Source organism: Mauremys reevesii, linkage group 2 (assembly GCF_016161935.1).
Source record: "Mauremys reevesii isolate NIE-2019 linkage group 2, ASM1616193v1, whole genome shotgun sequence".
Taxonomy (NCBI): Eukaryota; Metazoa; Chordata; order Testudines; family Geoemydidae; genus Mauremys; species Mauremys reevesii.
Window position 1 is genome coordinate 42609802 of NC_052624.1, and position 240254 is coordinate 42850055.

General features: G+C 42.6%; 2 protein-coding genes and 2 long non-coding RNA genes across 7 annotated transcripts; 1 reads left to right on the forward strand and 3 right to left on the reverse strand.

Annotated features, from left to right (window-relative positions):
- Positions 1 to 1132: 1132 nt before the first annotated feature.
- Positions 1133 to 35985, reverse strand: STEAP4 (STEAP4 metalloreductase). 2 transcript variants are annotated; one of them, XM_039523447.1, is made up of 5 exons: positions 35846 to 35985; positions 9514 to 9971; positions 6834 to 7361; positions 5698 to 5862; positions 1133 to 3293 (listed from the first exon to the last, which is right to left on the reverse strand). In XM_039523447.1, exons 2-5 carry the CDS (start codon positions 9967 to 9969, stop codon positions 3024 to 3026), a joined length of 1419 nt encoding a protein of 472 aa, XP_039379381.1. In that variant the 5' UTR covers positions 9970 to 9971; positions 35846 to 35985; the 3' UTR covers positions 1133 to 3023. The 2 variants fall into 2 exon arrangements, with proteins under 2 accessions (XP_039379381.1, XP_039379382.1); XM_039523448.1 differs by having other exon boundaries at positions 35841 to 35985.
- Positions 19113 to 21982, reverse strand: LOC120397504 (craniofacial development protein 2-like). The gene is made up of 2 exons (XM_039523449.1): positions 21773 to 21982; positions 19113 to 20123 (listed from the first exon to the last, which is right to left on the reverse strand). Exon 2 carries the CDS (start codon positions 20079 to 20081, stop codon positions 19584 to 19586), a length of 498 nt encoding a protein of 165 aa, XP_039379383.1. The 5' UTR covers positions 20082 to 20123; positions 21773 to 21982; the 3' UTR covers positions 19113 to 19583.
- A 20891-nt stretch (positions 35986 to 56876) lies between the features above and the next one.
- Positions 56877 to 234240, forward strand: LOC120398294. The gene is made up of 3 exons (XR_005594300.1): positions 56877 to 57645; positions 232038 to 232808; positions 233771 to 234240. It is a non-coding gene; the product is annotated as an uncharacterized LOC120398294 (long non-coding RNA).
- Positions 170515 to 182925, reverse strand: LOC120398293. 3 transcript variants are annotated; one of them, XR_005594299.1, is made up of 4 exons: positions 182772 to 182925; positions 178403 to 178480; positions 176166 to 176267; positions 170515 to 170827 (listed from the first exon to the last, which is right to left on the reverse strand). It is a non-coding gene; the product is annotated as an uncharacterized LOC120398293 (long non-coding RNA). The 3 variants fall into 3 exon arrangements; XR_005594298.1 differs by lacking the exon at positions 176166 to 176267; XR_005594297.1 differs by lacking the exon at positions 170515 to 170827 and having other exon boundaries at positions 175452 to 176267.
- Positions 234241 to 240254: the final 6014 nt, after the last annotated feature.

Consider the following 240254-nt stretch of genomic DNA (forward strand, 5'->3'; position numbering starts at 1 on the left):
GGAGGTGCATTGTTCCTTAAGACTGTACAAGTCTCCCTCGGGGCCTGCCTCAGTGGGACTTGCTGACCGGAGCTCATGATGTGAAACAGGAGTGCTGAAGGCTCAGAGATCCAGTCTAAGGAGGCAATGAAGCTGTGCAGCTTACCCTGAAGAAAGAGTGGGGTCCTCCCAGAGACTGTTCCAAAGCTGGGGCTATAGCACTGATCCTGTGGATCTGTGACAGCCTTACTGAGTATAAAGATTGTATGAAATCCTGCAGCTGTAGTTTTGTACTAAGAGGGACTACTTTGCAGTGGGAGTTTTGCCTGAGTAAAGACTACAGGATTTGGCCTTGTATTCAGTACCCTGACACAAAGATCCCTGTACATAGAACCCTGCATAGGGGCTGACTACATGGGTGCTTTGGGGCTGGAGCACCCAGGGGGGAAAAATGGTGGGTGCTGAGCACCTACTGGCAGTCCCCCTATCAAGGCCTCTCCCTCCCCACAGCGCCTCCTGTCCGCTGGTGGCCCCACCAATCAGTGCTTCTCCCTTCCTCCCTGCACCTCCCACCCACCACAATCGGCTGTTTCGTGGCATGCAGGAGGTTGGGAGGAAAGGGGGAGGAGTGAGGATGTGGCACGCTTGGAGGAAGGGGGTGGAACGGGGCGGGGCAGGGGTGGAGCGGGGTTGGAAAGAGGTGGGGTGGGGCCTTCAGGGAAAGGGTGGAGTGGGGGCAGGGTCTGGGGAAAAGCCGGGTGTTGAGCACCCTCTGGCACAATGAAAAGTTGGCACCTGTGGAACCCTGTTCCCTAAAACAAGGGGCAATGAAGTACACACTATATTTGTATTTGATAAATCAGAGCTACTGGAGTTTTGTTACTTGGCTCTCATTGATGAAGTTTATACTCTAGCCCAGAGATAATTTCCTAGGAGTTTTGCAGTGACAGGTAGAAAGGGGAATTCCTGAAACTGCACCTATATTTGCAGAGCTCTTAACAGTAATTTCCTGAAGTTACAAGCAACACAGCCAATTGGTCTATATGGAAATATTTCTGTCCTTTGTTAGTCTGAAATAACTCTGTTGACACAGGTGTTACTGAAGGCAGAATTTGCCCCTAGACTGTAAGTTTGTAAGATTTCTACGTATCCATTACTTGTTTATTTTCAGCTTTTCTCCTCCCCACAGCCAGCCACTTTACTCTTGGAGTGTGAGAGGGTTGAATTTTAAGGATAATCTTGTCTGTGTTTTTACTTAGCCAAAAGGACATTGAGCTAGAACTGTGACCTTTGCACTTTTTTCAGTCAATATTTTCATAACATTAATTTGAAACAACTTTAAATGGACCCTCTATGGACCCTCACCTATCAGTTAAAAGGGGAAAGAAAACTTCTTAATTGCACCAATGGTACATATAGCGTAATACACCTTGAGGTTTGCACCAGTGGCTGTGGTTAGCTGTAGTGGCTGTAGTTAGCAGGTGGCTAACACTGGTGTTAAACTAGACATAAGGAATCTGGCTGGGCCAGTCACTAATACATTTGTCTCGTTTATCATTCCACCATCAGTCCTACACTTTTTTAGGAGTCAAGTACATAAGTACTTTTTTCTTTATGGTGGATGTAGTGGAGTAAAATTACTCCCATATTGTGAAGGTTTTGGAAAGTGTCAGATAATGATTGTTTGTTTATTCTGGCCTAGTTGATAGTACCCATTTGAAATTTCAATTAGTGATTTCATGATTACAATTACCCTTTTTTTATGTGTTTATCTTGTCACTGAAACAGTGGGGAGAAGACAGAAGAGTTGGTGAGCAAGTCTGTTCCTGTTAAAACCCATTATTCATTCTTTTCTTTCCCCTCCCACTGCAAAGAGGTCTGGTGGTTTCTCTAGTCACCCCAATTCTAGCACAAAGTCATCATTCACCATCTGCTCCCTGTTTATCAGCAGCATGGGTACTCACAGGTGACTTGGTGGCTAAGCATAAATCTATAGAGGACTTACAGTCCTTCTGCATTACAGGATCCCCAACATGACTCTCAGACATCAATTATTTTAAGGATTTGCTTCATTGCCACTGAAATATGCACAGTATAACTGCTGCTGAGCAACACTTGGTCATATCGAACCCCAGGATTTTGGAAAGCAAAAGACCTCATCTTTATTGAACTTATAACACAAAATTCCAATAAAACAGCATATTACATCAGTGATAATAACTCATTACAAGCATAGACTAAACAAATTTGGCCACAAATTCATATTAAGCAAAATGACTAATTGATTTAACTTGAGAATGCAGCATAATCACAATCTCAATCACTGGTCACTCTTCATTTGCACTAGATGGAGAAGCACACATTTGTAACCACCATAACCAAGGTCTTTCTTTTCCTTGCACCACTTTCCTTACCAAATGATTTTGGAAAGTCTCTTTCCTCCCCACTTCCCAGCAGCCTGATGCCTGAGTTTGCGGTAGTCCAGTGTGGCAAGGACCACTGGCCCAACCACTTCCGACAATAAAATTTCTGTACACAAACCAAACCGTGACCAGTTATCTAAGGTATACATAGGGTGTAGCTATAGACCTCTACTGAAACAGAGGTTAATGGAGAGCAAGCAAAGCCATCAAAGAGCTGAGCTCCTCTTTGCCTATGGTCCAGGCAGGGCCAGCCTAACAATTGGTGGTGCCCTATCCAGAGTGGGATTCCATACTAAAAAAAGGAGGGAAATCAGTCAGAGTTTCTTCCTCCCGTCTTGATGCCAAGAGAGTGGGAAGGGCAGACTAGCGGTGAGTTTATAGTATGAATGAGAGGGAGATGAAGCCAGCTCTTGGGTCACAGAGCATTCCCAGTGGCTTCTGGCTTTATTTGTGTTTAAGATTGGCCCTGGGTCATTTTTTATATCGATAAATTGCTCGGGCCTGGCAAAGTTTCCTCCTTTTTGCCTTTTCCTGCACATAAAACTGGGAAAGGACATTAATATAAAAGTTGAAGTTTTTGAGACATTGCAATGATATACAGATTGGGTGTTTACTAAGTGATTATACTGCTGACTTGCTATCATTGTAGTATGATTGTTTTGAACCTTTGGAGTTCCTCTCCCAGCCCTGTCGAATTTGTGTGAGTGGTCGGTCTATACATGGGAATATCAGAACAAATTTAATGGCCAGGACAATGCAAGGAACAATGAGAGAAAGCATATATGCTGCAGGAAGATACCATCTGTACATTGAAGGGTTCAAGAATCTCTTCCCACCGTAGACCAGCGTATGTGCAGTGCACAAAATCAGTGTCAGGTATCCCAGTTTGGACTATTGGGAGGGGAAAAAAAGAGCATCAGTTAAGATTGTAAAATGAACTTAACAGTAAATGCTAATTATAAACTATTGGGATATAACCAAAATTAGGAATTAATTGAGACTGTCTAGGTGAAATTGCTTTATATTCTTAACCAAAGCTTTTTACTTCTCAAAATGTTTGCTTGGCAATTCTGATAATTTTTGCCAGGTCACACCTACATCCATCTGGTTGCAATTTTCATGAAAATTGGTGAAAATTAATTCAGAGCCCTTAGCTCTTTAGAGGCCATAATGATAGTCCAACAAGAGTTTTCATATCATGAGAGTTTCTTCAATACACCAAAGCTTTCTTGACAGTAGACTTCCCTCCCCCGTAGCCCAGAATGGGTGCATTGAAGCCAACCAGTGGCTGCAATGCTTCCTATGAACCAAGTGCTAACAGTTATCAGTGTTGCATTCTCACCAGGGTTGTACTATTTATACCCACATGATATCATGTGCCATGGGTTTACCAGTTGTGCTTGCACATGAGCTGGACCTTAGAACAGGTGACTCACTAGAGGAAAGGCAGGCTCCCTATAGGTGTCCAACACGGAGTGGGGAGGCAGGATTTGTAGCAGCAGGGATGGCTGCTAATGCAGCCAAACAAGCTGTGACATGCCCCGCTGGCTCCCTGATATCTGGTGAGGTAGGACTAGCAGTGTGGATGGCCCACACCTTTGTAGGTGGGACGAGCAGTGTCAGGACAAGTGAGCAGTAGGGGCAGATAATGCGGTCAAGTGCCAGATGAGTGCCATTGACAGACTGACAAGAGAATTCAAACACAGAGAGAGGGAAAGGGTCAAAGATGGAGCAGAGGCATAAAGGGGCTGAAGAGGAGGCAGAAAGAACAAGTGCACATGAGCAGGGGCAATTTCAGCCTGGCTAAGGTTGGCACTTGATGGCATTATACAAAACTAAATGTTGATACTTTGTGCTCAAAAAAGTTTCCCATCGCTGACCACCTCAGTGAACTAACCATTTGACAGTTTATAGTTAAAACCATTTTGTAGCCTTAAATTCTCTTCCATAAATGGAGCATAAACTTCTCATCTGACTAGGATGCTGTAAAGGTGCAGGCAGTCGATGAGCACCCCCTTGCAGCCCAGCGCAACACTGCTGGAGTGCCCTACCTTGAGTGCCCCAAGCAGAGCAGCAGTAGATTTCAGTTTAACAGCCCAGGCAAGAAGAAACAAACATTTTTTTAAAACAAAATACCATGTCCCCTTTTAAAAAGGCTTCAGCCCAGGAACCATTACAACAAATAGCTCGTCAGGCCCTGATTCAAGCTGCCCAAACTTAAAGTCCACACCCAAGTCTCTGAATCCATTCCAAGTCTCTCTCCTAGTGCCTATTAGAGCAACTGTCATTCACTTCAGCCTACCTGACACCCTGTGTTTCCTGTTCCTTTTATAGAACTCAGCCCTGCCAGGGCCTCTTTGATTATTCTCAAGCTTTGGGCTCCAGCCTGTCCCCTTAAAGGAACAGTACCCTTTAATCATACACTGCATTCCTTTACAGATGTACAATAGCACCAGTACTAATCTGTAAATCTTGATTTTCAAATCCTGGGACCTATGATGTCCAATTGCTGTGTTTGAAAATGAGGCAAATGCAGCAATGAAATATGAGCTAACTCTGTCACCCTCACCCATATGAACATATTTTTGGCTAATACTTCTGATTTTCAGCCAATCTCTTGTTCTGGGGGATGGGGCATGTTTTGCCCAATTCCTTTTAAGAGATGCTTATGGTCTCACAAAGATGGGGGGAAAGGCTGTGTTGCTTATATGGAGAGTCTAAAGAAAAGCTACCTTCTGCCAGATAGAGTGCATCATTTTATGACAATCACTTAGAAAATCACCACATTTTTCCAGTGCTGAGAGAGGAAAATGGATTGTTAATATTGACTTTTCATTTATGAAACGTTAAAAAGAGGTGGTATAGTTGCTTGTATGTTGTCTGAATGTGGTTGGCACTTCACAGTGACAATAACTGTCAATTTATTCAACACAGTGAATTTCCAGACTAATGTTAACTGAAATTTCAACCTGGAGTAAATACTTCGAGTCAAAATAATTAGTGAAAGAACATGGGTTTTTAATCAGTGGCTGAATATTTCAGGGGTTTACTCAATGTAACTGATCACTCTGTTTTCTACAATCATCTTCTGAAAGCAACAAATTTATCATTGCATCTTTTCATTTGTTGTTTGGAAGTTCAGTTTTCCTAATTTTACTTTATGTAGGTGATGACCACAGTGCCACCATCATGAGCTACCAGGGAAACACGAAAGTTGACAGAAGGGTGCAGGGAATGTAGCAGAGAGAAAGGACATGAACTTAGTTTTTTAGTTGAAAGAAGGTATATTTCTCACCTGTACAAATCGAAATTCTCTCCAGTTGACGCTGTTGCTGACAGAGGGCAAGGAAGTTATTCCCAGCAAGACAAACAGAAAAAATCCCAGGATTCCTAAAGCCACGTAAGAGTCACTAATCCAGCCGTTAGTGTTGTTAAATGGATCTGTTCTGTTGTCCTTTATCTGAAGAAAAATATCACATATACTTTAATAGTGCAGTAGCTGCAGCTCCAATGGACAGAAAAATGCCCTTTAACATGAGGTTTCCTTTAAGGTGGACTGAAAAGGTTTTTGTAAATAGATTAAAACAATCTGAAACAGAAGACCAGCTTGTCTCATGAACAGAGTAGGGTGTTCTGAACTGCCAGTATGCAGGGCCTTCCATAGCATGTGCCACTCAGAGGCAGGGGCGGCTCTAGCTTTTTTGCCACCCCAAGCATAGCAGGCAGGCTGCCTTCGGCGGCACGCTGCGGTTGCGGGGAGGTCCCTGGTCCTGCGGATTCAGTGGCATGCCTGCGGGAGGTCCGCTGGTCCCACAGCTTCAGCGTACCCGCCGCCAAATCCGTGGGACTGGCAGACCTCCCACAGGCAAGCCGCCAAAGGCTGCCTGACTACCGCCCTCGCAGGGACTGGCAGGCCACCCCCCGCGGCTTGCCGCCCCAGGCACGCACTTGGAGCACTGGTGCCTGGAGCCACTGCTGCTCAGAGACAGCAGATACAGTGTTGCATACAGCCTTAGTGTAGCATTAATAAAGCTTTGTAACGTGAACATACATTCTGATGACTGCGGGAATGTGGTTATTTTTAAAAATAAGGCCTGGCTTTCTGCATGTCAGTAAATGTGCCACTCTCAAAGGGATATGCAGAAATGTGGAACATGTACCTCAAAATTATTTATAATTAATATTTTTCTACACCTGTTGTTAATCACTACAATAGCCAGAAGGAAGATTGAGATCAGAAGTCCCCCATTTAACCACAGCACCAGTGATCTTTGGAAATACAGATGCCTAGAGGAAACACCAACCATACAAAGAAATCCAATAGCATAAAATCAATACAAATATAACTTTTGACATCAAATTCTGAAACTCAACCTACAAAACAGTAGCATACATAAGTGGGGTTGGGGGGAGCAATGAACAGAAACTTACCTGAGATATGACATAAACATTTAATCTCCATCTTACATAATAGCGAATAGGGATAACAAGCGTGTACAAAACATGCAGAAAAGCAAAAACCAAGGCTACTAATCCAAGCTGCTTCCTACAAAGCATCCATTTGTCCAGCCAGTCTGGGAAACGACTGTATTTTGTTCCTCTGTGTAACTGGAGAATTGCAGCAATTATACCAGGAAGGTAAACCAAAGCAAGAAGGATGAGTGCCACTATGGGGCAGACCCGATTTGGAATGGAAATTACAATAAAAAATGATAAGTCTTTGTTTTCACGGACGTAGGGGTAGATTACATCACGAATCAAACTGTAGAAGAAAAAAAATGCACTTAGGCCAATAGCCAAGTAGATGGGAAATTTCCACATTGGAAAGAGCTGCAGTGGGTAATTTTCTATCTCTCTGGCTGCCAAGAGAGAGCCTTGATCCAATGGTGTAAGACCAAGAGTCCGAACAATATCCATCACCATTTGTTTGGCTTTGTTGTCATCTCCACAGACAAACACCTGCAACAAAAAGAATGGGCTTTATTGTGACAAATCTTTGGGACAGATTTTACTGTTGACCTGTATGGGCATAAAATAAGACCTTAAAGTTGATTGTATTTCCAAACTTTCTAGAAATCATTGGCATTCTTGCCAGTCTTTGGGCTGGTCTACACTAGAAGGGGGGATCGATCTAAAATACGCAACTTCAGCTACGTGAATAGCGTAGCTGAAGTCGAAGTATCTTAGATGGAGTTACCTACCATCCTCACGGCATGGGATCGACGTCCGCGGCTCCCCCTGTCGACTCCGCTACCGCTGTTCACGTTGGTGGAGTTCCGGAGTTGACAGGAGAGTTCGGGGATCAATATATCGCGTCTAGATGAGACACGATATATTGATCCCCGAGAAATCGATTGCTACCCGCCGATACAGCTGGTAGTGAAGACGTACCCTTTGATGCAGGGGTCAAACAATAACATGCTCCGCTACTGAGAATTAGAATCAGAAGTAAAACCTTTTCACTGGGGAGGTGGGAGGTTTAAAGTGAAACAATCATATATATGAAAATAGCAAATTATAATACACTTAACAATGATATTCAGCTAGAACTGTTGGATTTTAGCACATGCTTTGGAAGACAACTCTGTCAAGCAATTTGTAAACACAATTGCATCTTACTGGTAAAGAGTTCTCTAGGATTTTATATAAATGGTCACAATCTTCCATTTTTGCACCACACATATAAAACAGTGATTACCAAGGGTCCCAGAGCAATCAGGATACAGGTAATAGGAATATAGATCACCTGTCATTTAAAATAAAATATTTCTCTTTAAGGATTCTGAGAACAATGTGGAGGGAGCCTCTCTCATATGGGTATGCAGGGTAATAGAAAAGCGCACCCTCACCAGCCAATTATCATGTGCACAGGGCAGCCAGAAGGATGGCGGGGGTGAGCGGGGGAGAGGGAGGAAGGTGTTTTGGGAAAGACAGTACTCATCTTGGAGTCTGGAGAAAAAAGGCAACCTGCTCTCATTTAGACCCACAATAATGGGGATTTTTGGAGCTTCTGACCATAGTGCAGCCTGAAGGGAGCTACATCTGTGTAGAGATCAGCCTGGACAGGAGTACAAGTCACCAGCTCCTTGGCTCTGCCCTGGCAGCACAAAGCAGGTTTAATGATGGCTTAAGTGACCAGTTGAGGCAGCACATGGCGTAAGGGAACTCTGATGGTTCCTGGCTGCCAGAGCAGTCCCTTGGGGACAGTTGCACCTGAAGCAGCTTAAAGTAACCCCTGAAGTTGCAATAAGCTGCTTCTCAGGCCTAGCCCAGCACACAGTGGACCAAGGGTCAGAGAACCATGAAGATGGCTAACAAACTTCATAGTTCCTCCAGCCATCCCAAGCTGCCTAAGTATCAGAATCTCCATGCCCTTCTTGCCCCCTGCTCATCCCCCCAACACTTCTGAACTCTGGATAAGTCCAACCTTGCTTCTGAACTCTTTGGGAAGGGACATATCTGCTTCCACATGTATCCACTACCTGAAAGTAGCCAGAATGGAAGTGTGATTTACACAACTTGATATTTCTTCTCCACCCTACATTCCTTTCTGTCTCAGTTCTCCTCCTGCTTTGTCCAAGTTCCCTCATTATGCTTCTTCCTCTCTCCTTTCCCTCTTCTCTTGATTCTTTGGTTCTTCTCAATTCCTTTCCTTAGTCTTTCCCATCTTCAGCTTCCTACAATCCTCATTTCATACCTCTTTTTAAAGTTCCTCTTGCTTTCTTTTGTAACTTACAAACATTTTTAGATGATTTTAAAATCCTCCCAACACTGTAGATACATAACAGCAGTTCCCTTCTCTGATCTCTGTTAACACCTTCCTGCAGTTTGGGGGTGAGGGACATGTGCTTAACGATCAAAAGGCAGGGAAAATCAATGTTTTTTAAATGTTGGGGATAGAGATTTATTTCTAGGCTAAGATCAAACAATCATATTTGAGCATGAAAGGATTTTTTTAGCTTAGTTATTTGACTGAACACAGGGAATCATAATGAAAGTTGCATCTGAACCTTGTCTGATACTTTTCTCTTTATTTACATGTATTTTGCTGTACTGTTCAGAAATTGCCATATGATATAATTTACAAGAAACTCTTGTTCTTTCATCTTACCTGTCTGCTTGCATCCAACGTGCCTGACTGCAAGGCCCATGCTGACACGGTGTTAAATGCTTTCACTACCTTAGCGCCTGGCACCAGTTGAGCAAGGTATTCAGCATTGGATTCAGGATATTGGTTTATTTTGAGGTTGTTGCTTACATCCACCAATACTTTTCCATGAAGAACTTCAGTTAACTCTGTGAGAAAGTTGTAATGTTGTCTCTGAATTGCTACAATAATAATGTCAGCCTTCTGTGCAGCTTCTCTGTGGCTCAGCACCTCTGTGTCTTTGGGAATCAGACTGGAAGTCTGTGCATTTCGGCTTCCGAACACTATTGAGTAGCCACACTGGAGCATTTTATACCCCAGAGATCTTCCAAAATCTCCTGTTCCAAAAATACACACCATCTCTTTTTTATGAGGAGAGTTTTCAGTAAGAGGGATCATGTTGGAAGAATTTTTCTCCATATCTAAAAAACAGTAATAGGGAAAAACAAAACAGGAATACTTTGAAAAGGACAAACTAGCATGGTGCTTTGATTATACCAAAATATATATTAACATTCTCTTTGTTTCTTGGACCATTTATCAGGAAAGTCTAACAATTAACACACATTGTCAGAGGACTTACTGTGCCGTTTTATAAAGAAAAGTAAAGTTAATTTCTCTCCATGGGCTCATAGTGCCCTATCTTTTCCCCAGCTGATAGATGCAGACCCTAGATGCGGAAGAACTGTTTCAGTTCTCTTCTCTGAGGGGAAAAGGGGGAGAAGGGGCAGGATATAGAGAGAAGAAGGAATAGTATTTGCCCCATGTTTCTGGGTCATTTCTGCTTACTTTGTTGACAGAAATAAGTTAAAGGGGAACTCACCAAGAGAAATCAGAACCTGGAGGCTCTTTGCAGGAAAACTCAAAGAAAAGACATTTCAAAAGGAGCAAGCTGGGAGCTCACCTGCCCTGCTCAGGGTTTTATTGTTATTGCTCTTCAATGCCAATGTGTTCTATTGGGAAAGAACCCCAGGAGAAGGGACTACTGAGGTACTGGGCTACTAGAGTGTATTTCCTTTGCTTATAATGATTCTATTATAAGCAATGTATAAATAAATATTGATCAAGTAGGTACTTATATGACCCACTTCACTGTAATATCTAAGTGCCTCACAATCTTTTTTTTATCTTTATTCTTTATTTGCATTGTGGTATCACATAAGGTCCCCGGTGACCAGGACCCCGGTGACCAGGACCCCACTGTGTTAGATGTCGTACAAATACAGGACAAAAAGACAGTCCTTGCCCCAAAGAGCCTACAGTCATGTATCCTCTCAACACACCTGTGAGATAAGAAAGGATTATTATTCTCATTTTACTGATGGTGGACTGAGGCACAGAGAGACGAAGCGAATTGCCCAAGGTAATGCAAGAAGTCTATGGCAGTGTAGGGAATTGACGGCAGGCCTCCTGAGTCCCTGGTAGTGTCCTAACACACCACCATCCTTTCTCTATGTATCTATACATACTATACAAAGGAAACCTATTCAAAGGGACCCATAAGTAGAAAGTTCTAAGAAGCTACTATTTGTGTGCTCTGTCATGTGATACTACATTGCGCTTCCTTTGAACATGTTTAAAAATCACTCTCTGTTGGGTTTGCTGATGTCCTGGGAGACTGTGAAGAGGTGTGTACCCCACAGGCCCTGAAAGGGTTAATGTGAGCCTGAGAGGTCAGTTATGGTACCTGGCTGCACCTGGAAGGAGAGCCAGGCTTAATGGATCATGAAGCCCAGCTGAGCAGGAGCAGGCCGTTAGCATAAAGCCAGGAAGATGAGAGCAGAAGAGGGCTAAAGGGAGGGAGTCTGCAGTCACTCCCTGGGTACAGAGAGGTGGTGAAGAGGACACCCAAGGGGGAGAATAGGCCCTTGATCCTAGCCCTGGAAGAAAGGTCTACCCAGAGAAGTTACGAGGAAGAAAGCCTGGGTTGGAAGAAGCCCAGGGAAACAGCAGCAAGGAGTGGGACTGCACAGACCATGGCTGCTGGTTATACTGTTCCTGAGCTGGAACCCAGTGTAGAAGGAGGGCCTGGGTTCCCCTACCAGCCACTGGGAACATGGCACAGGACCTGGCGATGTGAAATGGAAGACTGTCTGAGGTGGCATCTGGACAGCTTGTCTGATGGGACTTTGTTACCTTGGAAGGGGAGGACTATATAGTGACCTGGCTGGAAGGACAAGTCACAAAGAGGAGAGTACCCTGGGTCACAGAGAGAAGGAGGAGCCACAATATGAGCAACTGACAGAAGGGGGTACAAGACACGGTGCAAGCTAATTCCCAGATACCACTAACGAGGTGCAACTGTGATGAGTGAACCCCTTTACAGAGACGCAAATGGGAGGAAGGCTGTAGAATTCCCTCTTGTGGATATTCATATATTTCAAAGCAGAATAGCAGCATGTGTAATACTGATTAATATCTCTGAGCCACTACATAGTAAGATGTAAGACTTTGTTTGAAATATGGCAGTATCCCACCCAAATCTTTCAGGGCCTCCAACCTTAAGAAGTCAGAAAGCTGGCACTGAGTGAACTGTGTGGCAGTCATGTCCTCTCCTAACTGAGATTTGAATGGAAATCAAATGGCTGTTTCTATGTGACGTGCAGAATTAATTAATATTATAAACATTTTATTTAATGAAAGCTACAGCAATAAGAAACAAATCTACAAAGTGTCTCCAGTGTTCGTTAAAATAGAATACCAAATATTTAATTCGCTGATGATTGTTTGGGGCTAAGCACTTGCTCAGATGATCCTGCAAGCAATGTTCTGACCTCTAGAGACCTTAAATATTTTCTGTTTATATGCCTCCAATTACAGGCCAAGCACTCACAAAACTAAATGTTCCTCATATAGGCCTTGCCATATGATTCTTGAGAACTGGAGACGGAGAGATTACATAACTGAATTCACCCACATCTGAAACAAAGGACAGATAACATAGTCTTTTACAACTCTTCAGGGTGACAGTAATCACACACGGGCTGGCTATGGCATAGTATAGTAGTAATAAACTGTTTTGTAGGAGCTGAAAGTATAAGAGGTATTTATAGGCTTATAAACATTGCACTGGCTTGTGTCAGAGAGCAATGATGATTAAATGACTGTATTTCAGGGCCCATCCTGCTCCTAATGAAGTCAATGGGAATTCTGTCTTTCACTTCAGTGGCAGCAGGCTCAGGTCTCAAAAATTCCTTTAAGGAGGGCTGGCTGTATGCTTTTTCCTCTATAGCACACTGGGCTCTTCTCTCTTTCATCCCTTTCTAGAACTCTCCATTCCTCTTCCCTAGAGAGAAGTCTGCAGAAGAATTTTTTTTCTTTGCTCTACTATTTAGGGCCCTATTCAACAAGGCGTTGACAGCCTCCTACAGGGTTCTGAGCATCTTCAGTTCCTAGTTAAGCTGAAGTTGAGGTTGCTTAGTACCTTGTAGGATTGGGCCCTTAGAGCTGATAGGCCAAATTCTCACAACTAGTCCCATGCCATGCAGTGAGGCCACTTGCATGAATAAAGTAAGGAGAATTCAGCATTGTTTGTTAGGAAGTACTGGGTGTCAGACATAATGAAAGATGATGGTGCTTATTACCATCACCATAGTGATTTGATGACACACAAATACCAGAGATAAATTAGTCAGTAGTTAATGTCTTCATAGATATCGTACATTGTAAAATCTTGTTTGGTAACTTTGTGTAGTTTAACATTTGTTCCTGAAACACATAATCCAAGAACACAGCACTGTACTAAGTGATATGGAAAAAGTTGGCTTTGAAGCTACAAGCCATCTGTAACTTGCCTAGTTAAAAGAACAAATATGGAAATGAAATGAGTTAACTTCCATCTAACCCCTTTTCAGTCCTATTATTCCCCCAAGCTTTTTGGCAAAATTCAGTAAAATTTCCTGCTGTTGCTGAATTGGCTTGATTTTTTTTTTCTAGACTGAGGTTTATGTAGGGGTGAAAGTAAGATAAATTACTTACCAGTACAGGGGCCCGGCTCTGGGCACCTGGAAGGGGTGGGGTCTGGGTGAAAAGTGCGGGGCTGAGGGTCAGCATCCCCCAGCCTGTGCTGCCCAGGGCTCTGGTGATGATTTAAATGGCCTGGCGCTCTGGCTGCTGCCACGATAGAGGCAACTGGGAGCCCCAGGCCCTTTTAAATCACCAGGCCCTGGGGAAAGCTGCCCCTTTTGCCCCCCTCACTCCCTGTCGGTGGCCCTGCCGGTAGGGTGCCTACCTGTCGGTGGCCCTGGATGGGGGGCGGGGAGGAAGGAGCAGTGATGTTAAAGCGCTGCCGCAGGCCGGTACCGGCAGTCTCTTCTTACCGGTACGTCAGAAAGGCCCATACCGGCCTACTTTCACCTCTGGGTTTATGATTTGTAATGAATCTTCTGTGATAAGTCATCTGGGTATCTCAAACCCTCAGAAACCTACAGGCAATGATGATTTTCTTCTGAGTTTTGGCTTTCCTATGTGCATTTTTGGTTCAAAATTAAAACTCAGGCTGCAACTCAGTGGGTATGAATGCGTGAAAATCAAAACTAACAAGTGTCTGACAGAATCCATGACAAAAAGACCTAGTGAGTTTCCCCCAGCTCTAGCTGTAATCCCTACTAATATACTTTACTACATCAGCTGATGTATTTTAATACAACATCAATATCAAGGACTGTACATGAAGCATAACATCTATATCATCTTGTGGCTCAGGGTTCAATCCCGTGAGGTGTTTGAAAACACTGGTCTGATAAAGCACAGCTTTAGACATATGCTTTGCTTTAAGCATGACTTAATGGGACAATTCACATGATTAAAGTTGAGCACACAATATCATAGAATTACATGACTGGAGAGGTCATCTAGTCCAGTCCCCTGCACTCATGGCAGGACTAAGTATTATCTAGACCAGTGGTTCCCAAACTTTTTGGCATCACGCCCCCTTTTTAATTTTTGAGAAATGCCTCATGCCCCCCCACCTCTCCTTTACCATCATCCAACCCGCCCCCCCCAATCCCTGTCCCCTGACTGCCCCTCCCAGGACCCCCCCATCCCTAACCATCCCCCCGGGACCTCACTCCCTATCCAACCCCCCCGGTCCCTGTCTCCTGACCACCACCTCCAGAACCTCTGCCCCATCCAACTGCTCCCGCTACCCTGACTGCCCCCCGGGACCTCCTGCCCCTTATCCAACCCCTCCCCCCGCTTCCCACCCCCTTACCAGGCCACTCAGAGCAGCAGGACTGGCTTATTGGAAAGCCTGGGAGGTGGGTGGGCGCAAGCCGCGCTGCCCATGCGGTGGCATGCCTGCAGGGGAGGGGGGACAGGAGGGGAGGGGCCAGGGGCGAGCCTCCCCGGCTGGGAGCTCAAGGACCAGGCAGCCTCGCACCTCCCTTGGAATTTCTTCATGCTCCCCCCAGGGGAGCACACCCCTCAGTTTGGGAACCAATGATCTAGACCATTCCTGACAGGTGTTTGTGTAACCTACTCTTAAAAATCTCCACAACCTCCATAGGTAATTTAATCCAGTGCTTAAGAGCCCTGAATGTTAGGAAGTTTTTCCTAATATCCAACCTAAACCTCCCTTGCTGCAATTTAAGCCTATTGCTTCTTGTCCTATCCTCAGAAGTTAAGACCAATTCTTCTCCTTCCTCCTTGTAACAACCTTTTATGTACCTTGAAAACTGTTATCATGTCCCCTCTCAGTCTTCTCTTTTCCAGACTAAGCAAACCCAGTTCTTTTCAATCTTCCCTCATAGGTCATGTTTTCTAGACCTTTAATCGTGTTTGTTGCTCTTCTCTGGACTTTCTCCAATTTGGCCACATCTTTCCTGAAATGTGGTGCCCAGAACAGGCCACAATACTCCAGTTAAGGCCTAATCAGCATGGAGTAAAGTGGAAGAATTACTTCTCGTGTTACACTGTTGACTCATATTTAGCTTGTGGTCCAGTATGACCCCCCCAGATCCCTTTCTGTAGTACTTCTTCCTAGGCAGTCATTTCCCATTTTGTATGTGTGTAACTGATTGTTCCTCGCTTAAGTGCCTTGCTGGATGAGGGCCGGAATGCTCAGTACCTTCCAGGACCAAGCCCCAGGACTTCGGACTTGGTTAAATTCTCACCTCTGTCACAGACTTCCTATGTGACCATGGCCAAGTCACTTATACTGTCTGTGCCTCAATTCCCAGGCTATCATATGGGAATAATACTTCCTTTGTCTGTCTTGTCTATTAGACTAAGTTTTTAAAGGCAGAGTCTGTCTCATGCTGCATGTGTGCACAGCACCTGGCACAATGTGATTCTGATCTTTGTCGGAGCTTGTAGATGCTGTTGTAATTAGCTAAAAAAACGAAACAAAAAAACCTAAGTGCTGATGAACATAAAGTCTTACACTAGTGTTTAAGGCAGGGTCGTCAACCTCTGGCACGCAGCTCACCAGGGTAAGCACCCTGGCGGGCCGGGCCATTTTGTTTACCTGCTGTGTCCGCAGGTTCGGCCGATCATGGCTCCCACTGGCCGCGGTTCGCCATTCCAGGCCAATGTGGGAGGCGGGAAGCCGTGACCAGCACATCCTTTGCCCTGTGCTGCTTCCCGCAGCCTCCATTGGCCTGGGATGGCGAACCACGGACAGTGGGAGCTGCAATCAGCTGAACCTGCCGACGCGGCAGGTAAACAAACTGGCCCGGCCCAGCCCGCCAGGGTGCTTACCCTGGTGAGCCATGTGCCAGAGGTTTCCGACACCTGGTTTAAGGGAATATTAATGCTGAGTGTTCTGAAATAGCACATTATTTAATCTTTCAAAATATCCATAATTAATATCCAGTTAAATGACACAGGTTTCATCCTACTACTTATTCCAAAAATGGATAGAAAAAATTAATACACACTTTAAATTTAGCCTCTTTTGAACAATTCTGGAGTTGTGTGGTTTGGATATATGCATATTTAATTACTCTTTCAATTAAAATGAGTTGCAGCCTTATGAAATAGCTCCAGCAAAGTGGGAAGCTATAAAAAAAAATCACATGGAAACAGATTTAGTTACTTCCCTCTAAATGTTATTCATTAAGATATATTACAAATATATAAAAATACAAATAAATAAATAAAAATGGGCACTAAATTACAGATATTTTATCAGAGATTTCTGTTACACTGTGACCTAATGCTAAATAGCTCGTGCTACAAAAGGGTTATCATGCTGTTCTGGTTCTACAGCAGTGATACTCAGACCTCAGTGGTTCAGGAGCCAAATTAGCAATCAACATTACCCAAAAGAGCCACAGGAGTTCGAAGTCATTGTTTCATTTATTCTCACAGCAAAATGACTGACCAAGTATTATTATTTCATCAACTACAGTGGTTAACAACATAGTAAAAGCATCCTGACTGGTTAATAACTGAGACTGGTTAATAATAAAATCACACAATATTTTAATATCACATGCTGCCAAGAGCCGCAGGAGACACATTAAAGCGCCACTTGCGGCTCACGAGTCTCAGTCTGAGTATCACTGTTCTACAGTCTGCGTTTGATGCAAAATCACTGAAGAGATTTTAAAGTGATTCTCATGCCGTTAGCCAGGACCTGATCCTCTGAGATGCTCAGTATCTTCTGAAAGGCGGAAGCCTGTGTACTACCTACTATTTTAAAATAGTCAGCATTTCAGGTCTGTTAATATTCATTTAGCAAGAAGAACATGAATATAATGAACTTGTCTCCCAATCAGTGTTCTGGGAGTTGAGGATGTTCAGTACTTTGCAGGATTGTGCCCTACGTTGGGCTGCTTCACACTCTCTTATAACTATTTGTCCAATGAATGTGAAAATGTAATTTGGTTGTTCTAAAAACACTCCTTTTATGTTTATATGGGCTGGTGCTTTTACAGGTGTTTGAGGAATCTAATCTTTTGTTTCCTGGAATCTAGACACATATATATCCCCCTATTCCAATTCAGTCATTCAATAACTTGTCTGCTTGCCCCTCCTCTAAGAAACTTCAGAGGAAAATCATTTGTAGAACACCAGGGAAAGTAGTTTAATGTGAAATATCCCTTGGTGTCTTTCCTTAAAATGTTTGGGAAAGGGAAAAAAAGAGAACGTAGTTTAAAGTTTCAAAATAATTGTTCAGAAAATTTCAGTCTCTCGATCCCTCCCCCAAACCAAACACACTAGAAAATGAAAAGTGTGTGTGTGTGTGGGGGGGGGGCGGGTGTTCAGTTTGTTTTTTCCTTTCCACCCTTTGTCTCCTACACATCCCTTTTTCAGAGGCCAAAGGGAATGAAGGGAGAGAGGGGCAAAAGAAAAGCGTGAAGAACCCCCCCCAAAATTGAAAACAGAATTTTTCCGAAAAAATCTTTTAGAAATTTTAAACAATTCTTTCTAAACCTGCAGAATGCAAGTGACTTCAATTTTTAATTTTTTTCCCCACTAAAAACGGTTTTCCATTTTCAACCTGCTCTAAAATGGAATCAGTTTGACTTAAACAATATTAATCAGATTCTCATAAGACAGTGAACAAAACCTATGATGTTATACAGTCCAATTCTCTACCAATATAGGATTGTTTCCAGCATTTGAGACAGATTTTCTACCCCAGTCTGCTTCTGGTGCAAAGGGAGCGGAAACCTTCAAGTCCCTAGTGCAGAGAATCAGGGAGCCACACCCAGCTCCCTGACATCCGCAGCAGCAAATGGAATCTTTATGCACGTCTAATGTTCAGTGTTCTAAAGGCAAAGGCTTCCATCACTTTCTTTGGGAGCCCAAGAACTGATGTGAGAGGAAGTGACTGTAAGCCACTGACTCTCCCTCACGCAGCAATAGCTAAAAGCAAGTGGACCTGAGCCCTGCTATAGGAGAGGGAGGGGGAAAAATACAGTTGATTCCTCTTCAGGTTCTGATGGATCTGTAGCCTTTGTTTGTGAGCCTTTCTTGGACAATTTCCCTTTTGTAATGAAACTCCAAACCATGGTCATTTTGCGTGATTTTTGGATTTGGGTTAGTAAATTTTACTTAGAGATTCACTATATTTCTGTTCAGCCAGTAGATGGCAACACAACCTAGCTTTGTTCTATGATAGTCATACAGTACGTACATAATGCTTGGGAGAAAACATATCATAATTATTTTTAGTTCTTTTATTTAGGTGTTCAGAGACTATAGGGAAGAATGCCAAAGAAATGCTTATCAATACATGGCATCTGGCTTGTCTACCGTAATATTTTCCTGCTTTTTTTTTTTTTTGGTAAAGATTGACTTCTTTGGAAAAGAATCCTTATATGAGTTCTATAACAATTTGCTTATCTGCTTTTTGCTCTGCAGTGTTGTTGGTTGCTTCCTAATAGAGAGTCTTAGGCAACTGAAGATCTGGTCTGTGCATCCACGCCCTTTCTGAAAACCAGCTTGCTCTTTTCTGAGAACGCTATCAACTGTCTCTGATATATGCTGGACTACACAATACTTTGCTTAGCACAGATAAAAGTGTGATACCATGCCAGTTATTACAATCACTGAGTTCCTTTCTTTGGTATCTTCACTGTAACCCCATTGGTCCACTCATTTGGCACTTTTTCCCTTTCACAGACTGATGTAAATAGAGGGGCCAGGATAGATGCTGCTAATTTAAGATTTGCCTTGAGCAGTTCTGCATTCAAGTTATCCTTGCCAGGAGTTTCTCATTGTTTAAGGATTTGATGGCTTGAATGATCTCTTCCTTAGTTGGGGTGCCGTTTTCCACTGATAAGCCGCGTCATTTTATACGGTTCCTTGTTCACCACGAGCAGCTGCATCCTCTGCTTGTGTTGCCAGATTATCAATATAATGCTGTTTGTCCACTCTCACAAGGCGTTTGACCTCCCGTTGTGCCTTGCTATACTGCTCGTGGTATTTAGCTTCTGAGATTTGGTGTCTAAAACTTTTTTCTTCAGGGCTTGTCTGGTTTCTATGGTGTTCCAAGTGCTGGGTATAATCCACTTCTTCCTTCTCTTCTGCCTGTAGCCTAGACAGGCTTCACTGCTCTGTTTATAAATTGCTGTTACTTTGTCTCACTTCTTGTTGATCTCCTCATCTGCAGTCCCCTCCCCTTCATCAAGGTCTGCAAGTGCTTGAAACCTGTTCTTTAACTGCAGAACGAAGGCTTTCAGTATTTCAAGGGACTTTAGCTTGTCAATATCATAATATCTATGTCCCTTGTTTGGTGAACCCACATTTCTCAGTTTTAGCTTGATGGAGGCTGTCACAAGGTGGTGGTCGCTACCCACATCTGCACCCTTTATCACGTTCACATCTGTCAGTGAGCATCGCCATTTGCCATTGATCATGATATGGTCAATCTGGTTCTTATCTCTGCCATTTGGAGAACACCATGTCAGTTTGTGAATTTCACAATGTTCAAATAGGGTTAGGCCGATAACTAGGTCATTCATATTACAGAAATCAACAAGCCTCTCTCTGTTTTCATTCATGGTGCCACACTCATGTCTTCCCATTGCTCTGTCATTGTTTGTGTTGTCCTTACCAACCTTGGCATTCAGGTTTCCCATGACGATAGTTAGGTTGCAGCATGGTACTTTCTCTAACTCCGCCTGTAGTGTAAGGTCGAATTTGTCATCACTGTAACTTGTCAGAGCATAACACTGAATCAGGGGGATATTATTATGTTTCCTTTCAGTCTGGCTCTCATAAGTCTGCTGCTGATGGATTTCCATTCAAGCAGGGAATGCTCCACTCCCTTCTTCAAAAGTATGGCAACACCCTCATGGTGTTGTCCATTATCCTGTCTAGAAAACAGTAAAGTTTCTCCCAAGGCTGTTGTTAATCTTCCTGATCCCCCACCCATCTGCTCTCGCTGACAACCAGGATGTATAAGCTATGGTGTCTCATCTCTGCTATGACCTGAGCTAGTTCCCTGCTTCGTACATTGTATGTTCCAAAAAACAAGTTTGATTTTTGACTTGGTGTTGAGCACTTCAGTCTTCATGCCAGTGGCTTCCACTACTGGCAGTCATATGAGTCATTGACTCGAAGGCCATCACACACAGTAATGGTTAATTTCTCCGTCACTGTTTCTATAACATATTTTGTTTTTTACGGGACAGAGTTGTTAGCCCTGTACCTAACCCCCAACCTGGAGGACCAGGGTGTCTGTTTTGCCTGGCCTCTCCCGCACAGACCAATCCAGCATGGTTGAACCTACCAGAAGTAAAAAGCCCCCACCGATATAGACTCTGAGGATCGTTAGAGCATGTCCCATCACGACAAGGCACGGACACCAGAGGACAGACGCTCCTGCTGATGTAACTGCCCCGCTACGCTGACTTAACACCACCTCTGCGGGCGGCGTAGATCAGGGTTCATGTAGTTAGGTCAACACAGTATCACTGTGAGTGCTGCATTACTTATGTTAGCTATTACTGGTCTCCAGTAGCTGTCCCACAATGCCCCATACTGATTGCTCTGGTCACCATTATGAACTCCTCTGCCCAGGGGTCAGCTTCCCTTCCCCTTTAAAGCCACATGAATTTTTGAAATTCCTTTTCCTGGTTGCCTGGCGAGGTGAGCACACCTAGCAGCTCTCCACTGTTGAGTGTAACTGCCTAGCTGACCATGCTGGCGACACGCTGCAGATACACTTCTGCCTAAAGTACACAAGAAGTATATGGATCTCCTGGGCCTGTGGGGAGAAGAGGCTGTGCAGGAACAGCTCTGATCCAGCCGTAGAAACAGGGACATCTACGAGCAGATTTCTTGGGGGATGCAGGAGAATGGGCCACAACAGGAACACGCAACAGTGCTTCATGAAAGCCAAGGGGCTGTGACAGGCCTACCAGAAGGGAAGGGAGGTCAACAATCAATCTGGTGTGGAGTTGGAGATCTGCTGCTTTTACAAAAAGCTACATGCCAGCCATCCTTGGTGGAGACTCCCTCCCCCAGAGCACCATGGATACTTCGGAGGAGCCCAAGTCACAGACCCCCACTGTGAACAGGGAGGGGGAGGAGGACAAGGAAGGAGGAGTGTGGGGGATGGGCAACCAGGGGATCCAGTTGCACAGTGAGCCAGGATGCGTAAGAACAGTAGGACGATGGAACAGATGCCTTGGGAGGTTGTGGAAGCTTCTTTACTGGAGGTTTTCAACAGGAGGCTGGACAGCCATCTGTCCTGGATGGTTTAGACACAACAAATCCTAAATCTTAGTAGGGGGTTACTCTAGGTGACCCTTGCAGTCCGTCTAACCTTGTGATTCTATGTTTTTTACTCCACTGCAGTCCAGCCAATCCCGATTGTTGACCACAGCTGAGCCTGATGTTGGGGAAGGAACCTCTGGTGAGTAGGTAGTTTGCTTTGAAAGTGCAGGGTATGAAACCTCCAAAGTAGCAGGACATATCTATTGATTTACTCTTGTTTATTGTGCTAGAAGAGGTAGTGAAACAACCAAGAGATGTAGAGTTGCTACCTGCTTTTAATTCCTCTCTGGAGTGCAGCAAAAAGGGTCACGCGGAGCAGTTTATGTGCACCAGGATGTCTTGTGAATCCTCTGTAGAGTTCTCGATGAAACTTTCATGGAGGTACTCTGCAATCCTCTGCCGAAAATTTCTGGGGAAGGCTGCCGTATTTCTTCCACTGTGATAGGACAAAAAGAACAGGAGTACTTGTGGCACCTTAAAGACTAACAAATTTATTTTAGCATGAGCTTTCGTGAGCTACAGCTCACTTCTTCGGATGCATAGAATGGAACATACAGACAGGAGATATTTATACATACAGAGAACATGAAAAGGTGGAAGTATGCATAACAACAGGAAAAGTCTAATCAATTGAGATGAGCTATCATCAGCAGGAGGAAAAAAAACTTTTGAAGTGATAATTAAGAACTGTTCTTAATGTGTTTTCATGCTTAGTAGTCGATGTAATAGTGCATGTGTTTTATTACTCTGGTTGTTTTACAGTTCTAGGAGGAAATCGCCGCCAGTGCATCCCACTGTGACGATTTGGGGGGTGTGTCATGAATAGTTAGTAAAGGGTTAAAGCATAGTACCTGGTGGGCACCTGACCTGAGGACCAATCAGGGAAGAGAATTTGAAACTCCTAGGAGGGAACTTTTTCCCTCTGTTTGGGGGGGTGTTGTCTTTGGCTGTTTGGAGTTACAAGAGTCCAGACGTTTTAATCAAGTCTACCAGCTTCCACCTTTCTGAACTAATTTATTCTAGTCAAGATAGTGAGTATTAGAAAGATACTTTGTGTCCTTACCTAATAATCCTATGCTTGCAATTCTGTGTGTTTGTTATTGATTATTCTTAATTCTGCTTGTACTGGTTGTACTGAGAAGGAGAGAGGATTCTCTCCAGAACTTAGCAAGGTTATACCCTATGAGTGTCCAGCTTGGACTCATAGAGATTCTGTATTTTCTTGTTTTTCTTTTAATAAATTCTTTCTATAAAGATTTGATTAAATCCCTTCTACTGTGAATATAGGGGGAGGGGCTAAGACATTCTCTCTTGGTGGTGAGACAGCTTATCTCCGGGCAGAGAAGGGAGGGGGAAGAGAGAATTCCTCCTGGGTTTGATTCAAGCAGTTTGAATCAGGTATCTCTTTCCAGTGGCTGGGAGAGAGGGAGGGGAGAGGTTCCCCCTCTGTGAGTTGATCTGTATTTCCCCAGGGAACGTCTCTGGAAAGAAGGGAGACAGGGGGAAAACAGGGGTGTCCCGGCCCACGTGATTGACCGAGGTGGTGGCAGCAAAAAGGGGACCTACCCTAGGATTTTGGGGTGGGGGAAGACATGCGGGTCCTCACTTTGAAACCCCCCAGTTTCAAGTGAGGGTAGACCCACATCTTAATTATCACTTCAAAAGTTTTTTTTCCTCCTGCTGATGATAGCTCATCTCAATTGATTAGACTTTTCCTGTTGTTATGCATACTTCCACCTTTTCATGTTCTCTGTATGTATAAATATCTCCTGTCTGTATGTTCCATTCTATGCATCCGAAGAAGTGAGCTGTAGCTCACGAAAGCTCATGCTAAAATAAATTTGTTAGTCTTTAAGGTGCCACAAGTACTCCTGTTCTTTTTGCAGATACAGACTAACATGGCTGCTACTCTGAAACCTGTGATAGGACACTTTCCCATGCCATTCAGCAAGTATTTCAGCAAGCACCATTGCAGTACACAGGCTAGCAGCATATGGGTCCAGATGGCATCATGACACCAGCAGCAGCTGCACTCTCTCTACCTTTGTTACCATCAGGAGTGAGATAGCAGCTAAAATCACCACTGCCTGTGGAAAACAGTGCCAGTATTCAGTTCCATTGTCCTATACCAATATACTCATGCCTGTGAGCTAAACTCTGCCCCCGCCCTCAAAGATCCATACTCAACATGGCTGGTGCTGTGACTGGCACCGTGCTGTATCAGTCCCGTGGAGAAGTGAGAATGTAATGCTTACCCTTTTGGGGGATCAAAGTTTAAAATGGCATTTTTAAATTGCCTGGTTCATGTTACCAAATAAAATTCTATTTTTTTAATCATTAGTTCACAACACACACTGTCTGACACTGAGCAAGTCTGACACACACCAGTTTCCTGGTACTTCATTTTGTCATGAACCCATAACATCATTCACAAACACTGTTCTATTCCTACATGCACAGCAAGCACTACAAGAAATATCCTAGGCTGCAAGAGAGCAAGGCTAGGATAGAGCACACTACAGCATCACACCTTACTCTGGCTCACTATTAAAATGTTCTGTCAAAGCCTCCCTGAGCTATATAGCTCTGCATTGAGCTCTTCTAATAGCTTCTAATTGAGCTCCACCTCCTTTGTCCATCCTGGCGGAAACTTTCCTCCTTTGCTTCACAGATATTTTGCAGGACCCAGCAGGTGCTATTACCATTGGGATGCTTTTCTCACTGAGATCCAATCTCATATGTAAACAATGCCAGCAACCCTTCCTACAACAAAAGGCACATTCAACTGTCATTCTGCACCTGCTGAGCTGTAGTTGAAGCACTCTTTGGTGCTGTTGAAGTGGCCGGTGTATGGCATCATGAGCCAAGGGAGCAAGGGGTTCGCTCCCAGGATCACATTGGCATTTCAACATTGCCAGTGGTAATCAGCCATCAGGAAAGAAAGTCCCTGCTTGCAGCTTTCTGAACAGTCCTGTTGTTCTTAAAGATGGGAGCATCATGTATCTTCCCTGACCAGCCCACGCTGATGTTGGTAAAGTGACCCCAGTGATCCACCAGCACTTGCATTACTACAGAAAAGTAGACCTTTCTGTTGATGTACTCTGTGGCAAGGTGGTCTGGTGCTAAAATAAGGATATGCGTGCCATCTTTTGCTTCACTACAATTCGAGAAGCTTATTGTTGCAAAGCCATTCACTGTGTCTTGCACATTGCCCAGAGTCCCAGCCCTGCGTAGCAGAAGGCAATTAATAGCCCTACACACTTGCATGACAATGGCCCCTGCGATGGATTTCCCAACTCCAAATTGATTCCTGACTGACTGATAGCAATCTGGCATTGGCAGTTTCCACAGTGCAATCACCGCTCACTTCTCAACTGTCAGTGTGGCTTTAATTCTGATGTCCCTGCGCTGGAGGGCTAGGGCAAATTCGGCACACAGATCCAGGAATGTAGCCTTGCACATCTGAAATTTCTGCAGCAACTGCTCGTCATCTCAAACCTACATGACAATGCAATCCCACCAGTCAGTGCTGGTTTCTTGGGCCCAGAAACGGTGCTGCACCATCTCCACCTGCTCCACAAATGCCAACAACAACTTTGAATTCTTTCTGTCTGTCCCACAGCAATCTAGCCTCCAAGGAATCGTCATATTGTCCAGTTCTCTGCAAATACTGCTGGATCAGGCGCCCTATGCTTGCAATGCTCATGACAATAGTGCAGAGCTGTGCAGGCTTCATGCTCTGTCAGAGATGTCAGATGGTTAGAAGGGACATGCAGATTTGTGGGAATTTTGAAAAGAGGAGTGAAATATTATGGGCTGCAGAGGAAATTATGGGATGGGGAACATTTCATTATGGGAAGTTGACCCCATGGCCCTAGTCACTCCCATGTGACTCATTTCAGCCCCATGAGGCATTGCAAAAAGTTCCCAAAACACCCTGTGCAGGACAGTGGTAAGTTGCACAGTGGGATACCTAACCACGGTATACTGCACTCTTCATGAATACAAGCAGTCCTGGTGAGGATGCACATTGCTGACACAAGGAGCGTAGCATGCACACCGCACAAGTGATGTAAAAACAGTGGTGGCTGTATGCCAATATAACTTAGGTAGACATAATTTTGTAGTGTAGACATGGCCTGAGGTTTGTCAGGGTAAATTTACAGAAAGTCATAGAAGAGACATGATAAAAATGTCATATCAAACCTGCTTTCTAGATTCACCTTTGTGAACCAAATCTACCCCTTCAAATTTAAAAAGGGTTGTTTATAGTTACCTAACAGCATGGGGAAAAACTCATGACACCTTGGAACTAAGCACTCTCACTGACCGGCCAGTAATTTAGTCCATTGTGTTGTTCCTGTGTTGACCCTCAGCTGCTGATTTCTATTAGCTTCACAAGGAGTCCAGTGTTTAACTTGTGCTCTCAGTCAGATTGGTTCAGCTGTTACCATTACATCCATTGTCCTCTCATTCACATCGACCTACATAAATTTCACACACACCCCATACTTGAGGACTGTGGCCTTCCTTGCAAATCAACACCTTCACTCTGCCTGCATCTCCTGAATGGTTATAGCTGTTATTTCATCCAGCGTAGCTCTGGAAGAGAACAGTCTGCAGGTCCAGGGAGAGCAGAGGCTTTGATTATGCCTGGCCTCTGTGTGGAGGATACTTCCTTGCACATCTGTGTAGTGACTGGGCACAATTGGGGTCAGTATTTTCTGAGTAAACAAGTACACATTTTTGTTGAGGAATTCACCTGTCTTGGTTGGCAGTCTTTCCTCTCTCCATGCCCCACGGCAGGGATCGGCAACCTTTGGCATGTGGTCCTCTAGGGAAACGGTGCGGGCTGAGGGATGTGCTGGCTGCTGCTTCCCGTAGCCCCCACTGGCCTGGAGCAGCGAACCACGGCCAGTGGGAGCCACGATCAGCTGAACCTGTGGACACAGCAGGTAAACAGACCAGCCCAGCCCCCGCATGCCAAAGGTTGCCGATCCCTGCCCTACGGAGTCAGAAAAATGCCGTTTCCCTAGAAGTAAATCCTGCCTCATCAGTTCCTGGACAGATTCCTGCATGTGCTCACAAGCAGAAGTAATCCCTGACTGCTCCTTGTAATGAGATGCTTGGTTTGTGATGGAATGTCTGAGGCCAGAATAATTTTATCAAAGGGAAAAAGATGTCCATGGATATACAAGTTAGACAAACTGTCTGACTAAATGCACTTAAACTAAATTCTCTACCAGCAACTTGATAAAGAGATTGAGTAATTTTATATGACATGTATATTGAATGGTACTGTCATATTGAATGCATTTTTCTTTAAGTATTTTGCCGTGTGTTTTAATCAACTACCTTAATGCATTTTGGAGAACAACGGAATAATGCAGTTTAAAAAGCAACCTAAAATATATATGCGATACCCACAGTTAGTTTAATTTATGTAAAAAAAACCATTTTACTATTTTGAAATATATATGGCTTTGTCACAAATAAAAAATACAATATGCTCAGTTTTTTATTGGTGTACAATTGTAAAAACAGTTCCTTCCCGCCTCGTTTATACATTATATAATCTATCTCCTAATTTATGTACAACTGGGAGATTTATATGTGACTAAACTAGATTATTATGCTATTAATTACACTTTTTCTCATATAAAACCCACACAGAAGAGAACAAACAATGTGAGGGAATCAAAGGCTTAAAAGTAAATTGGCCAATAATTGGTTGTGATATGTTTTTAAGTAAATGAGGTTCTTTCTTGGGCAGTTACTCTCAGCAAAAGGTCCAGAGCCCTGAGGCTGACAAAGCTGATAAAACGAATTGTTAGAGATGATCAATCCTACTACAGACAACACACAGGTATTCTGTTTCCACATCTGCTTTTTATTAGGAGAACACTAAAGCTGTCTGGAGGTTCTTCAAATATATGAAGTATAGGTCTTAATAGGTGTGCTTAATGTTGTCTAAATCATAACACCCTACTGAAAAAGCTGAAAATCTCACTTCCTCAGACTGTTCCCATAAATACACAAGACCCAGGTAAAAGTCAAGTTATTTTCTCTGCACTTTCAGAGTTGTCAAACTGTTCAGAGTTTTAAAAGTATCAAGCACTAATTTAATCCAGTGAACTGTGCACTGAATAGAAAAAGATTCCACCAGAAGTCTGAGGCCTAGTTAAAGCACAGGACTGAGAGGTGGGAGATCTATTACAACTCGACCAATGACTTGCTCTGGGATCTTGGCTAAGTCACCGAAACCCACATTTTCAAATCCCCTGTACACCAGATAACAATTCCTCTGGGAGCTCCTGCTTGGACTGTGAGCAGGCTCCCTCAATGTGGGGCTATACCAATAAGGCAACCTGTGCTTAATATTCAGTAATATTATAATGAGGGGTATCCTAAAAGTGCCTAAGGTGTACATATAGCTCTATATATGTATATAATATTCTCTACTTGTCAAAAGACCAGGAGGTTAGTGAGAGCAAGTGAGCAAACATGTTTGAATTATGATCCTCTTATATTATTTTGGTCTCTACAGAGACTTAGAACTATGAGGTGGTAGAATATTTGGAATGTCCATCAGTAGGACACTGCTAGACACATCCATGAACTAACTAGCTGGCTGTGCTCTTGCATCCAGATAACTACTCACACAGCTGGTTCAAAACCAGTCACTTTAAACAATACACAGAAAACAATCTGTTCAGCTATGGAAACATACTATCGGCTTGATTCTCTTCGCACCTACACAAGGGTAACTGTTGACTTCAGTGGAGTTACTCTTGCTTCTGTGTTGGTGCAATTGAGAGGAAAATCAGGCCCATTCTGCTTTGTTACCTACCGCTTCTGGAATGCAGATGAATAGACTAAATTAAACTGCAGGCTACCTACTGTTGTGGAAAGGTTTCAGTGAGGTTTCTTGGCTCTCCATCACAAAATATAAAGTTGCAGGGTGGGAGAAAGAGCGAGAACAAGTTGGAATTATTAAAAGAGAAATAGCTCAAGCAAGAGTTTTGCCTGCCAAAACAAACAGAACACATGATCAGGATCAAAGACACGTTGGATATGGTCCAGAACTGATTTTACAGTACATTCATTTTATCTGCATTCTTGCTTGCACAATGCTGTGGACTGCCATATTTTGATAAAATACTATTTTCAAGAAAGAAAGAATCCTTTCTTTCCCTCTTGCTTATTTTCTATGTCCTTGACAGATTCTTGAGGAATTCATCCACTTTCTCTCTCATTAGAGCCTGCCTCACAGTCATGTTGCACCCACAAAACATGTGCTTAGATTCAGGGTACTTTGGAGTCAAGGTAAAATGAGGGGCAAAGACCCAGTTCTGCTGTAATTTCTGTAAGAAGTGATCACTACATTAAAAATATTACCAAGACTGTTCTGAAACTGATCATTCCCCTTTCCAGAGTCTTAAGGAAGGACTGGTACCAGCACTTACATGTAAACCTTGCCATATTAATAACAAAGTAAACTTGAAACTGGTCACCCAATATAAATATTTGAACTGAGGCCTGAGGCACCATCTAGCCATCTCCTCCTATCCAAGACAACTGAAATCCTCTGGGCTGTCCTTTGTTTTCCATCCATTTTAAGGTTCTGTCTTGAATGGACTAAGAGCAGCACCTTCTCAATTCAGCATTCCCTCCTATGATCCCCCTTCCCTGTTTATGTCCACCAGAGTCCTTCTGTAGTTTTCAAAGCTTGATATGAAGCCTCCCTATGCAGCTCTGTTCAGCGTTGCCCATTTTGGCCTTCCTTTATCACCTTTTCCTTTCTGGATTTCCTTTTCTCCTGTTTGTCAGATTGGCTCGGTTTTCTCTTTTTCTTCCCCCACCCCGAGCTGCTGACTTCCATTCTTTCTAACTTATTGTTGCAACCTGTAGTGTCCCAGATGCCTTGTAATGTACCAGTTATACTTGTGCTACTTGCAAACAGAAGAGTTGGGGAAATAACTGCCGATGAAGAAAATCCCCAAGCAATGGCTAGCAGTCAGCCTTGCAGTAGTTTCTGAAAAGCTTGCGTGAACAAATGCTGCTATACCTATAGAATCAAAGAGTGATAAGATGTTTTATATATCCCCTGGCCTTGTAGCAATTTGACGTGTCCACATGGCAACACCATTCTTGACAATCCATTTTGGTATGTACACACACGGCTTACCTGACAACTGTGATTATATCAGTGCATTTTGGGACACCTTGTAAACTATGTTTTCCAGGTACTATTGCTGAAAGCAGGGATTTTGGAATCATTTGCAAATGTGAGGTACCTCACAAAGGGACGAAGTGAGGGAGTCTGTTTGAACCAGCTGCAATACTTCTGGCTTACTATCCCCACTGGGGAGAATCATTAGAGAATGCACTGACTGGGTCAACAGACCTGACTAAAGATCTGTCAACAGATGTTGCAATCAGATCACACTATAAGAGTCATTTCTTGTAAAGTTCCCCAGACAGCGTAGACTGTAACTTTTTGGTATTGCTTAATGTAATGTATATTTACAACACCTTTTAACCTAATGTAGGCAGTGCCCATAAAGGAAACTCTTGATTGTGTAATATGGACATAAATTTTATGCAAATTTTAAAGACTGTGGAAGAGGGAGGCTATTCCCTTGTGTAACTACTCAATATTTTGTTACAGAAATGAAATGTTTAACAAACTAACCTGTAAAGATTTCTGCTACCAGTGTGATAGTATGACTGTACTCTTCAGTATGTCTGAAGAGTGCATAGTATCAGTGCAAAGGTGGCTAGTGTAAGCTATTTTTACCTTCCCTGAGTTCCTGGGTGTCAGACAGCAGCTAGTCTGTTTACCTGCTAGCTTAACCCCCAGGCAATTTAAGAGCCCAGTCACCTGACTGGTTAAACAGCACAACTGGTGGAGGGGATCAGCAGATATGTGCTTAAAACCAGCAGCAGGGCACTGGTTGCTCAAAGCATTTCCCTATGGATGCATTAGTCTCTGCTCCTGCCTTTCCCCAGCTCTGCTCCTGTCTCAGACCCAGCCCTGCTCCTATCTTCCCTGATTACAGGTAACCCCGTTCTGACCTTTGCCTTGGATTTCTGGATCTGACTCTACCTTGACCCTTGGCTTTGGCTCTGGTTTCTGACTCTGATGCTGACCCTTGCTTCTGTTTCCCTGCTCTGGATGTCTGCTCCTATCATTAAGCTTGAGTCTGGCTCTGACAACTAGGCAGGACTGCCCATGTCCAGGTTTCTAACACTGTGTACTGGTATGGTCATCTGAAGGCTGCTCTAAATTATGGCAGTTGCCAATGGCTCTGAGGGGTCATTGCTGCAGGGAAATCTTGGTCACACCCATTTCCCAACCCTTTATATTTCTATGCAGGCTCTATGCCATTTGGCTGCTCCTTCAGTTACTGACCGTGCTGGTATTCAGATTACTTTGAACTGGAGGCACAACACACAGTGGAGTGGATAATCTGGGCCTCTTAATCTGTATGTCTGGAATTGCAGAACTCCAGAATTACTTTGGAATTGAGGAAGTGGCAGTTAAATCAATTCTTATTTGAAATTCTTGACATTTTCCCAAATATATTTTCTAAAACAGAACAGCAGTGCTTGCAAATATTTTGCATGTATAGAAAAGCTGTTTAAAGTGTGCAATTTCCAAAAATAGTGTAATATCCTCAAGAAGAGAAATGAATAATACTAAATATTTTTGGACCCCTCACAGCCCAAACCATGCCAGAGTTTCATATAAATATGGCAGCATTTATAATACACTGGATCCAATGAGACCACCTGCTAAAAACTGATTGATAAATGGTGTAAACAGTTCCCTAAGTATTTTATTAGAATCTATCTTCTTCTGTCCATTAGTGATGTCAACACTATGAACAAGTTTCTTAGAGGTCTGGCGATATGACACTACATTTTGGAGAGGTTGTCTGCTGGACATGCTGGACAGCAAAATAGTTGCTGTCATCACTGGAACTAGGAGTGTTGTCCCCACAATGTAGGAACAAGAAGAGCTGAAGACAGGGCTATTCAGACCTAGTTGGTAATTAAGCAGTAACGTAATGTTAACAACATGTTTATGACAACAACTCAGTCCTTTACTTCCCCCTGCATCTCCTTGTTAAAACAACAGCAGAGCATGACCCAATTCTGTGTCCAGGTGGACATTCCCAAAGCAATGTGGCACACTGTTTTCTACCTCCTGGCAGCTGGCCTAAGCTCAATTCTGCTCTGATTTACACCCAATGGATCTCAATTGACTTCAGGAAGGCTAAACAGTTTGGGCAGAATTTGGGTCAATGCCTTGGAATTGCTCTCAGACCCTGACTGCTCAGATATTTAGGGGACAATTCTCCTAAAATACACACAGCAAATCTAAATTCTGATATTCTCCTTTCCCGTTAACATTAATGGAAGGTCTGTACCAGCAGGGACAACAGAATATCAGTCAGTACTTCCATCACTTAAATCTGAACAGGGAATTTTGCTCTTAAATACCCTTGTTAGATACTGAAGTCAGGTCTCTGACACAACAGTGTAAAGCACTACCACTCGAGCTGTTTTATTAAGAGAAATGCCCCAAACAACAGTCATTTTGATTGATAAAATGCAGATTGAGGAGAGTGTTTAGAAAAAGAATAGTATCGGAGGGGTAGCCGTGTTAGTCTGGATCTGTAAAAGCAGCAAAGAGTCCTGTGGCACCTTATAGACTAACAGACGTATTGGAGCATGACATGCATAACATGCATCCAACAAAGTGGGTATTCACCCACAAAAGCTCATGCTCCAATACGTCTGTTAGTCTATAAGGTGCCACAGGACTCTTTGCTGATTTTAGAAAAAGAATAAACTCTTTAAATATGCCATTGTTTAATTTAAAACAAAATTATTCTGATCTAAATTGCCTATCAAAATAACAACCAATTAGTTCCTGCAGCATGGCTTGTGGGCTTTTTTCTTCTTAATCTGTTGTGAAACAGAAGGACTAGAGGGATCAGAAAGAAATCTTTTTGTTCTTACCCCTTTCCTGACCAAATAAGGTCAGTCACAAAGGTGTCTGTGCACATAAACCAAGGCTTTTCAGCCACCCTGTCATTCTCTAATATCATTCATTGTTTCTTCGTTACAACTGTACTCATAGCTCCTAAAGCCCCATTAGTGCGGTTTAAACTAACTTCAGCCTTCTAAGACCAAAAACATCTCCTCTGCCATGATCTCTCACATTTCAGGGGGAAAGAAATAAATGGAATTAAACCAGGGATGAGCCTGACTCAGAGACCACGAGTTACTTAAATTATATAATAGAAACTATGGTGGCTTCTCTCTGAAGACTGCTGCCACCCAATAATGGTGCTAAAGCAATAGAGATGTACAGAAACACCACATGATATTTCCTATATCCGTGTACTTTAGAACATGATACATAAGACATAATGCTGATTTGGGTTTGTTCCGCTCTTAGCAATTTGGTGGCAGCTCTAAGCCCTGCAGGAGTTCTGGAGGTACAGTACTCTGAAAGTTAGGTCTGCATAGTAACATGATGAATGACTAGCCAACCTCATGGACTGGTATCAGGTGCAATGCCCTTATTATTCCAATTCACCCTTATTTGCAATGCAAAGTAAAAAACAGTAATGTCCCAGGCCTGTAGTCAGTACATGTGTGAAACTTGTGTTGAAGTCAATGGGAGTTTTGTGTGTAAAATGACTGACTGTTCAGACACTTTATTATGGCAGGTGTGGATAAACGGACAGTTAGTCTCCCATGTTGGAATTGATCTTGGGCTGTTCCTTACATGCCCTCTATCACAAAACAGATTTTCAGGCCTAGCTACAACTAGCCCCATGTGTATGGGTGCATGCGCACACACACATTTTAAATCCAGCCTTATAGTTAATTTTGAGATGGATTTTGTTGTATAAAGACCCCTGGCCTCACTTGAGAACAGGATTTTCCTGGGTGTTTAATGAATGCAGCTTGACATTTTTTGGCTGAAACCTTGCTGGTTGAAAAATGAGGTTTCACTGAAAACAATGTGTTTCTGTAGGAAAATATCACTTTTGGTGATTTTTTTTTCTATTTTTGATGGGGAAATTTTGAAATGACATTTCAAATTGAAATTTTCTTTTAGTTTTGAAAGATGAAAAGAATCTGAAAGTTTTGCCCCCCATCTCCCTTGCCCCTTCTTTTTAGTGACTGAATACAATAACACAAATAATGTCCAAGGCTGCCCTCCCATACTTTGTCATTTCCCCCCTTTTCCTTCTCTCCTCTCTTCCCCCACCAAAAAAAGACTTTTCAGAGCTTCTCCAACTTGGTAACTTTTGCAAAGTTTGAATTTCACTTTTCTGCTTGACACTTGGTAACCCTTCCAAAGTTGGAGAAGTTTTGAAAAGTTAGAGTGTAAAAAGGAGTGTGGGTGGGAGTTGGGTAAGATGGTTCCTGGACATTTATTTGTTTTATTGCACTCAGTGACAAACCAGAATAAAGGAAGACAAAGTGAGTGTGAGGAGGGATACCGTAAAACTGGAAAAAGCTAGTCTTCAAAAATAAAAATGAAATTAAAATTTGATTCCAAATTGAAATAAAAATCATATCATCCAGAAAATTTCTTGAAAATCAAATGAAAAAAAATCACATGAAATCATGTTTTTTTCCTACCATTTCTATTAGTGAGTATGTTTTGGAGCTGCTTTCTCCTTCCATTTTGTCCTAAGACAATCTCAAAATGAACTAAGAAAAGGGATTTGGATACGCAAGAGTAGACTGAGAATGTACAGATCCTCAATATCATGCTTTAAAGTGTTTGTAATACTCCTGTGTATCACTAAGTGTGCTATTTTAGCCAGCTACGTGTCTTCTGTGTTCTAAGAAGGGAAGTAATTGGAACATGTTGTCCGGCCCACTGCTATACAAATATGTTAAGTACTTTTCACTCTGGAAGAAGAAAGTACTAGTAAACTTGATTTCGCATAGACTACTGAAATATTTTGGTGCAGTAAGAGTACTTTCTTAGTTATTACAATTTCATGCTATTCTGAATCATTACTATCAACAAATCTGGGAACTTTGGAAAGGCCGTATCTCAAAAAAAGAAAAATAAATGAATAAATTACAGTCTCAACTGAATGCATCGTTTTATAAAAGAACAAGAAGCTGAAAAAAATGTGCTGTCCTTTGAGTGACGTTTTATATGATTGCAGGTTTACAGGGAATATGAAATTTTCATATATCAAAGATAGGAATAGTTCTGACAGCCTCAAGTGGCCTCTGAATTAATAGTCTGGTACAAGTTATTGTTAGGGAAAAATCTTTCCCCTTCTGCAACAAAGGAGACATTTGCTTATCAACCTATAAAATATACATTTTAAACAATAATACATTATTATTGAAACACTGATTTCTGACCATAGCAACAATGAAGTCCATATCAGAATCTGCAAAAGGAAAAAGAAATTTGTAGTATCTAGCTATCCTTTCAACAACTGATGAGTTATAACTACAGGATCAGGAAAATCAAATACCATGGGAATGTTTTTGCTTTGATTGCTAAAATCCAAAACAAAATTTCTGGTATTGTAGTTACCAAGAAACTCTGCTTTTCAGTCTAGTTAGTATTTTTATGTATTTATTTTTTAAAAAAACAAAAGCAGTATTTCTGGGTGCTTTGCTTACTTCCTTTAAATATGACAAATACCTTTAAAAGACTGAATAAACCTGGGATCGGATTTTGTGTTTTTAAAAACTATGAACTCTGTAACAGACTGACCTGATTTCCAGTCCACAGTTAATTTTTATCTTACAAAAAAGTCCCAACAAATCTCGGGTGGTGCCCCTTTCCACCACCTCTTCGCGAGGAACATGTTGTGAAAGGTGATTAACAGAGAAGAAAGAGACAGGAAGCGAGACATCCCTAGGTATGTCACGGGGGGAAGTCAGGGCAAACTCCTACGGGACACTTTAGCAGTTTGAGTTCATGGCCATCTGAGTAGTGCAGACTTGGCAAAAATATAACCTGCCTCGGGTCAGAAACGGCAGGGAGCAATTTGGCGAGCAGTCCCGCTCCGCTGGAGCTGCGGGAGGCGAGGGACACCTGAGAAACTTAACTTACCTCCCCCTCCCGCGACTCTCGGTGAGGGATGATGCCTGTAGTGAGCAAACCAGCGCCTCCCCAGCCGGGCTCGGGCCGCTGCAGAGCCGCGTCTCACAGCTTGGAGCGGAGTGGAAGAGCTGTGGGACTCGCGAGCCTGCCAGGCATTTATCCGCCAGCGGGGCGGGGAGGAGCGGCGAGAGAGAGAGGTTTTGCAAGGCTGCCCACTGTGCAGAGTGAGAATTTCCCGGCAGCGCCCCCGGGAAAACCCGGCGGCTGTGCGGGGCAAGAGGGGTCAGGCTGGCACCGCCACGCGCCTGGCGCCCGGCCGGCTCTGGCTGACCCGCTGCGGGGCGCAGCAGCTGCAGGAGGCGGGCGTGGCTGGGGACACAGCACTGCGGGGGCGGGGGGGGGGGGGACACGGGCCCTAGGCATGGGGCTGGCTCTGTGCCCACTGCCCAGGCCGGGAGGGGTAGCGTGTTGCTCTGGCTGGCTGCGGCAGGAGAGGGGCTCTGAAACTGGCCTAACTGATGCCAAGGCAGGGCGGGGCTGGGCTCTGCCAGGGCAAGTGACGGGGCAGCTTGAGAACGGCCTGTGCCCTGCCCCTACCACCACCCAGCGCCAGGCACAGCCCTGGTGAGAACCTGAGCCCTTCAAAGTAGGGGTGGGCCTAAGGTGGGCCCCCTGAGATCGGGGCGGCTCCAGGCACCAGCGCAGCAAGCACGTGCCTGGGGCGGCAAGCCGTGGAGGGCGGCCTGCCGGTTGCTGTGAGGGTGGCAGTCAGGCAGCCTTCGGTGGCTTGCCTGCGAGAGGTCCGCCGGTCCCGCAGCTTTCGCGGTAATTCGGCGGCGGGTACGCCAAAGGTGCGGGACTGGCAGATCACCCGCAGAAATACCACCGAATCTGCGTGACTGCCGTGCTTGGGGCGGCAAAAAACACAGAGCTTCCCCTGATTGAGATGGGGCCTTGCACCCTCCCCAAACTCAGCGGAGCTACTCTTGTTTAAGCCCTTCAGTGGCAGGATCTGCAGGTGTCTATGGCCCACCCTCGCTGGAAGGAAGCAACAGTCACCTGTCACGCCCCTTGCTCGGAAGCCTCACCGTGGAGCCAGAAGGGTGCAGGAAGATAACAGCTAGTCGGCTGGATTTGAGCAACAGGCTGTTTTCTGGGGGATGTTAGCTCATAATTCCCCCATGTAGGGGACAAGCCTTCCAAATCTTCTCTGTAGCTGCCTCTGTGCTTTCTGGCAAGGCATTATATCAGAATAGAGGCTTTGGGCTGGGAACACATGCCAGTGATTTTGATATTGTTGGAATTTCCCAATTATTACTAGATGCAAACGCCAGAAAGTTGGCTGGCTTTGATCTGTTTCCTGCCCAGTGATTTATTTGTAAAAGTCCTAGATGGGAACTGTTCGGAGTGGCTGTGTTACGCAAATGTCCTGAAGCTGCAGATCCAGGGAAACAACATTTTGTAATGTAACAAATGATAACGCAGGCCAAAGACAAATATACAGAGAGTGGGGAGTTATCAAATGTTAAAAGCCAGGGAACAGCTCATTCTTTTGGAGAGAGGGGGTGACTTTTCTAGCTACCTTCGTCTAAATAAATCACTGGTTTTGCCCAACCTGATCGCTAAGCCAGAATATAAAGGGTGTCACTGTCCTCTTTGGAGAAAGTACAGCATTTAAGAGGTAAGGGGGAAAGGAGAGGGACACAATCTTTTTTTTTTTTTTTTGGTCAGAATCACACTGACACAGTAAGGGAATGAACACCAATGATGCTTGAGTACTTTCCTGTTTGCTATAATACTTTAAAGCCGCATGCTATGCCAAACTAGCTCCCTTCGTGCCAATCACAAGACAATGAATTAGAGAGCTGGGAAGGGGAACAAGGCACAGTCTAAACAGTGCATACTGTGGGCAAAGGAACTAGCGAGACAAGGTGGGTGAGGTAATACCTTTTACTGGACCAACTTTAATAACAGACGTTGTTCCAGTAAAAGATATTACCTCATCCACCTTGTCTAGCTAATATCCTGGGACCAACAGGACTACAACAACAGTGATAAGCTGCCCATAGGCGCCAACTATGTGGGTGCTTCAGGGCTGGAGCACTTACGGGGAAAAATTAGTGGGTGCTCTGCACCCACTGGCAGCCAAGCAGCCAAGCTCCCTGCCCCACCTTCTCTCCTTCACCTCCACCCCTGAGCGCACCTCCTCCCTGCTCCTCCCAGCGCTTGCCACTGCCAAACAGCTGTAGCAGTAGCAAGCTCATGGAGGGAGGGGGAGGAGCGGGAACATGGTGCACTCAGGGGAGGAGGCGGGAAAGAGGTGGGGCTGGTGCGGGGATTTGGGGAAGGGGTTGGAATGGGGTGGGGCCGGAGGCATAGGGGGGTTGAGCACCCACCGGTGTCATTAGACGTCAGCCTCTATGGTTAGATCTTTCAATAACCATTGACGCTATCTGTCTGAGGCTGTGGTTCTTGGTGGGAATGGGTAGGGTTGTTCTTGAATGGCTTTGATAATTCCTGGAAAGGAGGAGAGTTCATAGGCACTTGTTCATTGGTACCTATAGGGTGCCATAGTATCCTCCTACTCTTAAATATACATAAAGGCTAGTGGGGGAGATCATATGAAACTATGGTCTGAGATAACATCAGTATGTGGATGTCAAAATGCACCACTATATGCAGCACTTTCAATTCTATCATTATTGCCTGTTTCTTGGCTATTAGACTGTTTCTTTGCCAGCCAACTTTTTTTCATTGGGATTAAAGACAATTGGTTAAAACTCAATGCAGCAAAGACTAAATAATGCCCATTGGGGCATTATATAGTCTTTGCAGTATTGTGAGATGCTGCATTGTGAGGTGGTGATTGGTGTCATAAGTCAGGCTCTCAGTGGTGAAACGGCTGTGGAATTTGCCATCATCCTTGATTGCTCTTTCAGCATATATGACTATGTTGTGACTATAGGCAATAGTCATCCTTGATAAGTCTGTCTTACCTGGAAAATCCAATGGTTTTTCTTGGGATGTAGAGCTTGCCATAATCATACATACCTTTGTCACATCCAGCCTGGACTGCTGTGCACCTAATTAGTCTTGCCTTGAAATGTATTCCAAGGCTACAATTCTGGAGAACACAGGTGTTCATTTGCTTCTTGGAATATGCCCTCTGCAGACTACTTTGGTTGCCAATATGCTAAAGCATCCTCATCAAAATAACTGACACCCTAGACAAAGTGATCTCTAGGTTTTACACAACCTCCTGAAATTATATTTCATGGTAGTTCTGTATCTTGTCTGATGGGTAGTTTTAAAGTTTTGTGTTTTTTAATCTCAGGTGGAAACCAAAATACCTGTAACTGAAGTTTCACTAGAATACAATCATCGCCAACAGGTCAAATGAAAGAAAATAATTGGCATAAAATATTGATAAAAATTCTTTAAATGATTGGCAGAGTTAGGCTGTGAAGGTTTGCCCTACCCTGGTTGGTGCAGAAAGGTACATTTGTGCAATGGGAGGTGAGCTATTGTGTAGTTGTGATGGTGTCTGATACTGTAAGTGCTTTGTTCTGGAAGTTGCTGAACATCATCATCAACCAATAGGTGCAGAGCACCTCACAGGACTGGACAAATTATTTTTGTTCTGTGACTGCATGTCCGACAGAATAGAGAGACTGAAATGAGAATGGCTGTTTGGCTGACTTATTTCATAAAGACCTCTGAACATATAGTAAAGTCTGTCAGCTCCTGTCAGCCTAGGCCTGACTTGAATAGTTGCTTAGATGTGTCCCCAAAACCAGGGGTTCTCAACCTTTTTCTTTCTGAGGCCCCCACAACGTGCTATAAAAAGGCCAGGGCCCAGCAGCGAACGGGGGCGGAACTTGAGGCTCTGGGCCGGGGGCTAGGGGGGTGGGAAGGGGCGGCACTCAGGCATAGGTGTAGTTTGACTTCTATTCTGGGTGGGCAGGAGTCTGTGTGGGTCGAGTCAGCTCTGCACGGTGGGGTCCAGGAAGGGAGCATCACCTCCACCCCCGACTCACCTCGGCTCTTGCACTGTAGTTTCAGGGAGGGGCAACACCCCTATGTCCCCCCAACTCTGCCCATGGGCTCAGGGCTTCTGCCCTGCGGGGGGCATCAGGGACCAGGGCTTCAGTCCCACAGCTCCTGGCTTCAGCCTCATGGGAGGTTCTGGGGCTCAGCCTCTGAGTTTTAGCCACGAAGCCTCGTGGCCCACCTGAAAGGGTTCGTGGATGCCCAGGGGGCTGTGGACTGTCTGTTGTGAACTGTTGCCATAAACTATCCTAACACATCTGTCAGTCTGGTCTTTTCCTAAAGTTTATTCAGCAATGTCCATGAGCCTGGGGTGGTGTTTTCTCCTCCTCTTTATACCTTTATTTGGATTTATGTCAATTCCACAATGCAATACTGTTGTGTTTGGATGGGGTTACCATAGGACATCTTGTGGAAAGCCAATCTCTCACCCTGGATTTGATGCCTGTCCTGTAGTTTCCTTCATAATAATATTCTGAAACCAGCTCACTTGGTAGGACTCAGATATTGGAGAGAAATTTTTAATGTATTATGACTTAATTATATTTGAGCAGGAGGCCACTTGGCAGCTTTCTCCCCCCTCAATATCTGTGCTTTATAAGTTCTCACAAATGTGTATTTCTGCTGCTGTAACCATAGTTGGTATTTTATGCTGTATATTTAGCAGCTTTGAAACTAAAATGTAATGAATGAACTGAAGCTATAGTAAAAAAATATTAATGACTTTGAACAAGATATATAATGAAAACCAGACCAGGCAATTGAACTAGAGATCTACTGATTATGTACAGTACAGTATTTAACTCACTGTTTGTAATCCATACTGCTATCAACTCCTGGAAAATTCATTTTCAGTACTAGCCTTCTTGCTGGGAACTTCTGAAACTAAGGAGTTAAAGGCTGAAGTTTCATGGAGTACACGGAAAAACATCCTATTCAGAGGCCAGTTCTTCAGGACAACATATGTTTTACATTTCCCTTTCTTTTGTTTACTGTTCTAAACACGATCATTATTTTCAACGGAGGAACAAGCAGTAGGAACAGATGAAGATATAAGGTCATTCAATGCTAGTATAATTCCTTTGATGTAATTAGAGTTGTGCCAATTTCAGTAGGACTGGTATATGATGTTATGTTTGTGATAGTACAATTAATTGCAGAGACAGATTGTAATGCATAGGTAACTATGCATATTAAGACCATGCCATAATGAACTATACTTAGATGGGTAAATAACTTCTGATGACAGCATGATAAGCTCCAGGATAGAGTGGTTGAGTGGTTTCTAATGTCATCAGACCATTGAGATGTGTCAAGCCTTTTTCAGGGTCTTTATGTGTTTAGTGTGCAGTGTAATTGAATTATGTCACAGATACATGTTTATTAAAATAGTTATGCAAAACTGTCATTTGACTTGCTTTTTAAAATTACATTCAGGATGTTAGAGGAATATTACCTATTCTCTTTTATACAGTTCAATTTCAAGACCACTACTCACTGTTATGCTTGTGCCATTGGAAGTGATTCAGCTAATTATCATACAAATGGCAAGTTCATTTGAATACTGCAACCCTATTGTTAAATACTGTACAAGTTGTTCTGGTTTTTTTCTTAAAAATAATGTTTATGACCTTTCAGACATGAAATATAATGATCAAGTTACCAGAGCAGTGAAATAAATAATATCTAACTCGTATTCAGTGCTTTTCATTAGTAAACCTCAAAATTTTTATCTGCTAGTTGATTTAGGGATTACAAATTTCTCTCTCAAAATATATACAGTGGAACCCTCCTTTAGTGATATGGTTTTTGTCACAAAATGACTTGCTATAAGCTGAGTTTCTCTCTGATAGGAAAGGACCTGTCTGACAAAAGATCCCCTTCTCTACTACACCCCAAGTGTGGTGTCAAGGCATCTCTCCAGGACCTGAAGTTTCAGGACATTGGCAAGCAGGGTTATAAACACATTCTTTGGAAGGGCACATCTTTTCTCACAGCAGGGGAGTAGCTTTAGCAAGGCGAGAACTAGGGATCCCTCCATGCCCACTCCTCCCATGGGGGAAGTGACAACTTCTCTGCTGTGGCTGAAAGGAAGAAGATGAAGGTGATAATTCCAGTGAAATGCATCAATTATCCCCTGTCTAGTAGACCACAGCTGCTGCATTCCAAAGGGATTAGTACAATAATTTCTAATCCTTTCATTATTCTTGTGGTTCTTCTCTGAACAGAGCAGCACAAAGAACCATAGAACGTGTTTCCAGACATCACAGCAACACACCTGGGTGAGTGCAGCACAAAAAAGATCGGTCGGGATGCGGGACAAATGCCTAAATATCCATAGAGCAGAGGGGACACATGATGGTAGGGAGGGAGCTTCTAGGCAGTAGCTGTCGTCTCAGATCTCAGCAAGCTGATTTAATTAACAAGGCAGTATACTTATGCCTGGGGTCAGCTACTTAAAGGGGAAATGCACATTTTTTCTCTCACACACAGGGTATATGTCTCTGTCTGCCCTCCCTCCTTTCCTGCTGCCTTGTAGAGTGTTGTGAGAGTTAATCCTTCAGGGCTCAGCCAATTGCTAGTTCATTTAGCAGTAGGGCATTCCCTGGGAAATATCCCACCCTCTGACTCCTCCACCTCAACCAAGCTTCACAATCATCATCACTGTGAACCAGTATTACATTGTTTGTTTAAAATTTATACTGTGTGTGTGTGTCTGTGTGTCTGTGTATATATATATATATATAGAGAGAGAGAGAGAGAGAGAGAGAGAGAGAGAGAGAGAGTGTCTTTTGTCTGGTGAAAAAAATTTCCCTGGAACCTAACCTCCTCATTTACATTAATTCTTATGGGGAAATTGGATTCGCTTAACATCGTTTCGCTTAAAGTCACATTTTTCAGGAACATAACTACAATGTTAAGTGAGGAGTTCCTGTACAGGGGTTCCTTCTGTTAAGAAGAGGAGCAGACAGGAGAGGCCCAGGGTGAAGGAAGGACCCGGGAGGGACACTCTGCACCTGTCAGCATAAGTCTTGAGAAGGGGACACCTGCATGGAGCAGGAGCGAGTTGTGGAGAAGCCTTAACTCAGGAGGGCTGTGGAACCCTGGAGATAAGGGCTAAGACAAGTCATTAAGGGCAGTAAGCCAGCTTTGAGTTGCTTTGAATCTCTGTTTCTACATTAATAAAGAAAGGAACTGGAATGAAACAGTCATTTGGAGCATGATTTCACCTTCCCCAGCTAATGCAATAGCTCATCAGCTTACAGTCACCTGTAGACACGGACCTGATATCACAAATACATTCAGGCTAGTCTGGATCTGAGTGATCTTATCCATGAGGAAATTAGAAATCTCATCTCACCTGTTAGGTCCCTCAAACATAAGGAAGGACACCACACAGTAAGAAATAGGGCATATTTGATGGCATCATCACGGACATCCAAAGTACACAACTCCCTACAAACCCACCAACATAGGGTGTGTCTACACTGCATCTGGGAGTGAGCTTCCCTGCCTGGGTAGACAGACTTGCCCTGGGTGGGGGCAGAGGGCTCAAGCTAGTATGCTCAGAATAATAGTGTAGATGTTGTGGCTGTAGCAGCAGCAACTTGGGCTCTCAACAGCACCCGATATCCTGGGTTTGAGCTCAGGTGGCTAGCCAGTGTCTCTGCCACAGCTGCAACATCCACACTGCTATTTTCATTAGCTGGAGGCTGGTTAATGAAAATCTGTTCACTTAAGCAAAATCACTGTCATCAACAGAGGAAGGAGAGAGCTGGCACCTGAAAGCAGCCAGAACTGGCATCATGGTACCTGGGTGTGTGGGGGCGGGGGGAAGAAAGAAGGCATTGGGGGTGATGGTGATCATAACAGAGAGCTAGATGTTGGGGGAATCTGCTCAGCATCTTATATGTATATACACAAATAAAAGGAGTATGGAGAATAAACAAGAAGAAATGGAAATGCTAGTACATAAGATAAATTATTACTTAACCCTGGCATCACGGAGCCTTGGTGGGATAATCTCATAACTGGAATATTGGTAAAGAGGGGGATAGCTTGCTCGGGAAAGACAGGCAGGTAAAAAAGAGAAGAGGTATTGTGTTATCCATCAAGAATATATTAACCTGTTCTGAGGTCCAGAAGGAAGTGAGTGGCAGACCAGCTGAAAGTCTCTGTGTAAAGATAAAAGGAGAATAAAAAACCAGGGGTGACATCATGGTAGAGGTCTATTACACACTACCAAATCAGGGAGAGGAGGCCAGTGAGGCATTTCTAGAACAAATGACAGAAATATCAATAACACAAGACATGGTAGTAATGAGGGATTTTAACTACCCAGACATCTGTTGAAACACTAAATGTCCAGTAAGTTCTTGGCATGTACTGGGGACAATTTTTTGGTGTAAAATGTGTAGTAAGTAACCAGGAAGAGGCGGGGAAGCCATTTTAGACTTGATTCTGCCTGACAGGGATGAATTGGTTGCGAATCTGCAGGTGGAAGGCAACTTGGGTGAAAGTGATCATGAACTGATAGACTTCATGATTCTAAAGAAAGAGATGAGAGACAGCAGCAAAATAAGGACAATAGATGTGAAAAAAGCAGACTTTAACAAACCCAGAACTCATAGGCAAGGTCCCATGGGAAGAATATCTGAGGGAAAACAGAGTTCAGGAGAGCTGGCAGTTTCTCAGAGAGACAATGTTAAAAACACAACAGCGAACTATCCCAATGCAAAGGGAAGATGGGAAGAATGGTAAAAGGCCAATATGGCTGCATCACAAGCTCTTTCATGACTCAAAATAAAAAAGGAATCCTTCAAAAAGAGGAAACATGGACAAATTGCTAAAGGTGAGTACAAAAGAATAGCACAATCATGTAGGGGCAAAACCGGGAAGACTAAGGCACAACATGAGTTACACCGAGCAAGGGACATAGAAGGCAATAAGAATAGGGTCTTTAAATGCATAAGGGCAAGAGAAAGACAAAGAAAATGGGAGAAATAACTAGTGAGGAAGGAGAGCTAGTAATGGATGACTGAGGACTGGGGTGTTTAATGCCTATTTGCTACAGTCTTCACTAAAAAGTTAATTGTGCACAGGTACTTAACACAATTAATATTACCATCAAGGGGGAAGGAACACAACCCAGAATAGGGAAAGAACAAGTTAAAGAATATTTAATTACATTAGCTGTATTTAAGATGGCAGGACCTGATGAAATTCCTCCTAGAATACTTAAGGAACTAGCTGAAGCAACCTTGGAACCATTGGTGATGATCTTTGGGAGCTCAAGGAATCAGGTGAGGTCCCAGAAGGCTGGAGAAGGGCAAACACAGTACCTATCTTTAAAAAGGGAAACAAAGAGGACTGGGGAAATTGTAGACCAGTCAGCCCAACTTTGCTATTTGAAAGAGATGAATAAATTAGTAAAAAATCAATTTGTAAGCACCTACAGGATAATGGGGTTTTACGGAATAACTAACATGGACTTGTTGAGAACAAATTATGCCAGACAAACTTAATTTCCTTCTTTGATGGGGTTACTAGCTTAGTGGATGAGGGGAAGCAGTAGATGTGATATATCTTGATTTTAGAAAGGTTTTTGACACAGTCCCACATGACAATCCCATCAGCAAATGAGGGAAATGTTGTCTACACAAAACTATTATAAGGTAGTTGCACAACTGGTTAAAAGACTGTACTCAGAATGTAATTATCAATGGTTTGCTGTCAAACTGGGAGAACATATCTGGAGGGGTCCCACAGGAGTCAATCCTTGGTCTGATGGTATTCAATATTTTCCTTAATGACTTGGAAAATGGAGTGTAGAGTATGCTCATAAAATTTGCAGATGACACCAAACTGGGAGTAGGGGGAGTCACAAGTACTTTGGGAGACAAGATTAGAATTCAAAATGACCCTGCGAAATTTTAGAACTGGTCTGAAATCAATAAGCTTAAATTCAATTCAGATAAGTGCAAAGTACTACATTTAGTAATGAAAAATCAAATGCACAACTACAAAATGGGGAATAACTGGCTAGGTCGTGGTACTGCTGAAAAGGATATGGGGGTTATAGCAGATCTCAAATTGAATATGAGACAACAATGTGATACAATTGCAAAAAAGGCTAATATTCTGGGATGTGTTGTATATAAGACATGGGCGCAGGGGCGGATCTAGCTTTTTTGCCACCCCAAGCACGGCAGGCAGGCTGCCTTCGGCGGCTTGCCTGCGGAAGGTCCCTGATCCTGTGGATTCGGTGTACCTGCAGAATTGCCGCCGAATCCGCGGGACTGGCGGACCTCCCGCAGGCAAGCCGCTGAAGGCAGCCTGACTGCTTGCCCGGCAGGGCACCCCCGCAGCTTGCCGCCCAGGCACGTACTTGGAGTGCTGGTGCCTGGAGCCGCCGCTGCATGGGCTGTAATTGTCTCACACTGTATTTGGCACTGGTGAGGCCTCAGAGGTAGTACTGTGTCCAGTTCTGTGTGCCACACTTTAAACAAGATGTGGACAAATTGGAAAGAATCCAGAGGCGAGCAACAAGAATGATACAAAGTTTAGAAAACTTGGTGTATAAGCAAAGGTTAAAATAATTGGCCATGTTTAGTTTTGAGAAAAGACTAAGGGGGGGACCTGGTAACAATTTTCAACTATATTAAGGGCTGTTATAAAGATGACGGTGATCAATTGTTCTCCATATGCATTTGAAGGTAGGACAAGAAGTACCAGTAATTGGCTTAATCTACAGCAATGGAGATTTAGGTTACATATTAGGAAAAAAACTTTCAAACTGTAAGGATAGGTAAGCACTGGAATAGGCTTTCAAGGCGGGTTAAGAAATCCCCATTATTAGAGTATTTTAAGGACAGGATAGACAAACAACTGCCAGGGATGGTCTAGGTATACTTGGTCCTACCTATGTGCAGGGGGCTAGACTAGATGAACTCTCAAGATCCCCTTCCAGCCCTACATTTCTATGATTCTATAGTACCACCCAGGGCCATCATTAGAATATCTTTCCCACATGCATCCGACGAAATGGGTATTCACCCACGAAAGCTCATGCTCCAAAACATCTGTTAGTCTATAAGGTGCCACAAGACTCTTTGCTGCTTTCCCACAACATTGCTCCTGCCATGACCTGTATCCTTTTCTGAAGAGCACTGAAGATTTCTACATGAAACTGACAGCAAAATTTAGTTAAATGTGCCTATAAACATTTTGTTTCCCATTGAAGCAATATATTCTTGTTCTTGCCCTTCTAACCAGTCAGTATTTGTATTGTTCACACACATGCATGTGTTCAGCCACATCCTCATGCACACTGTAGAACAGTTATAATGAAACTCCTTTTTTACCACGGTAGCACTGATGTCCTGAATTGTCAATGGATCCTTACTCCCTGAAAGAAAAACTTCAAACTGATGATAGTGAAACTTCACACCACTCTGAGGATATGTCTTCACTGCAAAACTAGCTAGGGCTCTTACTCAAGTGTTGCCCCTAACTCCCCTCCCCACAATGCACACACGAAATCCTCTTGTGACAGTTATCACAGGCCTGTCTTGAGTCTACTGTATTTGATGTTATGAATGGTATCTGTATGCATGAGCCAGCCCTTGAAAGCATAACAATTTCAAAGACTGTTATATCGAGATGGACCAGATAATATGGGACCATAGAATATTCAGAGACCTGTAATAAGCATTATATGTATTTGTGTGATCCTTCTTTGCTAAGGGATTTCCATGTAGAATCTAGAATCACAAGGGAGTGATTGAAGCAAAATCCCAAAGCTGATGCAGATTCCCAGCCTTTGAGGCTTCAACTCCTGGGAAAAGGGACAGCAACTAGCTTCACCTGTTTTCATGAGGCTGGGACAAGAGCTGGGGGTATAAAGAACCACCTTGAACTGGCAGGGGAACCTTCATTTTTATTCGACAGGTAGACATTGTTCAACTTAGACCAGCAGGCATCGCTAGGGTACAGGCTACAGCCTGGGTTCTGTTTTCATCTTAGGCTGGTGACCCACCCGTTTTGCAGTAAGGACCCAGGCTAAATCACTCAAATGCAGATTGTCCTCCAGTGTCTTCCCGGGATTTCCCTCATGTGTCCATAAGGACAAACACATTCACCCACAATTCACTGGGAAAGAATCATGGCATTTGTCCCCAGATCCTAGCAATACATACGGGGAGTGCAGAACCAGTGAGGATGCAGTAACTTGAATCTGGCTCTTCACTGTGGCTGTTCACACCTGAACTAAGCTAATTCGGGTACTTAGATCCAGGTGCCTATTGCCTGTGTTAACTCTACAGAGAATAAATAGTCCGAGTGTTGCAAGGCTTGTCTTCCTGAAGCTAGTATTTTGAAATAAATTTTCTTGCAACTGTTGCTCAGCAGTAGTTCCCAAAACCCATACTTGCTAAGTTACTTGCTGAGTTTTCCAAGTTCATCAGTGGACAGACACACATTCAACGTGGATTGAAGTGTTGTACATTTGTACAAACATTCTGCTGTATGCTCCTAGGAGATGGGTTGTGCCCTCCATACTTTCCCCAGAAGCTCCTGTGTCTGACTTTAACATCGTAATGCACATTCTCTCCTTGACAACTCCTCTCTCCACCTTTTCCTCTTCCCTCCATCTTCCTGTCCTCACAGTATTCCCCACCTTCTGCTCTGCTCTTCCTTTCTCTTCCCTCTTTCTCTTCACGGTTGTTTTATTTGATTTATTTCATTCTTTCCAAGTTCTCTGTTTGGCCCCATTATCTTAGGTGCAGCCTTTCCTGCTTCTTGCTCTGAGATGACATTCCACTCACATTAAATTCATTTTTCTGGAGACAGGATTTACAGCTACTGCAATGTGACAGGAATTAGAGGTCCTTGAAGAATAGCCAAGAATGTAAAATTTAAGATAGCAAATCAATATTTGACTGGTCACCATATCCTGGGAATGTGCTGAAAGCAGTCTAGATATATCCTTATTCTTATGATGAGAAGAGGGTAGCTTGTACCCAGTTCTGTTAGGAGATTCTTGAACTCTCTATCCCCTACCTAATGGAATCAATGCCTATGGTGTTTGGACTTGTTAAAAGGTAAACAACCCAGAAAATTCAAACAGTGGATCCTAGGGGTGGATGGGTGGAGATGACGGTATCAGAAGAACAAACATTGAGCCACATTACAGTAAAGTCTCAGCAGTCCTGTTTACTGACTGGTGTCTCTGTTACAGCCAGGCATTTAATTTCATAATCATGTCCCAGAACACTTCCTGTTAATGCTTAAGGTTAAACCCTGAGTGGTTACATATTCTTCAGCATGTGCATCCCTCTAATATAGTCTCCTTTATTACATCAATTTGACCCCTCCCCCCATCCTTTTCTTTTTTAGCATGGTAGTAAGTCACAAGGTTCTAAATGAAATTGGCCTCATAAGGATTTGTGAGGCATCTGCACCAGAATGACTAGATCCAGGAAAGAGCAGTTACCCACTGGACTAATTTTAGTAATGTGAGAACTTTTTTTTTTGTGGTTACCAAAATTATGGACTAGGGAACAGAACCATCCCATGTGGAAATGAATGCCAGCAAAGCCACACTTATGTCAACAATCTGCTGCTAACATCATAGGAAGTTACTTGGGGAAAAACAGATCTGTCTGAAATAATGATCCTTGACTGGCTCTTTTAGGTGCAACTGCAATACAAATACATAATGATAAATAGCATGAATACAGGCAGACCCAAACAGTCTTCGGAGAGGTCCAGATCATCCGTGCTCATTGTGAAACCCAAAGGGGAGGCTTCTTCGGAGAACATTTCTACAATAATACTCTCACTGAGACTGCCCACCCATCATCCTGCTTCCCTACCTTGCAGAAAAAGCTCCAGGGCCATCCCCTTCCCCATGGGGAACCCTAGGACTCCCACAGAGTCTGTGTTACCTGCATGAGAACAGGGCTATCCACACACTAGTCCTGGACCTCTGCACCAGCAGTAGCCTTCTATGTCCCTGCTAGCTCTTGGGCAATGTGATTCAATTGAAGCTGTTCAACCAGGGACTTTCCCTGCCTGTGGCTGCCCCGGTGAAACCAAAGGGAGTTCTGTGGGGAAAAAAATACAGCCATAGATTGGTTTAGCTTTTCTGATTAAAGCAACAGGAGGGGATACCATGTGCATACCTCTATGCCTCCTCCCGCCCGTGCCTCCTCCTAGCCTGCCTCAACTTCATTTCCTCCTCCAGTGTTAACCCAGACTCAGGAAGTGGTGGAAGAGGATGATCAAGGCCACCAAGAGCAACTCAGAGCAGGCAAATTGTAAGAGAACAGGGGAATTCAGAAAACAAAAGCCAGGTTAGAGTGGGTACCCTCTTTCCAGCCTGCTCACCTTCCAAAGAAAACCATAGACAATACAATAAGGGAAAGGGCAAGCAAATAATTCAGTTCTCTGCGACAAGGAGCATTGCAAACCTTCTGGTAACACTGTCCAATAATCCATCAATTATCTTCTTCCAGCAATTCTACAGCTGAGTGATGGAGAGTATTGAAACCAACTATACTCCCATCAGTTATCATAAAGATCGAGTTCAAAACCACAAAAAGAAAAACAAATTCAGAACAGCACTGTGTACAGTGTAATGTTTTGATAGGATTAAAAAAAAATGTACACACTACTATGTGTCTATACTGTAGAAGGCAGGGTCAAAGAAGTGTGCCTTGTGCTTAGAGCTGAAGATGGTGAGTTTCATGGTAATTTTAGTTTCTATGGGAGTTAGTTCCACAGTTTAGAAGCAGCCCCCGAGAAAGCTGTCTCCTGGACAGACAAGCTTTATTCTTGTGGCGGAAAGTTCCATTGTGCCAGAGAAGCAGAATTGCTGACCAGAGACTTCATCCTGCAGCTGTTAGATATGCTGGGCCGAGGTCATTGAGAACTTTCAAATTAAGGCCTGAGACTGAACTTGACTATTCTATGGGAAATCAGTGCAGAGAATGGAGGACAGGTTTGATGTGCTTGTGGTAGCCCGTGTTGCTGAGGAGATCCATTATTGTTCTGAGTTAGCTGGAGTATCTTAAGGGCAGATGCCTTCATACTGCATTGTAGTTGTCCAGCCATAATTTACCAGGATGGTGGGTGTGATTCATTGCTTGTACGTGGTGGGTTGTAAGGCTGCTACTAGCAAGTCAGGCTTCTGTACTGGATATGGACTGGACACAGAGCTGCCTTCTTAGAGTGATCCACACCAGATGTGTTCACTAAAGACCTTTAATGTTTAATGGTATGACTGAGGTTAGCTTAAATAATGTATGTTCCACACAGCACCACCTATTGGCTGAACTACATAATATAGTTTCACTTTCCATTACATCTCCTCCTTTAAATTCTATATTCCTAATAGTGTAAATTTTGTACATATCTTTGAAATTCGGAACGTATCAGTCTGTTAAACTTCTCTGAATTGCACTGGTTTTCTAATTACACATCTTGAATGTTTACCGACTTGGTGATCTGGCTATCCATTAGTGGCTATGACTGGCTGTGGTCGGTTTGTAGTCCCTTGAATCTTCTTCTTGTTCCATATTTGCCTCCTGTGGGATTTTCTTTGTCGGCTGTTCTTTCTGCGGAACAAACGGTAGACGTTGAACACTCCACTGTCAGTCTCGGTCACACATGATCTGGGCAATTAATTCTTTTTCTTTATGACAGCTGGAGTTCTCCTTTTTCTCCATCCAGTGTGACGTGAACACAGTCACCAGGGTTCTAGACCGGCAATTCTCTAACTGAGTGACATCTGTGGTAGAAGTGTTTGTAAGCTCTTTTTCCATTTTTATCCAATTTGGCCATTCTCTTCATGTCTGACGACTTTGGAGACAGAACTACAGTGCAACTTCGGAAAAGACCCTGAGTTGTCGTCCCAACAGGAGTTGGTGCTAGACTATATCCAGTAGCTGATGGTGGTGTTGAGCTGTAGCTCAGAAGAGCAAGGAATGGATCCGCTTGCTGTAGGATTTTCTTGACCCTCTGTGCAGCTCTTTCAGCCTCTCTATTCATTTGTGGGTATTGTGGGCTGCCAGCAATATGATCAAAACCATATTTCATTGGAATGACTTGAATTCTGCTACAGTGAGTCGTGGTCTCTTGTCCATCACTAGTTGTTCTGGAATACCAAAGTGAACAAAAACGCACTTCTGTTCCTCGATAAGACTGCAACATAATATGTCTTTTAAATATATTATTTCTATATACTTGGAAAAATAGTCCATTACAGCCAGGCAATGATGTCCTCTGAATTCAGATAAAGCTAGTCTTGTCCAAGTTCTGTGTGGTAGAGGTGCTGTTGTTAAAAGTTCTTTGTGTTGTGTTGGTCTGTTAGTTCTGCAATGTTCAGATGCACATACTTTATTCTTTATGTCCTTGCTGATGCTCAACCCCCACCAGAAGTGGCCTGGGTCGGGGGAGGGGAAGAGGACTTGCAGGGGCTGTAGCCATCCCAAAATTTGCCTTGGCCCCGCCATAGCAGCTGCCACACTCTAGCCACCCAGCTCCGAAGGCAGAGTAGAGAGAGTGGCAGTTGCTGGCTGGCTGGCTGCTGGCAGCAGTAGAGAATTAAGCCTGAGCAGGAGGCTGGGGTGCCCGAGAGCAGCCTGTGTCCTGTGTCCTGTGTCCCGGGCCACCGGGGTGCACCACTCAGGGCAGGTGGAGAGTCTGTGGCTCCACACAGAGGCCCTGACTGACCCACTCCAGCTCTGGCTCCTGGGCCCTGCTCCCTACAGTCACTGCTCCCAAAGGCTCTGCCGGCCCTGGAGCCAGGTCCCCTTGTCAGGTAGGGTGACCAGATGTCCCGATTTTATAGGGACAGTCCTGATTTTTGAGTCTTTTTCTTATATAGACTCCTATTATCCCCCATCCCCTGTCCTGATTTTTCACATTTGCTGTCTGGTCACCCTATTGCCAGGGCAGGTCTTATGGTCTGTGAGCAGGCAGCACCCCCCACTGCCTGGCTCCAGCTTCCAACCAGGCCATGGGGTGCAGTGTCATGGTAAGTGGGGGAGGGGGCATCCACCCCAATTTTCTGTCTGGCCCACCTCAGCCTCCAAAAACACACACACTGGGAAGAGGCTGGCTTTGCGTCTGGCCTGGTTATGGCATTTAGTTAATCCTTGATGTCCTTCATGGATGAGATTTAGTATTTCTCTTCTTATTTCATTTGGAATTACAATGCAATCATCTTTAATCATGAGTCCATTTGACTTGCTTAATTGTCCATGTACCACAAAGTAGTCTCTTGTCACTTTCTTTAGTGTCCTTTAGATAACTATGGCCCTAATGTTACTTAGAACTTCTTGAAATGTTGTATCTGCTGAAAGTTGCTTTTTGTAGCTGGTGTAATCTCTTTTCTGGAGGTGGTCTGCATGCATCCACATCCATTCACATATGCCTTTACGTCACCTTTGAGTTCATGGGTAGTTGAGTGCGATACTGGGCTCCATGACAGAGTGTCTGTTACTACCAGTTTTTTCCCCAGGAACATATTTAGCAATTGAGTTAAATTGCATTAGCCCTTTATCAATACAGGTTGGCACCTTGGCAATGGCATCTTGGCAATGTACTTGGAAAGCTAGCCCGAGATGCTGCCCGTGCTACCCTGGGCACACTGCTATTTTTAGCATGCAGATTTGAGCAGAGAGAGCATGGGTACATCTACGCAAGCTGGGAATCCACCCCCCCACCCCAGCTCCCAGAGTACATGTAACTTATGCAAGACTGATAAAACTGAATATCTTTTTTTATTAGTTATTGTGGGTTTGAACTTCTAAATGTCTCTCCCCGTTGGTTCATGTGTATCATTCAGAATAAGTGTCTGTTTGAATTTCCTAGCAGTCATCAACTAGGAATCAAAATGCAGCTTATTTTTTGCTCTAATTCCTGCTTTTGGCCTGTTATACCCCATTCCCTATAAACCACTTCACCGTGTAGTGTGATTTTAAAATGTAGATGTGCAAAAGTAGCGAAACATTTTCATTAAAATGAATGAATATTTTTCAGCCATTTATTTTGCATGAGCATGCACCTCTGATATTTGAATGCGAATTTGGCCTCTGTGTGGGCTGGGGTCTGCACTGGGTCGAGGGGAGAAGGGGTTGGCCACAGGGAGGTGTCAGTAGCCACTGGATGCGTGGGATGCAAAACATCTCCCCTTTTGGCACCATCAAGATTTTATCTGAGTATTTTCTGGGACTGTTATTTAAACCACCACCAACAACAACAAAAAAAGGATAAATATAGCCTGGGTTTGTATCATTTTTCCAGTAGCTGCCCCTCTCTCCTCCCAGGACTTCTGGGAGGTAGCCCTGGATAGTGTGGCTTAAATGCAGATGCACTGCAATAAGGATGGGTGTGTGTGGGAAAGGATGGCAAGGGGCCAGAGGTATTGCAGAGGCACTGTGCTTGTGTGTACTGTCTCCTGGCCTCCTGCGATTATCTGGGCATCAGCCAGGTTTGTGGGGAAAGCTTGACTTCATGCTAGAGCAAACTCTGCTCCCTGTTGTGATCATGTAGTGGGTATCCTCATGCAGATTGCCTCCCTCTCAGATTCATCCCATAGGATTTGCTGCAGGAAAGGACGGTCTGGACCAGTAACAGTAGGATGGTGCAATAAAATTCTGGCACAGTAAGTGACATGAACCATAAAACATGGGCCCATAAGGGAAGCAGCAGTCATGGAGAAGTATCCTGATAAATATTGCAAACATAGTGGAAACTCATGCTGGTTTCTAATAGCCAGTTTATTGCTGTGCTCTCTGACACTTGAAAAAATGAAAGTCTTAAAAATTCTCTCTAAAGCTGCAGAAAACCATTTAGTTATGGGTGCGAGGTTTGTATAAGTTTTGGTGTGCCCAGAACGGGTCCAAGCAGAGCTGTCCCGTCCAGAGGACAGACTAGGGCAACCACCTCATGCTTTGGGGGGCCCCGTGCTTCAGGGGGACGCGAGGTCCAGGGTGGCCTGGGAGGCTAGTGGGGGGCTTGGTGCCAGCAGCAGCGAGCGACCTGGCCCCAGCCCGCCCCTCTCTGCTTCACCCCATCAGCTCCCGGCGTCGCTCGGGGGAGGTGGCAGAAGCCTGAAAGAGGCGGGGTGGGAGCGGAGGCTTGCGGGAAGGGGTGGAGTGGGGGCAAGGTGGGGGCAGAGCAGGGGTGAGAAGAATCAGGGTGGGGACGGATCAGGGGCAGGAAGAGGTGAGGTGAATGGGTGGAAAGGTGGGGAACAGAGTGGGGCGGGCAGGCTGGGGCCAGGTCACTTGCTGCTGGTGGTGCCAGGGCCCCCGCTAACTCCCCAGGCCTCGCTGGACCCCGCGTTCCCCTGAAGCACAGGGCCTCCCAAAGCATGGGTCCCAGGGCAGTTGCTCCGGTTCGTCCTATGGACAGAACAGCTCTGAAAATATAAGCCCAAACATTGGTGGAGCCGGGCCCATGTTCCTGAATATTGGTGGAGCATGAGCACCACAGGCCCATATAACTTGCCGTCTATGCATTTAGTGTTAAATTGCTTCTCTAGTGACAATTAACACAAGCTTCTTACATCAAGTACACTTTAGAATGGTTGTATTTAATCAGTGCTCTTAATTTAATCTCAACTGTTAAATAAACACACCCACACACATTTTCATACACTGTACATGACAATAAGAAACCCTAAAGTAATTAGTGTTCAAAAAACATAGTTAAAACTAAGCTTAGATTATAAAATTCCAGGCTCTAAAGTTATCAGGGAAAATGGAATGATATGATTAAGACACCATGCATGCTTCTTTATTAGAGACAGGGGGCTTGATTGTCCATTTCACATACACCAATACAAAGTGTATATAAAATGCTACCTTTCTGCTCTGATAGCATTTTATACCTACTTGGCATAGTTGTAATTGACTGCATAAGGTGCAGGGCAATAGTCAATCAGGTCAAAATGTGTTATAAGGAGCTCCAACTTGCAGGTGAATACAGCCTGGTGTAACTGATTTTGAAATTAAACTATAACTGGCAAATCTGAATGCAGTGCAGTGTTATCTTTCTCTGTGCTTCCAGTCAGAAAAACTGTGGGAAGTCATATATGATTTCACAGCTGTTTTGTCATATGTGCAGAGTTTAATGGTTTTAGTCCAATCTGTGATCGCTGAAAATTAGACCTTAATTGTAAATGTTTGGAGGATCTGATTAATTACTTCAATTTAGTGATATGCTCAGCTCAGGTATCAGGAATGAATTTAATTAATGTGCATTTATATCTTATTGATGAAGAATTGTATTAAGCAGACCTAGCTCACAAGTGACACTGGAGAGTCTTATCAAAAGATCCATTAGCAATTGATCATTTCCCTAAAGGATTTTTTTCTGCATACATTAGAAGTAATTGATAAAAAAGTAAAGGTGAAATTTTAAGTAACTGAAGTGGGAGTTATTCAAATATGATTGTAAAAGTTCCATCAGCATGGAGCTAATTGTTAATCCTATAGAAGTCTTCACTAAAAATATTACAGTATCTAGAGCCCATTCTCAGATTGTACTCAGAAATGGGACACTGATAAGATACCCATCCCCTTAGCATCACTTTCTTAAAAGTAATGAAAAGTTACCTAATAGTTGGATATAAATAAGTATGATTTTATTGTATACTATTGAGTTGCTGATGTAGCAATGACCACATAGAACAAACTCCAAAAAGCATGTGACAATTTTAAATTCTTGAGTGAAGGGAGGAAAAACAGTAGATTCTGTTAGAATTTTGTTTGTTGTTGTAACGGGGTGTATCTGTCCCTTTGAGGCCCCCTGCTGGAGGCCCTGTGGCCCTACTACACCCCACCCCAGGAGAACAGCAGCAAAGGTGGGTCCTCCAGGCCTTCCTAGAGAGACCTCATAAGAAACAGCCAATCAGAGTCCTGCAGACTCAGTTAAAAGGAGCTGTAGGGGCTTAACAGGGCAGTTCCTGAGTGGAATTTGAGTGACAAGGAAGGGTGCTTTGCTCTTGGCCCTAAGAGATAACTAGAAGTTGAGTTCTGGCTGCATTTTGCTTTCTGCAAGGAGAGAGCAGACCTGGACATTGTAACCCTCAGGGACTGGGTGAAAAGGAAGAAGCCCAGGGAAAACAGTAACAGCTAATTGAAGGAGTTAAAGGAAGCAGCACATGGTTGCTATTTGTAGGGTTCCTAGGTTGTTACTTGGAGTAGTGGGTAGGCCTGGGTCCCCTAGCTGGCCACAGGGGAAGTGGCCTAAGCCCTGAGAAGGGGATAAGACTCTTTACTGAAAGCCCAAGAAAATGCCTGGAGTTTAAACAGGCCCAGAGATGGGGCTGAAGACCCCGAGGAGGCCAACCATTTGTTGAATTTTGTTACCCTGAAAGGGGACTGAATTTAAGAGGGGACTGGGCTGGAGAGCTGGGGCACCAACAGGTCAGGACTCTTTGTCTTTTGTGAGAAAGCCCTGGGGGCAGAACTCTATATCAGAGCAGGGATGGACTTAAAGCTAGCCCAGAAGGGTCTGAGACCTGAGCCCAGAGATGGGCTAAAGACACTAACAGGGCACAGTGATAGGCCATTTGGATCTTTATTACCCTGGAAGGGTTCATTCAGCCATTGTTGACTGCATGACTTAGCTGGAGGGCTGAGTCAAAGAAGACCCACCTGATGAAGTCAACAACCTACAGAGGATTCTAGGAGAAAAAGAAAATGACAGTACCACACCAGCCAAGAGGAGGCACTTAGTCACAAAAGGTGAGAGCAGTGTCACAGTTGTAATGGTAGTCTATTGTATGTTTAGATTATATCTGGTGTGTGTGACATACACATTAATATATGTAACTTTAAACCATAAATAAGTAACAAAATAGTTGTTTGATTAATGTGAATGGGGCCCAGAGTTTTGGAAATATAACTTTTATATACTATATATAGTAACTGAGGACACATACCGGTACGGTGTGGGGTGTAACCCTGGCCCCCAGAAGGGGCAGGGCCCTGGTGGAAGGGGTGCGGCTGGGGGTCAGCATCCCCCAGCCAGCCCTTTCAGGCCACCTGGCCCGCATTGCCTGGGGCTCCTGTGTTGATTTAAAGCAGGGTTTCTCAAACAGGGGTCGCCGCTTGTGTAGGGAAAGCCCCTGGTGGGCCAGGCCGGTGTGTTTACCTGCCCCAGCTGCAGGTCTGGCCGATTGCGGCTCCCACTGGCCGCGGATTGCTGCTCTGGGCCAATAGGAGCTGCTGGAAGCGGCCCGGGCTGAGGGACTTACTGGGTATGTGCCAGTGTGGGTTCTTTCCGGAACTCAGTACCGGCCCGTACCGGTCCATTTTTGTTACCAGGAAGACAATGGCAAAACTCCCATTGAGTTGAATTGTGCAGGTTCAGAAAGGTCAAATTGTACATCCTCTGCTCATGCTTGAACACTTACTCATGCAAGTGGTCCCACTGAAATCAATGGAATTACTTACATAAGTGTTCACCAGTGTGAACACTGCATGATCTGGGTGATCACATGTGTGTGTATAGCTGAACTGTTTGTCATTATACTAGCCTCAAATGGCTAGTTAATATTTACTCATGATGCAGTTACACATAAGCAGATAAAATCCTATAGACTATTATCACGTCTCTGCTAGCAATCCAAATAAATAGACAAGAGAGAGGCCCTAAAATCATACATTACAGTGAGTAGTTTAAATTGCCTGGTGCTGTTGTTGATCTTGGTTGGGCCCCTAGTCACACAGATATATTTAGAAATGTTCAGATAAAGTAGCAAAGAAAACATTAGAGAAGGATTATGCTGATGTTCTAATTCCACTATCTAGGGATGAAACCACATTTCTCATCTATTGTATAATAACACAAACAGCTCTTGCAAAAATAATACTAGTAAATAAAAGAACTTACCATACAATGTCTCCAGATGTAAATCAGGGATTTGGCATTAACAAATTCAGTAGGCAGCATCAAACTCAACATAAGGCCCAGTGGGTCTAGAATCCAGGCCTGCAGAGCCACCAGGCAACTAGTGTCTCTAGGCTGCCTCCCAATGGAGCTGTAGCAACTTGTGCTCCACTTCCTATGGGCTGCTCGGAAACAGACCATGGGAAGTTCCATCTCAAGGGTTTGACAGACAGCAGCTGAATGGCTCCTGATTGGCTCCCTACGCTACATAAACCCAAGGGGCAGTCCATAGAGTGTCCAGGCAACAGTGTGGATTTCCTGTAGCTGCCATGACTGTATCTGCTCCTTGCTCCTGAATTCCTCGGTTTGACCTCAGCTTGATTTGGACTTTGCCTCTGACCCTTGGTATTGATCCTGTCCAGGAACCTGACTATGAACTCCTCAGCTAATGCCAGCCTGAGGTTTGCACCTGCTCTGACCCTTGACCCCAATTGCCCTGGTTGTTATCCTGACACTCAATTAGTTTTAAAATAATGGCAATTCAGATGAAGTTCAATTTAAAAACACAAATTGTTTTCTTATACTCAGAAATTTTGTTTCTGATGATTAGTCTTCATTGTAGTATATCATATTCAACCATCTTCTGTCTTGCAGATAGCTGCCGAGCATACTATTTACTACTGATTTCAGTGTGCCTATTCATAGAATCATAGAATGGTATAGTAATCACTAGATTTGGTAGCCTTTGTCCAGGAATGACCTTAAAATGTACTTAAAGCATACTCAGTGCCAGTAGACAAAGCTCAGAGGGTACGGCTAAGACTAAATAAAGCTGGAAGTTTTGATTTCAAATAATCAATTAAAAATGTCACTCTCAGGGCTTAGGTAACTTTTATTACCTAAAAATTCAGCTGAGTATCCTTCCTCCGAGAATGAGGGTGCATTTTTTTTTTCAAGGTTCATTTATGGCATCTGAATGTTGTTTTGATTTGTTGTTGACCGTTTTTTAAAGGTGACATTATGGATAATGAGATCCCAGTGAAGAGCTAGCAACCGTAAGAGTAGATGACATTCCCTAAAATACGATCCAGTTGAGAGATAGCTACAATGTGTAACCAGAACACTTTACAAAGATAGGACACGCAGCCTTCCTATAAGAAGTGATCACCAGCAAACTAGCATGCCAAGAGAACAAGTAGTAACCTAGTTCTCAGCCTTTGTACAAGATGTGATATCTTACAAGAGACAACACTCAGAGAATAAACAAAGGGAATATTCTACAGTTAGGATACTAGTGTGAGCAACACTTTTGTAATATGCATTATAATAATACTTGAGACTAACAGTTATTCAATAAACATAGTATTGCTACACATGATAGGGACTATCAAAGGAATGTATGTCTATGTGTAAATGTTGTATGGTGAAGAAGCAAAATTGTATTAGCTGGGATGTGATAAATAGCATTATGTAATATTCTAATAGAAGGATATAAGTGTATATACATCTAAAGATGTTGCTGGCCATGGGATACCTTTGGGTGAAGATCTACCGTAACTTTTTTTTCTCTAGACTCTGCAGTTAAGATGTTAGGGACACTTTTTAAAATGACAGTGGGAATCAGTACCTCTGCTTGAATGGTACTGGAACTACCTGTACTGCAACTGCTACCTGTACTAGATAGAAATAATCACATGAGAGGACTGTTGACAAAACACTTACTCTAATTCATATCGGACAAAACTGTTGTAAAAAAAGTCTGATGCTATGGTGATAAGCCTCAAGTAAAAGACATCAATGATATCCACAAAGGATCTGGATAGTAATTCTGTGATGTCAAAGAAAAATATACCTAGCTCACATAATAGGCTATCAGATCTCTAGCCCTCAAAAGAGGGGAATTTTGCCCCTTTCACCTACACATGACCTCCATTCTGAGTGCTTCATCATCACTCAGCTCCTCATTTGGGTTTACACTGGTTGCTGGCCCTTTAAATCTGAGACAGCTCCTTGCAGTGTTAGGCTAGTAAAATGTGCCTTCTGATTACTACAGGGTTGCAGTTTGTTCACTTCTCCTAGCTAGTAAGTATCTAGCTCCTTTCTCTTTTCATAGCTGAGGTGGCACATCCTCACAGGTGTCAAGAGTCCATGTGATAAAGGGCTCACTGAAATCTTAGAATTTTACCTTATTGGAATGAGAACAAAAAGGAATATCATAGAATGCTGTTAGAACAGGAAATAATTAATATAAGCTCTTCCCTTGACTTAAGCCCATGGATGTTCACAGCAGAGGGTTGAATTGCTCTGACAATATGTGAATATGAAATAAAGTTAGAAAAAAGGTTAGAAATAATTATAGCCCTTTCACTGGAGATGAACCGTTAGACTTCCTGTCCAGAAAGCTATGGAATCGGGGAGGATAGATTAGCTAACATTAGTACAATGCATGCAGTTATTCCAAGAAAGTGTTTATCACATCAGATTTCATTAGGCCCAAGCCTGAAAAAACTGCAGGCATTTCCTATCTTTATATTTTCTTCAGTTTTGTCAAGAAAACAAAAGAAATGATACTGAGAGTCCACAAAGGGACTTAGGCGATGCAATACTGAGCAATACTTAGGCGATGCAATACTTTTAGACACCTAGGAAGTCAAAGGAACAACAATGCTACCCACAAAGCCTGAGTTAGGTGCCTAGGCTCCTATATAATGAAGGGGGAGAGATAGGTGCCTTAGAATGTGTTGGTTTTTGTTTTGTTTTGTTTTGTTTTGTTGTTTTAAAGCCAGCATATTGGGCAGGGAGCCACCTAAGATATCCAGTGGGAGATGCTGGTGAGACGGGTGTGTCATAAGTCCCAATCCTCTCATGGAGGTAGGCACTTAATTCCAGGCTGCAGGGTGGCACCTGTCTCTGCTTGCAATCCACAACCAGGAACCCTCGCCTGGAGTCAGGCAGCTTATGTACCTACGTTTTTGAGAATGAGTTAGGCACCTGCCTCACTCCACACACAATGGCTAGAGGAGAAGATGCCCACCTTATAACTTTTAGCCCAGAAGATCGGGAATTGCAGAGGAGTGCTTATCTTTCCCAGGTTTGTGGGTCGCCCTGGGGGCTTAGGTGGAAGATAGGTGTCTATAGCAGTGGTTCTCAAACCTGGGGGTCTGCAGACTATGCCTAAGATTTCCAAAGGGGTCTGCACCTCCATTTGAAATTTTGTAGGTGTCTGCAAATGAAAGGTTGAAAACCACTGGCCTAGAGTGATGCAGCCTATCTAGAGGATAGCTGGAGCATTGCACCTATTCAGAGGCAGGTTTCAGAGTAGCAGCCGTGTTAGTCTGTATCTGCAAAAAGAACAGGAGTACTTGTGGCACCTTAAAGACTAACACATTTATTTTAGCATGAGCTTTCGTGAGCTGCAGCTCACTTCTTCGGATGCATAGAATGGAACACACAGACAGGAGATATTTATACATACAGAGAACATGAAAAGGTTCTATGCATACTTCCACCTTTTCATGTTCTCTGTATGTATAAATATCTCCTGTCTGTGTGTTCCATTCTATACATCCGAAGAAGTGAGCTGCAGCTCACGAAAGCTCATGCTAAAATAAATTTGTTAGTCTTTAAGGTGCCACAAGTACTCCTGTTCTTTATTCAGAGGCAGACATTTAGGCACGTTGGGGAATTTTTACCCTGAAAATTTAGGCATTAAGTGAGTTTAGGCACTTGTGGGATTAGGTCAGCTGAGATGGAGTTTTGTGGAGCCTAAAACTAAGAATTTTTGTGGATCTGGGCCTAAACTCATTTTACATTTCCACAGTCGAGGTATTGCAGGTATTTACATAAGTATATTTATCTTAAATAAAACATGAGGTTTAATTAGCAAATTGGATACAAATTTTAATAGAGATGGATGACTTGCCTGATATTTCATAATACCAGAAGAAATGCAATAGTTTGTAGCATCATAAATTCTACCCAAAATAATACAGGATTTAGGTTTGCCAGATTGGTCAATGAATTCTCACTAGACAAACATTCCTGGGGACAGGTAACCTGAAATACACAAGCTGGTGTATGGTATACTTCTAAGTGTAAGGTGGACCAGGCTGAGAGATTATGAGTCCACTGTTGATGGAACTTGTTAAGGTTTCTCCAAGCAAATTCAGAGTGTCCTGTGATTGAGAGATCAAAATAGGAGGGGAAGTTCAAAACTTGTGTGTGTCTATCTCTCCAACAGAAATTGGTCCAGTAAAAGATATTACCTGATCCACCTCTAATATCCTAGAACTGACATGGCTACAACACAGCTTTCTGCTAAAGATCATTAAGCATCATGGCATACAGAAAAGCAGGAACACGAGTGAAGAGCCTAAGAGGATGAGAGGCCTTATGCCACCATTACGCTGCCCCATCTTGGGGCCACTTTAAAACCCTGGGTCAGATTAGAGCAGCCCCAGAGTTGCTCTAATGTGTGCCTGATTGCCTGTTGTCCCATGGGATTGTTGCAGCATCTGGGAATAGTGGCATTCAAGCCATGCCTCCATTCCCCAGGATTTCCCCTGTTGCAGCCCCTCTGCTGGGAAGGGCTACCTGTGGGGTGATGTTAGAGCCATATGGTAGCTCTGGGGGGAATTACCCATGTGCTCCACTGCTGAATGTGTGGCCTCTTTAGCTCAGTAGAGCCAGTCTAAAGGAGTTTAGTCGCAGATGCACAAAATCTTATCAAAACACTCTTCAGCAAGAGTATTGAATAATACTGAGGTCCAGGGAGTCTTGTTTTTCCTATTCTCTGGCACTCTAAGAACTAAGAGTTACTGTGCATTTAATCAGCATTGTGCAACAGTGCCCTCCTGTGCTAGAATGAAGGTGCCTTCGTGCCTTTCATCAGATCAGCATTTATTCACAATAAAGCTCTAGGGACAAAGAAGCAAAAATTTCTGTGGATTCTTTTTAATTGGGTCCCAGTGCTTACTTCTCTTGGAATGGCATGTCATCTGAATGAGACGAGAAAAAAGATGAGTTAGAAAGAATAAGTGATTAGATGGCAAAACTGCTTGGGACTGTCAATGAAAAATTGCCATTCATCTCTCACGCTCCTTGTCTGGCGACATCACCATACAATACTCTCTGTAACTCCCTTGTTGCGGCATTTTTGCCATGAAGAGGGTTCACTTATGAAGTCCATTCTATTAATTGTCAAGTGATTCCACTGATATCTTCTTCGTTTGGGGTTTTGCTGGAAATATTTCACTGCCATTCATGTTACTACAAACTTTCATTCATGTTTTATTCAATACTATGACACTACCTTTGTTTAAGTCATTCCTTATCAATTCAATATGGCATGATAGAATTTGTCCCTCAAGGGATATCATGCACAAGTTGTTCTCTCTCATTGCAGTGGACAGCTGCTTTTCTTTCTATTTTCTGCCCTGTTAAGGTGCCATTTCTGTCAGTCACAGAGATACTTTTTTTTTTTTGGTCACTTTAGATTATCAGTTTGTAAGATCAGCTCATGGAGCAGACTCATGTTGGGAAATTTAGCACTAAATGACATAAAGCTAAATTACAAAATCTGAACACTGCAGCTTGCTACCCTACAAGAAAACTAAAATTAAATAAACTTTTATTATTCTGAACTATAGGATCGAGTGTGTCCAGATTTGTGAATTGAGAAGCAACTTGCTGATAAAACTATCGGAACATTGGTGTTCTGATAAATATCTCTTCTGTGTATGGATTGAGGAGAAGTTCAATGAGATCTCAATATAAAGAATCCCTCCTCCCCCCAACCCCCAAAAATGTTTTGCTGGAGTTTTATTTACAGAATTTTTGAGGGACACTCAACACCTACAACTGAGGGCCAGATTGTTTGAGAGAGCTCAGGGCACCAAAAGAAGTGGCCAGATTTTCAGAAAATCTCACTGCACAGAGTGCCTTTTGAAAACCTCATCCCAATTGTGAGTGCTGAGCACTTGAAAATCTGGCCCTGAGTCTGAGCAAATTAAATGCACAAAACTATTCTGAAAAAAACATTAGAGAGAAAATGTTCTCTGGACAGAATTAAGAAAAAAATCATCTATTATATCTCTATAGTTTCAAAGGAGAGTAGAACTGTATATAAATAATAGCATCTGCAGTTACACTAGCACAGATAAAAAATTCTTAGGGCTATCATGCTTCTGAAGCCTCTGGTATTTGCAGATCTCAGACAGTATGCTAGACTGAAGAGATCATTATCTGTCCTGGCATGAATATTCTTATAATTCCTTTCTTTAAAAAAAAATGTCATGCAAGAATTTGTAATTTATCCAAGTTACTTGAAAAAACAGAACAGTTCCCTGCTAAGCACAGAGTACCCAGAGACTTGCTAACTCATATCAAAATGAAGAGAAATAGCATGTTAGAGCTTTGCAAAACATTCGTGACAAATTAGCCTTTTTGGAAACTAGGGTTTCATGCAAAATTGTTCACGTCAGCAGATTTAGTCTGTCAACTTTTTTTTTTCCTGACAAGTGGATGTTAGTGATAATTTCTTGGTACACTTTCAGATTTCTTACTGGATGTATTGAGGTTTCTCACATGATATTCAGCAGGATCTCTGATTGACTGAGCCTATCCCATGTCCTTAGTAGTGTGAGCTGGAACCATGATGACCTGTTTTTTTGTTTGTTTGTTTTGTTGTTTTTTTAAGGTCTTCGAGGGAAGGAGAGGAAACACCTGCAGAAAAACATAATGGAAAGAGCAGACCTGTTATCCACCAAAGACACTAATTGAATTTAGCAGAATGCAGGTCCTCCTACCGAGAACAGAAAACCAGTGGGAGAATGGGTGCTTTCAGGGGAATAGGCTACCACAATGCTTGGAAGAGGATTATGTGGGGATGGAGGGCTGTAGGAGCTGCTGAGGGCCCCTTTAGGCCCAACCTTTAGATTCTTATATAAACCAGATACCAAATCTCTAGGGATAATCACATTAGTAGTTTATTTTTTTTTCTGATACTGAGGCTAGTTTACTGTGTGCCTTTCAATGTGGTTTTGCAGTGATGGTGTGTTGAGGTTGATCTACCACTTGCCTTTATACGTCATTTTGCGGTGCAGAGGCTAGCTTGCTGTATGCTTTCATATGCAGAGATGTAGTTCTGAGGCTGGCTTACTGTCCACTTTTAAGCTTTACCTAAGGGGAAGATGGTTTCTTTCTGATATGTACCTTTGCAATGGGAATACACATGTTTAATTGACTGCTATTGTAGTCTTGTAGCAGGACAAGAAGCATGTTGACAGTGAAAAGGAAATTGTTAGATTGAGAATCACAACTGAGCATCTCAGCTGCCTGTCTCCACCAGTAACTACAACCACAGCATCCTCATGCCTACTCCCCTTCGCTCCCCCTTCACCTCCCTCCCTTCTTTATGTCCTCCAGCACAAAAAAAGGGAGGGATTCACGGCATGGGAATATGGGGAAGAGATTTTCTATATTGATTCCCAACTGCTGCTCTTTCAGCTTTTGTCAGCCATGTTTGGTTGCCTTTGAGTGACAAACTATACAATTTTGTAAAGCATTGCACTGCAGCTGTGGAGTGACTAGAGGGAGGTCTGGGGATCAAGAGAGATGATCCTTTGGGGAGTGCTCTGTCCTCTTTGAGTGTGTCCTGGTTGAAATTCATCTAGTGCAAGAGAGCAACCTACTAAAATCAAAGTGGATTGGATGGTCCCCTTTCCTTACATGAGTGGAGGTAACTCTGGCTGCAGTAAGTGTGTGTGTGTGTGCTGTCTCCTTGACACATCTCCCCAAAGCCCCTAGAAACCTTCCTGTGTGTGTTCTGAGGAGATATTCTTCTGGAAGGTTTTGTGGTTGAGCCCAGGGTTGGGAGGGGATGCTCCGCTCAGCATGGAGATTTCCATGTCCGACTCCATCTGGGAGTCAATCAGGCTGCATGGAGCCTGCTAATTTCAGCCCAGTTTCTGGTAGAACTGTGCTACCAAGCCAACCAGCAAGCTATCCAGAGGGGCAGCTGTTCAAGCAGGATAAATTTGCCTCTGTGGATCTGGGGGTGCCCTCTCTGCAGATTCTCAGACTGGGGCAGGTTGGTCCACTTTATGCTCCCCACCAAACCACTGCCACTAGAAGGACAGTTCTTGAAAATGCCATATGTTCAGTTTTGCAGTTTCATCCCCACTAGTTCCCTTTTATTAGCCAGTGTTTTTCCAGTATCTACAGCATACAGGTCATTAGACCTTGATCACTGTAATCTTTCTCTGCTGGTGAATGTATAAATCGGGTGCCTCTTGGATATACCACCTCTAGATGGCATTATGATACTATAAAGTGTTCAAGAAATAGGTTATATATTTAATCAATTATTAAATTCTTATCATGGGTATAATGTACTCCAAAGACTAATATCTAGGCCCCTCATAGCCTCTGAGATGTTATCAATTCCTTGTGTGCAGTGAGTGGTCATTATGTTAATACCAGTGTACACATTTAAAAGGTATGAGAAAATTACTGGGCATACACAGTAGCCACATTTTCAATATTAATAACTCCTCAATTCATTTTTAAATACCAAAATGGCATAGCCCACACTGTATAAAGGCATCAGTCCATACTTTCATTTTTGTGGCAGTCATGTTTGAGTTTCAGGAATGCAAAATGGGAATATCCTAGCTAAACTTCTGTTTTCTTTAACCTCTCCGTCGGCATTTTCATTCTTCTAAACTACACATGTGTTTGAAGGAAGATAAAATGTGAAAACATGCCCTACTGGTCTAACAGATTTGTAAATGACACTTTAAAAGGCTCAGAGCCAATGTTTACCCTCTACTAGGCACATGAAATTCTTATCAAGTTCAATGGGAGCTTGTAGATGTCTATTTGCCTATATTCCTAAATTTTGCTCACCAGCATGGGGAAAAAGTCCACATTACAATCTTCAAAGGAAAAGGATACGTGACAAATCCTTGGCACTTGATATCAAATTATTATGTAGTCAGCACCATCCAGGTGCTGTGCACGGTATACAAGTAGAAGAAAATATAGGGTCAGATCTTCAGCTGGTATCAATTGTCACAGTTCCATTAAAGTCAGTGCATCTGTGACAGTTGACACTAGTTGAGGATCTGCCATCTGGTCTCTCCCTCAAAGAGCCTGCAACTGAAATCAGACTCAAAGAGAGACAACAAAGCAACTGACAATTCAAACTGAAAGTGGAGCAAATACCTGGGTGAAATCATTGATGAAAGGATTGATGGAAGAGTGAGATTTGGAGGAAGACGGGGAGGTCACTTGCCATACAAGAGGTAGGCATTTCCAAAAATAAAGGACCACAAGGGAGAACCCTATAACCCTAGTAATTCCCTTTTGGCCATAATTACCCAATGCAGTATATACTCTACTGCTTTGCAGCAGTTGTGTATATCTGCCTTCAGCACTGCAATGTAAGCCTAGGCTCAGGCTCAAACTCAAGCCTAACCCTCCTTCCATCCACACACACACACAAATTGTGCTAACCCAGGGCTCGGATCCAGGGTCCCAGGACCTGCAGGGTTTCAGGGTCTGAACCCAGATCAAGTCTTAACCCAAGGTTCAAACCCTATTGTTTTACAGTGTAGATGTAGCCCTGCTTGATTCAAGTACTGGGAGTCCTCCACAAAGTATCCCACAATCCCATGGGCCAACTTCTTTCCTCTCGATCCCAAGAATCTTAAATCTACTCTGTTAAAAACAGAAGCAACCATCCTTGATGTACCACAGCAGCTCAGTGAGTCAGTGTTAACCCTTCCATTGTCTTCTGACCATGGAGCTGCAAACACACCATCAGAGAACTTTCTGTGTTTTCAATGGAGACTGGACAGAACAAGTCTTTTGCAAAGCCTGTCACATCATGGGTGCACGGCCTGACTTTGGTGACTCTCTGGTGCAAGGATAGCAAAACTGTGGACTTCAGTAAAAGTACCAGGTATAGGGTGACCAGATCACAACACTATAAAATATCGGGACACAATGGGGTGCCATCAGCCTCACTCACAGTCCACCCCTGCTCCTCCCAGGCTCCGCCCGCACTCTGCCCCACGTCCTGCCCCTCCCCACTTCCCCCTCTCTGTGCCCTTCGTCATCCCCCCAGCCCCCTGCTGGCTTGTTGTGTCCCTCCTCAGTCCCCCACCCACTGCTCACCTCCTCACCCCCCGTGCCTGCCTGCCGCTTGCTCATCCCTCTTCCAGGTGGGTGCTCACCCACCTCCTGTCTCTTCCCTCCCAAGCATCAACCCTCACTCCACCCCAAGGCCCTGCACCTGTCCTGCCTCTTCTCCACCTCCTCCCCTGATCAGACCATGTCCCCGCTCCCTCCTGGAAAGTGCTAAGCACCTCCAAACAGCTGTTAGGCAGCGGGAAGCTCTGGGAGGCGGGGAGGAGCGGGGATGCAGCACACTGGGGGGAGGGGGGAAGAAGGAGGCAAGGAGGGGAGAGCTTGGCTGCAATTTTTCCCCGTGGGTGCTCCAACCATGGAGCACCCATGGGGTCAGCACCTCCCTCCTGCTCACCCCCTTACCTGAATATTGGGACAAACAGTGTCCCGATCGTACATTGATTGGGACGCAGGACAAAGGGTTAAATATCAGGACATCTGGTCACCCTAGTCCATTTCCTGACATGAGTGAAAGTGCAAGCAAGAGATTCTCCTCAAAAAGTGCCTCCTCCATGTTGCTGGTGCCAGTAGCTGGGAGCACACTGACCAAAATGATGGCTCAACAGAGTGTGTTGGCAGGCTGTTCAAACTTCCTGTAATGTGCTGGGTGGACAGGCAAGTCGTCCCAAAGTGCAGCATGGTGAAAAAGCTAGAACAGACACATTTTGGATGGGCTCTAGGGAATCTGGAACATGGTTGGTTTGACTCAGGTCTGCATGCTGCAGTATGAATGCAAGAGCCCCAGGTTTGAGTCTAGGTTAGAAAATTCTTAACCTAGGGCTAACAATCAGTGTAGATGCTCAATCCCTGGGTTCTCAAACCCAGGGTCAGATGAGTCAAGTCCCGCCGACGCTGGGCTTACATTGCAGTGTAGATGTTCCCAGAGTTGCAGCTGCAAGCTGAGATCCACTATCTTGGACAGGGTTAGATGTGGCAGCCCACTTGGACCTTGTATCTCAGCAGCTGCAATCATCTCACAGTGGGATGTTGTGAGCCTCACCGTGTGGTGCCCTTACTGAACACTGTTCCAACCACTAGTGACCTATTTTATATTTTGCTTGCCCTATATCCCCCTGCAGTTTGTTGGGTATATTCTTCTGCAGTCCATGCTCAGAACTGCTATGCAGAGCTGCTGTGAGAAGCTGAATAGCTGAACTGTTCTACCCCAATGGCTGGTAAAATTTACATAATCCTGTGTATATATAACAGTTAAAGTTTTTAAAGCACTTTGGGAGTCTTGAGCATGGAAGACACTACAGAAATGTAAGATATTACTGTTAAACATTATTTAAGACATTAGAAGCCTACTACATGCCTTTGTTTTATTATTAAAGGTCATTTGAAATAATTCTCATATACAGTATTCAGGTGCAATATTTGCAAAAATCCCATAGTGGTGTTCTCTTTTTACTTTTATAATAAAACATCATCCAAAGCTCTAAAACCATGGGGAGAAAAGCACCATATGAATAAGAACTAAGCCCTCCAGTAAAGAATTTCAAAATTCAGTCTTCATAATAGTAACACCTAAAAGTGTTGAATCATTCATAGTGTGTAATTAATATATCCTGTTTTCTGCTTCTTCCAAGAATGTAAGAATTGCAAAATCACTCAAAACAATTACAATACATGCAGTGCTGTTAATCGTGAATAATATTTAGTTTGAAATAATTTATTTCCTCCTCAAAAAAAGGCTCATCTTGTTGTGTTATTTGTCAATCCTGTAAAATTCTGTGCAGTACCTCCCAGTATTGTTCATGTTTTGCAAAGATAGCTCAGTGGTTTGCGCATTGGCCTACAGAACCCAGGGTTGTGAGTAGTTCAATCTTTGAGGGGACCCATTTAGAGATCTGGGACAAAATAATCTCTCAGGGATGGTACTTGGTCCAGCTGTGAAGGCAGGGGACTGGACTCAATGACCTTTCAAGGTCCCTTTCAGCTCTACATTTCTATGATTCTAGCCCCATGAGGAGCATTAAAGTCCATCTAATAAGACTGATGTAAGCAGGATCTGAATCAGCTCTCCCCTGACATCTAATGATAAACTGAGAGAAAAGACTTCAGGAGCAAACTGTATTTGCACAGGCACAGGAACGCAGCAGACAGAGCTGCTTTGCCAAAGTGATCAGTTTTGTCTTCCGGTTCACTTTAGTACACTATACCCAGATGTATAGACACTCTTTTCTTAAGCTGTGTATTATATAATTTTTTAACGTTAGCTTTAATAAAATTTTTAAATTGGAATGCTGGGGTAATGAAATGTTATCCTTTTTGTATGAGTAAAAGGCAGCAGAACTGTACCTAGCATGCCCCAACTGAGGGTGTCAGCCTAACTTGAATCCACTTGCTAAGCAGGGGGTAGAGATGCCAAATCCTAATGAAGATGAGAAGATGGGCAGATGTTTGTTCATTCCTACCCTGGCTATGTGGACGCTGCCTAAAGCATCCTAGATGCTGTTTGGTCCTTCCCACTCCAGTGCCTAAAGTCAGGGCTAATTGGACTCAAGAAGAGTCCTTGTTTCTATTTGGTGATTAATAGAGCTAAAATCGCTGATGAGCAGGTGTAGGGAGTAAGTCTTAGACCTGCGGGGGGCGGGGAGGAGGGGGGATAGTGTTGCATGGAAATAAAATGCAAACACTGGCCTAGCAGTGAGGTTCCCCACTACCCAGTGGAATCTCTAAGAGTGGAAATCAGGCAGAAGAAGAACTGGTGGCATCGTGGCAGTGAGCAGCAATAAGAGCCGCAGAGGGGGCAGTGAGCAGCAGGCGGTGGCAGAGATGGTGGCAGCATCAGCAATAAGCTGGTTGAAGAGGTGTCAGTAGCAGCAGAGGCTCTGATCTGAATTCCCCCTCCCTTTTCAGGGATTCCAGGGGAACCCATGTGAATGCACCTCTGCACTCCGGGTCTTTGCTGACCAATGGCAACTGACTCTGAGTGTGGTGCAGTGCATAGGTGCCGACTACGTGGGTGCTCTGGGGCTGGAGCACCTATGGGGAAAAATTGATGGGTGCTCAGCACCCACTGGCAGCTCCCCGCCCCCCCTGCCCAGCTCACCTCTGCCTCCTCCCCGAGTGCGCTGCCTGCCCACTCCTCCCCCCACAAGCTCCCAGCGCTTGCACCACAAAACAGCCCTTTTGCACGGCTGGGAGGGAGCGGGGAGGAGGGGGAATTGGCATGCTTGAGGAAGAGGCAGGGCTGGGGCAGGGATATGGGGAAGGGGTCCAATAGGGGCAGGGAGGGGGCAGAGTTGGGGCGGGGACTTTGGGGAAGGAGTTGGAATGGGGGTGAGGCAGGAGCAGGGAAAGGGTGGGGGCGGGGCCAGGGGCACGGGGGCATGAGCACCCACCGGTGCTGGGCAAAGTTGGTGCCTATGGTGCAGTGGAGGGAAAGGGGAGTGGTGTGTTGAAGCGACATTCATTTGTCAGACATTTACTGGGAAACTGAGGGAAAGGACACTGCCCAGCATGCTGTGGGGTGGGGGTTGATTTATGGTTCCATGCTTATGAATCATGGTGGTGGTGTTTTCCCAAATTAATGCTGAGTTCCCTTTCCCTTCTAATAAAAGTTTTCTTCTGGTAGCACAGACTTAGTGCTTGTGAGTGGGGAAGTATTGCCCCTCAGAGGCAACTAGAGCTGGTATTTAATTTTCCCTGATTGCTGCATGGGGGCTGAAACCAGTTCTATTTTTTGTGGTGTTAAGAGGAATCCCTAGGTAGTTGAACCCAGCCCTTGTTGCTGCTGACACCACCTGGCAGAAAGGTTACATATGTACATATTGTATATGGACAGCTTTTTATCCAGAAATATTTCAGAAACTGAACCTTCATATATTCTGTCAAAATAGTTACAAAGCCAGTCACTCTACAGTTCCTTAGTTTTTTCAAGAAGCCTTGGAAGTCTTGGTGAGGTACATTTGATAGTGAGACAGGAAACATGAACCTATTAGCCCCATATTAGAGAAAGGGAAATTATTGACTTACTGATGATCATCCAGGGAGACAGTCCAACTAGAAGTCAGGAAATTCCAGTCCTGTCCTTAGACTATCCATCTAGTTCTATATAGCCTGCATCACAGTGATATGTAAGTGCCTGAAGCTTTTTTTTTTTTCATGCCTGAGGAGAAAATATAGATCATGGACCAGATTCTAATCTTGGTCACAGAATAAACTAATAAAACCAGAATAATCCATTGATTTCAGTGTGATTACCCCTGATTTAGATCAGTGCAAATAAGATCAAATTCTGGCCCTATTTTGTTTATTTTTAGGTAGATAGAAACTGAGAGGAAATGAATTCAGTCTGCATCAGTTGTGTTGCAAATTGTAGTTCTGTGGAGGAGTGGTGGGAAAAGCCGATGAAGATGTCATATATGATGGTGATGAAACACTTTCCATTCCAATAGTAACTGAGGAGGATGTTAAACAGTACCTACTCAGTTAGCCATTTTTAAATCAGCAACTGGGTAACTTGCTTCTAATAGTTTTAAAAGACCTGGCTGATGAGCTTCCTGGACCATGAAATCATGGGTGCTGGAACAATTTGTATAGTGGGGGTGCTGAGAGCCATTGAACCAAATTGTAAACCCAGAATATAATGGAAACCACTTCAAGCCAGGGAGTGCAGCAGCCAGGGCCGGCTCCAGACCCCAGCGCGCCAAGTGCGCACTTGGGGCAGCATTTTGCCGGGAGGGCGGCAGGCGGCTCCGGTGGAGCTCCCGCAGGCATGACTGCGGAGGGTCCGCTGGTCCCGCGGCTCCAGTGGAGCTCCCGCAGGCATGACTGCGGAGGGTCCGCTGGTCCCGCGGCTCCGGTGGACCTCCCGCAGGCATGACTGCGGAGGGTCCGCTGGTCCCGCGGCTCCAGTGGAGCTCCCGCAGGCATGACTGCGGAGGGTCCGCTGGTCCCGCGGCTCCAGTGGAGCTCCCGCAGGCATGACTGCGGAGGGTCCGCTGGTCCCGCGGCTCCGGTGGACCTCCCGCAGGCGTGCCTGCGGATGCTCCACCGGAGCCGCGGGACCAGCGGACCCTCCACAGGCACGTCTGCAAGAGGTCCCCCGGAGCCGCGGGACCAGCGACCGCCAGCGCGCCCCCCGTGGCGTGCCGCCGTGCTTGGGGCGGCAGAATTCCTAGAGCCGCCCCTGGCAGCAGCACCCCCAGCATCCCTAGTTCCAGCACCTATTCCATTAATGCTGATTTTCAATAACTCTTGGAACACTGGGGAACTTCCAGAAGACTGGAATAAAAGGATAAATGGGATTTGGGTCAAAATAATGGAATGGCTGATATAGGACTCGATTAATAAAGAATTAACAGAGAAATATAGTGAATAATAGAAATGTAGGGCTGGAAGGGACCTTGAGTGGTCATCTAATTTAGCCCCTGTGCTGAGGCAGTGCCATGTATACCTAGACCAACCCTGACAGGTATGTGTCTAATCTGTTCTAAAACCCCCAAATGGTGCGGACTCCACAACCTTCTTTGGTAACCTATTATAGCACTTAACTATTCTGATAGTTTGAAAGTTTTTCCTACTAACTAACTTAATTGATGTTGCTGCATATTAAGCCAATTATTTTTGTCGTCCTATGAGTGGTACAACTGATCACCATTCTGTATATAACACCCTTTAACATATTTGAAGACTTCTCAGGTCCCTTCTCAGTCTTCCTTTGTCAAGACTAAACATGCCCAGTTTTTTAACCTTTCCTCATAGGTTAGGTTTTCTAAACCTTTTTTCAGTTTTGTTGCTGTGCACTGTCTCCAATTTGTCCCAGTGTGGTGCCCAGAACTGGATGCAACAATCCAGCTGAGGCCTCACAAGTGTTGAGTAGACCAGGACAATTACCTCCTGTGACTTTTGTACAACATTTCTGTACAAACTCCTCAGAATGGTATTTGCATTTTTTGCAGCTGCATCACATTATTTAATCATATTCAATTTGTGATCCACTATAAACTCCAGATCCTTTTCTGCAATACTACTTCCTAGCCAGTTATTCCCCATTTTGTAATTGTGCATTTTGATTTTTCCTTACTAAGTCTTGTACTTTGCACTTGTCCTTATTGAATTTCATCTTGTTGGTTTCAGACAAAATCTCCAATTTTGCAGTAATTTAGAACTCTAATCCTGTCCCCCAAAGTTCTTGCAACCCCTCCTAGCTTCATATCCTCCTCAAATATTATAAGCATACTCTCCACTCCATTATCCAAGTCATTAATGAAAATACTGATTGTTACTGCCCCCAAGACAGACACCTGTGGGACCCAGTAGATACATCCTCCCAGTTTGACAGTAAACCATTGATAATTATTCTTTGAGTGTGTTTTTTTCAATCAATTGCATATCCATCTTACAGTAATGTCATCTAAAATATGTTTCCCAAGTGAGAATGTCATGTGGGATTGTGAAATGTGTCTATTGTTTCCCCCTTATCCACTAGGCCAGTAGCCCCATCAAAGTAATGCCAATCAATATGAATTTTCTGGAAAATAGATTATGTCAAACTTGATTTTTTTGGATGAGATTACAAGTTTGATAAGGTAATAGTGTTGATATACTTAGAATTCTGACATACTTAGAATTCTGTGAGGCATCTGATTTGGTACCACATGGCATTTTGATTAAAAATTAGAAAAATACAAAATTAATATTTGGTGGTGGTGTAGCTGTGTTGGTCCCACGATATGAAAGGGACTAGATAAATGAGGTAATATCTTTTATTGGCCCAACTTCTGTTGGTGGAAGGGAAAAGGTTTGGAGTGTCACAGAGCTCCTCTTCAGGTCTGGAGAAGGTAACCAGAGTGTCTAAGGTAAATACAAGGTGGGACAGATAGTTAAACATACGGGGTTCACACATGCTTTAGGAGACCACTTAAAATGAAGTGGGCAATGAAGGGTTAGCAGGCAGTAACAGTGTTAAAAATTATTGTAATGCGCCATAAAACCAGTGTCTTTATTCAGTCCATGGTTTTTAGTGTCCAGCAGAGTTATGGATTTAAGTTCCCAGGCTTGTCCTTTGAAGGTGTTGTGTAGCTTTCCTTTGAGGACGAGGACCGAGAGATCAGATATGGAGTGATCACTTTGTGAAATGATATGGTCATATGGTGTTTCTGTTTATCGTTTTCTGTGGGATTTCATTTGAGACCACAGTGATTGTTTGGTTTCACCCACATAATTGTTGCTGGGGCATTTGATGCACTGGATGAGGTCCAGCAGTGTCACATTGTCGAGAGTGGCTCACGACCGTGAGTGCCTACCTGTCAAAAGCAGGGCAGACAACACAAACTGGTATGTTCTATAATTAGATTTCACCAACCCAGTAACAAGTGTGAACTCCTGGATCACTGTAACAGTCTTACTATGGAGTCATAGACAGTCCCTTGGGTTCTCCGGTCTATCGTGCCAACCCAGGGAAGCTGGAATCAGTGACAAATGGTCACTTACTCCAAAATCACTAAATATTCAGGTTGCTCCCAGTCCCAAGAGGCCAGATCAGTTTGTACTGAAGATCTCACACCAAAGACAATGTCTGTAGCCATTCCTCTAATAAACTAACTAGAGGCTTATTATCTAGAAAAAACAGTTTTTTACAGGTTAAAGCAAGCAAACATATACACACAAATGCTGTGATTCAAAAGGTGACAGAGAGGTCTTTCTGGGCTTAAGCCAGGTCAACCCAGGGGATCTCTGCTTTTTGTTTCTTAGCTCCAGCCCTTGTAAAAGTCCAAACAGCAAAGAAATGAAAAATTATAACATTAGCCATTTTTTATTTCCCTCCTCCAGCCTTCAAACCAATGGGACGAGGCCTTCTGCATGTACTTCTCCATGGATGGATGGGGCAATTAACAAAGCTTTTGTCCTATAATGGCCTACTTAATTTTGATAGCGCTCCTGGGAGGGCAGGGGGAACCACTCTGCCAATCTGAGTTCACAAGTTTAGAGCATATATTTTTACAATTATAAAACAAACATATTGTACCTTGTAGCATGGAATACAGAAATTACAAATATGATTAATGTATTCCATAACTTACAGGCATTCTATAGAGTCTAAAGTAAGTGTGTGCGTGATGAAGTTGTGGTGGAAATCTGAGGGAGTTTAGATCATTGGTCCAGAGAACTCAAAATGTAATTCTAAATGAGAATTCATTGAGTGGTTATGTTTCTAATAGGGTCCTTCAGGGATTGGTTCTTGGCCCTTTGCTATTTAACATTTTTGTCAGTGACCTGGAAGAAAACATAAAATCATCACTGATAAAGTTTGCAGATGACACAAAGATTGGTGGAGTGGGGGACAGGTAACTGATACAGAATAGTCTTTATCTCTTCATAAACCGGCCGCAAGGAAAATATATATATGTGTGCGTATATACACACACACGTGTGTGTATATATATATGTATATATATGTGTAAGTGTGTATATATATATATATATGTGTGTGTGTGTGTGTATGTAAATACAGCCAAAAGTAAAGTTATACATCAGAAAACAAAATATAGGCCATGCTTACAGGATGGGGGACTCCATCCTGGGAAGTGATGACTTTAAAAAAGACTTGGAGGTCATGGGGAATAGTCAAATGAACATGAGCTCTCAGTGTAATGCTGTGGCCAAAAGGGCTAATGTGATCCTTGGATGTATAAACAGGAATACTGAGTAGAAGAAGGGAATAGTGCTGGTAAACTTATTTTTTTGCTTCAGGCAGCAAACTGAAAAATCAGGGGAATACTTGGTTTGGTTCCGAAACTGTTCAGAATTTGTCAGCAAATGGGAAAAGTCTCTTTTGGGATTGGGAGCTGGAGGTTAGGGGAAGAGAGACAGAACACTTGCCTGTATGACTTTTATCCTATGTATGTGCCTTTATAACATTTAGCCTGGTGCATAAGGCGCCTGGCTCCAGGCACCAGCCCAGCAAGCAGGTGCTTGGGGTGGCCCCTGGAAGGGGGTGGCAAGTCCGGCTCTTTGGCAGCAGGTCCCTCAGTCTGTGTCAGAGCGAAGGACCTACCCCCGAATTGCCACCGAAGAATGAAGTGGTGGCCTTAGAGTTCCCGATCGCGATTGCGGCTTTTTTTTTTCCCTTGGAGTGGCAAAAGCTATGGAGCCGGCCCTGCCTCCAATATGGGAGACCCAGCTTTGAATACTTACTATGGAGCAGGGACTTGAATTTGTGAAGATAATATGCCCTTTCCTTCCCTCCTTACCTGTAACCCTCCACTCCCAAATGTGGCATGTATGATTCTCACCCCTGCTTTTCTCACCAAGCCTGTGACACCATTTTTCCCTCCCACCTTGTGAGCAAAATCTAATCCCAACTCCTCAAACCACAATCTCTTCTCCAGAGCAACACTTTCTTTACTACTTCTCCCTCCTCTTACCTTTAGCAGGGGTAGATTGGGGGCTGCCTTGTTCTGGTCTGTTGTTTCTGTACCTTTTATCTCGCTTTCATGCCTTGGGATGACACAGTGAACATTTAGAAATGGTGCTTCATAGTATCTAGAATAAGTTGCCAGAAGTCAGTGGCAACTCATTTATTTGTATTCGAATTCCAGTTGCACAGTCTTGCTCTCTAAGCTTCATGTCTTGAGAAGCCATTCCTGCCTTGGCAAATACTCTGGCAATATATCCATGCTGGCTCTAAGTCTCCATGCCTTGGTTTCTCCATATGTAAAATGGGCATAATATTTACCTTCCTTACATCACAGGGATAGAGCCTTAAGTTAATCCCTTTATAATTATTAATCATAAATATCTAAAGTTCTTTTTTTAAACCAACAGTACAACTTAAGTTGTACAACTAAGTACAATTTAAGATAACTTTTTGTTGATGATGAATCACATATGCGAAAGTGGCAAAAATTGAAAAATAAAAAAGTTAAATATTTAGCCTTGAATCCAGCTTCTGATTTTTACCACGACAATAAAATTGCACTTGTTTTCCTCTGCAGTTTTGATTTGTTATATTATCAAATTTCTTACATTAGGAAAATGCAGGAGGTAACACAGTTGTATATTTATGAGAAATAGAAAAAGAAGGGATCTGACTGCAAGTATATATCCCACTGAGCCAGAACTTACTGTATTCTTCCTTTCTTTCAAATTGGTCTTTTTGTAACATCAAAAAACAGTGGTGAAGGAAATTAAAGTAGTTATGCTTAATGTATTCTTCACTGAAATCCCAAGTGTAGAAACTGCTCTTACTTAAATTAACACGACAGTTCAATATTGCCACCAGAACAACGAACACAAAATTGTTTGCAATTTAGCTATTATGTAACATCTTTAGTGTCAGAGTAATTAGTTATAAGGGTGAATTTTTGCTGCAACTGTCACAAGAATCATATGGCTACAGCTTTCATGTTTTTTAAAATGTATACTTGACTGTTAACATTTCTATGTATGAGTGAGTGGGTAGAAGTGATGTTAAATGGTTGAAAACATTTGACTGAAGCCTTGAGAGCTGCAAAATTTAAAACATCAGTTTGCATGGGAGACTAGTAAGGAACAGATGTTTAATGGAAACAGTGGGCTCACTGGGAAAGAGCTTTGCAAAATATTTGGACTGAAAGTCAAACCTAAAGTTTCATGAATTTTGGGCTCTTGGAAAAGAGGCAGGTCAGACAGCAGAAACTTGCCCATTTCATTATAGACACTGGGAAGACTTGAAGGATCTGCTTGGAGTTTTGGATTTTAGGAAAACCAAACTTCCATCAAACCGCACAAAGTGATTACCCCTATACTCTGAACCCACTAGTTTTGGGCTTCCTAGAAAGAGGAGTAAATCAGAATTGATATATTTCTCCAGTGAGCTCTCTAACTTTGGGTAAAGGAGAGCCTCTCAATGAAATCTGAGACTTGGGTTTACAAAGGATGGCTCCAGAACAGTTCCAACTATTTTTATGATACCACAACACATGAGTTGTTCTTGATCCTTGGATCATAAACATTAATATAGAAATTATTTGGGAATAATTGCCTGAGATTTTTACATTTCTTACTATATTTTTATGATCTCTTCTCTTCCTTGCCCCTCTCACCATGAACCTAGACATTTCCTTGTGACTCCCCCTAAAATTTTATCTTGGTCAAGGAAGGAAGATAAGACTCAGGGTGTGTGGCTGGGTAGGAAGAAGAGGGCTGCAATCTGAGTAAAAGAAAGGCAGGAGAGAATAGCAATAAAAACAGACTCAAATAAAGGCGTAAATTTTCAGTGATTGGTTAGAATAAGGCAGGGGTGCTGATCTTAAACACAAAAAAGAAGCTTACAAGATATGGAAGACTGGAGAAATGACCAGGGAGGAGTATAAAAATATTGCTCAGGCATGCGGGAATAAAATCAGGAAGGCCAAATCACACTTGGAGTTGCAGCTAACAAGAGATGTTAAGAGCAACAAGAAGGGTTTCTACAGGTATGTTAGCAACAAGAAGAAAGTCAAGGAAAGTGTGGGCCCCTTAGTGAATGAGGAAGGCAACCTAGGGACAGAAGATGTGGAAAAAACTAATGTACTCAATGCTTTTTTTTGCCTTTGTCTTCACCAACAAGATCAGCTCCCAGACTACTGCACTAGGCAGCACAGTATGGGGAGGAGGTGGCCAGCCCTTTGTGGAGAAAGAAGTGTTTCAGGACTATTTAGAAAAGCTGGACAAGCACAAGTCCATGGGGCCAGATGCACTGCATCTGAGGGTGCTAAAGGAGTTAGTGGATGTGATTGCAGAGCCATTGGCCATTATCTTTGAAAACTCATGGCAATCGGGAGAGGTCCCGGATGACTGGAAAAAGACTAATGTAGTGCCCATCTTTAAAAAAGGAAGGAGGAGGATCCGGGGAACTACAGACCAGTCAGCCTCACCTCAGTCCCTGGAAAAATCATGGAGCAGGTCCTTCAGGAATCAATTCTGAAGCACTTAGAGGAGAGGAAAGTGATCAGGAATAGTCAGCATGGATTCACCAAGGGCAAGTCATGCCTGACTAACCTAATTGCCTTGTATGATGAGATAACTGGTTCTGTGGATGAGGGGAAAGCAGTGGATGTGTTATTCCTTGACTTTAGCAAAGCTTTTGATACGGTCTCCCACAGTATTCCTGCCAGCAAGTTAAAGCAGTATGGGCTGGATGAGTGGACAATAAGATGGATAGAAAGCTGGCTAGATCATCGGGCTCAACAGGTAGTGATCAATAGCTCCATATCTAGTTGGCAGCCGGTATCAAGCAGAGTGCCCCAAGGATTGGTCCAGGGGCCGGTTTTGTTCAATATCTTCATTAATGATCTGGAGGTTGGCATGGACTGCACCCTCAGCAAGTTTGGGTGGAGTGGTAGATATGCTGGAGGGTAGGGATAGGATATAGAGGGACCTAGACAAATTAAAGGATTGGGCCAAAAGAAATCTGATGAAGTTCAACAAGCAGGGCTGGCTCCAGGCCACTCTGGTGGCCACTCTGGAGAGGGGCGGCACGTCCAGTTATTCGGCGGCAATTCGGTGGAGGGCAATTCGTGGGATCGCGACCACGGCTTTTTTTTTTCTTTTTTTTTTTTTGGCTGCTTGGGGTGGCAAAACCCCTGGAGCTGGCCCTGTCAACAAGGACAAGTGCAGAGTCCTGCACTTAGGATGGAAGAATCCCATGCACTGCTACAGACTAGGGACTGAATTGCTAGGCAGCAGTTCTGCAGAAAAGGACCTATGGGTTACAGTGGACGAGAAGCTGGATGTGAGTCAACAGTGTGCCCTTGTTGCCAAGAAGGCTAACGACATATTGGGCTATATAAGTAGGGGCATTGCCAGCAGATTGAGGGACGTGATTATTCCCCTCACTTCAACATTGGTGAGGCCCCATCTGGAGTACTGTGCCCAATTTTGGCCCGCACACTACAAGAAGGATGTGGAAAAATTGGAAGGAGTCCAGCGGAGGGCAACAAAAATGATTAGGGGGCTGGAGCACATGATTTATGAGGAGAGGCTGAAGGAACTAGGATTGTTTAGTCTGCAGAAGGGAAGAATGAGGGGAGATTTGATAGCTGCTTTCAACTACCTGAAAGGAGGATCCAAAGAGGATGGATCTAGACTGTTCTCAGTGGTACCAGATGACAGAATAAGGAGTAATGGTCTCAAATTGCTGTGGGGGAGGTTTAGGTTGGATATTAGGAAAAAAACTTTTTCACTAGGAGGGTGGTGAAGCACTGGAATGGGTTACCTAGGGAGGTGGTGGAATCTCCTTCCTTAGAGGTTTTTAAGGTCAGGCTTGACAGAGCCCTGGCTGGGATGATTTAGTTGGGGATTGGTCCTGCTTTGCACAGGGGGGGTGTACTAGATGACCTCCTGAGGTTCCTTCCAACCCTGATATTCTATGAATATGTGGCTCCTTGTATTGGCACAAACTCCGGGGCTGGAGCTACAGGTGCCAACTTTCCAATGTGCTTGGGGGGTACTCACTGCTCAACCCCTCACTCTGACACAGGTCCTGCCCCAACTCCACCCGTTCCTGCCCCCTCCCCTGAGCCTGCAGTGCCCTCGCTCCTCCCCTCCCGCCCCGAGCCTCCTGCATGCCAGGAAAGAGCTGATTGGGAGGTGTGGGGAGGGGGGCTGCCAGTGAGTGGGAGGTGCTGGGAGCAGGGTGGGGGAGCTAATAGGGGGCTGCTGACATATTACCGTGGCTCTTTGGCAATGTACATTGGTAAATTCTGGCCCCTTCTCAGGCTCAGGTTGGCCACCCCTGGAATAAGGCAATTTAACTAAACTACCCTTCATCCCAATATACCACTCATTTTAAACTGGCCAGTAAATAAGTAACCAAGCATTTAAGCAATCTGGCAATTACATATAGTTATACAATCTTAAAAAACAATTAGATCATACCGAAACAATTACAGTAAAAAGTTACTGCAGCATAAAAAGAGTTTGTCAGCCGGTGGATACAATGCAAGCAATTTACTTAGCAATTATCTTAACAAATATAGTGATTTTCCCAGTCTTTTACTATATGTATCAAAGTGAAAGCTTGCCTTTATCTACAGCACTGGGAGTGCTCAAAGGAGGCTAATGCTCTAGTTTTAAACTTCAAGAAACCTTGTTTCAAATCTTGTTTAACATATTGACATGTGGTAATTGCCCAGTCATTCCAAAGATTTACTGTATAGTCTTGTAATGTCTTATGTAACATCATTTAGTTAATCTTAAAAAATAGAATCACAAGCCTGTGATAAGTCATAAGCTTCTGATAAATCTTGAAATAACTAATCACTGTGTGTCACTTCATGACTGTAGATCACAAGAAACAAAATGGTCTCCATAATATTTTACAGCAGTCATCTTTGTAGACTGTAGGCTTGTAGGAGATGTCTAGGGAGGTCAGGCTGGTCAAATCATTCACTGTAGATTTAGCCCTTTTATCTGTTCATGAATCCTTCTCAAACCAATCTTGATTTCTGTATTTGTTATTTTTAGCTACTTACTAAAGAGCCTGGGAAACAGTTTTTAGAAGATAGGAAACAAAGGTTAGGAATAAATGGTCAGTTTTCAGACTGGAGAGAGGTAAATAGTGGTGTCCCCTAGGGGGTCTCTCCTGGAACCAGTGCTGTTCAACATATTCATAAATGATCTGGAAAAAGGGGTAAACAGTGAAGTGGCAAAAATTGCAGATGATACAAAACTCGCAAGCAGACTGAAGAGAAACAAAGGGATCTCACAAAACTTGGCAACAAAATGGCAGATGACATTTACTGTTGATAAATGCAAAGTAATGCAAATTGGAAAGCATTGGAAAGCACATTGGAAGCACATTGGAAAGCATAATCCCAACTATACATATAAAATGATGGGGTCTAAATTAGCTGTTACTGCTCAAGAAAGAGATCTAGGAGTCATTGTGGATAGTTCTCTGAAAACATCCACTCAATGTGCAGCAGCAGTCAAAAAAGCGAACAGAATGTTGGGAATCATTAAGAAAGGGATAGATAATAAGACAGAAAATATCATATTGCCTCTATATAAATTGATGCTATGCCCACATCTTGAATACTGAGTGCAGATATATTGGAAAAGGCACAGAAAAGGGCAACAAAAATGATTAGGGATATGGAACAACATCCATATGAAGAGAGATTAGTAAGACTGGGACTTTTCAGCTTTGAAAAGAGAATACTAAGGGGGGATATGATTGAGGTCAATAAAATCATGAATGGTGTGGAGAAAGTAAATAAGGAAATGTTATTTACTCCTTCTCATAACGCAAGAACTAGGGGTCACCAAATGAAATTAATAGGCAGCAGGTTTAAAACAAAGAAAAGTAAGTATTTCTTCACACAACACACAGTCAACCTGTGGAACTGAGGATGTTGTGAAGGCCAAGACCATAACAGTTCTTCAAAAAAGAACTAGATAAATTCATGGAGGATAGGTCCATCAATGGCTGTTAGCCAAGATGGGCAGGGATGGTGTCCTTAGCCTCTGTTTGCCAGAGACTGAGAGTGAGTGGCAGGGGATGGATCACTTAGTGATTGCCTGTTCTGCTCATTCCCTCTGGGGCACCTGGCATTGGCCATTGTCAGAAGACAGGATGCTGGGCTAGATGGACCTTTGGTCTGACCCAGTAGGGCTGTTCTTATGTTTTTAAGATGAACTGTTTGTGAAGTGTTTGTTTTGGCTTTTTTCTTTTTGTTGTTCATGATGTGTGCTTGGTCAATGGTAATCTGAGTCACATGCAAAATCAAATAGTTTCTGCGCTGATCAGATTACATTTTTGGAAAAAGAAAAGATCTCCAAATGATGAATGAATACATCAAACATGCTAAAATTCATGAAACTTGTGTGATTCATTAACAGTTTAACAAATACCAGGCATACATTCCTTCATTTTTTGCAAATATTTGACCCCATAAAAATTAGCAATGAAAATGGCCCTTTTATTTATTAATCTGCTTTGTTTTTATTCAAACAACTTTGCATTCCTTTATCTATTCCCCAAACAAGTGTTACTTATATTTCACTCTTGTTAATAAAGTAGTGACAATGTCTGTTTCTCAAGTACTAATTTAACTGTTTGGTCCTCAGTCCAATGTTAGCTCTTTGTTTTGAAAGAGTTGCAATGGGAGTTTTCCACTTACCAAGCTCTTGTAGCCTATGGTAGTTTCAGTACAAAAAGTTCCCCCCTCCCCTCTGCCTTTGCTTACTCAGTCTCTTTCTTTATGCTTAGTGCAGAAGACTTCACGGTTACATAAAACACTTTCTTAAATTGCTCAGTCACACTTCATCTCTTTCCGTCTTTCTGTAGCCATGTGCTTTCCTTTCCTCCTTTCACTCTGCTCTGGCTGACTTTAATGCATTACTTTTCCTCCCGCTAAGCATGTTATCCAGAGTGCTCCCTGTCATAGAGCCATAGAGTTCACCTGGCTATATTTCCAGCAATTAAACATGTTTAATCCTATTAATATATCACCTCAGGGCATTAAGTTTAGCACTCCTATAAGTTCAAGTTGTCAGAAGGCGAGAGCTGGAGTTATAACTGCACCTGCTTTGTGGTGGTATTATACTGCTTCCCCCTTCCCCAGCCTGGTGGTGCCATGCTAGCTTGCCCAAGGAGGAGTAAGCTGTAGTATTCCCATCCACCTACACAGCAGGAAAGTTTGGAGCACTAACTGAGAGGGAATAAAGCAGACTTGAGAGATGAGTTGGAAGATACTCGGGAAGACTGATTACTGTTGTGAGGTATTGTAGCAAAGCAGACTCCGGTGTGTAAATAACCTGAGCCATAGTCTCCAAACACTCCTCCATGTACGTCATTGCCCTTTTTGCCCCCACCCCCTGGGCCGCCAAGGGGGGGTGTGCAAAAGGAGCAGCTGCCCCAGGGCTGGTGATTAAAAGGGCCCAGGGTTCCTGGCCGCTGAGCTCTGGGCTCTTTTAAATCACTGCTGGAGCCCCGGGCAGCTCAAGCCAGGCAGCACGGATGGGCTGGCTGGGAGAGGCTGACCCCCATAGGGCAGGGCCTCAGTGGAAGGGGCGCAGCTTTCTGCCCGAATGTTTAATATTACTCTCACCCCTGCTTCAAGAGCAGTGGTCTTCAATATGGCAAAGAACAGCAATGTCTGCAATTATAACATAATTGCTTCAGAATTCGATTTCATTGATACCTCCCTCTTTACGAAAATGGATCTGAACTACTCAGATGTGTGCAAGAGGGCTGGTGGGGCCTTGAGGAGCTCTTGGATTTTTTCCATAAAGGGCAGTTGTACTTTGTGAAGTCACCAAGCTAATCTCAGAGTTAATGGTTGCTGCAAGTTGCTCATTAGCTGAACATTGGAAAAAGAGGCCTTGGATGCAATTGCTTAATTCCAAACTCATTTAGGATACTTTAATTACAGCATTATTAAAAGGGATTAAAAAGAAAAAGGAGTTTCTGGCTCCTGCAATTGAAACAAGAACAAAAATGGTACCACAAACACAAATAGCAGATAAAAATAAAACCACCTTCTTATATTGTATAGTGGTTGTGTTCTAAGATCTGCTTCCTTCTGCTCTTGATATGAGGCTAGCCTGGTTGTACAGATAAGATATTCATTGAACCCTTTGCTTATCTGTATCTGCATTGTACCCATATCTAACATGTTTTCTTAGGGCAAAATTCTCAAAAGCATAAAGAGGAGTTAGGTACCTAATTTCCACTGAAGTGCCTTTCAGTGGGAATTGGGTACTTAGCTCGTCTGTGTCTCTTTGAAAACTCTTCCCTTTGCATTGCATTCTGGGGGGAAAAAGCATTTACAAATTTCATATGGGGGTGGGAAGAAGGGGGATCAAGGATTCTTTTCCCACAGTGGCTACTTTACTCGATTTACACTGGTAGCATCTCTTCCAGTTGCTGGCTGCCCAGGAAGGTAGATGAGACAGTTTAATAAGAGACTATGGTAGAAGTTCTAGTGGAAATTCTGGAATGTCTATGAATTTTACTTAGCTCCCTCTTCAACCACAGAGAGGCAGATGGGATGTTGTCTAGAACAAGCAGTTTTGTGTGTGTGTACGTAAGTGTGCACGCACACAAACACACATTGTATAGAGGATTAAAATAGTGGGGACAGTGCAAGATGCTACCAAAGTTTTTTATTTTAAATTCTAGTTTGGCAGAAGTACTAGAACTAAGTCTTGTGCAACTTTTTACCTGTATGTTTGGGGCAGCAGGAGGAGTAATTCCTTTTTATTCACATGTGAATTTTGGATCAAAAATATATTAGCCTATCTACACAGTCCAGCAATTTTAAATATAAAGAAAGCAAGTTAATGGAGGAAAAGAAGACTAAATATGAGCTTTGTGTTAAGGTTCATTAAATTACAAATCAGTGAATGACTTAAACTCATATTTTAATCTTATTTTTTCAAGTCTATTTTAACCTGTTCTGCTATTATGATTTTTATTATATAAAGTTTAGCCAGTCGTTTATAAAATCATCTAAATGCACCTTTTTCACCTTCTGTTCTCAGATTTGGCAGTGAAAAATTGTTCTGATTGCAGTAATTACTTTGTCAAAGGAAAATATAATTAGAACTGATATTTAAAATGCACTATAATGGTATGTTAGCCATTTGATAATTTGGTCACGTACTGGATGTTTTGTTAATTTAGAAACAGCTAACAATACTGAAGTTGGGAAATTGTCTGTCTGGCAGTTTTCTCTTCCCTGTTCTAAAGAAAATATCATCTGCACTAGCCTTTTGTCTAGTCACAGGGAGAGGCTGTGGGTAGCCACCCTCCTTATGTGAGTAGTACCATTGACCTCAGAAGAGTTTACTCATGTTAGTAAGGCAGTCACTCAGTCAGAGAAGTGTGGTCTGAACAATGGGTTTGGAAACTAGAAACAGTCTTCTAATCCCAGCTTTGACACTTCCTCTGTAGCTGTGGGCAAGTTGCTGCCTCAGTTTCCTGTGTTTGTAAAAGGTGGTAAGGTAATATCAGCCTCACCAGGATATGGTGAGAATTATCAGCTGATGTTTGCTTTGGAGACATAAATAGCTGTTTCAGTGCTAGGTATGATCTGTATTAACAACAGACAATCTGGTACTGGAAAATGAATTACCCATCTGAATCTCCTTTAACATATCAGAATATTCTGAGCAGCAGTCCCCTCCCTTTGTTGACGGTTAACAATATTCAGCAGAGGTTCATATGGGTCTGGTACTTCTCACTAGGTGGTCTCCTGCAGTTGTCTTTCAAGGTGTTGTTCATAAATGTTTATCTCAGACCTGAGGTACACAGTGCATTTTGGGGCAATTTTAACCTCAGGAAATCACAGAAGGCATGTGGTCCAGAGGTTGGTGTGAATGAGAAGGAGTAAGAGTAACAGGCTTTGAGAAGCTACCATTTTCCCTCAGTTGGGTGAAAGTGAGATTGGGCTTTGTGAGGTCACACCTGTAGTCAGATGTTTGGCTGCATATGTTCCCTCTGGGTGCTACCCCAGCTCTGTGCAGACAGCTGGCACAGCAGACCTCGATAGAACCGCCCAATGACCACACAGTATGTTAAGGTACGAAGGCACTTAGTCAGGTTTATTGTCAATGAAGCACGGTCCTAGCTCCCTGGATCAACATCTACAGTTATACTAGCACATGTATACCCATGACAATGGACACAGGACTTTCCATCCCCCCTGCAGGGTGGCCAAAGACACTCCCTCTGAGATAACACGTTATACACCAATACAAACAAGTTACGTATTCCCCCTCTGATGTGGCTAGGTGCCAACTTCTAATGTATCTAGGTGCCACTCATTACCTTGTACATGTTGGTTTCGTCAAAACATCTCTATTCATTATGTACTCATCCTGACCTTATCTTTAGGATGGGTCAGCGTGTTCCTGTTATCTTTGGGGAATGTGTTGGTATTGAGGTGTTATGGTACCACCCTTCTGGAATGTGTTTTCACGAGTGCTCTGTGCCCACCACCTCTTAGGAATTTGTGTTTTTGAAATATCAGCCCTGTTCTTTCCAGATTCTGTGAGCAGGGCCTTGACCTTACTTTTTTACCAGCAAAGCTTTGACCACTACTTTAGCCCAGATCTCATACAAGGGCTTTATATTTCAGGCCCTTTTCCTACTACAATATCAGTTTTTATCCTTCAGTGTAAAAGGCCTGTTGTGTTATAGAGGAGAGCAGCATGTATTCAGGCAGTGTGTCATTTAGCAGAGGGGGGAACATACCTGGGTAAATAAGTCTTATTGTCAGAAAGATCTTGACAGGTGTCTCCCATGGAGGAGCACATATGGTGAAGGTAAATATTTGGGGGGAGTAAATGTCTGATGGGGAGGGTTGAGTAGAAACCTTATGTGGGAGGAGCAGTGGCGCACAGAAGTTATGGGTGTCTAATTGACAGAACTGCCCCAATTAGCATCTTCACTCCAGTGTGGCTGTTGTCGGGTGGGGGTGAAACCACTCACCATTGCCTTTCTTGTAAACTATCTTGGGTCATAATTTTGGGGCACAAGCCATCTGATGTGAATCTCATTACACAGAGATATAGTGTACTTTCCATGAGATTTCCTTCCATTCAGCTTGCAAACAGGAACACCCAAAGTCTTTCACTTAGTGGCACTGGACTTACGTAATTTTAACTATCTATCTCCCAAGTGCTCTTTCAGCAGCTGATAAGACAGGAAAAAAAAGGATATGAGGACAGTGTGATGAACAGACATTTGTCCAGTTTCTTTAGCTGAAAACCCAGCTGTTCTTTTGCAGTCAAAGGCTGTGATAAAGAAAAATCGGTAACTGCCTCAAGAATTGACTGCTAGGTGGTATACAATATTTTGGTCTTGGGATTTATTTTCAAAAGACTTTCATGGTCTCCATTAAATCAGCCTTTGATTTGTGTGAATCTCAGAGTATTTCAGCCTGTCCAGTTATCAGTCAGTCCAGGTTTCATTTCAGGCAGCCCAGCAAAACTTAGTCAACTACAAATATATTTACTTTTCACTTATAAGCTGTGGTCACAAATTCTCTGGGCCTTGAACAATATTTAATGTCAATATTGATAGACTCTCGTCCACCTTTCAACTCACACCCGGCCCATAAAACAACCCTCTTGAGCAAGAAGCTAGGAGGAGAAATGAGTCTTGCACACTGTGCAATGAGGACCAGCAGACTCAGGGCACTGGTAGGCCTGTGCTAATGGCCATCCAAACATCAGGGTGCTGTGAGTGAGACTGTTAACTCAAGCAATCAGTTGCTCTTTTAGGGAGAGAGGAAGTCTCTCAGGCAGCCAGCAATAAAACCACCTAAGATAGTGTTTCCAAACTTATCTGGGCTGCAGCCCAAGATATTTAGGATGGATTTTTGCATCTGTCCCTAATGTGATTGTTGCATCTCTTCTGGTTTTTATCCTTTTTCGTCTTCTCTCAATCCCTTCTTGTTGTTTTCTTTATATAGTGATTTCATTTTCCTCTTTGCGACACCCCAGTTCTCAACCTCTCTTTCAATGTTCTGTCCCTTTTTCCTCTCTCTCACACTTTCTTTCTGTATCACATTCAGCACCCCCCCTCTCTATTATCTTCCCTCTCCTTGCTCCTAGTTCAAACCCCTGATTTTCTTCGCCTTCTCTTCCTTTGGTGCATAATGAAGAAAATTACTAGGAAGGTCTCTCTTAATAAGGAATCTTGGAGCCATGAGGCCCCGGCTGATTGCACAGTCTCATGTGCATTCTGGTAATTTTTGTCATTTTCTTCTGAGTGGGCAGAGAAAAATTTTTTGAAAAAAGTCACCCAGACTCACCAGAAGGTGCCCAAACCTTCCAGGACCCTGGGCCCAACCATTGCCTGATTTGAAAAATCATCCCTTAAAAATAACATTGCTCCCTTTCTACCCCCATAGCTCCCCATTCTCCACTCTGAGCCATTTGGCTTTCCTTAATTGGCATTGGGAGTGCTGAGTGCTGGAGCTAGGTGGGAAACGATTTTCTTGTCCCATGAAAATATTTCAAGAGCCAGCATCCCACCTCTGAATGCCCACTGGTAGTTAGGGGACACACCTGCTATATGGGAGATTCAGGGACTTGAATTTGGGTCTCCCATATCCCCGGGAATGTCCTAATGACTGGTCTATAGAGTCACTCTCTCTTGCTGGCCCACTGAATATTTATACAAAGTGGAACAGTTCTAACAGGAGAGACTGAGAGAGCCACTCTAGAGTATCCAGTAGGCTGGGGGCTGGGCACTCCTCGGGGTGCGAGACACCTGGGTTCAAATCCCTGCTCCAGATCAGGCAGAGCAGGGATTTGAATCTGAGCACTCTTCTGGGGTGCGGGAGAGTCCAGTTCTAATCCCTGATCTGGAGCAGGGACTTGAACACAGGCCTCCCCCATCTCAGACGAGTGCCCAAACCACTTAACTCTTCTGGGGTGGGTCTAGCTTTGCTGTTGACTAGTCCATTCTGGCTCTGAGATACCTCTGACTAAACTTTTGTTGAAATTGACCTTTTCCTACAAAAAAGTCTCAGTTGTGACAAATGGGCATTTTCCAATTAAAACCCATTTTGTCAAAAAATTCCCAACAAGCTCTACTCAGCAGTCTTTAAAGTATTTCTAAGTACATTATTAGCTTGGTCTGGAGAAACCACAGCAGTACACGGTATATTGCTGTAGATGGTGGCACTCATGGTTTGCATGGTGTAGTATTACTATAACTAATATGGCTTTTAAAAATTGTTTTGTAGCTCCCAGAGCAGTGGTAGGCATATCACAGAAAAACACATAATTCAGATACCTCCTCCCCTCAAAAAAATCATTCTAGATGATGGACTAGAGACGGTCAAGTAAGGATATACAAAACTCCAGGAAAAGGATGGAGCTGGAGGGACAAAGGGTAGGAATATACAATTATGTAGGTACTAGATTGGGGCATGCTGGTGATTCTTTTTTTTTTTTTTGTACAGTGTAAATATTCAGATGATGCTGCAGAAATAGGTCTAGGAGAGTCTGAAGTATCTGAATCCTTAATTGTTCTGATTTCATGGGACCAAAAGAGTGTCGTATACACACATTAGGCAGCAGCTATCACCAAGCTAACCTTATTTTTTCCCCCTCTGTGCACATGCCATCAATACTGATAAGTGTTACACATGTATGTAGAGAGAGAAATGGATTCCTAAATAATATATCTTATTGCATCCCAACCTTTCCCACTTGGAAAAGTTCTTCAGTGATCTACAAGATATTGCAGTACAGAATATTGAATGCAAATCTGACATGTTTACATAAAGTATCTTTGTCTGTTTTAAATCATTATTTTCATAGTTCCATCAAATTCAGGATTTTAACGCTCTGGAAAGGGACCATGTCATCTGTCTTTACAGTGCCTAATGTGGTTGGTGCTGAAACAATAATAATAATTATTAATAATTAAACCATGAGCATGGTTGGGAAAGCACTGTGGTAATATAAGCAATTTTTTACTACGATGTTTGAAAATACTGGAGTTGCTGTATCCTAATGGAAGTTAAAAATGTTGAAATCTGTATGAAAAACTGCCCAATTTTACTGTATTATATGAATATAAATACAACATTAAAAGCCATTGCATTGTCTGTTAAGTGTTTTACACTTCTGAGTATGAAGCAATGTAATCGGTTTTACGTGAAAAGCTGTTATCATTCCCTGGGTTTCATAGTCCTTATATAACTTACAGTGCGGTAATGATTTCCTGTGATCGTAATATGCTGTTCGGAAATCACTATTGTGTATGGTGGTTGGAAAATAAACTTGGAAAATAAAAGCTTAGTTTCTGAAAACAGCATTGTAGTTAAACTCCCCTTCACCTGTAATGACATAGAGCAAGAGTGTTAATTTATTAGCTTTCTTGTGTCTGATTTTTAAAAGATGAGAAGAGGCTCAGAGAATTTACAACAGATTTTCCCTTTATCTTAGCCTACTACAGACTTTGGCAAAACACTTACATAAATATAATGAGCTATATTCATCTCACTATAGCTTCAGTGGAGTTTCAACAGGGAAGACTATACCCCAGTGAATTAATGGTGTATCCTCTGTTTATTTTATTCATTTGTCTCATCTCTTCCTTTGTTTATATCCCTCTTTTTTTCCTCATGTTGTTTATCTCTTTTTTTCAGCATTAAATTACCTCTTATTTATTAATCTCTCTTTTTCAAGATTTGTTCTCTGTGGTTATGATTTCTCACGTTTTATCCCCTTTCTCTCATTTCATTACCATTATTTTTTTTACTACTGTATATATTTTTTGTTCTCTCCCTGGATTTACTTCACTCTTTCTGTCTCATCTCCATTTTTCTTTATCTCTTCAGCAAACTAAAGAACTGCTAAAACACAATGCAGTAGAGCATTACACAATCTTGCTGCTCTGAGCACCTTTCCCATATTACTCTGGGGACAATAGAGAGGAGGGTATATCTAGGATAGTGGGAACTTGCAAAGGGTGCTTGGTGGGCAAGCTCAATTGTTCTGCTACTTGAGGCGAGAGCATGCAGACAGGTATACATAGACGCCAAAACCCTACAAATAACTAATCAGTTTTCGACTCAGGCTTTCCAAGGGCTCAAATATGCATCTTCCATCAACACACCAGCTTCAGTAAATCAAACATTCAGCAGCAATTTGACAAGATAACTTGTAAGTGACGTGTTTCTGTGCAAGATTCTGGTTCTGAGAGCAAGTGCAGCTATTCAGAAGGTTGGGAAGGTACTGAGATGTGCTGCAGAGGACATAGCTGGGCAGCGTGTCTCTAGAAGAGTGACACTCACAGAAGAGTTAACTACTACACCCATTAAAAGGGCAAGGTCATCTTCTAGTGCTGGTGTTCAGAGCTAGCTAGGGCTGGGTTATGCTCCTAACCTCTGTAGCCACACTAAGGGATGGAGGAGGGTTTGGTTAAGGCCCAGGCCTGGCCTACACTACAGACTTATGTTGGTATAACTACGCCACTTAGGAGTGTGGAAAATCATTGCAACGGTTATACTGACAAACTCCTGGTGAAGACAGCGCTATGTCAATGGTGGGACCTTCTTCCTCTTGGGGAGGTGGAGTACCTGCACTGATGGGAGATGCTCTCCCGCCGGCAAAGGGGTACAGTGGCTCAGTTGTATCGCTGCTGCTGTGTCGCTGCTGCACTGTATGTGTAGACAAGCCCTCAGGAGAGCTGGATTAAGAGTCCTGGCTGTCACAGACTACATGTCTGACCTTGGATTCCACTTGATTCTTTGTGAGTTAGTTCCCTGACTGTAAAACAGGACTCCTAATTTTCTCTACCTTGAAGTGTGTGATAGTCAGACCCAGTACTGATGAGGACTATGGGCATGTGTCTACATGCAGAGCTGAGAGTGTGCTTCCCAGCTCAAAGAGACTGACTTGAGCTAGTATGCTAAAAAAAGAACATAGCCATTGCAGAACGAGCAGTTAGCCATTAAAGCATGTGCCCGTCAGAGACACTAGGTACATAAGCTAGCCACTACAGCATAAGTGGCTAGCTTATGTACCTAGTGTCTCTAAGTTCTCTTTTTAGCACACTAGCTTCATGAGAGCTAGCTTAAGCATGTCTCATTGAGCTGGGAAGCACACCCTCAGTTGGAAATGTAGTGGTACCATATATGTGCCTTGCATCCTTAACAAAACAGGGCTCAAATCCTGCACACAGTGGCAAGCACAGTAAGTTACAAAGACAGAAAATGTTGTTTTCTCACAGTTTATATTTATAAAATCACAAGTGGGAAAGGTGAAATGGGATTTATTCTCAATAGAAAACAATATGAAGAAATTACAAGATGTTCAGATTCCTGTTAAAAACAAATAATATGTCGTATACACATTTTTTTCTAGTGAATTGTAGAGCAATACTGGCAATGAGGTTAAGTTGGGATAAGAAAACGAATCAGCAAAATCTCTGCAGAAGATTGGAAAGACATAATACTAGTCACAAGAAGCAGAGAGAATATCAGTGGAAAATTGATTATCTGTTTTCATACACCCATCTTGCAAAACAGAATAGACCAAAGATCACAGCAAAATGGTACAGGGAATTATTTTCTAATCTTCTGGGATTGTCCCAAATTCAAAAGTTTATAGTCTGATGTTAGAAATGAATGCAAGAGTTATTTCAGGGAAATATTATTCAAAATTTCTATTACTACAGTGTTAGAAAACTGTCTTGGTTTGCTGGAATTAAACAAAGATAGATTCTTGTGTAGAATTTTTGCAACTGCTACCAATAATGTGCTTTATTACTATGGTTGCAAAAATAAATCCCACTATAGAAAGGTGGTTGACAGGAATTAAAAATGGGAATGACTTACTGCTTGTGTTAGAATAAAAACCGAACTATTTAAGGAATGATTGGTTCATCCCAATTTGGCCTATCAAGAACAAATCATTGATATCATAACACCATGTATACTTACTGTAAATCAAACTATATTGCTTCAACTGGGCTGTATTGTCATTTTTCTATATTTCCCACCCTCTTATTTAATACTTTTGTATGAAAATACCTTGCACTGTAAACATTTTTTATTTTTTTAAATAAAACTTTAACTATATTAAACTGAATACAGCAGGGCATAGTAGCAACCCATAATTTGAAAGAATCTCTTTAATTTAAGGAAGGTTTTCCTCAACTTCAAAGAAATCAGTGAGAATAATACAAGTTTTTAGAGTCTCAGCTCAAATATCCTCTACATCCCTTAAAATATTGAGGATCCTGTACACAAAATGTTCAAGAAATAAACAAAACAGTCTTAATTTTCTGATCAACAGTCATCTTAATTGAAGTGGGTCATACTGACTTCAAAAATGAACCATACGTTTTGAGGCCCTATAGGGGAAGTTATCATTTTTCTGTTCGTAGGCCATGTGTTCACGTTTTTTGCAGTGTGTGCTTTTGCTGTTTTGGTTGAGCTATGCAGTTATTTGGATCTCTTAGAAAATTCCCTATGGCTTGTGTTTACTTTCCAGACAGTGCATAATGTGAGGCTGTTACCAGATGAGCTGTTTGAACTTTTACACTTTTGCTGTTCAGAATTCTGAGTATGAAGACGGGTTTTTTTGTGTATGATCATTGCAGTGCAGTTGACTGAGCCATGCTGTGTACCAACAGCACATGACTCGCCATGTGAGCTTAGGGTTTGTATATCTGAGATGTAAACATAAGCTTGTGTAAACTTCAAAGCAGCTGTAAAAAAAGCATGACCCTGAAGTATTCCACTAGATCAGACTATTTTGGCAGATTTAAAGGATTTCATTTTGTATTTTCTGTCCCTCCTACTCTAGAGTAATAACGAATGAAAGTGAAAAAGACGCAACAAAGGTACCCTGTTAATACAATGAAGGACTGAATTTGCCCCTGTCTGTGGCTCCCATGCACTACATACTGGAGCTGCTAGCAGCTGGGGGCAAATTCCCCAGTGCAGGAATATCCTAAGACTTCCATGGGCGGGGGAGGGCTATGTTGCCTGGCTTGCAAGCTGCAGCTTTCTGGACTGCACCACCGCTTGTAGACAGTCTAGGACAGGCTGCCATGAGTCAGTGCAGCCAGAGGCTCCTTGAACCCAAATTCAGAAGCTTATATAAATAAATAATATATAAAAAATATACTGGCACAGTTTAGTTCTTGGTTTTCTTACAATGTCTTATCAGTCTTGAAAATGTTGAAACTGGGCGAAACTCATCAAACATTACTGAGCTGCAGAAAGTCATCAGCATAGCATGGACAGTAGGAGCCCTGTCAAACATGTCCAAATGGGCTCTCGTGGATTTACGGTTTGCCACACTTTCTTAGTTTCTGCTCTTTCAATTAAAAAAGAAATAAAAACCGGGTACTCATTGTGTTCATTCTAATGTAGCTAGGTGCTCCTGAGTGCTGAACAGCACAGCAGTATAGTCTGTTACCCAACCGTTATAAGGAATGCCTGCAAATTAGATTCACTACACTATCTCCAGGGAAGAACAAAATTGTCAGCATACTGTCAGCTAAATGCAAATAATCAAATGTAACTAACAGCAAAATAGTGTCATGAGTAGAATCATTCTACCTGTATTTTGAATCACAGCTGAAGGTCCAAACACCTTGAAATTAAAATAAAATAAGTCAAGTTTTTTTCTTGGACAGATTCTTCCTAAAGACAGTACTACAGAATGTGTCATTTGGCCAGTGCAGCATAGAAATCTCCTTCTAGACTGAAGTTTTCAGTGTCCAGCAAAGTTATGAATTTAAGTTTGCAGGCTCATCTTTTGAAGGTCTGTGCAGGTTTCCTTTGAGGACAAAGACTGAGAGGCCAGATATGGAATGCTCACTTTGTGAAAAGTGTTCACCCATAGGTGAAAGGGAGTTTTTGTCTTTTACCATTTTTCTGTGCAAGTTAATTTGAAAGCATAGTGATGATCTGGTTTCACGCACACAACTGTTGTTGGGGTATTTGATGCACTGGATGAGATACACCATGTGTTGTGACAGGAATGTGTAGGACCCATGGATCTTGAAAGGAGTGTTGTGGTGGATACTGATCATCATAACAGTGGAGAGATGTCTGCACCTGTTGTTCTGATTGGGATCTGTGCTGCTTTGCATTGGTCCCCACAGACCAGAACACACCATCTCAGTGCTAAGGGTGACAAGGCCAGGATCAATATCTTTTTAGTAATGGGGATCAGATGCAGAGAGAGAGTTGACAGGATTTCGAGAATACCTGGATGTGAGGGGACAGGGACAAAGAACGCCCCAATGGTTGCTGTAACATTAACCAGTAGGGTTAGTAGATACTGACCCCTGACATATTAAGGGGTATAACATTTTGTAACCCTGACTTAGCTCATGTGACTGGAGCCAGGAAATAAAGACGTGTCTCTTACCAGCACTCCTGTGACCCTCACCTTTATTATATTTGCAAGCTTGAGCAAGATGTTGCATGATTTATATAGGATGCTTTTTGTAGCACAGTGATACTTACTAAAATCAATGAGGGCTTTAAAGCCCTCCATTATTTGGCACTATACTTTACAGTACATCTTAAATGTTCACTTATGTAGGCCTAATATTGGACATTCTTGCTCACAACATGTTTTTTTTTTAAACCTTTTCAGGGATGATATACTTTATTTTGACAATTTATATAAGATGTAATAGACCTATTATAGTGCAGGCTTTTAATGTCCATTATCATACTTGGGAGTATATGTGTTGCATTACAGACGTAATTTGTCAGTTACAGTACATGGATGCCCAGGGAAGTTGCTGAAGGACTGTCAAAACCATGGGTGCCAATTATACCACTCACACTGGCTGCATTTAGCAGATAACTAAGCACATTCATTAGTGAAAAGTAATATAGTGACAAGCTGCCACACAAATGTTTGCATTGTTCTGCGAATTAGATGGGATTATTTAAAACAAACCATCTAGCCACTTAAATGCGTGGTTGAGAAATGGATTGTTCTAGTGGGAGAAAAAAACCTAGAGATTTCTTTCTGGTCTGCAAAGATGGGTTGGCTACAGCCTCACAAGACACATTCCCACATGGGATACCTGAGTATGATCATTTAAGAAAAATTGATCATTTATTTCCCTTACCTAGAGGTTTTGAGCCAGATCGTTAGCTTCTTACTTGGAAGTCTGCTGATTTACACCCACTGACTGTCCCAGCACTATTGTTAGAATTGTCGGTCATTTAGGACCTGATTCTGCCACCCTTATTCGCAACGAGTGGCATCTGACTCCAAAAGTAGCCCTTTTAAGTGGAATGGAATTCAATGCAACCACTCATGAAGTAAGGCACTATTTACTCAGCATGATTAAGATTGCCAGAATCAGTCCCTTAATATCCAAGTACACTTGTAAATCCCAATACTTAAGGATTTGCTAAGACATTTCAGACCTTCATGCCGAGTTTTAGTTGAGGTATGTTTATACCCTTATATTTTAACATATATTCACACCATGCAGGTAATTTAGTCTGTCTGTAAAAGCCTCAGAAATGCCACCTGCCTCAATGGGTGGAGAGAACTTGATGGGGCTGGTGGTGAAGGGAGACAGACCAGCAGCAAGGGAGGGGACACTCGCTGTGGGACACTAGATAGCTCCTCCCTCCCAGGAGTCTCTGGTACTCATTGGCCAGCATGGTGGACAGGGTGCTGATTGCCCAGCATTCTCCAGTTCACAGGATTTAATCTGGAGTGGATTCCATGTGGATCCTCTTTCAGCTCCATTGCAGCAGCTTCCTTCTACCCCCTGCTCCCGCTCACCTTGAACTAGGAATGGGAACTCTGCCTGACAGTTGCTGCAGGTCTAGCTGATTGCCTATTTGAGGTAAGGAAGGGATTTTTTCTCCCATGGGACAATTGGCAGAGGATCAGGAAGCTTTTTTTGCCTTTCTCTCAACATCCTAATGCCACAATAAGAATGTGCTTAGTACCTAGCTGAGGTACATGGGTTGAGTTGTTAATTTGTTGCAACTTATGGCCAGTTTCCAGTGCAGTTAGGAAGGATAAAATGGACAGGTCTCAGAGGTAAAACACCTGGGACTGGTGATGGGCCTCGGGTTCATGCAATAGGGTGAGACCTTATGGCCTTTTCAGGCTGAGGTCAGATCTTGGGGTCTTCGCAGGCCAAGCCCCCTCCCCCCGTTCTTCATCCTCTACCCGTAGGGTTGCCAACTTTCTACTTGCACAAAACTGAACATCCTTGCCATGTCTCCTGCCCCACCCCTCATCTGAAGCCCTGATCTGTCCCACCCCTTCTCTGAGGCCCTGCCCCCGCTCACTGCATTCCCCCCCCCCCCACATTGCTCTCTCTCCTCACCCTCAGTCACTCGCACATTTTCACTGGGTTGGCTCAAGGGGTTGGGGTGTGGGAGGGGGTGATGACTCCAGCTAGGGGTTGCGGGTTCTGGGTTGGGGCCAGGGATGAGGGATTTGGGGTGCAGGAGGGGGCTCCGGGCTGGGGCTGAGGAGTTCAAAGTGTGGGTGGGGGCTGGGGCAGACGGTTGGGGTGCAGGGGGTGTGAGAGCTCTGGCTGGGGGTGCAGACTCTAGGGTCTGGCCATGGGTGAGGGGCTTGGGGTGCAGGAGGGGGCTCTGGGCTGGGGCTGAGGGGTTCAGAGGGTGGGAGGAGGATCAGGGCTGGGGAAGAGGGTTGGGGCGCGGGATTGGGTCAGGGGTGCAGCCTCCGGGCAGTGCTTACCTCAAGCAGCTCCTGGAAGCAGCGGCATGTCCCCCTCTCTGGCTGTTACATAGAGGTGCGGCCAGGCACCACCCCCACAGGTCCCACTGGCCGTGGTTCCCAGCCAATGAGAGCTGCAGAAGCCATGCATGGGGCGGGGGCAGTGTGTGGAGCCCGCTGCCTGCCTGTATGCATAGGAGCTGGAGGGGGATATGTCGCTTCTTCCGAGAGCTGTGCGGAGCCATGGCAGGCAGGGAGCCTGCCTTATCCCTGCTGCACTGCTGACCAGACTTTTAACAGCCCAGTCAGCTGTGCTGCGCTGACCAGAGCCACCAGGGTCCCTTTTCGACAGGTCCGGCTCCAGCTTTTTTGCTGCCCCAAGCGGGAAAGAGGAGAGGAGGAAAAAAAAAAAGCGGCTGCTCTACCACGCCACTTCATTCTTCGGCGGCAGTTTGGCGGCCGGTCCTTCCCTCCGAGAGGGACTGAGAGACGTGCCGTCCCCTTACATGGGCCAACCCAAGCACCAGCTTGCTACACTGGTGCCTGGAGCCAGCCCTGCTTTTTGACCGGGCGTTCCGGTCGAAAACAGGACACCAGGCAACCCTATCTGCCCCTCCCCATGGAGAGGATGTTGGGATTTGGAGTGAGCTGAGTACTGAGGAGGGTAGGCAGAGTAGAGCCTATCGCAAGTTATGGGTTATATAGTAAAGAGTCATGGAATCCCAACAGTAGAACCAATTAAATGCCTGGTATAGGAATGTATAGGTGATGGGAGGGTATCATCCTTCTCTGTGCTAAAGTTTAGTAAAAGTTGCAGCTTGCCACTTAATTCCATGTGTCTGTCCTCATTTCGCTGCTGTGTCCACATCAACAGATTTAGCTCAGGTTCAGTATCACTTCTGTTCGAGGCTTTTGAGTGGTACTTATTTTATCTGAACTTGCTGGCTCATCTTCTATATTTAGATGGCAGGGTCAAATCATACTGAAGTCAATGTCAACTCCTCCATTTTGTGGTGTGGAAAAAGCTGCCCCTTCACGCTGCTGCTAAATAGTCTGCAAGCTGAGGAAAGTCCTCTCTTCAAGGTTGGAGCCCCAATGGCTCTGTTGGTGATATGTTGGCTTCACTGCTGTCTATGGCTCTTCCACAGACCTCCAGGTTGGCCCACACAATACTTCACGATATTTTTAGGATGACTATTAGTCAATGACTATTAGCTAAGATGGTCAGGGATGCAACCCCATGCTCTTATGGTCCCTAAACCTCTGACTGCCAGATGCTGAGGCTGGACGACTGGGGTTGGATCCCTTAATAATTGCCCTGTTCTGTTCATTCCTTCTGAAGCACCTGGCATCTTCCACAGTCGGTAGACAGGATACTGGACTAAATGGACCTTTGGTCTGACCTTATATGGCCATTCTTATGTTCTTAAGATGTTGGCACCACCTTTTTGGAGTCAGATCTCCTTTTAAGGAAACATATCTTAGGCTGTTTTATTAGTCAGTAGTGACTCCCCAGTGTGCTGTGTAAATATTTGTGATCACTTGCTTTTACTCAGTTTACTTTTGCCTTGCTATATTTATCTTTGCTTATGCAATATTAAGCAAAAACAATTTTTAAACATTTGTACAGAGCAGTAGTTGCTGCTGCAGCTGTAATTACAAATTCCCTAAAATTTTTAATGGTCAACATTCTGTTAATGCAGACTCTTGCATTTAGTACATAGAAAACCCTTCCATCGCCTGAACTGCTGATTGTTCTGGGGAATCACTGAAAAATGAATCAATGAGTGCTTATTTTGGAGGATTACAGCAGAAACAATCTCAGTGATGACAGAAAGCGATCCATCAAAGGATGGATGGTACCTAAAGAGGTCTGAGGCCCAAAATTAATTCAGAACCTATTCTTAACATTCCTAAAAGCCATCACTTAAAGCTGCCTCATCAGATTGGAGCAGGCAGGCTGAGTGGCAACAGAGGAAAAGAGAGGATCAGGATCTTGATGGCATACTTCTTTTACTGCTACCTTTTTATTTTTCAGACAGACATTTGTAGAGCCAGGATATGACAATGCCAGAAAAAGCCAAGTTGTTACAATTTTGGACAACAGCATTTTATGATTACCCATATCAAAAGATTTCTGTCAAAAAAAGATTGCTCCACATTTTTCTCTTCAATCAACAACTGTAGGCCTCTGCTTGTGAATTCCATTAAATACTCTACAGTATGTGTGTAGGTGTTTAAACACAGACTGTCTGCAGCTGATATATTTTTGCTTCAGCAGGTTATCATACTTTTATAGACGTTACAGAGTTTTCCATCATATCAGAGATAACTACAAAGGTGGCTTGGTACTTATTGGGAATTGTTAGTGTGGTGTGTGTGTCATGATATTTTTTGTGTGTGTACACATCTATATTGGTCAACTTTTCATATTTAAGCAACACAAAATGTGTGATGGACTGGGGCAGTAAATGTACAGAGAGCCTCAGAAGCATAAGCAAATGGGAAAGCCTTCTCTGTCTCACTCACACATGGGGTGGGGGCAGTATAAAAATTTAGCATGAGAACATCTATTACTTGATATTGTGAGTGTGAATATGTAATAATGTGTGCTTATGCCAAATTTTCATAGTGACCCATCCCATCATGTATTTTTCTATACTATATAAATATATTATATAGGTCACCACAAAAATGAAAATATGTGCCAGATTACTATATACAAGAAACTCCATATTCTGGGTTTTTTCCCCCTATTCCTACAACAGTAGCTAACTGGTATCTGATAATTAATATTATCTTTTTCAATGGTGACCTCTGTATTACCTCACAGATTATGCTGTGTGATTGTGAGTGACTGTTGAAGTCTAAAGGGATTGTTTAGCAGCTCATGAGAGAACAAGGAAGCCTTATTGCATAATTAAGGGAGAAACTTAAAATTGCATATGAGATCATAATTTCAGCACCTACTTTTTGTCCACTTCATTGCTCCAGGAAAGAAGAGAATTCTCTAAGTGTGAATTCTATTAAAGATTGGGCTCTATTTGACAGAGTGCACATTCTGGTGGCTAGAGTCACTAGGTGAAATCCTTGCCCTGCTGACTTGTAATATGTAGTAATTGGAGATATACCAATCTCCTAGAGATGGAAGGGACCTTGAAAGGTCATTGAGTCCAGCCCCCTATCTTTAGGAGCAGGACCAATTTTTGCCCCAGATCCCTAAGTGGCCCTCTCAAAGATTGAACTCACAACGCTGGGTTTAGCAGGCCAATGCTCAAACCACTGAGCTATCCCTCCCCCTGCATTTGACTGTGTACATATGACAGCTGGCTCTGTCTCTCCTGGTCCGTGAGCATTAGCTCAACATAGGTAAACCAAAAGGGAGCCTTCCCTGCAGCCATTCCCACGGGGGCTGTGCTAAGCTTGACGCAGCCGGAAGTTGTTGTTTGTGTAAGGGGACTGTTATCCCCTTACTAACATTAAGCGGGGTGTTTTGGTTCCTAGCTCCCAGCACTAAAAGGGGAAGGGTGATGGGAAATCAGGACCCTGGGACTGACAGTCCCCTGGGGCAAGGGGGAGAGGCCAATTCTCCAGGTCAGCCTGATTGACAGGGTGGGCAGGCTAATCAAGGAGTCAGGAGGCCAGGTGGGTCCTGTCCTCCGTGTGAGCTGGAATTGCCTGGGTCAGACAGAGTGGGGCGGAGCTAAGGAGAGAGCAGGGGCCCAAGCTAAGCTGCTGGCAGCAGAGCTGCAGCCCCAAAGCCAGATCACAGCCCAGAGAGAGCAGACCTGCCCTGGGAACAGAGCTGCAGCAACCTGAGCCAGAAGGGCCAGAAAAGCAGCCCAGGAAGCAAGTCAGAGCTGGGAGCAGAGTCACAGAAGCAGCCTGCAGAGCAGACCTGTCCTGGGAGCAGAGCTGTAGCAACCAGAGCCAGAGGGGCCAGGGAAGCAGTCCAGGGAGCTGGAGGCAGAGTGGAGCAGTCCAGAGCTGAGTATGGTGAGCAGCAGGGGAGAGCGAGGGGGACCCTGGGCAGTGGGCCCAGCACAGGGAGATGTCTCAGCCAAGAGGCTCTGCAGGCCAGACTTCGAGGGGGATCGTAACCCTGACAGGGCGGGGGCAACGCTGGGAAGAAAGGTCCTGCCACCTAGAGCCTGAGAGCGTGGGGCCACCGCCAGAGCAAGTGTCCAACCCACAGAATCCCTGCAGCACAGCCAGGGCCTGAGAAGGAGGCCTGGGACCTACAAGAAACAGACTGTGAACTGCCCTGACATTCCAAAGACACTGTTTGTGATGTTCCCTGCCACAGAGTGGGATGATGTTTCCTTTAATCTTTCCCATTTTTCCTTACTCCTTTTTAAACTAATTGTTAATTAAATAAACTATTGCTTTAAATCGTATGTAATGATCAGTGGGTCAGGAAAGCATCCAGTGCAGAGATAGTACCCTGGAGTGGGGACACCCTAGCCCGTGACCTAGATGACCACAGCAAGGTTGGGTGTCGAGCCCCCCAGGTATCCTGGGCCCAGCCTTGTTGGGGTTATGAGGACTCTGCCAGACAGGAGAGTGCAAGGGGAGTCCTCAAGGGCAGGGAGGCCTCTGGGTAAAGGAAGTGGGAGCGAGGACTCAGATCCTTCCGCTAGCCCATTTCACTGGGGTAGTGCAGAAGTCAGGAAAGTTCCCCACAATAGCGGGACCATTCCCCCGCTTACATCTGCATATCTGACAGTATTTGCTTCTGATTCAAAGTGATTTAAATTTCAAAGTGCTGTCTTCTAAAAGTATCTCATGCTATTTCATTTTGATTGCTGAGGATTTGATTTCATATCGTTTCTTTGATTTTTGGTTGTGTGTTTTATTTTTACAAAACAAAAAATGAGACCAGCCTCTTTTTCTGGTTTTGAATGTTGATTTGAGATCCATCAAAATGTTCTTATTTCAGGGACTACTAGTAACATATTAGACCCCACACTTCATTTGCATAAGAGCTTAAGTTCTCCAGTTGATTCCATTGTTAGGAAGCTATTCAATACTTTTTTTTGTGACTGCTGCAGACCAGAATTCCAGGTAATTTACGAAGCAGTTGTCCGCTCTTGATAAACACAATACAGCTGTGATCCCCAAACATTTTGTCACGCCCCTCTTTACATCTCACAGTGGTCTTCTCTCCATAAGTGCTGACAATTACATAATACCTAACATGGAGGCTTGGCAGAAACCAAATATGCTACTTGACAAAAAATCCACATGTGGAGGCTTCTGTTAAGTCTGCCTTACACCCTGACTGCGGGTATGTCTACACTACGGGATTATTCCAATGTTATGTAAACCGTTTTTTAAAAACAGATTGTATAAAGTCGAGTGCACGTGGCCACACTAAGCATATTAATTCGGCAGTGTGCATCCATGTACCGAGGCTAGCGTCGATTTCCAGAGCGTTGCATTGTGGGTAGCTATCCCATAGCTATCCCATAGTTCCCGCAGTCTCCCCCACCCATTGGAATTCTGGGTTGAGATCACAATGCCTGATGGAGCAAAAACAGTGTCGCAGGTGATTCTGGGTAAATGTCGTCACTATCCTTCCTCCGTGAAAGCAACGGCAGACAATCATTTTGTGCCCTTTTTCTCTGGATTGCCCTGGCAGACGCCATAGCATGGTAACCATGGAGCCCGTTTAGCCTTTTTTCACTGTCACCGTATGTGTACTGGATGCTGCTGAGAGACGTGGTACTGCAGTGCTACACAGCAGTATTAATTTGCCTTTGCAAGGTAGCAGAGACAGTTACCAGCCCTATTGCACTGTCTGCTGCTTTGGAAATTGGCGATGACGGTTACCAGTCATATTGTACCGTCTGCTGCTGTCATGGGTGCTCCTGGCTGGCCTCGCTGAGGTTGGCCGGGGGGCGCATGGACAAAAATGGGAATGATTTCCCTGGTCATTCCCTTCTTTATGTTTTGTCTAAAAATAGTCAGTCCTGCCTAGAATATGGGGCAAGTCTACTAGAGAACCAGAGAGCACAACTGCTCTGGGTCAGAGCCCCAGATATCTCGCAGAAATGATGAGCTGCATGCCATTCTAGGGGGTGCCCCTGCAACAACCCCACTCGTTGCTTCCCTCCTCCCACACCCTCCTGGGCTACCATGGCAGTTATCCCCCCATCTGTGTGATGAAGTAATAAAGAATGCAGGAATAAGAAACACTGACTTTTTAGTGAGATAAAATGAGGGGGAGGCAGCCTCCAGCTGCTATGATATTTCAGGCAGGACATCTCCATTACTCATTAAAGGGGGGTGGGGGTTGGAGAGGAGCACAGCCTCCCGCTGCTATGATGAGGACGGTTACCAGCCCTATTGCACCATCTGCCAGGACAGAACCTCCAGGACACAAAGCTTAAAGAAGGGAATGACCGGGAGTCATTCCCATTTTTGCCCAGGCACTCCCGGCCAACCTCACAGAGGCCAGCCAGGAGCACTCACAGGATGATGACGAGGACGGCTATCAGTCATTTTGTACCGTACCATCCCCCACCGGGGAGGGGAGGGGAGGGGAGAGGATGCTGCTGTTTAGCGCTGCAGCACCCCGTCTACCAGCAGCATCCAGTAGACATACGGTGACATTGAAAAGAGGCGAGAAACAATTTTTTTCCCTTTTCTTTGAGAGGGGAAGGGGGGGTAAATTGACGACATATTCCATGAACCACTGGCAACAATGTTTTTGACCCTTCAGGCATTGGGAGCTCAGCCAAGAATGCAAATGCTTTTCGGAGACTGCAGGAACTGTGGGATAGCTCGAGTCCTCAGTCCCCCGTCCCTACCTCCATGAGCGTCCATCTGATTCTTTGGCTTTCCGTTACAGTTATCACACAGCACTGTGAGTCACTGCTGTGCCTCTGTCTATCATAGCCTGGAGATTTTTTCAAATGCTTTGGCATTTCGTCTTCTGGAACGGAGCTCTGATAGAACAGATTTGTCTCCCCATACAGCAATCAGATCCAGTATCTCCCGTACGGTCCATGCTGGAGCTCTTTTTGGATTTGTGACTGTGATTTGCCACCCGTGCTGATCAGCGCTCTACGCTGGGCAAGCAGGAAATGAAATTCAAAAGTTCGCAGGTCTTTTCCTGTCTATCTGGCCAGTGCATCCGAGTTCAGATTGTTTTCCAGAGCGGTCACAATGGTGCACTGTGGGATACCGCCCGGAGGCCAATACCGTCGAATTGCGGCCACACTAACCCTAATCCGACATGGCAATACCGATTTCAGCGCTACTCCCCTCATCGGGGAGGGGTACAGAAATCGGTTTTAAGAGCCCTTTATATTGATATAAAGGGCTTCGTTGTGTGGACGGGTGCAGGGTTAAATTGGTTTAACACTGCTAAATTCGGTATAAACGCGTAGTGTAGACCAGGCCTGAGTTTCTCATTTGTGTGTGCTACTGCTGAAACCTCTTTTCAGCTGATTGTGTCCTTTAATAGGGTAGCTATTCCTCTGCTCCTGAAACAATGAACACAGATCTTTAAGAGAATGAACATTTTTAGGTGACACATGTTTTTGTCTTATTATAAGATAAACAAGCCCAGCAGCCCATTTGTTCTGGTCTTCTTTTATATTGGTTTCCAAATACACAGTTCTTGTTTTATCTTCTTTATTACTTTCGGGGTGGAGAGATAGCAAAATGAACATTTGCTCAGTCCACAAGATTTCCCATGATAAGCAAGGCACAATAGTATAGGGAGGAGAAGGCTGGGTTTGGATCTAGCAGCAGTATTCAGTTAACCCAATCTATCTCCCTTTCCTCCACTGATGGCATCTTGAAGCAAAGGCTCATTTAGGCGTGTGGCAAAATATGACACAAATATCATGCCCTGAAGCTTTTTCACAATATTATATCTGACTCCCATAACTTCATTGGTTAGAATTAAATCAGTATGGCCAAGTTTGGGTTCCCACTCAGACAAGCCAAAAGCAGCCACTGATGGAGAGAATGAAAGAAATCAAACTAAGGCCTGGTCTACACTAGGAGGTTATGTCGAATTTAGCAGCGTTAAATCGAATTAACCCTGCACCCGTCCACACAACGAAGTTATTTAGTTCGACATACAGGTCTCTTTAGTTCGATTTCTGTACTCCTCCCCGACGAGGGGAGTAGCGCTAAATTCGACATGGCCATGTCGAATTAGGGTAGGTGTGGATGGAATTCGACGCGAATAGCTCCAGGAGCTATTCCACAGTGCACCACTCTGTTGATGCTCTGGACAGCAGTCCGAGCTCGGATGCTCTGACCAGCCACACAGGAAAAGCCCCGGGAAAATTTGAATTCCTTTTCCTGTCTGGCCAGTTTGAATCTCATTTCCTGTTTGGACATCGTGGCGAGATCAGCAGCACTGGCAATGATGCAGAGCTCTCCAGCAGAGGTGTCCATGCAATCTCAGAATAGAAAGAGGGCCCCAGCATGGACTGATCGGGAAGTCTTGGATCTGATCGCTGTGTGGGGCGATGAGTCTATGCTTTTGGAGCTGCGCTCCAAAAAATGGAATGCGAAGATCTACGAGAAGATCTCTAAAGCCATGACAGAGAGAGGATACAGCCGGGATGCAACGCAGTGCCGCGTGAAAATCAAGGAGCTGAGACAAGGCTACCAGAAGACCAAAGCGGCAAACAGACGCTCCAGAGCCCAGCCCCAGACATGCCATTTCTACGAGGTACTGCATTCCATTCTAGGTGCGGCCGCCACCACTACCCCACCAGTGACCGTGGACTCTGAGGATGGGATAGTGTCGACGGCCAGTTCCTCGGAGATGTTCGCGGACGGGGAAGATGAGGAACGAGATGAGGAGGACGAGGCAGTCGACAGCGCTTACAACGCTGATTTCCCCGACAGCCAGGATCTCTTCATCACCCTCACGGAGATCCCCTACCAACCCTCCCCAGCCGTTATCCTGGACCCTGAATCAGGGGAAGGATCAGTCGGTAAGTGCTTTAAACATGTAAACATTTATTTTTAACAGAACAGGAATATTAACTATGCAAAAAGAAGGTCAATATATACGGGACTAGAAAGCTGCAATAACAATGGGGATATTGGTTTGGCTGAGATCTGAGCGAGTCAGTAAGCTTCTCCATCTCCCCTTGAGACGTCCGAAAGCACACTCCAGCACCATTCTGCACTTGCTCAGCTGGTAGTTGAAGAGTTCTTTGTCACTGTCCAGGGTGCCTGTATAGGGCTTCATGAGCCAGGGCATTAGCGGGTAGGCTGGGTCCCCGAGGATCACTATAGGCATCTCCACATCCCCAACAGTTATTTTGTGGTCCAGGAAGAAAATACCTTCCTGCAGGCGTCTAAACAGACCAGAGTTCCTGAAAACACGCGCATCATGAACCTTGCCCGGCCATCCGATGTTGATGTTGGTAAAATGTCCCCTATAGTCCACCAGTGCTTGCAGCACCATTGAAAAGTAGCCCTTTCGGTTAATATACTGGCTGGCCTGGTGGTCCGGTCCCAGGATAGGGATGTGAGTTCCATCTATAGCCCCACCGCAGTTTGGGAATCCATCGCAGCGAAGCCATCTATGATGACCTGAACGTTTCCCAGGGTCACTACCTTTGAGAGCAGTAGCTCAACGATTGCGTTGGCTACTTGCATCACAGCAACCCCCACGGTAGATTTGCCCACGCCAAAGTGGTTCGCTACTGACCGGTAGCTGTCTGGCATTGCAAGTTTCCAGAGGGCTATGGCCACTCGCTTCTGCACAGTCAGGGCTGCTCGCATCCGGGTGTCCTTGCGCTTCAGGGCAGGGGACAGCAACTCACACAGTTCAAGGAAAGTTCCCTTACGCATCCTAAAGTTTTGCAGCCATGTGATTCATCCCAGACCTGCAGCACTATGCGGTCCCACCAGTCCGTGCTTGTTTCCTGGGCCCAGAATCGCTGTTCCACAGCATGAACATGACCCATTGCCACCATGATGTCCACGGCGCGGGGTCCCTTGCTTTGTGAGAGGTCTGTGCCACTCTGAGACTTCATGTCCTCACCGCGCTGCTGTAGCCTCCTCGCCCGATTTCTCAGCATCTGACTGTGGAAAAAGGTGGATGATATGGTGCGAGGAGTTGACAACAGCCATAACTGCAGCGATGATCGCAGCGGGCTCCATGCTCGCAGTGCTGTGGCGTCCGCGCTGTCACTCACCAGAAAAGTACGCGAACTGATTGCCCGCCGGCGCTTTCAGGGAGGGAGGGCGGGAGTGACGGTTGAATGACGACAGTTACCCAAAACAACCCTCGACACATTTTTTCCCCCAGCAGGCATTGGGAGCTCGACCCAGAATTCCAATGGGCAGCAGGGACTGCGGGAACTGTGGGATAGCTGCCCTTAGTGTGGATACATACGTTCGACTTTGTAATATCGGTTCCACAAATTCGATTTAAGTAGAATCGAACTACTCTGGTAGTGTAGACATACCCTGAGAGATTGCCAGCAGGTGAGGCAAAAGATACTAGGCAGCTTCATGATACTTCCACACTTTCGTTCAAGTGTCCATCTTTCAATGAGTGGTTCACTTTGTTTTTGTTAAACATGCTGTGATGGTCTTAATATTGAAGTTCCTTCATTTGTGGACTAAAGACAATTGTTTCAATGGAGTTTCTTGTCATTCTAATGGCCATATTTTTGTTAAAGATTTTTGTAGTTTGTGACTCACCTTCTCATTCAAATGCATGTGATGTTCATATGGTCTAAAACAAAGAGTCTAACAGTATGCAAAATATGCCATGATAACGTAACAGCTAGCATAGAATGTGGTTGGTTTGTGTATCAAGCCTGCGTTTAGATATCACGCTACGTGCTGTAGATTGCTTGAAGGGTGGGCATTATAAAGTGACTATAGCTATATCTGTACTATTCTTAATATGCAAAGTCAAGAGAAAATAGTATAGTACATATAAATATTACTTGTGTACAATATCAAGGCTATGAAAATTAGATGGAACTGAAAGCATTATGGAAAATAGCTGGAGTGCATAAGAAGTACCTAGCTTATAAATAGCCTGATGTTGTAAACCCAACCCTCACCAGTAGTCCTTACTTATCTGTACTGTCCTATTAACAGCAATGGATAATTCATTATCTGAGTAATGGCTTGGAGGATTGAGCCTATGGTTCAGCTAGGTAACTCATAATTGTTTCCAATGTAACAGAGTGGCTTAAGCAGTCAAAAATCACTTTAAAAGTAAAAGCATCTAAGTGAGCCATGCTGTTAATACTGTGATACTACATATGTACAAGCCTTGGTTGTCGTCTGATGTCTTGTCTCTTCTGTGTCCTAAGAAGTAGAGGTATCAAATTCAACTGCACTTCTTGAAGTACTCTCTTGCTTTTATTCAAATTACAGTTACATTTTAAAGAGTAAAGTTATAGGTACATGTAAACAATATTAGCTTTTTAAAAAAGGTGTTATGGCAAATCTTTTTGGTTAATAGTTAGAACATTGCAGGCTCTAGGAGATTAATAGGTCCTAAAGTCTAGGTGGTGTTTGGGAAAATCACAGTCCTTTCAAAGATCAGCTGGCAGGCTCAGCTGGAATCTGCAAAATTTCTAACAACTCAGCTGAAGTCTTCAGGCTGCTGTTTCCATGGGAACTGAAGTTGGATTGGTTAAAATGAGATAAGGAGCTTTAAAAATCTTTTAAAAATGTCTTACTTCATTTTTTTTGTCTGACTTTCTATTTCAGTGGAAATTGTAATAGAAAGATCAGCCAGCAGTCATCTGAGTTGTTAGAATTCTTGTTAACTTTATCTAGCTGAAGCTAGAGTTCATTTAAAAAAAAATCCATCCCAATTAAAAACTGTTTGCCACCTGGTGCATCTTCATCTATCAGTAGAGCCACATTTTCAACAGTGATCTGTAATTTTAGGTACCTGACTTTAAGGAGCTAGGGCCTGATTTTCAGAAGTGCATCTGTATATTTCATTGAGCCACATCTTCAGCTGGTATAAATTGGTGCAGCACCATTGATTTCAATGGAGCAATGTTCATTTGCATAAGCTGATGATCTGGCCTATTAACTTTACATGGGGTGTTAGTTGCTTAGCGTTTTGGTGCATCCGGTTTAGGGACCATTACTGAAAATCTGAGTCTACATTTCTTGTGTTCTCAGCATACGTATTACTTGAAGGGAAACACTCCAGTGAAGTCCATTAACTGGATTTACATCAGTGGGGTTTTTTCAGTACCATTTCCATAAATGATTTGATAGCATCTGAAGAGTTTATAGAAAACCAGTTTAGACATATTGAAAACTAGCTTGGGTTTAATATAGGCTTTACAGTTTTTGTTTAGTTTTCAAATACTGTGATAGTTTAAGCTTTTCTTGTGCCAAAGAATGGCTAAACAAACTGCAAGTACCTTAAAACCAGTTGTCCAGACGTATTCCTAAATCAAATAAAAACATTATAAATAAAATTCTGGCTATAGCTGAGGAGCTATTTTGTGGGCTGACCATGATTCCATGCCCTGGAGGGTCAGGAGATCTTGCAGTAAGTCATCATCCTGTCCCCCACCCCACTGATTATCTCAGGTGGGCAAGGCCCCTGAACCTTACTTTTAGACTTTCATATGTTGACATGTGTAGTTTATTTCCTGATATGGGTTGGTGGAGTGTTAACAGAAACTCAAATAGAACATACATTTACAACAGCCCATCCTGGTTTTTTTTTAGCCATACAGGGCACTTTTTTCCTTTGCTTTCTGAAACGAAGTTTAAGAATAAAAGTAAATTATTTGTATGTAGTGTGTGTGTGTGTGTGTGTGTATGGGTGTGTGCATATGCAATAACTTCTAGTGAAACTGATTTCTCTAAATGGAGAATTTCTCTAGTGATGGCACAGTTTCTATCCTGTTCATCTCTGTCTTTGGTAGCTTATGAGGGTTGCTGGCACACTGGAAGAGCACCTATTTCTATGATTTTTATTTGTATTGTAGAGGAGTATGTACGGTAAACACTCAAGGACTGTACAAATGAAGAAAATGTGGGAGTAAAATGTGTTTGATGTGTGGATAAAACAGGGTTTTTCCAGACAAAGGAAAGGCTGCTACCTCCATGCAGGTGCAATCACAGATCATTAGCAAACAGTCAAGTGGCCATTCATTAGCATCTTGGACAGATCAATTGGCATTGCAGAAAGCATCAGCAGGGAAGAAACCAGCATGGAATCTTCTCCATCAGATTCCATGGCACCTTTCCTCCCAGCAGGGGGACTGGACTTTGAGAAGAATGCATTTCAGAAGTTCACTGGTCTATAGAAACTTGAGGGTTCTTTACTCCTCTCTCTGTTTCACCTAGGAAGACAAAGGAACTAAGCACTTTGAACTTTGTCAGAGATCCTGACTGAGGGGAACCTCAGCCATCTGGCTGTAAGGAAGTGTGGTAAGAATCTTACCTTGAACCAAGACTATAGTTTTGTTAAGTCATAGTCACTAAAAAGTGTGTTTCACTTTTATTTGTTGTAACCATTTCTGACTTTATCCTTTGTACTTGAACTCATGTATAACCCCCATCTCTTTTTGAATAAATAAATGTGTTTTATGTTTATTCTAAATCAGCCCAGTGCTATGCTTGACTTGAAGTGATTATTAATTCCCGTTAAAGCAACACGCTGTTGTGCTTTCCTTTCTTTAAAGGAGCAACGGTCATTGCTCATCTGAATGTTCCAGGTGAGGGATGGCACATCAGGGCAGACAGTTTTAGGAAAATTTTGGAGTGGGGATGTGTTGAATAGTAGTAACCAAGGCTCGTGGAGACTAGAGTGTGACTGGTGTGACAAGAAGCCTGCTGGAGTCAGTGTTGCTGAACCAGGGCTGCTCAACACACACATATTCAGAGCATGCTTGTATGCTGGTTGGGAGTGTCCAGACAGGGAGCTACAGCAGCAGAGCATTTTAAGGCACTCAGGGTTACAGGACAAGTGATGCCATCACCTCTCACTAGTCTGGGCTGAACTCCAAACCATGACAAACCAGAGCCCCAAGAGGCATCATTGTGGAAGGTGCCATACAAGCACATCCAGGAGTGAGAGAGTCACTGTCCAAAAGAGATTGGCATTTTTGGAGACTAATTCTAGGGAATACATACTGTTCGCCATTTTTATTGATTTTCCTTGGTAAAACTCACTCCATTAGTACCTTAGCTGTAAAGCAAAGTGAGTGGCTCTTTCATCTCTGTTACCACGGCAGTCCTCCCTCAGATGTCTTCCAGGGCAATGTTTCTAGTGTTGATCATTGCCGTTGTAGATGTCAGCGTAGTGTAGCTGGTTCCTTGAAGAACAGTGAGTCTTTGTTGCAATTAATAACAATAACAAAAAAATCCTGATTTGAAGGGGTACGGATTACCCAGTACTCCCACTGAAATCAGTGAGCTAAAGGTGCTCTGTACCTCTAAGAATCAGGACTTCTCTATGGGTCTCAACTAGGGTTGCCACCCATCTGGGTTTTATCCAGACAGTCCAATTTTTGGCTTCTGTGTCCAGGTTTCATTTAGAGTTGCCAGATACCCAGTTTTCAGGGACCTGGCAACCCTAAATAGCACCCAAACCAAAAGTCCAGTTACCACAGGGCCGGGGGGAGGCGCTGGATCATTAACCTGCGCCAGCCCCTGCTCAGCCAGGGCTGCCTCCGACCTGCAGGCAGGCTCCTAGACAATCCAGCGAGCGATGGAGGGAGCAGAGCAGTGAGCGAAGGGGGCTGGGCCTTGTGGGGAAGAGTTGGAGTGCGGGGCCTTGGGAAGAAGAGGTGGGGCAGGGAGCGGGGGCTTGGGAGTCAGGTTACCAGCAATTAGTAAACTGTCAACCCTAGTCTCAACTTGGGCACCCCAAATTAGTGAAAGCTTTTGAAATGTAGCAACCTTTCTCCCCTTATACCAGCTTTTAGTAATGTTCTGTTTTCCTAGAGAAAAATATATGAACATTTCCTGAAGGCCATACCAGGTCTAGGAAGCACTATAGTCTTCCTGGTGTTTAAGTGTAGTCAGAAAACTTGTTTTTTCAGTAGAGATGTTAAAATGTTGCAAAAGTTTTCACACGGTAGCAGCTCGTGTCTGGAGTAAGTGCTATCTGCAATCCCACCAATCTCCTTACTATTCCACCACTATTGCAGCTTGATCATATTTTTAAAGTGGAAAAAATGGGACTTTCATTTGGGAGTATCACAGGGAAGTGTTTGTGTGGGGAGGTTAGAGGAAAAAGGAGCATCCCTTCTTCCTTTCAGAATGAAAAACTGGGACACTTCACCAGGAGAGGCAAGGTGGGAGAAAACAGCAATTATCTCTTTTGTGACCTCTTCTCTATTTTCTAGAGCTCCCCAGCTCTTTTCCTCCAGTCCATCTCTTACCCTACCAGTGCCCCTTACCATCGATCTCTCACATACATACCCTAGATCATCCATGATCTCATTTACTAGTGAATGCTATTCCCCAATGCTAGCACAACTCATCCCACTGGCAGTTCAGAATCTTCTTAAACCTGTCTGACTGATCTCCTAAGTAGGGGTCTACAACTCCATTCAGTCCCCTCCCCACTGCCCATCCCCTTCCTCCTGGAGGGGGTGGGCAGGGAGAAGATCTGAATCAGGAAGTGGCCAGGCTCTGTTTGGGAGTGGTGCCCGGCGTCAGGGAACCTGAAGCAGCAGCCATATGGCAGGCAGTGAGCTGGAGAGAAGCAGAATTCCCGGGAGCTGTATGCAGAGTCAGAGGTGGAACAGTCTCTGACTGCCCGAGGTAATAACTGGGTGCAGGTCTGGGTGGGACTACCCTAACTGAGCCTGGAAACCTGCAAACAGAGACTGGGCTGGAGAAGGCACCCCAGCACTAGGCTTGAGAAGCCCTAACTCTTGATTGGACTGCCCCAGGGACCCAAACAAGAACTGCTATTGCTCACTTTGAACTGTAATTGTTTAAGCCTCTGTATGTAGGGTATTTGCATCCTTCCCCTTTCCTGCTGGCCCTAGTAAAATATCTTCTCACTTAGTCATGTGTCTATGTGGTTACTTGGAGCTGCACAGAACCTAGCTGATGAACCCCTTCCATTGCTTGCCTCTTTGTCACGGTACATCTGGCACACCACTGGCACTCTAGTGGTTTGGTGTACTGAACAGTCCCAGTAATTACTCCTCTCCGATCCATCCAAACCAGACCTCACAAGCTCAGAAACACCCCAGGCTGACAACCAGTCGTCTCCCTGGCTCAGAAGCATCCCTTCCTTTCTGAAACCAACACTCCCATCCAACACACCTGGTCTCAGAGAACACTTCTCCCAATATCACACACAACCTTCCAGGCTCAGAAAACTCAGTCCTAGGCTCTGCACGCTTTCCTGTCCTATCTGACTCCCAGGCTATATAATATACCCGTAATACAATTCTGAACAATGATTTCAGCAAATAAGAGACATTCAAGTGGCTATTTTTACCCTTAACATGAAAAAACAAATGAAGCTGATGAATATATTATTGTATGTATTTAGCAGTTTAACTTTGTCTTAAACATACGTATATATACAAGATAGATGTATATAGTAAGTTGTCCTAATTCTAGGTATGGGAGAACTCTGAATTTGCTGATGAAAATAATTGTTTCTTGGAGGAATTGCAGTCTGAGTAGATTTAGCTGAAAAATGAATAGACATCTTACATAAATATCATTAATTTTCTTTAATTGGGGTAAAAAGCTATTTTTTCACTTCATATTTATTGCAGCACCATTTCTTCTTAGAAACTAAAACAGTTTATCAGAGTGCAGCTACTGCTAAGCCTAGGAGTATTTATAGAATAATAGAATCATTTTGAGGAAAAGGACCTTTACTGGGTCATCTAAGTCCATCTGCCTGCATCTCTGTAGGATGGATTTCATTATTCTTAAACTAGCCTTGAATACCTTCCAGGATGGAAATGCCATAACTCCACTGGCAGTTTGTTCCATTATATAACTGGTCTAGTTATAAATTTTCCCTGCTGCACTTTAAGCTAGTTATTACTACTTCTTGATCAGCCTTGGTTGAATAATGAGACTAATTGATTCCTGTTTTCTTTATAACATCCTGTCAAGTACTTAGTTTTCCTGTTTCCCCTTAGCGGCCTTTTCTCTAGATTAAACATGCCCACATCTCTTAACCTTTCTCCAGAAATCCGATTTTCCAGATCTTTTATCAGTTGTGTTGCCCTGAATCCTCTCCAGTTTATTGTCTTTTAAAAAGAGTGACTACCAAAACAAAACAAAATACTCTAGGGGAAGGCTTAAAAGTAAGTAAACAAATTTATTCATGTCTAGTGTTGAATTCAGCAGCACATCATAATGTGATTTATTTTACAAAGGATACTGTTATAAACGCAACTCAGTACATTTGCCCTTTAGACCCCTATAACACGCCATTTTTCTCTTCTATTCAGTTAATCATCCATTTTAATACTTGGCTTTTTCATGATGTGCTATCGCATACTCCAATGATTTATTTGTGAAGGGAACCAATTTCTTTCTACTGCTTAAACTATTAAACATTGTTCTTATTTAATTTCATTTATGGCATTCATCCCCTTTCTTCAATTTGTCAGAACTACTGTTTTTTATCAGTACTTGGACATTTGGCTGGCACCAATGTTAATAGCAGAGTTGGTTGGGAATTTTTTTACTAAATGTTTTCTGTTGGAAAATGCCAATTTATGAACCAAAACTTTTCTCCAGAAATAGATTTCTTGACTCAAATTATTTTTGAAAAATAACGTTTTTAAATTGTTGGAATGTTTTGTTCCACCATTTTCTAAATAAAAAAAAAACTTGAACTGCAAAACAAGTTTTTGTTTAAAAATGTAACCTAATTAAAGAAAAAAAATATAGGTTGATATCAAAACAAAAGATTTTAAAATCATCAAAATGAATTGTTTCTATTGACCTAAACTGATTTTTATTTATTTATTTATTAATTTATTTATTATTTATTTTATTTTAATACTCAGTCCATGAAAATGTTAGAGATTTTGACTTTGTCTCAGTTTGGGATGGGAAAATCTTTGGAAATCTTGGACATTTTCACAGGACTGCAAAACAATTTTCGATGCCTCTGTAGTTAATAGATCTTGAAGCTGATATTTCTATAACAGGACTGTTGTCCCCTTACTAAAACTCAGTGGGTGTGTTTTGGCAGGCTAGCTCCCAGTACCAAAAGAAAGGGGAAGGGTTGATGGGAAATTAGGACCCTGAGACTGACAGTCCCCAGGAACAATAGGGAGAGGCCAGTGCTCCAGGTCAGCCTGATTGACAGTGTGGGCAGGCTAATCAGGCAGTCAGGAGGACTTTTGGGGGAAGAGGGGTGCCGTCCTCCTGGGTCAGACAGAGCAGGTCAGTGCTGGGAGCGGAGTTACAGAAACAGCCCACAGAGCAAAGCTGTGGTGGGAGGAGAGCTGTAGTAATCAGAGCCAGAGGGGCCAGAGAAGCAGCCCAGGGAGCTGGAGGCAGAGCAGCAGCAGTAGCAGCAGTCATGCTAAAGCAGAGTGGAGCTGGAGTTGGGCTGGAGCAGTCCACAGCTGGGTGCGGTGAGCAGCTAGGGAGAGCGAGGGGGACCCTGGGCAGCGGACCCAGCACAGGGAGATGCCCCTAGTCAAGATGCCAAGATATGGGGCAGGGGTAACGTTGGGAAGAAGGGTCCTGTCACCTAAAGCCTGAGGGCATGTGGCCACAGCCAGAGCAAATGTCCGACCCGCAGCATCCCTGCAGCACAGCCAGGGCCTGAGAAGGAGGCCTGGGACTTCAGGAACAGACTGAACTTCCCTTACATTCCAGAGACTGCTGGTTGTGATGCCCCTGTTCCACAGAGCGGGGTTGTGTGTTTTCCTTTAAACTTTCCCATTTTTCCCCTTTTTGTTACTTGATTGCTGTTTAATTAATTGTATTTTCTTTGAATTGTATGTAATGATCAGTGAGTCAGGGAAGCATCCAGTGCAGAGAGAGCACCCGGAGTGGGGACACCCTAGCCCCTGCCCTAAGTGACCACGACAAGGTTTGGGGTCATGGGGTCAAGCCCCCCAGGAATCCTGGGCCCAGCCTTGTTGGGGTTATGAGGACTCTGCCACACAGGAGAGTGGAAGGGGGAGTCCTTGAGGTCAGGCAGGCCTCTGCGTAAAGGAAGTGGGAGTGAGGACTCAGGTCCTTTCGCTAGCCCATTTCATCGGGGTAGGGTATAAGCCAGGAAAGTTCCCCACAATAGCGGAACCATTCCCCCGCTTACATATGAATAGCCAATAGCCCGACATTGTGCTATATATTGTAATCGACATGCCCAGCAATATCCTGCTGACACTTAGCTGTCCATTTTATTCTTCTCATTAAATGTGGGTTATGTGATCAGTGTCTCAGTGCCTTAGTTAAGTACCTGGATGAAAAACAGTTAGCTCAACCCAGATAAGACAGAAATGATCTGGTAGAAAGCAGGGAAAACACTTCAAGGATCTAGTTGCAGCTTTGACTGCACTCTTTTGAAGGCCTACAGCAAGGCAAGTTGATTGTCAAGATGTTGCTTAGCAGCCTCTGGTGGTTTCATTGCTACTCCTGGACTCCCCTATAGCAAGAGTAGCCAGAAATCCCTCTTCAGGACTTTTGCTAGCTAGGAGACTGCACGCTAATCTATCCAATGCAGACGTAGCCACAGCAGTCCATGCCTTAGTCATCTGGAAGTGCAAAGCTTGGACAGTGCAGGCAAGAATTAGGCCCATTGTATCCACTGCATATTCTTTATCCCAGATGTTCTGGAGTTTTTATTTTTCCTATGGAAATGCTCACAGACAGCACATACCAATGTTCTCTGAAGAAGGACAGTCTCTGTTAACACTGATATTTAGCAGAAATCTCCAATATTGCAGTGCACTGAAGGTAAACTTAATATTCCTGCATATATCTGTCTCAACCAACAGTATGGGACTGCAGATTACTCTGTTTGTCACTAGCTTGGAAAACTATTGAGTAATTTTTCAATACTTTATATTCCTATATAGAAAGGGAGAATGGTCATGTCTCACTGTGATCTGTTTGCAACCCTAAGGTTCACACCCCGGGGCCAGCCTACCAGCCCCTTTCTTTCTATGATTTGTGACTCAGAATTACATATTGGTTTCAGTAATTTACACAGTATATACTTCGCTCCAATCTGATACACAGAGGCAAACATAGCTCAGTAGAGTATTTTGAACATCCCCCGTTGTGCTTGCACATGCACACATAGCAGTCGATTGCAATCAGGCACAGTGTCTTCACAAAAGGAGCAGAGAGGATAAGTCTATGCTGATCATGATTTACGCCAAGAGGCACTGGAGTAGTAAATCCTTTGGAAGTGGCATAGCACTCTCCTTCCTATCTAAAGTGAGATGATGGAGGGGATGGGGGAATGGCCCTTGAGTTCCTAATCAGTTGTCTTTTTATTGCTACACTTGCAATCCACCCAGAAGGTACAGCAAAATGCAAAATATGCCTTCCTGGCTCCCAAATGTACCGAAACACCGAGTACATTGCTCCTGTGTTCAGTTCTTCACCGTGGTTTCTGGTTCAGTTTGCGATGATGATCAAAGCGATGATGATCTATAAGGCCTTAATAGTCTTGAACATGTGCCTCACACACTGTACCCCATCACATCAATTAAAATGCGCCTCTAGCTGCCAGCTCCCATGGTAACTTTCTCCGAGGCATCCCTTCCTATGAAATTTGTTCTCCTTGCCTGTTTGAGGATGCAAGGCTAGTGAGCATCAAGGCATAATGCAAGAGGTATGAATTTGGCATAGCTATTGTTTTTCCTTTTCTGTCATCGTGCTGTATTTAATGTAACTTAATTTTGTAGATAAGCACTCAATAGTTATAGCAATGAGGGCTCTGCAGTTGATGAAAGGTCAGGTTGCTCTCACCCTTATGGCGTTTGAGGGTCCCGTGGCAGTGCAACTGCAGGGGGAATGGGATTTGGGTGACATGCAGAGATCAGCCCTGGGGTAGAATTCCTTGTACTAATGCATGGGGCAGATAGGGACAAGGATGGGACTGGAGTGTCCACTGATATTCAAATCCGCTAATGCTCTCCAACCATGGAGGGGCGGCACTGGGGCTGCAGGGAGCTGACTACAGCTTCACTACTGCAGTAATGTCTGCTGCTGAGGAGGTCCAAAGCTGCTTTATAATCTAGGGGCATTCGGGCGGGGGAGGAAGACAATTCCTTCTGCATATCTCCAGCTTACATTAGCTGCTTCTTGACCGGGCATTGAGGGCTGGATTTGGGTTGAAATTTCTCCAACTAAAAGCTCCTATTCTCAAGGTTCCGCTTGCTAGCCCATCTCCTTAGAACTGCACAGGACTGGATGTGATTCACTTCAAAGCTTATCAGTGCCACTCAATGGTCTGGAGTGAATTGTGAATGATGCGAGGTAGTTTGGGTCACAGAAATCAGATCAAGATCACTTGACTTCAGAATATAATTTTCCAACATGAAGATTGAAATCAATCAACTATGTTCAAAATTATACATTTTGTGACTAATATTCTTTGCAGAATGTTTTGTTCTTAGGAGACTTATAGATTTGCTAGCAGGAGAGGTCTTTTAAATTGCTTACTAACCTCCTGACAGTGGTTCTGAGGACCAGTTACTATGTCAGCAGATAACATTTAGATCAAATGACAAGCCTGCTTTTTTTCCTTCCCTTTCAAAAGAAAAAATCACTGCATGCATCCTTCAACAAAAGAACAACCCTCTCCAGTGGCTTTGCGATGATATGGGAGATAATCATATCCGCAGTAGTGCACTGGCCTGGAATTTAACAGGCTAGTTATCTAGAGGAACATTTTAAAGTATTATACACAATGCAGCTTTATGGTACTCTGCTAAAGGCTCAGAAAGGCATCTTAAAAATAATATGCAGACTTGATTCTGTGTATTGTACCATAAAAGTTTGGGGAATTATAATTTTCCTGTGGGCAAATTTTCTAGGGATCAAATGCGCCACTGTCCTGTGGAGCATACAAAATAGAGAAGCATACAAAATTTGCAACTAGTGGCTCCTCTTTCGAAAAGACCCAAGAATATTGCTGAAGAAGACTATTTGAAATGTAAAATGCAATGGAAATTGGGCTGAGAAGCCCCCCTTTTTATAGGCTAATTAACCGTGTGGGGATCAAGTGAAATGATTTACAGGCAGTCCTTGCTAAAGCCCATAGGCTGATTTAGTATCTCCTTACCTCACTCCTTCCTGGGCTCACTTAAAGTTGGAACCCTCTTCTCAGGTCCTGGAGAATCAAGTGTAATATGAAACCAGAGGATTCCTTTAGGGCTAGTCTACACTAGAAGCGCTACAGTGGTGCAGCTGCATCAATGCAGTTCCGCCACTATAGTGTGTCTGGTGAAAATGCTCTATGCCAATGGGATAATAAATCCGCCTACATGGGAGGGGGAAGCTATGTCAGCAGGAGATCTTTCCCACCGACATAGGGCTGTCCAGACTGATGCTTAGGTAGGTGTAACTTTCATCACCCAGGAGGGTGACTTATTCACACCCCTGACTGACATAAGTTATATCAACATCAGTAATAGCATGTACAATCCCTTAGTCTGAGCTTCCCTGAAGTACTAAGACAGCATTGCTTCTCACACAGTTCTCAAGCATGCAACATACCTAAACTGCCATCCAACAGTTGAGTTCACACAGAGTTCACAATTTATGTGTGCTGTAGGAAGGCAGGTTTTGGACTTCAAGTTTGTTTGGTATAAATAATTGTGTGGGTCTTGCAAGTGAAATGGGTTTGAGGAATCCAACTCTACTAATTACTGTAAGAATTTTATCCTCATTATTAGTCTGCAAATCATACAGTAAAAGCAGCTTGACAAAAATGGCGAATGAACTGACTCAATTAACTTAGGAACATTTTATTCCTCTGTTGTACTGCGCCATTACATCTGACAGTTTTGCTTCTCCTCCTCCAATCTAATTAAAGATTTTTGGCAAGCATCACAGTGTTATAGATTTTGAAAATCTGAAACAAACCTGGCCCAAAGCAATTGCTTCAAATCAAGAGTGGAGCTGAACTTACATTTACATCTTAAGCAGACCAATTTGTTACCATGAGAATTATTGACTTCTGCTTGGTCAGTATGCAAATGTTTTACATTAGGTGGTCATGCTACATATATGAGGATTTTCCTAAGAGTTTTTTTTTCGTTTTTATTAATAGGTAAAATGTTGAAAGACCAGAATAAAAATAGCAGAATCAATTCCAGGCTTTCATGTTACGCTACTATGTGTTATCTAATACTTCAGCCTTATATTCAATGAACTGGGGGTTTTAAGATTAGGTCTGTGTGAAACTGAACAATTTTTCTATGTTGGTGAATGGCAGGGCTCAGCTTTCATCCCTTCTCCGTCTAATCCAAACAGGATGGAAAAGTTTTACCTTTTCATAGCTGCTTTTCTATTCTCATCCACTATTGGGTCCAGATTCTCTCCTGTGTTGTGACCACTTTGCATCATCCCGTTGGCACAAAGTGGCCCCAAATCCTGCACAGTTGCTTATGCAAAAATTGCCCAGTGAGCAGGAGTATTCTCTAGTGGTGTAGAGCTGGTATAGCATTTCCAAGACATAAACCCCTCGCTACTGCTGACATAAAATAGGTTGCCCAATGGAAAGGGATTTTGTCCTGCTGATCCTTAGATGCTGTATGAGAACCGTTGGGGCTAGTTGCAGCCAACCAAATTTAGATCAGCCCAATTTATTTTGAGCAACTGGCCTGTCACACAGCCAATCCAGAATTGCATGCCTTATCTGTAGCAGAAGACTGGGGTCTATATATTCTCTTAAACCATAAGGTCTTTGAGACAGAGACCCTATTATTATGTACTGTGGCGCATGAAACACATTGTCAGTGCTTAACAAATAATAAAGATTATCCCTGTTAAGATATATGGCAGTCATAGTCTCCTCCAAATATATTGGTAAGGTCACTCTTGGAAGCAGACAGTAAGGACTACTGTATAATACTGGTAATTAATATTTTGGGACTAATTAATCACTGTATTACACCACTTCACATAAATCTGAATTGTTGCACCTCTGATTGTGGGTGCAAATCAGTTAGATAAAGGTGCAAATACTCGGGTTATATCTGCAAACTAGGAGGCTGGATTTTAGTCCTGTTGTAAATTTACCCATACATGTTTCCTCGAATCCAAATGCTCTAAGGTACTGCCAAAGACTGGACTATTTTATTTTATCAAACACTTCCCTGCATTGATGTTGAGCAAAGCAGTTGGCAATCCAGCCACTGGGACTGGGTAGGTTAATCGAGAGTGCCTCCACAGAGCTCCACAGACATGGAGTGGGAGCTTTTGATCTTTTGTCGCAAAAACAATCTATAACCACTCTACTCTTCTCCTTCTAGAAAACAGCTGCCATTATTTTGTCTTTTCATTATAGCTTAAACACTGACTTGCTTGGAAGTTTTGCACAAAGGGGGAAAAAATCTAGAGACTCAGGGTCTATTTCAATGAAAATCATGTCCAGCTTGTACAAACTCTGTGGAAAGTTGAAGAAGCCACTGAAAATCCATACAAGTCAGGGCTTGAGAAGGTAACCATGAAGCAGAAGGCAGTTTTTGCTGAGGTCAGCCCTTCAAAGATTTGTTCTTGTTGATGGTAATGAGGATGGATTGTGTTGGTGCACAAGCATTTTCACACTCTGTATAATCTGAAGTGAGTCCTGCACCAATCACTAGAGAAGTGGCAGCTCTTAATAACTAATTGGCATTTCTTTCTGACTACCTCAGATGTGCTGCACTCCAAGAGTTTACCACCAAGGAACATGAAAAGCATGTGGGTATCTTCAACAGTGCTTAGCACTGGACTAACTCTGCTTCCACTGAGGTCAATGAGAGTTTTGCCATTGACTGCAGTGGGAACAGAGTTAGGCTATCACTGAGTCTGGTTTAAAGAATCCCATCCATGAACTTGTTTCCCAAAAGAAAATCTTTACCAAAATTGGCCAAGAATTCACCTACAGCCATGCTGCTCTAGCCAATGCACTCTCTAGATTGGCTATTTCTGTTTTCTAAATAAATCACTAGAGCACAAAGAACCACATTTACTTTTTTGAGTGTTTTTTTTTTTTAAACTCTGATTAACTAGATTCAGATCCAACAAAATAAAAGGATTTTGTGTGTGTCTAAGATACACTCATTAGAGGTATAAATATATTCACAATGAAATTTTCTACTCCTTGGAACCCCCGCATTTGTAATCAGTGTTTGAAATGTTCCACCACAGCACTTAGAAGGGAACATGTTGTGTGTGTGTGACACTTATATATATAAATCAGCTCTTCATTTTGAAATAAAAAAAATAGACACCCAGAAGACACTATATGGTGATTAAGTTGTTGCAGCTTTTCCCCATCAGCTTGCTTTTGTCTCAAGTTCACTAAACCTAGTATTAGACTTTACTGCTTTCAAATACATCTCAAGTATAATAGCTGTTCGCTCCATCCCTTTCCTTAACCTTCAAATCGTAGACAACTAATTATCAGTAATAGGGCAGAGTCTGCAGGTCCTCCACAGCCAGAACTTCCACTGTGGTGAAAAGTAGGGATCAATGGGAGTTCCACGCATGGAGGCCTTGCAAGTGGTGCACCTGAAGGCTGAGTTATGGCTGCTTGAGTGTGGGATGAAGCAGAAAGGGTTTAGGGAGAGGTTGTGGTGGGTGTTTAGCCCTCCCTTTTAAGAGGCTGCCTTGCTGCAGCATTGCCAAAGTCAGTGCGGAACACTTCAGAGGGGCTATGTCCAGATGAGCTGGGGCCTTGAGCCCCATGCACTGCAATCACGAGGAAGATGTTACTGCGACAACGAGCGGCAGTAAGTCTGGCTGGAGATTATTATACGCTTTCTGCAGTACTACTGGAGGCATTATCCCAATTCCTGGTTTACAGGCATAACATCCTCAGCCACAGACACTCAGGCAGTGCTCCCTGCCCACTTTCTTCCCAACTCTCCCAATGCAGCTGAGTCACTAGGAGCTTAACTGAGCTTTCATGGTTTATTTTCAGCATATTACTGTTTATCATTTTAAAATACTCCTTTAAAAGCCTTTTCCTGATAGGTATTCACTTGTTTGTAAACTTTCTTCCCAAGCGGAAAATCATAATCATGGAGCAAAACATTTAAAGCTGGATTAAATACACACATTGTTCAATTTAAGGCTGTGTAAATCATTTCGGGTTCAATAAAGTTGATTCCATCTGTTTTTATCATCTGCTGTCACAATAATTTAGCATTCCCACATAACATTAAAATGTCAATGAATTGTCGGAGAAAAACTCAGTTCTTGCTTTTTTTGTTTGGGTGCAGCAGAGTCAGATACTTTATTCTGTTTAGAAGCTACAACAGGGAGAGAGTGCACTAGGACATAGGGTCTCCCCTTCCTAGACAGGTCTCTCAACAGGTAAACAATTACAGCCAGCATTTATACTTTTGTTACAGACAATAATAAGCAACAGCTGCATTTTGCTTATACATAGGTCATCCTGATATCTTGTTCTTCTCACTTCTAAAAAGACGCCAGTCTACATATTTTATCAGTGCAAGGTTGCAACAACTTCTCTCACAGTTCTTTTCCACTCGCCTCACACAATCCTCACTTCTACAAATCTCGCGTTATTAGGGTTACAGCTAGCCTGACTCTTGCTAACAGAAACTGGCATGCATTAAGATCCCCTACAAATCCCTGTCAGTTCTTTCTGTACTTCCACAGAATCAAAAGAAGAAACACATTTGTGGACTGTTAGTAGTTAATAGTACAGTATTGCATTCAGCAAGCCATAATAATTAATTAAATTTCGCTGCCATAGATGTTTGTAATTGTATAATTAATGTTTCTCCATAATCACATAATAAGATCTGTGTGATTCATGCTCTGTGATAATCTATACACACATTGCCATCTCAGAATTTTAGCCACTTGCAAAACGATCGTTGTCATTTCTCTGTCTTCAAGAAACATTTTACTGCATAAATAAGAGTAAATGAAGGATCTGATCCTGAAGTCTGATCATGTACATTAATTATGGTACAGTAGAATTTCTTAATGTAAACAGTGTATTAATTATTTGAGCTGTTTCATTGCTATCTTTATATATGGAAAATATGAAGTATATTACAAGTAATGAGGCCCCTCCCTATTCTGGTTAACCTGCTTATCTATTTTCAGTCTTTATCCCTGACTGAAGAGAGATTTTGCTTGCGAGTTCTTCTTCTAGGCCCTGTATGGTAGGAAGGTAGGTGTTCTGAGTCTATAGATTTATCCTGCATACTCAAAGTAATCTTTCATTAGTTTATTGAAAGCTTTTTATTGAGTTTAACATGGAATTGACAATGCATAACTGCAGATAGAGATGAGCCAATCTGGGCACTTGGCTGGTACCCAGATAAATGTAACCACCTTCAGATGTCAGAATATAATAGATGATCTCTTCTGTAGGGTTTTACTTGTTACTTTCTGCTTGGGAGACATTTCTTTAAAGTGATGCTTAATGAAGGCAGAAATAATTGCATTCTTTTGAGTAGCATACAAAACATATTGATAAATAATATCTTTATAACAACTTGGATTTATATAGAGCAAGAAAAAGTGACATCACTATTATTCATCTGAACAGTCTTTGAGTCCAGACAGCTCATGACCCTGTTCTGTACTGTAGTCCAAGGATCTGCCATGAGCAGGTTTCAGGGCGTCCACCAAGCAGGGCCAGCATTAGACTTGCAGAAAGCTGAAGCCCCACTGCATGGGGCTGAAGCCTGAGGCCCCGAGCCCTGCCACCCGGGGCTGAAGCTTAAGCAACTTAGCTTCATGGAGTCCCTTGTGGCGTGGGACCCCGGGCCCTGCTGCTTTCTACCCCCAGCGCTGGTCCTGGCTTTTATATGTGGCACAAGTTGGCCGTGGAGTTTTTATAGCATGGTGGGTGGTGGGTCAGGCGAGGGGGGTTCAGAATGAAAAGGATTGAGAACTCCTGCTGTAGTCATCAGTGCATTGTATAACTTAGTCCACACAAAGATCCTGTGCGGTGCTAATAATCAAGACAGGTCGGGTTCTGTTGGTCAGTCAGGGACCTAGAAAGCCAGAGAGAACAACAGGATATGGCCTGTATTACAATTGTCTCTTCTTAAGTATGATAGAGACTAAACAAACTAGAATCTCGATTCAAACGTCAAAGCTGATCTGTATCTCCACAGTAAGCAGAAACCAAAATGCAGATCCAAAATCTTCTGATTTTTGGAGAGGAGAGCTTAATATAGGGGATCTGGGTCCAAAGTTTGTGGTTGTACTAGTTAATATTACTGAATATCTATTTCACTCACCACTTCTGCTCTGCTTTTGAATGTACTTTTAGCCATGCTTCAAAAACTACCCCACATTTCCAGTTTCTTTGCTCTTCTGTGTGTTAAATTTCTAAGCAACTCAGGGTCTAGTGAATGCTTAAAAAAACCTTTAAAAACAAAACCAAAGTACTGTAGGAAATGCTCTTGGTGATTCAGTAGGGGTGGATGCTAATAGATAGTGTCTGAATTCTTCACTCCTCTATGATAAAAAATTACTTTCTTTTACAAGGATACAGCCCAAATAAAAATATTTTTTAAAAAGTTCCTCACTGTTACTAATAACATTTCAGAGTGCTATTTGCGCTATACCTGGACAGTGAACAATAGACTGGTCATCATAGTCAGTTGCACTTTCTTTTTGTAATTAGTGACCTTCTGATGCTCTTTCATTTGCACAATGTTGCAAAGGAGAATTTAAGGGTGTGAAAATCTTTCTGTTCGGTAAGGGCCTGATCCAACTCCCCTTAAAATCAATGGGAAGTCACCCCTTCCTCCCCTCTACCCCCGGCTTCAGTAAGAGCTGAATCGGCCCCTAGTCCTATAGATTCAGAACCTTAAATTGGGGATTAAATATATTGATAGGTTACACTTTAAGTCTTGATGTTATGACCTCTTTTTTTGACATCAAGATTATTCCCAATATATCAGGTACAATGTACAGTAGGGAAAGCGTGGAAGCTAACTCAGCAGAAATCAGATCAGTCAGTAAAAAAGTCAAATGACCGAACCAACTAAGGACATGGGGACTTTATACACAAGTCTGTCAAGACCTATATCCTCCGTCAAGACCTAGACCAAAGATTCATCTCTGTGGCACCATTTTTTGATAGGCTACCAAGCCTATATTTATTTAGCCCTGACACAGTCACAGTTGGAAGCCCCCATTACACATATGGAAATTAGTCAAGCAGGGACTGTTAAAATTCAACAAAGCCTCAGGCCCAGATAGAAACTCTGCTGATTTATATAAGGAATTTAACCTTCTTATGCTTCCATGCATCTCCAAATTCTTAACCTCAATTCAGCCTTCCATAGTGTATCCTCTTATATAAGGCAAAGTGAAATACTTTTTGTAACAAATAATATGTATCAGTTTTCAGCTGCAGCTCTCACAGTGCTTTACAAAGCAGATGGAGATAATTATACCTATTTGGCAGATGGGGTAACTGATGCATAGAGATATGAAGTGTCTTGTCCACGGTCATGCAGCAGGTCAGTAGCAGAGACAGGAACAGAATCCAGGTCTCCTGAGTCATAGATTAGTCCCCTATTCCCTGACAACATTGCCTCCTATAATAATGTTATACCCTGCACAAGTTGTGCAAGTGGAACCCTCACCCTCCTTCCCCGCCCCCCAAAGAAAAACCCAAATCCAAATATTTCCATATCCCATTGCATGGATGTGGCTAAAAGTTACAGCCACATGTACTGCAGTAGGGGGATCTCAAGTATCTCAGAAAGCCATGAATGTCCTTCTCAAAAAGCAAATCAAATACAACCAAAGGGAAGTAGTTCATCCGTCAGAAGTTGACAACTCATCTAGCTATCAAGTATGAGAGACCCATCTGCATCTGATCTGTCTTAGCTGGGAAAAAATAAGAAAAGCATCACAATTAGTTAAAGAAATACTAACTAGGCAAGACAGGCTACGTTAATTTAGCCGGTGGTTTCTCATTTAGTCCATGAGTATATCACTTGGCCTCAGTCATAGCTCTTCAACCCATTTAGATAAAATCCTTGTACAGAAGATCAGAATCCAGGCAGGTCTCCAGTATATCTCATCCAATCTATGCTCCAGCTGTTTTAGTTCCTATTGATCACTGTCAAATGGCTGTGTCCCGTGGACATGAGAAACATTTCGTTTACACAATGGATTAGAGAACTGAACTTTCCCTAACAGCTGATAATAATTGATCTTCACTTACCTGAAAGGGAAAGTCAGATACACATCAGCACCAGTGAGGAGAACATAGAGGGCCATAGGCTTTGTAAGTCTCAAGGGCTAAGTAGAAATAGACTGGCTATGGTCCTGATATAGATGTGGAATAGTTCTGACGAGGTGATACAGGATGTCTCAGAAAATATGATGCCAGTACATGCAGTATCCAAACTGAACCCAAAGAAGAGATAAAACATAAGGCTGGACTTTGGAGTTGCTTCAGATATTTGAAGAGACCTCTCTCGAGAGTCTCCATCTTCCAGGAAGCTGGCCCACCCTAAACTGCTGTCATATTTCACTCAAATATAATCTTATGTTTGATTGAAAATTATAAGATCTCATGTTTTTTTTCCATGAAAATGATCCATTAAAAATAACTGAAGCAGAATCTTAGTGTTTTTAGCAGGGTTTTTTAATTAAAAAATATATTTAGCACAGTACTAGTATTAAACATGTGGGGACAGATTTTCAAAAGAAGTCCTCCTTTTTTGTTCTCAGAAATTTCAGCTTCAAATCATCCTGGGTGTAGTTTTTTGCCCATGAGATATGCCTAGATGATGGTAAAGTACCTGATTTGGGTGCTTTTTGATAGGTAGTTGTCCAAGTGACCCAAACTGCACATACAAATTATTGTGGGGGCAAAACTGTACCATTAATTAACTGTACCTACAATTATGATAATATATTATTTGTGACCATAATTTCTAGGAGCTGTAGTCATGGACCAGGACCCCATTGTGCTAGGTGCTGTACAAACAGAATAAAAACACAGTCCCTGTCTCAAATATTTTACAATCTACAATGATTTCAGCACAAAAAAGGAAGGCCTGGAGAAAGCCAGACTGAAAATTTGGTCCACAGTGTATTTTATCACTGGAATATATTACTTTAAAAAAACTATTTCCAATTCTGCAGGGAAAATTACTTGTGGTCATTTCTCACTGTACTTATTAATGTCGTCTTTGTGACTTTTCTTCATCTCTCACCTGTTCCTATTTCCAAAGCATCTTCACTAAAGTAATCTTCCTCTGTTGCTAGTCTTTACATTGTATCTCTTTTGTCTCAGCTTCAAGCCCCACATAATCTCTTCCTAGTTACAGCTTTAAATTGGCTCATTCTATTCCCTCCACTTCATATACTGCTGCTAATCCAGCTCCCTTCATATGATCGCCACTCAAGGCCTCATACTTTTCATAGTGCACTCCCTGTACATGGTGATGCCTTCTTGGAACAGTCTTCCGCTTTTTCTCCAGTAGGTGCCTCTCTCTCTCTCTCTCTCTCTCTCTCTCTCTCTCTCTCTCTCTGTATAAATATCAATTTTTTTCAATAACTTTTGCCTTCATCATTCTTCTTAGTAATAGTTTCTTTGCCCTCCCTTACTTCTACTATTGTCCTATGTCTTTTCTCATGCCTGATCCAGGACACCCTTACTCATGTGAGTAGCCTTGCTCGCTTCAGTGGGACTGCTTGAAAGAGTAAGAAGTCCCCATGCAAATAAGGGTTGTCAGGATCAACTCCTTTGATTTGTTAAGTCTCTGGTATACAGAATGTGTCTGACTGTTTTATAAAGCTCCAGATCTGGTTGTGATGCTATATGATGTGATCACTGTTATCACTAAGTAGAACTGTAGCACTACTGAGAATAGATTTTAAATACTAAACTAAAACTTTCTCACTTCAAAAACCTTTTCGCTGTTCTGTACTGCAGTGATGTTTATGTTGACAGTTAAAAGGCTTTCATATTTTCCCTGGGTGTGATGCAGCTTGTACATAAGATGAATGAGGCAGGAGGGAACAATCAATTGTTGCAAATAAAGAGATGTGTTGGAGAGGTTTTAATAAATTAAAGTGTGAGATTGTTTCTAATTAAAAGCATAGACTCCCTGTATGCTGTCAATCATCTTTACTAGCTGTGACAACAGACGTGGAACCCATAATTGTGGGACCAACTTGCACAATTGTTTAATATACCTACTAGTTGCATCTGGAAGCAGGGGTCTCGTTGATGGAGTTACATAAGCATCAATGAGAAAAGAATCAAGCCCAGGGTTTTTAAATCTGTCTTTGGTTACAGTCATAAAGAAACAGGGAGATGAATGCAGACTTCAAGGTGAACTTTCAAATCATGCATGGGGTTTTAGAAACGTGATCGCCACTAAAGGTAACAGAAATAGACAAAGCTTAAATAATGCAAAACACACCCAGGGCCAGGTGCAGGCCTATGCTAAGATTCCTTTGTGCCACCTGTGAACTGTGAAGGGACCTCAAAGCTGCCTTTAACGTGCAGCAAAGGATTGCCTTAGCATGGACAAATCTGCAACTGGCATAAAAGTGATGTAACCAACTCTTCATCGGCCCTCCTGTCCACATGGTGTCTGAAGGATGTCAGGGACATAAGGGGACAGGACCAGAATGCACTGCATACTGGTGAGCCTTACCAGCATAATGCAACCTTTAGATATAAGGCATTATAGAAGTGCAGAGTATTGTTGTGGGTTGGCTTAAAACTTGTTATGGGTTGGGCATAACCACCGCCATTCATTCAGGATGAATGTAAAGAAATGACTGAAATAATAGCAGTCTTCAAATCCAAACACTTACAATAATAATAATAATTAATAATAATAACTTAAAACAGGCAAATGCAAGGCTACTCAAGTTTGCAGAACATAGGCAGAAGAGTTGGCTGGGTATTGTTTGGAGGGCTAGGGGGTACGTGTGTGTGAGAGAAACCACAGAGAAGCCCATAGAAACAGATTTGGAAAGAAGCAAGACAAAGACAGACACAGTCCGGCAAGCACGGTGATGACCTTGACAGAAGCTTATAGAGGGGGCTTCTGGGGCTGGATATGGCTAAAGCGGCTTCAGGCTATAAGCAAAGCTGCTGTCTCCTGTTTTTGGTTCCTCCTATGTTTGGGAAAACAGGACTTTGTACATTCCTTGTAAATAAGCAAGATTGCATCAAAGAAAATACCTATCACCAGTTTCTTCATCTAACTGGCACACCTGCAACAATCTGAATTTGGCTGTGTGGGTCGCAAGTAGTAGCATGGGTGTTAAATGTTGGATCCTGTTTCCAAGAAGAGAAATTGTGAGTCAATACTCCTGTTGAACCAAGATGGAGCAAATGATGGCACTGCTTGCATAAATCAAAGATGGCCAAAAGGAACTGAAGCAAGATCTAAAAAGGACTTAAAAATGACTGCAAGAAGAGATGAAATCTCTCTTGGAGCAACAACTACAAAGCATCCAGACAGACTGGGAAGCCCGCCTGAAGAATTTCCAGACTGGAATGACAATACTGATGGATGGCAAGAAGTTTTCCCCTGAAGTAGAGGAGACCAGGAAAGCGTTGGCCAACTTAAAAATTGCTAACAGAGATGGGCTACAGCAAGGATTTAAGGAGATAAAAAATTAGCTCTAAAAGAAATTAAAAGGTCGCAGACTGCAGTGGAAGTCAGTCATCTGGAAGTGGAATTGGGTCAGTCTAAGGAGTTGGGGAAGACTGGACACATAACAACTGTTTTCTACCTTGTTTGTAAACCACAGAATACCTTAGGGGAGAGGTTGGATTGTTCCAGCTCAAATAATTCACAAGTCCACTGTCTTTGAGGGAAAACTTATTGGAAGCCTTATTTGGCTCAGTTCAACATCATAGCCCAAATAAATGCTGGGAAGAGGGATGGAAAGGGGAGGTACTGCAGAACTCCCAGAAAATACAGTGAATCACCCAGACCTGACACAAGCCCTAGACATGTGGTTTTGAGTTAGCCATCAATCTGAGCTGGCTGGGCACAGCTAAGAGCTAAGAGAAGGAAAGAAGAAACTCCATCTGAACTGTCAGGGGACCTGCAGAGACTTATATTCCTGTATACCCAGGTACCACTGAGCACTTCAGGATACATTGGAAGGGGACTGATTTATAGATGCTCAGCTGGACTTGATCTGCATTTCCAAGATGAACAAAAGGAGGCCAAAGACACTCTGAGAAGCTGTGGAATTTGCCACTGAACTTGAATCACTCCTTGCAGTGGTGCACCAGTAGAGGAGGTAGTCACTGGTGAGGAAGATGACAGTGGTTCACCATGAGCCCTCTAAGAACAGATCTATGTCTAATGTATGATGGAAAAGAGGATCCTAATCCTGTGTGACACATCTGAAGTAACAGAAACAAGTTTATAAAACAGTTGATAAAACAAAGAAATTGGCAATAATGCAAAAATTAAGGGAAGCAGTTCAGTTAAATGCTGGCACAGTAAAAAAAAATGGTCATAAAAAGGACTTATGAATAAAAGTTGGGCCGAGACAGTATCACAAGTGTCTAGTTAAAGCCACTCTGCCTGTTTGGGAAATGAGGGTGCACCTCACTGAATAGGCAAAGCTTGAAAGCACAAGGATCAGCCCCATGGTTTTTGTTTAGATCTGGACAGTTAAACAACAATAATGAGAGATTGGCTATTGAATGTGTAATAGGATCTATGATCTGTGAAATGTACAGAAAGAGCTGACACTAGCTCAGCTATAACTGTTATTAGGCCAGCATGCTAAAAAAACTACAGAATAGGGGATCCAAAACTGAAATACCTAGTTGGTCTCAAGTGGATACAGTGACTGGGCAAGGGTGCCTGTCCTAAAACTGGGAAAATTGGACCTCTGGAATTCAAGGAAGAAGGCTGGATAGCTGAGATAGTGCATGAGCTACTAATTATTTTGGATTTCATGGTGGCTAATAACTGTGTAATCAATGCCTGGGAAAATGTCTTGCAACTTCGGTCTGTGGAAATTCCCTTTACAGATATGGTCCAAGTGAGACAGAGAGTTTGTAGATAATTGCTTTGTAGTGAACAAGTTTTCTTGCCTCCTGAGGAAGAAACCATTATAACAGCTACTCACTATGGTTACTTTCTAGCAAAGGAGAGATGGGGAGTAGTTAAAATCGATTGAGAGACACAGGGTCTTGCATTGGGGCAGAGGGGAATCTTGACTGCTAACATTCCTGATTCAGAGCTACAGGAGCAGATCCCTGTTCATTTGCTGAATATTTTGGACAAGCAGCAGATAGTTTAAAAAATAAAAAAAAGGGAGCCCTGATTGCAAAATGTGAACCAGTGAATATTGGAAATACTGGTATTGAGGAAAAGTACAGGGGGGAATTTCTACTCACTCACACACTCTCTCTCTCTCTCTCTCTCTCTCTCTCTCTCTCACACACACACACACACACACACACACACAAATTGAGGCTGTGCAGAACTGGCCAACTCCCTAGACACTCTCATATGTGCAGTTTTCTATGACTGTTCCTATTACACAAGGTTCATTTTTTGGGCTTGCCAATATTGCAAAACCAATGAGTAGGTTGAGTGAGAAAGGGAAACCATTTCGGTGGTCAGCAGAGTGTGATTTAATATTTTCACAGTTGAAAAACACTTTTGTGAGGATTAATGTCCTAGCCTACCCATTTTGAAACATTTTATGGCTTGTCTACATGGCTCCACAGTTTGGACTAAAGGGGTGTGAATTGCAGCGTGGAATGGTGCACTGTAACTCTGTTGTATGGACTACTTTGCATGAACTTAGCTTGTCTTCATGTACAGCGCTGCAGTGATGCAGCTGTGGCATTGTAGTGCTTTAATGGAGACCCTATTACATCAACAGGAAAGCTTCTCCCATCAGTGTAGTTAACCCACCTCCCTCAGAGACTCTCCTGTTAACATAGTGCTGTCTAATCTGGGGTTAGGTTGGTATACTATGTTGCTCAGGGGTGTGGATGTCGCACCCCTGAATGACATCATTATACCGATATAAATTTGTCGTGTAGACCTGGACTTAAGCCTGGTAAAAGAGGACTATGTTAATGCAAACTAGTACCCTTTAGTTTGCACCCCCACACGGGAGTTGCAGTGCAGCATGCTAGTACAGGGTTCAATTCACATTCCTGTAGTCCATACTGCAGGGCCATGTAGCCACAGCTGTAGACACAAGTGCTAATACTTAATGCTTGGGGGTAGTCCTGATGCAAGAACACAAAGGACTTGAAAGACTGGTGGCTTATCACAACAAAAGTTCAAGTTCTCCTGTGAGAAATTATTGAAAAAGTTGAACGATGTAAGGTCATGTAGGGAAACTATTTTTTAAAAGAGGGGCTCTGGTATGATTCCACAACCTAAAGAGATACCGGGAGACAGGATTTCAGCCTAGCTGCCCCCTGAAATGAAGATTGTAGCTGTGGGTTGAAAAGTCACGACAGCAATTAATTCTCCATTAGAACAAAATAGGAATAGTCTTTCTCAGCCAGCAGATTTCACAGAAGAAAGGCCGTTCTTCAGAGGGTTCACTAAAAGAGGCCCAAGAGTGGTTGAAAGGAAATTTAGCAGGTGGTCAGAAATCCCAAAGAGAGATGGGTGGGAATAAAAAATTCATTGTGTTTGTGATATGAAAATATCCTGACAGAAAGACACTGCAAATATGTAAATAGTTAGTCTTCTCTCGTGTGATTTGTTAAATTGTTTCATTTCTTTCTATTTGGCATGGGTCATGCTGGGTTTCACCATTTTAGGGTCCACCAGAACAATGGGTGAAGCTAAGGTGGGGACAGTTGTTGTGGGTTAGATTAAACCTTATTGTTATGGGTTGGGCATAAGCATCACCTTTCATTCAGGATGAATGTAAAGAGGTGACTGAAATAACTGCAGTCTCCAAACCCCAACACATGCATATCTCCCTGCCCCAAACAAAGGCAAACGCAAGACTGCTCAGAAATGAAGAATCTGGACAGAGGGGGTTGCTGGATTTTGTTTTGGGAGAATGTGGGGTGTGTCTGACAAGAGAGCGAGCATAAGGAAAAGCACATAGAAACAGACTCAAGAAGAATCAAGACAGGGCTTCTCTACACTTGAAATGCTACAGCAACACAGCTGCGCCGCTGTGCAGACATTATCTACTCCAGCAGAAGGGGTTTTTCCATTAGCATAATTAATCCACCTCCCTGAGAGGCAGTACTACAGAGAATTCTTTCCTGGGTGCTGGCTGGTGAGTCTTGCCCACATGCTCAAGGTTTAACTGATCGCCATATTTGGGGTCATGAAGGAATTTTCCTCCAGGGCAGATTGGCAGAGGCTCTGGAGGTTTTTTGCTTTCCTCTGCAGCATGGGGCACGGGTCACTTGCTGGAAGATTCTCTGCAGCTTGAGGTCTTCAAACCCCAATCTGAGGACTTCAATAACTCAGACATAGGTTAGGGGTTTGTTACAGGAGTGGGTGGGTGAGATTCTGTGGCCTGCATTGTGCAGGAGGTCAGAATAGATGATCATAATGGTCCCTTCTGACCTTAAAGTCTATGAGTCTATGAGTAGCTAGGTCAATGGAAGAATTCTTCTGTCGACCTAGTGCTGTTTACACTTGGGGTTAAGTCATCTTATTTACACTGCTCAGGTGTTAATTTTCCACCCCCTGGCCAACAAGGGGTTAAGGAGCAACTCTGGGCTCAGCTAGCCCCACCCTGCCACACCTGCAAGAGATACACAGAGTGGTGGAGGAGTTAAAAGGGAGCAGAACTGCTCACCTGGGGGCAGGCCAGGGAAGAGAAAGGACCTTTACCCTGCAGCTCCTGAGAAAAGGGCTGAGGGGAAGGCAGGATCTATCACATCAACAACTGCCTGAAGGTTCCTCCCTGAGGGAAGGGGACCTGCTTCTGATGGACCCTGAGAGGGAAGCATTTCCCCCTCTTGCCTATTAACTCAGATTATTTGTGTTGATTCCATCTGTTTTGTTTGTGGATTACCCCTGAAGGGGAGAGACTTGGAACTGACAAATGGCTTGAGGGTCAAGACACGAGAGGAGGCAGCTGCTGCCCTAAGCAAGAGAGCTCCCACACCACACCTAGCTGTGAAGAGATGCCAGCTGGGGAGCTGACCACCTTCACACTTTCTTGTTACACACTACAAACTTTGGGGAATAGCGAGGTGGTAGAAAGTGGCCCAGAGAGGGCATCTCTAAGGTCCTCCTGTGTTTCAAACCCTTTTGTTGCACTCACAGGGCCCTGATCTGGAAGCCAGTGGAATGGGAGGACCTGAACGCCCCTATCAATTCCCTATTTGCATGTTGAAGCGCCTAATCCCCTGACTACCTCCCCATAAGCAAAGACAATCAGAGTGCTCATCAAATCGTTCTGTTTCTTCTATCGACATCTCATTCCTCTGTCTCAATAAGATAAGATCTTGTAGCAGTGTGTTAGTCAATCAGCTTTGCAGGTGTCCACGCTCCTTATTGACAAATACAAACCATCTCTCTATTTTCCAGTGGTGATAAAGGCTTTGCATGTTGGTCAAAGAAATATTTCTGCTCTGATAGTCTCCATTTTAGGGTTTTTTTATGTCCTCTGTATCAGCTTGAGTTGAAACATCTGTGATGAAGTTGGCAATCTGATCCTTAGATATCTTCCCATGAGCCTGTGATCCTAAATTTCCTGTAGGTATATTCCAAATAGTCTAACAGGCCAAAATAGCAGTCAGTGTTATCCAGACTACATTTTTAAAGAATCCTTTTTAAAGTTTGGATTGTTGTCAGCAATTCCATTCAATTGTGGCAACAACTGACTTGTTTTGTGAATAAAGTCCAATTGCAAGTCTATGGAGCAAAACTGTGGTCCATTTTCACTAATGAGTTCTTCAGGTAGCCATACCTTGCAGATATACAATTGCAGTGTCTGATGACAGATGTATTTGTGGTGTCCTAAAACAAGCAGACTTCAAATATTTTGAATAATGATCAACCAGAATAAGATAATCTTCACTTTGAAACTCAAACAGTTCTATACCAAGTTTCTGCCAAAGTCTGTTTGCAACCTCATGTGATAGCATTGGTTCCCTATGAGTTTTATTTCTGAAGATTTGACTGGTTGAAAGACTGTGCCATGTCCTCAGTTTGACCGCATTTCAGGTATCTTGTCTGGCCCTTCTTACAAAATAGTTCATGTTAAGGTTTGCCGCACAACATCATTTGCAGTAGCTGCTTGAAATTCCTTCAATGTCTGTTCTGAAATAGGCAAATAAGACATCATGAGATGTATTGCAACATCATCTTCCTCTGAACTTAGTTCTACACCATGCAACATGTATGGTCTGGGTAAAGCATCAGCAATTGTTAACTTTTTCCCTGGTCTGTATCCAACTTCCTGTTGATATTTCTGGCATGTTAGCAACCATCTTTGAATCCTTGGTGGAACACTGAACAAAGGCCACCAGAGGCTTGTGGTCTGTTTTCACAGCTGCGTTTCCCCCATAGATAAACTGCTATAATTGAGTACAGTCAAATGCTATTGTCAGCATTTCCTTATCCATTTGGATATAGCTCTGTTATGTAGTTGTCAGACCTTTAGAGACATAAGCAGTATTTTGCAGCAATATGGCCTCTAAACTGGTAAAATTTGCATCCACTGACATAGTAACCAGTTCTTCGAGATTAAAATGTTTTGGCCTGAGGGTCCTTTAAGTAATGCCACCTCATGCATTTTGCAGTGGTGTTCATATACTACCTCATTCACTGGCATCCAGGCAACCTTGACATCTTGACAGATGTCTTGAAGTTATTACTGTTGACATGCACTGGATAAATTTCCCAAGATAAGTAACTATTCCAAGAAATTGTTGCAATTCAGCCTTGAAGGAATGTGGCCATTTCAGTTTTTGCAAAAGTTTTTGAGTTGTCAGGTTTTAGACCCTCTTTTGTCAAGAGATGCTCCAAATATTTTACCTCAGTGCCAATTTGTATTTGCTGTAATTCAGTTGCAGGCTCTTTGTGACACTTGTCTAAAACCTTCTTGAGCCTTTCATCTTGTTCTCATCTGATATTTCCCCACACCAGTATGTCATCTGTGTAAAATTCACCTTCCAGACCTTCAAATCTCTGTTGGATTTCTCTTTGGTACACCTCAGAAGCTAAACAGATACTGAAAGGAAGCTTGGTGAACCTGCGCCTGCCAAATGGCGTGTTGAACATAGAGTCTAAACCTTTTGTCATCCAGCTGCATTTGCCAAAATCCACTACTGGCGTTTAAGACAGTGAACACTAACTAGAGCAGCAAAAAGTACTTTGCTAACTTGCTGGTGATTTCTTCTGTTGTAGGCAATTGAAAATGTTCCCTTAATATTGCTTTATTCATATTTCTCAGAACAAAACATATTCTTATTTCATCTTATCTACAATTACTATAGAATTGACCCATTTTGTAGGTCATTGCACTTTTGTTATTACACCTCTACCCCGATATAACGCAACCCAATATAACACGAATTCGGATATAACGTGGTAAAGCAGTGCTCCAGGGGGGCAGGGCTGCGCACTCCGGTGGATCAAAGCAAGTTTGATATAACACAGTTTCACCTATAACACGGTAAGATTTTTTGGCTCCCTGAAGACAGCATTATATCGGGGCAGAGGTGTACTTGCAACTGTTTCATGTAATGCACATTTTTTCTACTGTGTCCCTCAATACCATGGGAACTTTACAAGATGCATGAATTACAGGTGGTACTTGTGAGTGCATTTTTATTATGTGCTTTCTTGGCAAGCACCCTAAACCTTCCAATACATCCTTGTATTCTTTAAATATATTTTGGCCACTGTCTTGTTTTTCTTTTAACCATATTGACACTAAATTTGAATTTGTCACTGCCTGAAAGCCCAATATGGCTTGTGAGTCAAATTCCACCACCTGAAATTCCAGCAATGCTTTCTTATCCTGATACTCACAGTCCAAGGTGGATTTGCCACATACCTGCAATTTTTACCTGAGTAGGTTATCAGCCAGATACTTCAGCAGTGAAGTGGTTCAACCCTTAAAGACTGCTATAGCTTTACAGATATCACACTGCCTATGGCCCAGTATCAATTTAAAATCTCATGGTTTTGTGATCATTAATAAGCAAATCCTCATTCCACTCATCCTGGGGAGGCTCAGTACTCAGCATACCAAGGAACAGATCTTGCGAGTACTCATCTGCTTCTGTGAGGGTAAACATGTGTTTGCCCTGGGACTTTTCCTTTCCAGAGATGCACATTTTGGCATCAATATTCTTGTCCATAGAAAGGACAGTTCCCTACAGCATGGCTGTGGCTGCATTTATAACAACCCTTAGTTGCCTCTGACTGCTTTTTTTTTTTTACTTCTCTTGATCACATCCTTTTATCAGCAGTAGATTCTTCAGACAGATTAATCAAGTGCACTACTAGCCGAAATAGAAGTTTCCAGGAAAGAATGTTTGGCTGACATACATGTCCCATTGGAAGTTCTGTACTAGAATGTGATGGCTAGCTTTGCCCCATGTGATGTCTGCTGATGGATACATTTATTTCTTTAGTTACCGTGATGGGGTATATAGGTCCAGCGGTAGCCCCTGAGGTGTAATGTTCTTTGCCCACTGGTACCCAAAGCAAAAGTCTCTGCCCTGTAACCTCTTGTATAAGGATTGGGGGCTCCAGACTGGGGGTTTTAGAGTCTCATCTGGCAGTCTCTCCCTTGCAATGTATCAGGTAACAAGCTTCACATATTTGCTTGAGATAATCATGTGCAAAGCCTAGTTTGAACTCTGAGCCTTTAGACGTGGCTGTGCTCTTTTCAGGGGCTTACAAAAAGCTGGGGGGGGGGGGTTTGCTGACTAGAATCCAGGACAAGCCGTTCACACTACGCTTGGTGGTGTGGCACCCGATTACCTCAGGTAAATGTATGAAGCTTGTTACCTGTTGCATTGCAAGGGAGACCCTGCCAGATGAAACTGAAAACCCAGTCTGGAGCTCCAATCCACACACTGTTTTGGTGTTTAGACACTAGATGCCTGAAGGAAATACTCACAGAGGCTTTGCTACTCTGCTTTATTTTGGTTACATTAAAGCAAGAACACCAACAACCTACAACCCTGTAAATGAACCTGAAACCCTGGAACAGGGTTAATTTCCCTAATATGGGATTCCTGCTGAGTTTCTGTGCAGTATCTGGCCCTGCCAGTTACCTCCTTGCTCCTTCAGTTTGTAATTTCGCTGGAGGCAGAGGTAGAAGTAGAATTTTTCAGAACAAATGAATGTGACAGATTTATCCCTTTCCCTTTGTCTGCTTCTTTTTTATGTAATAATTTAGTTTTGTCCCTTTTTTACTGGCAGGTCCTTAAATCAAAGCTCCAACGCTTATTAGTTATGGATGCCTATAATTAAAACATATCTGTGTTGTGAGAGTATCTACATAACATTTATTAAACTCCCTACGCCTGTCCCAGCATGCAAGAAGCTCTAAAACCTTGGAAAGATTCCTTGGGCTGGACTCTTTTGGTTGTTACCAAGTCCTGGTGAGGAATCCGGAGAGAATAATGCCAGAATATTAAAAAAAAAAAAGTTTGAATTAACAAAAAATGAGATTAAGGAAATTATATTTATCAACAAGAAATATCTAAATTTCAGGTTAAACATTACATTATCAAAACTGAACTCTCTAAAACATGTTATTTCAGTATATAAGCAGAAACCTCAAGGAGTTACAGCTGCAAATTAGAGTTGGAAGTAAGTTCCATACACACAAGGTTGCTAATGCCCATAGCCATCTACAATTTTCAATCATAGGAATCTTGCTTGCTTACTAGTACTGACTTGCTGGCACTAATGAGTAAAACTGGTCAAAAAATACTGAAACAATGTTTTGATGAAAATTTTCATTTTGGCTGAATTTTTTCAGTTCTTCAATAATTTTGTTTTTAGTAAAACTATTTGGATTTTGGTAAGAAAAGTTTGCTTTATTGCTTACATGGTTATTTAACTTTCAGCTTGGTTTTTGGTAAAAAGGGTTTGTTTTTTTGAAAACATTTTTTTATAAAGTAATGGGTTTCAAAAATTAAGCATCTCAGAAACTGTTCATGGAAAATTGAAAAACCAAAGAACAAAAACGTATCATATTTGTACATTTCCAATGAAAAATGGCATTTTTCAGCCAGCTGTATGGATAGGGCTAAGCTCACACCAGTCCTGTGACCTAACCTGACATTCATTTGGAGAGGATAACCACACATTCATTCTACTAAGGAAGGCGCTCATCAGTTTTATGAAAACCTTTCCTTTCCATATAGACCCTTGATATGGTAAAATAAAGTTTGAGGCTATGATGATCCTATTCATCACAGAAACTAATCTGCTTGTTGGCTGTAGAAAAGGTGAGCCCTCATATTCTGATTTAAGGAAACGGAGGGAAATTTATTCAGCAGCTGGAGCACAGTATCTAGCCTTAGATAATTGGAACTCTGCAGCAGTCTTCCAGATAATCAACACAGACTAAGAAGGGGAGTTATATAAACTTAGAAAAAAATATCAACTAGGGTGGCTTCCTGGAAACCGAATAAACAACACTTTAGGAATGTGCACTGTTAACACTAGAGTTGTCATCCAGCAGCACATCACCTCCTGTTTCAGAATAAGGTTACCATTCTCTTTGTTTTCTTTTTTAGTACAGTGACAATTTTTGTTCCTCCTTGATGTCAATCAACTGAAATTCACTTCAGACTCCATTAGGAAATCAATACGGTTAGTGAATTGAGTCTAAAGAGGTCATAGTTCCTGTATTATTTCTTCTCCAATGAATACATCACTGTCAAATTCCTTCTGGCCAGCACATGTGGGAAATCTAAATTAAAAAGCAGAGCTACTTTTATACGTCGCTAGGCTGAACTCTTATATTGGACTGCTACTTCTTCTGTTTGTTGGCTATTCAGCTGCTACAAGACTAGTATAATCCAGATGAAAATCTTGAATAACTATACACATTTACATCTGCAACCTGAGTGGAGTTACTCCAGAGTCTATAATATCTGTAAAGTGCCCATCGCTGTAGTATCTAAGCACTAACTGAGCAGATTATTTTAATATATTTAATGAAAGATTGAAATCAATATAGAGAAGTTCAATGGAAAGGATTTTTTTTTGTCAGTAGCATTTGATCATATCCCTGGAATGTGTAATGTGGCTTGCACTTCTAATGGCTTGCCTATTCCAAATTGTGTTACCACAGAAATTATTGCCAAGATGTCATTGATTCTCAGCTGTAATGCTTAATTGCATAGCTCTGAAGCCCCCTCCACCACCAATAACTGTTTAAAAATGTGGTTATTTGCTTGACAAAGTATGAAATGCAATTACATTTGACTAGTATAAAGAATTAGTGTAGTTTTAATCTAAATTCAAAGAACACTCATTATAAAGACTGCAATGGAAGCAGTCCACCAAATTTATTTACACAGCCATCTGACTAATTTTGTTTTGAGGGGGCCTAATTCTGCCCTTAGCTACATGGGTGCAGCCACCCTACCTGCCACACTCTTTAGGCAAAAACAAGTACATTTTAGTTTGCATAGACCTGGACTTTTCTAGACTGGGATTTTCCCTTGCTTTCAAGCTGTACCGGTGCATCCTTTAGTGCAGATAGGCAAAACAACAATTTTCACCAGTAGAAGTTACACTTGTTTCAAGCGGGCCACCAATGGCTGTCCTTGGGGCAAATATCTCCAGTCTAAACAAAGCATCTTTAGAGTGGTTGCTCCTTGTGCACGGGTCCCCACCTACACACTGAGATGTGCTCATCTGCTCCCCAAATGTATACAGAGACACCTGCCTTATGATTTAATCTGCCCCCAATCCCAATTATGTGCCCCAACATATATTTTCATATTTGTTTTACTGCTGCTGTTTTTGGCCCTGTTGTTCTCATTAGAATTTGGCTTCAGCTTCTTCCCTTGCTGTTGTGCTCCCTCACTCCCCAGGTGAGGCGGAAGAGGAATCTCTTTATCCACCTCCCTCTCTGGTAAGGAACAGCAAGAAGTTTCTCACACACACCAGGACTTGGTGGGGAGACAGCAGGAAGTCTCTGAGCACTCCCCCCCGACACCTTGGTATAGGGGTGGCAGGAGAGCCGTTTACAGTCTTGGAGAGGGGCAGTGCTGAAAGCCAGACAGTAAGAGCAGCAGAGCCAGCTGGAGGGCTTAGTGCTTCAGGAACAGTGCTTTAGGGAGAGGATGAGGTGAAAGCTCTGTCTGCTCCATGTACTGTGGGAAGAGGAGACCCCTTAACATGAAGAAAATCTGATTGTTCGCCCTTTACCAGGAGGTGGGGAAGGACAGCCAATCGGAAGGGGGGAATTTCCTGTAGACTGACATGTTTCCCCCTTAGATGGGTCTGAAACCTGCAATTTAAGTGGAAAACCTGTATAATTGGCAGCCCTGCAGCTCCCACTGCCTCCTCAGTATGTTGGCAAAATTGGTGTCCATTGTCAGATACAGACCTTGATCCTATAAATTTCACTGGTAATGTTGCACCACAAAGGCAGGGCAACTTACACTGTAAATGACAAAATCTGTTTCAAATTCAAACTCCTTAGTCAAGGTATAGGCAAAACTCACTGATGTTAATATGCAGCATGCTTTTGCCGTGTTGGTCCCAGGATATCAGCGTGATAAGTTGAGTGAGGTAATATCTTGTCTTGGCCAACTTCTCTTGGTGAGAGACACAAACTTTCAGGCTTACACAGCATTTCTTCAGGTCTGGGAAATGTACTCAGATTACAGATTTAAATAAAAGAAAAGCTTCTCTCTCTCACCAGCAGAAGTTGGTCCCATAAAGATATTACCTCACCCATCTTGTCTCATTGATGTGAATAGGAATTTTGATTGAGGGAGGAGGTCAGGATTTGGGTCTATATAACTAGCTCTTCTGAGTGCATATCAAAGGCTGTGTTGTGTTGTGCTAGCCATAGTAGGACTGGAAGGCAAATCGTATACTTTTACCAGAAAAACTGATGAACTTCCTACCCTTGAAAGCCCATTTCTGCAGATTATTACCTATTGCTTATGGTGACCTCTGGCTCCAATTACTCTGAAAAGCTCCAGTACTTAGAAGGAAGGATGAGGAAGGTATGAGATAATGTGGTTATATGTATGAAACTCATTAAATAATTTAGTGGATTTGCTAATTGAGCTCATTATTCAGTTATTGCAGGGAGGGTTGTGAAGTCTGGTTTAATTTTCCTGCTCCACAGAGTCAAAACCTGCTCCTATCAATTTATTACATAAAGCAATCAATATTTACAAATTATATATTCACAAACATATATGAAAGATTTTAGCTTCAGTATCCTTTTGCTCTGTTATTCACTCTTTCATCCTTTTTCACATGTACAGAATGATATTTGGACTGCAGAGATTAAAAAATAAAATACATATCACATTCAGGTCTTTTTCTTGAAGTTAGATATCCTTTTGGCTGTTGAAATGTCCGTCACCAAAACAATAAAAATCAGACTTTACACCATGTGGAAAGCCAAAAAGAGCTCATCACAAATATGCATTAGCCTTGTCTTTCATCTATCTTTTCAGCTCTTTCTATCTTAAATAGTATTCGTTTGAAGACATGCACTGACACCAACAGCTTCCTCCCTCTTGTCCTTGCGGTTTGCACACAATATAAATGTTAGAATTCCTTGAGTGCTCAGTTGTTAAATTCAATGCATTCTTGATAATCAGTCATAATAATACGAGAACATCTACATGTTAACATATGTAAAGTATACTAAAGGTAAATTAGACTAATGAGAATAAATTATAGGAGTATCTGTACATACTGTAGCAGGCGGAAAGGTTTTTAAGGCGTGGCATTGATTATTATAATTTTCATTGAGAACATTGTGCCTGGTGCTGAACAGACAGCAAGGCGCAGTCATTGCTCAATGGGGTTTGCAATTTTAAGGTCTAGATTGGGTCTAACCCTGCATCGGACAGGAAAGAAGGCATGAAGCCAAGAGCAGGACTGGACGAATCATCCATCTCCATTATCTAGGGACACAGTAGAATTTGCCAAATGGTGGTCTGCCTGCTAGCCTGATTCTGACACGGTCTTTACCAGGTGGCACAGGACCCCTGTTGGGGCCCCCATCACACATATATTCATAACTGGCTAATAGTGCTTTGAAGGGAAAAATTGCCTCCTGATTTTACCCCAAGGATGATCATTTCATTCCCTGAGGCATGGAATTTGCTTTCCTGTGTCATTCATTTGGCATGATCTCTCCTCCTAGAATAGAGTTAGCTTTCTGAGTTATAATTGTGCAGATGTTCATGCAGGCCCCTCTTAAATCCCACTGAACTATCTGATTAAATCATTATTTAAAAAAAATAATGCCACAAATTAAGTACTCTGTTTGTACTGTGCTGAGGCCAGGGTATGTGATTATTTGATTGCATACTGCTTCTGTGGGAGCTCCTGGGGGCACAAGGGCCCTGATTACCCTCTGACTTACATCTGTCTTACACTGGCAAAACTCCACTGACTTCCAATATACACCAGTGTGAGAGAGATTAGTACACCAGCCTTCCAGGTGTGACAGCTGATGTGCAGCCCTTGGGCAGGATGCAGCATATACTCTCTTCAGCACCTCTATGGGGTGAAATGAAATTTAATGTGGATAAATGTAAAGTAATGCACATTGGAAAAAATAACCCCAACTATACATACAATATGATGGGGGCTAATTTAGTTACGAGTCAGGAAAAAGATCTTGGAGTCATCGTGGATAGTTCTCTGAAGATGTCCACGCAGTGTGCAGAGGCGGTCAAAAAAGCAAACAGGATGTTAGGAATCATTAAAAGGGGGATAGAGAATAAGACCGAGAATATATTATTGCCTTTATATAAATCCATGGTACGCTCACATCTCGAATACTGTGTACAGATGTGGTTTCCTCACCTCAAAAAAGATATTCTAGCACTAGAAAAGGTTCAGAAAAGGGCAACTAAAATGATTAGGGGTTTGGAGAGGGTCCCATACGAGGAAAGATTAAAGAGGCTAGGACTCTTCAGCTTGGAAAAGAGAAAACTAAGGGAGGATATGATAGAGGTATATAAAATCATGAGTGATGATGAGAAAGTGGATAAGGAAAAGTTATTTACTTATTCCCATAATGCAAGAACTAGGGGTCACCAAATGAAATTAATAGGCAGCAGGTTTAAAACAAATAAAAGGAAGTTCTTCTTCACATGGCGCACAATCAACTTGTGGAAACTCCTTACCTGAGGAGGTTGTGAAGGCTAGGACTATAACAACGTTTAAAAGGGAACTGGATAAATTCATGGTGGCTAAGTCCATAAATGGCTATTAGCCAGGATGGGTAAAGAATGGTGTCCCTAGCCTCTGTTCGTCAGAGGATGGAGATAGATGGCAGGAGAGAGATCACTTGATCATTGCCTGTTAGGTTCACTCTCTCTGGGGCACCTGGCATTGGCCACTGTCGGTAGACAGATACTGGGCTAGATGGACCTTTGGTCTGACCCGGTACGGCCGTTCTTATGTTCTTGTATGAAATCTCCTCCTTCACAATGCAACATTCTAGGTGCAGTAATCCACTGACCTATGTGAAAGCAATTCAGTGTCCCTCTTTTAAACTATACAAAGAATGTTTAATGTTTGACACTAGTGGGACATGGGCCAACTAAGCACCCATGCTGCCCAGACACTGGGCACAAGGCCCTTGGCAGTCCACCCACAACCTGGAGCCTACCCTAGACCACTTGTGAGAAGCCAATGAATGTTCTAACATCCATTACCCCATGAGGACAGCAAAAGTGGCTGCACACAGTCACAGTCACGTTACCCTACCTGTGATGTCAGTGAAACTCCAAATTATTGATATACAAGAGTGAGGGGTGGAAATGACCATGGAGAAGGTGGTGCATGGAAGAGGCAGAGCAGAAGATCAAAGGCATGGGTGTGTATGAATGGGGATGTATTAGGGTTGAATTTTCCTAGGAAGATGATGAATAGAAAATAGTTTTCATACATGCAGTGAAAGCAAGGCTTTGGGGGCAAGAATCCATTCTGTAGCTAAGTGTTAGTATACGAAAACAAACGCATGAAATAATATAGCACCCTTGTGTTGAATCTCTCTTTCCCAGTCTGTCGTCAGCATGTTGGCTGCTCCATCAGTACTTGTTTTATATGGATGTAAATAATAAAAATTCACAATGACCTCTTTGGTCCTTTCCCCAGAGGATTCCAGCTACTTACTGCCAATGTATGCTGAAATCTTAGATTAGTTCTCCTTATATGTCTTATTTTACACTTACTGATGCTAAATTCAATCTGCCATTGTTTAGTTACTCATTCCCCAATTTGTTTAGATCCTGTCTGAGTACTTGATTGTCTTCCATTGTTCTGAGCACCATAAATATTTTAATAGATTCTAGCATTGTCTATCATCTAATACTACATGGAAGCCTAATTATCATGCACAGCTCTGTGGCAAAATCATCTTACACAGTTGGGACTCTCAGAATTTGGCAGGTTGTTCATTGTTACAAAGAAAACATCTAATGATTGTATGTAAAAAACCTCTTATTCGGATGGGAGTGATTGATTAACCAATTAAAAACATCTTTAGTTTGACCGGGTTCTCTGCAATATTTTATGTTTTATATTGCACCTCTGCGGTATCAATTCACGGTCTCTTACAAGTTTCTGCTTGGCTATTGCATCTGCATTTAAAATCCATGTGGTGTTTTGAGATGAGGCATTTTGGGGACTTGGCATTTGTTTAATGCTGTAATTAGTAAAGATTATTTTAATGATGATTATGGGCTAGGCCGTAACTTTATAAGCCCTCAGTAAGGTGTAGTGCATAGATGCATTAGCCCCAGACTATGACAGATAATGAATGTGATTCAGGGGGTTCCTACCCTGCTCCCTGTTTGCTTTATCTTTGGAGTAATGTCCTTCATCCCTTTTCCTGAAGCAGCTTGCTCCTCTCTGTGTGCCCAGTGGGCAACTGTGTGATGCAGAGATGCGATGCAGAGATGGCTCCAACAACTCCCCTTAGCTAGTCACCCCTCCCCTTATACCTGTTCACAGGAGGGAACCCCCATGACTGGAATCAGAGTCTGAGAAGAGTTGTGAGAGAAGTAAGGGCCATGACACTCTAAGAGCCCAATCCTGCAGGATACTGAGTGCCTTCAACTTCCATTGACTCTAACGGGACTTGAGGTGACCCTACATTCCAAAGGTGGTGCTCAGCAACACCTGGCTGGATCTGCCACATTTCATAAAGGCATGCATTTAGAGACAATGAATTTCTTAATTAATGTTTGTTTCTAAATTTGGAATAGCTAATTAGTAGAGGCACCAGTCTCAAAGTCTGGGCACAGGTTCAAGGTTAAATGACAACTCTGTAGTTTGAATAGAATACACTAGTCAAGCCATAACACCTGCTGCCCTGGGCAGAAATATGAGATAATTGTTTGTGGCATGGGATGTGAGCCCTGAGCTGAGAGTAAGGGCTCATTATGTCAACAAGGTCAATGATCTTCCCCAATAGTGTGCAACCAAGGGGACTCATGATCTAATCACAGCATTAGCATCATTTAGGGGTTGATTTTTAGAGTTGTCCAAAATTCTCTGCGTAGGCAATGGGGCTTTGAGGGCTTGGTCAAAAAAATAATAATCTGGCCAGTAGTAATTATTTTTATAAACTTTATGTACCATCTCATCAGAAACAAGGCTGTCTTGAACAGGGGATCCACAGCAATTTAGCTATATTGAAAAGTTCGCAATAGAAGTTTTTCTATTAACAAGCTCTATTAACATTAAAGAAAAGTGTTCCCAGGGGCAAATACATTAAAACAAAAACATCCAACAAAGAAAAGCTATAAAAGCCAGATGGCAGCACGTATAAAACACCATCAGTTTTTATGCATCTATGTAAAAATCGTGCAAAATTTCCTAGCTCTGATCCAAAAGCTGCTCCTCTACTCTTACCATGATTGTGATAATGACAAAAATGAATGCTATTTTACTAGCCAATCAAAAATATTGTACTCGCATCAGGCAAGTGGGTGAAAAGGATTTTGCAAAACTGATGTAACAATATGTTAGCCTGCAACTGGGCTCTCATCCATTCTTACATCTCATCTTTTAACTCACATATTTAACTTCACTGCTATGCTCACCTCTTTCTCTTTGCTGACTGCACTTTCTTCCATGCTGCCTCTCATGGTTGGGAACCAGTAGTTCAAGTAGATTGAAACAGGAGAGGGAACTCTTAACACACCAGCCAAGGCTTATTGTTGGTGGTAGTAGTGGGTGCTACTTTACTTCAGCCACTGCTTGGAACAGGCTACAAGTTAGTCTGCACCAAGCTTCTGCCTTTCCTGCTTCAAATCATTTCTCAATACTCATCTGTTCTGTGAAGTCTAGAAGAGCCAGGAACGGAACGCAGCTCTCCTGCCTCTCAGTCCAGGGCCTTAATCGCAAGACCAACCTTCCCCTATATCATACATTACTTTAAAAGTGTTTACAGCTGGGTTCTCAAATAAATGTTCAAGAGAAAGATGTTTATGGGATTGGAATGAAGAGTTAATGACAATTTATTCCTGGAGAAAAATGGACAGTTGCATGTAAGGGTAAAATAAACAATATGCAAAATACAACAAACATATCTGCTGTAAGAATAGGGAATTTCCAGGATCTAACTCCAAAATCTGACTGGGAAAGGTCACTATTCAAATGACTGCTGGGTATCCTGGGGGCTTGCCTGAACCCTTTCCAGTTATAATTTGAATCAATAATAATTTTGCTTATTAACAAGACAGTGTGGCTCAATTCATCTGCAAAAAAACCAGGAGTACTTGTGGCACCTTAAAGACTAACAAATTTATTTTAGCATGAGCTTTCGTGAGCTGCAGCTCACTTCTTCGGATGCATAGAATGGAACACACAGACAGGGGATATTTATACATACAGAGAACATGAAAAGGTGGAAGTATGCATACCAACAGGCAGAGTCTAATCAAGTTCTCCTCACACCTTCTATGGGCCATCTTAATTATCACTTCAAAAAGTTTTTTTCCTCCTGCTAACAATAGCTCATCTCAATTGATTAGACTCTGCCTGTTGGTATGCATACTTCCACCTTTTCATGTTCTCTGTATGTATAAATATCCCCTGTCTGTGTGTTCCATTCTATGCATCCGAAGAAGTGAGCTGCAGCTCACGAAAGCTCATGCTAAAATAAATTTGTTAGTCTTTAAGGTGCCACAAGTACTCCTGTTTTTTTTGCGGATACAGACTAACATGGCTGCTACTCTGAAACCTGTCAATTCATCTGCTGTGATTGTGTAGAAAAGCAGACACTGTTGGCAAAAAGTGTTATTTTCTCTATTTCAGTCTGTTTAGTTGGGACATTTGATAGCACTTTATGCATAGTATATTTCATTGCTTCCCTGTAAACTAAATTAAATTATTATTATTAAAAGTAGTAGTAGTAGTGTTTCAGTAGTACCTACTGGGGCTTCAGTTAGGACTGTGGTGCCATTTTACTGGGTGCCATGCATACACATACCACATACATAGATTGTAAACTCTTTGTGGTAGGAACTAACAGTCACTCTGAGTACATCTACACTGCATTGTAAACCTTGTTCTTTGGGACCTGGGCTTGCGGACTACGTGTTTTAAAGCCCATGCTTCAGTGTCCACACTGCATTGTAAACCTGGGATTATTGTTGCTGGACCTGTGTCTCACAGCAGTGCTAACATGTCCATTCTGAACTCCTCAGACCTTCTGATTAGGTCTGTGGCCTGATCTGCGTCCATACTGCAAAATGATAGGGGTTGGACCCAAGTCATAGCTGGACTCAGGCTCTGACCCACCACCCGAGCAGGATCCTAGGATCCGTTTCTTGAGTGCTCACTGACCTGAGTCAGACTGATTTGTGTGTGGACAGAAGGGGGGCCTGGGTTCAAACCTGAGTCAGAGCCCAGGCTTAGTGTTCAATGTAGATATACCCTCAGTTTCGCCTTGCCTGAAAAGACATTTATAAACATCATCGGGGAATATGAAAACCCTTAGGAATTAAAAAAAGGAATTGAAAGGAGGAATAATTCAGGCCCTCCTATTGAAAGGGTGCTCTATGAGAACCTGGAGTTGTCTGAAATTAAAGTTGACTCACATCCATTTAACATATTAACCTGCAGCTACTGCAGGTTTGCACTATAATGAAAAGAATGAGCCAAATCCTGAGGTTCTGTTTTCACTCAGCCCTTACTCAGGCAAACTCCCATTGACGGGTCAGTCAGTCGCATAGCCAGCCATTTTCGCATGCCAGTGTGTGCACACAATAATGAATATGGTGTGCACATGTGGGAGCTCTTTTGCTTGTGCAGTTGCATGGCTGCCCTTTTGAAAACTGGGCCCAAAACAACTTGCTGAAGGGCTCATAGTGAGTCAGTAAATCACGTGAATCATAATTTACTGCCAGTTACATTTTGGTCACTTTAGCTTTTTCATACACAACACCCTCATCTCTTGAGCAATAGCAGCAGCCTAACATTATGTTAGATTAGTATAAACCTAATTTTATTTCCTGTCATCTGTCATCCATCTGCAAGATTTTAATGTCTTATTCTCATCACATTCAATACAGAAAACTCACCTCTCTCGTTGTAATGTAATTATAGTTTTGTTATCACTCCCTACAGGGTAATGTCACAAGGAATTTTCTTCTGCTTCATGTACAACTTAATTTATCTTTTGATTGGCATTGTATAGTACTGTATATGTCAGGAATCTCTCCTTTCACTTTCTGAGGCTTGTATGTATTTTCCTAGTAAAAAGGATGAAAACCCAGCAAAGTTATTGATGCCACTATAATTAGATTGTAGCCAGGTGGTTAGGAAACTCACCATGGATGTGGGAGAGCTGTTTCAAGTCCCTGCTACACAGCAGGCAGAATGGGGATTTGAAACCACATCTCCCAGCTATTGGCAGTAATGGAGTTTGTGTGTGTGTGTGTGTGTGGGGGGGGGATTCTCTGTTTCAGTGTGAGAACAGTTGGGTTTATGCTGCTAGGGTATAGACTACATAAGTGGCTGACTTACCTTAGATGCCTAATTCCAGGAAAAGTTTGCATCTGAGACTCCTGAACTTGGGGGGCACCTTCCTCTGACCCATCAGTCAGGTGCCAAAATATCTTTGAGTAGCTAGGCCTAATCCCCACCACTTTCATCTTCATTTCATTCCTGCCTAATTTAGGCAGTACCCTGCTCAGCTTTATGGATTCCTCTCCCTGGGGATTGTATGGGGAGCTTGTGTGCATAACTCAGGGCTCAGGATTCCACTAGGGGGCAGAAAGCCTAGGGGTCTGGTGCTGCAATGTCTGATACCTTTGTGGATTTAGCCCTTTATCTTTCTATATGTTTGTGCAGCTCCCAGCACAGTGAGACTTCAGTCCTGCCTGGCACTTATTATAGCAATGCGGAGTTATGTTACATTGAATTTGGCTTTTGGGCCTTATTCAGTTTCCTGGGGAAAACTAAAAACGTCTGATGTGCCCACAGCTGCTTTTGCATTTATGGAGGTGTAGGGGGGCTCTTCATCAGTGGTGTTTCCCAAAGACATTTGGCTTATGGAGTGCTGGGGCAGCCAGTTTGCTTTTCTGTACTGGAGATGTAGAGGCTGCAGTGGGAACTATTGCATCCTATGACAAGGAACAGTGTTCGCTTCACCAAGCGCCAGCCTGACTCATTCTCCTTTGGATTATCTAGTTCTGATGCTGGTATAATACCCATATCTTGCAGCCAGGAAACACAAGCACCCAGATTCTTGCTGCCACCTGTGCAGGGACACCGTGAGATAGGTTTCCTGTGATCTCTCCCTTCTTTACACAACCATTAAGGAGGAGTCAGAATGTGCTGGTAGCACTACAAAGTTATGGCTTGGTCTATTATCAAGTCCTCCTTGGGTTTGTTAAGATTTGAGTTAATTTATGGGTTGAAGTCAAAATTCAAAATAAACCCAGTTTAAATTTGTTAATCTCCAAGTGTTGTGCAGGTTTTACTCAATCTAAAAGAACTACCTCATGTCATTTACAGAACCCCAAAAGAAACTATGGAGCTCAGTCTCAAAAAGTCATGCCTCTCCAGAAGTTGCAATGTGTTTGGCTTTGAAAGGTTTACAGGGTACAACACATTTCTCCTGAAACTCATCTGGTATCACTATCTCTCCAAACCGGTTGAGTTTCATATGATTTTGGCTTTTATGGTGAAAGGGGTAACCAAGGCAGAGTACAAATGGGTTGCAGCCAACACTTCTTTATCAGACCTTGTCTTAACAGGTAAAGAGGAACTGATCACAGAACTAAAAATTAATGGTCGCTTTAATATAAATGATCATGATTTGATCACATTTATAACATGGAAGCAGAATAAAGTGCAGACTAGCAATATATAAGAACAGAATATATAAGGTACTTCAATAGGGCCAGTTTCACAAAGCTGAAAACAATTATTAGCCAAACCTGGGAGGAAGAATTTAATCAGGATTATGTGAATGATAATTGGGAATCATTTAAGAATAACTTACTAGATGCCTTTAAAGCCGCAATAAAGGAAGAAGGCTGTGCTGGTTAAAAAATCAGATCTGTCTTTAGAGGAGTAGTGAAGACAACTTTAAACAATAATATTATACAACAAATGGAAGAAAAGGGGAAGTTGAACGTAGTGAACCTAAATCAGAAGGTAGGGATTGTATAAAATTGATAGTGGAAGGAAAGTAACACAAGGAGAAATCAATGGCCAGAAGAGTTAAGGACAATAAGAATGAGTTTTTAAAAGATATTAGGAATAAAAAGAATCCTGACAATGGTAATGGTCCATTACTAGATGGAAATAGTAAAATTATCAATAATAATGCAGAAAAGTGTTCAATAAATATTTCTGTTCTGCGTTTGGGGAAAAACAGATAATATAGTCTCATCATATGGTGATGATAGGACTCTGTCCATGTCACTAGTATCTCTGGAAAATGTTAAACAGAATCTGCTAAAGACATACATTTTTAACTCAGCAAGTCTGGATAACTTGCATTCGAAAAAAGGTGGCTGAAGAGCTTGCTGGATCATTAATGTTGATTTTTAATAAATCTTGGAGTACAGGGAAAGTTTCAGAAGTCTCGAAGAAAGCTAATGTGCCAATGTGTAAAAAGAGTAAACAGGATGAGCTGGGTAATTACAGGCCTGTCAGCCTGATATTGATCCTGGGCTACATAATGGAGCAGCTGATACATAATTCAATTAATAAAGAATTAAAGGAGGGTTATGTAATTAATGCAAATCAACATGGGTTTATGGAAAATAGATCCTGTCAAACTAATTTAATATAATTTCTGATTATATTTTTTTAAATAGTTATATATTGAGCCATGGCCAACAGATATGGGGCGGGCAAAAAAATAGACTTTGGCTTTAAAGACAACCTCAAAGCCAACATGCAGTGCAATATTGACATAAATTTATGGAAAACCCAAGCGCTTGACTGACCAAAATGGAAAATGAGCTTGTGGCAAGGATCCCGGTATTTTGAGATCCAATGGCAATAACAGGAAATGGAGAAATGGGAAAGGAGGAAAGAATGCACCGAGCCTGACTCAGCAATCCATATCTGCCCCTTCCATTGGGAAATGTCTGCCCCAATTTTGACAAGATCTGTGGATCCCAGATCGGTCTCATTAGCCACCTACAGATCCATTGGTGATAACTGGCTATCATTTTATGGAAGACAATCATCGTTGAACTTCTAGGGATTACCGCCGACGTGTGTATGTGTGTAGGGAACAGGTTTCCTGGTCCTGCTTGCAGGTTGAGGGCTCTATGGTAAGCTGTTTGTCTGACTCAGGCTGAAAACAGACAGTTTATATTAAAGTGAGGTGAGTTGCACTTGGCTGCCTTAAGGACCAGCCTGTTTTCTCCCTATGTTCTGGGGCTCTTGTGTGTTGTCATTCTGAATTCTAAGAAACAATGTAGTGTTACACTGCAATCTTTCAGCAAAAGTATTTATGTTGTTTTCTAGTTTATCTGTGTGCTATGAACATACTGTAACAGATTTTTACCTCATGCTAGTTACCACATGTTAGCTAACACATGGCATAAACACACCTTTTATCCCAGTGCAGGGATCGGCAACCTGTGGCCCATCAGGTAAATCCGCTAGTGGGCCAGGACAGTTTGTTTACCTGTAGCGTCTGCAGGTTCGGCCAATCACAGCTCCCACTGGCTGCGGTTCGCCGTTCCAGGCCAATGGGGGCTGCAGGAAGCAGTGGCCAGCACATCCCTTGGCCCACACTGCTTCCCGCAGTCCCCAGACGCTGCAGGTAAACAAACCATCCCGGACCGCTAGTGGATTTCCCTGAAGGGCCACGTGCCAAAGGTTGCCGATCCCTGTCCTAGTGAAGGCCTTGTCTTCATTGCTAAATAAGGTGTATATTTTACTTCTGGGTAACTAATGTGCATGAGCTATAGTTCTGATCTTACCTAGTTTACTTTGTAGAAAAACTAAAGTGACTGGTCTTCAATTTTTTTTTACCTCAGAATAGCTCAAGTCTGTTAGTTTGCTGAAAATATAAATACACCGAGAGAGAGAGAATCTATTTTTTTGCCCGCCCCATATCTGTTGGCCATGGCTCAGTTGTGAGAATATGACCTGCTTCAGGAGTTTATTTTCTGGCATTCAAAGAACATGACCAGCCCAACAGAGTTGGTGGTGGATGATCATAGCTTCAGTGTTTGGAGGTTTTGGCTTGATGTTGGTGCGTTGGTCATCCTACTTGATTAGGAAGATCTTGTGGAGGCACAAGTGATGGTATTGTTCAAGAATCTTGAGGTGTCTAATATACGTGACTGAGGTTTTAGCAATGTACAAGGGAGCAGGGATAACAATGGCCTGGTACATGGGAAGCTTCATTTCATTCTCGAGGCTTCTAGCCTGTTCTAGAGAATGAACAGTCATAAAGAAAACTGTGATTTGACCTTTAAGGCCTTCACTAAGCCTACACTGGGGGGGGTCGACCTAAGATACGCAACTTCAGCTACGCGAATAGTGTAGCTAAAGTCGGTGCATCTTAGGTCGACTTACCTGGCCGTGAGGACGGTGGCAAGTCGACGGGGAGCGCATTCAGGGATCAATTTATCCACATCTAGATGAGATGTGATAAATCGATTCCTGATGGATCGATCTCTACCCGCTGATCCGGCAGGTAGTGAAGACCTGCCCTAACAGTAGGAAATTTAGGTATGTTTTTAGCAAACATGTTGGCTAATGTGTTAATTAATGTATAATTAAACACCAGCTAGCATCTAATGTGGACAAAAACAGTGGTGGTTAAAATGGTTGTTGGCTGGCTTCAAGAAACCCTGATTTATTTTACTTGTCAATGCAAAGATCCACCAAAGATGCATCAAATAACGTTGTGTGTAACGCTGATTAAATGCTTGGAATATTTAATGACTAGAAGCTTAAATTTTTTTTTACTGGAAAAATCTAGATTGGGGCCAAATTGTGAGATATCAAAACTATGGCTAAAACTTGGCAATAGTATTTGTAGTAACAGCTCTACTTAATGGCAGAATATTTGTTCTCTCTTCATTAGGGGAAGGGACCACAACTAATAAACAGCTAAAATATTTTTTTTGCATCTATACACAGTACTACACAAATGAAAGATAATAATTGAAAAATTATGTTAGGCAGTAAAGACTCATCATTGTAATGTTGTAAAGCCAACATACCTTGGTGTCATTCTTGACTGCACACTCACCTTTCATGACCACTTCAAGAAAGAAGCCTCCAAAGTGAAGACTCACTTTGATATTATCCTAAAGTTAGCATGAACAAGCTGGGGATCAACTGCTGCAGTGCTATGAACATCAGCCTTGGTCCAGGTGTACTCAGTTGCAGGTTACTGTGCACTGGTGTGGACAAGAAACTGTCAGACCCAACTTGTGGATAGGCAGCTGAATCAGATCATGTGAATCATCATGGAAACTTTAAAATCAATGGCTTTAATGTGATTTTCTGTATTAGCAAACACCAGACCTCCAGCTATCCATTGAGATAGAGCCACAGCACAAGAACTTAAATGTGCAGACTACCCAGAAATTCCCATGAAGAAGGTTATGGGCAACATACCCCAACAATGGGTGAAATTGAGAAAATCATTATGGCCCACCTCATGTCTTTGGGAATGGAAGGTGTCTGGACATCATCCACCATTCCAACTAAGCACATTATCACTGAACCAATAAGCCACCTGCCTAGTTTTGCCCTTCCACACATACTTTTGTCCACATTGAATCACATGTGAACAAACCATGCAAGATGCAGATACTTGATGCACAAGTGGGAAATCAAAGACTTCCTTTTGTGTGACTGCGGCAAGAATATCCAAACCAGCAAACACATCATAACACAGTACCCCAAATATGGATTCAGTGGTGAAATGGTGGCATCCTTTCATCTGCGAGAGATGGTGGGAATTGCAGCCTATGATGTACATGGTTTGCAATGCCTCATGTGACTGAATAGTCCAATTCGAGATTTGCATGATCTTTGGCGGTTATTGCAAATGTATGCATCTTGGTTGGGAGCTGCTTGCTTCCTGTGGGCTTTTTTTCTTTTCAAACTGTAGGAGCCAGTTTCTGTCATGGACTTTGATACCACGATGGAGAGGACAGCATCAGTTGTTACAGTCACTTGCCAAGACTTCCCATTGGTCTGGATTAATTCCAAATTCCTTCATATCTCGCTTGCATATGTCTTTATAGTGAAGCTTGGGTGTCCTGTTGTTCTTGTTCCCCCGATAGCTCCCCATATAGCATGTCCTTGGGTATGCATCCATCTTCCAACCTACTCAGATGGCCCAACCAGTGCAGTAGTCTTTGCTTGAGCAGGGCTGTCACACTTGGTAAATTTGCCCTTTGAAGAAACTTTGCGTTGGTGACTTTATCTTGCCATTTGGTGTTGAGTAGGCGGCATAAACAGTGTATGTGGAAACTGTTTAACCTTTTCTCCTGATGAGCATAAGTTGTCCATGTTTCCCCACCATACATAAGACTGCTGAGGGTACAAGCTAGGTATACTAGCATTTTGGTCTTGATGGTAAGCTTTGAGGTGTTCCATGCTCTTTTAGTTAGCCTGCTAAAGATGGTGGCAGACTTTCCAATGTGGACATGTAGTTCTTCATCCAGTGAAAGGTTGGTGGTCACTGTAGAACCTAATTAGCTGAACTCCTGGATTGGACTTCTGAACTTCTAGCTGGTTTGCATTTAAGGTAATTGAAGGATCTTGTGGAACCCTCTGTCCTAATACAACCATTTTCTTGATGCTGATAGTGAGAGCAAATGCCAGACAAGCACTTGAAAGACAGTCCATGAGTTCTTGTAGTAGATCTTCATTGTGGGCTATGAGGGCAGCAGCAGCAGCAAATAGAAGTTCCCTGATTAGCACCTTTTTTACCTTGGTCTTTGACTTAATTCAGGACAGGTTGAAGAGTTTCCCAGCCAATCTTGTGTGGAAATACACCCCAACTTTCATTTCCGTATGAGGAGAGATTAATAAGACTGGGACTTTTCAGCTTGGAAAAGAGACGGCTAAAGGGAAATATGATTGAGGTCTATAAAATCATGAATGGTGTAGAGAAAGTAGATAAGGAAGTGTTGTTTACTACTTCTCATAACACAAGAACTAGGGGTCAACAAATGAAATTAATAGGCAGAGGGTTTAAAACAAATAAAAGGAAGGACCTAGGAGTCCTGGTTGATCGTAGGATGACTATGAGTAGGCAATGTGATGTGGCCGTTAAAAAAGCTAATGCGGTCTTGGGATGCATTAGGCGAGGTATTTCTAGTAGGGATAAGGAGGTGCTAGTCCCGTTATATAAGGCGTTGGTGAGACCTCATTTGGAGTATTGTGTGCAGTTTTTGTCTCCCATGTTTAAGAAGGATGAATTCAAACTGGAACGGGTACAAAGAAGGGCCACTAAAATGATCCGAGGAATGGAAGGCCTGTCTTATGAAAGGAGACTTGAGGAGCTCGGTTTGTTTTCCTTAACCAAAAGAAGGATAAGAGGAGATATGACTGCACTCTTTATATATATCAGAGGGATAAATACCAGGGAAGGAGAGGAATTATTTCAGCTCAGCCCATGCTACGGAGGAAGGCGAAAAACCTCCAGGGCCACTGCCAATCTACCCTGGAGGAAAATTCCTTCCTGACCCCAAATATGGCGGTCAGCTGAACCCCGAGCATGCGGGCAAGACTCTCCAGCCATACCCTCTGGAAAAAGGTTAAGAATATCATATCATTGACCCATTGTACTATTTACCAGTGTGGCACTTAATTGACCTATTGACTAAGCCCGTTATCCTATCATACCATCTCCTCCATAAACTTATCTAGCTTAATCTTAAAGTCATGGAGGTCCTTCGCCCCCACTGTTTCCCTCGGTAGGCTGTTCCAGTATTGCACTCCCCTGATGGTTAGAAACCTTCGTCTAATTTCAAGCCTAAATTTCCTGACTGACAATTTATATCCGTTTGTCCTCGTGTCATTTTTTTCAAACCAGTCCTTTTTTGATGGTCTCTATGTTGTAGTTTCTGGTAGTAAGTTGATTGCTATAGAGATAGGATGCATGGCACTAATATCTATCAACACAGATAAACAAAAGTTTTATGCAAGCTTCGGTACCTAAGACAATTGAACCCAACTGTTGATGCAACAATTCCAGTCAATTTTGTATTGCTGTGGAAGAAGCAGTTAGAGGGTCACATGGCTGATTCACCCTAATGACATGTCAGTGAGTAAAATAGTATATCCTTGTCACCTTAGTTGCTTCAGAAATGGCATAATTCTTGCTGGTTAGTGGATGACTGCAGAGTGTCCCCCCGCCTACTTTGGAGTCTAACTCCTTGTTCATCTGTGAAGATTGTGATGTTTAAATGAGGCATGAGCACAGCCTGTAGAGTTGCTCTCAGTCATCTTATTCTATAATGAATAATAAATGCAATATACGTACAAGATGGGCACATGTTATTGCATTCAAAATACCATGTTTAAAAAAATTATGCCTGATAAGCCAAAGCATATGTTATAAATTACAATGGAAAAGGTAAGATGCTGCTAAAGGTATGTGAATGGATTGGCTTACAGAGATATATGATCATTCCCTTTTCCTACCCTTTCTATTGTGTTCTTTCTTTGCTTTTCTTTTGTGCTATTTGATATCTGGCTGGTAAAAAGGGTATTCTTAGAGAGTCAGGGTTACAATCTGTAATACTGAGGGATCTGTATACATGTATAATCACCCTGGGATTTTGGGAGCTATTCCATTAAATATAGATAAGAGAACTCACTGCTATGATATAATGTTTTGAAGAACAAAGAATTCAAACTGAGATTCCCCAGTCTCCAGTGGTCTAAAGAAGACAGCAGCAGCCCAATGACTGATTAAATGGATATGGAGGCCAGGGCTCTTAGTGCTCGTGTATGAATTCAGATGCAACAAAACACCTATTGTCTATTTTGGAAAAAAATACAGCTCATTATCAGTTATAATTTACTTCAAAATATCCTAGAGTGCTAGTAACTGATAATTTAATTTCCAGAAAATAGAGGATTACAGCCTAGCTCTTTCTTTTCTGAAATAATTTTTCTTTCTATTTTCAAATAATATTTGTAGAAAATCTTTCTCTAAGACTTCCCAGTTGAGAGAAGATAGCACCCTCCTTTTTTAAAAAATACAGAATTTCTGATACTCTAGACTTCCTGTGTTTTCAGTCACTATTTAAATATATTAATCCATGTTTCATATTCAATTTTCTTCCACAAACAGTGCGATTGCCTATAACACCAAAAGCATTAAGACTTATCAATAATATGGAACTTGATCCAAAGCCCACTGATGTCAGTGAAGAAATTCCAATTGATTTCAAAGGGCTTTGTATACATAGGGCCCTGGGGTCTCATTCTGTTACCCTGCACCTTGTGTAGTCATTTTCACTGCAAAGTAGATGCAACAAGCAGCCATTCTGATTGAAGTCAATGGAATTTAAGCAAATGCTTTGCTGAATTGGGGTCTTAATGATTCTAAGATTACTGGCTGAATTTCCAAGGTATAAATTGTTAGAGTAACTAGCTGTCATACAAGGTACTTGTCACAGATTCCATACTATTCATAAAAGGTGCGTGGAGTGTGCAGGGTAGTGGGTATACAGGAACGTTACATTGGTTGAGGATTCCTTAAATGTGAATTTCCTTAATCAAACCTTTTCTTTAAATTTTAACTTTAACATATTTCCTAGCTTTTATCAGTTCAATTTTTAAAACTGCAACACTTAATTTTCCCTTTAAATTATTGACACTTTGTCTGCTTTAATTCCATCTTCACAAAGTTTTTTTGTGTGGGAATAAACATTTATTTACAGTCCTTTAGTCTGTAATCCATGTGACACACTTCATTAGTCACTGTGTCAAATGCCTTATTTATATTCAAATATATTCTGGTTTGGAAGGATTAGATATTTATTGGTAAATGTTGAGAAACATTGATTTCACTCCACACACAAACTGACAAAAAACTTCCATTGATAATAATCGAAATGCACAGATAGGCAAAGGAAGAAAAATTCTGCTTGAGAACTTATTTGAGTTTGATTTAAGGATACTTACTTTGTATATTTTGACATGTGATATTGACAATTGGTGCTCTAACAGTTATAAAGGTTTAACTTTATGAATTTCAATGTCTGTTGTCACTAAATAATTCTGAGCCTCCCATAATTTCCCACTAGTGGGAAAATTGAAATAGATAAAAATTGGGGAAAAAATGCCTTAAAACCCATAATTTTGTGCAACTGTAAAAATGTAAATTGATCAAAATCGGAAAAAACCCTTAAAAATAAATATTGATATCTGTCAAAATTATATTTAAAAAATCAAATTCTGACAAGCCTAAATCCATGCACTGCTTTTCCTTTCTCTACTAATTTTGAGGTTGTGTTATGAGCTGCCCCAGCAAAGCCTCTAAGCTTGTTTGGTAAGATCTGTTCTTATCCTTCCATGCTGTTTATTGCTCATGGTTTTATGATCTTCTGGATTTTTGGTGATTTTTTTTCTTCTCTCACTATTTGCTCCATTATTTTATTTGGGATATTGGTTTGACTTTCAGGATAGTCCATATATGCCAGCAATGTTTTCTTGCAGTAAGAAGTAAATGAGACAATCAGCAATCTGGAACATGTTGAGCTAGAAGTGCTTTTCACTGAGATGGCAGACTAAGAACATTTCTGTGTGGGTCCCAAAAAGGGCAGACACTGTACACTGCAAAACAATTAACAGAGTGGCACAGATTAGTAAAGAGCTAAGAATCATAATTCAAAATGATCTGGACACATTGGAGAAATGGTCTGAGGTAAACAGGATGAAGTTTAATAAAGACAAATGCAAAGTGCTCCACTTAGGAAGAACCAATCAGTTTCACACATACAGAATGGGAAGAGACTGTCTAGGAAGGAGTACGGCAGAAAGGGATCTAGGGTTTATAGTGGACCACAAGTTAGTTATGAGTCAACAGTGTGATGCTGTTACAAAAAAAGCAAACATGATTCTGGGATGCATTAACAGGTGTGTTGTGAGCAAGACACGAGAAGTCATTCTTCCGCTCTACTCTGCGCTGGTTAGGCCTCAACTGGAATATTGTGTTCAGTTCTGGGCACCACATTTCAAGAAAGATGTGGAGAAATTGGAGAGGGTCCAGAGAAGAGCAACAAGAATGATTAAAGGTCTTGAGAACATGACCTATGAAGGAAGGCTGAAAGAATTGGGTTTGTTTAGTTTGGAAAAGAGAAGACTGAGAGGGGACATGATAGCAGTTTTCAGGTATCTAAAAGGGTGTCATAAGGAGGAGGGAGAAAACTTGTTCATCTTAGCCTCTAAGGATAGAACAAGAAGTAATGGGCTTCAACTGCAGCAAGGGAGGTTTAGGTTGGACATTAGGAAAAAGTTCCTAACTGTCAGGGTGGTTAAACACTGGAATAAACTGCCTAGGGAGGTTGTGGAATCTCCATCTCTGGAGATATTTAAGAGTAGGTTAGATAAATGTCTATCAGGGATGGTCTAGACAGTATTTGGTCCTGCCATGAGGGCAGGGGACTGGACTTGATGACCTCTCGAGGTCCCTTCCAGCCCTAGAATCTATGAATCTATAAACCATGGGATATGCCCCCTGAAGTCCTACTGCCCCACCTGGGTGGTACAGCACCAGTGATGATATAACTGCAGGGTATGATTCTAGTGTGGCTTGCTCACACTCAGGCTAAGCTAACCTGGATTCCCAGACCCAGGTGATTGGACCCAGGTCAATTCTGCAGTGAAAACATACCCTGCAAGTCAAAGAAACATTGTGGCTGCTCTAACTTGCACCAGGGCCACTTTGGTCCTCTGGCTGGCCCAGAATCAAGGGAGGCAAAGGGAACTCTAGCCAGCATTATGCCTCCCCACCTAAGCTGTGCCAAGCATGAGCTCCTCACAGCTGATGACTGTGACTCCAGAGTGTCACTTTGTGCCAATGTGGCAATGCTTTTTTGGCACCTGCAGATGCTCTAACAGAGGAGATTCAATAGCACGAGCCCTCAAGATTTTTCTGTATGTACTAGAGTGAGTTAGGAATGACCTACATTAGGAAGTTGTATCAATCTATCTATGCAGTTCAGGAGTGTGACTCTACCAATATAGTTAGACTGATACAACCCTTAGTGTGTATGCTATAGAGGTATAAAGCACCTTTATACTAGTATGAGTTATCTCCCCTCCTGTAGGGAAATAGAGATAAAGGTTTAAAGCACCTTTTTACCAATATAACTGCATCCACGCTGCGGGGGGAATTGCACTACTTTAACCATACAGCCATAGTTAAAGCAATAAAACTCGCTAGTGAAGATGAGGCCTTATTCAAAAGAGAACTTTCTCATGTATTTCTCCCACTTGGAAAAGTTGCCTATGCTTTCTTTACAAACAAAGGAGAGAGCAAGAATTAAAGAACCTGAGCAGGGATTTATACTACATTTTCAAGTGCTCTTGCTTGGGGATGGGATTTTGAAGAATGTCTCTTTGAAAGTTTCTACTGCCTTGTGCATGAGAAAAGAAGGATCTCCCACTGGTATTCCCCAGCATGTAAAAATGTCTAGAAACTCTGATACAACTACATCAATGCAAGGAACTGAGACAAGTGCTTAGAAACACTTACAGTCTTAAAAAGGACTGGGACCTTAGGGTCAAGCACTATAAACTCATATGTAGAAATACGTAGTTCTAGTCTCAGAGTGGGTGAAAGAAGCGTGACCATAATCTAAAAACAGATTTTTCATTTCTTTTTGATGTATTACTCATGGGGCTCATTTAGCAACTGAATAATTCAAATCAAGCTTTCTATCAAGTGAATTAGACCAGTCTAAAAATCAGCAATATTTGTAGAACTAATAAGCAATTGCCAGAATCATTTTTAAATATTTACTAAGAGTAATATGATACCAGCAAATGATATAGTTAGCTACTTAATTGCTATCTCTAGCTCTATCTTGGCACAAAAATCCTTTTACTGAACATAAACTTCTTTGAATAAAGCGCATATATGAAAATGCCATAATATGACTTTGGAACTTATACTATGTTGTTTGCTAATATTTTTAAAAGTTCATATGAAATAATTGCTAGGAGTTATTTCAGTAACATTGATATTACCTTTAGCATAGTGAAAGTGAGTATTATAATTAAAAGGAAGCTCACTGTAAGCTTAACCTGCTCAGCAAAGGGTTTGTAACCAACAGCCTAACTGGGGTCAAGTAACCAAATAGCTTCAGTTAGTCTTGAACTTGGCGATTGAGTTTCTGGTGAAAAAGCTCTGAAATCTACTGAAATCAACCAATATTCATAGCTGCTATTGTCGTGAGATAATATTTCACTTTTGGGGGGTGGCAGGCAGTCTTTACATGCACAGAATGCAGTAATATATTTCTTACCACCTGTGTCATGTTTCCCTCTTACTTCCTCTCATTTAGAAGGTAGATGTAATTCTTGGCTCAGTCAGTCCACCGCTGTGACAGATCTGGATGGTTCCACCAGCATAGTTTGATGGCATCATCCTGGAGTCATAGAATTAGGAACCTTTGAAAATGTTTATTTTCAATAAGTACATTTATACACCTACAATTTTTAAGTGCTTGCTTAGGAATGTCTGGTGCCCTCCACGTATGCTGATGGAAATGCAGAGGACACCATAAGCCAGGAGAAATCAGGTGGGGGAGGTACAGAAAGGAGGAACAGTGGTTCTTCAGCATACTTTGCCCCGCTCCTGCCCAATTCCACAGAATCTCCTGTGTAGTCTGGGCTCTGATTGGGCTGTGAGGTGGTAGGGCCAAGAAGGAGTAGCTCCACCCAGCACATGACTAATCTATCCTGGTGGAAATACATTACTGTTGTTAAAATATAATTCTGTGTGTGTGTAAGGCTTAGATGTGGGCATGAGATGATTTAGAGAATGACAAACATGCCAGTAGGGATAGAGGGAGAGCCAAGAGGGCAGTGAGGAGTGGACAGTCCATTTGTGCGCTTTGAGTTATCTCCCTGAGGTCCATGGGGTTTGCCTCCTCATTTCATTTCCCACAGTGAAGGGAGTAAAGAAATCTGTATTCTTATCCCTGTAAAAGGGGCCAAGGTTTTACAGTGTAAACCATGCAGCAGTAACCCACACTAACAGTGTGTCCCTTTGTCCATCTCTCTTGGCTGGATAATGTATAGAGGTTTAAGTATCTGGTACTGCATTCAAGCTAATGGACCTGGTCAATGCAGGTAATAGCGGCTTGTGCTTTTAGATCCAGAGTCTGTGTGTTCCTTTCTTTCAGATGACTCGTCCAAGGGTGCTGCATTACAAGCAATAGTCCATATGTGGAGTTGAACAGGTGTGGCCCTCTGAAACTCAGACCGATTTTCCTTACCTGGGGCAGTCTGTGGCTAGACCATAGACAGAGGTTTGTGAGTCTGCTACTGCATGTAAGCTATTGAAGATGGTCATTTACTCAAGCACTTGAGGCTTCTGTCTCTTAGAGCCTGTGTTCAGTCCCCCACCGATGGTGGATGTTGGTGCTATACATAGAATTGCAGAGTGTTTTACTGAACCTCTCTTAGCTCCCTTCTCTTAGCTTTACTTGGACACTGTTTACACCTGTTTGGTTGTTGCCATTCTGTTAAATTAGGAAACCAAAGCAGAGCAAGTGTTTAACTTCCTGCTTTTGAGCTTGGTCCTGCAAAGAGGGAGCACTCTGGCCCCTATTTAACAGAGCACTTTAAGCATGTGTGTAGTGCCAGTGACCTCGATAGGAGTGCTCATCTACTTAAAGTTCTGCACATGCTTTTCAGGTTAGAGGGGAGAGTGCTCAGCACTTAGCATGCCTTGCCCTTTAAGTGCAGGGGGAGGCTATATTTTTAGTTTCATAAAGGGTTAAATCCTGACTGGGGCAGTGTGCCAGCAGTATTTAGGTTTAAGAGTTCTGATAACACTGGCATAGCTTATATGTGTTAGTCCCAATAGAGGGCCTGATCCTGCATGGTGTTGAGTACCTTGAACTCCAGCTGAAGGCAACAGAAATTGAGGGCACATAGTGTCTTTCAGAATTCAGACTAAAACGATAGGTAAGAATGGAATCATTGTAACCAATCATGCTTGTGATGACGTTATTTATATAATCTGCATGTCCAGGATTTATAAGAAAGCATAATCTAATGCGTTTTTGGTAGCCAGAATTGCATGTACCCTGTATTCTGTTCTGACGTCAAGAATTTAGTAAATACCATATTTAAAGGTCTGTGGTAATGCGAGTGTTTGAGGGGCTGGCGATGTAGTGTGAATTTAATTAAACTGCAGCATAAAGAGAGTTAGAGCCAATTCACTTCCAATTCATGTAGGCTGTCTGAAGTGGGTAAGTAATATCATCCTCTGTTTCATTTTCTCTCTTCGCCAATTGCACCAACAATTTGGCATGCATAGTAAGAAGTTATTATGGATTCTGCTGAGACAGCCCTGTTGCATGGTGCAGATAACACAAATCTTGTTAACAATCTGACAAAATATAAATGGCTTCATAATATACTCCCATCCCCTTAGTACCTCAACTGCTTCAAAAATGTTATCTGGCTGCTGCAGGGGGTTAAACTATGCATCATGGAGGATGAATTTTAGCACCACGCATGGTTATATCTCACCAAAAATATGAATGTTTTTCATAGCGCAAAGCAATAATTAAAGTCAGTCTTCGGTACCAAACACAGCCATGGCCATTCATTTAATTATGGGCATATGGGGAAAATGGTAAAAGATAAGTTTTAAAATAGATACTAAAACTGTTGAAATGAAATAATCTCTCATCCACAAATATTTTTGTGAATAAAAATGTCAAGATTAGCTCACTGTGATTCATGTCTCTGGTGATCGTCACAGGGTGAGCTGCCCTTTTAGGGCCTTCGGGCTCAGCCTGGCTTAGTCCACTTTTCCAGATGGAGGGAATTAAAACAAAGGCAACATAATGGGGAACATGTCACCAAGGGAAGAAGGGACTAATTGAAGCCCAGGAAAGCTGGAAGCTGAGGACAAAAGAAGGGCTAATGTGGAAAGGAAAGACCCCGAGAGGAAAGGTTATGCCCAACAAGAATATGGGCTGTTCTCAGTGCTAGCAGATGACAGAACAAGGAGCAATGGTCTCAGGTTGCAGTGGGGGAGGTTTAGGTTGGATATTAGGAAAAACTTTTTCACTAGTAGGGTGGTGAAGAACTGGAATGGGTTACCTAGGGAGGTGGTGGAATCTCCTTCCTTAGAGGTTTTTAAGGTCAGGCTTGACAAAGCCCTGGCTGGGATGATTTAGTCCTATGAACAGAAAAAGTTACTGAATAAATTATTTGTTCAGCTCTAGAAGTCATTGTGAACACTTTTAGAAACATATAAACATCTGTTGAGTAGATTTATCCTTTACTGGTTTGGATTACATCATGCAGCAGATACTCTTCTTATCAGCACTATTTTATATGAAAAATATTTGGATTATTAATAACAGCTTTGTAATAAAGATGTTAAGAATATTACAGTGGAGAAATTTGTTTGATTCAGAGAGGTATTGAATATAATTGACCTTAAAAGAATTTGTGGATGCTCATCCTCCACATACAGGTTCAGTCCTGGATCTCTTTCATCACAAAATACAGAATATAGTGTAGTAGCAAGTCAAACCCATATTTCCAAACTGCTCCTCATTTCTATTCAAGTGCTTTTGACTTCTGTTTGCATATTCTCTACTGCTCTGCAAATTAAGCACCTTAACTTCCATAGCACAAATGACCTCTCAGAATGGACTTGTAGGAGATCTGCTTATAGTTCTACTTAAGGAATGTTGTTACTTGCAATCTTTACCTATAAAAAAAGAAAAAAGAAAAGTAATAGGTAGTGTGTGTCAAATTATTCATGGCAAATAAATAATTCTGTGAATGTAGCCCTTTTCATCTTTAGTGGACTGTTTACAAACTGATTCTGATTTTTAAACTTTTGCTACATAGTTTGGGTGAAAAATTTTCATCCTGTGAATTATTGATGAACAGTACTTCCTGGGTCACAATCTGCTACACTTATTCATGTGGAGTTGTACTTTACCCTGAGTACTCCAGTTTGGTCAATGGGGCCACTCATCTTGAATAAGGGTATAAGAACATAAGAACATGAGAACGGCCGTACCGGGTCAGACCAAAGGTCCATCTAGCCCAGTATCTGTCTACTGACAGTGGCCAATGCCAGGTGCCCCAGAGGGAGTGAACCTAACAGGCAATGATCAAGTGATCTCTCTCCTGCCATCCATCTCCATCCTCTGATGAACAGAGGCTAGGGACACCATTCTTACCCATCCTGGCTAATAGCCATTTATGGACTTAGCCACCATGAATTTATCCAGTCCCCTTTTAAACATTGTTATAGTCCTAGCTTCACAACCTCCTCAGGTAAGGAGTTTCACAAGTTGACGGTGCGCTGTGTGAAGAAGAACTTCCTTTTATTTGTTTTAAACCTGCTGGCTATTAATTTCATTTGGTGACCCCTAGTTCTTGTATTGTGGGAATAAGTAAATAACTTTTCCTTATCCACTTTCTCAACATCACTCATGATTTTATATACCTCTATCATATCCCCCCTTAGTCTTCTCTTTTCCAAGCTAAAGAGTCCTAGCCTCTTTAATCTTTCCTCGTATGGGACCCTCTCCAAACCTCTAATCGTTTTAGTTGCCCTTTCCGAAACTGGCTCTCTGTTTGTAATGTATGACTACAACTTCTTAAACAGAAGAATAAGAGATGACAAGTAGTGAATAATGGGTAGCAATTACTCTTGTTTATGAGTGAATACCTTTTGTTTCCACGCCAGTACAGGTATTCAGATGAAAAACAGCCCTTCAGCAAGCATTTGTGAGAACAAAATCTGTTTGTATGAATACTCACGAATAACAAGTTATGAGAGATATGAGCATAGCTGAACTGAACAGCCACTTGGAATCTGAATGAATGTTAAACGCTGAGGTAGAGCCATAGCCCCTCATAAGGGAAGCTTTGTTAAGGCAGCAACTGAGAGTTCCCTTGTTCTGGAGTATTTCAGAGAGGGTTTGGGGCAGGAAAAGGAATGGGGTGCATTTCTCTCCAGGGATCGTGGCTGGCAGAGAGAGCCCTCGGGAGCCATATCTTCTGGCACAAAGTAGAGCATTCCTGAGTTATTTTGGCACACCTTGGAATCAGCCCACTCTGACATTGTCTACACTAGAACTTACTTGAGTATAACTTACATTGCTCAGGGGTGTCAATAATCCACACCCCTGCGTGACCTAAATTATGCCTACTTAAGCACTGGTGTAGACAGCACTATGTTGGCGGGAGAGCTTCTCCTGCTGACAGAGCTACCACCTCTTGTGGGAAGTGAAGTATTTAAGGCGATGGAAGAGCTCTCTCCTATCGGCTTAGAGCATCTTCACCAGATGAACTCCAGCGGCACACCTCATTGGTGCAGCTGTAGCATTTTTAGTCTAGATGTAGCCTCAGATTGTGGTATTCAACCAAATCTAGTAACTGAAAACTATTCAAAAAATCTCTGATTGAGGGAAGTAAACATATCCTGAATATTTAGAATGTTAGTTTATGCAGGGATTTGGAGCAATCAAATTTTTGAATTGCTCCGCTCTGGCTCCGCTCCAGCTCCGGGCTCCGCTCCAAAGCCCTGAGTTTATGTCCAGTTCTACACTGCTATTGGTAACTTTGAAGCTGATACTGAAGAAAAGGCATGATAATCATGTCACTGTGGAGGATAGCTAGCGTAATCAAAAGCTACAGTGTACTTTCACACTACATCTCTTGTAATTTACAGTGTTGTAGTCGTGTTGGTCCCAGGATATTGGAGAGACAAGGTGGTTGAGGGAATCTCTTTTGTCAGACTAACTTCTGTTGGTGAAAGGTGTTGTGCAGTTTTCCTTTGAGGCTGAGGACTGAGAGGTCAGGTATGAAGTGATCGTCTTGTGACCATGGGTGATATGGTGTTTTTGTCTTTTATCATTTTTCTGTGTGAGTTAATTTGACACTGTAGTGATTGTCTGGTTTCACCCACATACACCTCTACCCCGATGTGACGTGACCCGATATAACATGAATTCATCTATAATGCGGTAAAGCAGCGCTCTGGGAGGTGGGCAGGGCTGGTTTACCGCGTTATATCCGGCAGCGGGGCTCGGGCGGAGATTTAAAGGGCCTCGAGCTCCTCACAGTGGCTGGAACTCTGGGCTCTTTAAATCACCACTGGAGCCCTGCCACCGCTACCCTGGGGTTCCGGCCGCGGGTCTCGGGCAGTGCTTTAAAGGGCTCGGAGCTCTGGCCAGTGTGGGGAGCCCTGGGCTCTTTAAATCACCATAGGAGCCCTGCTGTTGCTACCCCGCTGCTACCCCAATATAACGTGGTTTCACCTATAACACGGTAAGATTTTTTGGCTCCTGAGGACCGTGTTATATCGGGGTAGAGGTGTAGTTGTTATTGGGGCATTTAGTGCACTGTGTGGGGTACACCACAGGTTGTGATCAGCATATATAGGACCAATGGATCTTGAAAAGTGTGTTGTGAGGGATATTGATCATTGTAGCAGTGGATATTTGTTTGCAGGTTTTGCATCTGTTATTCTGGCAGGGTCTGAGTTGGTGTAGTCTGGTCTGTGGGAGCTTGCTTCTGATGATGAGCTTGGTGAGGTTGGATTTTTTTGGGTTTTTTGAAGGTCAGAAGAGGGGGTTCAGGAAAGACTGAGTATGGGTTTTAATTGTTTAATGATACCACATATGAGTTCCAGTGTGAGGTAGTAGGTGACAACTAGGGGTTTGTGGTCAGAAGGATTTCCCCCCTATATTGAAAGTTTTTTCAGGGTATTTGGGTGGCCCATTCCATGATGCAATCACTTCTCTGGTGGATTGTCTATGGTAAAGGCAGTTTTAAGTGTGTTTAAGGTGTATATCCCAGACTTTCTCCTTGGAGCATATTCTGTGGTATTTGAGGGTCTGACTGTAGATAACAGATTTCTTGGTGTATTTGGGGTGATTACTGCATCTGTAGAGGTAAGTGTGGTAATCCACGGGTTTCTTATTTATAGTTGTCTGTACGGTTCCATTGTTGAAGCTGATTGTGGTGTCCTGTGAGTTGATGCTAGTGTGGGATTGTTCTAGAGAAAGTTAGATGGGTGGTGGTTGTTGAAGTTGTGGTTGAAGTCTATGAAGGAGTTTAGGTCATCTGTCCAGAGGATGAAAATATCATTGATGTATAAGTATATCATTTGTTTTGTGGTGCATTTGTCCAGAAATTCTTCTTCAAGGTGGCCAATGAAGAGGTTAGCATACTGGGGAACCATCCTAGTACCTATGGCTGTTCACATGGTTTGGACAATGTGTTTGTTGTTGAATGTAAAATTGTTGTGGGTGCTGAGGATGAAATTTAGCCATGTATTTGGGGTGGATATCTGAGTGTTGTCCATTGTCTTGTAGATATTTGAGGGAGGCAGAGATCCCATCATCATGAGGGAGGATGGTGTATACTATAGTAAACATCTTTTTGTTTGTGTCTTTCTGCTATAAAATCTCAATAAATAATATTTTTGTGTTATATAAGCAGAATTGGTTTTGAGCAAAAATATACACACCACTGTCATAGAATCTGCATGAAGCTTTTTCATCTTTAGAACGGCAAGGAAAATGTAAGTTAATGGGCTGTAGGTATGGAAACCACTATGGATACCAACTCTTTCACAGACTTTTCAACAAGCTCTATTTCATAGCCCACCTTCTATCCTCAAAATATTGCAAAACATTAAGATACAACATTAGTTGTATGGTAACTGTATAAGGCAATAATACTACTCTGTTCATGCCAATAAACACACACAGCCCTGTAGGTTAGGAACTCATGTTGGGAGAGAATGCTGCCCTGGACACTGGTTATGTATTAACTTTTACATGGTCAGCTATCATAAATGAGGGAATACCCCTTCTCACGTGACACTGAAGTACAGCACCTATGTCTGTATTGCACTGGATATGCCTTCTCTTTATGACTTCTCAGGTTTTACCTATGTAGTTAAAATTACCTTTGTACAATAGCACAATTTGTAAGACAGAGCGACTTCTGCTTCAAACACTTCATATGAAGCAGAATTGCACTACTAGGTCTGAGGTCAGAATGAAATGTTCCTCGAAAATTCACAAGATAACCCCTTTCCAATGTATTTTCCCATTCAATAGGAACTTGCTTCAAGTATGAAGATGACAAAATTGAACTCAGTGAAAGGACAGGCAATCTTAGAGATTTCTCTGCTTTTGAGTACTATACTTTGCCATTTTAACATCTTTCTAACATAGACTTTTGTGTTTAAAATATACTCTTAGCCCTTTTGACCCGGGCAGCTAGGTAGTTTTCAAGGTCTAAAAGGTTGTTCTCAGTAAGAGGAGAAATTGATGATGGAGTCATTTTTTGTTGTTGTTTGTTGTTTTTTTATGCAATCCTCTTTATTTACAAACTGTGCATAAAGTTGTGTTTTCCTGAACACAGCAGAAATCAAACAAGGAAAGAGTTTATTTGCTCCTAGCTCCTAGCCCAGACAGCACTTAGCCCAAAAGTTTTCTTAGCTTTTTCTCAGGGTCACACTACCAGTGCTTGTGTGTCTGTATTTGATGCTTCTTACTGCTTTCTGTCTGCTGTGTGTTTCTCACTGCATCTTCATACACACACAGAGAGAGAGAGAGAGAGCTCCAGAAAACAATACGTACTGAAACCCATCCACCCACATTGTTCATTTTCTGACCAGCCCTGCATGCCCTGTGTTTTGGATGGTGATTCCTATAGTTTCAGTTTTCCATAAAGGAGCTTGATTGTTTCCTACTTTTATTCTGAATGAAGGGCTGCAGATATGCCCACCAGTTTCTGAGGTTTAACCCAAACCCAGCATAACAGTATATACAATATGTACAGGAATCAAATCATTCACTACTGAAATGTAGTCATTCTGAAGAGGCACATGAAAATGTTTGACACTCTACTGCAGCACTTCCCAACAATTCTGGAAGTAAAAAATAAGATATTGAATCCTATCACATTTAGGCCCTGATACTGCAATGAGCTCTGTGCAGACAGATTCCCCTTGCAAGACTAGGGCCTTAAACTGTAGGAGGAATCAAGTTAAGTTAAATCGAAACACTGACTCGGACTGGAATTCAGCTAAAATGCCTTGGCTCAGTCTTACAAAAAGTGCAGTGGGATCCTTAAAAGCCACAGCTGCACAAGACATCTGCTTAACATCTCATCTGAAAGAGAGAGACATTACGGTAACTATCATTTATTAGAAAAGAATTGCAAAAAGAGATTATGCAGTTACATTTCAAACAAGAAACAATAGCAGAGATCTCTTCAGTATACCAGTCTAAAATAATTTGCCATGCATTAAGCATGACCATTGTGTTATTTTCACAATGAGATAGCTAATGGGACTACAATATGAGCAGGCTTTGGCCTGTATCTATGGCCTGTAACTAATACACCTTTAAACATTTCTAATTCTAAACAAATTAGAACAAATGAGAATTTTGGGCCATGACTGGCATATCTAGTTTTATACAGTGGTCTGTTGGGTATGTGTGTCCTCATTCATAGAATCATAGAATCTCAGGTTTGGAAGGGACCTCAGGTCATCTAGTCCAACCCCCTGCTCAAAGCAGGACCAAACCCAACTAAATCATCCCAGCCAGGGCTTTGTCAAGCCTGACCTTAAAAACCTCTAAGGAAGGAGATTCCACCACCTCCCTAGGTAACCCATTCCAGTTCTTCACCACCCTACTAGTGAAAAAGTTTTTCCTAATGTCCAACCTAAACCTCCCCCTCTGCAACTTGAGACCATTACTCCTTGTTCTGTCATCTTCTACCACTGAGAACAGTCTAGATCCATCCTCTTTGGAACCCCCTTTCAGGTAGTTGAAAGGTAAGAGTCTATGGCCCTCTGAAAAAAGAATACATGGGATTTCTGAATAAGGACTCTCCCTCCTTTTGGACAACCCAATCATGGGGACTCTATACTTAGCTGAATCATGCCCTTGAATTGTAATGGCAGCTTCGAGTGCCCATAAATCTCATGAAAAATGTGTGGGCACAACACCATTTTAATATATGGAATGAGCATAGACAATTGGCTAAAAACTATGCATTAATTTGAGATATTAAGTATCAAATACTTGCTGGATTTAAATATGTGATGTCATTTGGGGTACAATGGAAAAAATATCTTTTGCTAAATTATCTAACCAAAGTAATAAAAAGGATCCTGCTTTCCTAATATTATTTCCTAAAATTATACTGTATCATGACTCATTCAACATTAAAACAAATCATGCATTGGAGAAAAGATAAAGAAAGCTCATGCTGGGCTCTAATGGAGGAGGAGTAGTACTTAAAACCAATTCCCTTAATTTGTCCTTCTATTTGATGCATTAAAGTAATTCATATACTAGTCCAAACATGATGTGTCATGTTGGCTACAGAACTGTGGATTTTTGTTAGTGAGAAATCTGAGGTCTAATGCTCTTTTCACCCACAGCTCTAGTATGCTACAACTCGCTTTTAAAATGTACTATATATATTTACATTTTATATATTTACATATATATACCAGTCTAACTAGATATAAAATTGTTTAGAAACTTGTCTGTTGCATCCCAATAGCTTTAAACTTTGTAGCCTTTCAAACAAATACAACTTAGATAAATAAGCACAATAGAAGTATCTTATTAACTATGATGATTTCTTTTGTGGTAGCACCTTGGGGGCCCTCTGTTTGGACTGGAGTCCTTTTGTCTATGCACCATACAAATAAATAATACAAAACCTGTCTTTCCGCAAACAGCTTACAATTTCTAAATGATTTAGAGAAAGGTGAAGAGTGGGTGGAATGGGAGGACCCCAATGCTATAATAAGTCAGGAGTGGATGTGTAAATTAGTCAAAAGGGAGATTTCAATAGTCACATGTTGAGTCTGCAGTGGAGACCAAAGAATAGGATTTTGCTGGAATAATATCTTAGAAGAACCATGGGGAAAGAAATAAAATCCAAGGCAATAGATTTATTTTTACTGAGTTGAATAATGTTTTTATTGAGCCTCTCTTGGCTACAGAGAAACATAAGTTAGAGATCACAACCAGGGGACTCTACAAGTATGGGCCTGTTGCTGCTCCTATTGACGTCAATAGCAAAACTCCCCTGATTCAACGGGAAGAGGATCAGGCCCCTCCATATTGGAAGTGTGGCTTTATTTGCAGTGTGAAGCACTAATAACAATCAGATAAATACCTAGGTCCTCTTATTAATCTAGAGCCAAATTAACTGCTGGCATAAGCATGTGAAATTTGATTGTCTGGAACAGAGTTTAAGCACTAAGCTACTGATCACATACCCTTTCCTGCTCTCAGATACTTGAAGTAGAGGCTGTAGCCAAGTGAGGTCCTTTTTATAAATCTTCTGTACACAGCACCTGTGGGAAATTGGCAGTGCCTGTTATTACTACTTCATAAGTTATGTCACTGGCATATCTTTGTGTGATGGGTACAAAAAAGATTTGCATTAACTAAACAGTTGCTACACAGTGTATCTGCCTCTGACCCAGATCTATGGCTGTGGCTGAGAAACACACAGCACAACTTAGCCTGCGGGGTTCATCCCAAGGTTGCTGTAAGATACCTGAGCTTGGGCCAGCTGTGCTCCAGGATGGCTCCTGGCGTAAGACAGAGGATCTCAAGGCTGCTCTAAATTATGCAGGTTGCCAGTTCTTGTTTGTTTGGATGCAGGGAAGCACTGGACATGCCCCTTTTGCCCAGCCTTGACTTCTTTTATAGGCTGTACAGAGATTTGTTGATGAGACTACATATGACTATTCTGTTGGGCCTTAATCCACCAAGGCACTCACACACGTGCTTAACTTAAAGCTTGTGTGAAGTCCTGCTGTCTCCAATGGATTATTCATGTACTTATATTGAACACATGCTTTAGTGCAGGGGTGGCCAACCTGTAGCTCCGGAGCCGCATGTGGCTCTTCAGAGGTTAATATGTGGCTCCTTACCTAGGCACTGACTCCGGGCTGGAGCTATAGATGCTAACTCACTGCTCACAGCCCAACCCCCTACTCTGCCCCAAGCCCTTCCCCCAAGGCCCCTGCCCCTTCCCCTGAGCCTGCCATGCCTTCCGTCCTCGCCCCCCCCAGCCTCCTGTGCAGGTGAAACAGCTGATTGCAGGGGGAGGGGGGAGTAGGCGCTGATTGGTGGGGGCTGCCAGCAGGCAGGAGGCCCTGGGAGCTGATGTGGGGCTGCTGATGTATTACTGTGGCTTTTTGTCAATGTACATCAGTAAATTCTGGCTCCTTCTCAGGCTCAGGGTAGCCACCCCTGCTTTAGTGGTTTACTAGAGTGAGGCCTTACTATGCAAATGTAAGTGTATTTTTATCAAATGTGAAATCCAAAATGAATGGCAAACAAAAACATTCTCTTACACATCCTTTACACTGTTTGTCGGAATAATGGGCCAAATTTTGGTGTTGGTTACCTGAGCTGACTAATAGCATTGCACCATGGCAACCAAGATCTGAATTTGGCCCTTCAGATTTTACCCCTCTGTCCTGAAAAATGTAATGTAATAGATGACTTTCTCACCTACTCACATTCACTGTATCTTAACAAAAACCTGCAAATGTCCAAGGTCTGCCCTCTGCAATGTGTAAATTGAAAAGATTAATAAGTTACCATTGACAGAAGAGAACTGGAAGATGCTGATTCCATTCTAGCATTTTGCTCTAGGGGTTAACCATGTTCTTCCTTTCTAACTGAAGGGCAGCAATTTATGTGGCAGAAAATTCAGACTTTTTACAAGAGGTGTCTTTGTAAACAACAGGGTTACACATTGTACAATCTATGCAGGAGGACCTTGTGGCCTATGCCAGAGATTCCATTACCCTCTTGAACCAGGTCAAATACTGAGAGGGGTCAATAGGCCCATCAGCTTTCTGAGGCAGAATAACTTATTGTCGTGCAGTGTGCTCTGTGTGGGGTCTTTCAGATGAGACCTAAACAGGAAGCACCTTTGTTTGTAAACATTTCGCTTGTTGGGAACATTCTGTGGGTGGGATGGGGCAAAGAAGTGAGAGGATATGGTGGAACAAAGTTATCCTAGGCCTGATCTTCCACTGGAATAAAGGACCTTAAAGAGTAGTGTGTGTTAGTTTCTCCCTTGTAGTTCTAACCTGCACTGAGGCTGGTCAGCATGGGATCAGGAAGCCACAACTAGTTCCCTGATGGTTCTTCCTTCTTCCCCGCATACTCATGGCTGGAGAAAACAATCTGCAGGAGCTAATGCAGATAAGAGTGAACTCAATTCACATATGAATGTATCTGATCACACCACTACAATCACATCCTGGGCACAAACTTAACTTTAGTAGGACCCAATGGTAGGTTTCACATGTGTCTGGTGCATCTGTAACATGTCTATCTGCAAGATAATGGTGATGACAGTAACTTCTGAAAGGAACATAGAAAAGTAGATTTTACAGAAACTCAAGATTACTGGTTTATAAAGGAGTGTTCTTTTCATGAGCACTCTAGAAGGAAATGATAGTTTTCAAGAGTCAGATAACAGCCCAAATTTCCATGGTGTATTGTCAATAACTGTGACAGTACAAGAGGAAAAAGGAAATTTTTATTTTTAATGTCTCCTATATACAAATTACTGCTCAAGCATTTTATATTCCCACTTAAACTGTATGAGTAATATTCTTGTGTAGTGATAAACATTAACATCCCTGCCACTGAAAATCTATTGAAAACTAATTTTCTAATCCTCAGTCTGCTGAACTGCTTGTATTACGGACCGGGTCTTTTCAGAAATGGGGTTTGAGTGGTTATAGTGATATCCCTTTCCTGCATTTATCTGTGGCCTCTTTGGTTAGCATGCTCTGCATTATTAAAAAATCTGACATAGTTCCAGCACTAAGGAATTGTACACATTCAGATCCTATTAGCATGGCTATGTTAAACAGTTGTTTTTTCCCATTTTGCTTTAATGGAATGTTGTGTTTTATTAATTACAGTGAGATCATTAGTATTTTTTGTGTCAAGCCAGTTTGTTTGTATAGAACATTTTCAGCAATTTGTTCATGAAGCTGAACTCCGGAACGTTGTTCTGCATTGTTTGACATGAGCTGAGCTTTAAAAGCATAAATGTTTGATATTGCTCTGCTGGGAAATATGTTTCTACTTAGCTGTTTTTTTGGAGTATGAGTGGGAGAAGCATTCCTTGTTAAGTTAGTTTTTTTGTCACAAAAACCAAACATGAGTTTGCATTACTGTTATGTTAACAGCGTGATTAAAACTATTAAGTTGCCCCCACCACTTTTGTTTTCTGTAACTCTCCTCCCGCATCCCTTCTGAAGACAGAGGTAGTAGTAATCATTACACTTAGAGATTCTGCAACTAGAACACACTTACTTTGTATTTACCCATGTTGTTGATGTCTTGTCCTCTAGAAACACGTTGTAAGGGGATTATATGTTCATACAAGGTATTTGGCAGCCCTACAAACTAAAGCTCTTCTGCCTTTCACATAAGGGGCTAGTGGATGCATATAGATACATAACATACATTACATTATTAATTACAATCCTAAAGTAATTGTGTACAACATTCTTGTTATTACTTTGGTCTTAATCATTATTAGGCATCAGTGGAAAGACAAAGAGTACCATTTAGTAGCTGTATTTGTAGAGAACGCCACCATGGCACGACCTGGTTGAACACAATGCTTGGTAGCACCTTCCATGCTATAAGAAGTGCACCTGTACACTGAATTTGGCAAGTTTGGTGAGAAAAATACACCGAGCTTCAGGAACAGTTGATGTAATCAGGACAAGTTCCAGCTGTGAGTGATACTTGCCTTATGTTGGGTCCCATGGCATGTGTTTTAAGAACACCTTCTTCTGCAGTAAGCTGGAAGCCCGAAGGCATCCATTAAACACAATTGCAACACATATGAGACAGGTGGGAAACTGTATGAAGCAGTCACTCTTAGCAAGAACGTTGTGTGGAAAGTAAAGTAAAGATGCCCACACTTACAATATTGCATATCACATTGAGTGTTACACTAAGAATGTATGTAATGTACTGCATCAAATACAAATACTGATTTTTACTCCTGCAAACTGTGAGACTCAGCTGGAGTTCATAAATTGCCTCACAGAGGCTCTAATGGCTGGGATGGTGGCCATGGCCAGTGCAGAAGCTAAGTGCAGAGAAATATGTGCTTTGAACAGGATTGAAGAGGAACAAGTACTTAGCAGAAAGACTCTTAAAGCACTTATTGAAGATGAACTGTGGGATATGAACGTAGTTTTTAGCAATCCTATCCACAAAAATGAATCACAGCACATATCCTTGAAAGCTGCAAAAGACGTGGCACTATCAAAAGTTGGAGAAAGCACTGATGTAAGGACTCTGTTGCAGATGCTAAACTTAGCTGGCAAAGTATTTTGTCCTGCAGTACTTGGGAGTTTCAACGATCAGTGCTGATGTAAAACTTGGAAAAACGATACTGCGTAACCTCTATTACTTCTTTATCTTGTGCATTGGTAGTTGCAGTGACTTCTAGCACCAGCAAATCTGACAGTAAGCAAGTGGAACACAAGGCTGCCATTTTCTCACAGAGCCTCATGTACAAGTGCTTGAGTGAAATGCAGGTTTGCCACACATACATGACAACTGTGTGGAACATGTGTAATCTACCTGCTAGAAGAGTTTTGTCATCACACGGCATAATGAAGCTGCTGCCTTGCTCTGTTCAGTGGAGTTTCTTCATAGTTCCCATGAGGAAGTTGACATTAAAATTATCTTGCATGCAATTAGTGCCACATAGAAAGGCACTACTAAACTCCGGATTTTTGCATATGGCACAGATGTTCTAGAGCTCTCTGTGAGATGCTAGGCAAGACTTCCACAAGATTCTGTTTTTGTGCCTGCTGCTAGGGGACATTAAAAGACATGTTACTGTTGGGAGGTAACACTACTGGAAGGCAGGCTGGAAAGACCAAATTATCTTACTGGAGGGCTTTTGATTCAGCCTCCAAAGACTCTCTCCTCACTCTGAAAGTGCTTGGAGTGGCTGAGACAGAAACTGATGAGGCCATAAATGCACTGAAGGCATTTGTACGCTGACAGGTTTCAGAGCAGCAGCCGGGTTAGTCTGTATCCGCAAAAAGAACAGGAGTACTTGTGGCACCTTAGAGACTAACAAATTAAATTTGTTAGTCTCTAAGGTGCCACAAGTACTCCTGTTCTCTTTGTATGCTGAGTTTACTATTTGAAGACCAACATTACAACACTTGAAGAGCTACTTTGGTGGACGTTTTCCAACAAGCAGAAAAATGGAGAAACATTTCCACTGACAAGGGGTGCATTTATACGTGATATCAAAAGGGCAAATTATCAAGCTATTGAATGGCTCTTGGATGATTGAGCACATCCAGAACTACCCTCCTCTATCAGACATAGCTGAGTCTTGGAGGATCTCCTGATCACATCAGGTATGCATGAATTATCACGAGCTTCCAAATCAATCCTTCAGCTAAACAAATGCTTATTTGCATAGACCAGATGCTCACCAGCATGCAAATGTTTGGCCAGAAGCCTGCCTTGTATGGAGATGCATGAGTGCGGCATGGATGAGAATCAGGGTGATGACATCTCTAGCAGTGGTGCCCTAAACGGAGATGATACCATTAATTATTTTGATGGATAAATGTTTTCAATGCTGCATGCCAAGGCTCACTTCCCTGCGATTAACAAAAGTCAGTGTATCCCTTTCTTAAAGTATAATTAAAAAGTTGCCAAATCACAAATGGTGACACCATTGAAATTATGTTTCCATAGATTTTTATGAATCAAATGACACCTCTCTTGCTCATGGAATGAGATTTTAATGCATTATGCTCCAAGACCAATGCAGAAGCTACTCCTTGCTTGCCTCTGGCCTCCTGCTTGATTCTCTTAAGAGTAGGCAGAAACAATGTCTTCTGTTTAAGGCCTGGTCTACACTACGGGGTTAGGTTGAATTTAGCCACGTTAGGTCGATTTTAAAATGAATGCGTCCACACTACCAACCCCATTCCATTGACTTAATGGACTCTTAAAATGGACTTTGCTGGGTCGAATTTGGTGTAGTGCGGACGCAAATTGATGGTACTGGCCTCCGGGAGCTATCTCAGAGTGCTCCAATGTGACCGCTCTGGACAGCACTTTGAACTCTGATGCACTAGCCAGGTACACAGGAAACGCTCCAGGAACTTTTAAATTTAATTTCCTGTTTGGTCAGTGTGGTGAACTCAGCAGCACTCAGCAGCACAGGTGACCATGCAGTCCCCCTAGAATCATAGAGCATAGAATGCTTCTATGCTCCCCCTATCATCTCCGTCCCTGAGGTTATTGCAGATTAAAAGGCGAAAAAAACGCACTCGCGATGACATGTTTGCCGAACTCATGCAGTCCTCCCGCACTGATAGGGCACAGCTTAATGCATGGAAGCATTCAGTGGCAGAGGCCAGGAAAGAATTAAGTGAGCGCGAAGAGCAGAGCCAGGACGCGATGCTGAGGAAAGCCAGCAAAAGCACAGACCCCCGCTGCATGCACTGTATAACCACGTACCCTCCTCCCCATGTTCCATAGCCTCCTCACCCAGATGCCCAAGAACGCAGCGGGAAGGCTCTGGGCACCCAGCCACTCCACTCCAGAGGATGGCCTAAGCAACAGAAGGCTGTTATTCAAACAGTTTGATTTTGTAGTGCGGCTACAATAAGCAATGTGGCCGTGTCCTTCCCTCCTCCCCCACCTCACCCGGGCTACCTTGTCCATTATCTCATTTTTTTAATTAATAAAGAGAATGCATGGTTTCAAATCAATAGTTACTTTATTTTGAAGGGAAAGGGTGGTTGGTTTACAGGGAATTAAAATCAACAAAGGGGGTGGGTTTGCATCAAGGAGAAACACACACAACTGTCACACTGTAGCCTGGCTAGTCATGAAATTGGTTTTCAAAGCCTCTCTGATGTGCAGCACACCTTGGTGTGCTCTTCTAATCGCCCTGGTGTCCGGCTGCTCAAAATTGGATGCCAGGCGATTTGCCTCATCTTCCCACCCCGCCATAAATGTCTCCCTGTTACTCTCAGAGATGTTATGGAACACACAGCAAGCAGCAATAACAATGGGAATGTTGGTTGCGCTGAGGTCTGACCTAGTCAGCAAACAGCATCAGCGAGCTTTTAAAGTGCGTGACGGTGAGCTGAGTAGGCTCCATGCTTGCCGTGGTATGGCGTCTGCATGGGTAACCCTGGAAAAAAGGCGCAAAATGATTGACAGCCATTGCTTTCACGGAGGGAGGGGCGACTGACGACATGTACCCAAAACCACCCACGACAATGTTTTTGCCCCATCAGGCATTGGGAGCTTAACCCAGAATTCCAATGGGCAGTGGAGACTGTGGGATAGCTACCCACTGTGCACCACTCCGTAAGTCGATGCTAGCCACGGTAGTGAGGATGCACTCCACTGACTCAATGCGCTTAGTGGGGACATACACAATCGACTGTATAAAACTGATTTCTAAAAATTGACTTCTATAAAATCTATTTACTTTCGTAGTGTAGACATACCCTGAGATACAAATTAAATTAGTCTTCTCCCTCGTGGAGCATATATGGGAGCATATTCTCATCTTCCCACTTTTCCCTTCCTCACACCCTAAGGAATAGGGAAAAAAGAGATCCACCTTTCACAGATGGGGGGGGTAGATCTTCACTAGGGATAACAGAACCTTGAAGAGATCAGATCAGTGGACGTGGCATAGAGGTCTTCTGGAGGTAAGTAGGAATAAGTTGAAGGAAACAAAGGAATTGGGGTAACTAGAGATGGGAGGAGATCTGCACAAGGGGGAGCAAAAGAGAGATGGTGAGAGAGTAAAAAATGGGAGGAGAGACAGAAAATAATATGAAGAGAGGAATAAAATAGCAAGAGAGAAATTCACTTTTAAGGACAGAATTTATATATACAATTTTATATTTATGCCACCACGTTTTATTGATGCCCTGGCAAACAAGGGGAAACAAAGCCCTAAATGGGAAATTTTGGCTCATTTGCAACCTGCAATGTAGCAAGACTTTCTTGGCTCAGTTGTAGCCTGAGGAGTGGTTGGGGAGCAGAGGTTTCAAGCTAGCAGTGGCTCAGGGATGGGGATGCAAGCACATGAGTCTTGTCTGAGCACTGACTGCAAGTTGTTTACTGTACCTTCATGCCAATTTATACATGAAAATAGTTGTATGAAGATTTTTTATAAGTGATCTGATGATTTTAGGTATGCAGAAAATGATCAAATTACCACTGGTGTAGCCCATTGTTATAGAATTAAGTTTCAGAATATATGCACATAGTTCATGCTATTATCTATGCACAGTACACAGGTCTGAACATTTCATGAGGCAGAGGCAGAGTGCGAAATTTTAATGTGCTAACAGAGGTTAGGTTTTCAACATGCTATTGCTAAACTACAATTAATTATCAGTTGAACTTCTGTATCAAAAAACAAAGAAATGCATATAGTACAGATAACGTACGTTAAAAGTGCTTGTTCATATACTTCATGCAAGCTTATCCCTTTAGATTAGAGCTGCAAAATTCAGATCCAGATTCTGAACTCTAAAAAATCTGCCAGTTTGTTTTTGGCTAATATACAAATTGGGACCACCCAGCCTGGAGATTCTGTCCGCTAGCTCTCTCAGAACTCGAGAGCTCATGTCTGGGGTTTTGGTTCAGGTATTTGCCAAGTTAGGATGGCAAGTCTCATCTTTAGTGGAAACCAAAATAAACCCGTTGAAATAAATGGGAGCGAGGCAGGGGCCTCTGAGGGAGGAATTTAGATCATTCCATTTAATAAGTCACTTTAGAACTGCTCTAAGCAATTGTCACATTGTTGTGAATTGCTTTCTGTACAGACACTCCCCGGGTTACGCAAGACGCAAATTCGACCTTACGCAAAAAGTTCCATAAGGCATAAATAAAATTTTCTAGTTGCGGAAAATATTGCGTAGCACACTAAATGCAACGTACTGTACTGTAGTGCGGTGTGCAGAAGAATAGAGCAGTAGCATCTCCTACACCGGAAGGCTTTGCACTCTCACAGCCTCTGAGTCTCATGTTATTTCAGTGATACTGTAGTTCTGTTATTTCACCCTATTGTTTCATTCAAATCATGCCTGGATAGCAAGAGTGCAGGACCAGTTCATAAGCGAAAAAAGATTGATTTAGAGCAGAAAATGTTGTAATTGTTTGTTTTTTATGCTGGCACAATATATGTTTCCGACTTACGTAAAATTCAGGTTATGCAAGGCTTTCTGGAACAGAATGATTGTGTAAGTCGGGGAGTGTCTGTACTGATCTCACGCCAAGTTGTAGGGACTTATGCTACTACCAACTCTGTATGGCAAATTCAGAGACAAATACAAAATCTTGAACTAGCAATTTGTGGCACTGCCTAGAAGTTCTGAAGTCCATCAATGAACGGATTATACTGCTGTATTGGGTCTGGCTCCTGTGGAAGCCAATGGCAAAACTTCAAAAGATTTCACTAGCAACAGGGTTGGACCCTGAATATTTTATTTCCACCTCTGAAACATATACACTTCTACCTCGATATAATGCTGTCCTCGGGAGCCAAAAAATCTTACCACATTATAGGTGAAACTGCGTTATATTGAACTTGCTTTGATCCACCGGAGTGCACAGCCCCGTCCCCCCCGGAGCACTGCTTTACTGTGTTATATCGGGTCGCGTTATATTGAGGTAGTGGTGTACTCTTGATCTTACAGGGTTTTTTAATGAAATTTAAAATGAGGTGCTGTCAAAATGAATATCTACTTATTACATTTCCTAGTGTTAACACAATGTATATGTTGGCTCCAAGGAATTGTTAGAGAAGTACAGACCATATTGATCTTTCTGTTTCCTTGTAGCTCAGAAATAAAGTCCATTAAAACAAAAACAACTTTTTGTTAGCAGTTAAAGGTTATTGGACACGAGAAATATTTGCCTATAATAGCACTGGCTGTCTTAATAACTGTGACTAGGGTTGAAGAATAATCAATGCTCTGTGAAAACTCCAGAGTCTCCAACAGCAAATAACAAAGAATATTAATCAATGGAGAATCTACAAAAATATAGCTTGTTTATTTTTTCCATGTTTCCAGACAGATGCATTTCTTAACTCTATTTTGTCCATGATCAGGGCTTAGAAAATGTAGCCGTTTACTAGCTTGTCATCATCTCTTGGTGTGGACTTTCTAGAGGTCTCAGCATCTCCTAACTGACCCTCCTCAGTTTGTTTTCAATTAGATCAATTCATGGACCCTCACCTTAAATTGAGTTTATCAGCCCTTCAATTCCAGAGCTCACAGTCTTCTTCTATCTCCTTATTGCTTTCTCAGAGGCAGCCTGGTGCAGGGTTGTTGCCCCTTTGCTATCTCAGGCTTCTTCTTCTCTCTCTGTTCTCTCACCTTTATAGCTAGGGTGATCACTAGCAAGCATGAAAAATCAGGACAAGGAGTTGGGGACAATATAAGACAAAGCCCCAAATATCAGGACTGTCCCTATAAATTTGGAACATCTGGTCACCCTATTTATAGCAGCTCTTGTTTTCTCTATTGGTCACAGCTGTGGGTGCCTGTCTCCATGATTGGCACTTCTGGCAGCTGTGTGGGAGTGTGATAAGGCTGCTTGCCTGCAACCAGGAGACACCTTCCTCTCCCTTCTGCCTGTGCTCAGTATGGGTCTTGTAAACCCCATTACATAGCTGCAGGATTAAACCTACTGATCTAGTCATGGGTAGATAGGAATGAAAGGGGAGGAGGCCCTGTTGTAAGAAGTCAAACTCTCCTTTCCTCCCATGAACCCCAGCTGCAGGAAATTGGAAGGGTTCTTTCTGTGTCTTTTGATGCCTCCATCTAAATCCTTCTAGCTGTCACGCTTGGGTGGTTTTATGATATTTTACCCCACCCTGAATCTGAGGGTAAGGTCTCCATTACTTTGACTCAGGCTCCTAGCTGCTCTAAGAAGGACCAAGAAAGAGGTTCCATTATTCTACCCCTTTCAGTGTTTGGTTCTTTTTTTTGGATGGGTCTCCTTCCATGAATTTTTCTTACCTCTGCTGCTGAAGAAGAGCAAAGACCAGGAGAGCATTTTTTCTAATGAAAAACCATTACAGAGCAGTATTATGGAGCAGTGGTCAAATCTTTTGATCATTCTTCCCATTTAAGGTCAAGGCAAAGCCTTTTCAAATGTTCTGTGACTGAAAAATGCAGCCAACAGGTGCGACAATGAATTTTGGAGGAAGACAGCTTTTAGAGGGACAGTAGAGCAGGGATTGGCAACTTTTGGCATGCGGCCTATCAGGGAAATCCACTGGTGGGCCGGGCTGATTTGTTTACCTGCAGCATCCGCAGGTTCAGCTGATCGCAGCTCCCACTGGCCATGGTTCGCTGTTCCAAGCCAATGGGGGCTGTGGGAAGTTGTGTGGGCCAGGGGATGTGCTGGCCACCGCGTCCCACAGCCCCCATTAGCCTGGAACGGCGAACTGTGGCCAGTGGGAGCTGCAATCGGCCGAACCTGCAGACACTGAAAGTAAACAAACCAGCCCAGCCCACCAGCGGATTTTCCTGGTGGGCCACGTGCCAAAGGTTCTGATCCCTGTTCTAGAGAATCAAATATCCAGCAACTTGTGTGACAGCTGGTCCACGCAGTGGACCTGGAGGGCGAAGACTTAATTGCAACTCTGACACCCCTCCCCCAGACCTGAGTCAAATTAACCAGGCAAAAAGAAGCACTCTCATCAACCTGGAAAACATCACAAGAGCTCAATGTTGAGGAAACCTTACTATATCTGGCTAAATTAAGAATAAAATATAGAGACAAAAGCCTTATATTTTGGGATCTGGGACATTTGCTGGAAAGAGCAGAGACAAAGCTATTCTGTGAACTCTGACACAGCATTAAAATAAGAATGTATTAAAATGTCTTCAGAGACAGACACAGATAAATGATTTGTCTGCTCTCATTCTCTCTTCTCTGGCACGTTATACACAGCATGTGCAGATATTTTAAAAAATCCTACCAAAACAAGATATTTTGCTGCTTATGCTTCTCCCCCTGAGGAGAAGATGAGGGAACATACACATGACAGATGTTAGTCACATTGCTCAATATACTTCTGGAAAGGTACTCAGATCCTATGGGGTTTTAATGGTTATTGTAATTAAGTCCTTAATATTACAAACTGCAAGTGAACAAAAGAGATCCTTTGAAATGTTGAAGCTGAGGGGGAGAATGGTAACTTCCAATACTGTTAGATCCTAGAGTTCTATAACAGCCTAACATTTTCTTTAATTTTAGAGAATGTAGTATACCCATAGTTAACACTGTATCCCTAGCCTGATTTCTTCTTCCCACAGCAAGGATGGACAAAATTAAAGTGTTCTCTGCAGTAGGTAATAAGCCATGGATTGATATGTTTGATCTATATGCCTAGTTACTTATTTATCTTTGTCTTTCCATCTGATATTCATTCTGTCAACATGCTCAGTCATTTAAATCAGATTTTAAAATTCAGGCATGTTAATTCTGATATGTTAAACATTGCTCTGATCTATTTAACATGATGTAAGGCTCTATTTCAAAACTGCTTTACTTCATTCTATAGGGATGGTGTTAAGCTATATTAGAACAGGATTATCACTAGACTGTATGCAGGTTAGGTTACTATTTATGTGCTATATCAGCTGTGAGAACCTACCACCCAAAATTCAAAAGTTACTCGCACACTCTTTACTATGATTATATTCGTGAAAAAATTAATGATATTTTTGACAAGTGACTAAATGAATGGCCTGAACAAATGAGCAAGTAGTGGTTCATAAGGCTAAGCTATATAATGATACAGGCCCTGATTAAGGAAGTTTTTAAGCATGGATAACTTTAAGCCTCTGAGTAGTCCCAGTGGAGCCAGGCACTTTGCCTTATCAGAGCCATAGTTGGTTCTCTCCAGAATGAATGAACTTTCAAGGCTTCTTGGGAATGACTCTATAGCAGAATGGTGTGTGAAACATCCAGTTTGCAAGTTCAGACACTACGGAAGTGTAGTACCTGACACCTGACTTCCATTCCTTGCACTCCTACAGTTTCCACTGAATCAAAGGGATCCGGATACCGTCTGTATTATAGGCTGGCAAATATCTGAATGTTTGGAGGCATTTGATCTTTGTAGAGATACAAACATTCTATGGTTAGAAGTTTTTCTTTTCAGGTGAGTAAAGTCAAACAAATTCCATATGGAGGAATGTGATATGAATTGTTCTCAAGGGATGGGGCAGCGGAATGGATATAAGGTGAATGTCATAACCACAGTGGGTCAGTCAGCATGTGGTGGATGCCCTTTTTCTTCCTCCTTTCTGAATCTTTTCCTTATTTCTGGTAAGGTTTTGGGGGCATTTTAAAGTAAGCCATGAGGGCTCTTTTGAACTGTCAGTATAACTTACTGTTCTCAACGTTATTCAAGAAAATCATTCAAGACATGAACATACCTTTCTGGTATATGAGAAAAGCAGGATTGTAGTCAGTAACTTTGCAGGAACCATAGTAATGCGTCTGTGCTGGAGTGACAATGTGCCCTGGCAACTGTAAAAATATTGAGAAAAAAACCCATAGACCTCTGAACAGGATGGACACAAACTACAAGGTCAGATTCTCGGCGACATTAAGTAATCCCAATATTTAAAATAGATGCATAAGTGAAGCATTGAATACGACTTTGCTAAAACAGTCTGACAGCCAGAAAAAGGGATGGAAATGCAAAACTTTTTTTTCCCACATGACAAGGTAAGATTCAACTGGTTCACCTCACTTTTTATTTTTGATTTTGTTACTGAAGATGGGACCAACTGCTTCATTGCATATATAGCAATATTTATTGATTTACTGAAACATCACCCTGGGAAAAACATGATTTTGCTCAGGATGAAATGGTATCATAGTTACAGTAAAAGTGGCGTTCAAGTGGTCAAAATCTCTTTCCTCTATATCTGCAAATTCTCAAACATGTAAAAATCAAAGTTCAAATTCACGAAGTAAAAATGAAAAGCTTGTCACTGCTCTAGTACGACAACTTACACCATCATTTTTTATTTTTTCATTGCCTGGTGCTTTGCCTATGTGGGGCAATCATTATATTTGTGTCTAGTCATGTAACTCACTTCTTAACATTCAGATCTATGAATTATGACCACTGGTCTGACATGCTGTCTATTGCATCTGGTTAATTTCTTGAATAATGTATTTTGGGTGGCCTCCTTCTCAGCTATCTTCCATAGTGGCTTTTATAAAACATGCCCGACCTATATTACACATCCCCCAAGCATAAGGTAAAATACACTAATTAGTAAGCTGATTAATTGATTAAACATCAAAGATAACTATTAATCTGATTCATGATAATGTTACATGAAGTACTATCTGTCCTCGTAGTCAGTTGCAGCAATATCAATGAGATAACTTGTGGATCAATTTACTGTTCAGCATGAATTGGAATATTGCAAGTTAGCCCTGTAATATTGTGATTTCGGCTGGTAGGAGCACCTGTGAATTCTCCTGAGTCTTCATTATAAGATCCTGTTCTTTCACTTGCTTATAACTTTGCCTAGCTCTAACCATTGAGGCTGAAATTTTACATGCTGGGTGTCTGCCTCAAGCTGAATTTTTTTGGGAAAAGTTCAGGCAAAACTTCTGCAGTTGTGAGTGTTCAGCACTTCTGCATATCAGATCCCAAGGTATCAAGTTGGGTACCCAGAAAATGAGGAAGACACAAACAGTGAGCAATGCTGAAAAGTTTGGTTCGAAGTGACTTGCCCAGCATCCCATGGGAACGCTGTGGTGTGGAGGCAGGGATGGAATCCAGTTCTCCAGGGCAGCATTCAGGTGCCTTAACATTGAGACTGTCCCTCCTCTTCCTGCAATTCCCTGCTTCATCCACTACTCACCTTCCAACTTCTGCAACAAATGAGGCAGGGGTCCTACAGACAAGTTTCCTTCAATACACAACTCTGATTCATCCCCAAAGCAGGTCCATCCTATGTACTGAATGAGGAAGGGGTGTGTGTGTTGGAGGGATGGAATAATATGTGATAATGTAATTAAAGGGTATATCATAATGCATATATTAAAGGGAGCTGATTTAAGGTTGCAGAGGCAACTTTAATTCTGGCATTTACCTAACTTTGGAGTGCTTGACTTTGCAACCGTAATGTTCTTTTAACATCATTTTTATTGTGTAATGTAAATCATCATTGCTTCCTGCTGCTGTTAGTGACACAAACCTTCTGTTTAAAGCCGTATACTATGGCTTGTTTCCAGTGTTCAAACTTTTCAAATATCAATTTGCTGTGCTCACTTAATTTTGTATTTATAATTATTCATTATAAATGTAATATTTAAGTGTAATATTTAATCAAACTACTTTTAAGTCACAAAAACACCAGCAGGACTCCCAGCAAGACCCATAGAGGCTTCACAAAGAGCTGTAGTTCATTCAGAACCAAAAGATGGCCATTTAATAAAACGTCAAACACATGCACACTCTGAAATGAACAGTGATGCCTTGAGGGCTGGAAGAGGGCAGAGAGAAATGCATTTCAAAAGGAGAGGAGGGAAAATAGGATAAAAAGGGAGCAGAGAGCTGCAAGGAAGTGTGTGTGTGTGTGTGTGCACGTGTGCGCTGAAATAATTCATTTCCTACTCACCGACCCCAGTTCAACTAGGTCATGGCCAGGACTGGCTCCAACTTTTTTGCTGCCCCAAGCGGGGAAGCGGAAAAAAAATAAAAAATAAAGCCACGATTGGCGGCACTTCAGCGGCAGCTCAACCGCGCCGCTTCATTCTTCGGTGGCAATTTGGCGGCGGGTCCTTCACTCTGAGAGGGACTGAGGGACCTGCTGCCAAATTGCCGCTGAAGACTCAGATGTGCCACCTCTTTCCGTTGGCCGCCCCAAGCACCTGCTTCCTTTGCTGGTGCCTGGAGTTGGCCTTGGTCATGGCTGGGCAAACTTTTTGGCCCGAGGGCCACATCTAGGTATGGAAATTGTATGACGGGCCATGAATGCTCAAGGAGGGTTGGAGAGGAGGGGAGGAGGAGGAGGAGGGGAGGGCTGGGGTGGGGGGGTGGGGGGGTGGGGGGGGGGAGGGGGGGTTAGGGGGAGGGGGGGGAGAGACTGAGACTGGTGGGTTCGGAGGGGGAATGGGGCTGGGGGGGGGGGGGCAGGGCAGCCGGCACAGGAGGTGCAGGTGCAGCAGGCTCAGGTGGCATAGCAGCAGCAGAGCTCCAGAAACAGCAGAATCCCCCCTCCTCTGTGGCAGCGGCGCAGGCACAGCAGCTGGTCTCTCTGCCTCTGCAGTGCTGGTGCTGCCCTACAGTGATTGGCATTGGGTTGTTGTCAGGGGACCATGGGGACAAGATGTGAGGAGGAGTGTGGCCCCTGGCTGGGGGGAGGAGAGGGAGTGTGGTGGGGACATGCCAGGAGGCGTGAGAGCTGCTGCTCCCTGCTCCTGCTGCTGGATTCTCAGGTGGGTTAAAATTGGCTGGCTCTGGCCCCTGGGGCCTGGCGGCCCCCTGCTAGCCTCAGGCCCAGGCCATTGGGTAGTCCCATGTGACCAGGCCCCAAATTCATGGCTCATTTGGTTCATTTTCATAGTCAGATTATTTTTAAATTATTTTATTTCATTATTATTTATTATTAAATCTGAAATGGAAATGTGTTGTATTTGTAGGTCCTGAAAAAAAAAGGAGGGGGGGGGGGACAGGATTGTGTTTGCATTGTGGCATATCCTTTATTTCTTTTTTCTGCTGCTGCTGGGCTGCAGTTCAGCAGCCAGCAGAGCAGCAGCTGGGCAGCTGCAGCTGCTGGCAGAGCCAAGCAGAGAGAGCCGCTGCCAGCAGCAGCAATGCAGAAGTAAGGGTAGCATGGCACAGTATGCTGCCCAGCTCTGAAGTCAGCACAGAAGTAAGGGTGACAATACCATGACCCTCTAAAATAACCTTGCGACCCTCCTGGACTCCCTGGACCTCCAATTTGAGAAACACTGGTCTTCCCCCAGGATATGTGTGGTATATGGTAAAAGCACACAAAACCAAATTTCATAGTCCATGATACTTTTTCATGGCCGTGAATTTGGTAGAGCCCTACCCATGAGACTTTTCACATGCTTAAAGTTAAGTACAGGCATAAGTGTTTGCAGAATTGGGGCCTTATGCATTTTTTTATCATGAGTATGTTCATTGTTACAGATATAATAAAGATAATACAAACTGGTCAGATCTACATACATGTACAATCAACACAATCCATAACACCAAACAGATCGAACATTCCTCATAGAAATATCTTTCTAATGCAGAACACGTCATGTTATGAGGATTATGGGAATTGATGTATTTTACAGTTATGTTGCTTTTAACATCTTTACTACTAAACCAATAAATAATTTGCAAAATCCTAATTAGGTACATCCAACAGCCTATTTCCATTACAGGATAGGAGAAAGTTGAGGGTTTTGTAGATGGTGAGAGTGACAGATGCCAGGATATATCAGGGAAGACTGACTGGGTCTCTTCTCGGTCCTTCATTCTAACACTTGAATTTTTGAAAGTTGCAGAATTTTTGTGAAGAAAGTATAATGTGGATAGCTAGTTTCCTTAACTCTTTTACTAAACATTTTTATTTTATAACTGATATTAACTAATTGATGTTAATATCTATTTTTCATGATGATAAAGTCTCCTTTAGCTTCTGAAGGATTTTTCATTTTTAAAAGATTGCTCAGACTTCTTTTTGGTGAAATATTGTTTAAAAAAATTGAATTGCACTAATTAAAAAAAGACAAAAGTTTTGTCAATTCTCAATTATTTTGTCTAATACTAGGGGGTCCAGATTGGTCCACCACTGAATTCTGGGGAAGTTTGGATCCTGATTTGGAACTGAACTGCACAGCCCATGCCCAACTCTCTAATGGGTTGATCTGGATCACTGAATCCAAATACTGTCCAAACTCTGGAGAAGTTTGAATTTGGCCCTGAATCCCAATCTGAACTTTTCTATCTATGCAAAACGTTTAGAGAGTTTCACCCACCTCTTACAGGAACACTTTATCAAGTGTCTCAAAAGTGTAAAACAGATTACATAGTGTCACATGTGGTAGGTCAGATCCCCACGCCAGTTAGGAAGGTGTCAAAGAGCTCCTCTGGGTACAATCAGTCTCAAACCTGTGTGTCTGTGAGGCTTGTCAAGTCTGGAGAGGGGCAGATCCTTAAAAGGGAGGATTCCTGGTCAGTGCAGAGTGGCACTCTGAAGGAGCATGCTAGGGAAATGGCTTGAGAGCCTGGGCTGCCCAGGCCTTCTCAGAAAGGAGAAGGACCAGTACTTTTCCCCCTTCCATTTTTGATTCTTCTTGGCTTGCTGAAGGCCTAGGACTCTGATTTTTGTGGGCTGCAGTAGTATATATATTTTTTGTTTGAAATACTTTAACTCCCCCTGCAAAGGGGCAGGCACCCTGAACAGCATGGCCAGAGGGCTGTGACCTGGACTCTGAGACACGGAGCAGTGCTCACCCTCTTCCCCATCAAAGAGGCATAGCCTACTACACACAAAATAAGTAATCGGATTGGTGGAGTTGGTTCTCCAGAGCCTGAGTTTCTTAGCCTCCCAAAATTACTCTGAGTTTCTTATTTTTTCCAGAGTTGTAATGACAAATATTAATTTGGAATGTCTTCTACTGAAGGCAAGTCTACGCTAGAGTTTTACATTGGCACAGGTGCATTGATGCAGTTGTGAGCTGTAGTGCGTCTGGTGAAGATGCACTATACTGACAGGAGAGTGGTCTCCCATTGGTATAATTACTCCACCTCCGCAATAGGTGGAAGCTATGTTGGCACGAGAGCATCCGCCGCCGACTTAGCACTAGTGTGAACAGAGCTTAGATTGATGTAACTTACATCGCTCAGGGGGGTGTCTTTTTCATACCCCTGAGTGACCTACGTTACATCAACTTAAGCGGTAGTGTATACCAGCCCTAAAAGATTACACACTGATCTAGCGAGGGGATGGGTTAAAAAGATGGAAGAGGTCTCTTCCATTTCTAACTGCATGATTCTATCCCACTGTTTCAAAATATTCAAATATGAAATCTTTCACACAGCTGAATTTTAAATAACTGAAACAAACTATTAGCTACATTGCCTCATGACATTCATATTTCGTAATGTACGGACAATAAAAAATTGCTAGTTTTTTCACCACCTATTGGTGAAAATAGCAACTCCTGTGTTTGTGGCAAACAGAAATCCTGCCTCTTATAAAACAAAAACTGTTAATGTAGTTTGTAACTTGCCTTATCACACTGAGTTTGGTAACAGATGTAAAATAGTGCCTTATATTCATAATTTTATATATATATATATATATATATACACACAAATATAATCTGACAGATGATATTTTTTACTTTGTTCCTATCAAATATTAAATGTCATTTTCATGCTTCAGTTACTTCCTCCAAGTAGCTGGGAGCATGATTCAAACATACTTAGCACAAAGTTTTGTTAAATTAAGCCTACATAATCCTAACTGGAATTTGGAGAAATTAAACCTACTGTTTTTATAGAAAACACATGAATATTAATTATTCAATAAGTCTAGTTTTTGAAACTGTTTCAAGCAAAAGTTCACTGTAGCCATGGTACAATATAGTCAAGTTCACTACCTTTCACTGATGGTGTATACATTATTTCCACTCACAACTAAGAAAATCTAAAGAGAGAATGACTTTCTCTTTCTTTTTGCTGTCTTTAATAATTGGCCTCCTGGCTGGAGAACACAAATGATTGTCATGAGATCTGTTTTCTTTACCCTGGTCTGCCATTGCCTTTATGCAAAATTGGTCATGTCACATGCCATAATACAGCAAAGTGCTTTAAGCATGCTGTTAAGTGCGGTGCAATATTTACCTCTTTCTATCACTTCTCCATTTGTAAAAGCTAAGCTAAGTGACTCCTAAAGAGTGCTGCAAAATTAAAGTAAAATTGTCCATACTATGAGGTATTTTTATATGCTTCTGTCATTTCACCTTTGTCTCCATCCTATTTATTCTGTCATCGCTGCAAACTCAAATGGGGATCTGAAAGTCAAGCAATCATTCTTTTTACTACTCCAAGGAGCTCACATTCTAAAGACAAACAGGCAGAGTCAGGAAAAGGAGAACAAGATGAGGCAATCTTACCAAATTGCACAAATTGCATCTATGTAATGTGAAGACTAATTGTTCTAGTTAATATTTCAACATTCTGTGATAGAACCATATTAGTAATTACTATTACTCATCTTTGGAAATAATAGTTTGGAAATATCAGGAGAACCTGCAACAGAAGAAGCTATGCTTAGACTAAAGCGCTCATGAACATGAAGGCCTAGAGAGGCAAATTTACAGCTTGAGTGGGATATGGAGTAAATGAAACGTGTAAGCAGAAGTAAATTTGGTTCTTGTCTGAGTCTTCCTTTTACACTGCTCTATATGAGCTTAAGAAACGAAGAAGTCTTGATGTATGTTCTAGCTTTCATATAGTCATTGAAACTTGTTTTGAGCAGTGTTTTATTTTAACGTGGGATCTGGTCAGATGAAAAAGACAAAGCATCACTACAAAACTGAAAGCTAGAAACGGGTGAATTAGAGGAAATTCAAGAAGGTACAAATATCATAGACAATATTGTGTACTGTTATGATTGGGTATTTCAGGCATGTTTTCTTTCTATAGCACTTGTAGTTGGCTATTATATGCCTGCAGTGTTTTATTTTAACGTGGGATCTGGTCAGATGAAAAAGACAAAGCATCACTACAAAACTGAAAGCTAGAAACGGGTGAATTAGAGGAAATTCAAGAAGGTACAAATATCATAGACAATATTGTGTACTGTTATGATTGGGTATTTCAGGCATGTTTTCTTTCTATAGCACTTGTAGTTGGCTATTATATGCCTAGCGCATGCATGTTCCCCAAGACTAGTTAATTCTTCCACGTTTGCTAAATGGCTCATCAGATTATTTGCATTGTTTATCATTGCCAGCAGAAGTAGAATAATGCCCTAGACTAATATGCAACAACCAGTCACACTGATTTTGACTGATTTGCTGGCTAACAAATGCTTTAGGCTGGTCAGCATTTCCATTTATTTAATGAAAATGTATTAATGCCATCAAGTAAAACGGGTATGGAACTAAAAAAAAACCCGTAATATAAAAATGTGAGAATTCCTCAAAGAAAGTTGAGGTACTAATGATACTATATTTGATTGCATCCACTGTTCCTAAAGTCACATCTTGGATAAACTCAAACTTTTTTGGTGCATTTGCACTGAAAAGAAACTCTAATTTATATTTCACCTGATTTTCTTTTCATGTTTTGGCTTAGATGCTGCATGAACCTTTTCCAAAAGGCATATTGAAAAGACTGTGCAGAAAAGTATTGTTAAAGGACGAAAAGTTCTAACGCTGCAACAAATGCTTTGTTTTTCGTCTGCTTATCCCTCAGGCAGCTACAGAAATGTGTGTGTAGGCTGCTGCTTTTTTTTTTTCTTTCTCTTTAGTTAAATTCAGGTTTCATTGGCAGAGTTTCTTCTTCCAAAGAGTAGCTCTCCTCTGGGGAAGTTTTATTTGTTGTGTACCCATACACATTTATGAGATATACCAGAAGGTTTTAAAGTTTTCAGTGCATTTTAATGTGATGAACTTCCATGCATCCACACTTCAGTTCTTTTTTCCTGATAAGCAATGATGTGAGGACTTCAAAGGCTGTTTTAGCTATTTCAGGTCACTTTTCACAGGTTCTTTTTTAATAAGAAAATATGATTGCTAGGGATTGTGTTCAAGATTTAGACACTTGGATGAAAACTTAAAGAACTACTACTAATCACATTGATTGTTGAATTGCTAACGGAAAGTAATTTATAGCAGGCCTCTTTATAACTCTGTCTTTGGGACGCAAGCATTTTCATTATTATATTTGAACACAGCAGACAAGGAGATAGGCACAAACACAGAGGGAGCTGATAGAAATCTGTGGAGACTTCTTCTGACAGCAAAAACTGAAATCAACACCAAAGTGAAGCTTTGCACTGCGGAAGAGGGAGCACTCAAACATTTAAAGGGACAGAACATCACATTCCTTCACCTTACTTTAAACATCTTCCCAAATATATATACATTATCATTTACATAGCTAACATAAAGCATTATATAATTGAATTAAAAGTTGCAGGTGGACTACCGCAGACTCTCAAGTAGCAGTTTTGGTGTTGATGTCTGTGCTAGTAGTGGGTAACCCATCCACCAAACTGAGACAGAACACTTCATTTGAAGTTTCTTTGGGTCAACTAGAGCTTGGGCATGGCAGGTGTGACAGCCCATCAGCACTGGGCCAAAGACCGATCCTTAGGAACTCCACTAGTAACCTCCCTCCAGCCTGATAGTTCACCTGTTAACATGACTTGTTGTAGTCACCCTTTTAACCACTTCTTTACTCACCTTCCAATTTTTGTATTAATCCCCATCTTCTCCAATTTAACTAAGAAATTCCCATGTGGAACTGTATCAAAAGCTTTACTGAAATCCAGGTAGATTGGATCTACTGCATTTACTTTGTCTAGAAAATCATTTATCTTCTCACAGAAAGAGCTCAGGCTGGTCTGGCACAATCTACCTTTTGTAAAATCATGTTGTATTTTATCCCAATTACTGTTTACCAGCATGTCTTTAATTACTCTCTTTCCAGATTTGTTCTAAGACCTTGCATACAACTGAAGTCAAACTAATGGGTCTGTAATTTCCCAGATCACTTTTATGCCCTTTCTGAAATATAGGTACTGTATGTACAATTCTCCAGTCCTGAGGTACAGCCCCTAAGTTTACAGATTCATTAAAAATCCTTGTTTACTGGGCTTGCAATTTCATGTGCCAGTTCTCTTAATATTCTTGGATGGAGATTATTTGGGCCCCCTGATTTGGTCCCATTAAGGTATTTAAGTTTAACTTTCACTTTGGAAGTGGTAATTTCTACTTTCTTATCCTCATTCCCATTAGCCACCCTGCTACTGCCCTCTAGTTTCTCATTATCATTATTAAAAACAGAGGCAATGTATTTTTATATGTTGGGCCATACCTAGATTATCTTTAATCTCTATCCCATCCTCAGTGCTTAGCAGTACGGCTTCTTCTTTCCTTATTTTCTGTTTATGTAAATATCTAAAGAACCTTTACCATTGGTTTTAATTCCCTTTGCAAGGTCCAGCTCTGCTTGGCTTTTTGGCAGTTCTCACTTTATCCCTCCACTTTCTGACCTCAAGAAGTAGCTTTCCTTACTGACTCCTCCCTTCTTCCATTCCTTGTAGATTGTCTGCTTTCTCTTAATAACCTGTTTGAGATGCTGTTCATCCAGTTCAACCCTTCCCCTTGCTTGCGATGCAGAGTCCAGGTGGTTTCTGCAACTTTGACTTAAAGTTATTCCAAGCCTCCTCCACATTCAGACGCTTGAGTTCTTCAGTCCAGTTCACTTTCCTAACTCATTCCCTTAATTTTTTTTAAAGTTTGTCCTTTTGAAATCAAGGACCCTGGTTTCAGACCTATTTTTATTTCTCCTTCCATTTAGTTTAAACTAAATGTAACTCATGATCAATCAAACCAAGTTTGTCCTCTACAACCAGTTATTCGATGAGGTCCTCACTAATTACTAATACTATATCTAAATGGCATCACCTCTTGTTACTTTGGTAACTAATTGGTGAAGAAATCTGTCAGTTATCACATCCAGGTCTGCCCTGCCATCCCTTATCCGGGCTCACACCCAGCATCCACTTTCTCTACTCCTTCTCTCATGCGCCAGAACCTCTTTCTCAGAAATCCTGTGACCAGGCTGACTTCCTCCATTAAAAATTATCTCCTCTCTGTTCTTCAGTATTCATGGCTTAACAAATCTCCTTCTCCAATATAACTGATTCACAGCTGCCTCTTCACCATCCTTGACTCACTCCTCAAACCCTCCGTCTACACTGCTCTCTTTGCACGGGATCTTGGCAATTTCTTCTCAGAAAAAATTGACAGAATACAATTCCTTCTCTCCCCTAGAACTCTCTCCTCCTTCTCCCAGTTATACACAGAGAAGTTTCTCATCTGCTCTCCTCCTCCTCTAATCCTTCAACATCCCCCAGTGACCCTGTCTCTTGATCACCCACCCAAATCCCCGCCCTTACTCTTCTCCTTAATCTCTTGGTCTCTTCTGGCTCTTCCCTTCCCCACAAAATGATACCTCCACAAAACCTATCATGCTGACCAATATTGTCTCATTGTTTCCTTGTACTCCCTTGTATTTGTATCCGTTTCTTGTTTTTATACGTGGATTGTAAGTTTGTTTTGTTTTGTGTTTTTAAAATGCTTAGAACAATGGAGTCCTGGTCCATTACTAAGGCTCTTACATGCTATAATAATTTGAATCATCATCATGGCAAATCCCAAAGAGAGACATGGCTTCCTTTGAGTGCCACCCTGATCAATCTCTGGCTAGGTCCTTAATGTAGTCTGACATTTGTCACCAATACACGCGATACTGGAATAGACCTTTTACTGGGTTTAATTAGTCATTTTGGCCTCTGCTGCAGAGAAATTTATAGCCATTTCAGTTACAAGAACAATTGACCAGATTGTCATTGAGGTCAACTTCAGTATAATCATCCTCATGACGTGACCATACCAACTCCAGAGAGCAGAATAATTTGAATATCTTAACTCTTTTATAAGGATTTAGAAGTGATCAGTGGTCATAAAACTCCATCATCCTAGTGCATGTTGGGACATCACACCAAAAGGATATCAGTGACCCTCTGAATCTGAATGTCAGAGCCAGCAAAAAACAATAAAGGGCACAGTTAAATTATTAATAACTTGGTAAATGTCCCCTTTACCTGCTTATTTGAAGCACTCATAACACATTTACAATGTTAGGCTTGCTGTACATCATTTGCAAATAACCTTCAGCATAACTACAGTAATATGGTATTGTTGTGAATGCTGCATCTTAAGGTGGCAGGTGAATATTTGGACAAAGCATATCATATCTGAGAGAAAAAAATATTAAAATGTGTGGTTAGTAAATCAATGTATAGGCACCTAATAAGTGGCCTGATCTTTCAGAAGTGGTGAGCACCCAACAGTCCCAATTGAATTGAGTGAGTGCTGGGCATACTTGGAACCTTGGAAAATTAGCCACTAATAAAATATAATGAATATATTGCAGTAGTGCCAAAATATAACTAATCAAAGCATGGGGGTCTATACACAGATTTTAGCATTTACCAGTAAATCTAGACTATTGGATTTGAAAATGTTGGCTGTTTCTATAATCTCTGTTGATTGTTCTAGAACAAAGATCTGATATTCTGGACTCTTGATGATGACATCTAGATGCAGTGGCCTTAATGTATCTTTCCAGCTGTTTAATGGATGGAAATATTCTTTCAGGATGTAGTGTAACCCATACCCATGCAGTGGTGGCTGGGCTATTTAGAGGTTGAGTCTGCTACAGCACTGGCTAATAGAGCTGTGTCTCTTAGCTCAGACACTTGAGACTTATTCTCCTAGAACCAGAGGCTCCATGTTCAGTCCCCACTACTAATTCACCCAGTGGTTACAATAACATACAGACACTATTCAATTTATTTGTGTGATGTATTTAAAATAAGCTCTTCAAAAAGTTTCTGCAGTTTTATTCAGTAAAATGCATTTTCTAAGTATAATGTAAAGTGCTGACAAACATTAGCTGAGCTGCTAAAGATGTGTAATAAAATGGCTTTTAAAACATTAAACAGAAGAGCAGTTTTTCCAGTTTAAAAAAACTTATTTTCACTAATAGTTTCAATGGAGTATAGGCCTGTGCCTTGCTGAATCAAGGCTTCAATACATAATGAAATAATTAATTTCTCCATCCTTTGGGGCTATTTGTATGTCCCAGGTTATACTTTGGCATGAAAAAGGGGTTGATAAATCAAAACAAATCTACAGAAAAAGCTTGTTCCATGTAATTAAGCTGCCAGAGCCATTATTTTTATGAATATACTTAAGATGCAACAATGACAGTACTTGTCATTGTACTTATGTATGAGCAGAGTTAAAAATTGCCTTTTGTAATATGTTCAGGTAGATTGGATGGTATTAGTGAAAACAGATGTTAAAAACTGAAGATTGCTTTTATGTTTAATGTGTTAAAAGCTGTTTTATTACAAGTCTTCAGCAGCTCAGCTGATGTTTGTCAGCACTCTACTTTATATTTAGAAATATGCATTTTACTGAATAAAACTACAAAAACTTGTGTTTTCAGAAGTCAGTGCAAATAAATGAGGGATCACCTCCTTTGCCATGTCATGCTGCCACAGCTGAGGTCAGTAGGGGGAACTCCAGTGGTAAAAAGCAGGCAAGATTATCTCGGTCGGGGCTCCAAGCTCTGGAACTAGCTCTTCCTTCCCTTATTTCAAAATAGCCCAAATCCAGTGACTTTCTGAGCATGCTGGGAAAAGCCTTCTGTTTGATAGGGTGTGACATTATCTGATTAAAATATGACAATATAGATCATTGTTTCAACCACTGTTATATATTTGCAGCAAATCTTGTACAAAGGTTGTCAAGTGAGGTGTCCCTGAAAAGGTTATGATTTGCTGGTTATGATTATGCTATCTGTATGCATGTATCATTTTTGTATTTGAAGTTATAAGTATTGGCTCTATACCTGGATTTCAAATGTTTGCTCCTGGGGTACCGCCCACAAGGTAGCTAGCCAGCACATCTTGGAGGGACTATTCAAATTAAGTGCCTCATTAAGAAACACTTGGTTGACAATGGACCATGGGAGACGTCCATCTACACTGAGTGGACTGTCATGTAAACGTGTCTGGAGTGTAGGTAATGGCTTCCTGCAATGACTGAGCGAAATTGGGATGAACATGTGACTTGCCCATGTGACTCCAAACTCCATCTTGTTGCTGTAATTTTCCACAGTAAGAACAAGGGGATGCCCTCCACATGTCAAAGGCTATAAAAGGCCCTGGAAACACCTTCATTTTGTCTTCAATCCTGCTTCTTACCTCTGGAGGAACTTTGCTACAAACTGAAGCTCTGAGCAAAGGACTGATGATCCATCCAAGCTGTGGACGTGTTCCAGAGACTTGGCTTAAGCCAGCAGTTTATTCCATCACTGCTACAAGCCTGAACCAAGAACTTTGCCATTACTGTATGTAATTGATTCCTTTAACTAATTTTAACTCTTACCTTTCTTTCTTTCTTTTTATGAATAAACCTTTAGATTTTAGATTCTAAAGGATTGGCACCAGTGTGATTTTTTGGGTAAGATCTAAATTATATATTGACCTGGATGTGTGGCTGATCCTTTGGAACTGGAAGAACCTATTATTTGATGAGACTGGTTGTAAAGAACCAGTCATCTCTGAATCCAGTGTTTTTGATGGTGATATAAGAACTGGAATGCCTGAGGAATCTGCCTTTGTTTTCTTGTTAGCCAGTGTGGTGAAACAGGAGTTTACTTTTGTGGCTGGTTTGGTATATCTTATAAAAGAATAACCACCAGTTTTGGGTTGTGTTTGCCCTATTTCTCAGCAGCACGTCCTGAATTTGGTATCCTCAGTTGTGACCCACTAAGGCACAATTACATAGGGGTTTTTAGAAAACATGGAGGCTATGCTTCTAAGAGTGAAAAGGTGGAAATGAGTTCTCTTACATATCTGGCTGGGTTCTTGATTAACTGACCATACTGATTTAATTGTATTAACTATGTTAGGAGACCTAAAGCCTTGGATAGGCATCTTTTTAGTTACACCTCTACCCCGATATAACGCGACCCGATATAACACAAATTTGGATATAACGTGGTAAAGCAGTGCTCTGGTGGGGCGGGGCTGCGCACTCTGGCGGATCAAAGCAAGTTCAATATAACGCAGTTTCACCTATAAAGTTGTTTTGGCACCCGAGGACAGCGTTATATTGAGGTAGAGGTGTATTTATATCAAAAATAAAAGTCTATAGGACTTAAAAGCTTTGCTGAATTGGGATGAAGTGTTCTTGTGTCATTTCTGACTTTAATTTATTTTTTGGGTTCAAGACAAAGTAATTGGATTACCTAATCTAGTCTTCTACTTTAGAAATTTTGGCACTTACTTATTTTCAAATTGTGCCTGTGGTTCAGGAAAACTTAAAATCTGAAGCTGAAACCTTCAAGTCACTATCTGGAATTAAATTTTGTTCTATTTTCTCTTCTCTAAAAAGAGAATAAAAAAGTCAGTATTTTGAGGTTTAAAAAGGGTCAGATTGCACTAATATATGCTGTTACATGCCTATTAATTTACAAATCCTGCAATGCTATAGTTACCTTCTTATGGTTTGTTGTTGCTATATTGTTTCACCTGTCCTTTCAACTTGTAAACCCTCTGAGCAGGGGCGGCTCTAGGCACCAGCAAAACAAGCTGGTGCCTAGGGCGGCAAAATCTAGGGGGCGGGAAAAGGCTGGGGCCCCAGCTCATCCCGCCGCTGCCAGCCGGGGGGGGCGGCAGGCTGGGCCGGCGGACCTGCCGCAGTCATGCCTGCGGGAGGTCCACCGGTGCCCCGGGACGCCTGGACCTGCCGCAGGCATGACTGCGGAGGGGGCGCTCGTCCCGCGGCTTGGCTGGACCTCCCGCAGGCATGACTGCGGAGGGGGCGCTCGTCCCGCGGCTCGGCTGGACCTCCCGCAGGCATGACTGCGGCTGCTCAAGCGGAGCCGCCGGAGCCGCGAACCGTCCGCAGCCGCGGGAGGTCCAGCCGAGCCACGCGGGACCAGCGGTCCCTCTGCAGTCATGCCCGCGGGAGGTCCGCTGCTCCCGCGGCTCCGGGGCGCCTCCCGCGCATGACTGCTTGGGGCGGCCAAAAAGGTAGAGCCGCCCCTGCCTCTGAGCAAAGAATAAGTGTCTCTATTTGCCTAAAATTCAACATAATCTTTGCATCTAACTATTATTATTAACTGTTAGGATAACTTGCTAGAATAGACTTTGAAGCAACTGTAAAGCTTCAAAGGCTAGAATCCAGTGGCCCCATGTTAATTTAATATAAATGATAGTGGGCTAGATCCTGCTCTAAATTACAATGGTGTAAATCCAGAGCAACTCAGATTAGAATTGGTTGAATAGTAAAATACTTAGTTACTAATTCACTTATGAATCTGAGCCCTGAGCTTGATTCCCTGCTATGTGTGGAGTCTTATTTGTTAAAATCCAGGCAACTATTGAATTTCTGAATCCCTAAAATTTTAATAAACTTTAGAAAAATGACAAATCATTCAGAAAGTTCATACTGGAAGTTCATGATTCACTTTGTTGTTCATTATTCACCATTTGCTGTTTAAAAAATTTTGGCCAGCTATTCGGGCATTAGAAACAATACTATGAGACTAGGTAGTCAGCTATACAACATAGGGGGAGGGATAGCTCAGTGGTTTGAGCATTGGCCTGTTAAACCTAGGGTTGTGAGTTCAGCCCGTGAGGGGGTCATTTAAGGAACTGGGGTAAAAATCTTTCTGGGGAATGGTCCTGCTTTGAACAGCAGGTTGGACCAGATCCATGATCCCCAACCTTTTCATCTGGCAGGCACCAGACAAAGGACCATGGCGGCGGTCAAGCATCCATTGAAATTCAGCTGCATTTTGGCAGCGACGCCCCTGGATGACGCTGCTTGTCGGTGGCAAGCGGCGTCATCCAGAAGCGTTGCTGCCAAATTTTGGTGGCATTTCGGCAGATGCTCAACTGCCACTCAGGATGTGTGTGCGCATTTAGGTGCCCCCACGGGCACCATGTTGGGGACCCCTGGACTAGATCCTGAGGTCCCTTCCAACCCTGATATTCTATGAATCAACCAAAACCGCTAATAGTCTAAGACTGGGATGTCCAAAGAAGCCTGCATGAGATGGATGCCTTTGGAAATTCCAGGATAAGTGAACAATCCACAAACAATCCCTATTCTGAAAATTACTCATTCAATGTATTTGGTGAATAAAATAACAAATATATATGAAGAAATTTAGATAAGGTTGTGAATGATGCATAAATGTACAAAGGGGCTACATTTGTAATGAATATTCTTAATTCAAAGATTCTTACTTCCAAATCACACCAGTGTTACTGAGCTGTATTTGACCTAATAATCATAATTCATCATACAGTAGATTTAATCTTTTAAAAACCTGCATATGCTATCTGAATACCACAATCATGCTCCTGGAAATAATGAGCCTACAATCTAATATGTGAGGCTGTGACTATTCTGGGTTAGAATTAGATTTCAGTGCATGCACTCTTTCAATTCATACTGTAACGTACAAAGATCTTTTTGTTACATACACGGTGTAGTACTTCTAATATAGTCTGGGTATATTTAAGTACTTAATGTTGTCAGATGCTACCGGTGTGGTGCTCTGCTCTGTTCAATGTTGATATCAACCGGCTGTGCGCGTGTGTTCCCTCTGTGTGCTGTCCCAGCTCTTCGAAGATAGCTGACACAGCAGACCCGAAGAGAACCCCCAATGACCACAGAGTCTAGTAAGGTACAAAGGCACTTCGGCCAGGTTTATTGCCGTATTGGACACAATAATAGTTCCCTGTAGATTTCTTAGTCTAATTCAAGGCATACTACGAGTATGCGTCCACGGTCAATGGACTCAGCTCAGTCAGTGGCGGGACTTTCCACTGCCCCCTCAGCCGGACAAAGACACAACCTCAGGGATGCATTCTTATACATAGGTACAAACAAGTTACACATCACTCCTGACGTATTGAGGTGCAACCCTTCTACATAGCAAGGTACAACCCCTCTACGTAGTAAGGTGCTGCCTCTCACCTTGTACATGTTGGTTCGAACAAAACAACTCTATCCATCATATTCCCCTTTTGGCCCTGTCATTGGGATGGGTCAGCCTGTTCCTTGTTATCTGTGTGGAGTGTACAAGTATGCGAATGTTCTGATCTCTGGTGTCCAGTACCTTTTAGGTATGTCTCTGTTTGCAGCATCAGCCCTTTTCTTGCCAGCTTCTGTGAGCTTCACTTTGCTTTATGTTAGCAAAGTCTTGACCATTACTTTAGTTCAGGCCTTAGGCCTCATACCAGGCCTCTGATACCAAGGTTTATATCTCAGGGCCTCCTCTTACTACACTTAATATTTTCTTAAAAAGACTGCTTAAAATAAATCTTCCTTTAAAACATCAGCAACAGCCTTTTATTTGAGGCTGCCTTTTTCTTTTGCTAGTCATCCCTTTGATACAGAATTGATCATTTAGATTTTTTTTTTAATTTTTTTTTTACAAATTGCTTTGTGCCATTTAATGCAGCCTGAACCATTTCCCTCTGAGAATAGTTGCCTTTCAAATGAGAGTCTATGAAGGGGACTTATAAAATAATGGCTTGAATGTTCTCTGCATTTTGCCATTTGCCGCCTTTTTAAAAAACATAGTTTTAATGCTTTAGCACACACATCTGTCCTCTTACTGCATAGTGGGCCAAGGTATCTTTTGAATACCAGGAAAGTTACTTTTAATAGTAGTGGGAAAAATATGTATATTGTATCATAAATGCACCCTACATATAAAGGCCAATGAAAACTGGGCTGAAGTTAGCACTGTCACAGGCTATCTTAACTTCTCTAGGAACAAACTGGACCCCAGCATAGAGTAAGCATAAAGGACGTGTAAGGGATTGGGAAACATAAGGACCAAATTTTGCTCCCACATTGGTGTAAATGTAGTAAATCACCTCCAACACGTTACAAACCTTCTTCAGAGAACACCACGTGAAGATATATCTGGTATTTTAGATGACTTCGGAACAGAAAAGATACTTGTTGATGTACAGAAGTTTGGATTCAGCCAAACATAATCTATACTGCCCCAGTTCATTCAGTTCAATTTCAGGCCTTGATTTTTGTCCCTTTTTCCCCTCTGTTTCTATTGACTTTTGCCCTTTACATCCTAAAGATGTTTTCCTAAAAATGCCCTCCTCAGATCTGTACTCATGGACTCTGATTTTTAAAAATAACTGAAGATACATGCTCAGCTTTAAGTGTTTGAGTTAGTCCCTGGCTATTCATCATATGCACAAAATTAGCAAGTGATTAGGAGAGTTTCGCTCGGTGAAGATCACTTAGGAGTCCAACATTCCTAGTCTCCGAAATTTAATTACCCTTTTAAGGAAAGTATTAAAACCTTGGAATTTACTCGGCTTATCAAAAAATTCCCATTAAACTGTTTTGCTACATAAAATTGGGTATTCCAATAAACAAATGTTCTGTTTTACTCGTGTGTGTGTGTTTGTATGAGAGAGAAAGACAGAGCAAAACAAAGCAAAAATAACCCCCCAATAACAATAACAAGAAAGTTTTTTTCCAAAAATTTTTTTGGCTGCCAAGCCCCCACCCCTCTATTTTCTGGCATTCACTGTTTTGATGAAAGGTTGAAATTTCCCAATGGGGCTGCAAGGAACCAATTTCCCAGCCTGCTCTAGTATTTACACTTTCTCTGCTTTGTCAGTTATAAAGATGAAACCATAGTGTACACAGAGAAAGAGAAGGATCTACAGCTAGCTTCACAGTAAGCTGAGTCACAATGCTATCATTCACAGCAGCACAGGCTTTGAGACACTGGTCTTTTCATCTGCTGTGGTTTTCATGAATAAATTACTAAAAAAAAAAGTGAAATGGTGAAAAAGGTCTTTTTGTGCTCTGTAATTATCTCATTGGATTTAATCTGAAAAGGTACTGACTAAAATGTTTAATGCAATGAAGTAGAAAATATTAAACATGTTCATTTTTAAAACAATCTGTTTTCTGATACTTACAATAATGAAACATGTTTATAATACAATGTGTATTGTCCATGCCTGCATATCTGTTTAGTCCATAAAAATCATTATGCTACTTAACACTAGCAGATTTAGGAGGTTTTACCCCTGGGAAGAGTAACTTACCCCAAAATAAAATAATATAAAAATAAAATGAGAAACGCTTAAAACTAAATTTCTCTTTATTTTACTACAAAATTCAAGTTACAGCAGCTGTATCCTAAACTTAAACATAAACTATTTTTTAATAAAAGATGTGCTCTAGTTCAAAAGGAATTATTGCGAGGAAGTTGTATAGCCCGTGTTATACAGGAGGTCAGACTAGATCAGGGGTGGGCAAACTACAGCCCAGGGGTTGCATCCGGCCCTCCAGACGTTTTAATTCAGCCCTCAAGCTCCTGCTGGGGAGCAGGGTTTGGGGCTTGCCCCGCTCTGGCACTCCAGCTGGGGAGAGGGGTAAGGGGCTTGCCCCACTCCACGTAGCTCTCAGAAGCAGTGGCATGTTCCCTCTCTGGTTCCTATAAATAGGGGCAGACAAGGGGCTCTGCATGTTGCCCCTGCCCCAAGTGCTTCCCCCGCAGCTCCCATTAGTAGAGAACTGCAGCCAATGGGAGCTGCAGGGGCGGCGCCTGCGCACAGGGCAGTGCACAGAGCCATCTGGCCACTCCTCTGTGTAGAAGCCAGAGGGGGGACATGCCGTTGCTGCTGCATCCCTGATGCCCTCCTGCACCCCAACCCCCTTTCCTAGCCATGATCCCCCTCTTGCCCTCCGAACCCCTCAGTCCCAACCTGGAGCACCCTCCTGCACCCTCAATCCCTCATCCCCAGCCGCACTCCAGAGCCCGCACCCCCAGCTGGAGCCTTCCCCCCTCCTGCACCCTAACCCCCAATTTTGTAAGCATTCATGGCCCACCATATAATTTCCATACCCAGATGTGGCCCTTGGGCCAAAAAGTTTGCCCACCCCTGGACTAGATGATCACAGTGGTCCCATCTCGACTTGGAAACTATGAATCTATCTGATTTTACACAATTTTACAAACTTTTAATTTGGTTTTATAAAAGCTGGTTCTTAAATTGTGAAACCTTCTATCTCCTTGAAAGAAATCCAGATGTATTGTAACAGCAGGTTGGCATAGTTAAGGTAGTACTAGCAATTTCATCATAACCAACCGTTTTCAGAGACTTTTATCTGAATCTGGGTATGTAAGATTTGCTACCAGAAATTGTTTTTATACATTTTTGGGAGACTCTTTTACTCTTTTTAAATAGAGATAGAAAAATTGGAAGCTAGTGGGTTCCAGAAGCTTTTGCAAATGCTCTGACATTTTCTATCTTAAAATTAAATTTGACAAGGTTAGTCCCTAATGTGCAGTTGTGATTTGGAATATTTTTGGAAAACAGTTTAATTGTTTTTTGTTTAAAAAACTGGCCATTGAAAATATCTTTTCTGGACTCTTGCATGCCAGAAGAAAGTTTGCCATTGAACAATGATTGGTGCAAAGCTATAACTAATTATATAGTTATTATTACCACTCCACTCCTCATGCCATTTAACTGGTGACCAGCAGAGGATAACCCTTGTATAGGTTTTGCTTAGTTTGTGATTCAGTTCACCCACTCCATATTTGGGTTTTTTCAGCAGTGGGTTGGTTCCATGGTGGCAACTTTCTGAAGGCAGGATAACCTAAGCTCTTTCATCTTATGGGCTTGACTGTGCAGTCCTTACAGTGACAAAAGGGACTTTTGATGTCAAACACTGTAGGATCAGCTCTCATGTTTATAATACTAATTGTCCTACTTTGATCATGCTGAAACATTCTTATCTTCGATCAACCAAAGAGATTGATAGTACAGAAGGCCACCATTAGGTGACATTTGACAGGGGAGAATAGCTGACTGTTGCAGCTAAGATGCGGAGGAGATGGTATATCTTAAGTAATTAAGCTCATTAAATTCCTGAACCAAGTGGGCTGTGGAGACTAACTTCGACCAAGAGTCTGTTGGTTGAGGGGAGGGGTTCTTTAGGAAGACCTACAGGCCACATTTTTAGAAAGACTGCAATCTGGGCTCCATTTGTACATGGACAGGTATGCCCATCAAATTGCCTGTATAGTTATTATGCACTAAGGCTTGTGTATGTAGATGACAGAATTGACATATTAAAAATATGCTTGGGTGCACAAGTGATAGAGTGCAAAGAAATCTACATGTGGCAGTAACTGCACCTGTAAGTTGTACATGCAAAAATGGAGATGTTAATGTGGTAGTCTGTTTGTGCTGAATCATACAAACTGATAGCCACAGGCTTTTTTTAATGAGGGCTTCATGGAGATTGCATTAGACAAAGTATTTGTATAAATATTAGCATTTATGTGGTCTTTCACTTTAATGAAATTGTAACCTGTTCCACCAGAGCTACTGCATAGCTCTTCAGTGCATCTGGAAGCAGGGCACAATGACATAATTGTTTTTACCAAACATAATACCGCTGTTTATTATGTTGTGGTAATTTATTATTTGTATTACTATTGCTTCCAGGAGCCATAGTCATGGACAAGGACTCCATTGTGCTACTTGCTATACAAACACAGAATAAAAACATGGTTCCTATCCTGAAGAATTTACAATCTAAATATAAAACAAGAGACAACAGTTGTATACAGACACAGAGGAATACAAGCAAATATTGAGACAATACTGATTGGCATCATAGGTACTGGTCTTGGCTCACCAATGGCCTAATCATTGTCAAGTTTTTCATAGGCATCAAGGCGAAGGAGAGTTTTAAGGAGGATAATAAGGTAGCATTGTAGATGTTTATGGGAAAATTCTTCCAAGCATGCGGGGCAACATGGGAGAAAGTATAAAGGTGCTTGTTTATAACATTTAACAAGTGGGCGATTTGAAATTGTCATCATGTCAATAGTAGAATAAAGACAATGGACTTGAAGAAGGCAAACTTTAGCAAACTCAGAGAATTGGTAGTTAAGATCCCATGGGAAGCAAGTCTAAGGGAAGAAAGAGTTCACAAGAGTTGGCACTTTTAAAAGAAATTATTAAGGGCACAAGAGCAAACTATTCCGATGCATGGAGAAGATAGGAAGTTTGAGACACAACTTTGGCTTTATCAGGAGATCTTCAACAACCTGAAGCTCAAAAAAGAGTCATACAAAAACTGTAAACTAGGACAAGTTGCAAAGGATGAATATTAAAAACCAACACAAGCATGTAAAGACAACATTAGAAAGGCCAACGCCCAAACAAGATTAAACTAGCTAGGGATATAAAGGATAAAAAGAAATATTTTACAAAGACTATAACAGAAAATGCGGCAATAATGAAAGTGTTAAATGCCTTTTTTATTTCAGTTTTCACCAGAAAGGTTAGCAGCGATTGAGCGACTGACATAGTGAATAGCAATGTAAATGGAGTAAAATCTGAGGCTAAAGTAGGGATACAGTGAGTTAAGAATTACTTAGACAAGTTAGATGTCTTCAAGTTGGCAGGACCTGATATGTCCTACAATACTTAAAGAACTGGTTGAAGAGATCACTGAGCCATTAGCAATAATCTTTGAGAACTTGTAGAGAATGAGATAGATCCTAGAGGACTGGAAAAGGGCAAATATGGTATCTATCTCCAAAAAGGAGAATAAGGAGAACCCAGGGAACTACAGACCAGTCAGCTTAATTTTGGTACCTGGAAAGATAATGGAACAAATAATTAAACAATCAGTTTGTAAACACCTTGAAGAAAAAGTGATAAGAACAAACCATGTCACACTATACTTATATCATTTGACAGGACAACAAGCCTTGCGGATGGGGGGAAGCAGTAGATGTGAAGTATCTTGACTTTAGTAAGGCTTTTGATACTGTCTCATATGACTGTCTCATAAACAAACTAGCGAAATATAGTCTAGATGAGCCTTCTATAAGGTGGGTGCACAACTGTTTGAAAAACCATACTCAGTGAGTTGTTATCAATGGTATACTGTAAAGCTGGAAGGATGTATTGAGTGGGATCCTGCTGAGATCTGTCCTGGGTTCGTTTCTATTCAGTATCATCATAAAAGATTTGGATAATGGCAAAGAGAGTACATTTATAAAGTTTGCAGATGATACCAAGCCAGGAGGGGTTGAAAGTGCTTTGGAGAACAAGATTAGAATTCAAACTGATCTTGACAAACTGGAGAAATGATCTGAAATAAATAGGATGAAATTCAATAAGGACAAATGCAATAAGGAAGGAATAATCAGTTGCACACATACAAAATGGTAAATGACTGCTTAGGAAGGAGTACTACAAAAAAGTCTGGGAGCTAAAGTGGATCAAAAATGAAATATGAGTCAACAATGTAATACTGTTGCAAAAAAGCAAATATAATTCTGGGATGTATTAGTGGGAGTGCTGTAAAAAGACACAAGAAGTCATTTTCCCCCTCTACTCAGCACTGATAGGCCTTGAGTACTGTGTCCAGTTCTGGGCACCAAACTTTGGGAAAGATGTGGACAAATTAGAGAAAGTCCAGAGGAGAATAGCAAAAATTATTAAAGTTCTAGATAACCTGACCTATGAGAAAAGATTGAAAAAAATTGGGTTTGTTTTGTACGGAAAAAAGAAGACTCAGGGGGTGACATGAGAACAGTCTTCAAGTATGTAAAAGGTTGTTACAAGGAGGAGGGTAATAAATTGTTCTCCTTATCCACTGAGTACAGGGCAAGAAGTAATGGGCTTAAATTACAGCAAGGTTAGACATTTGGAAAAACTTCCTCACGGTAAGAATAGTTAAGCACTGGAACAAATTACCTCAGGAGGTTGTGGAATATCCATCACTGGAGGTTTTTAAGACCAGGTTAGACAAACACCTGTCAGAGATGATCTAGTAAATACTTAGTCCTGCCTCGATGCAGGGGACTGGATGGAGATGACCTATCAAGGTTCCTCCCAGTCCTATATTTCTATGATTCTTCCATTCCATGGGTCAATCAAAGGCAGGAGTCAACATCTCTATATCAGAGGGGTAGCCGTGTTAGTCTGGATCTGTAAAAGCAGCAAAGAATCCTGTGGCACCTTCTTGAACTGAGATGCTTAAAGGTATTTAGGAGCAAACTCCCATCGAAATAAATGAGAGTTAGGCTCCTAAATATATTTGAGAATCTGGTCTTGGGTTTTCAAAGTAAACACAGAGAACTGGCAGCAGCATTCATAAATTAAAGATTACTTTAATCTCCAGTGACAGATTTATGAACTAATGCTCTAAATTCTGCTTCGTGCAAACTGAGTTTATTTTATAGACATAAGCAATTTAAGAACACCCATAGATAGCTTTGGCCACTGAAGAGTATAAATTATCCCTAACTAAATTTTGTCAGTACAGTATGTTGAGCTATTTGGATAAAACATGCTTTTGACATTTATTACAGAATGATCCCTGCCCTTAGATTTCTAGTCACAGAAATGGGGCATGGGATAAATCATTAAGGGAGAGTAATCCTTCTGTTGACATAAATAGTATTAGTTAAAGCTGAAGAAATTAGTCTGCCTTTTTCTGAGTTCACTATAGTGACATGTAATCCCACAGCAATATACAGCAGTAAAGATGGTAAACATCCCAAATGTCAAAATACATAGTTTAGGTAGGACAAAGATACTATATACAATTAAACATATATTTTTACAAAGATAATGAAAGAATCCTCCTGGAGTAGACACAAGAATTACCTTGCTTAACTCAATAAATAGCCATTTCCTTAATGCATATCTAACTAGGGTGCCCAGATGTCCCGATAAATTCGGGACTGTCCCGATTTTGAGGAGTTTGTCCCGCGTCCTGACCAGAGTACGATCGGGATGCCATTTGTCCCGATATTTTGTTTCCTGGTCTTCGGCAATTTGGCAGAGAGTCCTTCAGTCGCAGACTGTGTTCAGCGGTATTTCGGTGGTGGGTGCGTCTGTATTTGGTGGCAAGGTTTATTACCCCCCGCTGAAATACCACCAAAGATCGTTTGCCGAATTGCCACCGAACTCCCGGATGGGTGAGTGTAAAAGACTGCGGCGGGTCCCCTCTTCCTGTGGCTCCGGTTGAGCTCCTGCCGACGTGCCTGCGGCAGGTCCACCGGAGCCCGGGACGAGCGGACCTGCCGCAGTCATGCCTGCGGGAGCTCAACCGGAGCCGCGGGAAGAGGGGACCCGCCGCAGTCTTGCCTGCGGCAGGTCCGCTCGTCCCGGGCTCCGGTGGACCTGCCGCCGGCATGCCGGCGGGAGCTCCACCGGAGCCAAATGCTGCCCCCCCGGGAAACGGCCGCCCCAAGCGCCTGCTTGGCGCGCTGGGGTCTAGAGCCGCCCCTGTGTGCATTACCCTAAATTAAAGTCTAACTACATTCTTACACATTATTTGAGAATTTATAATTTTTTTACGATCTCAAATATGCCAGTAGCGTATTTTAGTACTGTGTACTGCTGTGTTTATGCCAAACTGTCCACAGGTGTACCTACTTTGGAGACTTGCACCTTTGCAATATGCACTGATGCTAGTGAACCATGCTAGCTCCAGTGGTACAATGTGTCCACAGAAGGCATGCTGTTCTATATCCATACTATGCACTGCATCCACCCAGCACTGAAAACATTGCAGGCCTGTGGATTTTTGCACTTATCTCACAATGCATTGAACAGTTTTCTGAAGCAGATGCATAGCACCTATTGCATTTAGCACATACTTGTATATTCCATACGTTTTGATTGAGCGAACACCTGTTTCAGGGTCAGATCCTCTCACCAGCAATGAGGGAAGCTCATACAAAAAAAACAACACAAGAGTTCTCTCTCCCCTTGCCCAGATTTAAAGTAATTTTTAAAAGTACCGTCACTAGGGTTGCCAACTTTCTAATCACACAAACTGAACACCCACCACTGCCCCACCCCCTACCCGCCCCTGCCCTGTGGCCCCACCCCTGCCTCACCCCTTCTCCGACACCCCGCCCAATGTTTGCTCCATCCCCCCTCCCTCCATCGCTCACTCTCTCCCACCCTCACTCAGTTTCACTGGGCTGGGGTAGGGGGTTAGGGTGTGGGCTCCGGCTGGGGCTGGGGCTGAGGAATTTGGGGCGCAGGAGAGGGCTCCAGGCTGGGGTAGGGGGTTGGGATGTGGGGAGGATATGGGCTCTGGGCTGGGGGTGCGGGCTCCAGGTGGGGCCAGAAATGAGGAATTCAGGGTGTGGGAGAGGGCTCCGGGCTGGGGCAGAAGGTTGGGGTATGGGGAGGAGGGGATGAGGGCTCCGGATGGGGGTGTGAGTTCTGTGGCGGGGCTGGGGATGAGGGATTTGGGATGCAGGAGGGGGATCAGGGCTGAGGTAGGGTGTTGGGGGTGTAGGGTGCAGGGTGCAGGCTACGGGAGGGAGTTTGGGTGCGGGAGGGGACTCTGGGCTGGGGCAGGGGGTTGGGGGTGGGAGGGGGTTCAAGGTGCAGGGTCCCAGCAGTGCTTATTGTCGCTCCCAGGAAGTGGCCACTAGGTCCCTGCGGTCCCCGGGATCATGGGCAGCCAGGGAGGCTTCACACGCTGCCCTAGCATTCGCAGGCACTGCCCCTACATCTCCCATTGGTCACAGTTCCTGGCCAATGGGAGCTGCACAGCTGGCTCTGGGGGCAGGGGCAGCTCATGGAGCCTCCCTGGCCGCCCACGCACCTAGGGGCCACAGGAAGCTGGCAGCCGCTTCTGGGAGCCACATGGAGCCAGGTCAGGCAGGGAGCCTGCCTTAGCCTCGGAGCCCCACTGCGCTGCTGACTGGACTTTTAACAGCCCGGTCACAGTGCCGACCGGAACCACCAGGGTCCCTTTTCGACCAGGCGTTCCAGTTGAAAACCAGACACTTGGCAACCCTAACCCGCACCAACCTTTTCATGACAGAAATGGGGAAAGAAACAAAATCACCAGGCCAGACTATGGCCCAATCTGCATGGCTACATCCTCCCATCAGGCCAGACCTTTCCTTGGTGCATCAAATCTCCACTGCAGACATGGGCAGGCTAACATGTTTGCCTAGTCCACCCCATGCCCTGTTACACAAGTGAGTGGACAAATTAGCAGAGAGAAGCTGGGGAATGGATGGTAGCAGATTGCTACCTTAGGAGCAGAAAAGCACTCTATGAGGCACAATTGCATCTCTAGAGTGGCAGAAGTAGGTGCAGTGCCTTACACTGGGCTATAGTTGAATGAACTATCTAGCCTATAATGTTCATTCTTTCCAGGATGCAAACAGAAAACAAAACCAGGGTTCCCCTATTTCCAGGTGCAAGCTAGGCCATGCAGTTTCCTTACACTGAAAACAGCATTTCTTCAACACCAGTAAGATTTTTCCTCTTTATCCTTTTTATATCTACCAGGTAGCTAGGCTCTGTAGCTTAAATGGGTTGGAGTGCATCAGTTCTCTATCCATTTAACTCCTCAGTGTTCCAACACTCGTTACTCCACCAGGGTCTCATGATATCTGGTGCTTTTCCTAATTCCCCAGTTACTGGATTCATGTGACAAAATGAGCATCTCATCTGTCATTCTGCCTCTTAGGTTCTGGAAAAAAGCTTGCAAATGTAACCAAAGTTCACCCTCAAATATCAGAAACTAGAAGACAAATAAAAAGAGCCCAACGTTCATTTTTAAAATCTCATGATTTTTGAACACTTGGGATTGGCAACACTGCTTTTTGGCCTGGTTTCCTACCCTGGAGACCTGGTGAGAAAACTGGGTTGTGGTTCTATTTGATTGGCCCTGTACCAGGATTTTTTTGGGAAACCCAACAAGTAGATACCTCATCACAGAATGCTTTGAATGACTTTTCCTGTGTGCTGACCTGTGCATGCATCAAGAGACAGATTCCGGAGCAAGAGGTCAGTAGCTCCATCTGGACCGGCTGCAAGACTGCCTGTGGGCCAGGTAAATCTATGAAGAGCATCATCAACTTTGGAGGTGCACTAGGAAGTGTGGAGCTTCATTTTATGATTTTCATTAACTACTTTCATAACTTTTTGTGTTCTCACTTTATTATTGCTTGTCTTGCTTTGTCACTGAGCTGCTGATTTCTGTCTTTCTTGTGTTTCCTGTTTGAAGCCAGAGGTATGAGTGGTCTGGGCCAAGGACTGGATGGCGGACATCCCTCTGGGTCTCCCTACACTTGTCTCTATATAAAACAGCACAATCCTTGACTGGGCTCCTAAATGCTACATGGATACATGATTATACATAATCCATAATATGGATATATGATTTTAACTTACTCTGTTGCTAAGAAAAGAGACAGCTGCAGACAAGTTGCCCAGTGCACACATGAATGCAGGGAAACTGTCCCAGGCTCATGATATGGCCCAATCAAATCCACTTTTCACTAGAAATTTCCACCCCCTCTCAAAGCACTGTTTCTCAGTTAAATTAAAATTTTCGTGCTACAGCTGCTTTGTTTGTCAAGGAGGAATGCATGCAGTGTTCGTCCTTCGACTATCCCATCTTCACATAAGAGTCTAGAAAAGCCTCCTTAATTCTGTACACATTTATTCTTCATATTTTAACTGGATAGAACTGATGACAAAGAGCTAAAAAATTATGTGGTTATTGCTGAGACCTCTAATTGTTCATTTTTATTATACTCTCCAGTGACTGGCTTCGTTTGTGTGTATGGTGAAAGGGCATCTTTATTAATAACCATCTACTGTACTTGTGCAATTACCGAGTAAGAAATTTCTATGGTATTAATATCACACATGATCTTCTTCAGGCAGAAGGTATTTGGAGGCTGTTTTCCCATTTTAATTAGGATGGTGTTATCATAATTAAATAAGGCGGAATTATTCCTAGAATTGGCTCCATTTCAGAAGAAAAATATACCTGTGTAGTGCTCATCTTTATTAGTGCAGTGTCTATTAAGCCTTAAAAATACTCCAGTGTACAGAGTACAACCACTTAATGTAACAAGCTCATTAGAAATCGTAAATAAATCCAGATCTACTGCATAACACTACTTTACAGTGAATTCAAGTGAAACAAGAATCTAATACTGCAAGTCAAACAATTGCTGTACTGCCTAGCATAATGGGGTCCTGTCTGTGGCTAGGGCTTTCAAGCACTATGTAATATAGATAACTTATATATTACCATAGTGTCTGGAAGTTATTATATAATATAATAATAAAATCTTTAGCAAAACATACGTGGTTTTGTGCTAAAATGTCTGGTTTATCCTCCCTAAAGACATGTAAGATTTTTTTTTTAAGTGCTGTGCTCTTGGAACAATATTCAACAAATATCTCTTAGAAAGAGTTGGACACTCTCTAATTATTTTAAGGTTGGCCTTCAAAGAGTGCTTTGGGATTTTTTTTTACTTTCAGTGGGTCAATGGTCAATGCTGTAGTTCCCCAGCACCTTTCACTGAAAATTTAAGTGCAGTTTTTCAAGGCAGTGAGTTATACATGATAGGTTTATGAGAGGGCAGTAGTGGGAGGTCTACATAATGTTTTTCTAGCTGCTTTCAGCTGTAATTTTGGGACCCACAGGTTTTATACCTGTTCTGCATTTTTCTCCTTCATCTTGTGCTCGTTCTGCTTTTATACTTTGTTCATCTTCTTCTGTCTTCTGCTTAATCAGCAAATAGTTTAAGTTATTGTTAATAAAATTTAATTTTAATATTTGGCTTAAGATTTCAAAGACTCAGAATTATAAATAGTGGACTTTCAAAGAATGTTTTAAACCAATATCCTTCCTGAATCACTTTAAAAATTGATTACTGCTGTCCCTCTATTTAGTTTGCAGAATGGTCATATTTGCTAGAGAATGAGCCAAATTCTGCCATCACTTACATTGATTCAGTGGTGTTTCGTCAGGGTACTTGACAGCAGAGTTCAATCCTAAATGCCCACACTTTGTTACCCAGGTAACTGGAAGGTTGTAACTAGTGTTTGACATTTTTTCAGTGATACTTTAGTATAAAGCGGTTGAAATCTCTGCATATTTGAATACTGCGTGGTGAGAGGTGGCAGAGCCATACCTCTGTCACCATGAGATGTGATAAGAGATACTGAGCTATACTTGGTGTGGATGGGCTGTTGGGACTTGAAAGAGAGACTGGTAGGATTGTACTAAGTAATTGTAGTATAGTTGTGGAACTTTTGTAATAAATTAACCCCACAAAGGGCTATTTATACTTGGAAGGCTTATGTGGAGTTATTGGGGATTCTGGAAGAAAGGGGAAATTTGAGACATGGACACTAATCATGCCGTGGCTGTTGTGTATTTGGTTGTCATGGTTTCTGTTGCTATGGCAACTGAGTTAGAGTATTATGGTCTGTAAATAAAATGGTGGTTTTGTTAGCTGTCTGCTCTCTGGCCTCAAGTGATTTCTTCCTAAACTGGCTGCCCCCAAGGATATAACAAGTGGCGACGAGGGTGAGACTCCGGTGCTGCTCCAGTAACAGAAGGAAGTAGAAGTCAAGGTAAAGAACAAACAAACAAAAAAGCTGCTTCTTTGCACTGACTGTGAAAGTGAAACTAAAATCATGGCTACTCTGACCAGGCCTCTGAAGCCTTTTGATGAGAATACAGAGCAGTGGCATGTGTATACTGAGCGTTTTGAGCTTTTTTTTATTGCAAATGACATTACAGAAGCAAAGAAGGTGCCGATATTCTTAAGTGTTGTAGGAGCTAAAACCTACTCCCTGCTACACAGCTTACTACACCCTGTTAAGCCAGCAACTAAACCTTACAGTGACATTGTGGAAATCCTGGGGTCCCATTTTTCCCCAAAACCACTGGTAATTGCTGAAAGATATAGGTTCCACAAAAGAGACCAAAAGGAAGATGAAACAGTTGTACAATTTGTAGCCATTCTAAAAAAGCTAGCAGAACACTGTGAATTTAAAGAAATGTTACATGATGCCCTGCGTGACAGGTTAGTGTGTGGCCTGTACAGTGAAGCTATACGGAAGCGCCTACTGACAGAGGCTCAGCTTACCTTACAGAAGGCTGTTGATATTGCTGTCTCCATGGAACTGGCTACAAGGGAGGCACAATACATCGGTGCACCCCCTAGGGTGCAAAAAGTGTCACAAGAACCGACCCACAAAACTGTGCAGAGTCAAGAATGTTACCGCTGTGGTAAGCCAGGACACCAGGCATCAGAATGCTGGTGTAAGGACCTGGTGTGTCGACACTGTGGCAAAAAGGGACATATTGAGTGTGCCTGTAAACAAAAGAAAAAGAGGCCTGTGGTCTGGCCGACAAAAAGAGGAACCTTGCATACTCTAGAGCAGACCCAGGATGATCAAGGAGACACCTCATCACAAGAGGAAGTGCCACTGCATGTTTTGTCTTTGGCAGCGGGCTCACATGAATACTGGGTAACCCCCTTATTGGAGGGCAAACCTATACGCATGGAACTGGACACCGGTGCAGCTGTCTCGCTGGTCTCTGAGACTGTGTATAAAGAAAAGCTACAGCATCTTCCGCTTAAGGCAACAAAAACTGTTCTGAAGACGTATACGGGAGAAGCTGTGCCCATGGTCGGCACTATTGATGTTAAGGTGGAGCTCAATGGACAGGCCGCTAGATTGCCACTGTTTGTGGTGAGAGGTAACTACCCAGCCTTAATGGGTAGGTCTTGGCTTGGGAAGATTCAACTGAACTGGGCAGAAGTGCACCGGATGACTAAAGAAGAAACCAGTCTAACCCTATACTAAGGAAACATGCTGCTGTTTTTGGAGATGATTTGGGAAGTATGAAGGGAATCACTGTGACATTGAACATTAAACCTGACAGTCCACCAAAATATCTGAAAGCCCGAACTGTGCCATATGCCATCAGGCCAAAGGTTGAAGCAGACCTGGAGCGCCTGGTCACCAATGGAGTCCTAATACCAGTTACCCATAGCTCATGGGCCACTCCTATCGTTCCAATAGTGAAGAAAGATGGCTCTCTCCGGATTTGCGGTGATTTTAAAGTCACTGTCAACCCAGTGTTGTGTGCAGAGCAATACCGCTTCCCGCATCGATGACCTCTTCGCAGGCCTGGCTGGGGACAAAAGTTCAGTAAGATTGATCTGAGTCAAGCATATTTACAGATGTACGTCGATGAAAAGTCCCAAGAGCTGTTGACTATTGTGACTCATAAGGGGCTTTATCGATACTGTCGCCTACCCTTCGGAATAACATCGGCTCCCGCCCTGTTCCAGAGAGCTATGGACCAGATCTTGTGTGGCTTGTCAGGAGTTCAGTACTATCTGGATGACATCCTGGTCACTGGAAGAAATGAAGAGGATCACTTAAAGAATTTAGAGGCTACCCTACAAAGATTGGAAGAGTATGGCCTACGAGTTCGCAAAGACAAGTGTGAATTCTTCAAGCCCTCCGTTGAATATTTGGGACACATCATCGATTCTGCAGGTCTTCATAAGGCCCCTGCAAAAGTTAAAGCTATTGTGGAGGCTCCCCCACCACGAAATGTAAGCCAGCTGCGCTCGTTTCTAGGACTACTGAACTATTATGGAAAGTTCATCTCACAGTTAGCCACACTGCTAAAACCACTTCATGAGCTCCTTGGGCAGAACAAGGCCTGGAAGTGGACTGAAGCCTGTGATGTTGCATTTAACAAAGCTAAGGATGCATTGTTAAATTCTGAAGTTCTAACGCACTTTGATCCATCCTTACCCCTGCAATTGGCCTGCGATGCCTCCTTATGGAGTGGGAGCAGTCGTGTCACACATTATGCCTTCGGGAGAAGAGAGACCTATTGCTTTTGCTTCACGCACTCTAAGCAAAGCAGAAACTAACTACGCCCAAATCGAACGGGAGGCATTAGGAATTGTTTTGGAATTCGGAAGTTTCATCAGTACCTCTTTGGGCGAAAGTTTACTCTTCTTACAGACCATCGACCTCTGACGTCAATTTTGGACCCTACACAGGCATTCCCCCATTAGCTGCTAGTCGTATGCAACGTTGGGCATTGTTACTTTCAGCACACACATATGAAATTAAATATCGGAAATCCACTCTGCACGGCAATGCAGATGGCCTCTCGAGGTTGCCTTTGCCGGTCAAACATCAAGATAGCGCCCAAAAGGAAATCTTCTACTTTGAACAGGTAGAGAATACACCCATCACTGCTACTCAGATAAAGAAAGCAACTCGCGTTGACCCAGTATTGTCCCAAGTTATGGACCTGGTGATGCATGGAAAATCTCGACAAACCTCTCCGGTCTCATCCGACCTTGTTCCCTACATGTCCAAACGGATGGAGTTATCGGTCCAATCTGGTTGTTTGTTGTGGGGGAGACGTGTCATTATTCCACCACCACTGAGATCACAGATGTTAGAACAGCTACATTCCGGTCACTGTGGAATAGTGCGCATGAAGGAAATTGCACGAAGCTATTTTTGGTGGCCTGGATTGGACAGCGCTATTGAAGAGAAGGCAAAAGCTTGTATGTCATGTCAGGGTGTGAGGAATGCACCCCAGTGGGCACCCCTACACCCATGGGACTGGCCTGAAAACCCGTGGCAACGTATTCACGTTGACTTTGCTGGCCCCCTTGAAGGAAGCATGTTCTTGGTGGCAATAGATGCCCATTCTAAATGGCCAGAAGTCTCTATAATGCAGTCCACTTCTGCAGAGAGTACTATCAAAAAACTACGAGGACTCTTTAGTCGTTTTGGTCTGCCAGAACAACTTGTGAGCGACAACGGACCGCAGTTCGTTTCTCAGGAGTTTCAAAATTTTATGAAGGCAAATGGGATACACCACATCACGTCAGCACCATATCATCCGTCCACCAACGGATTAGCTGAAAGATTTGTGCAGACAATGAAAAACGCTTTGAAATCAGCAAGGTGAAAACACTCAATTCAAAAGCGTCTTGATATCTTCTTACTTTCCTACAGAAACACCCCTCATGCTACGACCCAGGCATCCCCAGCCTTTCTAATGTTGGGACGACAGCTGCGCACTTGCTTTGATCTGCTGAAACCTTCTGAACCCCGACAAACTGTGCAACATCAGCAGCAATATCAAGTCATCAGACGGGCACCCAGAGCAAAAGATCAACCTTTAGCCCGGGACAGCCAGTTTTGGCTCGGAATTATACTTCCAGAGCTAAATGGGTCCCAGCCACAGTCATCACTCAAACAGGACCTGTTTCCTACACAGTCCGGACTGCAGAGAATGTTACCTGGAGGCGACATGTAGATCAGCTGTTGCCAGGTCATGCCAGTCCTCAGGACCCATCTGCAGTTGAGGGGTCTGACTTCACCTCTTCTGGTGAAGCACCGAATCACGAGTCACCTGTTCCTGACTGTTCTCCTCCATTACTGCCGGCGGCTGAGATACCCCTTTGCCCAGCACGAGCTGATACCACCTCCTCACCCGTTCGTGCTGCGGACCCTGAGCCCCCAGTGCTTTCGGGTGCAATAACACCAGAAGTTCGCCGTAATCCACCTAGAGACAGAAGGCCTCCTCATCGGCTGGATCTCTAGCTAGGGCAAACCCACGGTTATGGGGCAAAATAATCCCCAGGGTTTAGCCGGGAATGGAGGCAGTCTACCCTCCTTCTCTAGTCTAGTGTGTGTTTGTTTTTTTTTATTTAGGGGATGTTCTTATTAGGGGGGGAGGAATATGTTGTGTATTTGGTTGTCATGGTTTCTGTTGCTATGGCAACTGAGTTAGAGTATTATGGTCTGTAAATAAAATGGTGGTTTTGTTAGCTGTCTGCTCTCTGGCCTCAAGTGATTTCTTCCTAAACTGGCTGCCCCCAAGGATATAACAGTGGCTTGCCTCAGGAGGGCACCTCAGGAAGGGACCACCTTCTCTCACTGAGCAAAAATGCTTAGGAGGATTCAGGAAAGGATTGTATATTTATGTGGGCAATAAGGACTGTTAGAGGGCTTTCCCTTCACTCTCTCCCCTGGTTCTTGTCATGCAGACAGAAAGCAGAAGACCAGAACTCAGAAGTGCAGGCAGTATGATATTTATTGGGGTTAGTTTCCAGCAAGCATGTGTCCCATAACTTTGACACCACAGAGCCTTGTTTCCCAGTGTCTCATTCCCCCATCCTTAACAGGCATGAAACGCACAACCACAGTCCCATCCCTTACAATTTATGGTCATGTTCTGTTTTGGGGGGTCGTGGGCCTGGGGTTTTTGTCCCACCTCTTTTATACCCCATGGGAGGGGTAAGAAGTGAGGTTGTGCTATGGTCAGGGGAAGGCATTTCTCAGGCCTTTTAGTGTTTTACATTCCCCCCAATTCCCCCTTGCCCCTCTCAACTGTTTGCTTGACCTTGCCTTGAGATAGGAGTTGAGGCAGTCTTAAAGTGTGCGCTCATATATTATACTCCCACCATGCCCAGTAACATTTTAGCTGCTCTTATCTGTTCCCATTATACTAACAAGCCCATCTGGCTAGGCAGAAGCAACATATACAGTGTCTTTGTCCTTTGTTTACACATATTAGTAAGCATGTATGCGTGTTAAAAAACCAAATAGGCAAGCAAAACCTAAAATACTGTCTCAGGTGAAAATACAGGCCCGAATCCTACCTTGGCACTAGCACTCCTAACATGGACATTGACAGTGGCATTAGGCAGGATATAAATAAATTCTAAAAGTTTGTCATAAGAACATAAGAATGGCCCTGCTGGGTCAGACCAAGGGTCCATCCAGCCCAGTATCCCGTCTTCTGACAGTGGCCAGTGCAAGGTGCCCCAGAGGGAGTGAACAGAACAGGTAATCATCAAGTGATCCATCCCCTGTTGCTCATTCCCAGCTTCTGGCAAGCAGAGGCTAGGGACACCATCCTGGCTAATAGCCATTGATGGACCTATCCTCCATGAATGTATCTAGTTCTTTTTTGTCTAAACACAAAAGTTGTACTGCTTTAAGTGTAATTAAAATGGTATGATTCCCGCTCTCAGCCAGCGTGGATGCAGTTTCATTGGTATAAAAATGTTTACACTGCTATAGCTATGTCCATATGGAAAGGGGAGTAAGTTATACCAGCATAAGGCACCTTTTTTGCAATGTAATTGCACCCATGCTAGGAGTTGTACTTGTACAACTATTTTGATTTTTTTTTATATTGCACTCCTAATCGAAATAGTACAAAATTGATGTGTAGCTCAGACATAAAGAGAGATTAACCATGTAAACTGATCACTAACTGGCCTTTAAAGCATCTGGTTTTGGTCCCCATCTGTGACAGGATACCGGATCAGTGGTCTGGGCCAGTATAGCAATTCCTATATTCCTGCAGTATATTCCTATATTAGTGGAGGGCAGGCGAGCAGTTTGGAGCACCACTAAGGGCTTTCACCAAGGGAAGTCAGTTTTTATCTTTATATCTGAAGTTTATAATGATGGCACTTGTAATAGTTTGTGCTGACTCAATGCGTCTCCAGGACATCTCTAAGGTATCTTGACCTCCCACCCCAATAAGCTATGCTCTAAATTGTGCATGCTAGCTCTGAGGCCCCCCACAGAGTGATGGATAAAGGCTGCTTGCCTTTCTGCCAACAGAGAAATACACAGCCTGGAGTCTGCAGGCACCAGGCAGTCAATCGTAGCCATGCAGTACAGGTTAGTATACACTGTATTAATTCAGAATATATTATAAATAATACACAAAAACACATTGGTGGTGGAGCATATTAATGTTGGTCTGTACAAACTCCCAGCCACCGTAAACAGAGGTGACTCTTGTTTGAATGTCTCTGGAAAGCCACACTCACGGAAGTTTGGGGAAGGATGTGCTGGAAGCCTGGACTCCCTCCTAGGCTGTGGTGTGGTGTTTCTGGTGTATGGTGTTTGTTTTAGGGGCACAAGGCATGTCTCCAGATGAATGAGTGTGTTAAATATTGTTAGATTCCTAGTTTTATTTCCTTTAGTGGATTTGTGCTAGGTTATATAGAAAGCACCCTTAATACTCATATAACATAGTGTTTTCATGTATTCATTTCCCAGTATTTAGGTTACAAAAGGATCTCTAGCCTAGCAATGGTAGCATTTACAAACACTAGATTTTCTGAAGTTGATGGACTGTTGGGACTTGGAGCTCCTTGATGGACCAGCTGGCTCAAGAGCTCCACTTTCAGGACGGGGCACTTTCATGAAGCTCACTTTTTCATAGAATTGTAGGAACGTCAGGCTGGAAGGAACCTCAAAGTCATCTGAGGCAGGACCAAGTAAACCTAGACCATCCCGGACAGGCATTTATCCAACCTGTTCTTAAAAACCTCCAGTGATGGGGATTCTACAACCTCCCTCAAAAGGCTATTCCAAACTTAACTATTCTTATAGCTAGAAAGTTTTTTTTTATTATTTAACCTAAATCTCCCCTGCTGCAGATTAAGCCCATTACTACTTGCCCTATTTCAGTGGACATGGAGAACAATTGATCACAGTTCTTTTTATAACAGCCCTTAACATATGAAAGTAGCTGCTATTTTGTCAAAGATCTTCCTCTACAACATATTGCATATGCTGCTGTAGTAATAAAACATGTTCCCTTCCACCATGTTAGTTCCCAGTTTCAGGTGGAGGGCACACCTTATAGGCGTTTGCGACAACAGGCAGTGTTGGGCTGCTCTTCTAAATGGCTCCCTGCACAAAGAACAGGATTCCGCTCTGAGTTGGCTGGGCTTTTTTGTGAAGATCCTAATTAGAGCTGGCTCAAAACCAAGAATTCTATTCTTCATCAACTGTCAAGGTTTCAGCATTTGGCTTTGTTCCACATTGTGAACGATGCACAGAGATCCTGGTTTTGACAAAGCTGTTTTGTCAAAGATCTCCTTTGTAGCAACACACATGCCCCTTGACTAGTTCATCCATCCCCCGGACATCATGATAGCCCTACATTTTGATTGCAGGGACCATTACTAGGGGACATACAACGAAAGGGAGACTTGTATCCCCGTCCTAAGCTATTTAAAAAGGCTTCTGCCTACTGCTTTGTAGAACAGAAGTATCCAATATTGAAAATGTTTTCCTTCTGCTAACTGCAGTGCAGAAAATTCAGATATGATGAATAATGCATTTTTATTAATTAAAAAAATTGTCTGACCCCTCCCGAGAGACCATCTGTTCTCATATTGTTTTGACTTGCTACAGTTTATGGCTTTTAAGCTAAAAGGGCCTGAAAAGTCATGAGTCTTGGATGTGAACTTTTTTGGCCAGTTTGTAACTTCTTAGAACTTGAAAGCTCATAGATTTACTCAAATATGAAAAGATTTACTCAGATTAAGTGCTGAAAAGTATTGGTAGATACACTGTGTGTCATATAAAAAACAGAGGCTTTAAGTGCTAAATAGGACCCAACCTTAACTTTGGGTCTACAATGGCTCTAGTGTAGTAATCTAGAAGGTGACTCATACAGCAATACAGCTGGGCAGATAAAGGTATTCCCTTTCACAGAGGAATGCAATATTTTGAAATTTACTTTTATTCAATTCATTCATTGGAGCAAAACTCAAGATTTGAAATTCTTCCTGAAAGGGAATGGAGCCCCAGCTCCACAGCAGTCTATCTGGGACCCCAGGACTTCTAGGGTTCATGGCTCCAAGTTGGAGGCAGTCAGCCAAGCAGGCTGCCAAGGAGCTGGGTGGGAAAGCTGTCAGCAAACTTGATTGACAGAGTTCTGAAGGACCTCTGCCTGGCTGCTGGAGTAACTTAGTCAAAATCAAACCATCTCCGCAAATCTGTTAGATTTCAACAAAAGGGTTAATTCTGAAAACACGTTTCATCAGAATTTTTCCAACCACCTCTATACATTCAGTTTTTATATTTATACAGAAGATACGCTGGGGCACAGGAGAGTTATTGTTACTGTCACTGCTGCATGCTGGTATGTTCAAGGCAAAATGGTTAATACTGACTGGAAATATTTCAATTTAATTCTAGCCACTCAGTTAAATTCTTTGATCAATTTACTCTACTTATATTCCCACACCAGGTGACTTTTTTTGTCTGGCAGTGTAATCAGGAGCAACTTACGCTTACCGGTAATTCCATTTCTAATAATGTACTGGAAATGAGAGGTAATATGGATCTGACAGCAGCTCTGTAGTTGAAATCATATTTGGCGTCCAATCTATGTATACTTTTGAAAGGCCTTCAAGATTGACAATCATCATCTCAGGGACAATGAGAATTATTTTAAGATCACTGACTCAAATTCATCCTCATTTGTGAAGAATTGCAATGCTAGATCTTTGATTTAGGTATTGCCTGCAATCACTATAGGGTTCTACCTTGCATCTTCACTGCTCTTTTGCATTTTCTTGATATTGTATGTAGTTTCTTATCACATAATGAAGTGTATCTCTGCATTGTACAGAACCATCATCGTGCACACTGCAGTTATGGCTGTTGAGCAGATGAACCTTTCACTTGCACATAGAATTTTGTAACCTCAGAGTCCACCAGCTAGGACTCATAACTAACAGTCACAACAGCAATCAATAGAAGCACTGAATATTCTGGGGGCTTTTCTGCCTCATTGTCCCCTCTTATCCTCTCTTCTATGACAGAATTTTCCCCCAGTACTGACTGCATCAAATAGCTCCTTCTCCATTTCAGTTTGCATTGTGGACACTTTCATTTTTACTTGCAATAAATATGATGAAAAAGACATCATGAGGCCAGGAAAGCAGGGCACAAGGATTCCAAAAATGAAGTAGAGGTACAACCAAACATTGTAGTCTGATCATGCTGCTTGACAGATTTATTTTAGATGGAACTCCGTTTCAGAAGAGCAGGAGGTCACATGTGACTGCTGAATCAGTTTACCAGATTGTAAAATTGTGTAGCTTAGGGCTTGTCTGCATGGTGTGAATTCTAGTTTGCACCACTAAGGCCTAGTCTACACTACAAAGTTGGCTTGCATTGACCTAGTTGTAAATGTGTCTACACTTAAATTTGTCTCCCACAGATGCAATCTCCCATTATGCCAACATAGTAATACCACCTTCCCGTCTGATGTTGAACCATGGTCAATGTATTGAGGTTGATGCAGCATGAAGATAAACACTGTGTTACCTATGTTGACCCTAACAGTCCTCCAGCAGCTGTCTCACAATGCCTGACACTCGCTGCTCTGGTCACAATTGTGAATTCTGCTGTCCAGGGATCATGGAGACTGAAGGCCCCCCTTTAAAACTGTGAATTTTCAAATGCCTTTTAATGATTGTCCAGCTTGGCAAGAACACCTAGCATCTCTCCACTGTTATGTGCAACTTCCCAGCTGACCATGCCAGCTACATGTTCCAGATGCACTCTGGAGTAGGCAGGAGATATTGGATCTCCAGGGCCTATGGTGACAAGAGGCTGTGCAAGCACAGCTATGGACCAGCTGTAGAAACATGGACATCTACAAGCAGATTTCATGGGGGATGCAGGAGAATGGGTGCAACAGGGATCAGCAGCGGTGCTGTGTGAAAGAGAAGGAACTGCAGCAGGCATATCAGAAGGCCAGTACCAAGCTGCAGACCTGCCACTTTTCCAAAGAGCTGCATGCCATACTTGATGGAGACCCCACCGTGGATACCTCAGAGGAACCAAAGTCCCAGGTCCCTGGCATGAACTGCAAGGACAAGGAGGAGGAGGATGAGGAACATCCAATTGGGGAATCCAGCTATGCTGCAATCCAGTCACTCCTGGCAGCTGAGCATGGGTGAGCCTGATGCAGGGGAAGGAACCTTGAGTAAGTGTGCAAATTTATTTCCCTTTACACTGATGGTGCCCCAAACACAGTTTTCATTATTTTACTCGTACTAGAGGAGGTAGCGGTAAAATAAAGAGAGCTAGAGTTGTCCGCTTTTTCATTCCCTTACAGAGTTAGGCAGGGGTGGGGGAAGAGGGGAAGGAGCAGTTTGTTTATGTATACAGGTATGTCCTTGAATCCTCCTGAGAGATCTCATGAAGCTTTCATGGAGGTACTCTGCAATGCTCTCCCAAAGATTTCTAGGGATGGCAGCCTTATTTCTTCCCCCAGAAGGACCATTCCCATTCCAGTCAGTGATAATGTTGGCAGGGTTGCAGTAAACAGGCTAGCAGCATACAAGCTTGGCATCTTTGGGATGCCAATAATAGCTGTGCACTCTATGCCTTTGTTACCTTCAGGAGTGAGATATCAGTTAAAATCACCACTGCCTGTGGGAAATGGTGCCAGTATGCAGTGCTATTGCCCTAGACTCATTGTTTCATGCAACTATGCTCATATCCCTCATGCCTGGCAGGCTGTACTTACCATGGCTGGAGCTGTGAGTGGTGCCATGCACAAGCCCTCTGACACAGAAGTGTCAATAATCATGTTGTGTTTAACACTTTAGGGGAGCAAAGAAGGGAGTTCTCAGGGCCAGCTCCAGCATTTTTGCCGCCCCCAGCAGCGGAAAGAAAAAAAACCCGCAAATTGGCAGCACTTTGGTGGCAGCTCTACCGTGCCACTTCATTCTTCGGTGGCAATTCGGCAGCAGGTCCTTCCCTCCGAGAGGGACTGAGGGACCCACAGCCAAACTGCTGCCGAAGAACCCCTTTCTGTTGGCCGCCCCAAGCACCTGCTTGCTGCGCTGGTGCCCGGAGCTGGCCCTGGGAGTTCTGAATCTTAACTTTCACTTTCTGTTATTACTATACTGACAATGGTACCTCTGTATGTTTTATCTGTAGCTGCTGCCATTATAGCTTTGAGGGGTTCTCCCTCCACAACTGCGGAACACCAGAGTCAGAAAAGGAGGAGAAAGAAGCAGACTTGGGATAACATGTTCAGCGAGATCCTGAGAGCCAGTGCTGCATCAGCCCACAAACAGAGGGCCTGGAGGATGAATATTGTAGACTATATGAAGAAGGAAAGTGCAGACAGAAGAAAGGCCCAGGAGTCCCAGCTGCAAAAGGTGAGAAAGATGCACCAAGACATAATGGAGCTTCTCCATCAGCAAACACAGGTGTTGCGGGCTCTTGTGGACCTACAGATTCAACAATCCCATACTTGTCTCCCTGTGCAGTCCATGGAGAAGTCCATTTTAGCATCTTCCTACACCCCCTGAACATTGCATGTGGCATCAGGTGCCACATCACTACCCCTACCACCCAGGGGGGCATTAGGGACAAACACAGCTTCATGTACACTGACTTGTGACAGCCACAACTGATATATGTGTAGCTAAAATGGACATGAATGTTCCTTCCCCTTTAAACTCTGTTCCATAATTTATTAAGGTGTTAATGTATTTGCTTTTAACTTGCACAGAATTTTTTAAGTGTTTTTGTTACTCAATATAACTCTATTGTTTGTTTGGGAAATAATTTTTATTAGTTCCTCTGACAGGGTGGATTAGGCCACACCTCGTCCCAGATAGGAGCAGAAATGAAGTCCTCCAAGCAGCCTAGAGTGGCTGCAGGGGAAACTGTCAGTCAGAGGGGCTGCAGGATCAGTCAGTCAGGAGCCAGGAGGGCCATATAAAAAGGAGCAGCAGAGACAGAGTCAGTCAGTTGCTGCCTGGAGCTGAAAGAGAGAGGATCATGCTCTTGGATGGCTAAAAGAACATCAGGACCGTGGACAGCTCAGAGCGGGTAGGGACCCAGGGAGTAATGAAGGAGCTGCTGGCTGGCTGCTGTGACTAAGTAAGGACTGAGTCCAGGGAGGGCTGCAGGAAGACAGTGTCTCCAGGGAGGAAGCCCTAGAGGTACATTCCCATACCAGAGCCGGGAGAAAGTAAAGACTGTATGCCTTGGAAGGGATTTGTTCTGTTCCACCTACAGATGGTGTGTGTGTCTCAGCTGGAGGGCTGTGTCACTGAAGAAACCATCAACCAATGAGGGGTGCTCATGAGAGGCAGGTGCTACCCCATTCCACAAACTGAGCGACTGCAGGCACTTGCACTAAACTGGGGGGTGCTCGTGAGAGGTGAGTGCTGAACTTGTTACAGTGCCCAATATATGCTGCAGAATGGCTGGCAGTATTGAAGGCACTCACTTAACTTGTGATTATGCACTTTGACACAACTCGTAGGATCAGTGACAAACATAATGTAATAATCATAAATTTACAGCAAGCATCACAAAATTAGTAGGTGCATTATCAATGTTACATTTATAGATGTGTGTTAGAATATAGATATGCAGACCTGCCTGTAAAGACCTATACTTTAATAATTTAGGTGTATTTTTATCACTTAGCTAGTTATAGAGGTATAAAACAAAGAATCAAAATCACAAGTCTGCCTGTGTATGGGCCTCCTCTCACTAGGATAGTCTGAGGCCTTGTTCTTAGGCTAAAGCCTTTGGCTAAGCAGCAGGGGCAGCCATAAGCTGGGAAGCGTATGGTCACATCCTCACATTCCAAACCAGTCACATTGAAATAAGGTGGTATTGGGCTGTTAGGAATACAATCCTGTCCTGATAGTGCCTATCACCACCAGATAAAGATGGTTTTAAAAAAAACCCAAAACTTAGTTTGATAGCATCCTGTCTGGAAAGAAATCACTTACCAATGGTTGTGGTTGTGAAACTCTCATTTCTGTATTGTTTTATCTTTATGGCCCCCACTTTTCTATTGTTAATCTGTCTGGTTCTCTAATTGTTTCTGTCTGCTGTATAATCAATTTTACTAGGTGTAAGTTAATTAGGGTAGTGGGATATAATTGGTTAGAGAATTGTTACAGTATGCTAGGATTGGTTAGATAGATTTCAGTAAAATGATTGGTTAAGGGATCGCTGAGACTATTGCTATATAAACTGAGGTCAAACAGGAAGTAGGTAGGGAAATTGGAATCATGCTTGCTGGAAATTAACCCCAATAAACATTGCATTGTCTGCACTTTGGACTTCTGGTCTTTTGCTGCTTGCTGTCTGCATGGCAAGAACCAGGGAAGTGGGAGGGTGGAGGGAAAGCCCTCTAACAATGTGCACCAAGCACTACACAATTCCTAACAGGCCCCCAAACTGCGGGGCCAGCTAGAGCACAGTACACCACAACGCATTACTGTGACTTGCTGTTAAAGTGCTCACTCAAGGCCTCCCTGAGCTGCATAGTGCTGCGTTGTGCTCTTCTGATAACTCTTATGTCTGGCTGCTCAAACTCAGCAGACAGCCACTGCCCTCCACCCAGCAGCAACTTTCCCCCTTCACTTCACAGATATTATGCAGGATGCAGCAGGTGGCTATAACCATCGGGATATTTTTCTTACTGAGATCCAATCTTGCGAGTTAATAAGGCTAGTGCCCTTGCAATCTACCAAAAGCACATTCCACTGTCATTCTGCACCTACAGAGCTGGTAGTTGAATATTTCCTTGGTGCTGTTGAGGTGGCCAGTTTACAGCTACATTAGCAAGGAGTAGACTAGATTCCCCAGGATCACTGTTGGCATTTCAATGTTGCCAAAGAAAATCTTCCCATCAGGAAAGAAAGTCCCTATTTGTAGTTTTCTGAACAGTCCTATGTTCTTAAATATGCAAGTGTCATGCACCTTCCCTGACCAACCAACACTGCTATCGGTGAAGCATCCCCTGTGATCTACCAGTACTTGCAAAACCATAGACAAATAGTTATGTTAATGTACTCTGTGGCAAGGTGGTCTGGTGCCAAAAAGGGATATGTGTGCTGTCTGTTGGTTCAGAAACCCTATCGCTGCAAATAAATCCATTACGTCCTGCATGTTGCCAAAAGTCACAATCCTGTGTAGCAGGAGATGACTAATTGCCCTACACATTTGCATAACAATGGCCCTTACTGTGGCTTTTCCAACTGCAAAATGATTTCCTGCTGATGTGTAGCAATCTGGTGTTGCAAGTTTCCACAGTGTGATTGCTAATCACTTCTCCACTGTCAGTGCAGTTCTCATTCTTGTGTCCGCTATGCTGGAGGACTAGGGTGAGTTTGGCACACAGATCCAGGAATGTTTGGCAGCCACTGCTCATCATCCCAAACCTACATTATGATGTGATCTGACCAGTCAGTGCTTGTTTCTTAAGCCCAGAAGCAATGCTACACCTTGTGCAGCTGCTCCATGAATGCCACCAACAACCTTGGATTGGTTCTTGCTATGTTCCACAGCAATCTGCCCTCCAGAAAATTGTCATGTTCCCTGTGGCTTTTTCAGTTCTGCAAATACAAGATGATTGTGAGTCCTATGCTTGAATTGCTCATGGCAATAGTGCAGAGCTGTGCAGACTCCATGCCCTGTCAGCGATGGCAGACAGTGACAAATTCTGCACAGGTTTGTGGGATTTTAAAAATCGGTGCAAAAAATTATGGGAGTGAGATGGCATTATGGAGTGGAGAAAGTTACGTGATGGGAACTTGACCCTGCCATCCCAGTCATCCCTGCATAACTTGTTTCTGCTCCATCATGCATTGCCAAAACGTTCCAAAAGACAATGTGTGAAGGTTGATGGACAATTGCACACTGGGATACCTAGCCACGGTGCACCTCACTGTACATGAAAACGAGCACTGAATATGCAGGGAGCCAAGCATGCACACAGCCAAGTGATGTACTAACTGCAGCAGCCTTATTCTGACATAATTTATGTTGGCAAAAGTTTGTAGTTTAGATGTGATGTAACCATGCTTGTGGATCCTACTGGCACACACTAAAAGTTCCTTAATGTGCATTGACATAGTATAGTTCGAAATGGAAGTACATAAATGCACACTAGAGAACTTTTAGTGTGCAGCAGGGGGTCCGTGCAGACAGACAGTGCGTGACACACTAGTACATACTAGAATTTATACCCCAGCTGGTGTGTGCTAATGCACCATGTAGAAAAGCCTTTAGACTCCAATTATTCGCAGTTGGACTCTTTGATCTACTTATAACCAAATAGCAATATGTGAATGCAAAGAAGTTTAGGACAGAAGGTGTAAATTAAAAAGTTTGCCCTACTTTAACTTACACATTCTTACACCCCTGTTAGTTGCTTTTCTTGTTACATTCTCTTCTGTCCCCTCAGTTTGTGATTTATGCTAGCTTAGACTCCTGTCACTCAGTGGGCCAAATTCAGAGTTATTGTGCAAGGTGTATGAGTGCAAGTCTTCATACCTAAGTCTAAATCTGAAGCGGCTCAGTTCTCCATACTGTTACACTTGTTTTAAGCAAGTGCAACTGCTCTGATAATCAATAGCATTACATCAGCATAAACTTAATACAATGGAGTGAAGATTGCTTTGAGGGAGGGACTCTGACGGGTTTATCTTGGTGGTTGTCTGCCAGGAGGAAGTTGTTGTCCATTTTACTGTTTGGAGGGGGGAAGAGAGGACCAACCATGAATCTTGCACTGGATCTAAAAGAAGAAAGAATTGCATTCATCCTGATCTCTCGTCTCCAGGAATTAAAGAAGCCTAGAACTCTCTAGTGAGACTGCTCCATTTCCTAGATTGGTGAGCTTCACACTGGGGCCTATCAGCCACAGCTGCGGTAGTTAGTTATGCAGGGATAGGTGGTCACCAAGTTCACTTTGTGCCTGATAATTTGGGTACTCTGAGGATCATGACATGCAGGTGAATGATTTAGAATTTTGCCTCCAATGTTTGTTTGCAAAATGCTTGTGAGAAGATCTTGAAATTCTTGAATTGTTGTTCCTCAGAATTGTTCATGAATTTCTTCCTTTGGTATGAATTGCACACACATCTCATTGTGGTTGTTTGATATTCAGATTTAGAAATGTGCTGTGTTGGCTAGTTACAGAAGTCCAGTGATACTGTGCTAGAAAAACTGGAGTGCTGTAATGTTTGTGGGAAAGTGAACACAAAGTGAGCACAACTGATGTTCGTATTTATTTGAACTCAAAATTAATATTCATAGCAACTTTTCCCTCTATTGTATAGTTAGCCCAATATAATTTAAATAGAAATTGGAATTGGGTGAGGAGAACATGCAGAGTACAAGTGCTATTTTCTCTCACCTATTCTTTATCTTTTGGCAGTTGTCTGCAGCATAATGGGCAGTTGCAGCTTCCACATAGCCTTCACATTGTAGCCAAACCAAGAACATAAGAATGGCCATACTGGGTCAGACCAATGGTCCATCTAGCCCAGTATCCTGTCTTCTGACAGTGGCCAATGCCAGGTGCTTCAGAGGGAATGAACAGAACAGGTAATCGTCAAGTGATGAATTCCCTGTTGCCCATTCCCAGCTTCTGTAATCTAATCTAGGAACACAAAAAGTATGGATCACTATGCCTAAATCTGCAAGACGAAGTAAGGAGTGAATATTTTTAGCTAGCTGGAGCCTCATTCTAGCTGGTATAGTTTATTGGAGCATCCATAGGGCCCTGAGACACTACAGTACCTTAACTATTGGCAAACAGATGCCCTCTTCTGTGGGCAACTAATTGCTAGTTCTACCAGATCCTCCAAGTACTTTCCTTTTTTTGATTAGTATTCTCTCTATTTTATCCTAATACAGCTCGAGCCAGCTATTTTTCATCCAGAGTTCAAATTCCACCCCCACCTGCTGAAACAGTAAAACAGCTGGGAGACAATATTGGTCATTCTTGAAGAAGGGAAGGGCCAGCATGGGGTGTTAGCCTGTTGATAGCACTGTAATACATGGGGTCTAACAATTTCCTCTAGTGGCTTTATATAGATCAAGAGAGGAAAACAGGACTTAGCCCTGTGCAATCCCACAGCAGATAGCTTTCAGGGAAGAGGAGCAGCTCCTCATTACAACTTTTTGGGCTCTGTCAGAGAAAAACAACTGTCGCCCACCTGACGTGACTGTCTGTTCCATCAGAGTCTCATAGGCAAGTCAATAGTCTTGTATCTCTTGACTGACTGACTGGTGTCAAAATCTGCAGAGAGCTCAAGCAAGCATTATCATGGATGCTTTGCCTAAAGCCATAGGGTGAAAATCTGTCGGCACAATCAGCACCAGCTCTGTACCAGAGAACAATTTGCTTTTTGTTCTCTTATGTTTTATACTGAGTGCCAGGTTGCTCAGTTTGGGGGAAAATCATCTTGGATGAGGAAAGCATATGAAGAATGGAAAATGCCAGCAATTTGACACTGGCATTGATTGCTGTTGCTTGTCAATCAAGAGAATTTACATGTCCAGCCACATTGGTAGATCTGAGATGCAGAATCAATATTTACATATGTTTTTTATTCTAGACTTTGGCCAGAAATGCAAATCTGAAGCTATCACATTTTGA

Coding starts and splice junctions, on each gene's coding strand:
- STEAP4 (XM_039523447.1), bottom strand. CDS start 9,969: ATGGAGAAAAATTCTTCCAACATGATCCCTCTTACTGAAAACTCTCCT. Junction 5,863..6,833: donor ATGTTTATGTCATATCTCAG/GTAAGTTTCTGT, acceptor ATTTTTCTTCAG/ATAAAGGACAACAGAACAGA. Junction 3,294..5,697: donor GAGAATTTCGATTTGTACAG/GTGAGAAATATA, acceptor CCCTCCCAATAG/TCCAAACTGGGATACCTGAC.
- LOC120397504 (XM_039523449.1), bottom strand. CDS start 20,081: ATGGGAAACCTGAATGCCAAGGTTGGTAAGGACAACACAAACAATGAC.